At 32.2% G+C, this 264,593-nt stretch overlaps 17 protein-coding genes, 2 long non-coding RNA genes and 2 other non-coding genes across 39 annotated transcripts; 9 read left to right on the top strand and 12 right to left on the bottom strand.

Moving 5' to 3' along the window:
* The first annotated feature begins 9,091 nt into the window (after window positions 1-9,091).
* LOC101258942 (uncharacterized) lies at window positions 9,092-15,812 on the top strand. 2 transcript variants are annotated; one of them, XM_004237342.5, is made up of 5 exons: window positions 9,092-9,327; window positions 11,394-11,663; window positions 11,824-11,920; window positions 13,110-13,218; window positions 15,580-15,812. In XM_004237342.5, the coding sequence occupies exons 1-5, from the start codon at window positions 9,304-9,306 to the stop codon at window positions 15,656-15,658; spliced, it is 579 nt and encodes a 192-aa protein (XP_004237390.1). In that variant the 5' UTR covers window positions 9,092-9,303; the 3' UTR covers window positions 15,659-15,812. The 2 variants fall into 2 exon arrangements, with proteins under 2 accessions (XP_004237390.1, XP_069153303.1); XM_069297202.1 differs by lacking the exon at window positions 9,092-9,327 and adding an exon at window positions 11,122-11,172.
* Window positions 15,813-23,303: 7,491 nt separating this feature from the next.
* On the bottom strand, window positions 23,304-26,577 carry LOC101250595 (F-box protein At2g26160-like). Its single transcript, XM_069296531.1, has one exon. It carries the CDS (start codon window positions 26,248-26,250, stop codon window positions 25,072-25,074), a length of 1,179 nt encoding a protein of 392 aa, XP_069152632.1. The 5' UTR covers window positions 26,251-26,577; the 3' UTR covers window positions 23,304-25,071.
* A 3,230-nt stretch (window positions 26,578-29,807) lies between these two features.
* LOC101250884 (uncharacterized) lies at window positions 29,808-35,033 on the bottom strand. Of its 16 annotated transcripts, XR_011220753.1 has the most exons (7): window positions 33,499-34,704; window positions 32,853-32,946; window positions 32,657-32,762; window positions 31,415-31,497; window positions 31,145-31,296; window positions 30,280-31,056; window positions 29,808-30,210 (listed from the first exon to the last, which is right to left on the bottom strand). It is a non-coding gene; the product is annotated as an uncharacterized lncRNA (long non-coding RNA). The 16 variants fall into 16 exon arrangements; XR_011220759.1 differs by adding an exon at window positions 34,854-35,033 and having other exon boundaries at window positions 31,415-33,931; window positions 34,374-34,418; XR_011220757.1 differs by adding an exon at window positions 34,712-34,834 and having other exon boundaries at window positions 31,415-33,931; window positions 34,306-34,418.
* An 8,727-nt stretch (window positions 35,034-43,760) lies between these two features.
* LOC101251467 (F-box protein At2g26160-like) lies at window positions 43,761-45,189 on the bottom strand. The gene is made up of 2 exons (XM_004237544.1): window positions 44,095-45,189; window positions 43,761-44,051 (listed from the first exon to the last, which is right to left on the bottom strand). Exons 1-2 carry the CDS (start codon window positions 45,187-45,189, stop codon window positions 43,761-43,763), a joined length of 1,386 nt encoding a protein of 461 aa, XP_004237592.1.
* Window positions 45,190-49,753: 4,564 nt separating this feature from the next.
* On the top strand, window positions 49,754-69,439 carry LOC101259236 (asparagine synthetase [glutamine-hydrolyzing] 2). Its single transcript, XM_004237343.4, has 14 exons — window positions 49,754-49,990; window positions 55,894-56,032; window positions 57,031-57,126; window positions 57,315-57,456; window positions 63,767-63,862; window positions 64,838-64,932; window positions 65,879-66,040; window positions 66,847-66,927; window positions 67,026-67,247; window positions 67,364-67,498; window positions 68,237-68,317; window positions 68,624-68,710; window positions 68,806-68,913; window positions 69,082-69,439. Exons 1-14 carry the CDS (start codon window positions 49,911-49,913, stop codon window positions 69,235-69,237), a joined length of 1,680 nt encoding a protein of 559 aa, XP_004237391.1. The 5' UTR covers window positions 49,754-49,910; the 3' UTR covers window positions 69,238-69,439.
* Window positions 69,440-85,223: 15,784 nt separating this feature from the next.
* On the bottom strand, window positions 85,224-94,436 carry LOC101259531 (membrane-bound O-acyltransferase gup1). The gene is made up of 19 exons (XM_004237344.5): window positions 93,785-94,436; window positions 93,646-93,701; window positions 93,351-93,529; window positions 93,211-93,259; window positions 91,654-91,754; window positions 91,476-91,540; window positions 89,669-89,739; window positions 88,652-88,711; window positions 88,444-88,557; window positions 87,917-88,041; window positions 87,777-87,828; window positions 87,227-87,289; window positions 87,013-87,122; window positions 86,840-86,932; window positions 86,669-86,750; window positions 86,467-86,544; window positions 85,827-85,902; window positions 85,703-85,752; window positions 85,224-85,568 (listed from the first exon to the last, which is right to left on the bottom strand). Exons 1-19 carry the CDS (start codon window positions 93,873-93,875, stop codon window positions 85,518-85,520), a joined length of 1,566 nt encoding a protein of 521 aa, XP_004237392.1. The 5' UTR covers window positions 93,876-94,436; the 3' UTR covers window positions 85,224-85,517.
* An 828-nt stretch (window positions 94,437-95,264) lies between these two features.
* Window positions 95,265-99,900, bottom strand: LOC101259832 (oxidation resistance protein 1). Its single transcript, XM_004237345.4, has 8 exons — window positions 99,491-99,900; window positions 98,384-98,913; window positions 98,197-98,269; window positions 97,118-97,198; window positions 96,968-97,031; window positions 96,320-96,407; window positions 95,831-95,915; window positions 95,265-95,605 (listed from the first exon to the last, which is right to left on the bottom strand). Exons 1-8 carry the CDS (start codon window positions 99,680-99,682, stop codon window positions 95,522-95,524), a joined length of 1,197 nt encoding a protein of 398 aa, XP_004237393.1. The 5' UTR covers window positions 99,683-99,900; the 3' UTR covers window positions 95,265-95,521.
* Window positions 99,901-99,951: 51 nt separating this feature from the next.
* On the top strand, window positions 99,952-100,024 carry TRNAR-ACG (transfer RNA arginine (anticodon ACG)). The gene has a single exon. It is a non-coding gene; the product is annotated as a tRNA-Arg (tRNA).
* Window positions 100,025-103,620: 3,596 nt separating this feature from the next.
* AN35 (annexin p35) lies at window positions 103,621-107,321 on the top strand. The gene is made up of 5 exons (NM_001247172.2): window positions 103,621-103,855; window positions 105,115-105,260; window positions 105,470-105,688; window positions 106,458-106,670; window positions 106,759-107,321. Exons 1-5 carry the CDS (start codon window positions 103,780-103,782, stop codon window positions 107,053-107,055), a joined length of 951 nt encoding a protein of 316 aa, NP_001234101.2. The 5' UTR covers window positions 103,621-103,779; the 3' UTR covers window positions 107,056-107,321.
* A 140-nt stretch (window positions 107,322-107,461) lies between these two features.
* On the bottom strand, window positions 107,462-110,645 carry LOC101260128 (uncharacterized). The gene is made up of 5 exons (XM_004237346.5): window positions 110,448-110,645; window positions 110,299-110,372; window positions 108,429-108,564; window positions 107,991-108,305; window positions 107,462-107,903 (listed from the first exon to the last, which is right to left on the bottom strand). Exons 1-5 carry the CDS (start codon window positions 110,580-110,582, stop codon window positions 107,631-107,633), a joined length of 933 nt encoding a protein of 310 aa, XP_004237394.1. The 5' UTR covers window positions 110,583-110,645; the 3' UTR covers window positions 107,462-107,630.
* A 12,892-nt stretch (window positions 110,646-123,537) lies between these two features.
* On the bottom strand, window positions 123,538-127,217 carry LOC112941377 (uncharacterized). Its single transcript, XM_026030750.2, has one exon. The coding sequence runs from the start codon at window positions 124,311-124,313 to the stop codon at window positions 123,693-123,695; it is 621 nt and encodes a 206-aa protein (XP_025886535.1). The 5' UTR covers window positions 124,314-127,217; the 3' UTR covers window positions 123,538-123,692.
* Window positions 127,218-132,591: 5,374 nt separating this feature from the next.
* Window positions 132,592-132,663, top strand: TRNAW-CCA (transfer RNA tryptophan (anticodon CCA)). The gene has a single exon. It is a non-coding gene; the product is annotated as a tRNA-Trp (tRNA).
* Window positions 132,664-134,005: 1,342 nt separating this feature from the next.
* On the bottom strand, window positions 134,006-157,945 carry ABCD1 (ABC transporter D family member 1). 2 transcript variants are annotated; one of them, XM_004237348.5, is made up of 27 exons: window positions 157,765-157,945; window positions 155,759-155,928; window positions 154,704-154,820; window positions 153,428-153,707; window positions 151,254-151,478; window positions 150,720-150,917; window positions 150,106-150,560; window positions 149,101-149,236; window positions 148,943-149,021; window positions 146,262-146,500; window positions 145,827-146,131; window positions 145,632-145,743; window positions 145,388-145,546; window positions 144,731-144,830; window positions 144,529-144,637; window positions 143,587-143,677; window positions 142,867-142,991; window positions 142,638-142,787; window positions 142,489-142,561; window positions 139,094-139,274; window positions 138,841-138,999; window positions 137,501-137,644; window positions 137,199-137,426; window positions 134,940-135,100; window positions 134,783-134,835; window positions 134,603-134,681; window positions 134,006-134,507 (listed from the first exon to the last, which is right to left on the bottom strand). In XM_004237348.5, the coding sequence occupies exons 3-27, from the start codon at window positions 154,763-154,765 to the stop codon at window positions 134,376-134,378; spliced, it is 4,035 nt and encodes a 1,344-aa protein (XP_004237396.1). In that variant the 5' UTR covers window positions 154,766-154,820; window positions 155,759-155,928; window positions 157,765-157,945; the 3' UTR covers window positions 134,006-134,375. The 2 variants fall into 2 exon arrangements, with proteins under 2 accessions (XP_004237396.1, XP_010319741.1); XM_010321439.4 differs by having other exon boundaries at window positions 157,543-157,869.
* Window positions 157,946-168,072: 10,127 nt separating this feature from the next.
* LOC101261016 (ARM-repeat/Tetratricopeptide repeat (TPR)-containing protein) lies at window positions 168,073-183,469 on the bottom strand. Of its 2 annotated transcripts, none has more exons than NM_001324427.1 (4): window positions 183,353-183,469; window positions 181,374-182,404; window positions 175,261-176,128; window positions 168,073-168,537 (listed from the first exon to the last, which is right to left on the bottom strand). In NM_001324427.1, the coding sequence occupies exons 2-4, from the start codon at window positions 182,346-182,348 to the stop codon at window positions 168,491-168,493; spliced, it is 1,890 nt and encodes a 629-aa protein (NP_001311356.1). In that variant the 5' UTR covers window positions 182,349-182,404; window positions 183,353-183,469; the 3' UTR covers window positions 168,073-168,490. The 2 variants fall into 2 exon arrangements, with proteins under 2 accessions (NP_001311356.1, XP_025886207.1); XM_026030422.2 differs by having other exon boundaries at window positions 168,077-168,537; window positions 183,302-183,360.
* Window positions 183,470-197,088: 13,619 nt separating this feature from the next.
* On the top strand, window positions 197,089-200,020 carry LOC109120142 (uncharacterized). The gene is made up of 2 exons (XR_002027647.2): window positions 197,089-197,348; window positions 199,731-200,020. It is a non-coding gene; the product is annotated as an uncharacterized lncRNA (long non-coding RNA).
* A 10,439-nt stretch (window positions 200,021-210,459) lies between these two features.
* Window positions 210,460-210,867, top strand: LOC138348185 (uncharacterized). The gene has a single exon (XM_069296809.1). The coding sequence runs from the start codon at window positions 210,460-210,462 to the stop codon at window positions 210,865-210,867; it is 408 nt and encodes a 135-aa protein (XP_069152910.1).
* A 7,154-nt stretch (window positions 210,868-218,021) lies between these two features.
* On the top strand, window positions 218,022-219,390 carry LOC101261319 (uncharacterized). Its single transcript, XM_004237350.5, has one exon. The coding sequence runs from the start codon at window positions 218,208-218,210 to the stop codon at window positions 219,156-219,158; it is 951 nt and encodes a 316-aa protein (XP_004237398.1). The 5' UTR covers window positions 218,022-218,207; the 3' UTR covers window positions 219,159-219,390.
* Window positions 219,391-220,297: 907 nt separating this feature from the next.
* On the bottom strand, window positions 220,298-223,784 carry LOC101261612 (uncharacterized). Its single transcript, XM_004237351.5, has one exon. The coding sequence runs from the start codon at window positions 221,702-221,704 to the stop codon at window positions 220,454-220,456; it is 1,251 nt and encodes a 416-aa protein (XP_004237399.1). The 5' UTR covers window positions 221,705-223,784; the 3' UTR covers window positions 220,298-220,453.
* Window positions 223,785-228,662: 4,878 nt separating this feature from the next.
* On the bottom strand, window positions 228,663-230,812 carry LOC104647033 (zinc finger BED domain-containing protein RICESLEEPER 2-like). The gene is made up of 2 exons (XM_010321593.3): window positions 229,516-230,812; window positions 228,663-229,288 (listed from the first exon to the last, which is right to left on the bottom strand). The coding sequence occupies exons 1-2, from the start codon at window positions 230,810-230,812 to the stop codon at window positions 228,663-228,665; spliced, it is 1,923 nt and encodes a 640-aa protein (XP_010319895.3).
* A 4,014-nt stretch (window positions 230,813-234,826) lies between these two features.
* On the bottom strand, window positions 234,827-236,905 carry LOC101252077 (uncharacterized). Its single transcript, XM_004237545.5, has 3 exons — window positions 236,470-236,905; window positions 235,561-236,303; window positions 234,827-235,472 (listed from the first exon to the last, which is right to left on the bottom strand). The coding sequence occupies exons 1-3, from the start codon at window positions 236,854-236,856 to the stop codon at window positions 234,998-235,000; spliced, it is 1,605 nt and encodes a 534-aa protein (XP_004237593.2). The 5' UTR covers window positions 236,857-236,905; the 3' UTR covers window positions 234,827-234,997.
* Window positions 236,906-253,446: 16,541 nt separating this feature from the next.
* On the top strand, window positions 253,447-255,380 carry LOC101252384 (uncharacterized). Its single transcript, XM_004237546.2, has 5 exons — window positions 253,447-253,826; window positions 253,926-254,072; window positions 254,153-254,400; window positions 254,500-254,803; window positions 254,888-255,380. The coding sequence occupies exons 1-5, from the start codon at window positions 253,447-253,449 to the stop codon at window positions 255,378-255,380; spliced, it is 1,572 nt and encodes a 523-aa protein (XP_004237594.2).
* The last annotated feature ends 9,213 nt before the right edge of the window (window positions 255,381-264,593 follow it).

Genomic DNA, 264,593 nt, shown 5'->3' with positions numbered 1-264,593 from the left:
AAAATTAGTATAAAGTTATTTGAGATAAGGTAAGAGTGGTTTCTATGGTGGATAAGGTGATAAAAATGAGACTGGAAATGTTTTATCATGTGAATAGGATATGCCTAGATGCCCCAATGGGAAGATGCGAGAGGTTGAATATAGATACAATAGGCAACGAAGAAAGGTAGAGGTATATGCTAAAAAAGTATTGTGGAGAGGTAATTAGACAAGACATGAAACAACTTCATATTATACCAAGAACATGACCTTAAATAGGAGGATGTGAAGGTCACGTTTTAGATTTAGGATAGAAGATTAGTAAATAGTGGAGTATTATTTATCTTATTCTTCGAGAGTGTAGGCTTGTTGGTGTATTCAAAACTAGTTTAGTTCCAACACTAGTTTCCAAACAAATTGTACCAATACCAACCACCCTAGAAACAATCTCATTACCCATACTCAAGGTTCCAAAATCACCAGGAGTATAGGAAGAGAAAAAATCCTTCCTTGATGTCACATGAGATGCGGCACCAGTATCCACAACCCAGCTTGACTCATCACAAGCAATACTTATCATGTTTGCATCAAGAATAGCAACAAGATCTTCGGTGGTGACGGTGGCTAAACAATTTTCATTGCCATCTTCTTTAGTTTCCTCTTTGTTTTTGTTCTCCCTCTTCAACTTCCTGCAGAACCTCTTTGTGTGCCCTTTCATGACACAATGATAGCACTCAATATCCTTAAGTCTGTCTTTGAATTTGCTCTTATTTTGTTCTCTATGCTGAGAACCACAAGTTTTATTTCTCCCCCTGGGGCCAGTTATCAAGACATCCGACGAAGAGGAACTTTGAGTTTTTCTTCTCATCTTTTCGTTCAAGACACTACTCTTGGCGGAATCCATAGAAATCACACCATTCGGAGCAGAATTTGACAATGACGTTCTAAATGTTTCCCAAGAATCTGGTAGGGAACCAAGAAGAAGCAAACCTTGAATTTCTTCATCAAATTTGATGTCCATAGCAGATAATTGGTTCATAATCCCCTGAAAATTATTCAGATGGTCTGTCATCGGAGAACCATCATGATACTTCAAACTCAACATCTGCTTTATTAAGAACATTTTATTGTTGCTAGTCTTTCGAGCATACAAACTTTCAAGATGCTCTCATAGGGTTCGAGTATGTGTTTCCCCAGAAATATGGTTCAACACATTATCGTCGATCCATTGCCTAATGAATCCACAAACCTATCTATGCAACAGATTCCACTCTTCATCTGTTTTATTATCAGGCTTTACAGTGGTAAATACTGGTTCGTAAAAATTCTTAACATAAAGCAGATCTTCCATTTTTCCCTTCCAAATGGCATAATTAACACCATTCAAAGTAACCATTCTACTTGTGTTGGCTTCCATTGTTTTCCCCAAAAAATATAGTTATCGCAAATCAAAGTAAATCTTTTCTGATGTGGTGGTTCAGACTGTGCTGCAACCACAGAGCATACTCAGATAAAACTTTGGCTCTGATACCAGTTTGTTGAAAAAACGCGGACGAGTACAAAAATATATATGATAAAAGTTAATAGAAATAAAACAAAAAAATAACGACACCAAGAATTTTATGTAGAAACCTTTCTGAATAAGGGAAAAAACCACGGGCCAAGAGGAGCAATTGATATTACTATAATAAGGAATTTTACACTGTGTAGTCACAAATACAATACTCAAAGTGACTACTACACACTCAAAAGGAACAATACTCTTTTAGTTTCCGTCTTACTAAAATATCGATCACACTCTATTTTTCTTCACAGACTATTTTCTTGTATAGTTTATAGAATGCCTCACTTTGCTCTCAAAATGGTTTTTCTCTCTAACTTGGTGTGTTCTACAAATGAGCAAGAATGCGCTATTTATAGAAGGATAAAACCATGCCTATGTCACTAATGACATATGTAAATATAGCAAAGTCAAGCATGATTGCAAATCTTATCAATTTGCCAATCACCAAATCTTTTATTTTCAACTCCAATTACTATTCCTTTTTAACAATTGCTTGTACCAATTGATAGCTAAAGTTGACTAAAAAATGAGGTGAATTCAACATAATCCACTAATGAAAACCAAGCATCTTGTGAGTAGATTGGTGAAAAAATATCAAAAAAATGAAAATTGACTTATGCATGGTGCCATTGACCTTGAAAACAATACTTACGACAAAGTCTTGAGGAAAGTCCTCTAGAGATGCTTGGAGGCTAGTGGTGTGTCAACTTACATTAGGGCGATAAATGTCATGTATGATGGAATCAAAATTTGGGTTAAAACAATGCAAGGAGACAAAGAGCACTTCCCAACTAAGATAGGGTTATAAGGATTATCTCTTAGCCCATTTTTGTCATGGTGTATATTATTTGCAAATTATATAATATTAACTGATAAGACGTGTAACAAAATTAACACTTGGTTGGAGGTGGGGAGACAAGCTCTAGAGCCTAAGGATTTAGGTTGAGCATAACCAAAATAGAGTATCTAAAATGCAAATTCACTGTTACAATTCATGAAACACACATGAAAGTGAGACTTGACATGCGATCTATCCCCAAAAAAAGATAATTTCAAGTTCGTGGGTATGTAATTTAGGAAAGTAGGAACATTAATTGTAGTATCATACATCGTATTGGTGTGAGCGAAAATGAAGTAGAGTTTTGTCTTTAATGTCTTCTATAATAATAAAAAAAAGTACAACAAGAACTTAAGGTAGGTTCTATGGAGTGGTAGTTGGATCGACGTTATTGTATGGAGCAGAGTGCTCATAAGTCAAGAATTTTCTTGTTCAATGATGCATGTTATAGAAATGAGGATGTAGAGATAGATATGTTGATATACTAGGAGAGATAAAATTAGGATAAAGTTATTTGAGATAAGGTAAGAATGATTTCTATGGTGGATAAGGTGATAAAAATGAGATTGGAATGGTTTTATCATGTGAATAGGATATGCCTAGATGCCCCAATGGAAAGATGCGAGAGGTTGAATATAGATACAATAGGCACGAAGAAAGGTAAAGGTATATGCTAAAAAAGTATTGTTGAGAGGTAATTAGACAAGACATGAAACAACTTCATATTATACCAAGAACATGACCTTAAACAGGAGGATGTGAAGGTCAAGTTTTACATTTTTAGGATTGAAGGTTAGTAAATAGTGGAGTATTATTTATCTTATTCTTCGAGAGTGTAGGCTTATTGGTGTATGTCGTTGTTCCAGTCGTATTCTTGTAATTCTTGCTTTTGATATCGTCTATCATTAATTATTTGTTTATTGTTCTTATTCCTTTCTTGTAGGATTTGCACTATATCTAGTTGTTATATTTTCTTCGATCCTCGTCATATTTAAATTTGTTACACTTGAGTTGAGAATTTTTTGAAAACAGTCTACGAGTTAATAAGAGAATTAGCGTACATTCTATTCTTTTTCAATCTAGATATGTCATTATTGTTACTGCATTTTAAAATAACAAATAATTTTAAAAATTATTTAAAAATCATGATAGATAATTGAGATCAATGAAGTATAACTTTTTTTTTGAGATTCTCAAAGAAAGTAAAATGATTTTTTTGTTGAAAAAAAACTAGTCGAGTATTCTGCGATAAATAAATTTGAGTAATTTTATTTATATCAAAAGGGAAAATACCCAAGTACCCCCTCAACCTATGCCCGAAATCCCAGAGACACACTTATACTATACTAAGGTCCTATTACCCCCCTGAACTTATTTTATAAGTAATTTTCTACCCCTTTTTTGCCTACATGGCACTAGTTTGAAAAAAAAGTCAATCATCGTTGGACCCACAAGATAGTGCCACGTAGGCCGAAAAGGGGTAAAAAATTATTGATAAAATAAGTTCAGGAGGGTAATAGGACCTTAGTATAGTATAAGTGTGTCTCTGGGGTTTCGGGCATAGATTGAGGGGGTACTTGGGCATTATCCCATATCAAAAAGATAACGAAGTGACTTCTTTATAGAAATTATTCCTCTTGAATATTATCTATTTTCTGCTCATTTATTCTGGCTGCTATATTTTTCTAAAATTCTCTCATTTTCCAAGAGTTCCTAATTAATTTTGCCTTTTGACCACTTCATTTACCATGTAAAGGGTTGTAACAAATTCATACTTTTTTCATGTAAACTTTACTTATTTTAAAATAAAATAAAATAAATAAAAATATCATTTATTTTAAAATACAAAAAGTACTTTGATATGACTTTTTCTCATTTTTGTTATTTTTCTCTATACTACTTTATATTTATAATTTCTTGAATTGAAAATTTATCAAATAAAATTTCTCTATCTTCAAAGCAAAGCAGAGCGTCAAATATTTTATAAAATGTTATTTTGAATCCTACTCTATAAGTTTATATATATATTACTATATTGATCATAATAAAACAATTTTGATATGAGTCCAATAGAGAGCTGAAAATTACACAGATACAATCCAAAATTTCCCAATTTTAGACTGATTATAAAAATCATTTAAAACCAGAGGCAGGTCTAACAAAACATTTAAAATAAAAATTTGTCATACCATGCTTAGAAGAAGTCCAAAAAATCATAAAGTTTTTTTGTCATGTCGAGAGAGAAGTATCATATTATAAAGTATTCACGTGAATATATTTTAACCATGTGGGCCATTTTAGAGTCAAAAAGAAACTCACAAGCACAGAGTTGGAACAGTAATGAACCCCGTGACTTGCCCATAAGACACCACAAGATTTGATTTTGATGCAAAAATTGTCTCTTTCCCACTTGACCAATAGCATAATACAGTGGTAGAACTGCTTCATTCTTTGTTAAAAGTTTTAAAATATGAAAAATAAAAAATATATATTGAGACTCGAGAGTGTTACTCCTAAATGAGATTTGATTTGTGTGATTTGAATTTAATTAAAATTTCAATACGAATATCTCGAACATTAATTATGAAAAGAAAAGAAAACAAAACTCATAATCAAAGCAAGTTGTATATATGTATATCAATATGAAATTGACAATCAAACAAACCTCCTACTACCAAGCTACTTGCATTTCATGCCCCACCCAAGATTCTATCTCCCCCCTTGGGGGTTTCCTTCGGTGGCGGACCTATAAAAGGTTATGTGGGTCATAAAAAAACACCGTATATATAGATGTATATTTAATTAGCTTTTAAAATTTTATATGTATATATTAACTTTTGATTCTACTAACACAAGGATGATTCTTGATTGAGTGGTAAAGAGGGTTCAATTTTCCCAGCGACCCTGAGTTTGAATCACTTCTATCATATTTTAATTTTACTTTTTATATTTTATTTAAAAGTAATTCGTGAAAATCTTGGATTCGCCGCTATTTTCCTTTAAATTCCCCTCATCCCTTTTTCCTTTTTATTCCCCTTTGATGTCCTCCCCTATCATACAATTTCAACTCAACAAAATATTTACTTATGATTAAAAAATAAAAATATTTTTTGTACTATCTAAATAAAATTAATTATGATTATATGATTTCATATATATATAATTTATATTATTAGTTAAAAAATATATAAAATTATTTTATTTTAATTGATAAAAATGAGATTAAGAAGAAAGAAAGAAAATATTTTTTATTTTTCGTTAGTTACAATTTTTTTTATAAAAGTAGAGACACAAATAAGAGTTATTTAAAATGATATTTTTATTTGAAAAAAAGTATTTTACAAGAAAGGAATATATTTTCTTAGAAAAATAAAATTTTGTCCAACTACTATTTTTGAATCAAATTATTAATGACTCTGAATCAATTTGGGAATCACAAATTTATAAGTAATTGAGCTAAATGCATGCATAATAGACTTGATTTATTTATTTTTTAATTCTTTTTGAGAATACTCCCTCTAATAATGCATATATATAGAGATAGATAGATATAGATAGATATTGTTTCAACATGTTAGCTTGATGACATTAATAGAAAGTTTAAGGGTATAATAGTATTTTTATAGATTAATTTGCTTAAAATAAATTGTACTTTCTGTTTTAATCTGTAGACCATATGAGCAAGTACTTAAAAGTTCCATCCTTTTCTATTAAATTACGATTGCTACCATTCACTGAAATATCATTAAATATGATTGGGACTCATTGAACTTCAATTGGAGAGTTGTGTCAGTGTTCCCTCAACTTTTTGCCATTTTTGTTTTCCTAATAAAAAATAAAACACTTTGGTCATTTTATTTATGAAATGTTCATTGATGAGTTTGGAATTGGTAATAATTTTTTTTTGAAAAAAATAAAGTATTATTAATTCATATTGAAAATGTATGTATATATTGAATTTTAATAAATGATCTTATATGATTATAATTATTATATATAAAAATAATAATAAAATAATCAAAAAGTAAAATAGAAAGTATAAACGGTAATTCTTTGATCATCTCTACAAATGATGAATAAAGTGAATTAGAGAATGAGTGAAGAAAATATTCTTTATTTTACTCTTCGAATAGAGAATAAAATAAAATTGGATCGGAGATAGATATTCATAATTGATAAATACGATCTTTAAAATCATTTATACTTAAATATAATAATAAATTTTAAACAATTAAAAGAATATCATATAAAATAAATGAAAAAGACGATAGACTCCTTTTTTGACTAGAAATAATTTATTGTGATTAAAAAACATCCTCTTTTACTATATTTATAATTTTAGATAATTGAGATTATTTATTAGAATATCAATAGTATATAAAATTTATAATTATGCATAATTTTATTCTAATATTTTATACATCAATATAATATTGAGCCCGTACTAACATGGATATATATATATATATATATATATATATATATATATATATATATATATAAAGACTTACATTCTTTTTTTATATATATTTTAGAAATTATAATTCATACTGTACCAAACTCCAACTTGGCGGGGGCAAAGAAATAGACATGTAAACATAATAACACCCAATTATAAATAATTTAAAATTAACGGAGTTAAATTGGATTTATTATTAGTGTAATAAATGGTTTCTGGGATGAACATAACCACATTAGTTCGAGTTTTCTAAATATTAAATTAAATTATTTGTGTTTAATTTTTAAATTGATATATCATATTAGATTAATAAAATATGAATTTTTGGATTTTATCGAGTTTTTTTTATTTTTATGACAAACAATTCTTATAAATATATAATTAATGTATGTTTCAAATATTTCTTTAGTATTATTAAAAATAACTATTTAAGATGTTTCATAAAATATCACAAAATTTTGACTTCAATAGATTATTCGGTATATAAATAAATATATATATATATATATATATATATATACACACACACACATATATTAAAATTGTTTGTGTTTAATTTTTAAATTGATAAATTATATTAGATTAATAAAATATGAATTTTTGGATTTTATCGAGTTTTCTGATTTTTATGATAAACAATTCTTACAAACATTTAATTAATGTATGCTTCAAATATTTCTGTAATCTTATTAAAAATAACTATTTAAGATGTTTCATTAAATATCACAAAATTTTGACTTCCATAGATTATTCGGTATATATATAGTCCACCCCATGCTTGCTGGTTGTAGTAAATCCACTTAGACATGTTGATTACAATTAAAATATTTATTTAACAACATCACATTTTAAAAAATATATTTTAAAAAATAATTAAATGATTATTTAAACAACAAACACGAATTAGTAGTTAAATACATGAGGTATGAAAGAAAAGACACAATCGTTTGTAAATAGTTTCTCTTTTTTTAGTTATAAGTGTTCTTTTTCCTATATTTTATCTAATCACTGTTCTTGTATGAAGCGATCACAAGAAGGCAAGGATTTGTTGATACGCTTGCTTCTAGTCGAAGATATTTTTAAAATTTTCTTACTTTTTTAGTTCTTATATGTTTTTTTTACTTCTCTTTCTAATTAATTAGATGTAGGCATATTCTTGAGTTGATTTGAATCGATTATTGATCAAAATCAAATTAATTCAATCAATTTTTTTAATATTAAAATCAAATCAAATTGAATATTATTATACATTTATTGATTTTGTTGCTATTAGTTTCAGTTTAATTTTTTAATTTTAACGATACACAAAAAAATTAAATAAACCATTCAGTCAAAAAGAAGGAAAAAAGTCAACAATTAATTCGAAAAGAATAATATTTAGAACAACTAACATTAAAGAGGTTTAATCGTTAAATTTATTGTTAATAAAACTTGATAATTTATCACTCTATCCTAAACAAGGCAGAAACAATGACATTTCTAGTCCCACCCATATCCATGAAACTAATAAGAGAAATGTTTTTGTTGGTGCTCTTACTTTTAAATTTTGATAAAAAAAAATTTTATACGCTTTTAAAACTATTAAAAAAAAGTATATATATACTCAGATTTAATTTTTTTTAAATAAAATAATATCAAAACAAACAAAATCTAAATAAAATTCATTTATTTAATTTTTTTGTTCAATTCGGATCGGTTTCAAATTATGAACATCACTAATTATATGTTTGAAAATTACATTGTAAATATTATAAATTACATTAATTAACACCTTAAAATATTCTTAAAAAATTAACTTTCTTAATTTTATCAATTTCATATAAATTAAAATATAAAAAGTAACATATATTATTCAAAAGATTTAATTAAAAAACTATAAATTACCACAACTAATAATTAAGAATATTCTAATAAAAAAACATTGAGGTAAAAGTTGTTTTTTATAACCGTCATGAAAATGAATAGAAGTATTAGTTATATGTTATTACTCCCTCTAAGTTAAATTATAAAAAATTTTGATTAATATTTTAAGATATATTTTTTCATTATATTAATATTTTAAAAATTATAGTTTATAGTAATTTTTATATAGTTTCAGAATATCTATTTTTTTTTAAAATATCAAATTAATGTGATCTAGTTTAACTTTAAAAATTAATCAAATTAACTTTTAAAAAACATAAATATGACAGACAATTTTAAACGGAGAGAGTATAATAGAGAAACGTCAGAAGGGCAATTTAGTCCAAATTTAAGCTCGTATAGATGTTTGTCGTGATCATCAATGTCGTGATCAGGAGCTTTCCTGGCATATTACCCCACCCCCTCTTCTTCCTGTAACGTTCCATATTCAACCCCCCCCCAAAACAAACTACCCCCCCCCCCTCTCTATCTGGATTTATACATACTGTAAATGCAGTTGGAGAAATAGAGTATTCGGAATCCATTGTTTGGTTTGTGGAAATGGCGGTGAATTCGAGCCAAGAGGTGAGGTTTGTTGCCTTATTGGAATCAATTGAGTTTTCTTAAATAGTACGCTATGTGCTTTTTTGAATCAATTTGAGCTTTTATTGCAGTTTTTGTTCAGTTCAATAGCTGCATTGTGCTGTTCCTGTTGTTTTTTTGGCTCAGATTTTGGTTATTGTTGGAGTTTTGATGTAATTTTTATCGGTTTGAAATGTGTTATCTCAGTCTATATGCTATGAGTGAATAACTGTTATTTCTGTAGAAATTATGGAGGTATGAGTGAGAACGGTTGTTATATTTGAGTTAATTGTGTTTTTTTGTGGTATTATTAATTTGTTGTAAGGAATTTTGATTTCTCTTTGCAAAAGCCTAAGTTCATTGCCGTCATTGAATCTACTGTTTGTGCAGTGAGTTAAATGCTTATATCTGTCATTTCTGTACAACTTATGAAGATAAGTGTTTTTGGAAGTTGTACAAATAGTAATGTGACAGTTCGATCTAATTGAGATGTTTTATTTTAGGCTTTTCTTTTTATTTTGTGTAGATTAAGCTGTATATCGATGTGTTCATTGTTTCCTGATATGGATACGATATTTTTTCTGTTGTAATTTCGCTGTAATTTATTTGATTCAATTTGTTTAGACTGGTTCACTTCAATGTGTTTTATGAATCTTAACTTCTATGTGTACCTAGTGCCAAAATGTTCTTCATGGTCATTGTGGTTGCAAATTTTATTTGTTTCTAGTTATTGAGATACAATTGGAGATATTACAGCTTATAAATGGAGTAAGTGTTGGTGTTTAACTCATATATGTTGTACCATTGTATTTTAGAGTAGATGTTCTTTTAAAGGAACCTTTATTTCCAGTCAGAAAGTGATACTGTGTTGCTTTTACTTCTCTTGTTTCATTAGCAAAGTGATGGTCAAAAGTTGAGGCCAGTTACTATTCTCTAGACTACATTGAACATCAAAAACACTTTGGATTCTATATGAGATTATTCAGCTCTAGGTGTGGATGTTCTTCTTGCACCAATTGAGTTTTGAAAAAGTTCAAATTCTTGGTCACTGTCTCTTAGATATTCTTAATTTTATATTCTATCACTATTTAATGCAAACTGGCGATTAAGCTTAAATGCAAGTCCTACGTTCTGATGCTTTTGTCATTGCTGAACCAATTATTTGATTGGCAAATACTTTGATGTGGTGTGGAAGATTTTATTTGTTTTGTATCTTGTGCCTTATAAGAGAGTGTTCTTGGAGTTTGGATTTTCATTCTAAAAGATGAACAAGGATAGCAGCAGACTTATGAATCATAGATGAGTGTTTCTTAACAAGAACAATCTACTTAGCAATTCCCCATATTATCGGTGTTGGATGTGAGGTCAGTAAAAATATTATAGAGTTGATTTAAGGTCATAATTAAGGGCCTTTCGGTGATGGTTCAGTTCTTAAGATCTAGGTTTTGTTTGGACTCTCCAAAAATGTTGTCACACCTGTGTCAGATCCGACACACACTCGATGACATGTTTGAAGAGGTCTGTACAACATAGCTTAAGATAACATCCAAATTTTGCATGACAATTGAAAATGTACCTTAGTTTTGCTTTCAGGAGTTCATATGATGACCTGGTTATCCATATCATTTAGAAGTATGATGTTTGCTATCACGTTTTCTCTTTACGACTTAATGCAGCTTAAACCTTTTAATACGAACATATCATGTTTAAAGTCCCTTGTCCAAACAACAAGAAGTACATGTTATATCATTTGATCAAGAAAAACGTAAAGCAGAATGCATCTTCTACTTTTTGTAGGACATTGCTACTATATATTATGTGCTACTATTATCTTCCTTTAGGCAATAGGTAATATTTCTTATGCTTCACCTATCTTTTTATGCGCACTTCCCTAATCATCAAAATTTTTCTAGTTAGCATTTTTTAACCCAATCTCTCTCATTTTTTTTTCTAATTATGACTAATTTGTTTGTTAGTTCATCATCATGTGCGCTTCTCTTTTTATTTGATCATCTCTTCAAATTCTTTTATTTAGGATTTTGAAGTAACTTTTACGATTTCTATTTCAGCAAAGCCAAGATTCCCTGAATTTTGTTAAATTACCTGACGAAGGAACCAAAGGTCCTCTTTGTGAATCACATTTGGATATGTTGAACCTGAAGACTCAAATTTCAATGGATGCCCTATCAAATGGTGGAAACCATGCCAACCTGAAAAATGATAGCTTAGATGCTTATGGCTCATATTGTTTGGCCATAGATATTGACAAAAGAAAGTTTGACGCACCTAAATCCACTGAGGAAATGAATGGGAATGTTAAGATGGATGACTATGTATCTGTAAGTGCCTCTTATGAATTTAATGATTTTAACATCATCATGTGGAGGATGTTAATTCTAGAGGGTTCTTATGGTGCTTTTTCTTATTTGGTACGAGTTTGTTCTCTAATTAAGATTTGTTAATGTAAAGCTGAACATCAACAAATTAATTGCATTTCAGAGTATGTTTCAGAGAGAAATTTCATCACTGATGGGAGGAAAGTTCATGCAACAGATGATGAATAACAGCTTTGAGTTGCCCAAATTTGCATGTAAAGGTAGATTCTTTTCTGCAATCAATCACTCTGTTATGCATTTTCCAAATATGAATTTTGTTATAGATGATACCTGTTATTTTTCCTCTGCAGTTTTGCTTATTATGTTTTGAAATACATTTTATCGAATTTACTTGAGTCAATTGGATGCTTCTAATGAGCTTGAATTCTTCCAGAGTATTTTCCTATATTTTCACTCATAAAGATATATAAATGACTTATGTTTCAAAAATATTCAAAACTGGATTTCTTCAGGGAAGGATGACAGATCTGGTTGGTCTTTGGTGAAATAACCAAGACATGTAACAGTCTTCGATGCTCATGATGCTAGTTAAGAAAGTAGAAGAATTCTCTAAGAATCAATGCATTCTCGGTAAATAACTTTACGACATACTTGTGGATAATTCCTGTGATAGGTTCTTTTTTTTTAATATAATACCACGAGTGGCGACATGAAGTAGATAATGACTTGTAACTATGTTTGGTTACAGTGTCAATGATATTCTGCTCTTGTGATGTCAAAGCTGAAACTTGTTACACTAACTTACTCCCAAATCTGTAGTCAAACACCTAATTTTTTCCCTGTCCAGTGTTATCAACTTGGTTGCAAAAGGGTTGTTAGTGCATACTTTGAAATCCACTTGTTATAGTTCTTCTTCTTGCAGTTGTATTGGGGAAACCCTGTAAAACCTTGTTATTTAACTAAATTACAATCTCAACATCTCAAAAGTTAAATATAATTGGCTTATCACGTGCATGAAGTGCTCCCCAGACCCCATGTCTGTTCTTATTTCCTGAAGATTTCTCTACTGATGAAAACGTTTGATGTTGTTCCTAGATCAACTTGTCATTTCTAGGAAATTAATCAAAATATATGTTTTACCATGGTATATTATCAGGTCTACTTACTCTGATCAAAAAGAAAATTATAAAATATACTTAGATACTTAAGTTGGCCTTTGCGAGTTGCAACTGCTCTGATTAGACAGCATCAGTAGATATCACTGGTCATCCTGTCTTCTATTACAGTTGAGTAGTTGATAGTTTCCGTGTAATAAAAGAGCAAGTAAAGGTTCAATGACTTTTCATTTTTCAGTTAGCTGAAAAAGGTGGTTCCTACCAGGACCGGATTTGAGCTTAAGTTGTACAATTAGATGAAAAGTTCACAAATGTTTCTTGTTTTGAATGGCAGATAAATTTTTGACCGAGAAGGTATATGATACACCTAGCAACAGATTGAGAAAATACAAGCGCTCTGCATCTTTCAATTCAAGAAGAGTTGTTCTCCTTTTCTCAGTCATGTAAGTTTAATTCCTGAATCCGTTCTTTTCATGTTATGCTTCTTTCCTTTTTGGTGCTAAAAGCATTGCATTCATTACATTCATTACCAATACTATATTCATTTCTCATAATCTGTCAAGTTGATGTAGTTTGTGTATCAGCAGGCTCGGCTCAACAAGAGTGTGAGGCCTAAGCCAAATTTCACAAAGAAGCCCTAAAAAAAATTAGCTTTTAAATTTTAATGTCAAATCATATTTTCTAGTTGACATTTAAATTGAATAAATTCTTATAATAACTAAAACAAGAATATATATCTAAAAGTACTTAGTTGATTTATTAATCTAAATCTGACCTGTTGGGTCTATTTGGCCCCCAAAAAAGAGTATATATTTATGAAGGAAAAATATCAGCAATGACAATTTTAGTGAAAAAATATAATATAAAATTAGAACAATAAAACTTGACTTTTAAGTTGATAAAATGATATAGAATTAATGTTGTGTTGCTATGATATAATGATTGGCTGTTGCAATGCTTGAACTTTTTGCAGAATGCAAAAGGTTTGGTTTGACTGTATAATATTGGAAAAAGGGTCAAAAATACCCTTGAACTATCAAAAATAGCTCATATATACCCTTGAAGTATATTTCGGCTCAAATATATCCTTACCGTCTAACTATAGGGTCAAAAGTACCTTTTTCATTAACATAATCGGTTAAACGCCACTTAGATGCCATGTGGATGTCACATGGCATGCCACATAAGCCAATAGTGTTTCACTCATGCCACGTAGACTAATAAACTTACCCCTAATTTCCCCAATTTTCTCCATTTTTCGTAGAATTTAGAAATGATTTCACTGAAGAACATAAAACTCTTTTCCTCATTTCTCCATTTCCTTGGAACGATTTCACAAAATACGTAAGTTCTAAGGGAAAGGGTTATCTATGTTCTTCAGTGAAATCGTTTCTAAGTTCTAAGGGAAATAGAGAAAATTGAGGGAAATTAGGGGTAAGTTTATTTTCTACGTGGCATGAGTGGAATTCTATCGGCTTATGTGGCATGCCATGTGGTATCCACATCGCATCCAAGTGGCGTGTAACATATCCTGTTAATGAGAAGGGTATTTTTGACCCTATAATTTGAGGGGAAGGGTATATTTGAGCCGAAATATAGTTCAAGGGTATACTTGAGCTATTTCGAATAGTTCAAGGATATTTATTACCCTTCTTCGTGTAATATTTAATGATAAGAGAATAAGCATAGTGGAAGGAAAAATGAAAAAAGTAAATATAGGGAAAATGTGGTCCATGATGTTGTTATTGGATATGAATGAGGTAACAAAAAAAGTACCTACATAAAAAAAACTACCATTACTTAAAAGTTATTTAATTTCCCAAGCAACTATCCCCACATTAAAGTAAAACAATATTTTACTTTCTACCCAAAAATTTCTCTTCAAATCCAACAATACATGGGATTTTCTTCAAAGATAAAATATATAGAACACATCCTTAGGAAAAAGTGCATCCCCGAAAAAGTTGGGGCCCCGAGCCATTGCTTTAGTGGCTCTATAGTAGAGCCGGTTCTGTGGAATTTAGATGATGAGAATGAGCTGTCATGTGCAAACATCTGCATGAAGGAATATGGAACAAGTATTGCACAACCAACCATAATAATTGAGGGTAGAAATGTTTCACCAAGCTAATCGTTTTGAAAGCTATGAATTCGTACTGCTTGTTATCCCTTGATTTTGAATATTGTAGGTTATAACTACCTGAAAATGGTAGACTGTAACACGGTTTCTGAATGAACAAATGTAACTTTCAAGTTCTATGCTCTCTTTTATCGAATACACGTGCTAGCACCCATGTCCTTTTTTCTCTGTGTCATTGTCTGAGTTCTTGGCTGTCTGTGTTTGAGATGGATATTTATTATTAGAGCTGCAAGTAACACAGACAGGATAGGAATAATAAGGTTAAAAGGATGTTGTTTATTACAAAGATATGTAGGGTTGGGATTTGGCAGGGCGAGATGTTAGTTGGTCATTAGATCTTTGAGTTACGGTGTTTGTACAACTTAATGACCGGGTGGGTGGGGAGATGGTGAGGGGGAAGATTTAATTGCATGGAATTCATTGTCAAAGCCTACTGATCAGAGTTGAATGCAGATGTTAAGATGTCAGTCTACTATACAAAGTGTTCTCTTTCATTTGTCTTGATACTCACTAAGTTGTTGGTAGGCTAATAATGATTCTACTCGGAAAAAAGCTGAGAAAATGCATCAATTAATCTTTTGCTCCATATATTACTTCTGGGTTTTAGTTATCGCTTCTATACAGCTCTAGCAATCGACTATAAGTCTCTTCCTTCCTTTTTCAGGTCGTGCATGGGGACGATCGTTCTCATTTATCTTACTCTAAGAGTTAGAATGAGTGGTGATTGGGCTGCTAATGTTTAGAATCTACTTCTCGTCCATCGTTTGTGAAATGAGTTCTCTTTCTTGCTTGTATTTTATCTTAATGTTTCATGAGTAGGAATCGTTCTTCATCTGTACATAAAGATAGCAGTTAGTATACAAGTTGGTTTCTAATTTAAGTTTCTTTTTTTTTTTACTTTTTCTAATTTAATTTAAGCTGATCAAGTGAATTATTCTATCTTCATGATACATTGTCATTGATGAAAAATCAAAACCAACGTAGCCTACACAACATAATGAAACAATATCATGTTATGTGAAGTTGAAAGGATATCCTTCATTTTAAACTAAAACGAAATGTTTCTTTAGCAATATAATATATTTTTTCTATTACTTTCGCTCAATATAATCTGTAATTGTACACCATCAACGCTCTCTTGTCCCTTTCTTGACAATACATAGTTTAAATGTGGACATGATTTACTATGGTTATGGTGACAAATTGCGCCTTATTGTAAGAAAAATTGTAACTAACCTCCACCTTTTTATATGAACCAGTTGTGTCAAATGAAAGTAGTATTTTGTAGAAATTATATTAAAAAAATTGATTCGTATATTTTTTGACCAGGATGGTTCATAGATCATTGTCAATTTCAAGTAATATGGTAAAATAGGCTTATAGAATATCACTATTCCTACATCTACTTATTGATAATTTTGTAACATAACAAATTAATTAAGAGTGATAACAGATATGGCGACTAGTAAAAGATGCAAGTATTCCTGCCATATTGTGGAAACACCCAATGTCCATATATTATGACAGAATTTTTTCTGAAAGTTATGATTGACAGGCAAGCACTCATCAGTAAAAGTAGAGAGCAAACAAGAACTACAAATTCAAGCTTTCAATCAAGCAAGAAGACCTTAAGAAATTACTGCAAGGGGAACAGAGCTCAATAACTGGTAAAGTATAAAAGGAATTATTCATATATTTATTATAGCCCACAGTTGAAGATTTCTGTGTTGAATTACTTGCTGGAAGTTCCACTCGTCTTGTGATTCATTGCCACAAAACGAGTAGGATTTCCAATTTGTCTTACTGGAAGTTCAAAAATCAGTAGGATTTCCAACTTGTTTGGTGATTCAGTGCCACACAGACACAACCAACTGTGTACCTGGAAGGAGGTTTCCAGGTCTAGCCTGATTACCAAACCTTTGGAAGATAATAAATTGAAAAAGAACCTAAATATAGACAATTAACAGACCTACTCCCAGAAGATTATGGGCACCACCAAACAACTCCTTCAGAGTAACCCAAATAATGGCATTGGCTAATAAATGGCTTTGTCAATGGCTCTGAGAGAGGAGTAATGACTCCATGCTTATGTCAACCAAGCACTTGAGACGCTGTTGACAATTAAGTAGCTTTGGTAAACAAAATGGATCTACCAAGTACTAACAACACAGAAGACTTAAAAGCAAGGGAAATTCAATACCTGCTGTTTTTCTACACGCAGCACCGTCGTTTCAATCATTCTTAAACAAAGCCAGCAATCAAATGGGGCTAGGCCTGCATTTAGAAGGAAGTGTACATTCTTTGCCAAGTCGATTTTCATAAGTTATGTATTCCCTCCGTTTCAATTTGCTTGCCTTGTTTTGACTCAACACGGTGTAAAAGAAAATAAAGAAGAATTTTGCATCTTGTGGTCTTAAATTAACGATATATAGAATATAACAAATGTTCTTTTAATCATGCATGCCATGTTGAAAGAAAGAGGCATTCTTTTTTAAATGGACTAAAACGGAAAGTAAGACGAACAAATTGAAACGGAAGGAATACATAATTTGAATTGAATATACGAACAAGTGGGTAAGCTAATCTTATACTTCACAGTCGTCTGAAGGGACAGGTATATTCTGAAAATTTACAAAAACGCAGCAGAGAAGACAAGTTGAAAAGCTTAAACATTCAAAAATCAGCGACCGATATTACCTACCAATAACTAGGATGGATGCACACGAAGATTAAGTAATTTAATTCGGCCTTCTAACATATCAGAAAAAATTCTACTGTCATTTAACTTGAAAATTTGACAACAAAATTACTATTCCTAATGCCACGGCTCTATAAGGAGATAATGCAATTCTATAGATGTAAATTTATTGAAATCAGTAACTTTGTATCATATCAAAACACTACTTGGATATAGTACTGAAACCATATTTACAATAGAGCTCTAGTGTCTTTCCTCTCTAGCTATGAAGAATCTAGAACATTTATGGTACACACAATATCATAAGAGTAAATTAAGTGTAGCTTGAAATAAAAAGATGATATGGAATGACGATTTAATGTATTACTATATTACTATACGGGAAAAATTATGAATTTGTATACTAAAAAGACTTTAAAATGGTATCTTATAGTATATAATATTCAATTATTCTAATTATCGGTTCCATTTTCTTTTCGATTTTAGTTTGAATTGTTCAAATGAGCGACTAAATTAGGTTAAGTTTCTATCTCATTTATTAGTACATACGTCTACCTTGTTGGTTCTGATTTTTCTAAGTTTTTGATCAAAATGAGCTATTTTAAAAATCAATTTACCTAATTAATATATTTTAATTTTTTTTTACAAAAATAGTATAAACGTACTTTATGCTAACATTTTAGGATATTTTCATTATAAAAATTCAACGGACAAAAAGTTAACGGGTTGACGACGTTAAACGCATAAACGTAACTATGAGTAACGTTTTAGGTGTAAAACATTACTCAAGAGTACGTTTTTGGAGAATCCAATCACGGGCCACTGACTCCAATCCTGCAAAGGCGGAGTCAAATCATTCAACTGTAAAACGTTACTATGAGTAACGTTTTACACCTAAAATGTTACTTTGACTCCCGTTTCTTAAGAATCCAATCACGGGCCTTCGACTTCTGCAAATTTAGAATATATTTAGCTATAAAACGTTACTCACAGTGACGTTTTACCTTAAAAACGTTGCTTTCAATTACAACACTCTGTTAAAGTCATATTCCTCCATTTTTCAAACTGACCAAAGTGATTATAAATAAATGTTGTTATAATATTTTGCATGTTCAAATATAATTCAGCAAAAATTTTCCTTGTGTGGTCCATTTTAAAAATAATATTCACAAAATTTTATCAGGTAGGATACATTTAAATGTATGTCATATATATGTTAATCCAATTAATATTTTTATATAACATTATAAATCATATAAATAAAATCAAAGATTTTCATAATACCAATTGCATGTAAATTGAACTGTTGAAAGTATATATATAGGTACGCGTTTCATAATACCAATTGCATGTAAATCAAAGATTGGCAACAAATATGAAATTTTGTTCAGCTGCAGATCTCTTGAGATTCTGAAAGAGGTGATTATCAAATATTTCGAATTATTTGAGTATTAGTAATCTGAGAAAAATTCACATTACATTAGATAATTTTCCTTTATTAGCAATCTGGAAAAATTCACATTACATTAGATAACATAAAGAAAATTAACACCATTAGACATTGACCCACAATTATTCACTTAAATTTAATTACGATTGGAACATTGACGCCTATCATGTCCTGGCTGCCTGCATAATCCACAAGCTCACTCATACACTGTAGAACTACGATCCATTTCATTATGTATTCTAGTTGTCCTTGGCCGATTAGGACGACGATAGAATTCATTACTTCTCATTGTAAAACTTGGAGATGGCCAATATGACTCATGACCAATTGGTGAGAATGACCCAGAATATGTTGCAACATAATTCTCTATTGTGAAATGCTCGCTAACAAAATTTCTAGCTAGCCCTCCCATTCTATCAGTTACCTTCATGACATGTGAACACGGGAAGTGCAGATTAACCCATTTTCCACAATCACATTTTCTTTCATTTAGTGAAACACAATGAGGATTACCACCAGTACCATCAACTTGTATAGATCTAACCTTGTATACTCCTGTGGGTATTATTCCAATAAAAAACAAAGTGCCTCTTTGAACTTTCATAATTCTTCTCCCACTTTATTTTGAACCTGGCGTGACCGCTAGAAAGACCCTCAGTCTCACATTTATGGTTTTCAACATATTTTTTTATCTTCCAAAATTTATCTCCAACTTGTCGTCCTCGAAGAAACCACATGCAACCCAATAAATTATAAAACTTACATCTCACAACCCATAGACTTTTGGTAGATGTTACCACCTTGAACTCCTTATTTTTGTGCAAACTCCAAATTGTTACAGCCATTTTCAACTTTTCTTTACTACTAAAAATCATACCTTTTTTTTAATTTTTTTTTGCTTGCCCAGACCAAACTGAACAACATTCCATCTCAGATTCACATCTAGACATGAAAATGTCTTCCTCATTCTCTAATGTCCTGAAATAGGGTATGTCATGGGACACACCCTGATCATGATTATGAAGATTTATACCATTTTGAGAAAAATCTCTAATATCATCGATATCTTCATCAGGTTCACTTTCATCACCATCTTTCGGAGGTTCATCTTCTTCCGAACTTTCATCACTAATTTCAGCATTTACATCATTATATAGATCAACGTTGATATCAATATCTCTGTAAAAAAATATAGTCAAATACTAGAAAAATTATAAATATACAAGCTTGTTTTAAAAGCAATAATAAATATTCTAAAATATTATTTCTTCTATTTAAAAGAGATAATTTGTGTATACTGACAATAAAAATTATCTTATTAAATTGTTAGACTAAAATTTAATAAAATAAAGATTTGTTGTTTACCTAGCCTCATATTCCATGTGACTATTATCAATATGCATTTGAGTACTTGAGCCATCACCAAATGATCGATGATCATGCATCAACAATTGTTGAAATGGTGGTTGAACAATCGGTTCTACAAAATGAGGTTGATTGATCGTGGTAAGACCATAATTTTGAGCCAACAAATTCATGTGATAACCATGATGACCACTAACTTGAAATGCAACATTTTGATCTGTCGATATAGTCTTTACATACATCTCCAAAACATTTATATCAATCTTATCCGCAAATTTTTGAGGTATGAAAAGAAATTGTAACAAAGATTGGTCATTCTCAATTTTAAACTCAATGAACCTTGTATTGTTACCTTGAATTGAACATGGATATTTTCCAGAAATATCCATATGAATATTTTCACTATATGTTCCCATTTTCTCATGCAACAATCCAACCAATTCAACATAGGTAGTTGAAGTCGACATGCTAATAATCGTTCTAGCACATTCAGTATACCTAAATCCGTTCTTATCCGTAATTATTTCTCCACTCCAATACAAAGCAACCATCACATTATGTTCAAAACTCGTCATCTTAATCCTACACATAAAGATAAAATATTTTTTAAAACAACATTATTAAATTAGAAAGATAATTTTAAAGCTATAATAAGAACATAACAAAGGATAAACTTCACTTATTTAAATCATACCTGATGAAATTTTGTGAATGTTATTTTTAAAATGGACCACACAAGAAATTTTTTTTGCTGAATTATATTTGAACATGCAAAATATTACAACAACATTTATTTATAATCACTTTGGTCAGTTTGAAAAATGGAGGAATATGACTTTAACAGAATTTTGTAATTGAAAAACAACGTTTTTAAGGTAAAACATCACTGTGAGTAACGTTTTATAGCTAAATATATTCTAAATTTGCAGAAGTCGAAGGCCCGCGATTGGATTCTTAAGAAACGGGAGTCAAAGTTACATTTTAGGTGTAAAACATTACTATGAGTAACGTTTTACAGTTAAATGATTTGACTCCGCCTTTGCAGGATTGGAGTTAATGGACCGTGATTGGATTCTCCAAAACATACTCTTGAGTAATGTTTTACACCTAAATTACGTTTATGCGTTTAATATCGTCAACCCGTTAACTTTTTGTCCGTTGAATTTTTAAAATAAAAATATCCTAAAACGTTACCATGAAGTACGTTTATACTAGTTTTGTAAAAAAAATTAAAAATATATTATTTTGGTGAATTGGTTTTTAAAATAGCTCATTTTGGTCAAAAACTCAATTTTTCCTGCTACCTCCTACATTTGTTCTTTTTCCTTTTGATGATAGTTTTGTATTCTGTTTTAAACTTAATTTTTCTGAATCAACTTTTTTTTTTTATATTCATTTAAAGGTTTTTGAATATTAAGTCCTTAAAAGGATAAATTTATGGCTCCGCATCTCAAAAGATATTAAAAGAGTAAATGTAGAAAATGTTTTTAAATTTTTTTTTAAGTTTTGACTTTAGGCCATTAATTATAGAGAGCCACCTCTCCTATAATAGAAGGATTAGTTAGGTAGGATTTAGCTATCCTTATATAAGTTATTTCATCTTTTACTTCCATAAAAAACACATGCATTCCCTTATAACTTATACATATGTTACTTATATGTGGGAATATAAACAAGTAACCACAAACCGTCCTTATTGTGCTGAATTTTATAACTAGAAAATAAAATGCTACTTAACGTAGTACTTATTATGATAGTTCTAATATATGAATAATTTGCTTCATAACCACCAACCAAACGACTCCTTGGTTTATGGTTTTCTAATGGCACAACATCAACTCAATGAATGACCATTTTGGTGAGTTATGATTGACAACAAGAATATGTGGGCTCTGGAGAACCCTTTTACCTTTATTCACCAATCACATATTATACCTACGAAAAGAGAGGTAGCAAGATGTTGTAACAATTGCAAATATTAATGTTCATTTTTTATGACAACTGCAAATATTAATGTTTTGTAGTAGTATCTTGATAAATTTCCAATAGGAAAAATTAATTTATTCTACCTTTTCCTCCCCCTTTATATTCATTGCATGAAGAATTCCTTGTAAGGGATGTGGTATAACTAATTTGTGAAGCACATACTTATAATTTTTTATTTCGTAAAACAACAAAAACTACGAGTAAATCTCAAACTAATTTGCATAAAGCTTCATTTATGCCCGTTCCATTATCCCTGCCTTGAACAATGCCCGTTGGCGCTACAAGTTACTACTAGAAGCCACCTTTCTTGAAGTTAGAACATAGACCTTATAATTGTAAAAAGGAACAGGAATTTTGATCTGCCAGATACTTTCAATAACCCAAAAGAGTTCTTTGAGCTTTAACAGTAACATGGTCATATTGTCTCACAATAACTAACACAATACGATAGGCTAAAGTTAGGTAATAGTTGGGCAACAGTAACAATTTACCCTTGAACATAGAGCAATTAAAATACAACATGTTTTAGCGATGAGCAGCATAACTAACTTAAGCTAGATGTGTAGCTGCAAATTATGCTACATTCTTGAACAACAAGAATAACTTGACCCATACGGTTGTACTTCTGAGCAAGATCCTCAAAAAATTTATGAAACATCAACAGATGTAACTGGATTTGATGGATCAATGGATGCCTGTCAAGAAAATGTGGACGATAAATAAATGGCCAAAACTTATATCTAGAATAAATGGGACATACCAATTAAAGAGTAATAATAAGGGATGAGGGGTAAAGAGGATTTCGTTCATCTAATATTCGTTTAAATACCAATTAAAAAAAATTAGTTCAATAATGAGAAGTTCGGTTCTATTTTTACATCTCGTTCACCCAATAAACTGTTTAATAGTTGTATCACCATTCACCACGAGCGATAACAAAACTCAGTTTGCAAGTGGAACAACCTTCCTCATGTCTATTCTAGAGTAGTTCGAGAACTTCAAGGTTTCAGACTCAATGGCTTTACTCAAATTACAGATCAGAAACTCCATTATACAACTTCTAATGTTCATGAAAGTTAGACATGCAAAAAAATTGATAAAGTAAGAAGCTTCCGTTGACAAAAGGTAACAAGATGGTGTGGGTGCCCTATTACAAAAGCATAAGAGCTTGACAGCTTTTGGAGCAAAAACAAAAGCTAGTGAGTTTTTGGAGTAGAAACTTAGTTACATAACACAAAAACTCCAGGAAGTTGTCAATGGCAATGCTATTGACAGGGGAGAGAAAGTCCAACTTAACAAAAAACCTAAACATCTAGCTTTTGGATTATGAATAGGAGTTAAAAAAACCATAAAAATTACACATGCAAACAGCCAAAATCTTTACATAGTTAATCATATCACTATACAAGTATGAATATCATCTCTTCAACCAAAGGTTAGTTGACAATAATAGAGCGGATTTTTCATCAATACAACATTTATTGTAGGCAATTAACATAAAAAGACCAAACAATTTCGTCTCAGGTCAGTCCAGACAATAGTAAACAATCTAATTCTTACATTTATTAGATTCTCCATCAATATATTCATCATCATCTCTTCCTAATTTAACGCCATCATATAAATGTTGATATTCCTAATACGCTTCCAAGTATCCAATGAGACAACACAAAGTTCATGATTATTTTCGAAAAAAGAAAATTTATTTACATATCTATTGAAGATGTTCATTTTATTAATTAGTAGAAGCTTCCTCAAAAAATCACTATGGCAAATTACATTTTCTTTGATAAATCCTTTTGCCGTCTGAAAAAGAGCAACGGTGCTCCAAAGAAAGAGTGTAAGGATAAAATGTTCAAGAACACACCATTGGCGCTGCTAAAGAGTCCAGGTGCGAGTATTCAGTAACATATCCAGAAAGCACCATGGACTCTGCCAAAAGATTGAGATTCAAGATCTAGTTAGACTCTAGCTGAATTGGTTAAGAAAGGAAGACATGGAAGTGCTTACCAGGCGAAAGCTGATGTAACACCGGTCACTCGGAATGAGGGCCGGGTAATTTGAAAGGATGAATCCAGGAAGAGGATACATCAAAATTAACTACCTCAAATATTACTTTGTTGGTTCTATTTTTTCAGGCCATAGAGGCTTACAATTATATGAGTACAAGCAAAGATGACAGATTGTTCAAGCATCTCAAACATATATTTTTCTTCTGTGTGAAACTCATTTTAACATCTCGAAGAAACAACTTCAAAACATAGTTTATTGAAGCAGAGTAATAGAAGAATCTTACAACCTCTTTTGTTTCTATAGTTCAGCTAGAAGATAATTACATCAAATATCATTTAGTATATCAAATCACAATGGTGATTGCTCCTCAATAATCGATCGTGAAAATTTTCCAGTAAGATAATGGAGAATAAAGACAATACTTATGTAGTGCATATTTCAACACAACAAACCTTGAAGCCCAGGTAGCCTAACCACTAAAAAGAGTAGCTTTGTCCAATTCAATGAAAACAACAAAGATACATCACTGAGTCTGAAGGTAAATGACATGTTCTAAATACTCTTTAAAAGAATCCAGTTCACTTTGGAGGTAAAACAAGAACATATAGAATAATAAAAAGGGTAAATACAGAAAAATGACTCACTCAGCACAGAGTTGGTGTGACCCAAATTGGAGGACAAACACGACTGAGGGAAACACCATCATAATGTGGCTGGAAACTGCTATCTGCTAAGTTGAACATCCCCATGTCCAAGCCGCCGCCTCTTTTAGAGTGGAGGTATGCACCTAAACAATTATCTGTAAAATAAATATGATTGGGCTTGATTCCTGGAAATTGAGAGGCTTGGACCGAAAAGGAAGCATTAGCACCCAAGAAAAAAGCTCTGTCCCCTAAATCCGTGATTGGCGTATATATGTGAGCATCTAAATCAATCTTGAAAACAAAAAAAAAAATTGTTCCGGACATGCACCGTATAACCTCATCATGATCATATATAGCTGGGATGAGCGTCAAACGAATTCTTTCGCTATCATCTTCGACATACCTCAAACCAACACCACTTTGCGTGACTGCAAATAATGATCCTAGTGATTCTAGGATGTAATACTTACAATCAATACATCGTGCAATCTGCATTATTATACGAATACTAGGAGGATCAGGGCCCGTGAAATCACAAACTTGGATGCAACCACCATAAGTGATCGCATAAAAGCTACCATTAAAATATATCACATCACTAAAATATCCAAAGCGGATGGACTTGGTAATCATGGTCCATAACAAATCTCCTGGTCTCCAAAAACTCAGGCGCTCGGTTTTTCCCTCAATGACCATAAGAACATAGTCAGGTGTATGAGAAGGATTAGCTGAGAGAACAGCTTTCTTGATAAAGATCCATGGAAAGCGAGTGCGATTGAATTCATAAAGTGTTGTGGTATTTTGATGGGGCAGCTGGATTTGTACACCCGAAAAAGGATGTAACAGACTGATTTCACCGTCTTCTTTTCCTACAGTGATGAGCCATCCCATGGATTCCATACATCCTTTCCCATGGGCTTCCGGAATTCTCTTTTTAAAAATCATGTCATTATAGAAACTATAGAATTTCCTACAGGTATTATCATCTTCGTCACCATCATCCTCCTCGGCTAGCATAAGCCATGGAGCCCTAGGCAAATCACTGATAAACCTGTGCTCCTTGGCCACCGAATGCCAGGATTTACAGACACTACTGAAATTCAGATAGTCCTCAATCATATCCATACGACTAAGAATTACACCCAGAATATCACTTTGAAGTTTCGACCAATCAGGCATCTTTGAAGCCCTAGCTAGCGAAATGATTTGATAATAATATTGAGAAAATGTCAGGAAAATACCTAATTTTTGTCCTCGCTAACGCTGACAAGATGAAGAAGCACGCTGTGGTTTCTTATTCAGTAGTTATTTTGTACGGCGATAAGACAGGCAGAACTCTCCAAGTACGATGGTGAGACAGGCGGAGCTCTCCAGGAAAACTAGTGGTGTTTCTTTGGATATAAGAATAATGCAATTGACAGATTTTCTCATTTACTTGTTGGATTTTCTTTTATTTAGGGGAAAATGACGAATATACCCTTCGGTCGTTTGAGGGACCGATTTGGTGTGATGCACACACAAGAGATCTTAATCTGGAATAATTAGCCATTAAAATAAACTTAATTAGGTTTTATAACTATAGTTTATAGTAACTATGGTTATGAAACCTAATTAAGCGAGACTGAGAGAGGAAAGAAAAAGGCGTGCAGAACGATAAAGTATTTTCCCTATGAGTTGAGCTTTTTTATTATAGCACTAGTAAAATTTCTCGTGCTTTGCGCAAGATTAAATATCACAAAATTTATGAAGTATTACTTAAAGTATATCCGGCATTATCACTAAAACACTATATTATCTTACATGCAAGATTACATAATAACAAACATTAATAATGTGAAGGAAAATAAAAATTATTATTTCTTACCATTTATCCTTAATAACATAAGCATAAATTAATGATTGTTAAAAGACATTACAGGATTTGTAACATAAGCAATGGTTTTAGTGAGTCATTCAACATGAGCAAAGTACACAAATATTTAATTGTGAATGAGGAGGAGGAGGAGAAGGAGAAGAAGGAGAAAAATACTAAGAGGTATGGAATTTTTGTAGTTTTATAATGAGAGAAAATTCCTCTATTTATAGACAACAAAGGGTAGTGTAAAAAAATGGTTATTGTGCTTCATCAGAAAGATTTCAACTATTTGGAAAAGTTGCAACCCTTTGGAAAGCTCACAACCTTTCATAAAAGTTGCAACTCTTCATCAAAGTAGCAACTTTTCATAAAAGACACAATTTTTCATATAATAGTCGCAACTCTCCATTAAAGTCGCAACTTTTCATAAGAGTCACAACTTTTCATAAAGTCACAACTTTTCATCAAAGTCACAACTCTTCATTAAAGTCACAACTTTTCACGAAAAGGGAAAACTAGTTTTGGTAATAAAATAAATTAAAAGGAAATCCTAATTTCTAGTGGCGCCACGTAGACGGGCTTAAGGTTTTCTTTTATATATATACTAGGTAATTTTTCCGCGCTTCGCGCAGTCATAATTAATAATTGCATTGAACTTGTAAATAACTTTTGCTAATATACATACATTAAAAATAATAAGAAAATAGATTCTTAACAAATATTAGTAATATTCCAATATGAATTTGATTGTTTTTCACTATCACATAACTCAAAAACCTCTAATGAATGAATTATTCAAGAATTTAATCAACATCAAAGGAAAATGAAAATATATATACACAGACATTTCGAAATAAAAAGAAATATTTCAGTTGCATAGATTATACAATAGTGATATATGTCTTATGAGAAAATTCAAAAACTTATTATCATATTTAAATAAGAAATTACGCTTGAACATGAAAGAACTTATGCTTGAACATAAAAGGAGTTGTAACTTTTGTACTTACATAATGAACTTGATAAATGAAAAATTTCATATCTATGTAAAAATAGATTATATGCAAGTTTATATATAGTACTTTTAAGTTATAAAATTTAATATAGAATATCAAAACACGAATTCTTGGAACTGAGTATAATAATTATTTTCTGCACAATGAATATACTTACTATATGTGTATATGTCCAATATAGCCGGAGACAATAACTTTACATAAACATAAACAACATAGTTTTAAGGGAAAAGGGTCTGATATATCCCTCAACTTTGTCATTTAGAGCTGATATACCCCTTGTTACAAAAGTGGCTCATATATACCCCTATTTGTAAACAAATGGCTCACATATACTCTTTTCCTTTAACGAAAATGAAAAAAAATATTATTTTAATCTAAATTTTTATTTTATTTTTCTAAAAAGTATAATCCCATATGAGTAAATTTAATCCTTGTCAAACATAATTTTTTTGACTTTTTTTTGTTTCAATGACTAATTTATAATTATTATTTTGATAATCAAATTTATTTATGTTTCACTAATATTCTTGTAAAACATATTGTAGATGACCAAATTTTTTCTTCGAATACGAAATTAAATTACAATACACAAAAAAATAGTTTAATTTTTTTCCTTTAAACTAAGGAATGAAAGAATAAAATAAAATAAGAATAAGAAATTCAAATAATTATAATAAAATAAGTCAAAAAATAATTTATGTATGAAAAAAATTAAAATATACCTTGAACTTTGATAGAAGAATCATATATACCCCTAAATAATTTTTTAAAAAAAATTAGAAGTAATAGATATAAATTTAAAACTAACTTTTAAACTTCCGTTGAATGAAGGGTATATGTGAGCCATTTTGTAACGGCAGGGGTATATGTGAGCCGTTTGTATTACGGTAAGGGCATATGTGAGCCACTTTTATAACGAGGGGTATATCAGCTCCAAATGACAAAGTTGAGGGGTATATCAGACCCTTTTCCCTAGTTTTAAACATGTCCTAAGAACAATAATTATCATCATGAGCATAAGTTAATGTGTAAAAAACCATGATAAGAAAACTATTCCCCTCCATTACCAGATGTTTATAGAACATCACTTGAGAATGGAACAATTTTATTCACCAACTTATTGATACAAAAATAGTGGTGTCAGATGTCACTCAACAGGAGCAAAGTACACGAATATTTAATTTTGCGGATGTAGAAGAAGAAGAACATAATTTTTTTGTTTTAAAATGATACGAAATCCCTTTATTTATAGACAACAAAGGATAGTGCGAACAAATGTTTATTATGCCTTGTCAGAAAGGATACAACTATTTGGAAAAGTTGCAACCCATCGAAAAGTTTGCAACCTTTCATAAAGTCGCAACTTTTTTGTAAAAGTAGCAAATTTTGATGAAATGAAAGTCGCAACTCTTCATTAAAGTCACAACTTTTCACAAAAGTCATATATTTTCATTAAAAATGAAGACAAGTTTTAAAAATAAATAAACTTAAAAGAAAATTCTTGCTTGTAGTGGCGTCACGTAGGCGGGCCTAGCGTTATCTTTTATATAAATATATGATATGATTGTTATGTAGAATTTTTATCACAAATAGGCTACAAAACATCACTACATATGAAAATCTCTAAAAATAGTCTATTTTAGTTATCGTGCTTACTAATAATAATTAGTTCAAAAAAGTATTAACTTGAGACCACATAATAAATAACTAAAAATATATCATCATCAAATGATAATATGCCAACGCGCTACTATATCATTATAATTTATAATGATGACAACTGTATACCTTGCCATTCCATTACACCTTTATTTATGTATTTTACGGAACATTACTTCATAATATCAAAAACAGAGTTAAAATTCTTACTAGAATTATCAAACTCACATAACAACTTGTCAAAGATGCAAGTATCTGTTATACAAGACAACTAAACTTTATGTTGTAGACAAAGTCCCTCTTTAACGATATGATATTCTTCATCTTCTGCTAACCTTAACAATCTGATATTCTTGGCAGCTATCTTTGCAAAACCTCGAGTATATTATCCTTGTTTAGATGTGTGACAGGTGACGATCCATGCTCTATGCTGCTGGCCCAGTTCTAAGCGCACTGTCTAGGTCATGTACAAATCACTAACATCTTCTATCCCGAAAGGAATTAGAAGCACATCCACAGTAAAAACCTCTAGCCTCACGTACTGCAACAAGTATAACCACATTGGACATAAAACAAGGCAGGCTTACGAGTAACTTGACACACTTCCTGCAAATTTCAGGACCAGAAATGAGATTGATGACATTCGATCTTTAATATTGGATACAGTATACTCACCAAAAACTGACTGTAACACTGAAGTATTTGATGACCTCAACAACATGCTTAGAAAGTGCCAATGACCCTTTGGCCTGTAACACCAACGGGGAATGTCCAACGCCAAAGGGAAATCATAGTATTAATGGTAAACCAAGAATACTAAAGTTAGGACTAAAATCATGAGAATAGTGCAAAAATTCTGGCAAGATGACCGGGAAAACCAGCATGGTAATCTTCTGCACTCGAGAATGGGATGATAAAATTCAGCTATCTTTTGCGCATTTTCCTGCCATATTGAGGAAACACACTATGTCCATATATTATGCAACTTTGACAGAAATTTTTTCTGAATGTTATGATTGTCAGGCAAGCACTCACCAATTAAAGTGAAGAGGAAACAAGAACTCTGAGTTCAAGCTTTCAATCAAGCAACACGAAAAAAGATAGCGACAGAATTCTAAAATAGGGAGCAGATATTTTGTAAAAAGACATCATATACATGGACCTTAAGAAATTACTGCGAGAGGAATGGAGCTCAATAACTAGTAAAGTATAGAAGAAAGCCATATATTTATAAAGGTACTTGATTGTCTTTGCCAACAGTTGAAGATTTCTGAGTCTCAGTTGAATGAATTACTTGCTGGAAGTACCACATTGCACATTCAAACTCGTCTTGTGATTCATCGTCACAAAACGAGTAGGATTTCCAACTCGTCTTATTGGAAGTTCCAAGACGATTACGATTTCCAACTCGTTTTGTGATTCAGCGCCACACAGACACAACCAACTGCGTACCTGGAAGGAGGTTTCCAGGTCCAGCCTGATTACCAAACCTTTAGAAGATAATAAATTCAAAGAACCTAAATGAAGACAATTAACAGACCTATTGGAAGAAGATTATGGGCACCACCAAACAACTCCTTCAGAGTAATGCAAATCATGGCATTGGCTAATGGAAGAATGGCTTTGTCAATTGCTCTGTGAGAGGAGTAATGACTCCATGCTTATGTCAACCAGGCTCTTGAGAGCTAGACGCTGTTCACGGTGCCAAAAAGAAATTGACAATCAAGTCACTCTCACAGCTTCGGTAAACAAAATGGATCTAGCACGTAATAACAACATAGAAAACTTAAAAGCAAGGAAAATTTAATACCTATTGTTTTTCTACATGCAGCACCATCATTTTAATGCTTCTTAAACAAAGCCAGCAATCAAATGGGGGTAGGACTGCACCTTCTGCATTTTGAAGGAAGTACACTGTTGAATGCCTTGAATCGGACCCGCTACAAACAGAAAGGATGGGGGTCTCGCTGACCGGTCAGCGAGTCGGGGGGTCCAGGGGGGCGACGCGCCCCCTGGCCTGGGGTCCGGGGGGCGGAGACGCCCCCGGCCCGACGGTATACAATGTTGTTGTATTGGGCCCTTAATTTTCTGTTGATTCTGTATGTTGGGCCCAAGCCTGTTAGGGCGTAGCTTAGCACTATATATATAGACACTATGGGAAACCCTATTCTGTAATTCTGTTTTTGCCTCTCCATAATAAAACTGCTCCCTCTCTTCCCGTGGACGTAGCCAATTTATTGGTGAACCACGTAAATCTGTTGTCTTGTTTTTCGCGTTTATATTTTCTCGTATTATCTCAAATTCCGCACAACATACACATTCTTTGCCAAGTTGATTTTCATAAGTTACATACTCCCTCCCTTTCAATTTGTTTGCCTTGTTTTGACTTGGCACAGAGTTAAAAGAAAATAAAGAAGACTTCTGCATCTTGTGGTCTTAAATTAACGATACGTAAAATATAGCAAAATGTTCTTTCATCTTGCGGCCTAAATCATGTCATGTTGAAAGTTGAAATTAAAGAATCAACAAAAAAGAAAGAGGCGTTCTTTTTCAAATGGACTAAAAAGGAAAGTAAGACAAACAAATTGAAACGGAAGGAGTACATAGTTTGTCACCTTTATAAAAAGATATATATGTTTTAGAATAATAGCATGTACTCTTATCTGTTTCCAAGTAAAATAAGAATTTTGCACTCCAAGCCACTATTGTTTAGATAGTTCCATTAAGGTAAATTAATAATTTCCCAAGAGACCAATTGTAAGTAATTGAGACTTTGGGTAATTGAATCTGCTAGACGAGACGAGAGGGAGTTGCTCGGATGGTAAGCACCCCTCACTTCCAACCTAAAGGTTGCGAGTTCGAGTTACCAAGAGGAGCAAAAGGGGTGGTAGCTTCTAGGGAGGGTTAAAAAAATCTGCTTGACTAGCAATTTAATAAGAGGTTTTTCTTTCCTTTTTTCCGTTCAATCAGGGTGATCTGATAGTTTTGTCCATGAAAGACCCTCAAGGGCACGAAGGATGAAGAGAAAACATATGATAAGCGTAAATCAAACCTTGAAACCATATAAAGAAGAAAAACCTTTCTCCTATGATGACAATACGCCCCCATCAGATCACTATGGCTAAACATAGACTTAGCTGCTGAATGCATCACAATATCTGAAAAATAACGGACCATTTAAGGTAACCAGCACCTTAAGAATGTTACCGCACGAAGGTTCATGTTATCAGAACAAGAAGTATACATGCCTGCTCCAAGGTCAAGGATGGGATGGTACAGGGGACATAATACTGTTATCTACCAGTACAAGAGCCCATGTGAGTGATCCATCTCAGTTATTTTCTGAAAACGATTATAGGGAAACAACATAAAAAAGGTAAGTAATTATCCATTGAAATTGAACAGACTTCAACATCCGCAGCCATGAAAATGGATAAACAATATTCTCATAATCCACGACAAATGACATGTGCTGCCAAATGAACAATAGCCAGAAGCCTCCCACTTATTACATAATCTTGTCGGTTTACTCCAACATGATTATTACTAAATCCACCAAAGAATGACAGTGTGTACACATTAGAAGGGAACGAAAAGGCAAATTTTCATTAGAATTATAAAGCAGTGTCATTTTCTGAGGAAGTAGTAAAGTATAACAACCCTCACTCTGCTAAATTAATCAAACGCACTGAGGCGATGGATGCTAAATATTCCATCTCAACCCCATAACATACAAATACAGTTTGGTACTTGTATTATAAGAATCATTAAAAAAATTGAACATAATCTAAAGCAAACCACAAGATGCACAAAACAGTTAATAGAAATTGAAAATCAACAAAAAACTAAAACAGAAAAATAATGAAAAGGGAGAAAAACCAAACCAAACCAAACCTGATCTCGAGTATGTAAGCCCGCGACTATTGAAACTGATGAGAGGCAAGGTTGAGAGCTAAGACAGAAAGAGAGCCATCAACAATAAAGACAAATCAAAACTGAGGGAGAAGAGATGGAGAGAGAGTGAGGGAGAGATGATTCGGATTGCCTGGTGACGACAGCCAGCGACGGAGACAGCATAGCCAAATGATTGGATATTCATCAGCTTGAGAACTCCTCTTTTTAATTTCATAAGGGAAGAGTCTTCCTCTCCTCCAAAAACCTCATAGAATATCTGGGAGTAAGACTTTTAGGACAACTTGTTGATCGAAGGTGTCATGCTGTTCCCACCATTTAAGCTTCCATTCGCTTTCTTCGCCAATGCCCACGAGTCATCCACTACATCAAACAAGCTCACCTTCCTTTTCTGCAACGTTACCGTCCAGAATATCTAAAATCCATCACAAATCCAAAATCATCAGTGAAACAATTGCAGATACACTGAAATCACCCTTTCAGTCAAGCTTCTTTGCACAATACTTTCACAGATTATGGGACTTGAGCCTTGCTGGAAGGGTGATTTCAACCCTACTGATTGGGTTAAACAGACTAACAAAGTGATTTTAGAAGTGTCATTTTTAATAAACCCTAATCATCCATGGGAAGAACGGCGAAACTCCTCATTACCAAGGACCTCTGTGACCTACTCTTCTTTCATGTATGCTAATAAGAAACCTTACATACTTTTCGTTTGTATAATCATCACGACACAGCAGCAACCATGGCTGAACTCCCTTAATACTAGAAATAGTTGGTAATACTGACCTCCATGAAGTATAAACACATGTGACTCGGACTTTATTAGTAAAGTAACAAGACAATGAGCTATCAACCTCACTAATTCCTGCGGAAGCTCAGACCAACCAGCCAATCACAATCTGATACATCAATGTGAGATATAATATTAGAGCAAAACGATAATCATACAACTTACAAAGTATCACACATACTTAGTATAACAACCAAAAGAGATGATTAATAAGCAGTAAGCAAACATGTTGTTTGTTACAATTCGGACAACAATCATAATGAGTACATATATATCTATCTACATGTTGTTTCAAAGCATAAAATCTGCAATCTGAACTGAGGAATTTAGAGGTTAGCTCATCCTCGCGGGATCGCGACTAAATAGCTTCAGAGAAGGAGTTCTCTAAAAAAATATTGTTACCTGTACTACAGATCATACGAGTAAAATCTGTATTAAGAGTATATTCTTCAAACATCTACGACAGGCATACATCTTAACAACAATTTACAGAGGACTAATTAAACAATATAAAACTTATTTACAACTTTCATACGATTCATACCAATTTAATAAAGCTACGACAATTTATTGATAGACACGAAGATTTAAGTAAATTAATTCAACGATCCAACATATCAGAAAAAGTTCTACTGTCATTTAACTACAAACTTGAAAATTTGATCAAAAAATTGCTACTCCTAATGTCATGACTATATAAGGAGATAATGAACTTCTATGGATAATTGTAACTTTGTGATAGATAAAGTAATTTTTCAGTGGTTCTATTAAAACTAAATGAATTAGTTAGTTAATATGGTTGTTAGTGGAGTTGGTGAGCTGTCACTGAGTGGTCCCAATTGAGTTAGTTAGAAACTATTTAGTTGACAGCTGTATATATAGTAGAGTGGTGTGCATTGTATGAGCAGTTTTTCAGAAAACAATAATAAAAGAAAATACTCTTCTTCCTTCATACTCTTCCTTCAAAAGATGATCTGTATGCATCTGGGCAGTATAATTTCTGCCATAGGAAACTCAATTGAGCTAATTTCTACATGGTATCAGAGCAACGATCGTTGTTTTTGCTGTGAATTTTTTGATTTGTTTGAAGAATTGCCATGACAGTTTCTGAAGAAACTGGATCTGCAGAAGGATCTGCAGAATCACGTGTTGTTGTGGTAGACCATCACCATCCGTTGTTTCTTCAAGCTTCGGATACACCAGGAGCAGTTATAATCCCAATCAAACTTACAGGACCAGAAAATTACACACTATGGAGTCGATCGATGCAACTTGCTCTTCGAGGAAAAGGCAAGCTTGGTTTTATCGATGGAACATGTACAAAGCATCAATACAGAGGAGAATTAGCTGAATTGTGGGAGAAGTGCAATGCGATTGTGCTGTCATGGATTGGTTGTACAGTAGCAGCTGAGTTAATGCCAACTATCCTATATGCATCACATGCTAAACAAGTTTGGATTGAGTTCAAAGAGCGTTTTAATCGATTGAATCTGACGAGAATTTACCATCTCTGGACTGAAATTGCAACCTTAAGGCAAGGTATGGATCCTGTAACTACTTATTATTCAAAATTGAAGGATGCATGGCATGAATTAGACATCATGGCACCATTACCACATTGTGATTGCGGGGAATCACGACTTTATCTGGAGCAGTTAAGATCTCAACGATTGCTACAATTTCTTATGGGATTGAATGAAAGTTATAGTCAAATTCGAAGTAGCATTCTAGCTAGGAATCCAATTGTTACAGTAAATGAGGCCTATGCAATTGTATCACAAGAAGAGAGTCAAAGAACTTTAGGTGTTGTTGATGACAAGAAGGAGGTACTAACACTGCTAGCAGGTAAGTCACAATCTTACAGGCCTAAGAAGGAATTGGATACTTCCAATAATTCTCAGAGATTTGATTTGTTTTGTGAGTACTGTGGGTATAGGAATCATAAAAAGGATAATTGTTATCGATTGGTTGGTTATCCTCCTGGTTTTCAGAGTAAAAGGAGGGAAAATTACAATGATGGATCAGTTCAGTTTAGACCTAATGGTGGTAATCAAGGTGATGGATTCAATTCGTTTGGAAACAATCAGAATCGTGGCAGTGGATATAGGCCTCAAAGTCAGATGCAACATAATTCAGGTGGTTATAGATCTCCTAGACCTGCTGGTAGGGGAGATTCATCAGGGACTAGACCAAAAGCTAATACTTCGCACAAGGCAGAAGCAAAAACATCCTCATCTCAGGGACATTTCTTTAGTGACCAGCAATATGATGAAATACGACAAATGCTAGGGAAAGGAGGAACACCTGAATACTCATTAAATCTAGCAGGTATCACTGTTTTACTATCTACTGCATTAGAACATGAGTGGATAATTGATACAGGTGCTACACATCACATTACTCCATTTAAGGAGCTTCTTACCTCTCTTAAAACTGTACAAGATGATTGCAAGGTTCAAGTTCCAACAGGTGATAAGTCCAGAATCAGTAGTGAAGGAGAGACACAAGTTATGGGTGATAAAGCTATACACAATGTGCTACATGTTCCTGAGTTTCAATTCAATTTGCTCTCAGTTTCCAAGTTAACCAGAGAATTGTCTTGTGCTGTTATTTTTCTCCCTGATTTTTGCATCTTTCAGGCACTCTCCAATGGCAAGGTCATGGGGATTGGTAAAGAAAGAGAAGGTTTATACATACTGAAGGATTGTCTACCAAGCACATTTAATATGTCAGCCAACATTTCAGCTAAAATCACTAGAAGTGAAGAAGATACTCTATGGCATTATAGACTAGGACATCCCTCTGGTGGAGTTATGCAACATATTAAAGCACTTCCACACAAGATACACCCTCAAGTTCATGATCAGTGTGATATCTGTCCATTAGCTAAACATCATAGACTTAAATTTCCTGAACATTCTACCAAGGTTACAGCCTCTTTTGATTTAGTTCATTTAGATGTGTGGGGACCCTATAAGAAACCTACATATGACATGAAGCATTCATTTGTTACTTTGGTAGATGATTATAGCAGATATACTTGGGTTTGTTTGATTCAATCCAAAAGTGAAGTGTTTCATGTATTAAAATTTTTTCTGTCATTAATACAGAATCAATTTGGTGTGTCTATTAAAATGTTTAGGTCTGATAATGGTAGAGAGTTTGTTAATTCTCAATGTGATGATTTGTTCAAGTCAAAAGGAATCATTCATCAGACCAGTTGTGCCTACACTCCTCAGCAGAATGGGACAGTGGAAAGGAAACACAAACATATTTTGGAAGTGGCTAGGGCGCTGAAGTTTCAGAGTGGTATACCCATCAGATTCTGGGGGGAATGTGTGAGAACTGCTGTATATCTTATAAACAAACTTCCCTCATTGGTGTTGAATGGCAAATCACCATATGAAATGTTGTTTAAGAAGCAACCAAAGATTGATCATCTAAGAGTATTTGGGTGTCTTTGCTTTGCTAGTATGCTCCCTAGAGGTGACAAATTTCAAGAGAGAGCTAGAAAAGCAGTCATGATAGGTTTTTGTGAGAATCAAAAGGGTTACAGGCTGTATGAATATAAAACTGGAGTTATGTTTGTTAGTAGAGATGTGACATTCAAGGAAACAATATTTCCTTTTAAAGATGAATTACATTGTGACACTGAAGATATGTTCACTGTTCTCCCTCTTGGCACTTCTAATGAGATAGTTACTGAAAATGATTATGCTCAACATAGGATCCAAGTTCCTGATACAGCTACAGAAGAGCCTGCAATTATAGTTTCGGGGTATATGGAATTTGCAGATGAAAATGACAATGAAGATTACTCAGAATTACCTGTAGAAAATAATGAAGCTGTTCATGAAGCTGGATATAATGAACAACAGATTGATCCATCTTTCAACATTTCAGGAAGACCTGCTAGAAATGTAAAACCTCCTATTTGGCTCAAGGACTATGTTACCCCTTCCAAACCTGCAACAAATTGTACATACCCTATTGCCAACTATATTGGATACTCACACTTGTCTAACAAGTATCAGGCCTATTTGAGTTCTTTTTCAGCTATTCAGGAACCAAGAACATTTGCAGAAGCAACTCAACATCCAGAACGGATAGATGCAATGCAACAAGAGATTAATGCTCTGGAAGATAATCAAACATGGGAACTAGTGTCTTTGCCTACTGGTAAGCAGCCTATAGGGTCCAAATGGGTATATAAAGTTAAGCTCAAGGCTAATGGAGAAATTGACAAGTACAAAGCTAGGTTAGTAGCTAAAGGATATACTAAAAAAGAAGGCTTGGACTACCATGAAACCTTCTCCCCTGTGGCAAAGATGGGGACAGTAAGAACAGTCATCAGTGTAGCAGCTTCAAAAGATTGGAGTCTTTTTTATATGGATGTGAGCAATGCATTCTTACAAGGAGACCTTTATGAGGAAGTGTATATGTCTTTGCCACAAGGATTTCATAGTAAGGGGGAGAATAAAGTGTGTAAACTGTTGAAATCACTATATGGACTCAAGCAAGCCTCAAGACAGTGGAATATTAAACTAACCACTGCCTTGATTGATGCAGGTTATAAGCAGAGCTCCCATGATCATTCCTTGTTCACTAAACATTGTGGTGATGATATTGTGGTGTTGCTGATTTATGTGGATGATATACTACTTACAGGGAGCAGTCACAGACTTATAGATGATGCAAAGCAGTACTTGCACAGTCAGTTCAAGGTAAAGGACCTAGGGGAGTTGAAGTATTTCGTAGGGATTGAAATTTTGAGATCTCAACATGGGATTTTGATGAATCAAAGGAAATATGCACTGGAGCTTATATCAGATGTAGGGCTAGCAGGATCTAAACCTGTACACACACCACTAGAGCCTAATGTTAAACTTACATCAGTGGAGCATGATAACTGTACAGGAGCCAAGGATGATCCATTGTTTGAAGACATGAGCAGATATCAAAAGCTTATTGGGAAATTGATTTACTTAACAATCACTAGGCCAGATATTTGTTTCGCTGTTCAATTGCTTAGTCAATTCATGCAGCATCCTAAGCAATCACATTGGATGGCTGCATTGAGGGTGGTAAGATATGTAAAGGAGTCACCAGGATTAGGAATATTTCTAAAGAAAGGTCCTATAGATGACTTGGTAGTACATTGTGATTCAGATTGGGCTGCTTGTCCCAATACAAGAAGATCAGTCACAGGTTTTGTCTTGCAATTGGGAACTTCATTGATTTCTTGGAAGTCTAAGAAGAAACAAACAGTAAGTCGCAGTTCAGCCGAAGCAGAATATTGCAGTATGGCTGCTGCAGTTGCTGAAGTTATTTGGATAGTTGGACTGCTGAAGGACTTGTGTGTGGAAGTATCAACTCATGTACAACTCTATTGTGATAGCAAAGCAGCTATGCAGATTGCTGCAAATTCGATATTTCATGAACGTACAAAACACATCGAGATTGATTGTCATTTTGTTTGGGAAAAGCTGAAGGAAGGACTTATACATCCAGTGCATGTGTCAACCAAGTTCCAGCTTGCAGACTTATTAACAAAAGGATTGGGAGTAGCTCAACATAGTTTCTTATTATCCAAGCTGGGAGTTCTTGATATATTTCACCCTCTAGCTTGAGGGGGAGTATTAAAACTAAATGAATTAGTTAGTTAATATGGTTGTTAGTGGAGTTGGTGAGCTGTCACTGAGTGGTCCCAATTGAGTTAGTTAGAAACTAATTAGTTGACAGCTGTATATATAGTAGAGTGGTGTGCATTGTATGAGCAGTTTTTCAGAAAACAATAATAAAAGAAAATACTCTTCTTCCTTCATACTCTTCCTTCAAAAGATGATCTGTATGCATCTGGGCAGTATAATTTCTGCCATAGGAAACTGAATTGAGCTAATTTCTATAGGTTCTATCAAAACTTCTATTGAAAAATTACAATTAATTGTAGCTTGAAATATTTAAAATAAAAAGGTGATGATATTATATCACTATACGCGAAAAATTATAAATTTGTATATTTAGAAGACTCTAAAATGGTATCTAATTCTATATCATACACAATTATTCTAATATAAAGGTTTCAATTTTTTTAGATTTTTAATTTGAGATGTTCAAATGAGCTACTAAATTAGGTTAAGTTTCTATTTCTCATTAATTAGTACATATGTCTACCTTGTTGGTTCTGATTTTTCCTGCTTCTCGTACATTTGTTCTTTTTTCTTTTCTATGATAGTTTTATATTCTGTTTTACACTTATTTTTTCTGAATCAACTATTTTTATATATTCATTTAAAGGTTATTGAATGAATAAATCCTCGAAAGGATAATTTAAAGCTCCGCATCTAAAAAAAGGTTAAAAGAGTAAATATAGAAAAATAAAATCATAATTTTATTTAAAATATTCATGACATTTTATTAAGTTTTTATCTTTAGGCCATTTCTTGTAGGGAACCACTTCTCCTATAATACAAGGATTAGTTAGGTGGGATATAGTTATCGTTATAAAAGCTATTTCATCTTTTTCTCTGCATAAATAACACATACATTTCCTCATAACTTATACATATATTAGTAATGCGGGACTGTAATCAGGTAACCAAACACCGTACTTTTTTTGATGAATTTTATACCGAGGAATTAAAATGCTACTTAACATAGTACTTATTATGATAGTTTTAATATATGAATAATTCACTTCACAACCACCAACCAAACGACTCCTTAGTTTGTGGTTTTCTAATGGCACAACATCAACTCAATGAATGACCATTTTGGTGAGTTATGATTGACAATAAGAATATATGGGCTCTGGAGAACCCTTTTACCTTTATTCACCAATCACATATTATACCTACGAAAAGAGAGGCAGCAAGATGTTGTAACAATTGCAAATATTAATTTGTTGTAGTAGTATCTTGATAAATTTACAATAGGAAAAATTCATTAGTTTATTCTACTTCTTCCTTCCCCCTTTGTGTTCATTGCATGAAGAATTCCTTGTAAGGGATGTGGTATGACTTATTTGCGAAGCACATACTTATAATTATTTATTTGGTAAAAAAATAAAAACTACGACTCAATCTCAAACTAATTTGCATAACGCTTCATTTATGCCCGTTTCAGTATCACAACCTTGAACAATGCCCGTTCGCGATACAAGTTACTACAATAAGCCCTATTTCTTGAAGCTAGAACAGAGACCTTATAATTGTAAAAGGAACTGGAATTTTGATCTGCCAGATACTTTCAATAACCCAAAAGAGTTCTTTGAGCTTTAACAGTAACATGATCATATTGTCTCATAATAACAACACAATACGATAAGCTAAAATTAGTTAATAGTTGGACAACAGTAACAATTTCCCCTTGACATAAAGTAACTAAAATACAACATGTTTTAGCGATAAGCAGCAAAACTAACTTACGCTAGATGTGTAGCTGCAAATTATGCTACATTCTTGAACATCCAAAATAAATGAAGCTTTGCGTCTGCACTTCTGAGCAAGATTCTCAAAAATCTTATGAACATTAGCAGATGTAACTGGATTTGATGGATCAATGGATGTTTGTCAAGAAAATGTGAACGGTAAATAAATGGTCAAAACTTATATACAGAATAAATGAGACATACCAGTTAAAGAGTAATAATAAGGAAGAGGGGTAAAGAGGACTTCGTTTATCCAAGATTTGTTTATACACCAGTTAAAAAGTAATTAGTACAACAATGAGAAGTTTAGTTCTACTTTTGCATCTCTTTCATCCAATAAACTGTTTAAATAGTTGTATCACCATTCACCAGGGGCGATAACAAAACTCAGTTTGCAAGTAGAACAGCCTTCCTGATGTCCTATTCTGGAGTAGTTTGTGAACTTTAAGGTTTCAGATTCCATGGATTTACTCAAATTATAGATCAGAAATTCTAGTGTACAAACTTCTAAAGTTCATGGAAGTTAGACATTAAAAAAATTGATGAAGTAAGAAGTTTTCATTGACAAAAGGCAACAGGATGGTGCCATATTACAAAAGCAGATGATCTTGACAGTTTTTGGAGTAAAAACAAAAGCTAGTGAGTTTTTGGAGTAAAAACTTAGTTACATAACACAAAATTGATGGAGCTAACAAACTCCAGGAAGTTGTTAATGGCAACGCTATTAACAGGGGAGAGAAAGCTCCAACTGAACAAAAAACCTAAACATCTAGCTTTTAGGGTATGAAGAGGAGTTGAAATACCATAAAATTTTACATATGCAAACAGCTAAAATCTTTGCATAGTTAATCATATAACTATACAAGTATGAATTTCATCATTTCAAATAAAGCTTAGCTGACAATAATAGAGTGGTTTCTTTATCAATACAACATTTTTTATAGTCACTTAACAGATGAACAGAAAAAGACCAAACAATTTTGTCTCAGGTCAGTCCAAACAATAGCAAGCAATCTATTTCTTGCATTTATTTGTCTATCAGTATATTCGTCATCATTTCTTTCTAATTTAACGCCATCATAGAAATGTTGATGCTCCTAATACGCTTCCAAGTAATCCAATGAGACAACACAAAGTTCCTGATTATTTTCGAAAAAGAAAATGTATTTAAATATCTATTGAAGATGTTCATTTTATTAATGAGTGGAAGCTTCCTAAAAAAACACTATGGCAAAGTACATTTTCTTTGTAAATCCTTTTGTCATCTGAAAAAGAGCAACAATGCTCCAAAGAAAGAGTACAAGGAGAAAATGCTCAAGAACAACACCATTGGCTCTGCTAAAGAGTCCAGGTGCAAGTATTCAATAACATATCCAGAAAGCATAATGGCCTCGGCCAAAAGATTTAGATTCAAGGATCTAGTTAGGCTCCAGCTGAAATGATTGAGAAAGGAAGACATGGAAGTGCTTATAAGGTGAAAGCTGATGTAACACCAGTCAGTACAGATAAGGATCAGGTAATTTGAAAGGATGACTACAGGAAGAGGATACATCAAAATGAAGAATCTCAAATATTACTTTGTTGCTTCTATCTTTTCAGGCAATGATAGCTAACATTTATATGAGCACAAGCAAAAATGGCAGTTCGTTTAATCATCTCAAACACATATTTATTCTTCTGTGTGGAACTCATTTTAACACCTCGAAGAAACAACTTCAAAACACAATTCATTGAAGCAGAGTAATAGAAGAATCTTACAACTTTTTTCGTTTCTATAGTCAGCTAGAATAAAGACAATACTGATGTAGTGCAGATTTCAACACAACAAACCTTGAAGCCCAGGTATCCTACCACTAACAAGAGTAGCTTTGTCCAATTCAATGAAAACAACAAAGATACATTACCAAGTTTGAAGGCAAATAACATGTTCTAAATACTCTTTAAAAGAATCCAGTTCACTTTGGAGGTAAAACAAGAACATATAGAATAATAAAAAAGGGTAAATACAGAAAAATGACTCACTCAGCACAGAGTTGGTGTGACCCAAATTGGAGGACAAACACGACTGAGGGAAACACCATCATAATGTGGCTGGAAACTACTATCGGCTAAGTTGAACATCCCCATGTCCAAGCCGCCGCCTGTTTCAGAGTGGAGGTATGCACCTAAACAATTATCTGTAAAATAAATATGATTGGGCTTGATTCCCGGAAATTGAGAGGCTTGGACCGAAAAAGAAGCATTAGCACCCAGGAAAAAAGCTCTGTCCCCTAAATCCGTGATTGGCGTATATATGTGAGCATCTAAATCAATCTTGAAAACAAAAAAAAATTGTTCCGGACATGCACTGTATAACCTCATCATGATCATTTATAGCTGGGAAGAACGTCAAACGAATTCTTTCGCTATCATCTTCGACATACCTTAAACCAACACCACTTTGCATGACTGCAAATAATGATCCTAGTGATTCTAGGATGTAATACTTACAATCAATACATTGTGCAATCTGCATTATTATACGAATACTAGCAGGCTCAGGGCCCGTGAAATCACAAACTTGGATGCAACCACCATAAGTGATCGCATAAAAGCTGCCATTAAAATATATCACATCACTAAAATATCCAAAGCGGATGGACTTGGTAATCCTGGTCCATAACAAATCTCCTGGTCTCCAAAAACTCAGGCGCTCGGTTTTTCCCTCAATGACCATAAGAACATAGTCAGGTGTATGAGAAGGATTAGCTGAGAGAACAACTTTCTTGATAAAGATCCATGGAAAGCGAGTGCGATTGAATTCATAAAGTGTTGTGGTATTTTGATGGGGCAGCTGGATTTGTACACCCAAAAAAAGATGTAACAGACTAATTTCACCGTCTTCTTTTCCTACAGTGATGAGCCATCCCATGGATTCCATACATCCTTTCCCATGGGCTTCCGGAATTCTCTTTTTAAAAATCATGTCATTATAGAAACTATAGAATTTCCTACAGGTATTATCATCTTCGTCACCATCATCCTCCTCGGCTAGCATAAGCCATGGAGCCCTAGGCAAATTACTGATAAACCTGTGCTCCTTGGCCACCGAATGCCAGGATTTATAGACACTACTGAAATTCAGATAATCCTCAATCAAATCCATACGACTAAGAATTACACCTACAAGATCACTTTGAAGTTTCGACCAATCAGGCATCTTTGAAGCCTTAGCTAGCGAAATGATTTGATAATAATATTGAGAAAATGTCAGGAAAGTACCTAATTTATGTCCTAGCCAACGCTGACAAGATGAAGAAGCACGCTGCGGTTTCTTATTCAGTAACCATTTTGTACGGCGATAAGACAGACAGAACTCTCCAAGTACGGCGGTGAGACAACCGGAGCTCTCCAGGAATACTAGTGGTGTTTCTTTGGATAGAAGAATAATGCAACTGACAGAATTTCTCATTTTCTTGTTAAATTTTCTTTTATTTAGGGGAAAATGACGAATATACCCTTCGGTCGTTTGAGGGACTGATTTGGTGTGATGCACACACCAAGAGATCTTAATCTGGAATAATTAACCATTATATTAAAACTTAATTAGGTTTTATAACTATAGTTTATAGTAACTATGATTATGAAACCTAATTAAGCGAGACTGAGAGAGGAAAGAAAAAGGCGTGCAAAACGATACAGTATTTTCCTTATGAGTTGAGCTTTTTTATTAAAGCACTAGTAAAACTACTCACACTTTGCGCGGGAATTAAATATCACAAAATTTATGAAATATTACTTAAAGTATATCCGACATTATTACTAAAACACTAAATTATCTTACATGCAAGATTACGTAATAACAAACATTAATAATGTGAAAGAAAATGAAAATTATTACATTTTACCATTTATCCTTAATAACATAAGCATAAATTAATGATTGTTAAAAGACATAATAGGATTTGTAACATAAGCAATGGTCTTAGTGAGTCATTCAACATGAGCAAAGTACATAAATATTTAATTGTGAATGAGGAGGAGGAGGAGGAGGAGAAGGAGAAGGAAAAAAATACTAGTAGAATTTTTGGAGTTTTATAATGGGAGGAAATCCTTCTATTTATAGACAACAAAGGGTAGTGTAAAAAAATGGTTATTGTGCTTCATCAGAAAGGTTTCAACTATTTGGAAAAGTTGCAACCCTTTGGAATGCTCACAACCTTTCATAAAAGTTGCAACTTTTCATAAAAGTCACAACTATTCATCAAAGTCGCAACTTTTCATAAAGACACAACTTTTCATAAAAGTCGCAACTCTTCATTAAAGTCGCAACTTTTCATAAGAGTCACAACTTTTCATAAAGTCACAACTTTTCATCAAAGTCACAACTCTTCATTAAAGTCATAACTTTTCACGAAATGAGAAGGCTAATTTTTGTAATAAATTAAAAGGAAATCCTAATTTCTAGTGGCGCCACGTAGGCGGGCTTAAGGTTTTCTTTTATATATATACTAGGTAATTTTTCCGTGCTTCGCGGGGTCATAATTAATAATTGCATTGACGTGTTGTCACTGTGGCGCCATCACCTCCCAACTGTGAAACTGGTATAATATATATAAGGTGGTATTTAATTCACTTGAAAGTTTTCTAAGGGGGTATTTAAACGTCCATAAAGTTATATTGCTAAAGTGAGTTTTGCGAACAAGTTCGAGGGAGATTTATGTATTTTGTCTAGTGAAAATAACAAATTTTATGTCGGTGAGAATAATAAATTTTAAAAAGTAAGGATGTGATCATAAATTTTATTTACATGTAATATAAATGGTTAGTAATATATATGTGGAGTTGTTTTAACAAAATATAAACTTGTGGATCAACTTTTATAATAAAATAATTCAAATCATGATATGGTATTCTCATATAATTTTATATCATGATTTTTGAAAAATATGATATCACATCTCATGATATGAAATCAATATAAAATGATATATTCAAATGCTGATTTTCATCTGACAATATCATATCGTGATATAATATCACATGACCAGACTCCTATAGGGACGAAATAAACAATAACATCTTATGGATTCTAAAGCTATTCATGATAGCTTCGGCAATACCATTAATGCAAAGAGGTCAAATTTGTTTGTAGGCCAATAAACAATTGGCCATGCATGTGTTACACATCCATACAAGTAGCCGAAAGGACACTTTCAAAATTCAATATTTTCAAACTATTTAAGTTATCTCTTCAAATATATAGCAAAATCTAATATTTCTTCCCAAAAGTTCAATACACACTTTATAAGTGGCCAAAGAAACATTATTATATTAAAATTGGAAGTGAGCTAGTGTCTAAATCAACATGCTCCTTTCGACTCAATTATTTGATGATATTTGAATAAACATAAAATCTATTTTTTAAAAAAATAAAATTGTGATTTGAACTTAAAAATAAAATTAGAAGTGAGCTAGTGCCTAAATCAACATTCTCCCTTACGATTCAGTTATTTGATGATATTTGAATAGATATAAAATCTATTTAAAACATTGAATAAAAAAGTGATTTAAAATTAAAACTAAATTATTTTGAATAAGAACTATTTTTTAAAGACAAACTAAAATATGCCAAATAAATTAACAGGAAACAAACACTTCATTATTTTAATTTAGTTGTCCTACATTTTTTTTTTCATTTCTTTTAGTCCTAGAGTTTTACATGACACGATTAAGAGTTAATATCGCAAAATTAAATGAATAAAATGATCAAATAAGCACTCAAGTTATTATCGAATTTTCAACTATACATTTATATGGAGTCCTATTATCCCCTTGAATTATTTAAAATCGAAATTATTATCTCCCTTAAAATTCACAATTGTATTTATGTTGATCAGTGAAATTCACACGTTTGACACATATTTTTTTACTTTTTTCTCCTTTTTGACTATTTATTTTATTATGTTTTTTTCCTTTTATTTCTTTCTCTTCCTCTTCTTGTTCTTCATCTTATCCTTCAATTTCATCTTACATAGAGCCACAAGTAGAAAGCTTGAGAAGCAAAAAAAAATTATGGTGATAATTAGAGGAATGACAACCCTTCGTGTTATTTTCCAAGGGCAGGGGTTTAATAACAGGAATGACCTAAAAAAATATCGGCCAAGTTTTTTTTTCGATGAGGATATTTTGAGAATTTTAATTTTTAAGAGATTCCCAACATTATTTAAGTTGTTTGAATGAATTTTGTTAACTGAAAAAATTTATTACAATAGCTTCAAAATGATATTTCAATAGTGTTTTAATTGCTAATAGTTAATTTTAAAAATGGGTGCAAAGTAATTTACTTAATAATTTTTTTATTGTGTGGAGAGTAGAAAAGAGATTTCTATCTAAGAATTATGGTATGTTAATAAATATTGTAATGATGGTGTTTTCGATGGTGATGTGAAATTGATAACTATCATGAATGATGCTCTACTAAGTTATAAGAACTAAGAAGAAGAAAAGAGACGAAACAAAAACAAATAAAGAAAAAAAATAAAATGAAAAGAATATTAAAAATAAAGTTTTAACATTTATTTTTGATCTTCACTCTCATTGAGAGAGTGAAATACATTCACTTTGCCACATAAACGTTTAGAGAGGTAATAATTTCAATTTTAAATAGTTTAAGAGGGTAATAAGATTTCCGTGATGTAAAAGTGTGTATTTGAAAACCGGATAATAGGTTGGGGACTCATTTGACCATTAAATCAAATTAAATAACATTTTGATATATGAAACATAATTTTAGTTTAAGATCACGAATATAAAAGTTTTGCTCCTTGAGGTCGATATTAAGTGCATTATTGACACACCCCTTAAGAAAAATATTTATGAAAATAAATTGAATGTTACTTTTCACTACACCCTTTTGATTCCAAACTACTTTTTTTTTAAAAAAAAAAAAATACACCATCCATTTAAAAAATAAATGACCTAGCTTGATTTGGATTAGTTCAAGAAAATAAAAAGATTTTTTAATTTTGCAGTCCTAAACTAAATTTACGTCAAATATATCAAAATGCTCTTGCAGCTTGTGTCCTTCCTCCAAAAAAAAAAGAGTCATTCTTTTCGAATAAGAAAATAGATAATTCTTTTTGAAATGGATAAAGTAAAAATTAATTTAAAACTTCTTTAAATAAAAATATATATATGAAAATAGTCGCAACTCTTCGGATGACTTTTTAATAACTCACTTATTTTCAATTATAAAAAAAATCTCAATAATTCAGTTAGTTGATATGAAGTAGAGAAAATATTAAGTTTCTTAAACTTGGAATAAGCCAAAATCATACAGACAAATTGAAACAGAGTATTTAGTATTATGAATTGTTTGGTGTGAGGTATAAAATATAATAATCTTAAAATAAAGTGTATAATTATTTTATCTCATGTTTGGTTGGACTTTGGAAGTATTAGATGGTCTTTGCATTATTTATTCCGTCCTAATATATATTTCTATTATATAGAAGAGTGAAGTGGGAGGATGACCAAGGGCAAAAATATAATTTCATGCTAACAAAAATATATTAAGAAAAATAATAATTTTAGAAATAACTATGACAACTAAAAGTGGACGGAGAAAATAATATTCTTCATGCCAAACACCCCTAATAGTGAAATAACTTTTCCAAAACAATATATTCCGAAATAACTTATACTCTCTTCGTTTAAAAAGAATGACTCATTTGCTTTTTCAGCAAAACTTTAACTTTAATTTTAATTTTACACCTGACATATTTAAGACCATAAAATCAAAAGATATTTTAATATATTTAACATAACTTTAATTTAAAATCACCAAATTAAAAAAATCATCTTTCTTTTTTTAAACTTCGTTCCAAATCAAAACACGGTACACTTTTACGAAACAAAAAGAGTACAATACTTGCAATATCATTTTGTTAAAAAGAAGTCCGGAGCCGCCGCACTCCTAAATTGGGACCCACCAAGGAGAATCTTAAACAATGTCTTAAACCCTAATTATATTTAAAGGTGGAATCTTTGAAAAATGATTAGAGAATTAACGGCTCTGATTAATTTAAATTCATTATAAAAATAAAACAAATCTTTTCATTTCATTGTAACCAGTAACCGCAATCACTTTTTCTTCATTTCAGAAGAAGCGAGAAAAAAAAATTGCGGACAATGTGTGGAATACTTGCAATTTTCGGTTGCACTGATAATTCTCATGCCAAGCGTTCAAGAGTAATCGAACTATCAAGAAGGTTTATCCTTTTCTGTTATTCGATTTTTGTTATTTGATTCCCACATTGTATGTAAGTGTTTTTAGATTTGCTATTCGTTGATTTGTTCTTAGATTTGATTTTGTTATGTTTGTAACTAATTACACACAAATGTATGGTAATGAATCTGATTATCTTTGAAAATGGAAGTTGCACACTAATGCCTGGAAAAACAGCTAACTATTGATGTAGATGTTGTGCAAGACATATCCGCTGCTCCTACTTAGTTAACTGCTGGAAGAAAATTTTTTGGTGTTTTTTTTTGGATAAGGTAAATGTACAATATGGGGTTTGAACCCCATCTTGGGGTGGTAGGATATGTTTTTACTACTACTACATTATTGATGCTTGTTGTTAAAAGTTTGGTGTTTTTCAAGCACGAGAGAGATTTGAAAAGCTAAAGTACAATATAATGTAGTAATTATTTTGTGAAAGAATTTTTGGTCCTATAAAAAGCGGAATTTGTGCTTGTGGAAATTATTGAGTAATCGGAATTAACTTTTTTAGCACTTCCTGCTTTTCTGGATGTTTTTCAATACTTGAGAACTGCTAACATGTCAATTAGCAAAGGGGAAATGAACCATCTTTTCCATGTGTCTGGATTAAACATCTTATTAATAGCTATTGGAAACTTCATACTTAAAAAGAAGTGAACTTGGAGGAGCAGGGGTATAGAGGGACTTCACCATTCTTTATCTTATGCATGTCATATAATTTTTTTAAAATCTCACAAGGTACATTGTTCCAATCATGAAGAAAATTCATGTAAAGATACCATCTTAGTGGCCGAAAATTTAATACTAATGTGAAATCAGTGGTATAATTGATGCTGACTTTGCATAGTATAGGTACTCCTTTTGAGTACGATATGAGATGGGTAGACACACCATCTAACTTCATCATACTTTTTGAAGCTGTGAATTCATTGGATCTCCTTATGTGGTTCTTCTCTTGAAACACGGAGTAAAATTTTTCATTATGTTGTTGTAGCTTGATATATCTTATGATAATGTATGATGCAACAAGTGAGAGTGATTGCGGTACGAGGCCTGACTAATGGTTGTCATATCCTGCGCATCCTATGTGTGATTTAAATGCTCTACTTGTTTAAAAATTTCTAGGCTAACTTAATTAACAATTTACATTTTAAATTTACATTGTATGGGGTAAAGTGCTCTCTAGTTAAGAATGCTTATGTTCAACAGATGAATGTAGAAGAGATGAGGATGCTCAGATGAATGTGTGGGCATACGAGGAGAGATGTGATTAGGAACGATGTTATGCGAGGCAAGGTGGGAGTGGCCTCCATGGTGGACAAGATGAGAGAAGTAATATTGAGATAGTCGGGGCATGTAAAGAGGACGTGCGCTGATGTGCCAATTAGGTGTGAGAGGTTGGCTGCACCAGGAGTTAAGGAGAGGTAGGCTGAAAAAGATCTAGAAGGAGGTGATAAGACAAAACGTGGCACAACTTCAGCTTATTGAGGACATAGCCCTAGATAGGAAGTATGGACGTCGAGGATTAGGATAAAAGATTGGTAAATGGTAAGTAGTTGACAGTTGTTGCACTTTAGGTGGGAGAGGTAGGGGCTAGCCTCATCTCCTCCTCCTTAGTAGCAGTATTATTTAGTAATCGCATAGTGCTGCTAAATCAATTGGATTCTGTTGCATTTTGGTCCTTAACTACATCATCTGGAATACTCTTGATGGCACAAGATTTTTGCCAATTGTAGCCTATTTCTTTTTCTTTTTCTTTCTACTGTGGCTGGGTGCAGAAGGTTGTTCTTTGTTTTCGAGAAAAGTGGTTAATGTATTACCGATATAGCACCAAGAAGGTACTGCTGAAAGTATTTGCAACAAATTAAAATAACACCCCTTTAAGGATTTATCACAGCTTCATTATTATTTACAACAAAAATAAAACAAAAGTAAACAATTCGTTTTGATATTTTGAATAGAGTTTCCTTTGTCTTTAAAACATATTGCGTTTCTCACCCCCTAATTGTTTAACATATATATACTGGAATATTACCTGCTTATAATTGTTTTACTTGAGCCGAGGGGCTCTCAGAAACAACAACCTCTCTGCCTTCACAAGGTAAAGGTAATCTTCGTACACACCACCTTCCCTAGACCCCTTTTATAGGATTTCACTGTGTGTTTTTGCAATTGGTTATGTATTCTGGAATAGTTAGTCACCATTTCACTGACCGGAATTCCCTCCTCTAATGTTCCAGCAATTCAATAACCCACTTGTGTGCTTGGTATAATCCACTTGCACCCAACCATATTGAGAAATAACTGCCATAATACGGAAATGGAAAAAATTGGTGATTGATACTTCTCAGACATGTTCCACTTAGTAGCATTAGAGCACAACTGGATCTTCTTCTTTGATGGGTTTCGTGTGTTAAGAAAACCTCTCGAACTCTTGGGAACAAAAACACCTATATAATCAGGGAGTCAACCACAAGCAAAAGGATGGTCGCTAAGCCATATTGAGGGAGCTAATGAAATCCAAGAAGGGTGATATATCATTTACAGGGGATAAGTTGCTCCAATGGAAGAGACTAATAAGGCAAAAGGATTTCAAACTGCTAATAGGAGTTGAGATACCATCAAAACATCTGAGATTCCTTTCTTTCAAATACACCAAAAAAACATGATGGAATCATCTGCCAGGTCTTCTTGATGGGGCTATCAACTTCTCTAAGACTCCAACTTCCAACTACTTCTTTGACACTTAAAAGATTAAAGTCCTTCCAATGCTAAACCAGGAACTAGGTGGACCCTAAACCATCTATGATTGAATCAGTCTCATTGGAGTAGACATTTGTACACCAAAAACAGAACAACAAAATACATTTAAGCTTGACTTCCTGCAGGTTGTTGTCCCTATTTTAAAACATCAATCATTTCTCTCTCTCCATATAGTCCACCATATACAAGCAGGTATCATCCTCCATCTTTCTCTGTTTGTAGCCCCAACTCCAACCTCCTCCCAACTGAAAAGAGTCTCATCAACCTTACTAGGCATAGTCCAGGAAATGCCTCTGAGATTAAGGAAAATCTGGCACAGTTGATCAGTGAAATTGCAGTGTAGAAAGAGGTGTTTCACTGTCTCTGTATCCTTACAACAGAAGGAGCATCTGTTGCATAGAGATATACCTCTCTTGGCCACATTGTTCAATGTCAGAACTGCTTCATTGGCTAGCAGCCAGGTGAAGCATGCCATTATTTGTGGCACTTTGACTCTCCAAATTTGCTTCCAAGGCCATTTGAAGTCTTATAAGGAGCGTTGTTTTTCCAGATGTGTTGCCAGGATCACAGATTACCTTATTGTCCATCATAACTTGAAAGAGAATAGGAAGAGTTAACAGTGATGCTGGCCTTACTATGTAATTTCCATATCAGCTTCTTGACCATTGCCTAGCCCGTGAAAAGTCTCAAGAACCCAAAAATTTTGCAAGTCTCCCCATTCTCAATCATTCAAATATCTTCTGAAATTAAAGTTCCAACCATCAGGTTCTCCGATAGCACCCGAGCTTGAATCAGGCATCAAATGAGTTTGAAGAAATGTGGATATAGATCTTCAAAAGGAGCATGACCTATCCACTCGTTTACCCAAAAAACAATTTGCTTTCATTCCCCATTTAAACCCAATGTTGCTCACAAAGGGCTCTAATATTCTTCCATAAACCCACCCCATGAGTGGAAGTCACTGGTTTAGTAGTCCAACAGCTTCTACTTTATACTGTTCACTGATGACAGCCTTCCAAAGTGACTGCTCTTGTAAAGAGAATCTCCATAATGGCATAATCATTTGATTATCATTAATGCCTCAAGTTTGTAATGCCAAGATACCTTCCTTCTTGCTATATGTTAAAGTACTCCACTTGACCAAGTGAAAAAATCTTTTTTTACTGTTTCTCTGTCAATGGAAATCTCTTTTAACATATTACATATCCAATACTTCTCCACTTTAACATATATTGGGAATAAGGATATAACATACGTGGGGAGTGACCTAGTACACTGTTAGGCGATACTAATTACCCTAAATGTATTGACTTTTCCATCTTCCAACCTCTTCTGACTTTTTACAAGTACCCCTTGTCAAATCTTGGAAGATATATGATTAGCTTCCGAGTTCAAATAAGTAGAAGGAAGAGTTTCCACATCACAACCCAAAACATCAACATTTGTCACTTGACTGAAAATAGCAAGGCCTCCTCTGATTGATTGATATGCAGTCCAAACACTGAATCACAAAAAGTGAGTACCAATGGTGGTGTTCAAGCATTCTATTGAAGAATCATACATCACAAGAGTATCATGATCTTATAGAAAACAGATCAGGGCCAAATACACCCATGTACTATCAAAAATAGTTTAAATATACCCCTCGTTTGAGTTTCGGTGCAAATATACCCCGCCCGTTATATTTACGGTCCAAATATGTCCCTCCCGTTATACTTACAGTCCAAATATACCACTCCTGTTATACTTAAGATCCAAATATACCCCTCACATTAAACTTTTACAGTGATTTACCCTTATTTTTAAGGGATGAGCACGTGGCGAGCTTAGAAACAAATAACACATCCCCAATTTTAAATACCTGGTTCACTTTACGAAACTATGGGTTTAACCATCCCGACCCATTCACTTTCCAGCAATTGAACCTGTCCAAAGAGTCTACTACTTACTGTTCAGAAATGCTATGTGGAAATCGCCAGGCAGGTTAATGATAAACTTGCGAAAATAGATCTTTATTTTCTGAAGCTTGCAGATGCCATGATCACTTGGCTTGGGATGAGATTAGTCCTGCTACTAAAGACTCTGCCTAAGTTCCCAATGCTACTTCAAACAAAATATCTCATAGTTATTTGTGCCTTATGTGTATTTGCAGTATTTTTTACCTTTGGGTTTATATGATTCTGTCATCTGTGTACTTTTACATATTTTTTTTCAACTTTGAGTTGTCTTCTTTTCATCTGACCCCACGTTATACCTAGAGATCTCCCAAAAGTCTTTAGTTTCTGTTTTCCTGAGCCTAAAATTATCCTTTTTCCCATAGTTGCGTCTGTACTGTTTTGCAGTGTTGGCCATTTTCATTGCAGTATTAATGTTTTGTTTGCTGTGCAATTTCTAGTTTCTTCTGAACAGCTATTTTCTTGCTTCTGTTTTCATCATCATCAGTCGCCACTTCTCCATTTGATTCTTCATCTAAAAAGCATTGTACCCCTCTTCTTATTCCCCTCTATTTAATATCAGTTGCTATTATCTTGTTTGATAAGTCATGCACCCAGTTGATGCTGCCTATTTAGTTTCTTTTCCCGGGGACATCTTTTCCTTCCTGTAAACCACAATTTCTTTCCTGAAGAAATTTTTAGAATTGGTTCTGGCTAATTCTGTTCTGTCCAAGAAAAGAAGGGGAAATCTCCCAGCATTCAGTTTTTGGCCTTACCAGCTTCTTTTCCAACTTACTGGCCACATGTTCTTTCCCTTTTAAGAATTGCTGACCATTATCTCCTATTATCTCTGTGGTTTTCCGTTAAAAGTAACTGCTTGTCAGGACATGCTTCGTGCACAGAGCTGTTGCCTTTTGGGTGGGGACATGCTTTGTGCCCGTGGTGCTAATACTGTCCCACAGCGTCTTTAGTATCACATTTTCAACTCCCAATTCTAATTCTATAAGTTGCCTATCTTTGCCTCTTTTAATTGATCTTGTGTTGGGCTCTGAATCTAATTCTCTGGGCTTTGCTTTAGATTATGATAAGCAGTAATCATTATTACTACTGTCTCATATTCTACGTAGCAGTAGACATGATTCTTATTACATGAAATCTTCCTAATTTTTCTTTTATATGATGTTAATTGTAGGTTGCGCCATAGAGGACCTGACTGGAGTGGACTGCATAGCCATGAGGACTGTTACCTTGCTCATCAACGATTGGCAATAGTAGACCCAACTTCAGGAGATCAACCGTTGTATAATGAGGACAAGACCATTGTTGTTGCGGTAGGAAAATATTTACTATATACTTATATACTTCAATACCACAACAGTAAATGGTCTGTGGACAGTTTGTCTTTTGATTTTCTATAGTACAAGCTTTTCTTGTAGGGTAAAGTTTCTCTACTTTACAGTGAACACAGGAACTTAGAAATAAAGGATTTGTGAAGAAACTTTTGGTTCTTCACTTTAGCGGATTATGTGGTGCACAATGGCAGTCAATTAAACATCAGTTAAGAACAATTCTAGGAGCTTTGAACTCAAAGAACTGAGAGACTAATTCAGGGCTTGGAGCCGAGATATATTAGAAGAAGGAGAAATGTATTATCTCAACTGTAATCCTTTACATGGTATATATGGATATATTCCATAACTAAAATCAACTGCTACTTACAATTCCCAACTGAATGTTATAACAGAATTGTAACTAACTAATGAACCCCAACTTACTATTGGACATCGTCCACTAATTATCTTGTCAGATTTGTAGACTTGCATCAATATGTGATAAGTAACCAGGCGATTGACTAGATGAACATAGAGAGTCTACCGTTATTTGTATTTACTCTCAGTTTATTGAAAGATCTGTGGGTCACATAGTAGTACAACTTTTCTACGCAACGTAAGTCAAATGTTGATGGTTTGATCTTTGTAGATCCAATGATATCATTTGGGTTTGGATAAAGGAATGATATATATGATTTCATTTTTTGGGTTGAAATTCAAAAGATAAATGTGTAGCCAAAAAAACTTACAGAACATACAATTCTGTCATTTGTTGTGACCATATGATAAAGTGCAATGGTGGTATGAGTATTACTATGACACTGATGCGTTCTTTTTATTTTTGATGTTCTAGATAAGCTTCTCTTGTCAAATAGCTAAAAGCTATTATTCACACATTTCAGGAGCCTTCTTTGCTGGGCTACTGTGACCTTCTCCCATAGCTTGATTTTGATAAATGTTTCTTCCATAAGATTGATATCTGCTCCTTTCGGTTTTAGGTAAATGGAGAGATCTACAACCATAAGGAATTACGGGAGAAACTGAAGTCCCATCAGTTTCGAACTGAAAGTGATTGTGAAGTTATTGCCCATCTTGTAAGTACTTCAAGAATGTATTTAGTGGAATGTACTGACTTCTCAGTTTTTGCTGGTAGAACGATTTCAAAACACCAGCACTCAAAGTTTTCATCAATAGAGAAAAAATGAATTCTAGTAAGAAAATAAGGTTTCCTGCCATAATTTCTTTCTTATTGTGTATGTACTGTGGGATATACCTCTGGCAGTATGAAGAATATGGAGAAAACTTCGTTGACATGTTGGATGGGATGTTCTCTTTTGTTCTTCTTGATACCCGGGATAAAAGTTTCATCGCTGCTCGGGATGCCATTGGCATTACACCCCTTTATATGGGGTGGGGTCTTGATGGTATGTTGCTTTTTAGTATAATTATTTTTTGGCATATTACCCTTATGATAAACGTTATGTGAACTCCCTTTGTTGTTTACTTGTGATTTTACCTGCTATAATTCTGATAGATACTGTCTCACAAGCAAATGATGTATAATAGGACCCTATCATATATGTAGTTCAGTAGTTCTTGGTGATCAACACCGTAACAAGAACATCTAAATTTGCTAGTATAACTCAAGCTTCAGCTAGTCTATTACTCCAGCGAACAACACATACATCATTCACAGTAACATTTACTTAAGCCTAGCTATACAATGATGTGAGGTACGACTAATAAAATCCGCCCATCATTTATAAGAGAAATGGCTAGCTAGATATTGTTTGTTTTTGAAGTCTTATAAGAAGACAACAGTGTTGCCGGCTTAATTACTTGATGGGAAATTTTAGTGACATAAATCTGGTTTAGGGACATGTTTGATTTGGAGAAACATAGAAGAGAAAAATTGATTAAGATATGTCAATTCAAAGGGATCAATAGGTGTGGTATTCGATTTAGAAACTATAGGCTAAGAAGTTTTTTTTGGCTGAAGTTTTTGAGCTTGGGAGACACCTTATTCCTTTTCCAATTGTCACATAGCTGAAAACAGATTGTATTCTTTAAGGGCAGTGCTATAGATGAAAAAGGGCTGCCTACTCATTGATTGTTGCACATTCAGGACGGGTTATCTAAAGCTGAGGGGTAAGAAAAGGATTTGAGTGGTGAGTACGATAGGTTTCTTGGCCATCCATGTTGCCATGGACTTGTTTCTTGAATTGTGATATTTGTAGTGGATTCTTGAACGTGATTTTCAACTTGATCCAACGTGCTAATAGTGCACAAGCCTCTCTCAGCATCAACACTTCTCGTCTACACCATAGCATGCCAGCCTTGGGTATAGCACAATGGTGTTGATCTTGGCTTTGTCATCCCTCGTCTTTCCAGGGTAGAGATAGTTCTCCAAGTGTCAAAAAAGTTCTCTACTTTGTGCATCACAAGCCCTTTTGAACATTGGTGGCTTGGGAGCCTCGATCTTAGTCCCACTCTTCACTATAGCGTATTTGGCTGTCCCAGTCGCCAACACGATCTGCTCTTCGAGTGCCTCCATCTTTGCCTTCATGGCATTGATCCATGAGTTTGCACTCTAAGGTAGCAAAGGTCTGCATCATCTTGGTCTTTATACGCCCATCCAAGTCATCTCGAATCCTCTCGATGTTTTCAAGAGTATGCCCTACCTACAATGTTTGTTTTGATTGTTACTTAAAACGTATTGTACTATATTGCTAAATTTCGTTGTTATGTAACAATGAGAACCCCTATTTAATGGAACAACCGATTTGATGTGTTCCCATTGTTACTTAATTTCTTTGTTCAATTATATCTTAACATAATATTTCAAAATACTATTTTACCTTTTACCTTAATTATTTAAATCTAGTAAAACCGCCTACCCTAGAATAATTAAGGATTTAAGTAAATTTATAAATTACAATACAGTGCGATACAATCAAACTAAACAATTAAAATGTTACTAAACAAAAAAAAACAATACAATCTAGCCAAACATTGTATCTACCATACAATACAGTACAATAGAGTACGATACAATACAATACATTATTAAACAATGGGTAACACTGATCTAAACAAAGTGTTAGAGTGTCTTCTATCTTCCCTAAGCATTGGCCAAATATCTCAACTGCGTCTATCCCTGCATTAACCTTTGTAACCCACTCCTTATTGAGCGTGGCCTCCTTGGATAGGACCTCCACATCATCCCGCTCACCAGTTCTTGGGATGTAAGCCCTTTATTCAACTCTACCTCGAGTGGCACCTCTTGGTTTATGTTGGCAACATTCCTCCTTTTGTTATTACCTTTCGTGTCATCGGAATCTTGGGTGACATTGCATGGGGTTGGGTGTTAGCAACATTGATTTTTTCGTTGTTCGCCATTCCCTTAGTTGGAACCTAGCTTTGATTCTACACTGTCACGTCCTTAGTCTTCAACTAAGCACACATGCGACACTTGACAACTTGCTCACAATGTTGCTATGCCAAGTCAGTCTAAGAAGCTAGGAATAGCTAAGAGAGTGGTAGAGAGAACACAAGAGAATTGCAAGTGGGAATTGTATTGTAGGAAACTTGATTGATTTTTGCTTGATGATTTTACTAATGAAATATCCCTCTATTTATACTACTCATTTAGGGCTTATATGCAATTAATAATTACCACACAAGTCCTTTCATAGTTACAAGTATGTCACCTTCACTAGAACTTTCTACATGCCTAGAATATTCTAAGGCCTTTCTAGAATTCTTCCTTGATATTCCATAAGAATCTTGAGCCTTTCCAAGAGACTCCCCATGGTTCTAGAATCTTCTCACAAATGCTAGCATCTTTCTTATGTAAGATACCACATGGCAAAAAAGTTGTGCCAAGGTGTGCTTGTATGGTAGGTAATCACATTTAACTGTAATAACAGACACAAATGTACCATATTTATTGTACTTCAAGAAGAGCAATAAATGAGGGTAGTTAAATTTCTGCATCTCCAAATTTTGAAAGATTTCCTTTTGAATTCTGATGCTTCTTTGAGTCTTCTGCAGAGCTACACTAGAGAAACTCTACTCATTTTATTCTTGTCATGTATAACCTCACACGCTCCGCCCATTCAAACCAAGAATCTGAGGCTAGGTTAGTATCAGTCAAGTCATAGGACTTTCCCCTAATCTGAAAAAGATTTTGTTCTCCATCCTTTCCACAGGGAGAGAGAGAGAATTTTTTTTTGAGAAAGGTAACTTGTATTATAAACAAAAGAATACACAAGGATTCAACAATGTTAGAGGGATTTTGAGCTTGTTTGAGTGGCTATCAGAAATAGAAAGGCTCAAAGGATGATCTTAGATGCTTCTATAAAAACGAACAAGTTTGAAGAAGAAAGACTGCAATGGTTTCGAGGAGAGAGTCGTTTTCAGAGATTTTGGGCGATGTTGGGAGGGTTTTGAGGAAAGAAAAAATGAACGGGTCATGTTGGAAAAAGGTTTTGGACGTCGGGTGAAAAGGTCGGAGGAGAGAGAATGACGAAAAAGAGAAGATTAGTGCTTACCTTGAAGCTCATTCCTGGGCTTATCTTTTAATTTTCAAAGTAAAAAAGAGAAATAAATTCTAGTTGTTTCAAGTGTAAAAACTGTTAAGAATATAATTATGTAAATGATACTATGCTCTCTCTTACAACTTAAACATTTAGATGAGATGATCACTCTTCAACTGTTCAACATGGTATCAAAGCAAGCAGAAGTCCTGGGTTTGATTCTCACTGCCACTCGTTGTCTCGTTTGGACAATGAAAAGAATCAGGTCTTCACATGATTGTTGAGAATATAATTAGCTTCATATAAGTGTGCTCTTTCTAATAGCTTAAGTTTTTAGATGAAATGAAACTATTTTTAATAATGGTTACATTTCAAAGTTAGAGCTGGTAAAGGAAAACATAATACGTTTTCTAGGATATCAAAATATGAAATCCCCTACAACAAAACTTATAGGCATTCTATGATATCAGTATGGAGTCACTATCATTTACAGGACTTCATTTACACCAAAAAAGAAAAAGCTAAATTTTCATTTATCTGGATAGAGTTCCTTTTGTCCTCAAAACACATGAAGTTCCTTTCCTTCCAGACTGTCCACCATATGCATGCTGGAATCATTTCTTTTGACTAACACCACCAACTACTCCACCCCAAGAATCTCAAAAGGTCAACTGATACCTTTGGCATAATCCAATTCATCTTAACAATACTCAGGAACACGTGCCATAATTGAGAAGTAATAACACTGTACTGTAGGAATAAATGTGTATTATCTTCAGCCTCCCTTTCACATAGACAGCACCTGGAACTCAGCCGGTAACCCCTCCTTAAATTTTCATGAGTCAAACGGACTTGTCTGGCCTCTAGCCATACAAAACATAGCACCTTAGAAGGTGCATTCATCTTACAGATCTGTTTCTAGGGTCATCTTCTGTCATCCTGTCTATTGCCCATCAGAATCTTGTAGGCTGATTTAACTGTTAACATCCTCACACTTGACCCTTTCCATACCAAGGAATCTTCATAATCTGTGAAGCCTTGCACCTGATACAGTTGACTTTAATGATTCAGCAACTCTATCCACTTCTTAACCATTTAGTAATCTTCTAAAACTCAAATTCCAGCTTTGATGCCCATTACAGATGAAATGATCACACTCTTCAACACCATCAAATGCACAAGAGCTGAAAAACAATTGCTTGTATATGATGGTTTTATGGTGCAAATTTCATGATGTACACGACATTCACAGAATGAGAGATTTCATTGCACTCTGCAGAAGGACCTAGAGACCACGATAATCCCCTTCTTTTGTTTTTGTGTAGGGATATCTCATTTTTGTACAGTCCAATCACCTTCTTGGTGTTTGGATTTACTCCATTTGTATATCTTTAGCTTACCGATAAAAGAAATAATAGAAAAGAGGCTGGAAAGTTCTTCTTCTGACATGCCAAGGGTTCTCAACCATTTTACAGTTAGCGAGACAAGTGAAAATAATGAAAAATACAAATCAAAAGGGTTATCTAGTTGACAACATGAGAACCCCATCAGTTTTTTTAGCTCAAAAGATTTTCCATTCTTGCTGATAAAGGTAGAAGAACAATCTCCTACTCAATCAAAGGAGGTTCTCTCAATAGAGTTAGAGGTATCAACAGAACCAAACAGGAGCTGGTATATATGGATCAGGTTTTGATGAAGGGAGAGCTGTGTTTGGGGAACACCAGGAGCTCAAGTACTTCTGCTTAGTTCATAGACATTTTATGTGATGGATATGACGGAAATATATTTGAGTGACAAGAATAGACCAGGACTAGAGGGATAGCATAACAGGTTTGGGAAGGCAAGGCTTGGAAACAAAGGGATAAAGGTGTTGGAATAGAAGGTTTTGATATCATTTTTAGCTTATGAGCAAATTATGGGGTAGTAGTGGAGTCAGAGGGGAAAGAGATCTACCAATAGCACATCCTGTATATGCAGTTAGAAACACTACCTAGAAATGCTGGAGGGACTACTACACGATCATGATAAGCATGTAAGGGTGTGTGGCAGTTCCAATTGGATTGTGGATTCATGGGCTATGCTGGAATGAAACTTTCTTGCCTAGCTTCGACATCAGCTTAACTGAGCACCTTAGGAAGACAGAAACGTAGGACAGATTTAATAGTGATGATATTTTCTGCTTACAAATGTTGTTGATAAGGGAAAACCATAAATTGCACAGAAATAACTCTCGTAAACCTGAATGCTTTTAAAAATACTTTACAATGTATATGACTATATGTGGTACATCTATCTGGTGAGAGACACTAGTACATTCCATCTATATATGTGCTCAGCCCATGTATGCATTGGACTACAATTTGTATTTATATGGATTGCAAAAGCCCAGCTGGTTCTGAGCCGCTTCTGAATGCCTTAAGTAGAAAACAAAATGTTTTTTTAGTGTTACGTATTTCACTTCAAAGGAAAAGGAGAAACATTTGGTAGAATGTAGCTCTTTGATTTGGAACCTTACACATTGAAGTTGACAGCCATGTTTGCTTCAATTCGATTTGTTCAGTAGTCAGTTAAAACAACTGTTTATGTGCATTGACTTTTTTTTTGTTCCCCATCCGGTGTCCGGTACCCACATTGAAGCCGGACTAAATCCGGATTCGGGCTGGGAAGTCCCACATTGGGGAGAAACATTAGGTAGAATGTAGCTCTTTGACTTGGAACTTTACACATTGAAGTTGACAGCCATGTTTGTTTCAATTCGAGTTGTTTTAAGTAGTCAGTCAAACAATTGTTTATGTAAATTCACTTTTTTTTTGTTTCCCATCCGGTGTATGGTATCCACTTTGGAGCCCGACTAAATCCGGATTCGGATCGGGAAGTCCCACATTGTGGAGTAAAACACTCCCTAACAAAGGCGACTCCGTACCTAAGGGGACTCGAACCTGAGACCTCTTGGTTAAGTATGAAGGAGTACTTACCACTCCACCACAACCCTTGTTAGTGTTTATGTACATTCACATTATTTCCCATGTCCATAATTTTATCTTTCCACAATTTGCTTTCAGCTCTTTCTGCATATAGAGAAAATAACAAAAGTTTCCATTGGATCATGTATATAGACTGCACATGTTCAAATTTTAAACAACTTTGCATATGCATATGCAATCAATGACTTGAAATAACTATTACTTTTATGCAGGATCCATATGGTTTTCCTCGGAGATGAAAGCCTTAAGTGATGATTGTGAACGATTTGTTAGCTTCCTTCCCGGTCATATTTATTCAAGCAAAAATGGTATGCTCATCTCTGAGCCTGTATTTCATTCATCTTGACCTATTTATTTCATTTTTTGGATCCCGTTGAAAACAGTCTTAAATCTCATAATGCTGGTGTAATTATTTATCTATTGATCAACCAAAAGAGTGAGATCTACATGTTATTGTTGCGCAAAATTGCTTCTAGGTGATTTCCTCCCATCTATCCAAGCCTTGGTGTAGAGAGTACCATGTACCCGTGTTGTTAGGAGGTAGCAAGTACCCTGTGAAAAGTAGTCGAGGTGCACACAAAGCCTGGTTATCACAATTATAAAAAAATAAAAGAATTGCTTTTAGGAATGCAGCTTCAATCTTGAGGAGTCTTTTGGGATGCTGGATGTACTTTTAGTAATATTAATTGACATGAATCCTTTTGTTTTGTACTTGTGTACTAGCCAAGCAGATTTATTTTACTTTCGAAACCCCTCTATGGATTAAAAGAAAATGGCAAGTGTAATATAATGTTACTAATGGTCCCTTTTTATGTGTTTGCAGTGTTTACGTTAAAATAAGAACCTCAATAAGTAGGAGCTATTGGGTTCTTAAACTAGAGGAGCCCGTAGATAAAAGCCAAATAAAGTAGTATTTCTATGACTTCTTTATTTTGTACAGTGTAGAAGTTTGAGAATATTCTGTTACTAATATTATACATACACTAATCCTTGAAGAATTGCAACCGTTTCAACTTTCATCATATTTACTCTACCAGTATTGATATAATATTCTGGCCATATTAACATCTTAAACTCTATGTCCGATCCATACCGTCATGTAAAATGAAAAGAAGTCGTATATAATGAAATGATGGGAGTACTCACCAATTTTAGTTTTGCATGGATAAAAAGTGAACCACGGTTTTTGGTGTGAAGGAAATATTCAAAATCATCATTGTTATCAAAGTCATCCTTTGCTTTCAAGAACTATTCATTCTATCTCTTAAATAAATTATGTGCAGGAGGACTTAGAAGATGGTACAACCCACCATGGTTTTCGGAAACCATTCCTTCTACTCCATATGATCCCCTTGTCTTACGGAAGGCTTTTGAGAAGGTCAGTTTTTTCTAGATGTTGCATAAAAAATTGTGGCTCAACCATGACATACTCCCCGGACATGTATTTGACATAGCCCTCTAAACTTTAAAAGTAAGCACCTTTCACTTTGTTCTATTTTGAACGTTGTCTTGGACTCTTTCAGGACACATATTCCCTTGACTGATTGGAGAGAAGATATCCTTGATGTAGCTGTCATTTTGATTGTCCTCTTGTTTGTAGTACTTCTCCCTACTAAATAAAGCCTGTGTTTGTCCAAAGAAAATGATAAAATATCAAAGCAACTTGTTGATGGATGTGAACTGTGGAGTGTGCATGATTTTTGGTCTCAGTCATTATCATATCCTTCGACCTTCAAATGCAAATTTTACAACTTTGCATAAAATGTGTCAATAGCTTTTCCTGGGATTTTCCCTTTTTATGTACCCAGTCTCCACTATCTGTCTGTTACTACTGATTTAGTGCATGAAATGCTATTCTTTCTAATCGTAATTTGTAGCTTTCATTAGTAAATAGCAAAAAGAGAATGCTAGGAGCAGTTAAAATAAAAAATAGAAAGCCATTACAAGCTGCGTAATGTGCTTAACAAAATCAGCCAAGATATCATTTACAGCTATTATGGCCATGTTGCACCAAAATCTAAGCTAAGATATACAGCGACCTTTAATTTTTGGTGAGGATTCTTCTTTGTTTCCAAAATATTTCTTGTTTCTTTCCAGCCAAATCCACTAAAAGGTTGTTGGAACTGTTTCAGAGATGGTATGAAGCCTTGTGAATATCCTTTCTGTGCTAACCTTGAAGGAACTGTAGAGTAATTTTTAGCCCACTTAGGCCCAGATACTGAAAAAGAAATCCCATTGTTGAGAGATGAACTTTACAATGCAGAAACACGTGGTTGATGCCCACATTAAATGCTAATCTTATTCTGCACATTTACTTTATGCAGGCTGTAGTTAAGAGACTCATGACGGATGTACCATTTGGTGTGCTTCTCTCTGGCGGACTGGATTCTTCACTTGTTGCTGCAGTGGCTAGCCGCTATTTGGCTGATACAGATGCCGGTCGACAATGGGGATCCCAGTTGCATACGTTTTGCGTAGGCTTGAAGGTGATGATGCTTCCTTAGTGAACATGCTCTGTTTTAGAAATTGTCAACTGAATTATCACATAGAGGTTCTGGACCATGATCACTGTCCCTTTTACATGTTTCATACATAGGATTTGCGAAGTAGTAGCAAAATGGAAATTTTCTATATAAGATACCAATTACCTTCTCAGGAATGAATCTTACCATTAGGATTTGTCGATTTCCTTTTGATATCGTGGTTAATTCTGATATGACCTTACTCAATCCTGCCTTTTATTTTCTTCTTTTAGTTTATATCTCTTGTTGCAGTTATATCTCTCTTTTTTTCATGTCTTGCTTACTTTTGGAGAACTGAAATTTAACTCCAGTTGCAAGGTTTGGTACTATTAACTTGCTTATTTCTTTCATCATTGGTCCTGAAAATGTGCTACTATCTTGTATATGCGGGATCTTGGAATCTTCCCAGTGTGAGTAACTTCAAATGATAATCAGAACTGATCACAGTCATTTCTCTTAACTAAATATACATCTGTTCGAAATTTCTTGTTGCTGCACTTTGATTACCTGTGCTAAACGCTTTCAACACTTCTCATGAGGCCAAATTTGGCAGTAAGTGTACGTAAAACCGTTTAGTGTACCTTATTCAGTAGGTCTGTTATTGTCCATAATCACACACAAGATTCAGAGTGTTTTTAGGAAGCCTATTGGTGTGATTGGTGGATTTCTGAGATGAGTACTTTATCCATCTTTGTAGTGCATTGTTTCTTTTCTTTTGTTTATAATTTGCTGTGTCATTGTAATTTAGGTTGACTTTTCTTTGACTTTAGGGTTCTCCTGATCTGAAAGCTGCCAGAGAGGTGGCAGACTACATTGGAACTCGTCACCATGAGTTTCACTTTACAGTGCAGGTAGCTTTTCCTAATGACGTACCAAAGCTGATTTCCTTTTCCGGAGCATAACCACTTAAGTCAAATTAACTATATACTTGTTTGCATTGCTATGTCAGGAAGGAATTGATGCCTTAGAGGAAGTCATATATCATGTTGAAACATATGATGTGACCACTATCAGAGCCAGTACACCAATGTTTCTCATGTCTCGGAAGATAAAGTCATTGGGTGTGAAAATGGTTTTATCAGGTGAAGGTTCTGATGAAATTTTTGGTGGTTATTTATATTTCCACAAGGCACCCAACAAAGAGGAGTTTCACCAAGAAACTTGTAGAAAGGTGGATCACATTATCAATTTTGCATTCATTCAGGCTTTATTGGAAGTAACTGCATTTCTATTAGAATTATCTTTGAACTATTTCTAGCTCTGATGGATGCTTTGATGTTAATCCAGATTAAAGCACTTCATCTTTATGATTGCTTGAGGGCCAATAAATCTACTTCAGCTTGGGGTGTTGAAGCTCGTGTACCTTTCTTGGATAAAGAATTCATCAATATTGCAATGAACATTGATCCGGAATGGAAAATGGTAATTGCTTCCCCTCTTAAATCTCTAACCCACCTTCACCCAACCATTAAATCTAGATTAACAAAGACCAAGAAAGAAAGATAAATCCTGTTCTTCCTTCAAGGAACAATAAAATGACATCTTACATAAAAAAATGTCAAAAGATTACTGCAAGTTATGTAGAAAAACAGTCTTCAACGTCGTGGTAGACCAGGGTTCAAATCTCAAGAAAAAAAATGTTATGTAATTTTTCTCATATGTTTAAGCCTTGATGCAGAGTTACCTAGTAAATGAGCTACTGAGAAGTTGCAAGTACTTGGTGGATTAGTTGAGGTGCACACAAGTTGACTGAACCATTCTTCATAGAGACAAGTTCAATCTTGTTTTATCATGAGTTTATGTTGTGTTGACTTTCCTGTGTTTATAAATAGATGAGCACATTTCTGGAGCATGATTTAATTTATTTCGCTCTTTGAGGTTTCTGAAGTTATTTCTAAACTCAAGCTTGCTGCGACTTATGTTAGGTCTAGAGAATTCTGCCAGGCAACAAATGGAATGTACATTCAAGTATTTATCTCCTTATTAGAAGTCCAGTGTTACTTGAACGGATCTGATGTATGGGATACAATATAGCTTCATACACATAACCTCATTATAATGTTGCTGATTTCATCTTTACATCTAGTATGATCCTACAATTTAATATATCTCTGTACAGTGACTATTATATACTGAAAATTCTTTCTTGAAACATTACAGATCCGACCTGACCTCGGAAGAATAGAAAAGTGGGTTGTACGTAATGCTTTTGACGATGATCAGAATCCTTATCTGCCAAAGGTTTGTTAGTTTTCTTCTATAAGATCCAAATTCAAAATTTTTTATTCATTTGCATAATAAATAGGCAAGCAGACTCCTTGTTAAAACAAAAAATAAAGAAGCAAGCAAAACCCAAATACGTTGTGTAATTGTGCACAGATGTGTATTGTATGTGTCACATACAAGGGTATCATATGTTCAAAAATCCCAACTTACTCATGCATGTGTAAGACCTATATATATATATATATATCAGTTCAAAGCCATAAATGACAATAAAAAGACATTATGATCAAGTTGTTGAGTCTCCTCTGTTTTCTTTTTTAGCATATTTTGTATAGGCAGAAGGAACAGTTCAGTGATGGAGTTGGCTACAGTTGGATTGATGGCTTGAAGGATCACGCAAACAGTCAAGTGAGCTTTTTTGTTCCTTTTCTCTTCGCTCTTTTTCCAATCCTTCTTCCTTCCTTTTGTGGTAATGCTGAACACATATTGTACATTTGGTCCAGGTTTCTGATTCTATGTTAGCGAATGCAAGTTTTGTTTACCCTCATAACACACCCACAACCAAGGAAGGGTACTACTATAGAACTATTTTCGAGCGATATTTCCCCAAGGTGGGTCTTTCATGTCTCTTTTCTTTATTATTCATGTACAGTTTATGATACTTTCTCCCAAATAATATTTTCTTTTCAATATTACTTGAGCCATTAACAAGATTGCTTCTATCTTGGTATTTGTTGATTAAGGGGTAATATCATAATTTTAATTGTTCTTTGGAGCAGGCTGCTGCAAGAGAAACTGTTCCTGGTGGTCCAAGTGTGGCCTGCAGCACTGCAAAAGCAGTAGAATGGGATGCCGCTTGGTCCAAGAATCTAGATCCATCCGGTCGAGCTGCTCTCGGTGTTCATGAAGCTGCTTATGAGGTTAAAGAACTATGAAGTTGATAAAGCTGTAGTAGCTGTTTGATTGTATATCTTCATTCAAAAACCTGACTTGTTCCACATTTGACTTCTTTTACGAGTTTGAATTCTTTGCTTCTGGTTTTACAATTACCAAAGTTTATTCTACTTGAGAAGAAATATGACGAATATGTGTTATTCATGACATGAAAGCAAATTCATCATGATTCAATGTCATAAATCACCATAACTACTATCAGATCTCAAAGAAAGCATATCCAATCTCATGCTCAAATACACAGGATTTTTGGTACTTGAAATAGTCTAAACTATAATAAATTCCTCTTGATGTATAACCTCAATAGAATAGAATGGATAGAAAGTATACACATAGAGTCTCTCTGGAAACCGTTATTTAGAGATTCTGTAACCAAGTTAAATGAAAAAAAATGAATCATATAGTAAGTTAATTTTGAAAAACACTGTATTTCTTATAAATCCTTTTTTATGATGAGTGCATTTTTCCTGTAATAATTTGTGGAAGTTAAAGAGAATAATAAGGGATTAACAAATTTGTATCTACATTTATTTCATCAATAAAATTATATTTCTTTATATTTTATTGGTCCTTAATTTATTCTTCAACGCTTTAAAATTTATTGCAAATACATATACTTATACTTGTAGTTGAAATTCAATCATATTTCATGCAAAAATACCTAAAGTTTATAATCAAATGCATAGTGAAATTTCAACAAAAAATGACTTTTGAAAAATATGAATTATCTTTTGAAAAATATGAAAATCTACCGTAACTGAACGCTAAGCAATCATTTTAGTTTTAAATATAAAAATAGTTGAAATTCAACCATTTCAATCATATTTTCATGCAAAAATATCTAAAGTAAGCAAGGATAGTTTTACAATCAAATTTGAAAAATATGAGAATCTACTATAACCAAACAAAAAAATGACTTTTGAAAAATATGAAAAAATTGACTTTTGAAAAATATGAGGATCTACTATAACTATAACATTAAGAGATCATAGTTTACATTTTAGTTTTAAAGCAATAACCCATTTTGATTTTTCCTCTACAATCAATCACCAATAACAAAGAAATGGCTCTGATTCCCATATTTTTTCAGCTATAAACTATGCTGTATACACGGGGAATACTCCTCTAGTTCCTTATAACATTTTTCTTCATAACTTTTTAAAATACATAGTAGTTAATTGTAATTCGATAATTAATTTTTTCTTCTTCATTTGACAATATAATATTTGTTGTATATTTCGTAAGATATGAATAAATATATATAAATTATTGTATGTCACATAAATATTACAAGTGTTTAGATAAGTTCTTACGCATTATAGTTTTTTTAAAAAACTTTTTCAATTAGCCCTGTTATTGCACATATTTATCAAAATTATTGTAGAAGTATTTAATAATAGGGTTACGATTTCGTCTAATTGAGTATATGCCAAATAGAGTATTATTTTTTTTATTTTGTATAATATTTCTAAAACATCCTTCAACTATACTATAAACTCATACTACATCTTTAAAGAATCAGTTTTAACAGAAAACATCCTTTAACTATATCCCAAATTTAAACTACATCTGTAAAGTATCATTTTTAGCAAAATACATCCTTTAAGTATTTGTAAGTAAACAACTTTCATCCTTTTGTTAGATATGTCCAAACATTAATGGATCTTACGAAAACATGAGCAGTTAACGTGACTTTCAACAAAATAATTTCATTACTTTCTATAAGAAGTTCTTGAAAAACATAAAAAAATCTCAAACACAGTTGCTTATGGAACCTAAAAATGATTGGAAGGTGTGAGCGTATATGATTTGCCTTTTTCGTAACGAAAAAAAGTTGGAGATTAATTATTTTACCTTTTTCTTAACCAATTAAATTAATAGATTTTTGGGTCAATCTAATATTAAAGTGACTAAATATTGATTATGTATCGTATTTGAGTTTCATTCTACATTATTAGAAGCGGAAGTCTCCAACAAATGTCGTTTCTAGCATATTCAATTAAGAAGAAACATATCTAAACTAATAATATTTTTTAATTAAAATTACATGAAAAATGAAAAAAAAAAAAAAAGGTCAAATTAAAAGATTTTACATAATTCTTAAGTCAATTACGAAAAAGTTCAGGATAATATTCTTGGCATATCTAAGAATAATAATTAGGAAGGGACAACTTAAATTTTGTAGGATATATCAATTAGTTTTATGATAAATTCAAGTAGAAGGATGAAAATTATTAACTTTAAAATACTTTAAGGATGTTTCATGGTAAGAATGATACTTTAAGGATGTAGTTTGAGTCTGAGGTATAGTTTAAAAATGATTTTGGCCAAAAACTCGAAAGAAGTGATCGTTACACTTTAGATCACATTTAAAGTTAAGATTACGTCTTTTAAAATTTAATTATTCGATAAATTTAATTAGTTTAAGCTTGAAATATCTAAGAAGATACCAAATAATTGAAGATATTCTTATAGAATCAATACTCAAACATTATTGATTTCAAATTGGGAAAATTGTATATAATAGCAAACTAACAACCTAAAATAAATGGAATAGTTAGGGTTTGATTTAATTGTGCTCCATAGCAAACGTTAGCTAAAATTTGCCAGCGCCTCTCTCCCAGAAATCTCGCTCGCCACTCTCCATTCTCGCTCGCCTCTCTCGCTTTATACACAGAAGTGTATAATTATGTTTCTGTTTTGTATAAAGCGAGAGAAAATTGTATATACACATGCAAAAATCTATATCTTCGTGTTATACACTTAATTATACAATTTACAAACATTTTACTTCAAATATTGCAGAGAAAAAGGTCAAAGAATTATACAATTGTGAATTATACAATTGCAGTAAAATACAATTTTCTCTAGCTTTATACAACAGAAGTGTGTATATTGTGTTTCTGTTTTTGTATAAAGCGAGAGAAAAACATATATCTTCTTGCTATACACTTAATATTGCAGCGAAATAGGCAGTTAATTATATAATCGTGCATTATACAATTGCAGTGAAATAGGATAACGAATTATACTATTGCAGCGAAATAGGCCAGCGAATTATACAATTTAGGCCAGCGAACTATACACTTGTATATGTATAGCGAATTATACAGTTTTATGTTTGCTATGGAGCGCAATTATACAAAATTTGCTATAGCATACAAATATAAATATTTTATTTCCTATATGTGAAAGTTGCCCTTTCAAATTAAAGAGAATTAGACAAATTAAGAAAATAACAACTGATAAATTGTATACGTTTTTTAATTATATTGTACTTTTAGAAAATAGTAAATTTCAAAAATATATGTATAATGATTGACCTGGTCTGGTCACTTTTGGGCCGACCAGGTTATCTTTTTTCTCTCTTTGGTTGTATTAAGAGGGTGGCACAATCTTGGTTAAATCAACAATACGGACTTAGGATCCGTTTGGATGGGCTTAATAAAAGCAGCTTTAAAAAATTACTTTTAGAAGTGTTGAAATTTATTTTTAAAATAAGCAGTTATGCGTTTGGATAAAAGTGCTGAAGTTGTTATATCAAACGTGAAAAGGGAAAAATGGAAGAAAGAGATGTTAGAGTTATATGAGTAATTTGGAGATTGCATAAAAATATTAATGGCAAAAAGATAAAAATGTGGTCAACTTAAAACAGCTTATAAGCTAAAAAAAAAAAACACCCCTACCCCAGTTTTTAACTTTTGGCTTAAAATAAGTTTTTTTTAACTTAAAGTAAGTTATTTTGAGTATTGCCAAACAACTAAATAAGTCAAAAACCAGCTTTTAAGTCAGTTTGACCAGCTTTTAAGCTGAGCCAAACAGGCTCTTAGTGTTCAAATTTAACACAAAATATAGGCGAAGCCAAGATTTGAATAGGATAGTGACTTATTGATCAGGATTGAAATCTAGGTCTGCAAGGAGGTATTTTCTTATTTCTATCAGCAAATCAAGACCAGTTCAATGTTCATTAAGGTTGCATTTTTTATTATATTTTTTTTCCTTATCAGTTTCTCAATATATATATATTTATACATGATTTTTCGAAGTTAACGAGTGGACGTACACCCCACCTTTACATGTGGATTCGCCCATGATTAGAAACTATTAAGAAAATTTCAATTAATACTAATTATAGATACATAATTATAAGTATATTTATATTTGTATATCTGTAACATTAAATAAATTTGAGGCGTTATATTTTGGAAGCCTAAAGTCATTACTTTAGTGGCTTTAGAGTTGAATCGCCCCTACTATCTGCATCAAAAAATATGGCCTTGTGTCATATTATCTCAATCAATGGGCTTTAGCACCATCCCGTTTCATCTCCTTCGAGGTAAAGACCATTTATTCATTTTCAAGTCAAATTCCTTAGTTAAAAGATTACAAATAACTTTTAGGACCTTACACATTCTAAGAAAATAACCTCATGTTTCAATAACTGTTTAACTGCATCATATCTAATGTAAATATATCTTTTTTTTAAAAAAAATTCATTATACACACTAATTTTTGAAAGAAGAGCATTCAAAGTAGATATTTTATCATCGGCAAGTACCGTTTTATTCTTAATTGTGTAGTTACAAAATCGAACAACCTCCTCTTTTTAAATATGCTTTGAGAAAAAAAAAAACGATGGTTAATTACTTTCTTATTTTAAATTATATATTTATAATGTTTAATTATAAATAATTACTCATATTCAGATGATAAAAAATAAATAATATTAATCATTTAATGTTTAAACTTAGACACAAAATTATTCAAATGTTTATTCAAATTCAGACATGTTAATCTTAAAGAAAAAAAATAAGGCCTAAATTTGGGGGGGGAAATAAGGCTGCTTGCCTGGGTGAACTCTAGCTCATTGACCTTAAATTTATGGGATATTTGGTTCTATGCACATTCGAATTGCATATTTGTGTGTTGTTTTGTTTAAGATGATATTCATGCAAAACATTTTTCTTGGTATAATTTTATACCAAGCATTATAAATTTTAATTTTAATGGTATAACTCTCGTATAAAATTTATACATCTTCATTAATATTTCATCCATATATTAAACATACGATGCACCTATATTTACAAAGGATAGTTACGAATAATGAATGAATTGTATATGTTATAATGGAAGATAACTAATTTAAGTATATTAAGAATAAGTAGGAAATGATTCATTTGGTTCAATTTTTATGTGATCAACGGACATCAAATTAATAGTTAGACATAATATATAAATATGCTCTTATCACTTATATTTATATTCTTTATTTTTGAGTGTGCACGAGTAGATACTTATATTTCTATAAATTCGTTGAATAAATAAATACACACATTTTTGCGTGTCATCTTACATGACAATTTGCGTCCTAGATCTCTTACTTGTATTATGTCTCGTAGAATTCAGTGTCTACTTCAACTTTATACAAATTTAATTTAAATATCTATTTATACACACCTAAAAATAGATGACATACATGTGAAATAAGATCAGGTAAAATGATAAATTTATCTATTATACCTAATATTTATTGTAACGACCTGTTTAGTCGTTTTGAGCAAGAGATGTTATTTCTGGAAAACTGGCTGAGACGACGGATTCCACGACGGACCGTCATGGGCACGACGGACCGTCGAGGGGGTCTCGTTTCAAAACACTTTGAAATTCTGAAAAATGGGTACTGAAATCGACTCTCTAAACTTCGTAACGGAATGGCAGGACGGACCGTCACAGGCGTGACGGACCGTCACAGACTCTTTAAGGGAATTGAGTCTCTGAACTCTGTGACGGAGCAGCAGGACGGACCGTCGCAGGCATGACAGGCCGTCACAGGCTGCGTAATCCCAGGCTGAGTCGGATTTCTTTAATGTTTTAAAGGAAGTTTTTGACTATTCCTGTTTTAATTATAAAGTTAGTGGGTTAATGTTAATAAGTCTAATTACTTGGGGGTTAAAAGAGGTAACCTTGAGTAAATTAGTGGGTTATTATTGCCATCTTTTATTCTTAATTATATGCTAATTAGGGTAAAAGAAAGAGGGTTTGAATAAAGAAAATAGAAAGAACAAAGAGAGAGAGAGGATCGAACGAGAAGAGGAAAATACAAAGCTTTGGGGAATTTGCTTGCTTGATCACTAATCTTCGGTGGAGGTAGGTTATGGTTTTTATACTATTCGTAGTAAACTCTTAATAGCGAATGATATGTATTGGGTAGTGTTGTAAACCCTTCTATGTGATTAATTGTATCCTTACATGATGTGATTATATAATTGTGATGAATAAGCATGATGAAGCTCTTGAATCTTAAATCTTGAAAAGCCCTAATCTACTTTGTTAATGATGATGCCTTGGTATAAAAGAAGGCTTGATGAACGAAAGTAGTGAGATTAGGGGATCGGGTGCCACGTTCCGGTACCAGGATAGTATATGAGGATCGGAGTGTCACGTTCCGACACCAGAATAGTATATGGATCGGGTGCCACGTTCCGGTACCAGGATAGTATGTGAGGATCGGAGTGTCAAGTTCCGACACCAGGATAGTATATGGATCGGGTGTCACGTTCCGACACCAGGATAGTATATGGATCGGGTGCCACGTTCCGGTACCAGGATAGTTTATGAGGATCGGAGTGTCACGTTCCGACACCAGGATAGTATATGGATCGGGTGCCACATTCTGGTACCAGGATAGTATATGAGGATCGGAGTGTCACGTTCCGGCACCAGGATTAGTAAAGAGAATGAATCTTGAAATATGTTAATATACTTAATTTAATGAACCTAATTCCCAAATGAGTATGATGGGGAGGTGTGAGTCCTCATTGATGAGTTTGGTGTTATGACCAAGGGTTATGGTAATTGTAAATGTTGCATGTTAAGTACTGTAGTTGATTTTATGATATTATCTGATATATACTGTTTTCTATTTTGAGTTGGCCGATGATATCTACTCAGTACTCGTGTTTTCTACTGACCCCTACTTGTATGTTTTCTTTTTGTTCATTGTGGAGTGCAGCAAACGTATCGTCGTCTTCAATCCAACCGCAACTCTAGCCAGTCTTCATCACACTAGATTTCAGGGTGAGCTAAAGCTTCTAGCTTGGACTGGATCTTCTTCTTTATGTCTTGATGCCTTGAAGTTCCGGCATGGACTAGCTGTTTATGTATTTTAACTTCTTAGATACTCTTAGATTTAGTAATTTGAAGTAGATGTTCTTGTGATAATGACTTCCAGATTTTGGGGATAATAATAGTTGTTGAGTTTTTAGAAGTTATTGAATTGGTTTTTATTAATGAGTTTAAGTCTTCCGCATTACTTTCTGTTGATATTATATTGAAATGTTAAGGTTTAGATTGGTTGGTTCGCTCACATAGGAGGGTAAGTGTGGGTGCCAGTCGCGACCCGATTTGGGTCGTGACAAACTTGGTATCAGAGCATTAGGTTCGTTGGTCTCATCACACAAGAACGAGTCTAGTAGAGTCTTAAGGAACGGTAGGGGGACGCCTTTACTTTTCTTTGAGAGGCTATAAGACTTTAGGAAAATTCCATTCTTTCTTTCTTTCTTTTGTGTTATTACTTGGATCCAATTGGTATCTAGGTGATACAAATTGGTATCTGACCATCTTCACTCTATTTCGCAGATGGTTAGAACTAGAGCAACGACCGCGCCAACATCAACATCAGCAAGACAAGATGCATCTGAGCCAGCCACTGAGACTGTAGCTCGAAGAGGAGCAGTGGCAAGAGGCCGCGGAAGAGATCGTGGGAGGACGTCCTCTAGGAGAAGAGGACGAGCACCTAGCCCATCTGGTACTAGGGCGGTGACTCCTCCACCAACTGAGGAAGTGGTAAGAGAGGGTGAGGAAAGGGAAAATGAGCAAGTACAGAATGAGGAATTGCCACCCCAACCTACCCCAGAGATGATCAATCAGGTTCTTGCTTATCTTAGCGGGCTATCTGATCAAGGCCAGACACCTCCAGTGTTTTCTGCACCAGCACCTCAGGCTCCGGAGGTACAACATGCGACTACTGTGGCTCCCTGCATGGATGCCTCATTGTAAATAGGCACATTTCCTCGTCTGACTACAGGGCCTATAATGACAAATGATCAGCATGAACTTTTCAGTAAGTTCTTGAAATTGAAACCTCCAGTCTTCAAGGGTGCTGAATCTGAGGATGCATACGATTTTCTGGTTGAGTTTCATGAGCTACTACACAAGATGGGTATAGTAGAACGGTTTGGTGTTGAGTTTGTGACTTATCAGTTTCAAGGGAACGCCAAAATGTGGTGGCGGTCGCATGTGGAGTGTCAACCAACAGAGGCACCACCTATGACTTGGGCATCATTCTCTAGCTTGTCTATGGAGAAGTATATCCCCCGAACTTTGAGGGATAGGAAAAGAGATGAATTCTTGAGCCTAGAGCAAGGTAAGATGTCGGTTACTGCATATGAGGCTAAGTTTCGTGAACTTTCCAGATATGCCACTCAGCTTTGTTTCAGTCCATAAGAGCGGATTTGCCGTTTTGTGAAGGGGTTGAGGTCAGAATTGCGGATTTTTAGCCTTATAGGTAGCGACTACGGCAAAATCCTTTCAAGAAGTGGTGGACTTCGTGATAGAGGTGGAAGGAGTGAAGCCAGATGACTTCACCATGGCATCGACATCAAAAAGTTTTCGAAGGGGAGGTGAGTTTAATGGTTCTTACTCTAGAGGACAGGGTTCAGGAGGTTACTCAGTCCGACCAATTCAGTCTTCACTACAGACTGTAGTTGGGGGTCCACCTTAGACCGGTCAACACTTCTCTGAGAGACCTATGCTTAAATCCAGAGAGTGTTATGGATGTGGGGAGACTGGACACATTAAGAGGTATTGTCCAAAACAGAGTTACAGACCTCCAATAGTTAGAGGTAGAGGTGGTCATAGAAGAGGTCGTTATCCTGGAGAACGTGGTGGCCGAGGTAATGATGGTCACCAAACCAACCGGGGTGGCGGGCAAACTGGCTGCGGTGCAGCATGGTTGGGGTAACGGGCAAACAGGTGATAGGGCCCATTGTTACGCCTTCCCTGGGCGGTCTGAAGCGGAGACATCTGATGTTGTTATCACAGGTAATCTTTTGGTTTGTGATTGCATGGCTTCTGTATTGTTTGATCCTGGATCCACATTTTCTTATGTATCTTCCTCATTTGCTAATGGTCTTAATTTACATTGTGAATTGCTTGACATGCCTATTCGTGTTTCTACTCCGGTGGGTGAGTCTGTGATAGTTGAAAAAGTATATAGGTCTGGTCTGGTGACTTTTGTGGGGAGCAATACTCATGTAGACTTGGTTATCTTAGAAATGGTTGACTTCGATGTAATTCTGGGTATGACTTGGCTTTCTCCAAATTTTGCAATCTTGGATTGTAATGCTAAAACTGTGACGTTAGCCAAGCCTGGGACAGATCCGTTAGTGTGGGAGGGTAACTACACTTCCAACCCGGTTCGTATCATCTCCTTTCTTCGTGCTAAGAGAATGGTTAGTAAGGGTTGTTTAGCTTTCTTGGCACACCTCAGGGATGACACTACCCAAGTACCGTCAATTGAGTCAGTTTCGGTAGTCCATGAGTTTCTGGATGTGTTCCCTGCAGATCTTCCTGGTATGCCACCAGATAGGGATATTGACTTCTACATTGATCTTGAACCGGGTATTGGCCCCATTTCTATACCCCCTTATACAATAGCTCCCGCGGAGTTAAGAGAGTTAAAGGCCCAACTGCAAGAGTTGTTGAGCAAAGGCTTCATTAGACCAAGTGCATCCCCTTGGGGTGCTCCGGTTTTGTTTGTGAAGAAGAAGGGTGGAAGTTTTAGGATGTGCATAGATTACAGACAACTAAATAAGGTAACGATTAAGAACAAGTATCCTCTTCCTCGCATTGATGATTTGTTCGATCAGTTACAAGGTGCTTGTACCTTCTCAAAAATCGACTTGAGATCTGGTTATCATCAATTGAAAATACGGGCAGCAGATGTGCCCAAGACTGCTTTTCGGACCAGGTATAGGCATTATGAGTTCTTAGTAATGTCTTTTAGGCTTACGAATGCCCCTGCTGCTTTCATGAGCTTGATGAATAGGATTTTTAAGCCATATCTGGATCTCTTTGTGATCGTATTTATTGATGATATATTGGTATACTCAAAGAGCAAGAAGGAACATGAGGAACACTTGAGAATGGTACTGAAAATGTTAAGGGAGAAGAAGCTCTATGCCAAATTATCCAAGTGTGAATTTTGGCTTGATTCAGTGTCCTTCTTGGGGCACGTGGTGTCTAAGGAGGGCGTGATGGTGGATCCTTATAAGATTGAGACAGTGAAGAATTGGTTAAGACCTACTAATGTGTCAGAAATAAGGAGCTTTGTTGGTTTAGCTAGCTATTACCGTCGATTTGTCAAGGGATTCTCTTCCATCGCTTCGCAATTGACGAACTTGACTAAGCAGAATGTTCCATTTGTATGGTCGGATGAATGTGAAGAAAGCTTTCAGAAGCTCAAGACCTTGTTGACTACCGCACCAATCCTTACCTTGCCAGTGGAAGGTAAGAATTTAGTTGTCTATTGTGATGCATCCTATTCGGGTTTGGGTGCAGTACTAATGCAAGAGAAGAATGTAATTGCTTATGCTTCGAGGCAATTAAAGGTGCACGAACGTAATTATCCGACCCATGATTTGGAGTTGGCTGCGGTAGTGTTTGCATTAAAGCAATGGAGACATTATCTATATGGAGCTAAGTGTGAGGTCTACACGGATCATCGTAGCCTACAGTACGTCTTTACTCAGAAAGATTTGAACTTGAGACAGAGGAGATGGATGGAACTACTGAAGGACTACGACATCACTATCTTGTATCATCCGGGAAAGGCTAATGTTGTGGCAGACGCCTTAAGTAGAAAGGCAGGGAGCATGGGAAGTCTAGCTCACTTGCAAGTTTCTAGACGTCCATTGGCTAGAGAGGTTCAGACCCTGGCTAACGACTTGATGAGGTTAGAAGTAAATGAGAAGGGAGGATTGTTGGCTTGTGTGGAGGCAAGATCTTCTTTTCTTGACAAGATTAAGGAAAAACAGTTTGAGGATGAGAAACTAAGCAGAATCCAAGATAAAGTATTGCGAGGAGAGGCTAAGGAAGCACAAATCGATGAGAAAGGTGTTTTGAGAATCAAGGGAATGGTATGTGTACCCCGCTTCGATGATCTGATCAACACTATTCTGACAGAGGCTCATAGTTCAAGGTATTCTATACATCCTGGTGCAACCAAGATGTATCGTGACCTAAAGCAACACTTTTGGTGGAGTAGGATGAAGCGCGACATTGTGGATTTTGTTGCCAAATGTCCAAATTGTCAGCAAGTAAAGTACACTAGAGGCCCGGAGGAACACTTCAGAGAATGCCCATTCCTGAATGAAAGTGGGAGAGAATTGCAATGGACTTCGTGGTTGGTCTTCCAAAGACATTGGGGAAGTTTGACTCTATTTGGGTAATTGTGGACAGATTAACTAAGTCTGTTCATTTCATTCCGGTCAAGGTGACTTATAATGCAGAGAAGTTAGCCAAAATTTACATCTCAGAAATTGTTCGATTGCATGGGGTTCCACTCTCCATCATATCAGATAGAGGAACGATGTTTACTTCTAAGTTTTGGAAAATATTGCATGCGGAATTGGGTACTAGGTTGGACCTTAGTACTGCGTTCCATCCTCAGACCGATGGTCAGCCTGAGCGAACGATTCAAGTGTTGGAGGATATGCTTCGTGCATGTGTGATAGAATTTGGTAGTTATTGGGATAGCTTCTTACCCTTAGCAGAGTTCTCCTACAACAATAGCTATCACTCAAGCATTGATATGGCCCCATTTGAGGCACTATATGGGAGAAGATGTAGGTCTCCCATTGGGTGGTTTGATGCATTTGAGGTTAGACTTTGGGGTACTGACCTTCTGAGAGAATCGTTAGATAAAGTGAAATCTATTCAAGAAAAGCTGTTAGCGGCGCAAAGTAGGCAAAAGGAATATGCAGATCGAAAGGTTAGAGACTTGGAGTTCATGGAGGGTGAACAAGTCTTGCTGAAGGTTTCACCTATGAAAGGGGTGATGCGTTTTGGTAAAAGAGGTAAATTAAGCCCAAGGTATATTGGTCCCTTTGAAGTACTTAAGCGAGTAGGGGAGGTGGCTTATGAGTTAGCCTTGCCTCCAGGGCTGTCCGGAGTGCATCCGGTATTTCACGTGTCTATGTTGAAAAGATACCATAGGGATGGAAACTACATCATTCGTTGGGATTCAGTTCTGCTTGATGAAAATTTGTCTTATGAGGAGGAGCCTGTTGCCATTTTAGATAGAGAAGTTCGCAAGCTGAGGTCAAGGGAGATTGCATCCATCAAAGTTCAATGGAAGAATCGACCCGTTGAAGAAGCCACTTGGAAGAAAGAGGCTGATATGCAAGAAAGATACCCACACCTGTTTACAGATTCAGGTACTTCTTTTCACCCTTGTTTTTCTTCTTATGATCGTTCGAGGACGAACGATGGGTAAATTGGTATCTATTGTAACGACCTGTTTAGTCGTTTTGAGCAAGAGATGTTATTTCTGGAAAACTGGCTGAGACGACGGATCCCACGACGGACCGTCATGGGCACGACGGACCGTCGAGGGGGTCTCGTTTCAAAACACTTTAAAATTCTGAAAAATGGGTACTGAAATCGACTCTCTGAACTTCGTAACGGAATGGCAGGATGGACCGTCACAGGCAGGACGGACCGTCACAGGCGTGACGGACCGTCACAAACTCTTTAAAGGAATTGAGTCTCTGAACTCTGTGACGGAGCAGCAGGACGGACCGTCGCAGGCATGACAGGCCGTCACAGGCTGCGTAATCCCAGGCTGAGTCGGATTTCTTTAATGTTTTAAAGGAAGTTTTTGACTATTCCTGTTTTAATTATAAAGTTAGTGGGTTAATGTTAATAAGTCTAATTACTTGGGGGTTAAAAGAGGTAACCTTGAGTAAATTAGTGGGTTATTATTGCCATCTTTTATTCTTAATTATATGCTAATTAGGGTAAAAGAAAGAGGGTTTGAATAAAGAAAATAGAAAGAACAAAGAGAGAGAGAGGATCGAACGAGAAGAGGAAAACACAAAGCTTTGGGGAATTTGCTTGCTTGATCACTAATCTTCGGTGGAGGTAGGTTATGGTTTTTATACTATTCGTAGTAAACTCTTAATAGCGAATGATATGTATTGGGTAGTGTTGTAAACCCTTCTATGTGATTAATTGTATGCTTACATGATGCGATTATATAATTGTGATGAATAAGCATGATGAAGCTATTGAATCCTAAATCTTGAAAAGCCCTAATCTACTTTGTTAATGATGATGTCTTGGTATAAAAGAAGGCTTGATGAACGAAAGTAGTGAGATTAGGGGATCGGGTGCCACGTTCCGGTACCAGGATAGTATATGAGGATCGGAGTGTCACGTTTCGACACCAGGATAGTATATGGATCGGGTGCCACGTTCCGGTACCAGGATAGTATGTGAGGATCGGAGTGTCACGTTCCGACACCAGGATAGTATATGGATCGGGTGTCACGTTCCGACACCAGGATAGTATATGGATCGGGTGCCACGTTCCGGTACCAGGATAGTATATGAGGATCGGAGTGTCACGTTCCGACACCAGGATAGTATATGGATCGGGTGCCACGTCCGGTACCAGGATAGTATATGAGGATCGGAGTGTCACGTTCCGGCACCAGGATTAGTAAAGAGAATGAATCTTGAAATATGTTAATATACTTAATTTAATGAACCTAATTCTCAAATGAGTATGATGGGGAGGCGTGAGTCCTCATTGATGAGATTGGTGTTATGACCAAGGGTTATGGTAATTGTAAATGTTGCATGTTAAGTACTGTAGTTGATTTTATGATATTATCTGATATATACTGTTTTCTATTTTGAGTTGGCCGATGATATCTACTCAGTACTCGTGTTTTCTACTGACCCCTACTTGTATGTTTTCTTTTTGTTCATTGTGGAGTGCAGCAAACGTATCGTCGTCTTCAATCCAACCGCAACTCTAGCCAGTCTTCATCACACCAGATTTCAGGGTGAGCTAAAGCTTCTAGCTTGGACTGGATCTTCTTCTTCATGTCTTGATGCCTTGATGTTCCGGCATGGACTAGCTGTTTATGTATTTTAGCTTCTTAGATACTCTTAGATTTAGTAATTTGAAGTAGATGTTCTTGTGATGATGACTTCCAGATTTTGGGGATAATAATAGTTGTTGAGTTTTTAGAAGTTATTGAATTGGTTTTTATTAATGAGTTTAAGTCTTCCGCATTACTTTCTGTTGATATTATATTGAAATGTTAAGGTTTAGATTGGTTGGTTCGCTCACATAGGAGGGTAAGTGTGGGTGTCAGTCGCGACCCGATTTGGATCGTGACATTTATATGCAATAAAATGATAGTGGATCAATGCTGCTATAGTTTTGCAATTATTTTTCAGAAAGTTAGCTATTTATGTTTTTTTTCCACTTATTCTTTTTGTTGGAATTAATAACGGAAATTTTTTTAAAATGTCAATATTTTAGTATTTAATAGGTTATTGTATCAGTAGTTTCAATATTTAGTGATAATATCAAAATTTTACTTTATTATGTATGTTAATTATATTATAATTATTTGGTTTAATTAAAAAGAATATAGAATTTATGTAACAAACAGAAGCTATTTAGGGGAGATAAAATTTTTAAAAAGTAGCAAATGTTTAAAACTCTCAACATCGACATAACTAACTCAACAAAAAAAAACAGAATATAAATACATTAAATCTATGAAATACATATTAACTATAATAGAATCAAAATTTCATATACACTTTCAAATCTATGAATACAAAATACATTAAATCTATGAAATATAAAAATACATACCAACTATAACAGAATCAAAATTTCATATACACTTAAAAATCTATTCTATTATAGTAAATAACACAATCAAACGTATAATGTGTTACATTGACATAACTAACACAAAAAAAAAAATCAGAATGCAAAACATAATAAATTTATGAAATACAAAAATACATACTAACTATAACAAAATCAAAATTCCATATACACTTCCAAATCTATTCTATAATAGCGTCCCACGAAATTTCAATGTGCCCTTCAAATATGACATTCAACTAATAACCCAAACCAGTCAAAATGATAGAGAGTAGGATTAGGCATTCCAGCCTAATCTATTCTACAAACTACAAGACACACGAAATTAACTCACAAAAAAAGTTAGCTTTGATTCTAATACTAGGAAGTTGCACTTTGTATGGTCGGTAAGGGCCTTGTGAATCTTTGGAAAGCTCTTGAAATGTAGACACACACACATTGTGTGAAGAGGCATACTTAGGGTATCCACAACTTGGTTAGCCTCTCTAAAGCAATGTCTAGCAGTCTTGTTTCTGTCAGGTTGTTAGTGTTGCAGTTCACAGAAACTGTGTATGCTATTATTAAATCCCCTTTCCAATGCCAGCTTCATGAATGTAACATCCATATCTATTATATATTAGTAGCTCGCTTTGTTTAAGAGGGATTAAAAATGATGGTGTTGTTATTACTTGCTAGATCCATTTTGTTTATCAAAGTCGTGAGAGTGTCAATCTTTTGTGAATGTTCTTGCCATTCTAGTACATGTGTCTTTTCATTATTCTCAAGATTTTACCCTTTGACATTCTATATATGTTGGTTTTACTGGCCAAGGATCTGTATTGAGTACTTCTCTATTGACACTTGTTGCAGTACGCGAGACTAGAGGTCTAGTTGAAGAAGATGTTGATGACTTATATATAGAAGACCTAGACAATGCACTTAAAACAAGGCCACACTTGCAGACGCGAATGTTTGAAGTTATCAAGTTTCATGTGCCAGTTTCTGACCTTTTGCCCAAAGCAAGTAAACTTGGTGCACTTCTATTATTATACCATACTACAAAGTAACCTTCCAAATGGGCTCTTAGTCAACTGCAAGTAGTGTGGGATAAAAAGAACAGGAACAAAAAAAACTCTTAACTAGTTATAGAGGTGTAGTTGGTTGAGGGATTAATTCAAGGTGAAAATGAATTCCTCAAAAGAGACCAACTACTATCTACTGATGGGGGTCTTCCTCATGAGATGCTAATGGATTTTGTATCATGTTGTTTCTGTTCTGTTTGCCCAGGAATGAACCTGTGTGTCATCTGCTGTGGATGTGTTTTTTCTTGGCATCAGAGATATAAAACATGAGCTGCATTATCAGATTCAGATCATGATTAATACGCAGCCAGGATTCAAAACTACACTGTTCTCTTAAATTCAAATCATAATGAACATGCATTGAGAAATTCAAAAGTAAATCATTGGAAATATCTAGAGAGTCACCTTAGTTCCAACGTAAAACGTAATAAACATGCCACCAAGAGTAGGTAGTCCTGAAAAAATGGAAAATTTCATCATTCTAGTGGTAATACGAATGTCCAGGAAAAAATTATAAACCATACAGTACCTTCTTTCTGGAGAAATTTAGAGAGCAACCAATTGATCCCCGATGATCCAATGACAAAACCAACAAGATTGGCAACCTTATACAAGAAAAAAAAGTGTTATTAAGAAATAAATCTATCTTCCACCTCAAGTGTTTCTAATTGTATTCAGCAACACACAGTCCAATGAAATTGCAGAGCGTTCAGCTGCTTTATTCTCTCACAATGGAATGATCAATCTGAAGTTTGAATTATCTCAGGACTTTCCAGAAGGCAACGTGTATCTTTGTTGCTAGGTATTCCATACAGAATGCACTTTATGCACAATAATCTCGTGATCATACGTGGGCACAGGAGAAGAAGCTACTTAACAATATCTTCAGCTATTCAATTGATTGTATGCAGAAAAGCCAAAAAGTCGATTGGTCCTATTTCTTTTATTTATTCTAAATTTAATCATCCATTGAAAAACTTTATCATTCTGAAGCACCAGTAATGTTTCTTCTGTTTTTTTCTCTGTCATACATCAAGTTGACCCTCTTTTAGTACTTCAGAAACCTTAACTTACCATTGACTTGGTTAAATACATAATATAACGATAGGATAACTTCAGTATGATAAATACATAAAGATAAGCAATCCATTATTTTCTTAGCAGCATACCATGAGACAAGTGATGGTGACAGCCCCGGCAACAGCACTAAGTTCACGATACAGAAACTTCCCAAAGGAACTTTCCACCTAGTGAGTACAAATTAGGTCAGTAACATGACACAGCAACAAAAGATAATTTACTTGTTGGGTAAAATTATTCAGTTAACTGTATAAAAGAAAATGAGTTGAATTAACACTCAAATGGAAGTACCTTCAAATTATTTGTTGTTGACTTTACAATCATTTCTGGTATAAAGAATATGCAGGTCAACCATGCCCAAGAAAGAAGTTTCCTGAAGCCAAATGACCAACAAGTACCCAAATGAGGACAAAGTTTGATACAATAGTACAAGTGGAGGTTGACGAAATTCAGGAGCAGTACCACTCTAGATCATGCCATACAGCAACAAATGTGAAGATAACCCACACATTTAACAGCTTCGTCTGAGTACCCCCAAGAGGAATATACATATATCTAAATGTAGAGACATCACATAAAAATTTTGGGTCAGTGCAAGATCACACAGATAAAGCTAGATGAGATTGAGAAAGCACCTAACAAGCCATTTGTTAAACGAGGCATGCCAGTTTCTCCAAAAGCTTTCCAAGTTGTGGCAATTATTTATACATCTAGGCATATTCTCAGGGGCCTCAATACCATTGATCTACAAACAAAGACATATTAACACGCTAAGAAAACCAAACAAATAAAGCATCGTCCTCTAAAAATGAAAGAGAACCAAAAGGAGCATAATGTCAACAAAATTACCAGTGACCAGAAGCGAAAGTAGCGCCAAAGTAGAAAAAACTTGAGCCACATGAAGTTCAATACCTATTTGTCATGAAGATCATTACATGAATTGTGCATCCTATTTTCTGGAAACCAGCAATCCAAAGGATCATCTTATATCAAGGAGAAAGCAATAAATGGCAAAGAGTGGCATAACATAAAAGTTGTGTGGGATGGATGGTGTCTGAATTACAGAGACTCATTGAGCGGATAACACTTATTCAAACAAACATTGGCAAAGAATTGAACATACAGGATCTGAACTGTAAAAGTCAATGAAGCAACACATCACAAATTGAAGTTCTACATATCATGAGTTAGAGTAAGTCTATCCTTTCAGAGTATTACCACTCAATAGAGACTTTCTTCCTCACTTCAAGAGGGAACTGACACTAACTTCTCCATATGTACGAGAAATAATTTTAAGTGTTTTCATTTACATTTTCCTCTATGAATATAAACAGAATAAGCACTTACTAAGGCAGTCAAAGACTTAAGTAGCTTAAAAATTCTAAATACAAACACTTACTCCATACCCGATGATGAAGATGTCCAAAGGAGATAAGTATTTCCATGTGCCACTGCAAATTTACAGATAAATCAGTCACCCAGAATAACATCATAGCTTAGTTTAAGGCAACCAGAGTGGTCTAAATTACATAACCTCACCTAATGGCAAATGCATTGTAGTAAAAGAAATGTGTCATTGATTCCATAAGCATCAGGCTGAAAATCCAACGAAGTCCATACCACACCACTTTTTTCAATGAGTGCGTCTTCTGGGGAGTATCAAGCTGCAATGACAAGGCATCAAGTAACAACAAGATTTGTGCACAGTGGTGCTCTTTATAAAAGAAGGTTATAGTGCTGGAACAAAACAAGTGGCTGATTCAAAATTTTACTCAAAACATTGTCTGAGGCAAGCAGGTATTTGACAAATATCATAGACAGTAAGAAGTAAAAACAGATTCAAGATCTAGCAGAAAAGACCATGACTGTAATCACAATATGTCAACAGTTCTTATCAGTTCCACCTTCTGCTATATCTCACTGATGAGAACTACCAATGACCCTTAATATAGAGGAGAATGAAGACGATGCAATTTTTGCACATCTTATTAACACCGTAGAAGAGTATCTACAGCACAATTATAAAGACGTAAACAAGGAAAATTATAACTACAGATCATGATTACCTGTGAAGCAAATGCGTTGAAGCTAACAATTGGTCCAGCAATATATAGAGGTGCATAAATCAGATAACACAAGTATATAGTGAAGGAGAATTTTTCATTCTCAAGACTTCTCTCCTGCCAAAGGAGGATGAGGAATGTAAGAAGACCATAAGAAGTTTGTAGAGATGTGACCAAATATTTGAATCCAGAATTCAAATCACCAACTAACCTGCAATAGCTGGTAGCATGTTCTACCTGAAGAACAATTATTGCAACGTTGGATGTGCTTCTGCAATTATCACAAGTACTAAATATCACAAGCGATTAACGGGATCTTTTTGTTTTGGTGATTACTTGCATGAAGTGGTAATCTTGCTATAGAGCAATCAAGAGAATGAACTAAAACACCGAGAATCAATTACCAGATTTCACTACTTCACTTGACATGAATATTTATGAAGAGGTGCTTTCGGAATAAAGATTCTTCAATAAATGATGTCCAAGGATGCAGTACTAAAGGAAAGCATGATTCTTTAGCAACAAGGACACAAAGAAGTTAAGCATTTTCAGTAGATACCTAAGCATCTTTGTATTGTCAAGTGATACCTGAATTAAAGTTTCTCAGATCAGCAATTGCTAGTATTACTTGCCATAAGTTAGCACATATAAGTTCTTTTAAGCATACATGCCAAGCATACAGTAAGTTTGCGGTGTCTTTATTACTTATCAGAGTGTAAAGTACAGTTGGAGAAGGATTCATATGATAGTTCCGTAAAGTACATTCCACCAAAGAAAATGACTTCCTTTCCTGTATCAAATTATATATAGGGTGTCCAAGCAAAGCACCAAAAAGAAATCCTGATTCCTAAAGGCATCTAGAATGATCAACTGAAAGATGTTTTGAGAACAAAATGCAACCAACTAAACTGACAAGGTACGATCCTACGTTTTGTACATATGAATTATCCAGACATTGACTCCCATCTAAATGATTAATGAGATCTAACTATATATCTTTACCATTTCAAGGTAGAAAGGTATTGTCAACAGATGAGATCTAACTATATGTGCAGCTTTTCATTTATGAGAATCAACAGATGTTGGCCCATGAAAGAATGCCTTTGATTAGAGAAGTGTCTCAGAATAAAAAATGTTCGACTTCAAGGACTAGTGAATTTAGCCAAAGTGGAGGAGATCTCTAAGGTTGTTATCAAAAAGATTAAAAAAGTTCAGGTAGCAAACTTACCTCTTTGTCAAACCGATTCGAGTAATATGCCCAATGGTAGTCATATCCAAAGCTAATCATTCGCAGGATAACTGAAAAAGATAGATTTTGGTTAAAGAGCATAGTACATTCACTTGCTTCGTTTTCATGGTTGCAGTTGTAACCAACAGGTAAAAAGTTCTACTGTTTAGAAGAAGAGAACAACTTAAACTTGTTTCCGCCAAAAAAAATCAGATTTCAGTATGGACGTATGATCAACATCAACTTTGTCTTCAGAAGAGTGAGCATTCAGAGCACCTTGGTTTCTAAGTAAAGCACATATGAGGTCCATCCTTTGGTAATTAAGTATGCAAAATCTTAAAATTCTGTCAAAGTAACAAAAAAATTCCACTTTTGCAGGCAATGAGATGTTGATCCAGTAGCTCTGATGTGGGTAGGGGCCTAAGTTGCGCAAACTCTTCACTTTTGATGTCGCGCAGTGTCAAAATCTCCAAAAAAGAAACAACTACTTTTGGAGAATTTGACACGCACCGGTTGACATTTTTAAAGAGTCTGAGCAACATAGGTCGGGGCCCTATGGAAGGAGAAGAATAGGAGAGGTTTATGATGGTGTAGATATTGATTTTGTTCATATGAGGTATAGTTTCTAGTTTCATTTTAGCGCACCCACAAGGTCCCACTTTATATTGAAGATTAGATGTACTTTGTAAAGAATCATATTTTACTGTAGGTTCTCTATCTTTTGGTACATAACTTGTACGTAAGGATTCCTCTTATTATTAAAAACTTTATCTTATGTTCCAGTGGCAAAATGTTGCAACCAAGAGAACTGTGTAGCATAGATACTTCTAAAATGTTGTTTGTTCATGTAAAAAATGATGATGATTGATAATGTGTTCAACAGACAATAACTAGTTGTACTTCTCTCATTATTTTACTGTCAAATTTGTCTCTTAGCATTATATGCGTTAGTGACCTAGTATTTCCTTTTGGCTCTAGTTAGTGACCAAAATTGATCAAGATCTGACTTTTTGGCTATGTTGCTCAGACTCTCCGAAAATGCAACCACACCCGTGTTGGATTCTCAAAACACCACTACTTTTGGAGAATCAACACGCAAACGCCGATACTTGTGGAAAGTCGGAGCAACATAGCTTTTTGGTGTACCCATGAGGTTCTTATGTGTATAGATGATTGAGTTTATTTTTGGGGAGAACCATAGTTTGGAATAGCTTACTCTACTTTTTTGGTATACCACTTGTATATGGGGTTTTCCCCATCATTAATTTCTCTCTACTCCATCAAAAAAATTAAGAAGAACCTGACTCTTTATAAGTGGGCCCAAATATTGATATGAAGTAACCTTTTTACTGAATTTGTGCTTCGACTCGCTTTCCAATAACCAAGCGATCCCCAAGGTCCTGTGGGGCATGGTTTGGGCTTGCCCCTCTACTTTTCTCCACTTAAATACCAAGTTTTGTTTCATGAAAGGGTTCGAACCCATGATGTATGTGCCCATGCATCACACTTCACAGGCTGCGCACTTACAACTAGATCAATTTTCTGGGGGAATGAATTTTTACTTCTACTAAAACAAGATAGGAGTCATTCATAAAAGCTTCTCCTTCCCTTGTACATTTCTTAGCGAATACAATACCAACACATAGATTCCCCAAATTCCACAAAAAAATCTCTTTTATAAAAATGGGCAATGTTTTAGTCAGCCCATTGATAGTTTATACTGAAAAAAAGGGAAAAAACTAGTAGATTGGAATAAGACTCAAGGATTTAGCCAAGTTGAATCCCCATTACAAGACAGATTCTTTACCAAAATTGAAGCAGATGTGCCACCTAAAAGTGCCTCGGTAATTGTCCAAATATGCCCAATTTTGCCTACAACACAGACATAGAATCATGAAAACATTTGCCTGAATAAGGAACTCTGTAAGAAATAGAAATTTTTTTCACAATAGAATGCAACCTACAATTGAGGAAATACAACTTACCCAAAAAGGGAAAATGGATACCCTTCATAAACACGGTTACATATGAGGAATGTAAGATTAAAGATCCAAAGCAGAAAAACAAATTTTGTTCTCCCGCATATCTGCAGATACAGAAGCACGTATAAGACCAGAATCACAAAATTCTTTGGTTATGGAGAACCATTTAGACACATTGTAAACAATGATGGCATACACAGTATAAAAAATACATCTGCAAGAATGACTTTTTACCCATTAAAGAGGGAAAGAGACAGGACCACAGAATAAACCTCGGTAATCTGCATACAGCACTCCAAATAACATAAACATCTTTGTCATTATGAAAGCCTCAATTTAGCTTTATATATTCATTATAAAAGTAGTGGCATAACCATCTTACATTTTCCGTATCAAGATAAGATATGATAGTCAGCTACCTCTTGTGAAAAGCTAAACCCAATCCAACCAAATAAAGTAAACTAGTTTCCTGATTTTAGAGAAGTTTCCATAATTCTATCTCCCCCTACTAAAATGAGAATTCACCTTCCTAACAATGTTAAGTTTACCTGAAACTGAAGTTAGATATCTATAGCATGTTCTGAAGTCACAAAAGACCCAATGACAAGCTTATGAGTGCTAAGGTTTCCCCAAATTATTTTACAACAAAAAATGCAATTCACATTTTCTTTCATTAACAGTTTAAATATTCATCTCAATAATTGGCCAACACCAATGCATACTCATGGCTGGAGCAAGTAACTATTTTACAAATTTATAGAGTATAGCTGCAATGCCACGTTCTATACATCATTCAATATCAACTTTTGACTTGACCTCCTCTATACGTATATAAAATTATACCGCCACTACAAATATCTCCTTCAAATTTATCAGTATATTGTTAAGCTGATCCACTAAAGAGATATCAGCTAACCTTGACATAGCGAAGCTCTCAAGAAAAAATATCGACATGGCATAACATTCCAGATCATTGAATGCAACAGAACTTCAATGATCACTTCAATGATTAAATCAAGCAACTGGAGCAGTTAACAACAAGAGCACGGACACCAGGAGAGTAAGAACTTTATTACCCCTTAACCGCCTGATTAGTACTCTTGTTGTGTCAATTGTCTGAACTAAGAAATTGACCAAACAAGATTTCCTCTAGCACAGCCTAGTCCTCTTATTTCCTTACCTTCCCTCCAGTTTTTTCTTTTTTATCCCCTTAATTCATGAGGTGGAAAAGTAGTTGGAGGAATTGGATTTCGGAGAAACTATTCAGCATATATACATATTTCTAGCAACAAAGGAAAACATCAGCAGTTTAATTCCAAATATCTTAGAGCAACTGTATTTGAAACCAAACATGTTATTAGTGATATTTCATTCTACAAGTCTTAGATACACAAAGCATGCCACTCATTATGCTGTTCTCATGCCGACATTTAGAATAGGAAAAGGTACGATTGCACACAAGCTACTTCATGATGTTCGAAATTTCATGGCATATTCTTGCAAAAGGACTGCAAAGGTAAACAAAAATAAGAACTCAACTAAAAGTTCCATGATACCAACCTTTACTAGGAGAAAATTAGCTGAAGCTATAAACAAGATGTATAAGACGCTGCACCCAAATCGAAGAGTGAGTAAGAAACCAGAGCTCCATAATTAAAAAGAAAATCACTTTCAACCTCTTAAATAATGAGGGTGCATACCAAGCTCCATGGAGATATGTCAAATAAACCAAAGAAACCATCAGCCAAACAACCGCCATTCCCTTTGCTTTTAGACCATATTTTCTACATGAGGTAGCTACTAGAGTGAAGATACCAAACACTAACGTAAGAATCATCAAATTTCCCCGAAAATTTCTCCACTGAGCATCAGATACATCCTAATAACAACCAAATGATGTTTTGGATTAACAGTCACAGGTGCAAATATATTGGTACTGAAGCAAAAAAAGAAAAGGGTTTCATATAAATTGGGAATTGAACAATTTAAGCATACATTGAATCGATGAAAGATCCAACCAGATCGAAGTCCATAAAGTTTGGGGTAATGATCTGCAAATATGTTACAAGTTAACAAACAACCCATAAATTAAAAGGCATAAACACATATAGACATGGGTAAAGAAGAAGAATACCGCGGGCAATTTGAAGAGATCGATGAATAATGAAAAGGTAAAATGAAAGGGCATAGACAATGAGAAGAGTAAGCTCCACCGAGCTTGTCATGATGACTTCACACACTCAACAATGGTGATGAACTTGTTTGTTGTTGAAGTGGAAAACTCATTCACGCATTTTGACAAACAGTTAACTGCCTACAAAATTCATATCAAATCAACAAATGGCGTTGAAAGTAGGAACAATGCGGTGTTCAGATGAATTTGATGAGTATTTAGCTCATATTGACAAAATAAAAACATTTCTTTTCAGAAATCAAAAAATAAAAACTTGTTACATTAAAATTTAATTTAAACTTCATATAAAGCACTAAAAAAACAATGATTTGACAAAATTATTTAACTATATTATTTCCATTAATAAATGTTTAATGTTAAATTTTAAAAAATAAGTAATTAATGTAAAAGATATTAACATAAATAAATAACATTATTTATTTTAATATGTTAAAAGTAACAAATAAAAGTTTATTTTAAAATAATAGATAGATAAAAATGAACACAAATATTATTCCTAATAGTAATTATTTTTTTGAAAATATATTGAATAAAATCTTTTAAAGAGAGATCATATTTAGAGCAAAAATCTTTTACTTCAACGGATTGGTTCAAGAGTCTTATTTCAATTAATATAGTTAATCAGTAGATTAGAACTTTGTACGAATTAAGAATGTATGGTGATATTAAGGCTTGTACATTGCGCTGCTGCTATCTGGGACAGGATAAAACTCTCGCTCCCGTAATAGTTCGTAAACCAATAGGAGAGGTAATCTACACTAAGCAAGTCTGATACGAGCTCGACCGAGAAGGAAAACCCTTTGCTTTCGCTGGTAAGGGGTTTCGAAGACCTCCAACATGGAAGTTCCAAGCTCAAATCAATGAGCCACCCCGAAGGGCTGAGGCTCGTAGACGTATATGGTGGATTTAGTAAGTCAAGTGACATTGCCTACCTTGTTAATGGTTGTTGTTCCTGATTTTACCAAATTTCGTCCTACTGCATTGATATCTGCATATTTGCAATGATCATATCTTATACATTTTACTCATCTCTCATGTAGCATCATGGTTTGATCAGACATTCACACAGTTTAGCCCTGTTCTCACACCAAACTGTAGACCAAATTGGATTTGTTATGTAGCATCATGGTTGATCAACCATTCACACAGTTTAGCCCTGTTCTCACACCAAACTGTAGATCAAATTGGATTAGTCATGAGACGCGACATTTGAACCAACGCCAGGAGGTGGGTTTTATCTCTACCAAAAATATGACTGTCGAAAAGAGGAAATCAAGGCATGAAATGGAAAGGTCATTGAGTCTTCGGAATGTAAATAGACAACACCAAACACCTGCTCAACAAGTCTACTGAAATCTTAATTTCACCAACAACGAAAAAAAAATAATCATTAGCAGCATCACAGCATGTTAAGCATCAGTTTCTGGAGAACAGTTTAATGAATATTTTCATTTAGCTCTCACGTTCATTCTCATTTACCGAAGCAAAGAGAATTTTATCAAAATGGTTCACTGTACATGTAAAGAAACACACCTATACAAGTGTAAAATTGTTGCTGAACATGTGAAAACATATGTACAAAACCTATCCTGCATTCCATGTGGTGCTGTCCGCAACCATGGGCACCAAACAGAAACAATCATTTAGACTGGAAAGCAAGCATCTTTAACACTGTGTTTACCAGCGGCAAATTCCAGGTGTCTCTGTTCGCAAAATCGAAACCATCTCTTCATACTTGGAAGCATATACAAAGCCCCATAACTGCATATGATATGATAAATGGATATCACATTAAAAATTAATTTCTCATGTTAAATGCATATTGTACTCTTGAAAGGTAAATTTCATAGAGCTAATTTCAAACAAACTGCCCTGACAGATACACACATGTAACTATAACATATAGAGATAGTGAAGAGACAGACAAGGCAGAACACAAAATGTGCATGCGTGCGAACACATACAGAGATGCAGTTACGAGACTACCTCAACTTCCTTAACTTCAAAGTCTTCAGTATGTGCCAAACAAGAATTTCCATAAGTTTCTGATGTTGCACTTGAACCTGTTAGCCTGGAAAAGTGAAGTTTGTTGAGCTAATTTATCCGAGTCAAAGATATCTTTAACATACTCAATAGAATTTGATTTCCCCTTGTTTTTTAATCTATGGGCAATAGAGGCAATAAATTGGAATCATAAGATCTGATTCTACAGAAAATATATTAAAAGGTGATATTCATGATGACGATGATGATAGCTGTGAACTTGAGATTAAGAAGATTTTTTTAAAATCCTGTCATGGCAACCAAAAATGGGACAGGAAAAAGGTAACTCCCAAGGCGGTGTGTGGCATTTGATTTTCCTCTTATTTCTCCTTTTATTGGAGGACATTATGATACTAGGAAGGAAGCAGTCAAAAAGCATACACATATAAAGCAATGACAAAAGGATCATAATGAAGGGGAAAGAAATCTTACAGATCCCCGTCTAAGTAGAGAGCAAAATGGCCACCGCCTCCCAAAGCTAAATACTCCGTGGAACAGACAGTAAAATAGCGATTGACACCTACATAGGCGACAGCGTCAATGTCATGTCACAAGTAATTGATTTGAGTTCCAAACAGTTCCAAGGCTTATGGACAAACATTATCATAAAAGGCAAAAGGAACCGAAAAATCAAAGTCAGAAGCAGAAACAGTCAACAATCATGCTGGAAATGGGATAATAGTGATTTCAGAGAGAATAAATGACTAATTTCTGGAAAACAATAAATTCTTGATCATTATATCTTTGGTATCCACCACGAAATCTATTTTTCAAAGTTTGTATGGTTATACTACTATCACCAGCTAAAATTTTCATCATCGTAAGATGACAGTAAATCAGGTAAACAACGTATTAAAAATGTTTCGAACCCAAGATTTCCCATAAGAGGACCACTGTTTTAATTCTCTTCCTGACCATCAATACCACAAATAGAAGAGGATATGGACATGCTGAACCAGACCACTCCCGTCCCCATGTATTAAAAAATAAATTTGTTAGCGACAGCAGACAAAACAAAGAACGGAAATTTGTTCTACAAACTTTAAATGTCTGGTTCAAGTACAAGGAAAAGAGAGATACCTGTGGGACGAAATATGACAGGTTGGCCAGATACATTTGAGAAAACAAATGAATTGTTTGTACCCTGTTAAATACCAAAATCAAATCAAGATGACAAATGGAAACTCAAAGGCAGAGGTGACATGTTTTAAGTATTCTGCTCAGAATTACCTGATATCTTCTCTTTGTTGTTGGCTTTAAAGGTGCATCAACTAGCCCACCAAACACAGCACCATTATGGTCCCCCACAACCTATAAGATTTGGACAATATGAGAGAAACAAAACTAGAGTCTTATGCCAGATCAAATAATCTGTAAGTCTCTAAGTCTTAATGACTGTCCACCACTCACATTGATAGAAAATCAAAAGACACCAGACACCGACACCAATGCTTTTAACTTCAATAATGCATAGAGATAGAGCACTTGGACTCATACAAAAAGAGCAACCAGCAAGAAATCAAAATCGAAAGTGACAATACTTTGACTTTATCAATGCCTCGCATCAAATTTCAGAGGCATTTCCATCTCAAGATCTATCATTTACTTTCTCAAATCATAACGAAGCCAGGAATCTTACGACAACAACATACCTAGTGTGGGGAGGGTGGTGGGTACATTGTATGCAGCCTTGCCCCTACCTTGTGAAGATAGAAAGGCTGTTTCCATAGACACTCGGTTCAAAAAACGCATATCAAAAACAAGGGCAGAAAGGAAATACCAAACCCAGAAAACTTAGTTCCAGAAATATCAGAAGGAACAAATTACTATACAATGAGTTTATCATCCAAGAGAAGCATTGGTTAGATCTGTTATGAAACGATGACAAATTGTCTTTTTAGTAAGAGGTATATTATATAGCTGACCTATACTCGGTTTCTGAAAATATGATTTGGACTGCAACAGCAACACTAATAAGTTAGGGCATCAAAAGATAGCAAAACTCTGGAGTATTTGAACATATATTAAAACAGCTGGATCTTATTCCACATACAAGAAAGCACAGGGATTCTACTCTTTTTTAAGTTCAACAGATACTGATAAAAGTGAAGGAGATTATCTGGTGGTTACTTCAGGAAGTGATATACACACACATACAGAAAACAAAATAATAGTTCTTATTCATCTAGACCATAAGCAATCAAAGAATTGTTCAAAATGTAAATTAAAACAGCTCTTCAATGTGGAACTCCTGTTACATAATTCTTAATGAGCAATGCATATCTCTTTACAAGTCTTCAGTTAATTACCAGCAGACTGATGCCAGGCCAGAGTAGGCTTCTCCTGTATAAAGTCGAGAGTGATATTCCATTCTTCCATGTACTGGCAAAATAGAATTGAGAAGTTAGAATCCACTATAAAATTGGAAATAGGAGAGAAAATAAGCATAGAGCTGCTCAGAGAGCATTCAAATTTAATACAACTCAGGATCCCTGCCTGTATAACAAGACCCACTTCCTGTCCTGCACAAGCACAGGCAGTGCAGCATAAAGAGAAATTCGTGCCTTCTCAGTGAGGAGAACTGAAGGCTCAGAAGTTCCCGGAAGATTGTTCAGAAGAGGTTTCTTATTCATATCTTCCAAAGGTATTTGATTATCTCCGGAAACTTTAGAATTACTTCCATCATCAAACACCATATCAGAGCTGCCCTTTGCCGAACCCTGATTCCTAAAGCCGCCTAGTCTAGCAACTTGGTGAAGAGCTCTGCCGAGGGAATGTTTACCCCTGGAAAGTATACCTTTTCTTCTGCTAGGTTCCCTCATTGTAAGTTCAGGTATTGACTCATCACGATCATCTTGCTTATCATATTTTCCAATAGTGTTAGGCTTACTCTCGGATCCTGTGGTCGACAACAGTGAATATAGGAACGCTGAGAAAGAAGATGTATCAGGACCGTCAACTAAATCAGTGGCATCTCCCTCTGCATTTGACTCATGCTTACTTCCGTCAGAATCAGATCCATCTTCCTAAAGAAATATAAGAAAAACTATTAACATACAATCTGTAGGGAATATAACAGAACCTCTCTTCTGCTTTGCTTTCAGAGTATAATGTATATCAAATGCCCCAATATTAAAGGATGTTATCCACACTGCATCTTCAGTAAAAAGGGCAGTGAATACTAAGAAGTGATTATGATGCTGCAATCCTATTCATATCTTGTTCTTCCTCCAAGACTAGACGACCCAACAATTACCTTATTGTGGAAAAATCAAGGGAGACAAGCAAGCTAGGATTTGACATGACTTGACTCCCTCGAAAATCAACAAAAACATACAAAGTTGGGAGGCCTAGCTAGAAACTAGGTTAGACAAAAATTGACAACTTACCAAGTTCAGCTAAAGATCACAGATTATATGCTCATAGGCTACACTATAATAGTCAACCTAAACCCTCATTTCTGATCAATTCCAAATTGGGTGTTCAAGAGCTGAAATTATCATCAAAAGATCATACTACAAACCCCAACAAGATCAAAATTTCATTTAGAATACAAAACATATACATATATCATTTCAATTATCAAGAACCCCCAAAACTTACAGGCAAAGGTGGTGGTCTGGGCTTTAAGGGTTTATCAGATATGGGGTTAAGAATAACAGTAGCAACATCCGATACAAAGTGCGCAGCTTTACTCCTTAAAGAACGGTTCTTCCTCTGCTGCTGCTGCTGCTCCTGATGATTATGATTATGAAGAAGATTCTCTTCAAATTGCTGTTGATTTTCACTACCCATTACTTCTAAAAAGCTATAAGTAGTATTCTCCTTTATGACAACAACAAATTCCACTACTTTTTTGGGGTTTGTGATGCTCTAAAACGCCATTAATGGTGAAAAAGAGTTGAGAATATACCTAAAAAGGAAAAGGAAAGTGGGTGGAATATTAGGAGAAAGTAGAAAAGGAGTGTGTTGGAAGGGACAGTCGTTAGACATGGATAATCATCAAATTCTGCAAAATGCAAATTAATGTTTATTACTAAACTATAAACAGGTTCAAACGTAAAGACTTCATGGCCCAATGGATAAGGCGCTGGTCTACGAAACCAGAGATTCTGGGTTCGATCCCCAGTGAAGTCGTCGTTGATGTTGGTTTTTTTTTTTTTCATTTTAAATGTGTGTTTATATTTCCATCGGTTCCTAGTACTTGCATATTCGAATTGTACATTGTACTTCATTTTAAGTTATTTTTTTATTTCTCGTTCAATGTACAAAATCAGATACTTACATATTTGAATCGCATATTACAGGGCTCATTTGGAGTGACGTTCACAATTAAAAAAATTTCATGCCCAGAACGATATACGTATCCACGAAACTTGTTTGGAAAAATAGACAAATTTGTAAACAAATTAGATGTTCTATGGACTGACTTGGGAGTATTTCTTTTTCAGTCATTCTTATGCCTCGGTTGTTGGGCCTATAATAAGGGATGTAACATGTGTTTTCTAAATCCTATAAAATGATAGTCTTTCTCCATTTTGAAACACAACAAAAGAGATACAAAAATACTCTCTACTACTTTATACTTCTCATTCACATTTATCTTTCATTTCTTGTTTAGTATTATTATATTTTGCACTCATTTTATAACACGTTATTCACACTAGTCTTTAACCAACTGAGACCTACTTAATTTGAAATTAATTCCTAAAAGTTAATCAACTTTATTTTAGAATCAGTTTTCATCATGTCGAATTTGTCAAAGCTTGAGTTTGTGACATTTGACATTTCTAGAAAGAATTATTTGTCATGGGTATTTATGCTGAAATTCACCTTACCGCTAAGGGTCTTGGTGATAGTATACTTGAAAAAAATACGACATCAAATCAAGATAAAGCGAGCTATGATTTTTCTTCATTATCTTGATGAAAGTCCGAAGGTTGAATACCTAACGAGGTATATTATTTATAAACATTCAAGGAGAAGCGCTACAAATTCACTTAATTGTGCGGGTGTTTCTCTTAATTCATCTATAACGTAATGCATGTATAATGAAGATTGAATAGAGATTCACTGAAGATTGAATAGAGATTCATTGTTTAAAATTTGACATGCAAATTTATTCTATTATCGGTAAATATATCTTTAAAAAAAGATCTAATTTACATTCAAAGGCTCAATGTAACTTTCTATACAATTTTTTTTTGGTAAATTAAAATATTTATTTACCAAAGAGCTTTACAAAATAAAATCCCAGCCAACTTGGTCAATCAGCCCCGAGTTTAGCTAATACTGCTAATACATATCATCCGTATCTAACTATTACTCTTTCTATACAAGTTAAAAGATAAATGTAGCAATAGCGATGTTATTGAATTCATATTCTTATGAAAATTATATTTTTGAACGATTTTTGACCAATGAAAAATATCACAGAAGAAAATATTTATAAATTGATACTTAAACTTTAATTTGAGATAAGTTAAAATTTTTATTTTGTAAAGTGTTAATTAGGCGATACAGGGTTGAGAAAAATAAAAAATTTTATTTTTATAAAAAAAATGTGAAAAGACATAAAAAAAAATAAAAGATCAGAAAAGGCTAGAAGACCAAATACTATTAAAAGTGAAACAAAATTATTGGAAAAACACTTCAATCGTGTAATCATTAGTTCTTGTTTGGTCAATATATACCAAAAAAAAAACCTGAAGCATTTATATTTCAAATAAATACCGCATTTAATATACATTAAATTATTGTTTAAAAAATGAGGTTAGGGAGAGATAATACAAGAGTAACGAAGGGTTAAAACTGCTAAAAAGGGCTAATATTCCGATACATTTTTTAAAAGTAGTTTTTCAGAAAAAATGTTTTGAAAAAAAAAAACAATATTTGTTGGGCTAATTATTTGAAAAGTGTTTTAAATAAGGGAAAATTACATGAATTAGTATATTTTAATAAATAATTACTAATTTTAGTAATATTTTTTTATTTATTACCATTTATAATAATACTATGTTAACTCTGTAATATGAATTAAAAATGAATTATATATATCATATATATGAATTATAATTATTTTTTGAAATATATAAATTTTTTTGGTAGAATTTGCCACATTATATTATAAGTGAATTAAAATGTGTGATAAATGTATTATCTATCATTAAAACTTGTATATGTGAATAATAAATTGTTGTTTGTAATATGTATTAAACTTGTATTATAAATGAATTAAAAGTGATCAAAAGTGAAAAAAATGTTATTGCTATAAATGGTAAATATTTTTTTATTATAATATATTTATGTATGTTTTCCTTTAAATAAATATATTGTGTTTGATTAATCTTTTAAAAAATATATTTTTAAGAATCTAATTACGATTAAGGGCAAATATTAATTTACTTTTATATTAAAATTATTTTATAGAGAGAAACTAATTTAAACATCTATTATATAAAAAAAACAAATTAAATTTTTATTTTTATTAAATTAATATGTTCATATTCAATTTTTCAAAATATTATAATTTTTTTTTGAAGGAATGTAATCTTGAACTTTTTTTTTTTTTTGTAATCTTACAAAAAAAGTATTATTGTTACTTTTTCTTCTTCTTCTAATTCTGCAAAATATTTAATAAACAAAATTAATAAATGAAACTTTACCAAACATAAATAAGATATATATATATATATATATATATATATATATATATATATATACACACGCACCTTATTTATGTTTCTGGAAGAAAGATTAGGAAAATATTATTTACACCCTTTATCCATCAAATAGTTATTATTTATAGACGTGACACAAACACATTAAGAGAAAATAAATAGAAAAAACCTGGTTAAATTATTACTTGAAAAATTAATAACCTCTTTAAATAATATCTTTTTTCGATTTTAATGTGGACTAATGAAAAAAGCTATTCGTCTTAATAAAATAATATATTTTCAAAAGATCCTTATTAAATATATGACTCCATAATATTATCAATTAATAATTCTTTAAAATTACAAAAATATATCTATGACAATTTAGTGAAATATGATTCTAACATTTTTATTTATTTTATGTTAAAATTTAAATCTAGTTGAAACACATTTCTAATTTTTCTTATTGCATCATAAAGTTTATATTGTCATTTCAAACTACACCATAAAATTGCTAATAGTTCAAGATTTGATAAGTATAATCTTACGCATAACTGGTTTCAAAAGTATTGTTTCATTGTCAACAATGATTTTTCAATTGATATCCACAATTTCCTCTAAACTCAAAACCTCATGAACATGAACCTTAAAACATTTTTTAATTAATAAATATTAATTTATCGATTAAATATACTTCTCTATAATAATATTACTTCATGGTCCCAATTATATTAATTTAATGAAGTTTTACTGTAATCGGTCATTTGAATATTTAAATTTAATATTTTGAAAATATATTAAATATTGAATAGTATTTAATAATAATGATAAAATTATTCTAAAATAGTAATTTATTTTTTATTTCTTTAAACTTAAAAAATATTATTAAAAAATTATTTTTTAAAAAATATAATGAACAAGTAAAAACGGCACATGATAATATAGTACAGTTGGTGAGGTTACAGGTTACCTAATCCTCCCAAGTCCTAATACTCTCCGCCATTACAAGCCAAAATTTGGGTACATGTGGCGTTACAATGGTGTAGTCATAAAAGTTATGTTACGTTACAAAAATAATAAAATCGTGTATCCCAATGACTTTTGCGATGGCAAAAAATGTCTGAATCCACTTTTTATGTTCCCACGTATATTCTTGAGATTGTACATATACTATAGTTTTGACTCATAAATAATTCAAGAACACACAGCACATTCTCAAGAAAGGGAAAAAAAATGTCTAGTCTTAAAGTTCCAGCATCAGTTCCAGATCCTTATGAAGATGCTGAGCAACTCAAAAAAGCTTTTAAAGGTTTCACTTTTTTTTTCTTCCAGATCCCCTTTGGTTGGATTTTGTATGCCTGATTTTAGTGCAAGATTTCTTTTCTATATTTGCATTTGCTATTTTTCTTGAATGATCAGTTGATTTTTACTTTTCCTTACTGTTTTTTCCTAGTTTAGTTTAGTTTTAGTTCTTGATGGGGTTCTTGTGATCTGAATGATCTATTCAAAATTGTTTCGAAATGTAACATAGACCATCTGCTGACTCTAAATCTTGAATCTGTCTCGGTTAGGTAAAATGCTGTGTGATTTTTTATTTAATTCATTGTTGGAGGAAATTAGTGATCTTTGACTGTAGGCATATGTAGAAGACATTTTTCTTTATGATTCTGTGTAGTCATTTCCCAAACGTATGATTGGTCTAGATTATTAATTTGTTGACAAAAATGATTAACTCCAATTCTCCGTGGTGGTTAGGCTGATTATGATGTATGGGGCGAGTGGAGTGTTGGTTAGTTAAGAATTCTAATGTCAAAAGATATGAGGTGGCGAAAATGAGGACGCTGAGGTGGATGTGGATATGTAGGAGAGATAAAGATTAAGAATGAAGATATCCAACATAACGTGGGAGTGGCTTCCGTGATGGACAAGATGAGGGAAGTGAGACTGAGATGGTTTAGACATGATATGTGAAGAGGAGGTGCACAGCGATCTAGGGAGAAATGTTAGAGGTTGGCCGTAGTGAGTTTTAGGAGACGTAGAGGGAAACCAAAAAAGTGTTGGGAGGGGTGATTAGACAAAACATGACGCAACTTCAGCTTTCCGATGATATGATTCTAGATTGAAGGTTATGGAGGTCACGGATTAGGGTAGAAGGTTAGTAAATAGTTGAATGTTGTCTCGTTTCCAAGGGGATAGCTTGGTGGTAGTTTTGTTTCATTGTACCTATTTCCCCAGTAATACAAGTAGTAGTAGCATTTTCTCATAGTTGTCTGTCTTGCAATTTTTGTTGCTCGTTATTTACTGTGCTTCTGTTATCACATTAGTTGGTTATTGTTATTGCTCTTGTTTTTTGAATGCTCTAGGTTATGCTTTCCCTTTAATTTTCAATGTCCTGTTACTCTGTTGTGTGTTTTGGGAACAGCCTATCTACCTCCACGAGGTAGGGTTTAGGTTCCTCCCCAGACCCCGACTATGGGACTACATCGAGTTTGCTGTTGTTGTTTGGGCTTGCAAAGCAGGAAGCTGAATTTTGTTTTCCACAGAAGACTCATGGTTAAACGTTTGCAGGATGGGGCACAAATGAGGAACTTATTATTCAGATTCTGGCTCATAGGAATGCAGCACAACGCAAGTTAATCCGAGATTCTTATGCTGCTGCTTATGGAGAGGATCTTCTCAAGGACTTGGATTCTGAACTGACAAGTGATTTTCAGGTTAATTAATCTCAATTTTCCATTCTTGTTCCAAATTGTGTTGGAGTACACCCCGTTTAATCAATCATTGTGGTGTATTGAATGTTTTTCTTTTTGTTCATTTATACTTTCTTAGATTTGTCTAGTCCATATCTACATTATTAATCACAGGTAACATTAGCCAAGGATTGCTTTGACTAATATATAATTTGATTCACATGATATTGCAGCGTGTGGTGCTTCTCTGGACTTTGAGTCCTGCTGAGCGCGACGCCTACTTGGTTAATGAGGCTACCAAACGTCTGACTGCTAGCAATTGGGTTATCATGGAAATTGCTTGTACCAGGTCTTCTGATGATCTTTTTAAGGCGAGGCAGGCCTACCATGCTCGATACAAGAAATCACTTGAAGAAGATGTTGCTTATCATACAAGTGGGGATTTCCGTAAGGTACTTCGCATATAAGATCTACTGTGCCACATTTAATTCATTGTTATTCTAGTGCCAGTCAACTTTGTCATTAGATCAGCTGTAGAGAAAAACCTATAGTCAGCCGAAGTTTGCTAAAGAATCTGCCACTTTGTTGTTTTCTATAAATCTATAGACGATTCTGAAATTACTAGCCGAGAATTTGGATGAAATGAAGCTCCACCATGAGTCTAGGTATCGGCAATTCTTGGGGCTTTTTTATTTTCATTGAAGCGATTATTTGACTGTTTAGTGATTCGAGAACCAGAAGATCATTTTGCCTAGTAAAGCTCATCAACTCTTCTTTTTGCTCGTTGTGACTTCTTAAGGATGATTCTTTCTACCATGTAAGCTGTTGCACTTGCGCCTATTTGCCACCTTTGGGGTGTTTAAGATGAATGATAAACGGTGACAAGTGATGGATAGTCTCCGGTTACGACCATCCACCTCCAGCCATAACGTTGGGGGTTAACCTCACCAAGGGAGCGAAGTGGAGAAGGATCACCGTTGTTGTGCTCTTGAGCCAGGGGAAACTGAGGTTACGGTTTACTGTGTCCAAAAAATAAAATAAAAGGTTTAAGGATGATAGTGTCTGAGATAACAGTGTAAATAGTTAGATAAGCACCTTAAAGTTAGATTTTTGTGTTGTCTGTCTTTGTCTCCAGTGAATACTGAGAATACATGCAACAAATAAATCTTGCAATCACCGTCGTTAAGCTGGTCATATTGTATTAAACTAATTCCCGAACAGCTTTTGGTTCCTCTTATAACTGCATTCAGATATGAAGGAGATGAGGTGAACATGACATTAGCAAGAAAGGAAGCAAATATACTGCATGAGAAGATCTCTGACAAGGCTTACAATGACGAGGAGATCATCCGAATCATTTCTACTAGGAGTAAAGCACAGCTGAGTGCTACGTTCAACCACTACAATGATCACCATGGCCATGAAATCATCAAGGTAAAACTCAAACATTAGAAAGACTTGAAATTATGTTAGTTACCATTGTTTAAAAGGGATCTATTCATTGTACTGTGTGATGATGCAGGATCTGGAAGCTGATGATGACGATGAGTACCTGAAACTACTCAGAGCAGCAATAGAATGCTTGAAAACCCCAGAGAAACACTTTGAGAAAGTTCTTCGATTGGCTATCAAGAAGCTGGGTACAGACGAATGGGATCTTACTAGAGTTGTTGCCACTCGGGCTGAAGTTGACATGGAGCGTATCAAAGAAGAGTACCATAGGAGGAACAGTGTTACATTGGACCGTGCAATTGCTGGAGACACTTCAGGAGACTATGAAAAAATGCTTCTGGCTCTGATTGGGCACGGAGATGCTTGAATTACATGTGCTGAAACCTTAAGATAATAAAAAAAACTCTACTTATTTTCTGAAGTTTGAATTTGCTTTTATGATGTATGGTGTGTACTCTCAGAGTTTGGTTCTGTGTTTATATGAACTAAAAACACTCGGGAGTTGAGTTGTGTTTTGTTTTCGCCTTCACTTTTCATTTCGGACTTCTACTGGTTTTGCCTGCTAAATAAGCATAGCTTCAACTTTGGCTTGAACGGATCTTGTTTCTTTATAACTCAGAAATAGATTATGTATCTTGGTTCGTATCTCATTTAGTACCTCCTAATTGGATTGTGACGCGTTGCCGTATCATTTATCCACCTAAACAGGACCATTTTCGCCCATATACCACACTAGTACAAACATAAAAGACCAATGTCTTAAAAACACTATGTTAGGCAAATCCTCCAAGTTTATGTAAATTATAGTTTAGAAGTTGTCCGTACAACATGGTTAAACACATATCATCTACAACCCTCAATTCTAAAACCCATGAAACATTAGAAGTGAAATGTTGCAGGAACACTACAGGTCAAACATAGCAGCAGTCTGATGACATTTATCTAAACCAGCGCGATGCTGCTTTCTCCGCCTGGTGGTTTACGAACGCCACCAAAATAATCTCTGGATTCAACTTTTCCATCAGAAAAAATATCATTTCCACTCATTTCTCTCAGCTTTGCTCTGCTCAGTGGCTTTTCTGCAGATCCAGGAGGAATATCTCCCTTGAAAATGTCATTGCCGGTCAACTCTGCAAACTTCTGGTTATGTATTTTCTTTACTGTGTTGACAACAGGTTCATCACCAAACAAAATATTGCTTTGACCACCAGCAGGCTACAAAGTAGGACAGCCACATGAGAACACATAACAAGTCTGTAGACAGAAATGAGAATAAGAAAACATGTCTAGTACACAACTCACATTAGAAACCTTGACAGACGTACGTACAAGTCGTGGAGCAGGTTCACCCATGTCTTTGCTTTCTTTTGACTCTATGGATCGGGCAGCAGCCAAAGATCTAGGAGGAATTTCTGCGGGAGGGCCAAATATGTCATTTCCACTGAGTTCCTTGCTCTTTGCATCTGAAAGCTGCTTCTTCATATTGCTATCTGAATCACTTTCTAGTGTTCCGCTCAACTCTCTCTGTTTTGCCACTTCTGTAAGTGTGATAGGTTTCTTTGGAGAGATCCTTTCTTCAGTACTGAATGATATCTGGCTTATTCCATTTGCAGCTTGCTGCAATGAATTACAAATCATTAGACGGTGAAGTTGCCAGTTACTAGTTTCCTGACTTTGTAGCATGCTCACACAGCAAGTCCTGTAAAACATAATTTTACCGTATAATGATTTAAATAGTACCTGAACAATGCGGACAGATGTCCTGTTGTTGAAGTTACCATTAACAGCTCCTGATTCAGATGCATCATCTTCACCATCAGCAGAAAAGATTTTGCTGCCATTCATCTCCTTCAGTTTGTACCCTGAACATGGTTTACTGGAGAAAGCATGTTTCAAGCAGAATAAGGACCAGATAACATTTACTTCAAAACCATTAAGGTCACTGGACTCTTTCTTTTCTTTTCCATACATTGGAACCTCTCGATATCAATGAAAAGTAAACCCCAAAAATGTATTCCACATGTCCAAACATTGGAACCTCTCAACTTTCTGAGTCTTTTGATAGAGAAGCTTCACTTAACTTGCATGCTACATTTCAAATCAGCTAAATTTGCGCCCGTCTAAAAGCAAGAATATATATAGCATAGAGCTAATTTTCTAGAATGGCTGCAATGTTTCGGGTGACCATATCAGAAAATAGCATGTCTTTTCAGTTTCTTAAATTAATGGGATTACTTCCATTGGTCGGAACTCCACAACAGTACCTCACCACAGGTCTCTGAATACTAAATCATGATAAGCAAAGAATCGAAAGAAAGGACATGGAGATCGGGATATCTAATATGCAGAATGCAGAGTAGGTGCATATTTTTACCAGTCTACCAAAAATATTAGTAGCAGCCATGTAACTCTTACATATCAGAAAAAAAGTCTGATTTTTAGTTTTGGAATTAGAATGTGGAAGAGAGTGATAATAAATATGACAGTCCGGCTTCAAGAAACTCAATAAAAAAATAAGAAGAGGATAATCAATATGATTATAACAAAAATAAGTCTAAGGTGCACTTTTCACTAAGAAATGTTTCCATTTTAACACTTTAATGATGTCAATCACAGTTTCTTTATAAACCTTAAACAGAATCAAATGAAATTGATCTATAGAAAAGAATGCTTCTCTCATCACTTATTAGTGAAACCATTTTAATTGATATACTCATCAATAGATTTTAGATGTGCTATCCAAATCCCAGAGCAGCTCAACAAGGAAACGCAACAGACTATAACAAGAAAGTTAAGGGCGTGTAAAATTTAATTTGTCAATGTTTTCCAAACGAATTCACTTTCCTTCTATTATAGGAAAATGACTAATTATACAAAGTTAGAAAAATATTTTTCAGAACGGTCTCCAACCTAGACCTAACTCCCAACCAAGGACACGACTCCCTATACTCAAGACCTCAACCCAAGACTTGACTCCCAACCCCGAAAAAGACTTAAGACCTCAACCTAAGACCAAACACTTGACCCCACTCAGGATCCAACCCCAACTCTTGATCCATACCCGAGACCCCACCCCAACCTGGAATCCCAAGTCAAGAGCAACCTTGACCCAGATGGGGTCAGGATCCTGCCTCCAATCTCGATTTGAATTAGGTCGGGGTTAGTTATCGAGTCAACAACGGGTCCCAGATCATGACTGAGATTGGTTGTCCAGTTCAGAGTGGGGTTTAGATCATGTCTATGTTGGGACAAGGGTCCAGTGTCATAGTATATATGCTCAGATCTTTTCTTTCCTCCTTTTATACATAAATGCTCTTTAGACAGTATTTACCAAACTCCAGCAAACAAGTGAAAACATTTTCCTCTCTACCAAACACACCAAAAAAGAAATTGCATTACTAGATCTAAGAAATTATAGAAGCTTCAGAAACAAAATAGAAAATTTCGGAGAACTCAGGGGAAGATCTGAACTTTGTAATACAAGCATCAGGATAAATCACATATTAGAAAAACACACTACTTATAAAAAAAAAAGATTAAATTCCAAGCAAAATGTGACGATAAATTAAACAAATGAAAAAATCATTTCGCTTTTCAGATCAGTACATACCGTTTGTTCAAGCTCTCAGCTTCCTCTTCAGTAATTTGACCTCCAAACAGAACCTTACTGATTCCATCAGAAGGCTACAATATAATAGCATATAAATTAAACTCTAGCAAATCATAAAAGCAAACAACACAAGTCACAATATAATTCACCTGATGAGAACGAGCGCCGGAGCGAGATGCATTGCCGGAGGCAGAAGCTGAGTTGTTCGCCGGCGGAACTTCAGACCAGGTGAGCAGATCGGCGGCAGAGGTGTTAGGCTTCCGTACAGGTGTTGCTCTCTCCATTTTAGCTGAAATTTGAAAATGGGAAGTCTTTGCTTTATCTTATAAAACAAAATTCATTTCAAATTTGAATAAAAAGAGCAAAGTTTGGTTTTTAGAGATTTGAAATTGTGGGGCCCTTTGTGTTGTGCTAAAGTATGGCACGTGCATAGTAACAGCTCACAAAAATTTATTGAGAAAATGACATAATTGATTCTATTAAGAGGTGTTTGGCAATAAAGTCTAACGCCTCATTTGTTTTCGTTAAGATTAAGAGATTTTAATTAAAATGTGATCAATAAATCTAAAATTTGAATAATTAAAATTATTTGTTTTCAATAACTGAATATGCATATGATCAACATTATATTAATAAAATATTATAAAAATTTTATTTCAATAAAAAAATATTACGTATTAAAAAAACAGAATAATCATCCAATATAACATTAAAAAAATTGCGGATGACAAATATTTTATAGACACAATATAATATCATTCAGTTCAATAAGTATGATAGATACTAGTTGAAAAATAATAAATAAGGTATTGTTATAAAATCAAGCTCATAGCAATATAAATATAAAGAGATGAAAACAAGAGGAGTAAGATGGAAGATAAGACTTTCTTCTTATTCAAGTGTATGCAAATCTCATATGTATCTATATTACAATAGTGAATGAACAACCCTATTTATAGAGTGAGAAATCACTCCAAAGGTCACCATATTAAGTATCATAATAAATAGATACATTCTTATCCAAAAAGGTTCATGTAACCTAGTGAATATGAATGGTTGTTCATGTACCAACCTTATGGACTATCCACTCATTCAATGAATTTATAACACTCCCCCTTGGATGTCCATAGATAATGTGCCTCGTTAAAACCTTACTAGGAAAAACCCTGTGGGAAAAAATTCTAGTGAAAGAAAAAGAGTACACATATCTTTTGATACGCACCATTTGTTGCCTCATTAAAAACCTTGCCAGGAAAACCCAGTGGGAAAAAACCTCGATCAAGAGAAAAAGAGTGCAACGCGTATTGTACTCCCCCTGATTAAAACATCACTTAATTTCTTGTGATGATGTCTCCAATCTTCGTACATTGTGGTTGGTATATTCCTTTTTAAAAGAAAAACCACACATTTCTTGAATATAGTGTGTCATTTATCTCAACCAGACGCACTTTTGACTTGCTTCATGGAGGACTTTTATTTTTGCAGAGCAACATTTGCTTCATTGATCCCTAGGATATTATTGTGCCTCCACATGCAAACACATAGCGTGCTTGAGATAGAGCTTTATGCGGATCAGATAAATATTCTGCATCTGCGTAATCAATCAATTTTGTCTTGGATTCCTCGGGATAGAATAAACACATAACTATGGTCCTTCGAGGATATTCAATCATGTGCTCAACACCATTTCAATGTCCTTTTATCGGGGAGAAACTGAATCTTGCCAGTAAATTTACTGCAAAACAAATATCTGGTCAAATATTGTTAGTAAGATGCACTAGTGCCCTGATTGCACCAAGATAGAGTTTCATCACCAAGAAACTCTTCATCCTTCTTTTGAGATCAAACTGAATCATCATTTATGCCAAGTGATCTCATAATCATTGGGGTACTCAATGAATGCGATATATCCACATAAAATTGCATCAAAAATTTTCAGTGTATGTGCACTGTTAGACAAATATATTATTTGTCAAATTAACAATCTGTAGGTCAAGACAAAATTTTGTCTTACCAAGACCTTTTCATAAAAATACAAGGACAATTAGGATCATTCTTTTGTACCCTTTTTCTTCCTTGACTATTTCAATCCATATAAGGATTCTTGAAGCTTTATTGGAAAAGTTTCTTTCAAACTCTTATATGCTTCAGACACCTCGATTGTTTCAAGGATTTTCATATAACATTCATTGTCTAGCTAGACATTAAAATTATTCATTTACATGCATTCAAGTTTTCATATGTTGCCAGATCAAAACAAACCTCATTTCATCCACCAAAGGAGAAAACATCTCCACTAATGTCAGGATTTTTGCGATAAACCTTTATGCCCCAAGGCACAAATCGTATTTGATATCTTACAGTTATACTATCGCATAATAATTTATTTGTACCCCACTGACATTATACCTTGATTTATGGACTACCAGTCCAAAATGTCACTTTTCTAAGTGAAACAAAATATACTTGAATTGTGCATTTTACTTGGCCAACCATTTATCTGTTCACACTATATGACAGATTTGAATTCAAGATTATATCATTGAGCGCTACCTCATATCAAAGATACCGTCGACGGTTATTTGATATCGATTCCAACAAGACATAACTTATCGAGATCTCTTCATTTTTCATTATTTCAGGTACCTGAACCTTTTTCAAGATTTTATGAATTGTTATGTCAATGTGCTCTTTTATAGCACTTGCCTCATTATCATGACCATATTGATCATTTGCTCCTTCCTTCTTCAAGGAATTTTATATTTGGAATTGATTGGTCTATTACGCTTCCGGCGTATCATAGACTCTGTCCTTCAAGGAATTCACATTGAAGCATTTGCAGCTGAATTATATCATAGGGTCAATGCATTCATCTGGCAACTGCTTTGCAATATTATGCAACTGAATTATCCCTTGAACTTTAAGTTCACATATTTATTTTAACGAGGATCTAGATAATTCATAATTAACCTCACACATAATTTTCAGCTGTCAATCATCTCTCCCCCTAATGTTAGAAAATCTAACATTCATTCCAACCTTATTTGGAAGTTCATCTTTGTGCGTGGTGGAGTAATTAAAATCATAACCGCACATTCAACATTTTAGATGAAAATTATATGGTTCCTGACCCTGAACCAATTTTAATGGGGAAACCTTGTTGGTTTGATGCATACATGTGTTGCTACATGTTAAACAAAATTATCTCATACCAAATCTTATTTGGGAGCTTTGTTCTCATAACCATGATTTAGCTATAATTGGAGGCATACAATTTCTGCTAAATCAACCAACATTATCAATATAATTTCATAATTTGGAACTAGTTCAACCTTACAAAAACCAATTTGTAAGTTGACAACAAAATACATGTGACCATCGCATAAATGCATTAATCATATAGTTGCAAATGATCCACATGACAGGTGAACGGGCCCATATTCACTTTTTTATATGTTCCAAAAATTTTAGGGGATTACTGTCCCGATCTTAGCTGGTACAATGATCATTTTATCAAGAGAACAAGCAACACAAGAGAATTCTTGAAGAATCTTTATTTCTTCATCATATAAGTCACCTGAATTCTCAATCACGTTTGCATCACATTTAATCGGAATGGTCAATCAGTCATGCCAACTGATCTTTATTTTAGTACACTTATAATTTACTTTTACATGTGATTTCATCAGCATGTACATGTTTGTATGGAACAAACAAGAGGAAAAGTGGGGTAATCTTTTACATAAACATTTATAACCCTCTTCGGTTGTAGTGATTTATAGTCTCAATATTTATTTTCAATTTATCCGAAACTTAAAAAGTTTCTTTTGAGACTTACTACAACCCCAATATTATTCCTCTGCTAATAGCACAACTCGTTAGAGCTTGCAATTAATTTTATGTACTATTACATATTGCATGACACCATCCCTATATTGAGCATCTCCTTCAATGAGGAAATTATATTATTATTGTCATGGTCAAAATCATTATGAGCAAGACGTCTTTCTTGCTTTACTTTTGTTGTACCATAGGTACACAACCAATGACAAATTTGTATTGCCACACAATAATGACCACAATCCTTATAGGCAAGAACTATTTCTTTCTTTTGCCCTTTCGGTAGTTCATACCATAGTGACGTATAAAACGTACAATATAATTAGCCATTTCTGCCAAATAAAATTTATTTCCTCTCAAATCTCCCGTAGAGATGAGAAGTGACATGTATCCAACCCATAATTATTTTATCACATCTGGACCCATTCTCTTATAGAATGATCGAGCATTCACGATACTCATTACAAGTCACATTCTCTTCAAGGATTGGACTAATTATTTATATGTACTTCATAAATTTGCATTATAAGCACATTGTCATGACTTTAAAATTCATCATATTTCCATGACACACCTCAACATCACTTTGAAAGATTAAGTGTACCATCACTTTATCTTGTATCATGATAGAGGATTTATAAATTTGTCAAATTATTGGGTCGACAACATTCACAAGTCTAATGACCTTTCATACCATTTTGATAATAAAAATTGCCTTCACATTTTGAAGGACTATTTGAAGAACTCATAATGTTCCTTTTATCATTACCACAATGATGACTATTATAATTATGTCCCTTCACGCCCTTATTCATATCATTAATCATTTGTCATCTTTCAGACTAACATTCACTGCTACCACATTCATATGATTGAATGGAGCAAGTTAACAGGCGGATATCAGAGTTATTACATGTTGCTACCACATTCTTTTCAAGGAATGAAGCAAATTCAATAAAACGAATTTCAAGACTTTTCATCAAAGCCTAGTCATCATTATATCATCATTATGGTGCATTGACTCAAACTCAATGTCTTATCCATATAAGGCGTTTTACGCCATAATTCTATGAGACTTGAACCCAATCACGGTGCATCGAAACTCAAATTGATGTCTTACCCTTTTGGTGCGATAGAACTTGAATCTATCGTCTTATCCTCAAATATTTTTCATTATGGTGCATCCGGACTTTAACCTGATGTCTTACCCTTTTGGTGCGATGAAACTTGAATTCATCGTCTTACCCTTAACCAACGGTATAATAAATCGAAGTACAACATGACTCATCCTTTGAGTCTTTCAAAACAATCAAAATAACATTCAAATTCATGCTATTAAAATTTTATACCTTCTTCTATTTAAGAAATTTTGTATAGCATGTCATATTCAACCAATAGTAGTATATGTCTTCGATTCCTGATAATTGTTAGTGACTGAATACTATTTTATTCTAAATCATAAAAATATTCTAGAAAATACATACCTGATTTTATGCATATAATACCTTGATTCTTATAACGAGATCAACCAAAAACATGAGTTAAAGAAAAAGTAAAACTCAATCTTAATTGGCTAGAGACTCGTGCTGATAACGTGTTATAAAATCAAGCTCATGGCAATATAAATATAAAGAGATGAAGACAAGAGGAGTAAGATGGAAGATAAGACTTTCTTCTTATTCAAGTGTATGCAAATCTCATATGTATCTATATTACAATAGTGAATGAACAACCCTATTTATAGAGTGAGAAATCACTCCAAAGGTCACCATATTAAGTATCATAATAAATAGATACATTCTTATCCAAAAAGGTTCATGTAACCTAGTGAATATGAATGGTTGTTCATGTACCAACCTTATGGACTATCCACTCATTCAATGAATTTATAACAGGTATTACATTATTAGTGCCTAACATATATTTTAGCTAATTAGAAAAACTAAAGAATTCCTATATTTTTTTCAATAACCTTAATCCAATTCTCTAACTTGTGAACCTCTAACGTCATTCATATTTTTTTCGATAGCTATGACTCTTCCCATAACATATGTATTGTATAATGACTCTTTCTATCCAAAAACATCTAATTTTTTCATATATTCTTCAAAATGTGGGTGCACTATTTTTTTAATCCATAACTCTAAAGTAATAATCATCTTCTCATCAATTTCCAATTGAAATGAGTAAGTTTTTTTTTTCCAAAAACTTATTTTTTCCAGCTGAAACAAAAGATTGAGATGAAAAATTATTAGGAGCTCTATTATCATGTCAACTAGTTCAACAATAAGAATATTTAAGTGTTATCTCACAAATATGTTTAATTATCGAAGAGTCTCAATGAAATTATTGGCCTAATTCAAAATTCTAATAAGAAACATCAAATATGTATACATGGTCATTATTTTTAATTATGGATAGTATTTTTTCACTCAAAAATCTTGATCAACATCAATACACTAAAGTATTATTGCAATAAGTGTTCTTACCAAACATCAATACACTCTAAGAAAATTATTAATATAAAAAAGTGACTTGTAAAGATTATGAAAATTTGAAAATTATTAATATAAAAAAATACTTGTAAATATTACGAAAATTTACTCGTTCAAGAGGAAAAAATTGATATTTGATTGAAAAAGAAAAGACGAAAATTTGTAGTTGTGAGAGTTAAAGTTATGCAAAGACCGAGGGAGACGATACCGATATTAATTTATAACTTATTAAATAAGTCTGAATGTTGTTATGATTCTCCTACGGGTCTTATCAGTTCAGACCTTTTCAGATTCATTAGGAGGTTTTTTGAAAGAAAAAAAACAAACGGGCTTAATGGGTTGAATTTAAATCATTCATATTCAGACTTAAAAATCACACACACTTAATTGGTTGAATCTGAATGATTAAGATTCAGATTTCCATTAAGTGCAAACAAATGAGGTCTAAATATTTTTTTTTTCATTTAATTTGAAAGTTATATAATAGGTGTTGATAATTAAATTGTATTTTAAAGAAAAAAGAGTAGACATATTTAATAATATCTATTTTAATTGTCTCATTAAAAATAATATAAGAAAAATTAGGTGGGACAAAATCTTGTAAAGGTAAAACAGTACAATTTGTATGAACTTTCCCTAAGGAAAAATTCGGCGTGACAAAACCTTTAAAGTTTTGAATTTTAATCTTGTGCATTATCCTCTTCAAAATTGCACTTGATTAAGGTTTGATGAATAAATAAGTTATATTATTATTGGAATAAATTTATTGCACGTTTATATCAACATTCTTTTAGAGATCACGTGAAGAGAAAAGTTTTGGTGAAGTGTGTTTCGTCCTATTTCTTTTTATGAATTCTCACTTTACTTGGATTATGCATGTAACATTATCTTCATATAAGTCTAGAGTATTTTGTCACATTTCAAAATGCATTTTTCTCAAATGAGATGTACCAACTCAACCACATATTTCGAATTGCTTCATGAATAGCTATTTCAACATGATTTGATGAAATAGTAATGATAGACTATTGACTATTTTGTAGATCGCCAAGATATAACAGTATCCCCACATATGAACATGTAGCTTATTTGAGATTGTAATTTGTGCGAATTAAATATATTTTGCATCAATGTAACCAACAAGATCGGTTTCTTTGATTCCATTCCAATGTCCCTTGGTAGGAGTGATAACGCCAGTACTTTCAACAAAATGACATGACTAGAAAATAAATAAAACCTTAGAGACTGATAACAATTGAACGAAACACGCAATTTGCGGAATCAATAAATTTGTTTCATTAGTTAGATTGTAAACATAAATTAAAATAAACTACATCATATAAAATCACAGTGTATGATTCTATCTTGTTTTAGAATATAGGTCTCAATGTTTGGTGGTTGAATCTTCTTAAATTTTTTTATTTTTCTTGACTACTTCAAGAAGAAGATGGGGGTGAGGGTCTTGTTTTTTTAATAAAGAGAAAAATCTCATTGGAAGGCCCTATTTGGTAAATGCAATAAAATCATATTAGATAAAGTTGAAATTTTATTTGGACTATAAATTAATGGGCCAATTTTTGTATTTGAAAAATATAAATCATAATATGAAATTCTCAAATCAAGATTTTTGAATAACTTGAAAGTTCATATCATAATTTACAATCATAAAATAAAATCATATGTCCAAATATTGATTTTATCTCAAGTCCAAACCCTTGCTTAAGGTCTAAGTGTACATTATAGTCCTATCAATTGTGTTCCTTTTTTATTTTCATATAAGAATATATTACTTATTTAATTTACATGAATCTCTCTCGATTTAATCACATAAATAATTTAATTTAATTTTTTTAAAATTATTTTCCTTATTCACCAATCAAACGATCTAGAGTTATTATTAAGGTTTGGCCATAACTTTATTCTACCAAACTATGGTATGGTTCAATTCAAGAATCAATGAAAAATGGGGACCAAATTAATGTGTGGGCAAATAATAGTATATAATTGCTAACTGCATCTTGGGAGATGATTCATTGTCCCTTTTGACCCTACACTATGCTTAATCTTGTCACACTATTATAAAGTTTTGAACAATTGTTGTTTTTTTCTTTTTACAATTCAAATAATCTACCAAAGATGATTAAAAATGATTTTAATTCTGGAAATTACATAAGGTGCCCCTTAAATGTAGTGAGCTTAATTTTTTTGTCTTTAGCAAAAAAATTATTAAAGAATAATCTTCCTTCCATTTTAAGCAGAGTTAAAATATATTTCAAAGAGAAATGCATATTTTTTGTGAGGAGATTGTTTGTACTATATGAGAGGAGTACATTATAATTTGTATTTAATTTTATTTTTTATTGAATTAAAAAAGTTTGATCGATAAGTGTTATATCTTTTTAGAATAACTTTATGATAGTGTATTATATTTTGTTATGAACTTATGCTTATTTTGTAATATTGTGTAAATGATTGAGGCAATTTTGATAACTTATGAAAATTTGTCTTTATGAGCAAAAAATGCAACTTAAAATTTCAAATTGAATATCCAAACAAAAACTTCAATTTCATTACATATTTCATCTTGTATACTATGTATTATACATTATATATTTCATATAAATTATACATATATATTTATTCTTATTTGGTTTTACATGTACTCTTTTTTAAATTAATTTAGACACCTTCTTTTCAGTTCTAGTTAGGACCTACAATTTGCAGTGATGTGGGTCACTTTGGCCATTGCAATTGCTTTTAAAAAAAATAATGTTAAAATGAGTAGGGTTAGAGGAAAAAAGAAATTATAACATATGCAATATGCATAATACTTGCCTTGAGCATTAAATTTATATCATTCAATTATTATTAGTTAATATACATTCTTATCTCAAATGACAAATTAGCTCATGGAAATATAATCTACTCATGTTATAGAACGTTTAAAAGATATATAAGTCACTTTTGCCTAAATCGATTACATTTAACAAATAGAATGACACCTATCTATACATGAGTAAAAAATTAATCTAATCCTAGAGAGGACATAGCTTAGTGCTTTGTCCATTTTTGGCCTTGAATTAAAGGGAATCTAAAGCAACTCCAAGTGCAAATATATCATAATCATCAAGACTAAAAATACTACTATTGCACTCACAATAACCCCTGCAATTACATGACCCATCCCATAATGATCTTCTCAACTTATTAATTTTTGTAATTGTCTCATTTACTTTAACTTTCATTCCTATCTTCACTGCTGGAGGTTTCACATCTTCATTAATATTCTTTGAAGTAGTCATGAATATTGCCCACTCCTCTATCTCCATTCTTGTTGACTCAAATACTCTTCTCCATGGAATTTCAACTTTTCCCAAGAGTAGTGAGCCACCAATATTCTTCCTAAGAAGAGGAACATATCTTCTTGATCGTAGCTCGAATATGATTGTTCCTTGCTTCATCATGTTAATGGAGTCTTGAGTTCCCATGCAATCCAATGAGAAAGATTCATCCCAAAACAAGTTTGATTTTGATGAGATCTCTTGAGTGTTTAGCTTAACTCTTTGGTTGTTGTTTCCTGTTGGAAGATAACATCTAACAAACAAGTTGTTTTTTCCTAATGGACTTATTTGTTCTATGTTTCTTGCTATTATGATTTGTATTTCACAACTTATAGATGAAAAATCATGAGTATTCTCCATGAAAAAATTAATTAAATTAGAATCTTTGTTTGATGGGGTTGTTTTATTTTCTTGAGAGATGGTTGAGTTTGTTATGGTGATGGGAAACATGTAGTTAGTGGGGGTATTTATAGTTAAGAAAATAGTTATTTACTTTGGACAGTGGAAGGAAAGTGGCAAGTAGCTAGCTAACTAGGATTATTTATTTATTTATTTTTATAAAATACAAGTTAAAAAGAAAACCACCCACCCAATGAGGATTAGTGCTAATAATCTATGAAAGGATTTGATGAGAATCCTATGAGGATCATATAAAAGATTGCCTTTGTAAAAAATTTACAAAAAACTCTTCAATATCTTGAAAGGTTAAAAAAAATGTGTGAAACAACTCTTGAGATAAGTATTAAGGTTGAATGCATGTTGATGTGTCAACTAAGAGCTTAGTGGGTTGATTTGAATCTCCAAACTGCTATTAAAATATGGCATTGCATATAACATATGACTTTTATTCATTATAATATAAAGTCATTTGGTCAATGAAAGAGTTCTATAAATCTTTTAATTGTATGGAATAGATACATGATAAGATTGTCAAAAAGACTCTCTTTGTGACACATTCTTTAAGAGTTCTAATGGGCTAAGAGATACATTTCCTCATGTTAAATTAGGGTCAAGAGAGTATAAAAATGTTAGTCACAACTACTTGTACTTGAATAATATAGATTGGGTCAAGATCAGAGTATAAAATTTAAAAACCTTAGGGATAATGCACAAGTACTCCCTTAGTCTATGTCCGAAATCTCAAAGACACACTTATACTATACTAAGGTCCTATTACCCTCCTGAACTTATTTTTTTTCAAACTAGTGTCACGTAGGTCGAAAAGGATAAAAAATTACTTATAAATAAGTTAGGGGGTAATAGGACCTTAGTATAATATAAATGTGTCTCTGAAATTTAAAGCATAGGTCAAAGGGGTACTTTTGCATTTTCCCAAAAACTTACAAGGAATAAAGCTTAATATTATATTTTAAAAGGCCCTTTTGATAGCCACATATAGAGGCCACCTATAGCAAAGAGTGGTAAGTCGAATATCTTTCACTAAAAAACTAATAGAGAAAATTATACGAAGCATATAGGTTAAAAATTAGTTTTCAAAATAAATATATACGTAAAATATCAAACACATTGTTTAAAAATTTTGATTTTACCACTGCTATAATGCACTTATAATTAAAAGCATTTATATCTTTTTTTCTTAGTTAACCCTAGTAATATAATAAAATAGGATGCAAATTATTTGCTAAGGCAATATTGATGGATGGAAATTTTTGAAAGTTTTGACCAAACTAAGTCATTATTTAAATTAATTCATCAAAACATACGTTTTAAATTTTTTTTACAAAACTAGTATAAACATATTTTTGAGTAAGGTTTTAGGGTATTTTTATTTTAAAAATTCAACTGACAAAAGCTGACGACGTTAAATGAGTAAACATACTCTTGAATAACGTTTTACACCTAAAACGTTACTCGGGAGTATGTTTTTGGAGCTGGTGTCTGCATTTGGTTGTATCCTGCATCTGGCATGACTTATTAGTTACAAATGTGTCCTGGCTGGTATAATGAGGTAGAAATGATGCTAGGAGGATCAATATTTGGTTGCTAGTCTTTTCTTCGTAAAGAGGCAATTGCTAAAAATTACACCTAAAACGTTATTTCGGAGTACATTTGAATTTTTAAAATAAAAATGCCCTAAAAGGTTACTCAAAATTACGTTTATACTAGTTCTGTAATTAAAAACATATTATTTTGGTGATCTAGTTTAAATAGTAACTTAGTTTGGTAAAAAATTCTCCAATATATAGATAAATGGATTAAATAACTCTATATTGGATCTCCTCTTTTGAATATTCTTGGTGAGATTATTCATATATTCGCCTCCCTAAATTTAATCTTGTATTCATTATTTGTTCAAATTAAAGGATTAATTGCAAATTTACTCCATATCTTTTCGGTAGGAAAGAAATGTTCTCTTGAAATACGTTTTTTTAGGAAAATAATTCAATGGATTTTTTATTTATGTTCTTCTGTCTATATGTACGCAAAATTAAAGATATTATTTTAAAAGTATTTTTATATAATTTAAATATATACTATGGGGGTAGGGCCTACTTCAATGGATGTGAAGATGAGGTGAGTCGGAGGGTGGGAAAAAAATTAAGTTATGAAATGTCATTTGTGGAATTTATTTTTCTACTTTTACTAAAAGTTTAATTTCATAGATATAATATTTTTAAAAATTTTGACCAATCGAACATGAAAAATTAATTAAAAAATAAGATATCCTACATTTATCCTTGACCACGAGTTAGGTGGAAAGTTGTGAGATATATTGAGATTTCAAGATTGGTATATGGACTGTGAGTCCCCCATGGTTCCTTGTCTAGAAGCTAAAGCTCGACAAGGTGTGTGACAACCTTAAATCCATTACACCATTTTATCATTTTGTTGCATCGCATTGATCAATTTTGTTGTGTTGTGTAACTTGCTTATTTGTTAATTTGAGTATTATATGATATGTGTTTACTTCATGCCGTTATTATAAAAATTGACGGCAACGGTACCGAAATGTGACTTTTTGTGCGGGTGAAAGTGTTTCATAATTTATTTCTTAAGCCTGAGTAGTTGCTTATACTTAGCAGGTCTAACCTATTGGGTGCATGTGGATTTTACTCAATCCTACTTTTGTTATTCTTTTTTATGCAGATCGTAGTCAGGGTTATCTTCGTAGTGATTGATCAAAATTAGCTATTTCTTCTAATTCGGAGTTGTGGTGAGATTTTGCTTTTTGGATTGCCATTGGTTTCCATCTATTATTTACAATCTTTAATTTCTTTTAGAAGACTTGAAATGTATTCTAAATTTTAGAAATGTTTTAAATGCTTTTTATACTTACGATACCGGCCAAATTTTGATAATTTCTTTGTTGTGTTCCATATCTTTCGATTGTGACCTGACTTTTCTTTGAAACTCTCATATGTTATTTTTTTTTTACAAACACACCAAATTGAATTCTTAGAATGTGTTTTATCATCATCTCGACTTTTGAATCGCGACAACTGCCTTCCAAAGTACTCTTTTTCTTGGGTTTGTTGCTGAAATTGAAAAAGAGAAGTCAAAGATTCACACTAAGGGAAATGAAGTACAATCATGAATACAAATTGTCTGAAAATATAAAGATCTTTGTATTCTATCAAAACCATGAAATTTAATTTCTCAAAACTACATACAAGAATCGTAATTAATTCATTAATCAAGAATTAATCTAATCCTAGAGAGGACATAGCTTAGTGCTTTGTCCATTTTTGGCCTTGAATTAAAGGGAATCTAAAGCAACTCCAAGTGCAAATATATCATAATCATCAAGACTAAAAATACTACTATTGCACTCACAGTAACCCTTGCAATTACATGACTCATCCCATGATGATCTTCTCAACTTATTAATTTTATTAATTGTCTCATTTACTTTAACCTTCATTCCTATCTTCACTGCTGGAGGTTTCACATCTTCATTAATATTCTTTGAAGTAGTCATGAATATTGCCCACTCCTCTATCTCCATTCTTGTTGACTCAAATACTCTTCTCCATGGAATTTCAACTTTTCCCAAGAGTTGTGAGCCACCAATATTCTTCCTAAGAAGAGGAACATATCTTCTTGATCGTAGCTCGAATATGATTGTTCCTTGCTTCATCATGTTAATGGAGTCTTGAGTTCCCATGCAATCCAATGAGAAAGATTCATCCCAAAACAAGTTTGATTTTGATGAGATCTCTCGAGTGTTTAGCTTAACTCTTTGGTTGTTGTTTCCTGTTGGAAGATAACATCTAACAAACAAGTTGCTTTTTCCTAATGAACTTATTTGTTCTATGTTTCTTGCTCTTATGATTTGTATTTCACAACTTATAGATGAAAAATCATGAGTATTCTCCATGAAAAAATTAATAAAATTAGAATCTTTGTTTGATGGGGTTGTTTTGTTTACTTGAAAGATGGTTTAGTTTAATTTGTTTTGGTGATGGGAGACATTTAATAATTAGTGGGGGGTATTTATAGTTTGAAAAATGCTTATTTAATAAATTTGGACAGTGGAAGGAAAGTTTTAGGAAAGTGGAATTACTTTATGAAGAAATTAAGGTGCAAGTAGCTAGCTAAAACTAGGATTATGTTTTTTTTATAAAATACAAGTTAAAAAGAAAACCACCCACCCAATGAGAATTAGTGCTAATCTATGAAAGATTTGATGAGATTGCCTTTGTAAAAAATTTACAAAAAAGCTCTTCACTATCTTGAAAGGATTAAAAAAAAATGCATGAAACAACTCTTTGGATAAGTATTAATTAATGAGGTTGAATGCATGTTGATGTGTCAATTAGGAGCTTAGTGGGTTGATTGAATCTCCAAAATGTTGTTAGAATATGACATTACTACTTAATATGTGACTTAATTATATTATGTATAACAAAATATAAGATAAGAATATTTGATGGAGATAAAGTAAATCTTTTGAGAATCATGTAAAAGATTGCCTTTGTGGACTCTTGAAAGGTTTAGGGCTTTAGGGGTTAATATGGAAGTAGGGGTGGTATCAAAGGGTAAGTTTAACCTTGAAATTTTTTGTGCATTTAATAAATAATACTCCTAGTTATTAGAATAGGGTTTTCGTTTACATAGTTTCATAGTCATTTCATAGACAAAACTATTTATCATTCTCATTGATCATCATTCTATGATATTAATATTAATTTGCATAATTTCATTTATTAATTAATTTGCAAAATTAATTTAAAATTCGCGGAAAATATTTAGAAAGTACTTGTTTCTTTCAAACATATATTTCTTCTCAACATACATGAACCTTTCTGAAAGCTTAGTTTGCACCTCTTCAATCCAGATCGTTGGCTATAAATAGCTATCTTCTTATGTGTATATTTCTTACGAATACAAATATCGAGTCTTCGTGTGATTAGTTGCTGACTTTTGAATTCGCTGAAGTTATTGAGGTTTGAGGTACCACTTTTTCTTTAACATGTATATTCACTTTATCTTGGGAGAAAGCTAAGTATTCCATAAACTTATATATTGGGGGATAAAATTTCTTAAGGAGTCGTAGTGAATTTTGTTGTGTCGAATATTTTCTACTTTCTAGATTACTTTGATTTTTCTTGTTTAATATTTTGAACATCAATTAACAACACCCTTAATTACCCCTTTATCGTCCCACCTCCTTCCACTCGTATAATATTTTGTTAAATTACGTATAAATATTTTTGAAATAGACTTTTTAGCTTCACTTGTCAAATACTAGAAAACTAAGAAACAAACTTTTTTTTTTCAAGAAACCCTTTTCTAGGGAAATACTTTAATTTATTTGAAAATATTTTCCTTCCTACCAAACAGACCCTCAATCATGTGTTGCTTAAATTGACAAAGTAAAGTCAAGATTCACTTTAAGGAAACTCATGAAAACAATATTTCTACAAACATTTGTATTTTATCAAAACCATGAATTATGAAATATAAACAACAAAACATTCAAGAATCTAACTAATCCATCCAAGAATATATGTCACTCAAAAATATTAATCTCATCTAGGGATACACCTTAGTGTTTTGCCTCTTTTTTCCCTCAAACTAAAGGACATCTAAAGCAGCTCCAATTGCAAATATTTCACAATCATCAGCACTAAAAATACTATTACTATTACATCCACAATAACCCTTGCAAGTACATGACTCATCCCATGATCTTCTCAACTTATTAATTTTTGTAATTGTCTCATTTACTTTAACCTTCATTCCTATCTTTACTTCTTGTGGTTTCACATCTTCATTAATATTCTTTGAAGTAGGCATGAATATTGCCCACTCCTCAATCTCCATTCTTGTTGACTCAAATACTCTTTTCCATGGAATTTCAAATCTCCCCAAGACTTGTGAGCCACCAATGTATCTTCTTGATCGTAGCTCGAAAATGATTGTTCCTTGCTTCATCATGTTAATGGAGTCTTGAGTTCCCATGCAATCCAATGAGAAAGATTCATCCCAAAACAAGTTGGATTTTGATGAGATTTCTTGAGTGTTTAGCTTAACTACTCTTTGATTGTTGTTTCCTGTTGGAAGATAACATCTAACAAACAAGTTGTTTTTCCCTAATGAACTTTGGTTTATGTTTCTTAATCTTATGATTTTTATTTCACACTTAATAGATGAAAAATTATCTTGAGTAGTAATAAATTTCTCCATAGAAAAATATGGTTGTACTTTTGATGGGGTTATTTTGGATGGTTTGTTTTGATGATGGGAAGCATTTAATTATGAGGTATTTTATAGTTGGAAATTGTGCTAGCTTAACTTCACCTTGGTTTTAGTGGAAAGAAAGTGGTGTAATTAGCTAGCTAGCTAGGATTATAGTTATATATAATAATAATAATAATAAAATGGAGTGATAAAATATAAAAGAAAGTAAACCACCCAAGTCCCAACAATATTAGATGGAGCTAAAGTAAATCCTTTAATTTGAGAACCATATAAAAGATTGCCTTTGTGAAAAATTCTTTAAAAAAACTCCTTGGACTCTTGAATGGTTAAAAAAAATGAGTGAAAGGGTTTTTAGGATAAGTATTAATGATGTGGAATGCATTTAGATGAAATTTTAAACTAGGGTAGTGGGTTTGTTATTGAAATTAGGAGCGGTATTAAGTTATTTAACCCATAAAATTACAACTCACTAAAATTTAAAAGCTATTAAATTCCTTTTAAAATGAGAAAAATAACTAATGAAAGTTGAAAAAATAACACTAAAATTTAAAAGCTATTAAGTTCCTTTTAAAATGAGAAAAATAACTAATGAAAGTTTAAAAAATAACACTAAAATTCAAAAGCTATTAAATTCCTTTTAAAATGAGAAAAATAACTAATGAACGTTGAAAAATAAACACTTTTAAATCATAAACAGCCCTCTAAACTTATCTGTTTCCTTAGCTTTCACACCTAATCTTTCACTTGTGTTTAGAGCACTTAAATTGCTCAAAAAATGTATCAATTAAACATGCGTACTACGCTAATGGCATGTTAAATTGATAAATTAATTAATGATATGTAACAAAAATTAATTGATCACTATAAGAAAACTGTGAATTACATAGGAATTTTTCTAGGGATTAGTATGAAAATTTGCAGAAATTTATTTTCCTGCAAATTTTCATACTAATTTCTGGAAAAATCCCTATATAATTCACAATTTTCTTGTAGTGAATGTAGTATGTTAACTTTGAACGCTGTAGATTTAGTCAAAAAAAATCACAAATTATTTTAGTCACTTCTCAGTTTTCACACATCATTTAGGTTTCATACTCAATTAAAATAGTGTTAAAGTGTTTATCAAAACTTATTCGATAAAAAGATTACACAGTTTTTATGAGAATTTTTAATTTCTTTTTTTATTAGATCCCCTCAACGCAAAAATTGACCCCATATTCCCCACACTCCTACGTACTCTCCATTATATTTCACCTCATAATACTTGCTTAACCTATAGAAAATATTTTTACTAATTTATCGAATATATATATATATATATATATATATATATATATATATATATCAACTTATATTTTAGAAAAATATTTTTCTTCCTAACAAACCCACCCTAATTTTCAGTTTTTCTCTATTAATGTGGTCCAAATAATTAACATTTACTAGAAGCATATAATGCAATCTGACTGCTGTTTAATTTATTTTTTCTCACTAATGTGCTTAGATGTCATTACCCACAGAAATTAAAATGGTGATCCATGATAAATGGCTTGTAAAAATGTATTCCACTTTTGTAAAGCTAACCCCAACACCAAAAAGTTATATTTGAATATACAATGCAGAAGAAAAATATAGTTTTAATAGTAGGCATTTGACAATGTAATTTGGAGTTTAATTTTAATTTAAAATTAGTATTGTTTGTTTAGAATATTTGAACAAAACAATTATATTAAAAAAAATCGATTTCAAATCTCATATTCCACTAAAAGGTAGAATTTCAATTACAAGTTTGTGATTTCAAATTTTTAAAACAAATTTGAATCATGAATTTATATTTTATATATATATATATATATATATATATATATATATATATATATATATATATATATATATATATAAAAAGATCAACAATGTGAATAGATTGTTTGTGCCATGTTGGAGAATTATATTAAGGAATGGCTAGTAGCTGCTATTGTTGATTTATTGGAATAACGGATGCTTGTAAAATTATGTTTATATGAAAGTTTGTAAGAATGTGTAATTTTAAATATTCATTTATGAATATGAAAGTTTGTAAGAATATGTAATTTTAAATATTCATTTATGAAAAAGATGTGTGATTTACGATATTTTAAAATATTTCGACACTTTTGTTAGGATCGAAAATAAGTAGGTGTGTAAATGCGGAAGCTAGCAAAGCAAACCTCGAAAGATGAACACCTCCTTCTAACCTGGTTCAATCATCGATTATCGAATCACTAACCTGACTCCATCATTGAATCTGACGCTGATACCACTTGTTAGGATCGAAAATAAGTAGGTGTAAATGCGGAAGCTAGCAAAGCAAATCTCGAAAGATCACGAGTAAGAAGACAACGAGAAATATACCAAAAGACACAAAGATTTAACGTGGTTCAGTCAATCGACCTACATCCACAAAGGAGATGAGCAATTCACTATAAATATGATAGTACAATATACAGAGAGAAACAACCTCAACCAATTCACTCGTAATATATGGGAGGTTCACACAAGTCATAACGTATCAAGCTTGTGAACCATAAATTCTCCCCCTAACCAAAACTCTCAAAGCCTTTAAGAATATATTGTGAATGTTGATTAAGTTAGAAATAACATGTCTCTCTTTATAAAGTCCTAAACCTTTTCCTACCGGAAAAAGGATTAGTCAATCCAAAACATTTTCCTAAAAGGAAAACCTATGTATGGTAAGAAGTTTAGGGCAAATAAAACCTAACAACTTTTTGTGAACTATGATATACCTATTTAATTAGATTATAAAAAGGAAAAACTTTAATAATTTTTGCGAATCATAAAATTTTTATATTTATGAAAAAAAATGACTTTTAAAATTAAAGTTATGATTAAACAAATTACAATTTCAGATTAACATGATTTGAAATTATGGCCAAACGGGCCCAAATATGGCATAAACAAATGTATACTTATTAATGGGATGTTCATTAAAATAATAAAAATAGAAACATCGAGAATATCCTAAAACACTATCATAGAACCATTGATAAGATTCTGACTCATTTAAATGCATATAACTGATTTGCATAGATTTACATCTCCATGTGTTTGAGAAATCAACTAGTTGGCAAGTAGATCAATGATCTTTAATCTAATATTAAATAAAAATCACGATATTATTTTTTAAAAAGAGAAAGCAGATTATAGAGTCATATATATCAAAATAATATATAATTTAACACTACTATGGGTTTGTATTTGTGGCAGAGGTGGATCTAGGATTTAAAGGTCGAGGGTGTCATAATATTCAAGTAAAATAAAAAGACTGGTTACTTTAATTTTGGTTAAAATTCAGGTTATTAATTTTATTTTATTTTATTTTATAAACAAATCGATCAAATGTGTCTATAGTAATATTTTCTTTTAGATATTATGTGATCATAGATAACTAAACAATTAAATTTTTATTTTATTTTGGGAATAAAATGTCTTATTTGCTGAAACTTTGAGAGAAAAAAAAGTTTTGAGCTTGTATAAAACATCTAATAATATTAACATAATCATTTGTCTTTCATTGACTTTATGTGTTGTTGGAGATAAAAATTGTAGTTCAGCCTATTCATTTTACTTAATAAAATCGTCGGTGGAAATCGAAAGAACCTTTAAAAAAATTTTAAAAAAAGATTTTTGAAATTTATATTTTTTTCTAAAAACTATTATTTAAATATATTCTTAATAATATTTATTTGACGCTCATAATTCAGTACTCACTAATTGATAAAACAAAATAAATACGTTACACTCAAATCAATAGTTTAATAATTAGTGCAAGAGAAAGTAAAAAAAATAAAAATTAATTAAGAAAACAGATCAATTTGAATTAATAAAGAATTATAAATAAATATGAATGAATGGAGAAAAAGAAAAGAAAAGAAAAAGCGGAGCAAACAAAAAATAAATAAATGTTGTTGCTGAAATTCAAACTTAACTTGATGAGGTGGCAAACTCTCTCCTTTGCCAATTGAGTTATTCCGTTTTATAGTCATTGGGTGGCAATAGTTATTCCGTGACACCCTCACCCTGACACCCTCACCCGTACACCTAAATCTGCCTCTGATTTGTGGTGCAATAAAACTGTTTTACCTTTAATCAGAGATCTCAAAATACATGTTTTGGATATAAAGAAAATCTAACTAGAAGTGTCATGTCTAAATGAACCTTGCAGTGTGTAATTTAAATTTAATCAAGACTTATATATACTCTAAACATCGAATAAAAAGAAAATAATCTAAACTTAACAATGGTTGAACTTACTATCTTAAAGGATATTGGATACTAGACTATCTGAATTCCTTTACCACTATTATCAAGTGATTAGAATATTTGCTTGGCACTCCTTTATTAGACAAGAGGGTGAGATATAGTCCTTTACAAATTTGTTTTAGTTTTATGATATTTTTATTTTTATATGTAAGAAAATTGAAAATACTGTTTCTATTTAATTTGTACGTAATTGTAAAGAGTTATATTCACAATAAAAAAAGGAAAAAAAAAAAGAAAAGGATATGTTATCCAAGACCATATTTTAAGTTTCAAGATGTTATTGCATAAGGAAAAAAACAAATAAAGAATTTTGCTTGATAGTTCAAATTTTGTCCATCGATTTTTTTAGCCCTTCCTAAAAACTCCGTTAGATAATCTCAATATTCAGCCTATGAAAAGGTCTATGAGGGGCTAGGGTGGCTTGGGTGAAGTCATGACAGAACATGACGTTTGTTTATTTTTTTTAATTACGAAATAAAATTATATTTTTGCTATCAATTTTTTCTTTTGACATGATGATAAACGAATAATTCTAACAAAATATTATTTTTTTACTTTATTAGTATTCAAATCCCTAATTTTGAAAATTTAAAAATATAAAATATTTATCATCCAAACAACTCCTTCAATAATAAGTTCGTTAGAATCACTTACAGAAAAAGCTAATAAAGGAGTAGAAATAGTAATAAAAATAGGCCGTGTAGCAATCCAAACTCTTTGGACTCAACAAAGAAAGATTATTGTATATGATAATTAATAGCCGTAAAAGTAAAGCGCAAAAAAGAAATAAAAAATTAACTAATTAGCCTTAATGCATATCCTGTTTGTCAACTTATTCTCCAAAACAACGTTGCCCATACGTTAATTTAACTTTAAATACTTAATTAGTTAGGCACTTCATTTTGTAGTCGAGGTAACAATTTTCTTATTGATTTTTAAGTACTTAAGAATTATTTTATAAAATTTTCCACATCACTTCTCCTTTTAATTTAAAGGGAAAAGAAGTTTAAAAGTGAAAAAGTAATTAGTAAGTTAATGGAACTATTTTTAACAATTTATAAAGGGAGGACCAAAAGAAAATTGACAATTTGAGTGTTTTCCCACTGAAAAAATTATTTATTTCATCTTAAATTAACAAATATGTACACCAAGTTAAAGGGTTTGATAATATTTTCCGATTCATTAATTTATTCACATTTACGATTGAGTTGGCATTCACTATACCTTCTTTTATCTACGAAATTATATAAATCTTTTTTAACGATCGAAACTCCTAAATCAAAGGTAGCCTTGGTATCTTTCGATTCTTGTTGTAAGTAAATAATGTTCGTATTTATATTTATAGTTTAATGAAGCTCTAACATAAAATAAGTGAACTCTATTTATCCTGATTCATTAAAAAAAAAAGTTCAATATTCAAATAAGATCAAAAGTTTTACACCAAAAAAAATTTAATTTCAAATAATATATAGTAAAATTTTGACCGTACTTACATTAATGTATCATCAAGTAGAACTTTCTTTTAGTTTTGAGTGTTTAATTATAAAATTTTCAAAAAATAAACCAATTATATTTACAAAATATATGTTTAGAACTAAAATTAATTTTATTTACCGTGAGAGAAACCACAACAAGGATCCGTGGCGCAATGGTAGCGCGTCTGACTCCAGATCAGAAGGTTGCGTGTTCGATTCACGTCGGGTTCAATTCCCCGATTCATAATATGATCCAATTTTTTTTATTTTTTTTTTAAATTGGAATTTTTTTAAAGATATTTTGGAGACTTGTCTTTCATTATTTAATTTTTGCGTAGGCGTTCAATCCTTTTTCTCCCCCGAAATATTAGGAGATTTTTAGATATTGTAGAGACTAGTCTTTAATTTATTTAATTTTAATACGGGCGTTCAATCCTTCTTTTTTTTAAAAAAAAATATTAGGAGTTTTTCTAGATATTTTGGAGACTTATTCTAAATCTATCTTTTGTTTAATGCGGAATTCTTACATAAATGTATAGACCAAAAAAAAAGAAAAATTTTCGTAACCGCTATAATAAACTTAATTATGTTCCATAGATATAACTTGCATATTTATTCGCCAATCCATAACGGTCCAATCCTTTTTCTTTTCTTTCTTTCAACATTGGGAACTTTTTAGATATTTTAGAGACTTGTCTTCAATTAACTAACTTTAATGTTTTTTACTCTTAAATATTAGGAGCTTTTTAGATACTTTGAAGACTTGTTTTTTAGTTTATTTAATTTTAACATGGACGTTCAATCTTTTTATTTTTATATAAAAAAATAAAGAGCTCTTTAGATATTTCGGCGACCTCTCTTTAATTTTTTTATGACTTTCTACATAGATACATAGATTAAAAAAGATGAAAAAATTTTCGCAAGTAGCCGCTACAATAAACTCAATTATGTTTCATAGATACCGTTTGCATATCCTTTTTCTATTCTTTTTTTTCAACATTGGGAGCTTTTTAGATATTTTGGAAACTTGTCTTTAAATTATCTAATTTTAATGCGAGTGTTCAATCCTTTTTTCTTCTTAAAATATTAAGAGCTTTTTAGACATTTTCAAAGACTTGTCTTGAATTTTTCTATTTTTAACGTGGGTTTCTTACATGGATGTATAGACAAAAAAGAATAAAGAGACTTTTCATAGATATTCACTATAATAAATTTAATTATATTTCATAGGTATAGTTTTCATATTTATTCTCTGATCCAGGTCCAACCATTTTTCTTTTTTAAAACAATTGGAACTTTTAATATATTTTGAAAACTTCTTTAATTTATCTAATTTTAACCCAACATCCAACCCTTTTTTTCTTCCCCTTAAATATTGGGAGCCCTTTAGATATTCTGGATACTCGTCTTTAATTTATCTATTTTTAACGCAGGCTTCTAACATAAATGTATAGCCAAAAAAAATGAGAAATTTTCGCAAATAGCCATTATAATAGACATTATGTTTCAATCCCTTTTAAAGCAATTTTTCTCTTGTGTGACCTATAATGTAAATGACAGAGAGATATTCATAGAGAGGGCAAAAATATACACTCCATTAAATTTTTGGTATATTTAAACAGAAAAATATCATCAAAATACATTGTAAAATGTAGAAGATAATATAAGTAAATTAATCTGTCAGCCTCCTTTTCTACCTGCCATTTTTATTCACGGAGAGCTGACCGGAAAGATTATGCCTAAACCTTTTACAACGACGGGAACTAGGCGCTATACACAGTTAACTATATGAAATATTACAAGAAACAACTTAAAATAGTTTTTGTATACCCTAACTATATAGTTTCCTACCCTCAATCTAACTGCAAACTATTACATTCATAATTCATTCATTATTTTTGGCTCTATGAACGTTTTCACAACATTGGAATACATCATCGTACTCACAATTGTTGTGTGTATTCATTTGGTTCGTCTTCCCCCTCCTCATCCATCTTAATTGAACGCAGCTGCCACTTGCCTTCACCATCAATCAACCGTAATTCCACAGAATGGAAAGGTATTAAAGCAGGGCGCTGAGGAAAAACAGAGCAAGAAAAAAGTTGGATAAGAGATGGGTTGATGATGGCCATAAGAAATGCCGATGACAATATGAGACATGGATGCAAACCTGTGAGGATGTAACAACAGTAATGCCAGCATCCTTAGCAAGCCTATACAGGTGTTCTTCAACATCAACACTAGTAGCACTGCAAATAGAAGAGGAAATAGCAAGGTCAGGTATACGAGGTCATAGAAAAGCTTCCATATGCTAATTGGAGAACACTGAGATCTGAGCTTGTTTACTTACTTTGTACATTCGTCAAGGATTCCAAACCGTGGCTTGTGAAAAAATAAGCGTGCCTTGTAGAAATGCCAAATCAGTTAGCAGCAAAGAAACAAAATATGAAATATATTTCTAAACAAAGTTTTTGGGTCAGAAAATAATCAGCACTTTTTGAGCTCACCATTCCTAATCGTTGTTGTTCTCCAAGAGATAGGATGTCCTCCCAGTTCTGGTTGGCATCCCAGCCACCTTCTCTTTCTAAAAGGTAGACTAATTTAACATCCTCGAGAATTGATTGCAGATGAGAATCCAAAATGTTAGAAGACCCTAGATGTCTCAGACCTGGTATTCAAAAGATAAGTCACTGAGAGGACAATTATGTTGGCATCAACACCTGCGACTGCTAAATCAATGACTACTTGAACACTAGCAAAAGCCATTAAACAGACATCATAAAAGATTTGCCAAGTATTAAAATTCTTACTGGTACAGGAATATGTTTCACAGAAACGTGTGCTTTTTGTCCCTCTCACCTTTCTGTTGATCAACTTTTTATTATTTGCATTATCTATGAAGCAGAGACGCCAGATATACCGGCCTGATACCAGAAGCTTATGTCAAAATAGTCATGATATATGTTCTGTTAAAGATCAGTTGCATGCCATCCTTAGATATTTTGGTGATTCTGTTTAAAGCTTCATATTTCTGGAGTAGTGCCTTCAGGACTTGAACTCCTAAAAGGACAACAGAGTGATAGACATACCAAACTTTGCTGCCCAATTGAATAAATTTGGAGTTCAAAACAGTAACATTTAAGTCCCAGCATCAAAATGCAGGACTTAGTAAAGAGGATCATACTTGATACTACCACTCAATCTAAACCCAAAAAAAGCTGAAGGCAAAGGGTCCACCTTATGCATGGGTCAACATGTTTACATTGACTATCTTAGTCATGTTATAATTGGCTTTTCGTTTACTTATGAAATTTCTCTTGCGATTATGCAGCTTATAACCAACCAAGCAACAATTAAAAAAAAAAGAGTAATGCTGGCTAAATTGATGAATTAATTTGTTATAATTATCTGCTACGCAAATTTGACTTCATATAAGATTGTATTTATGGTGTCATGCCCATAGATCTCAAAGTTTCCATGTCTCAGTTTGACTCTACATTGAAATACTGGTGTCTTTGTGCTTGTGCAACATAGCCTGTAACAATAATATAAGATTTATGAATATTATATATTTGGCACGAGGGTTCGTGATGATTATATTAACTTGATTTTCAATTAGACCTTGCACTCTTTTCATAAGAGTTGCTTACTTCACTGGTAACTCACCAACGTATTCTTCCCAGACAGATTTTTCAAACAATGTCACGACTCATGAAGAGGAAAACCTTTGAATGATTGGGAGATCCCAATATTGACTGAATTTACAAGTTTTTGGAGACATTTCAAGGATTAAAAATTGAAGTGGACTGCTTATAGTGGAAGGGACATAGCAAAGGAGTGTAGACATTTTTTGTTTCTACATTGTCCGGTAACTGATCAGCAGTGGAAGATTTTTTTCAATCTCAGAGGTATCTCATGGACCCTAGTACTTGATGACACTCTTTTCAGCTAGGAGGAAACTGGAGTTGATGCAAGAAATAGGAACAGATGGAGGACTATTCCACTATGTATTTAGTGGACAATATGGAAAGAAAGTAATGCCACATGTTTTGGAAATAGGAGTAGTAATATACAGAAAGTTGAGCAAATTGTATGTATTTATTCTGCTTTTGGTGTACAAAGGCTTTTTCTGATGATACTGCAACATTCCTAGATGTTTTGGGGTCTGTATAGGATTTTAAGTTCAGTCTAAATTTTATTCTTACTTTTCGTAAATATGGTTTTCCAGGTAGTACTGATATTTGTACAAAATGTTACCAGATGCAAAAAGAAAAACACAACGAACAAGCTTGGATGGTTCAGAATAATCTCCATTTCAGAAGGTTTTGCACATGATAATATAACCTCTGACTGTAAACACTTACCAACCATAGTTTTTTCAACTGCAAAAGTAAAGCTAAATATGACATCTGTATCTTCTAATCTTCCTCTTTAAGGAAATAACTTTATATCCTTTCGAAAGAGCTCACTACAAATTTGTATTCATAAACCTGGAGTAGCCCTCGGCATTTGGATTTTCATTCTTAATATAAAATAGGTAATATCAATGGTTCAAAGAAACTACAATTCAAAATAAATTACTGTATCACCCTTCATAGGGAAAAGTAAATCTAATAATCACTCACAACCGGCGCCCGTTAGAAAGCTCTATTTCCTGATAAAGCTATATGATTTTTAACTTTCTCATTTCAAATATAAATTGTAACAGTCTACAAGCACGCCAACTCATAAAAAAATGAGGAATATTCTATAGCCAGAAAATTTACCTTCTCGCATAGCCTGTACCCTTTTCTCAGCCACTTCATGTGAGAGAGGATATGTAATTTGATCCCTTAGAGTTCCTAAGCACGTATATGGTCGTTGGGGTACATAGAAGATGCCACTGCCTAATTCTGAGTTAAGCGGTTGGCCTGGTTTAACTAGATTTCCACTCACGACTGGCCATAAACCACGAAGGACTCTGAAGATTGAACTCTTTCCACTTCCATTAGGGCCTTCACAAAGGAAGTAGTTAGCATGTAATATCACTATATACTCAAGTATAAGTAAAGGTGATCTGGCCACTAACCAGTTACAAGAAGGCTTTTCCCCTTCACTATATCACATGTTAGCTTCCTAGCCAAGACTTTTTGTCCTGGTGTAATGATGTCCACTTCAGAGAAAGAAATTACATCCTCAGAGGATGGCGATGAACTAACACCTTCAGGTACATCTGCATGCATACAAGAAACATCAGTTCCAAACAATGATACTAACATCTGCAGACTAGTATTAAACAAAACAGCCAAAACCAATTTGATAAGGAAAGACCACTATGTGTGATGCCAGAACTGAATGGTTTTAGGCAGTTTTCAGCACTGGTAGATATCAGGGACTTTGTCGGAAACAAATTTAGCTTCAGCTATTTGATTTTGCTATTCCAATACAACAAACATACCTATTGTAATCCCACAAGTAGGCTCTGGGAAGGTAATGTGAAGGTAGAGAGGCTGTTGCCAGTATTATAGCTAAATGTCAACCTACTTTATACCAAATTTCCCATATATATAAGCAGAAATTCCGAACAATTTCTGGTAAATGTGAAGTTCTAACCGTTCAAAATCAAAATTGACCCTAGAAATTGAGTCATAGTTCCTTTGCGTGCTAGATATAATAATTACAGATGCACACTTGTTCCCTCAAATTTTTCTGGCAATGCTAGCGATTATCCTCAGCGATGTTATAATCTTTTTCTCAAGAATCAAGAAGAAAAGATAATTAGATGGCGTTGACAGAAAGAGAGGTCATAGAAGAACTGGGAAACATGAATGTTGTTCAAAGGAAAAAGAAAAGAAAGATGGTAAAATATTCAGACAAATAATTATGATTGGTAACAATTCTTATTTACTGGATATACATATTTCTGGTGTGGCTAGAAAGAGCTCTATTTATTAATAAAAGATGGTTCCCATGGAATCCATGTTACGTAGTCTAGCAACTATGTACGCCACTATATCAAAAGCCTCGGAACAAATTGGCTTGGTCATTCATTAGCATAACCTAGTTGTGGCATCTTCAATATGAACACTTTCGTCCCAAGAATTTATCAGCCAAAACTAAGAATTTTCCGCATATTCACTAGCATTAACCATCCAAATAAGCTTTTAACAAAAGAAAAAACTTCCCATTGGATTTATCTATCTTCAATTTCTTTACCAAGTTCATGCTCGCCTCTACTTCACACTCAAAACCATGACATCTACAATACTATTGCAATTGACTCAAACGGGCCTATCAACTCAAAGGTTTACAGCATAATGCTCGGAGCTTAATCATTAAGTGTTGCACAAATTTTTATAACCAGGGAAGAGCATTTGAGAGAGGGAAGTGACAGAAACAAGAGAAAATTAAAAGTCAAATCACACCCACCATATTGAGCAGCATCTAGAAACTCTTCCAGCTCAAAAATTCTATTGATACCACCAGAAAGCTCAACAAATTTTTTGTGGAGCTCAAGAATGTCACCAAAAGCTAAAAAGCTTTGAGACACAACAGATGCTAAAAATCGCAGTGCATGAGCAAGTTCACCTAAAAAAAAAGGGACAGTAAAAAGAATAGGTAATTTTTCACAAAAATATTAACAGCATAAAAATACACAAATTCATAGTTAATTGGGAATCACCTTGAGTTGAAGTCAAAGCCCGGTCGCCCTTGTGCTCCATAGCATACAACAAACTCAATCCCCAAGTAACATTGTGAGGAAGCTGCTTCGTGATGAACTCATCTATTATGCCAAATAACCATTTCTTCTTAAGAAGCAAAGAAGAGTGGTGAAGAAGTTCTTTAAACCTTGCTTCAACCATCTGTCATGCATAACATGTATCAGTATCGTGCAAGAGGTAACTGGATAAACAAGAAAACAGTAAAGGACATAACAAAATCAAGAATCCTCTACTAATCCTTACCAGTATGAGCTAAAGAAAGATATTCCAAGAACAACATGTATTATTAAAAGAGGTCATTTCATTGCTTTAAAGCAATCGAGAGATGCAAAGCAAGAGGTTGTTGCTTCTCATGGGTGAAGCAATGCAACTCCATAGAAGACCAAAGCTTCAGGCAGCGGGTGAAAAGAATTACAAGTGAGAAGCAGGTCTTTTATTTGGTATTGACTTTAAAAGACGGTAAAAAGAGAAATAAGTTCCATCCCATCAGGTAAGCTTCTTTGTTCTCTTTAGCATCTTTCGTCAATGATTATTCTTGTATTAATCCTACTTCACTACTGTAATCAAGCCTATTGTACTACTCTTTTGGAGCTTTCCTTCTTTTCCTCTCTCTCTCTCTGTCTTTTCTTATTTCTCGGGATAGTTCTTTCTCTCCTAATCTCTCTTGCTGCAATTTTATATTCTTCTTTCCTTGTCTGTCTCTGATCATTTATCAAAAGCAAAAAAGCACAAAAAAGTCTAAGGCCTGTTGGGGTTTTAAGCGCAAATGAAGTGTGGGCTAATGAAAAAGGGTGAAGAGGGAGAAACAAATACAAATATATATGTTTAGTCCAAGACAAATAATTAAAAACATGAATGACATATATATGAACAAAGAAGGTGAGAAAAAAAATGATAAAATGAAATATCAATTGTTTAGTTATCACCCCTTAAAGAGGCTCATTGATGAAGAGAAGTATGTCTTAGAATTTTAATGACAACATTAGAGCACACATTAAGCGAGGCCAAGTGCTCAACACGTTTTGAGACTCGCTTCAAGGCCTATGCGTGCTTTTGACAACAGTGTCTCTATATCTTTAATTTCTCCATTTTGATTCAAATGTTGTTTATTTTAAAAATAAAAAATGGCTAACAAATTAAGGCTAATGATTAGTGTAAAGAATAGATCTTACGCTTAAAGTCAATCCCAAAAGCTGACTCCTAGGGTGAGGATTACTTAAAACAATATGAGGGGACAATCATTAATTGCCTCAATGTCACCCCCTCCCCCTCTGTACGTCTAGATTTGGACATCTAGAACTTGGAAAATATAATATTGGGGGCCAATATTAGGTAAACCAAGAAAAGTGATGAGACTGACCATAACAATAAGTGAAGAAGAAGGATCTTACACTTAATTCAACCCAGTGAACGCAAAAAAAAGAAAAACACTGTTAAGGTCAATTAAGGCTTCAAGTGCAAAGCACAGATAAAGAGTGAGTTTTAATTGAGAAAAGGCGCAAAGCAAGAAAAAATACAAATAAATATATTCAGTCCACGAAATATAATTATAAGCATGAATGACAAATATATGAACAAAGAAATGGAAATGCATTTTCCACAGCCAATTACAAGAAAAGTCCAGTAAACACATGTGATTATCTACAAAAACAACCTTTTTCGATATACAGCTTACACATAGAGGCCAAGTAATGAAGGAAATTGACTGGTTTAGGCTGTTACATATGCAAAATTTGGAGGCAGTAAAGCTATTACCCTATTGTTATTCATCTCAAAGACCATTAACTGCAGATTTTGCTTATACATATGATTAAGTCAACATATCTTTTCTCAAGGTTCATTAAGCTGCTATATATTGTCCATGAATTTACATGTAGAGTAGGTAGTAGTTAAACAATGGGATAACAGACGATACAAATATCCCAATAGACAGTCTTAAATTATGCAGAAGCAAAAGTAGAGAAGATTATTGGCTGGAATTGAGATATCCATGCATGCTTCAAGATAGGTACTCAATATTTTATAAGAATCACGTTTTCTATGACATAACAGAGGTGACTGAATTCATGCACATCTCGACTATTCTATCAAGTACAGCTACATCCCACCAATTCGCAGTGGCGGAGCCAAGAATTTCACAAAGGGTGTCCAAAAATAGCACAACAAAAACTCTTATAAAAAAGTAGAACTAGTGAGATTCAAACACACGAGTACTTCCCCATTCTAAGCTAAGGAAGTGAAACCACTGGGCTATAACAGCTTGTTATGTTAAGGTTGTCCAAAATATGTTACTTAATCATTTCGTGTATCATTTTACTTGTATATACGGTATTTTTTCCCGATGATGTGGCTACGCCACTGCCAACACGGGCAGTTATAAAGGAATGTAATGCAGAGATTACTCCCTGTTAAATGTGCAGTTTGATATACTACGAAATAGTAATCCATACATAATTTTTTTGATAAGAACGTACCATAATTTGAATGTACTTTAATTTTTAAATGTTTATTTTGCTTACGTTAATGAAGGACATTTTGTAGTTTAAGTTTTTTTAAAATCCTTAAATTACTAAAAGTACTCGCATTCTTATTCCATATTCCATCTGGCAAAAAGTAAGAACCAAACATTGCATTAGTAAATTTTGAATTGCATGCAGAGATCACATCTCCTCACTAGCCAATAAAACGACAACTAGATTTACTTGAAAAGGGACAGATTATCAACCAAACTTTTAGAAGAAAAAACCTTTTTCTTGGATAAAACAAAGATGTCTGGAAGGTCACGTCGATTAGATTTGGCATGTTCTTTTGTTTTGGACTTTGTAAGTCTAGAGAAAAAAACAACGTACTACTACAATCTCCAAGATAGGTACTGGATAGATACCCAAAGGCCAAGGCCAATACATGTCTTGTACACTTCAAAGCCTGTGGCAAATTTCTCTATTAAAAAGAAAAAAATTCTATTGAATAGAAAAAGCATTCTTCTTGTATTACCCATAAATCCAGACATGTCAAACGTCATCCTTAAATGTAACATCTCAGCCCCACTTTTGGGCCGACAATTAACTTCTTAAAGTACAGTGAGCTCTTGATGTAAATATGTAGCAATAGATACAAAGAGATGAAAACAGCTTAAAACAGTCCAGCTTATTACCCGCTTCTTCTTTTTTTCCAAATAGGAGGCATAAACAGGAACAAAATTTACTATACCAGCAAATCTCTAGCATGTCGCAGGGGAAAACGATCACCTCAATGTATATGCATATACACAAATATCAGACAAACGCTCCTATATATCTTATTTCTGAACGGTCCCACTGCTGAAAAAAATATTGTTGCAAAAAAATATTACTACCTCTTTTTCACGAGCACCACCTCCAAAGAAAGCAACAGATTCAGCATGTGTTCGCAACCTTTCATGCATGAACCTGACAACAGATACTCAAGTGTAACATAGCCTATCTAAACACAATAAGATAAGCAGTAACTAAAATATCAGGTAACCTGAAAGTTCCTTCAAGCTGTTGTTCTCGACTTGCCAGTTCACCAAAGTCAGGAGTAACACATCTCAGGAAACCCAAACCTAATAACATGTAAGCATACAATATAGCGACTCCCCTCTGGCCAGTTAGCATTTTCATTCTCCATGTGAACCTGCATTTCAGTAGTACCTCTATAAAACCAGAAATCATACTGTTTAAACATTAGCTTGACAGCCACAAAAGAAACTTACCATAGAATGTCAACAGTTGGCTTCACCATTCCAGTTACCAGACTAGACAAGTCAGCGGTTAGCTTCTCCAGATCTTGAGTTAATCTCTGATCAGCATCCAAGTTGACACCCGACATGTTAAATACCTACAAATAGTCCTTCAACATTACATTTGCAAGATATTTGAACAGTACATCAGACTTCTACTGAAAAGTGAAGGAACTGCAGCATTAGTTATTCTTGAATAAAGGATGACGGACAAGGGATTATGAACAAAGAAGTTGTCCTACTACTCGACCAAATGGAAAACTGCAACAGGACCAAAATGGATGATAAATTTACCAAAAGCTTTTGTCCATGTTGAAGTTTAGTCAAATTGGATTTCCAAATGCATTTTTCAGATTAATTTATAAAAAACTAATGAAACCTAGTAATGGAAATACTTTGGTCAAAGCTTCATTTGACCTCTAAAAGTATAATTTACACCAAAATTTAGGATGAATAGGAGTAGCATAAAAACTAATCCATTTGTCTGATCAAGCTGGTACTCGGAAATACAATAGGACCAAAACATTTCGAATGGTTAAAAATTTGGCAATGTCACGGGTGACCATGGGATTTTCTGAACAACACATCTAGAAAAAAACTTCTGAGTTGTGGATATTCAAGTAACAGTGTAACTCGACAGAACTGAAAAGGGGATCTTTAGTAAATATTCATCTTGTTGAATAATATAGGTACCTTATAATATGCATTATTTCTCAAGTAGTTCTTCAACAAGTGCTTGGTCAAACGAATCCTCCATCCAAGTGCCAATGTCTGCGTCAAGTGCCTGTATGGAAGCAGGAAACAATTTTATTGATCTCAAAAAAGAAAGGACATAGGTCAACAAAGAAAACACATTTAAATTCCAATATGAAATACAACAGTCTAACACGACAAGACTCATTAGGGGATAATAAACAATAACCATGCTAAATAAAATGGTACTACACAGTTTGCCCACCCGATAAGCAGCCAAAGCAGCAGCCTCGTGAAACTTAATCCTACCCAACCACAAAAGTTCCTTTAGAGGCCCCTATCATACCTAAAGATATACAGACTTCCAACCTTCTAGACAAACAGATCTTACTGTCAATGGCTATGGACTATGGTGGTATTAGTTGTCCACAACTATTAACTCAGAGTCAAGAAAAGAAGGTATATGTAAAACCTTATCAAAGAAATGTCACTAGCAAACATACTATAGAACAAAAGGTAGACATAAGTTACTATAGCATTTGAATCTAGCAGTGTAGTACGTTCAAGACGTACTCTGTTTGAACCTCATAATTAGTGTCTGTGTGTTCGTTTTGGCAATCATTCATCAAAATGAACATTGAAAGTCAATCCTACTGGCTGAATAAGTATATGTTTTAATCTTGTTGACAAAAATTGATGTCCATGTATACAATATACATATCCAAGATAACTTTCCTCAGTGTGTCACTTCGAAGGGTGCCTATTAGCTCTTTGTAATAACTGAATACAGAATTGTGTTTTTTTCCAATCAGGGAAGAGAAACCGAGTTACCTAAGTAAGACTTAGTCTCTTTCTTCCAAGTATATATTATTTTGAAATTTGCAGATGCTAAGCATGTTTAAAGTAAGGAAAGGCATATACTCTTTCCACATATAAATTCACCTCAGAGACGGAGCAATAAAGGAGGATGCAGCACTCTGAAGGACACTAATAAAAATCAACCGTAGGAATGCTGCCTTATCTTGCTCCAGGACAAATTTCACAGTTGTTCCTACGCAAGCAGATGTCTTTGTTATAAATAGTGCAATAAAATCTTCATTCCAGATGAAGAAGAATAACATTTAAAAGAACAGATAAGAAGTACCATTTAAAGAGGCAATGCGATCGGAAACCCACGTTCTGGACACCACAAGTAAAGCGACTGCAAGGAACTGTGCCCCCTGCTTATCCAGCAGTCTGGGTACCTAAAACAAGCACTAGAGCTATATCAAGCAAGCCAAAAGATGGTTCTCAATAATATTAACTCCCTCCACAAAGATTTGGTGATCAGCTCCTCATCAAAAAGAAAATGATGATCCACGATGATCCACTTCACATGTTACAATCCAAAAGGTCTTCATTTTCACAATAACAAACAATGGATATTCCTAATTTTCAAGATTCGATTTTTTTTCAAAATATCCTATCTTGACTTTCGGACCCAGACAAGAGTAGATATAGTAACATCTATATTGAGACAGATTTATAGCTATCTACCTATCACTATGCCAGATCGTTTTTCAGTTCAAACCTTCCTTACCATTTTTCAACCATACAATTTCTTTTCCCATGTTTTTTAAGTCTAAACCAGTAAATGTTACATGTAAGTCACATTAAATAAGATATGTGGTCTTTAAAGTATACAGAATTTCCTTGTTACAGTTTCACAACCAAAGAAAAAATAAACAACCACTGTGAGAGGAAATTAGAAACTAACCAACTAAAAGGACCAAGTTTGATGTCATAGCACTACAACACTCACCAGAACTTTAGACATGGCAGCAATTCTCTGTGGAAGTTTCCTTGGAACACTCTTAAGATGTGGGAAGACATGCAAGGGGGACTCATCAGCTTCAGATGGAGATGCCGATATCAACTCTGAAAAATACAATTCAGCCTCTGACTTGGAGAATTTTGTGCTCTGTGGATGATGCCAAAGAGAAGAGTTAGTTGGAGCAACAGAAGACATCTCTTAGAACAAGTTTGAACAGCATGAGTATCCAAACCTTTTTTGCAGTAGCAAATGCACGCTGCACAGTCATTGCATCACTTTGACGATCAGTCTCATTACACTGGTTCTTATTGAACTCTGAGTCAGTGAGACTGGGAGCCTCTGCCCTGGAGATTTTGTTAAACGGCAACTAATAAGTATCTGCATTAGCAGAGTGTGTGTGGAACAGTTATTTACTTTAGCTTTGTACCTCTTATAGTGAACCCTCCAGCCTCCTTCACCATCCAAGGACAAGACGACATCATGAAATGCAACCAATGCAGGGCGGTGAGAAATAGTGATACATGATGTTCCCATCGCTCTTACTTTTGAACAAAAGCGTTCCTCCATATCAGTTGTCACAGCACTTGTACATTCATCCAGAATGGCAAATTTTGGTTTATGGTAGAAAAGTCTAGCCATCCCCAGTCTTTGCTGCTCTCCCAGAGATAATTCTTCACCCCAGTTTACCTCCTTTTCAGGAGGATAGCGATCCAGAAGATACTCAAGATCAACCTAGTATGACAATGCAGAATTCAACGTGTAACACAAAATGAAATGACAGTATAAATTCCAAGCCATAAATACATGAGATTGGTTATAGAACAAGATGTAGGGTTTTCAGGGATTAATTATAGAAACTTACATTTTTAAGAAGTTCAACCATGCCAATTCGTGTGAGCGGTTCAACCTCTTGATCAGCAGTCAAAGGATATATAATCTGGTCACGTAGTGTTCCAATAGCTGTATATGGACGTTGGGGCACATAAAAGATCTCCTTATTCAGATCAGAACCAATTCCAGGTTTTACAATATGGCCAGAAACAAGTGGCCAAAGACCTCCAAGGACTCGAAAAAGTGAGCTTTTGCCGCTACCATTTGGACCTTCAAAATGAACCAATGAGAACTATATTCTGTGTTCCCATGTATCCAAACAAAATTATAGTGAAGAACCAGATGTCAATATTTTGTTCACTGTGCTACTGCGCAACACTTGAACAACTAAAGGGTCGTTCAGTCGATGGTTTGAAATAAGTAATGCAAGCATAAATCTCGTATAAGATAATATAGAGTCTAGTTGACTGCATAAGGGAAAAATAATTGATGCATAACCAATCGACGTTTGTCTAACAGTATAAAACATCACCCGCATTAAGCTATGTAGAAAACTTGTTACCTTCACAAAAGAAAAGTTGTGGAAAACTATGTATAATTTTATGCAAAGAATAGAATATGAAATTATAACATGTGTATTAGCTATGCGGTGAATTGAACTATTTAAGGACGAAAAATGCCTTTTGAAAGTAAATAAAAAAGTTATGTGTAACAATCTCCTCATTGTTGATCACCGCGTAATAACTCCTACATTATTAATCCCCGGCATAAACAATCGATGCATTATTTTATTTTATTTTTTAAACCGAAAAATCAATTTATGACCTGCCCTTTGGACCAATTACAGCCTTCTAAACTCGGTGGATAATTGGCCCGCACTCTACCCTTCTCCACTTAAATACCGAGCTTCGCTTTACATGGTGTGGAGCTTAAACCTGAGACCTAAGCCACAAATCCTCCCCCTTTTGCCAATTGAGCTAGGCCTTGGGGGCAACCATCCATGCATTATAATCCCCACATAACTAGTATATGAACCATAGGAACAGCTAGAAGTTTGCTCAACCTATTCATTCATGAAAAGTAGAATCTCTATTCCCTATATTTATGCATAAGATTAAAACTATATGCTTGTAACTATGCAGTTCTCCTATTTAGGGAACTTCATTGACTTCAATTAATCCCCCCAAACTTGAGAACATACTCAAGCATAATAAATATTCCCCAAATAAATCATTTTTTCTTTTCTTATGGTTATGGTTTTACTTCCACTCGGGTATAGCACGTCTATAAAGGTTGATGAGCTTAAGTTTGTTATTCGTACGATGAGTAGGGGAAGAGCGACTGAACCAGGCAAGACTACAGGAATGTAGGCAGGGAAGGTCCGAATTGGCTATCTGGGTAGTTTCATGTCATTTTTTGGACAGTGAACATGTTTTGAAGAATGGAGGTGGAGTAGATGATTCCATTGTACTAGAACAAGGGTGACATTCAAAATTACAAAAATTACAGAGGTATCAAGTTGTTAAGTCATTTAATGGAAATGAGAGACAGGGTGGTGGAGATTAGGGTGAAAAGGAGTGTGTCTATTTTTGTGAACTAGTTCAGATTCATGTCGGGACGATTTATATATGGTATCCATCGACCTAGAGAGGGCTTATGACAAAGTCCAAAAGGAGGTTTTACGGTTATGTTAGGGTGAGTGACTATATGTAAGATGAAGCCAAGACTAGGGTGATGACAATGGGAGGAGACTCGAAGTACTACCAAATCATGATGGGGTTGCAATGGGGTCAACTTTTAGCTTGTTTCTTTTCACACAAGTTATGAATGCACAGACGCGGCATATCCAAGGTGAGGGGCCGTAGTGTATGTTATTCGCACATGATATAGTACTGATTGACCGTTGACGAGACTAGCACCGGAGTTAATGATAGGTGAAGTTTGGAGACAAAACCTGGAGTCTAAAGCGTTGAGGTTGAGCAAGACCAAGACTAAAAGTGTGACTTCAATGAGGCTACACATGATCTCGATGTGGAAATGAGGCTTGATGCTTAAGTCATCTCCAAGAGGCGATGTTTCAAGTACATAAAGTCTTTAATTCAAGGTAATGGGAGATCGACAATGATTTCATACATCATATTAGTGTGGGGTAGGCGAAATGAGGCTTGCTTTCAATTCATGTTTCTCCCTAGGAATAAATCTTGTATTAAAATGTTATTAGTTGGTACCAAGTCCTTTTACTTGTTAGGAGTAATTTGCATCAGCTACTTGATTCTCCCTTCCTTCTTGACAATCTAGTTGAAGGCTATTAAATAGTAATCTCAAGGAATCAACCATTCTAATTCTATTACTTGATTTTTGTATCATCACTTATCTACATGGTCTTGTCCCATCTATTCCAGGCTTTCAAATATTCATGTGTGTGTTCTCCATCAATTTGCTTGAAACTAATGGAATTTCATGCTGTGGCCTGTCCACATTTAGATAGTTGAAAAAAAGACATGGAGGAATGGATAGCCATCCATTTTTATTTCCTGACTAAACAGATACTTGATGCTTCACTTCCAGCTACAGCTGAGGATATTTCAGAATACAGCCTAATGACTACATGAGAACCTTTAGTAAATCTGACACAACTGAACCAAAAGCACCATTCCAGCTCAGAAAAACAAAGACAGGTCAATCAAAAGAAAATATAAAAATTTAATGTACCTGTTATCAAAAGATTAGATCCTGATTCAACCCTTAGGCTCAAGTCCTCTACCAACACATTACCAGTTGGAGTAACAACCTGAAAGCACCAAAGACCTAGGGGATCAGAACCCAAATACAGATGGTGGTAAAATCAAAACAGATAGATTGTTTATCACCTTAACCCCATCGAACTCAATGTAATTTGCCTCAGTGACATAATTACCACTCCCGTTAGATTGTATGGAAGAGGCATTCCGTCCACCTAAATCTCTAGAAATAATCATGAGCTCATGAATACGATCTGCATACCCACTGCAAGTGCCAAACCGATTTAGAAAATGCAACAGGAATATTTCAAGTATACAGTAGAAATGCAAGTGAAAACTTTTTACAATCTAACATATCATTAAATTTATGAATCTAGACACGTATAAGATCTTCTACGGTCCTCACCACTTAGCTAGTTTTTAGGGTTCAGCCAAACCCATCCCTTGTGTTAGGTCGCCCAATATAGGTTATTACTTCACGCTCCCAAGTGTCCAATCTTAGGCATGGACAGGAGAGGAAGAGCTGCTATAATCCCACATGGGATAAGTTATAGGCTATAGTCTTCTTATAAACCTTGGATCTGCACCACTTTAACTAGTATTTGGGTTGATTCAAGCAGCAAGGTCAATTTTCTTAACAAAAATCATGAAACAAAACTAGTATGTTTTATTAATTACTGCCAAAGACTTGCAGCCAAGAGATAATATTCACAAATTGATATCTAGTAAATCTCCATCGAATCGTTGGAAACAAATCTAGCCAATTCTTTCATTGATCTGTTGTTCAGTTTATTGCTGATGAGAGTTTCACTTCTTATATAAGTTCCGTGTTATCAATCCATCACAAATGAGTACTAAAAGAGCTGGAAAGTTTATCTTAGCCGTGTCCCTATTGTTCTGTCTTTATTTTACTGGGTTATAGCCATGCCTGGTTCTGTAACCACTGTTAATTTCAAGACACACACAGAACCATCGGCCTCCTTCAGATAATTTTGCGGTTACGGTAGCTACATCTTGGATGAAGCGATACAGTAGCAACAGATGCAGAAGTGTTTATCTAGACCCAGGCTAAATCTAATGAGGAGCATGTGCGAGGTATACCAATCCTTCATATTTAAGGCAATAAAGCAATACCTTAGACGATTGAGTCGTCTTGAACTTATCGCAAGGGTTCCCAATGCCTGGAATAAAGATATTATGACACTGGTGTGATATCTCAAGTTACTCAACATCTCTGCTCGTCCCAATGTGGATGCATCAGGTCTCAAATTGCCAGAGAAGAAGGGCTCAATAATCAAGACAACAGCGACTGTAGCACCAAGATACTTGTGCAAGAAATCCTGAATCATCCCAAACCACCAGTGCTCATGAAGAACGGCCTTCATATGCCGAACTAGAGTCTTAAACTTCTGTTGAATGTGAAAATCTTCTCTGGTTTCACCACCATAAAATGCTATGCTTTCTGCATGGGTCCTTAATCTTGAGTGAAGCTGCCTGTATTCCCCTTCCAGTTGCTGTTCTTTTGACATTAGTTTCCCAAATGGAGGTGAGAAATTTCTAATAGTAAGCCCTGCTCCCAGTACATATGCCTGGAAAATAACACCAAATAAGACAACCCACTAGACAAAAGAGTTACGAAATGAAACTTTGGAGTGAAAACTAGGAAGTAAACATAAATAGGCATTTAAAAGAGCTCAGCAATCATAAGTAAAGGTTGAAGAGTTGGAACAATTTATAAAAACAATTACCAAAATCCAGAAAAGATACTTCGGACTTGCATACGAACACAGGCGCCAAGTATATAGAAGCCCATCAGTGACAGCTATGAGATCCTCTTGTACAAGATCACTTAGCTCTCTAGAGAACCTGGGAACATCACTTGCAATTCTCTGTTCTGGATTTGCTATCCGGCCGTCAACATGGGACAGTTTATAGTACACCATATCCTAATAGCCATCACAAAGATTTGTTAAACTATAATAGTAGACAAACTTTCATCATTTAGTTCCTATCTAGACACATCATCACAAGTGTTTGGCAAACCAAATTCCTGAACATTTTGTATGACCATTGTGCAATTATACATATGTGCAATAGGAAGCGATGGGTTTGACTACAAACTGTGCAATGCTATACTTAATTGTGATGTATAAACTAGGGTTTCTGTCAAGGCCGTTCTGACGCAAGCTCATTTTAAATGATAGATAGCATCTCGGTGAGCCAAAGACCAACATGATACACAAAAGAAGCGTTGTCGGAAGATGTCACGAGTTAATCTCTACCTGAAAATACTGTGCATGAATAAGCCTTGTTAAAATACTCCGGAAGCGTAAACTCAAGGTCCCAGTTATATATTTAGAGGTCGAGTGCAAGGCTGACTGGAGGAAACACAACAAAATATTTTCAAGTATGAGGCGGAAAAACATTGGCACACGCCGGAGGAAGGCAGAACGAAAAAGGAACCCCTGCACTTTTGCCAATCGGTTGCTTACAGCAGTTCGTAACACCTGCAAACAAAGCAAAAAAACAAGAGTTTTGGTTACTGACAATGCAAGCCTGGCCAAATAGAGACAAATATTGAACAGCTTTTACTAGGAATGCTTATACAATCCCACTTCTCAGTGGTTCTTGTAGGATCCTGCATAACAGCATTATTGGTTGTCCTCATGTTATGACCACCAAAACAGTCAAATTTCACATACATCATTCACATGCAATGACAGGAACCACTCAATTTGCCACCTTTAATTGCAATTGGAAAAAAACATGGAACACACATTTGCATTGAGAAACTAGAGATTTGACAACAGAAGATCCTCAACTTCTAAACAAGGATACCCAACTTTCAGCCATCCAAGCTCACATTGAATTTCAAGTGCAGGTCGCTCCATGAGCAGATACTGATTCCTTCTATTATATCAAGTTGATTTTTATATGATCTAATAATATGAATGATTCAGGATACTGAGGCAAGATCTCTTTCAATCTCTTCATCACTGTAAAAATATATCCTTTCATAAATGTTCTTGTTTATCAGGAAGATCACAAGATAAATGTTTTAGACCCATGCAATTCAACTCAAGACACAAATAAATTGTTCAATCCATATCCACTCACATAAAAACATACATATATAAAAATAGTGCACCTCTCCTCCCCCCCCCCCCCCCCCCCCACCCCAAATTAAATTTTTGTTTAATTTGAAATTTCTCAACTGAAGCCAGTTCCACCGGCTTCCTTGGCAGCTATTACCAATTATGTGAGGCAAAATAGCGATTTTGCTCCAAGATATACATAATTTGTTAAGATTCCCAAAAGAAATCGCAATCCAACCATGTAAACTTTACAGATGCTTAATAATTGGTATATCTATAAGAGAGCCAATCATAATGATTTTAGTAGTTCTTTATAGACATTGTAAAGCACTCTTTTGGATGTATTCTTGCCACAGCATTTCCTCAGTCATTTACATCAATAATATTTTTAGTTACTTGTTAAAATAAGTTGATATATACGAGAAATGGTAGATGGAATATTCCACAAAGATTGCATGCCAACCAAATATAAGAAAATGAACTAATTTACGTAAATTAAACATGCCTACACTCAGAAAGTAAAGAAATAAATGGTAAGCGGTAAACATCAAGCGTTTTTTAGAGATCAGGTCAATTATCTGATCTTGATTGCTGATTTCAAATGGCCAAGGAAGTAATACAACCATCATTCAGTTGGCATTTTGAAAATTCTAAGCCACTTTACCGCCCAGCTCACTTAACATCAATTTTCAGATCTTAAATCCTATATAAGAAGCAGCTTGAATAGAAATTCGCCAAGCACATTTGCACAGAATTAGCTTTTGTACAAAGATAGGTATTTCTGAGAACTGTTCTCCCAACTTTCACCTTTAGACCAAAACGCAAATTAAAAGCAAGAAAAGAGGTCAGATGTTAACGATTTCACAATCCAAGATCCCTCTGATTCTAAAGCGAAAATTCAACAACAGCATACCCACTATAGTCCCACAAGTGCAGTCTGGGAAGGGTGGGAAGGGTAGACTGTATAAGGGTGGGAAGGGTAGACTGTATACAGACCTTGACTCTCTACCTGACAAGGTAGACACTGCTTCTGAAAGACCCTCGGCTCAAAGAAAGCAAAAATACAACATTTAAGAAGGCAAGCAATAGCAGGACAATAAGAAAGTAGAGGCTCTAAAGCCAAACCTCCAAAGCATAAATATCAAAATCCAGCAGTAGTTTCCGCATATGCTATTAACCATTGAAATCTTTAAAATGCTCGAGCTTTTTACTATGTTTCCTTTTTTATAAGTCTCAATGTTATGTCTTCCTCTCCACTGGAAACTACAGCATACCTCCTACACATTTCTACAAACTCCAAATTATCAGATCCTAGAGCAGTTGAACAGTAACACCTATATGTTTTGAATAAAGAATCTCACCACTGTGGCTACCAGAGCCAACAGATCTCTCGTACCCATTCTGCCCATTCGAGATAGAAGAATAGCTGCTAAAACTTTTACAGACTTCAAACCTCCTTTCTTTTGCCTGCTTTTCTTCACATTATTACCCTTTCTGGTCTGCTTATTTGGCTCTATTATACCATCATTCACTCCATCGCACTGCAAAGAATCATGCCCCTTATAGGTTTTCCGTGACTGCATGTACGCGGCAGCTGTTCCACCAGCAACGATTATACCTGTCGTAAGCAGCAGAGCTTTCCTGTAAATTAAGAAAAACATTTGAGATTACCATTGCGGTATGGGCAAAGAAGTTTTCAAAATGATGCATACAAGAATATATGAACATGATATTGCATCAAATGTCACTTGGAGTTCAGAGGTATAGTTTCAAGCACAAATAGATAACGTACACTCTCAACCTTTCTGTGTAGTAACATGCATTCACTTAATCCTCATCAGTTTCACGATTGACTCTTCTGTTTATTAGTTTGGGTGATAAATATATTTTTTGTAGATCCCTCTAAATCTTTGGTGATAGATATATCTCTTGTAGATCCTTCTAACTCTTGTAGTTTTCTATTTCACTTTTTGGGCAATCCTGAGTGTCTTTCTTCAAATTTATAGCATATCTCGTTCCATTAATAAAACATTGAATGTTCATAAGTGAATCCTTTTAGGCTATGCTTTTTCTCCTTCCCAGAATGTTTCCTCTATCTGCATTTCTATTTCTTTGAACTACATGCTACTATAAACTCCAAAAGGCCTTCGCCAGGACTTGCACTTTTGCCTTCTAAAACATTGGTTATTGAAGTTTGATCCACATCAGCCATGAAGATCAGGACATTCTGTTCTGAACTCTGCCAAAAACTCTCTCCCAAGGAAAGCATGTCTGGGAGATTTTGCTTAAGAAATTTCTGTAATACTAATATTCTACCATAATCAATCAGATAAAATGCTAAAGTACTATGTAGAATGCAAAACGTTGTCATTAACCAGAGATTACCTTCTCTTTGCAGAAATAGATCTGATTGATTATGGTAGAGTATTAGCATTACAGAAATTTCATTTTACTTGTAAGGTCACAGATTGAACTTCGTTGGAAGAAAATTTGTAGAGTTCTATTATGTACAAATCTGTTTTGGGAAAGTAAAGTTTTATTACTAATCAAAAGAAAAGAGAGAACGGTGCGCTAGTCTCAGAAATGTTTCGGTAACATTCTTTTCTTTTGGCTATTAAGGGGGAAAATATTCTATACCTTTTAGAAGCCAAGAGGCCTCGCCCATGTTCAGTCAACTGCAGAAGCTGAAGAGAAGGCATTTCTGAAAATAGACCTTCCAAACCAACAGATTTTAGCAGCTAAAACTCTTGATATCTGTAGGAATCGGGCTTGTATATTAGTAACATGGGACATGAAGAAAATATATACATAAGAACAACAGAGCGAAAAGTAAATATTATCACTGTTTCAGCACATCACTGTCATTATACAGGAATGGAACCACCACGGCATGAAAATGATAACATATCAAGGAGCACAATAAGTTTAACACCTATTCACTAATAGTGAACCTTTCCTACCAAAAGAAACACATATTCACTAATACTTGGTCTTTCCTACCAAAAGTAACACCTATTCATAAATTCTTCCAGCAGCTCTCCCACCCCCCAGAAAAATTCTAAAAGGATGGAGGGGAAGAAGAAGATAAGAAAGCAAAAGGGATGCAAAAGGTAATCCAAAGATCTCCAGATACAGAAATTTGCATGTTTTGATATCCACCATTCTCTTACTAGCTATTTATGACTAAGCAGCATTACATTTGCTTGCTTTTTGGCATTCATGAGTATCTTACTGTGCCAAGGTAGCTAACATATCAAGCCTTACACATCAGGGACATGGCTTTCAATTACTTAAATCAGAAAAGTTACCCGCGACAACATTATCTTAAGATAATCTATACAAAGAATATTCTTTACCTATATTTTCAACATAGGTAACTCCAACCTAGCTAATTATAACCTAAACAAGTATTAACAAGTACACTGGTAAAAAGCGATAATTTCGACCCAATTACCCTATACATAAAGAAAATACAAAAGCATATTATATACTTGAGCTCACTAAACCATTCATTGCAAGAGTATGTGGTGATCCATAGAGTTAAGATGCATGTATTTCCAAGATAATCAAAGTCTAACTCATGAAATATATATGGGACTTCATTCATATTTACAAAATGGTTCAATTAGCTAGTTGTACACGTTAATGCACTGCGGGAAAAAAATCACTCAGAGATGGTGATAGAAAGCTACCTTTGGACGTGGCGAAAAATCTAACCAACCCCATCAACTAAAGAAATCGGTACAAAAACATACTCCGTTTAAGTGGATTTGCTGGATGAACTTCAGCTCATTGCACAAGATACCATGCGTAAATGTAGCGCAAAACTTCTCTAGCAGAGTTCACAGTCTCAAAGCAACAGCTGTAGTTGTAAATTAAAAGGCATGATTTAGTCGAATGATTTGATTCACCTAGAACATAACATATAGAACATAGAAGTCCAGACATCGGACGCTGATGGTAACCACGCAGTGCTGAAGTAGTGGATAACTTGATGGTTAATACCAACATCATACCAGCTTGATCTCAATACAAGATCACAATTCATAGTTTTCAGATCACACATACATTGACAAAATAATATTTGTAAATTGTTTTTTTGTGCATGTCTTGACTCAGTGTGAGGACCGAACACTCAATCCAATTCCTAAGCGGATAAGCTCAGGTGAACAGCTCCTGATAAGTTGATCAAAATCATCCCCCCATTCCTGCACTATTTTCCACGGTAATTCACCCATCATCATATAGGGTAGGTCTTAGAAACTACCTCCGTCCAAGAATGACCCAACAATATCATTATATTTGAGTTGACATTTGACGACAAAACAAAAATGCAGCTCGTATTAAAAGTAAAACAACTTTGCGAGTTCTTATTACAAAAATGATGAGATTTTAACTGGCATTAAGCTGATGGTGACATTGGTATCAAAATTGAGTTGTCGAGACTTGCTAGATCTAAAGAAAACACCACTTAATTCAATTAATTGAATAGAAAAAAACAGCTGTTTGTTTCATTCTTGACGCAACTCAAGTCTCAATCAATAGTTTTAAAAGAGAATGATGTGAATCAATAGTACTTGGTTTCAAAATCTTCTTGCCTCTCCATCATTGATGTTGTCTCGACTTTGAGACTCTCGATTTCTATGTATCTAAAGATTTTTTTCTCAATGCCAAGAAGCACATAACTCTTTGGGAAACAATCTAAAATTTACATGTTTTAAGCTTTCACTATCAACTCCTATCCCAATCCTTGTTGACACCATCAAAGAAATACTGAAATTGAAAAGTTTAGTGTGCAGTTTCCACACTTATTGGCAACTTTCTTGCTATAAGAAAGCACTGATATATAAATGAAGGTACAATCTTTCACGTAACGACAAATTACTTATCAAGGTCGAGTAAACAAAACAAACAAATAAATTATCAACAATGCATCGCATTAATTATATTGTCGACAAAGTTCGACAAAACAAAGATCCTATATTACAACATTACTCTTTTAAATCTCAATTATCAACAACGCATCGCATTAATCCTACTGTTTATTTCGCTATCAACCTCCACAAAAAGATTGAACTCCAAACAGTTAAAAAGAAAATCCTACAAAATTTGAATTCTCAGAGCAAGAGGAATCATAAAAAGAAAATCCTACAAAAATTTTAATTCTCCGAGCAAGCGGAATCATAACAAAGGAAATCAATAACTTTTTTTATACATCAGAAATATGTTTACCTCACTATACACAAAGAGTTGTCTTTTTTTGAAAAGGAAAGGGTCACTTAAAATCAAAATCAAACACTAACCCACATTTAATTATATTAAAATAAAACAGAATCAAGAACACCAACTTCTTAAATTCACATGTACTTATCAAATTGACCTTTCTTAAACTATTTATTGATATGTAATCATAGATTTGCTATACTCCTAGAAACTATAAACCCACATCTAGAAAAGAAGGTAGCAAGTAGATGACCTGAAATCTTGAACTCTGGCTATCTAATTTTCGATTTGCAATACCGCTAAAAACCCATTAGACTACTGGTCAAGCCCTAGAATTTTTTATACAAAAAAAAAAATCTTTTTTTTTCAATTTGTTGCAACAAACAGAAGAACAGTAACAAACTTGCTGAAAAGTTGGAGAGTGAGAAAAAAAATGGAGAAGAGAAATAGTATTGTGCAAGTAATAAATACTTACTAGATTGAAGAAACGTAGATGATGATGAAGAAGATGAAGATGGTGAAAAATGATGGAGACAAAAAGTGAGGATACTGATGGTTGTTACCTATTTCTCTTCTTTTCTTAATTAACCAAGAGAACTCCTATTTTAAGGAGGATTGATTTGGTGTGTTTCTCATTATCAACTTTTTTCTCCATTATTCTTATAATTTTATTTTAATCTATTTATAAAATCATATTTTAAATACATTTATCATTAAAATTTAAAACACTATATTATCTTACTTACAGAATTACTCAGTAACAAACAATAAATAATGTAAATTATAACGTCTTATTATTTATCTTACAATCAAACATCTTTAATTTGAATTTATAATTTATTCTTTTGCTTTCACGAAGTGTTACTAATTAATTTTTTTGAAGAAATCAAATGAACATCAACTGAAAATATTAAATATTATAAATATATAAATAATCATTGGTGAAGGGATAAATAAATTTTAAAAGCCTGAAAAAAGTGAACATTTAATCTAATTTTAACATGTAGAAAGTTTCACCCTACCATTTAAATGTATCAAAAGTAATTAAATAAAGGAGAAAATATATCATATTAGACAACAATTTAACTTATTGTATATACTTGAAAGAGAAAAATATTACGCAAAATTATTCAGTTTGTTTTGTGTTTTTTAAAGATCAACATACCAGAGTGATGAAGTTCAGTTTGAAACTACACTTCTATTTCAATCGTAGTGTCGAGAAATACATCTATTACTTCAAAAAAAGTACTTCATAGTGAATATAAGCAATTAATTTATCGTGTAATGGTCTATCTCTTTGGAATTAAAAAAGATTGTAGTCTAGTCATATTCTTCTATAGATCATCCGGCACATTCTTAAATTCATGACAAAATTTATTAATTCGTGTATAAGATTTTCTTTTATATATATATAATTTATTCATATATTCTATTTGCTTGGGAGAAAAATAAGTTTACATTGATTATATTTATTTATTCATATTTTGAATTAAAGATAGGAAAATATTATTCGATAAATTTGGCTTCACAAAAATGTGATAACAAACATGAAGAAGTCATGACTCATGACAAATCAATACAGACATAGGAGATTTGATCTTTTAAAACTTCATAAATTTATTTTTAGTTTATCAGTCATTTTTTATGAGAGATATTTATTTTTACACATAAGAAATCTAAATAAAAATATTCTATTCAACTATTTTATTGAATATTTTTTTATTTATTTATAATTATAGTGTTTGAATCAAATTATGCACACCTCGACTAATTTTGAAAAATACCTATTATTTTTCGTCAATAATGAGTCTTAGATAACTCTTTTCTCTAAGGCTAGAACATGTAAAAAAAATAAAAATTAGAGTTTGTCATAATTTTCTCATCATATTTGAATTTTACTAAATGAAATTCAAAATATTACCATAATTATTATTAATTTTTTTTGGAAAAAAATATAATTCATTCCATATTTGAATATTCCTTTTTAGGGGAAAGTTTTGGACTTGTATTAATTGAATTATACAAGCTCACACAAAATACAGAATAATGCATGTAGTTCGCAAAGAAAGTCTTGTTTAGGAGAACAATTAATCTCTCTTTATTATTATTATTCAATGTTTCTTTATTAACTCTACACAATACCCTTTTATTTTAATCCCAACAAGTAATTGTGTGCATATTACTATTTTTTTTCATTTATATTGTTCTAAACTTCTAATATGAATTGAAATTTGGATTTTCTCAAAAACAGGGTACGTGTAGAACTTTTTTTTTGGCGCAAGGCTCAGTATTTTATAATGTACATAAATTATTTGTGTTGCCAAATGAAAGAATAAATTCTTTTTTTCTCTATTGACCATGAGAGGAATAATAAGTTATTGCCATATGAAAATAGGACATAACTTTTTGAAATTTAAATTTAAAATAGGAATAAAAGTGTTCACTTTTTTCATATTCAAATTTAAATATGGGAAAAGACTCAAATATGTTATCGAACTTTTAGAAAAACTTATTTATGTCATTCTTTAAAAGTTGAATTCATTTATGTTATTGTTGTTAAAGAAAAGATTCATCCATGCCTTTTTTTTAAAACTCCAATTTTGCAAAATTATTTTTTACACGCTAAACAAAGTTTAATACTTATACTTTTTGCTTGTTTTTCTTCGCAAACACCAAGAACACATGGCGAACATAAACAACTCCCAAATTTTCAACATCTTCAATTTTCACAAAATCATCTCAAATTTTAGCTACATTATTAATTTTTTTTAAAAAAAAAAACTTCAATTCTAATATCAGTTGCATACTTCAAAAAGTTCACCCATATTAAAAAAATATATTCCAAAATGAAAACCAGTCCAAAATTTCAAATTTTTCTGTGATTCTTGTTTTTGTAGTTTTTTTATATTAATTCTTTGTTGACTAGTGTTTTTTGAGTTTATGTTGAAAACTTCAAATGATTTGAATTTGTTGAGAACCTACCACTAAAGAATGTTGAAGTTGTGAAACTTCGAAGAAATTTCAATTGGGTCTTGTTGAGTAAGGTTGAATTTGAGCTCTAAATAAATTGAGTTTTGGTATCTAGCTCAGAGCGAAACTACTCTTAAAATTTGAGGCGATTCATGCAGAATTGAATAAGTTCAAAATTTGGGAATTGTTAATGTTCTTATGTGTTCTTGGGTGTTCTTAGGGATATAGAAGCAAAAAATATACATATGATTCAAAAGCATTAATAGAAAAGTGTTAAACCTTGTTTAGTATGTAAAAAATGATTTTGTAAAATCGGAGTTAAAAAAAATTGCATGGATAAACTTTTTCTTCAACAACAATGACATAAATGAGTCAAACTTTTAACAAAAATGACATAAAAAATTCGATAACGTATTTGAGTCTTTTCCCTTTAAAAAATGAGAAAAATCTGACAATATATTTATCATTACAAGACAAATAAAAATTCAAAATTCTAATCTTATTCTCTTATATTATTATGTTATTATATATAATTGGCAGTTAAGAAGAACTAAAATAATTATTATTGCTAGCATTTTGAGAGAATCTATTTATTAGTTTAGTGGCTCGTATTTAGTCCTTTCATAACTATTTCTATATAAGAATCAGAGGAGTCAGAATTTTTAACAAGTGGTTTTAAAATTTGCAGAACTAAACATATGAAATAATTGAAAGGGGTTCGACATCTCTTATATATATATTAATGATATATAAATAATATAATTTTTCGTCGAAAAAGTCCGAATGCTCCCCTTCGCATAAGGTGGCTCCGCTCCTGATAATAATAATAATAATAATAATAATAATAATGAATAAAGAAAGAAGTAAAGTTATTATGAAAATTGTCTCACGTAGTTATTGATTTTAGCTTTCCTAGCCCCTCCATAGCTTTTAACAAGAAACTTCCAATTTTATTTCATATTATTATACTCTTTTTTTTCTTTTCAAAATTTGCTACTCGAAGATGAGATTCTTGAGAGTAGAGGCATCTTTTTTTGAATTTTAGAAGAAAATAATAAGATGTTTTGAGCTTTTCTATTATACAAAAAGTTTAAATGATAATTTTATTCATGTTAATGTGCATTAGTTCAAAATAAAGACTATCTCAGCTTTAAAAATGTGATTACAATATTAATTGATTTGAATAAATAACGTTAATACACATTATATAGAGAATATCAACATACAATAAAATAAAAGCATACAAACTTCAACTGGAGTCGTTGAGCTATCATTTTGCCATAAATTTGTAAATTTGAGTGTTTGTTGTTGTGAATGTACATATATTTTACTTAGAGATTATGATGTTCTGTGAATAAAAATGCTCGAAAATATTTTAAGATTAAATTTTATAGTCAAATAAATACTTAAAGACAAATTTTTAAATTTGACCAAATTTCATAACCAATTGAAGATAAATTTTTAAATTTGATCTAAAATCTATAACCAAACACTTTAACTTCAAATCTCAAAATCTGCTTTTGATGTATATTTCCCCCAAAAAATATCCACTTATTTGTAACTTTTTTTTTAACTAATAGATATTTCCAAGTAACTATAATTTAATGAATTATAGTAGCTAGAAATTGTGTATTAACACCTGTAGAGGTAGGCGGAAAAAATATTAAGGAGGAGATGATTAAATAAGACATGACACAATTTGAGGATATAGCCTCAGATAGGAGGATGTAGAGAACGTGATTAAGATGGACTAGTAGGCAGTGGAGTGTTGTCTTTTTCTTTCAACTGTTCATGCTTATTTTTGCTTGTCTTTGTACTAGTTATATTAATGTAATTTTTCTTTTGATATCTATCATCATCTGTTGTTTATTGTATTTCAACTATTACATTATTTTGTACGATTGGCATTGCATCTCTTATTAGTGACAACATTTTCTTATTCTTTGTACTTGAATTTGCTATGCCTGAGGCGAGGTCACTTGGAAATATCACGAGGTAGTGATGATACTTGTGTACACTTGACCCTTCTGAGATATTCCACTATGTTATTGTTGTTGTTGCTGATGATAATGATAATAAACAATATGAATAGATTGAGATCGACAAATATATTTGTTAGGAATGATTGAATATTCTTAATAGATTTTAAATTTTTTGGATGTAAATCAAATATCATATTTTTTTTATTTTTTTTTTAAAAAAAGGGTAAAATGTGTTTTAAAAAATTATGATCAAATGTATTTCAATTTTAATTCAAACTTCGCTCAAATAATTTCTTTTAAAAATTACAAATTTATAGTGAAATAATAGGTAAGTCTGAGATAATTCGTTGCTCAAGATGGTATCTCTTTAATTTGTTGAGCAAAACTACTAGTATCAATTTATTTAACAAGTTTTGATAAATATGATGTACTTTTTAAGTACTCCCCCTATTCATATTCACAGGAGGAATTTTAACAAAACCAAAAAGGGGATAAAATAATTGGACTAAAACTGCTTCAAAATACTTCTTTTTTAAGTGGTGTAATGTTTACTTGGTGAATAAATAAATCTATTATTTGCCAAAAAAAAAATTATATTATATACTTCAACTCAAGTTCACGATCATTTTCTAACTCATACCGTTAATACTTATATATATTTATATTGACTTTCAACATGAAATTAATTCAATAAAATAAAATAAATGGTACATTGATTGGGGGGCCAAAAGGGAAAGGCCATTGCCTCGTTAGGCGTGAATGTTGATCTAATGGCTCTGTGCCTACGTATGATATGTGAATGAAAAGTTGAAGAATTAATGTTTTTTAATCATTTTGAAAATTTTAAAAAAATATACTTGCATTAAAATAATAGTAGGTCCCATTTAAATCAGTTTTTACATTTGAAAACTTTCTTTTTCTGGAATAAAAAGTCACCTATTTTATTTATTTATATTTATGGAACCGTTGAACAAGTAACATATAGGGACTATTCCTACCCCCGTAAAAGAATTAATGATTTTTACGGAAGTAGTAAAACATAAGCCTAGGAGGGCTATGTAATCACATAATTTGTTATATTCGAATTAAAGTTTGATTATTTGAATTTTTTTAAAATTTAAAATTTAAATTTTATATCTTTAAATAAAAAAGAATTAGTCACAGCAAAATATATTTTGATGGTGAAATCTTTAATTTTTTCAACGACATTTTTATAAAATGTAATACAAAATAAGTGTGTGAAAAAAAATTTCGATAATTGTACCCTTAGAAAATTTTATTACATTTGAAACAAAAACTAAATGAAAATTACTTTGATCACATCACAATAAATAATGATGTCGAATTAATTACACTTTGCCTTTGCCTTGTATTTAAATCATTAAACAATTGATTTTTAGGCTATACTTAAAAAGGAAAATTTCATAAATACTTAGAGTTGAATCATAATTAGCTTCATTAGCTACATATTATATAATTACTAAGCATAGTTATAATTACAATAGCTATTGTATGTCTTTCTTCATTTATTTTTATATAATTTGTACTCTTTAATTTAATTAAGAGGGAAAATTTAGGCTATTCAAAAAGAAAAACAACCTTATCTGATTAGAGTTTCCTATCAAATATAACTTCTAAAGAAATTTGTCATTATTAATTAATATTAACGACATGATAATTGATAAAAAGTTATAATCAATTAAAGATTAAATGTATTGAATTTAAATTATATTAATTAAAATTTACCAATAAAAATGCTAATGTTTTTGATAAAATTATTTCATGATGGTAAAAAAGTGATTCACATAACATGGATCATTGCCCCTTTTCTCTACTTTGTGGTGCTCTTTAATTTTCCAAAGTTTATCTTTGTTATTAATACCCATCGATAAGGTATAAATATCTCTAAAATATAAATTATTTAGAGATATTTTTACAAAAATTAGGATTTTATTATTTTGTGAATTCATTTTTTTTTGTATTTTTGTATATCTTTTGTGCTGACATGACATCTTCAATCGCCTAAGGTGATTGTGTTTGTACACACATGCTTTTCACGTGTGTATATATTTACTTTATAATTTAATTTTAAATTTCTTAACAAAATATGCTCGGTTTCTTTATTTTATATTTATATAAAGTTAATACATATATATATATATATATATATATATATATATATATATATATATATTTATCTTCATTCATTGCTTTTTTTTCCCTATTTTTTTTTATTTATTTTTGTTTTTCATTTTGATTTGATTTCTAATATCTTATATTTAAAATAAGTTAATTTTAAACTAATATCAAAGTAAGTGAAGAAAATAAAAAAAATTAAACCGTTAAATATAAAGGACATCTTTTAAGAAAAATACAGACAATTTTTAAAAAATAATTAAAGGTGAAAAAATATAAATTAATTTTAAAAAATTTAAAAGTGCGAAAGAGATTAAAATAAGTATTTTAAAAATGGAATCATATTATTGGTCAACAGAAACTAATTTTGTCCATTAATGGTATATTTTTGAGTGTAATGACAAATTACCCATCACATCTCACGTAGCTTTTGCTCACCTCTGTCTATAATTTTTTTCCTTTAATTGACAATCACGTGTATTCTAAGAAAGATTATTTTAAAAAGGTAAATTAGATTTTTTACTGCATTATTACATGAAAAAAATTATTTATAATAATAAAATTATTTATAATAATAATTAGCAACTTAAAATATTTAAAAAGGCTTTAAAAATTTAGTGTATTGTAATTTTTTTATTAGTATTATATAAATTAGAATTAAAAAATAACATATATCATTTAATGTCATAAAAATAATATAAATCACAATAATTAAGAATATAATTTGGAATAGGAATAACAAGTATAACAATAATTAAAAACTTAAATATTTAAAAGTCAAATAGAAAATTTGATTGACTCTCAAAATTTCATCAACACTACATAAATTGAAACAAAATAAGTAATATACATTATTGAAAATGACATCAAAAAACACTATAAATCATAATAATCAACAAAATACAAGTTTAGAAGATGTATGAGAGAATTACGTAAAAAATATTATAAATTAATAATTAATAACTTAAAATATATCAAAATAAAAATTTAATAAACTCTCCAAATTCTATTTAAGGAAAAATTATATGAAATAACAAATTATTAATTCAAATTAAATTCTATAGTCATAGTTTATATTATTTGTAATTCGCAGCAAACATTTCATTTTTTTGACATACGATTCGCTATAGAATTAGCCATTTTCGATATATAATTAGTCATTTCATACATTTCGATATAAAATGTATAAAATGCGTTTATATAAAGCAAGAGAAAGTGTATATACAAATACAAATACATATATATTTATCCTACACACTTATAATTATAGAAATACAAATCTTGTTAGAAAAATTACAATGTATAAATGAATTCATGTAAAACTGGATATATCTAGCGAATTATACAATTCAAAAGTTCCATATCAAACATAAGATTTGCTATGGAACGCAATTATACAAACTATAGATATAACATACAAATATAATTTTTATATTTGCTATATGTAAAAGTTACTCTTTTATTTATGCATATAAATTAAAAACAAAAGAATACATAATGTCACATAATTAATAAATATGTATACTGACTACCTATAAAGTTATCAATTGAAAAAGAATGTGTTCAATTTGTGTATTCATCACTCATCTTCAAGAGAATGTACACATTTTCGATGCCACCTTATCATTTATGATATATTTACTCTTTATAAATTATTTAATAGATAATAAAACCCTATTTAAATTTATATATTTTTAAAATTTTGATTATAATCTAAAAATACTTATGCATTATTTAAATATTTAGCTATATTTGAGACAAGTAGATTTGCGAATAAGTACAAAACAATGTTCCATGGACTGACAAAATATACAGACATATCTTTCATCATTTATCAATCAAATAGTCAGACATATTTTAACATTCATCTTCAAAGGTTAAAAATTAATTTTCATTATACAATATATTTTTATGATGATATTTTGGTACAGTGAAATTAACAGAAACAGAAAGAAATTTCACGCTGAACTTTCATGTGTAGCAAATATAAAAATTATATTTGTTTGTTATAGCTATAATTTGCATAATTATCATTCGTAATAAACATAAATATGTATTTTTGCTATATATATACTAAAAAAAAACAATTGTATAATCTGTTTCTGCATACATATACAAAAGATTAATTGTATAATTTGTGTTTGTATAACGCGAAAAACAGAGAAAGAAAAACTGGGCAGAGAAAAATCGTATTTGTATAAACATAAGTCAATGGGATGAAAATATATGCATTTGTATTTGTATATAAATTTTATCTCGCTTATACAAACACAAACGCAATATATACATTTGTATTTGTATAAAGTGAGAGAGAGTGATGAGCGAGATTTGGAAGAGTGGCGAGCGACACGTGGGAGAGAGAGAGGGGGAGAAGGAAATATATGTATACCTATAATTTTCTCTCGCTTTATACAAACACAAACACATTTACACATTTGTGTTTGCATAGAAGCGAGAGAGGCTGCGAGTGAGAACGAGAGCGGCGAGCGAGATTCAACTAGAGAGGTGAAATTAAATTAATTTTTTAGACAAATAGAGTATGTTTTTTTTTTTATTTCTACATTAATTTGAACCAATCTCTTGTGATTTATTTTAATTTATTGATTGATAAGTCGTGTTTTTTATTGTGAAATAACTTGTGAGACGCTTTTCTTTATTAGCATTTTACCTTTTGATTTAGACTCTTCACTCTTTTTTTGGTTGATATTTATTTATTCTTAGATGTTTGACACGATAGTTACAAGGTAGCTCGGCAGTAACATCTATACTTCATGTCATAAAGAAGATTTAAATGCATTTTGGATAAAAATAGAAACGAAACATTGACAATTACTCCCTTCGTATTTTACTGATTTGAAAAATCAAATTTAATAAACTTTCATTAATATTTTTAAATATATTTTTCATCAATTAATATAAAAAATATTAAAATTTATAATATATTTCACAAAATGTGGTTTCATAGAAAACATTTTTTTTTTAAAAAAATATTATTTTAAACCTATTTTTTAGCGCTTGTTAAGTAAGCAAGAAAATATTATCTCTAGAGTATTATATACTATCTTGCAAAACACTATGAAATTGAAATGAAATAGAAAGTGGGGATTCGGAAGGTGGGGGTGAGGGTCGGAGAGATTGGGTGCGTGGAGAAAGACAATAAACTTAAAATGTCACTTATATTCAATTCAAGGAATTGATTTTTCTAAAAAAAAAAAAAAGAATTTCCAAACATATTAACCAAACCATGAGAAAATTAAAAAAAATAAATGAAAATCCTCCTCCCTACCAAAACACAATCAAACTTACATCACGCACCACAAATTTATTATTTTTTAAAAAATTATGAATTTATACAAATTACTTTTTTTTGATAAAAATATGGAAAAGAGGTAGGTAAAGCCATTGATGAGATGAAATAATATCTTGTATGTTTCTAACTAGATATTTTATTGCCCAGAGTTAAAATATTATGAATTGATGGTACTAAAATTACTTAAAATGTATAATTGCAGAAAACTCGTATACAGTAAAGCATGCAAATTACAGCATTTAAAATCTTTAGAGCTCAGTGCCAAATAAAGAAGTAAACATATCATTAAACTGAGACCTGAGTAGTCCATTTTCGAACAGAACCTCTTGGCTAGTCTTTTATACTATCATCTGTTAACTGCTTTAATAAGTTATGGTCCATACAATAAATACCAAAGAACATTTTTTTGATGCAATCACATTAATGAAGATAACTCACAACTGTACTTTTCCAGAATTAGCCAACAACAACAAAAAAAAAATCACCAAAGTGTGTATGTACAGAAACCACTTTCGACTTTGTCGATATTCTCAAAGAATGACTTGGAAACAAACCAAAACCAAAGAGGAAAACAAGAGAAATAAACACACTAACAATTCTTTTCTTTTCCTCTAGATCTATTTAAACTATATGTAAAAAGAGGGTGGCTGGGAAGGGGAGGGAGATTATTCAGCAATGCGACGTGCAAAAACAACGAAAGAACATCTCCGTCCTTTGTGCAGAGTAGACACAGCAAGAGAGACACTTAGATTCTCAAGCTAATAGATGCTAAATTACCCAGGATAAGGCTAGTTGGAGAAAATTTACACGTTGTCTTCAGTAAGCTGCACATTATATCCATGCTTTACCTCTGCATCAGAGTAAAATTTGGTCAAGTTTAAGGATGAGATGAACCACAACATACATCCAGAAAAACATCTAGACAGCGACAAAAGATTGTGCACCATTTTCAGTAGGAATAATAAACACTACAAAAATCGGAAACAATATGAAGTTCATGTGCATTCTAGTAACTTGCTTTGCCTATAAGACTAGAAAATCTCATCTCTCCTAGGATCTTAGTTTGATTAGGCATGTCCATTAAAAGTAACGCAAAACTTTGTATTGTATTCCCTCTGTCCCAATTTGTTAGGTGCTCTTTCCTTTATTTGACAGTACAAAAAAGATAAGAAACTCTTTGATCTTAACATTCTCATTTCGCCCTTGCTCTTAAACGCTTTGATATGATTTATCGGGGACTCCACTGCAAAGATACATTTAGTATTTTATGCATATATTCAGCGAAATAAGAAAAAGGAAAGTAATAAATTCTTATAGGGACGTGGGGGACCACTTCCTTTTTTTCCCCCTTGTTTTGTGCATTGTTATTTTATTGTCTCTTTTTCTCTAACTTCCCTGCTTGTTTGAGGGTCATATCGGAAATAATCTATTTGCCCCACAAATGTAGAGTAAGGTCTGCAAACATCCCCATTTTCCCCAAACCCCACTTGTGGGATTAAAACGGGTTTGATGTTGTTGACGTGTGGGAAGCAATTAATGTAGAAAGTTAAGGTGGAACTCATTGGCCACCCTTAAAAGTTAGCCCCAACTTTCACTTAGATACCTTGAGTATGACTTGTTCATTTTAAACACACTTAGTAGGGCCCCGTTGTGTTATTTGACACTTTTTGCTGATATGGCAAAGTGAGTGTGATACACTCATGAATGGCGTGTGCAAGGCTTATATTTAGCAAATTTTTATTATATTTTTCTCTTCTCCATTTTTCAAGACACACTACCTCCACTGATTACCCAAGCTTAAAATCCTTCAATGGAGGTCGGATTTTCGAATCTGTTCTCAGAAAAGAAAAAAGAACAGATCTGAAACAATAAAAAGAAAGAACAGATTCCAAAAACAAACACAAACTTAAAGTGGGAATGAGGAAAAGAACTAAAGGGGAAGTAAATGGTGAATTCACACTTAGAACTATCAAAGACTCCATTTTCTTTAACCCAATTCATTTTTTTGTTATTAGATGAGAACATCAACTCTTTGATTCTAATGATTCGTCAATTTTTTATGTTAAAGACTTGTACTTCTTTGTTAAATGATTATTTCTGTAAGAGATAGAAAGGGTTGAGAGGTATGGGACAACATGGTGAGTATTGCGAGGAGCTGTGTAAACTATTTTTATTAGAAAAGTATTTTTGTTTTATTTATTAAATAGATATTAAAATAGTTTCTTCTTTTTTTCTTTTACTAAAAATGTCACATGTTATCATTTAATTAGTTGCTTGCCATGTTATCAGCAACTCATATTACACTCTCCTCAATATTTTTGATGATTGCCAAAATGACACACTGGACCGCTACTACGGGTGTTTAAAATGGTCGTAGGCCTATTCCAGTTTCAAAAATAATTAGACTATGAATACTTGAGGTGTCTTAGTGAAAGTTGGTGTCAACTTTAAAGGCTGCAAATGGGTTCCGCTGAAAGTCGACATAGCTAGCAGAGCCATTTAGACTCTTGCAATGAACTGAAATTGTTATCTAAACAGTAGATATTGAGACCCCAAAGAGAAGGTATTACTCACAAAAGATATGCTTAGATAACGATTTGAGTACATTGCAAGAGTCTAAATGGTGTTCATTATGAAAATTAGGATCATCAAATTTATTGATATTATTCAATTTTGATAAAGAAGAATCGCCAAATTTTAAGATCAAAAGAAAAACACAAACAAAACAAAGAAAGATAAGAAACAGGGGCATATAGTTAACATTGACTCTCTGTTATGGATATGGACCATGGTATTACCACTCATTCTGCTCTACAAAACCAACAACCAAGAACTCATAGGCAGAAAGGTCTCTCAACTAAAAGTGAACCCAAGGATAAGCAGGATAACTCAAACGACATCTAGGTAATGCTAAGTTGAAGTTACAACTGTAGAGAATAACAAACAGGATCATGGAAGAAAAGGGTTAAACAAACATTTGATGCTGCTAAGAATTAAAAAAACTAATCATTTGTGAATTTCATGGAAGTTCCAAAGAGAACTCCTTACTAGATACTTGCCTCATCACTCTAATTCTTTCACTATTTAAAGAAATCACATACTTGCGTCACTTGCTGTATACTAGATAATTACTTCATATCCAACTTGCTTCCCTCTCTCCAGGAAGTAATCACAATGGATAGACTGCTGGTAGTCTAGCAATTAGCAGATATTAGTCTGGAATCAGCAAAAGGAGTACAAGGATGGGATATTACTTTTAGAAGGCTACTGCATAACTGGGAGCTGGAAAGAGTTGTTGAAAGACCTTGGAATCATTCCAAGGGTTCAAAAATACTGTAGATTAACTTATATGGAAGCCCACCAGTAAACAATTGACGAATCATTAGAATCGAAGAGTTGATGTTCTCATCTAATAACAAAAAATTGAATTGGGTTAAAGAAAATGGAGTCTTTGATAGTTCTAAGTGTGAAAACATCATTTACTTTCCCTTTAGTTCTTTTTCCTCATTCCCACTTTAAGTTTGTGTTTGTTTTTGAAATCTATTCTTTCTTTTTATTGTTTCAGATCTGTTCTTTTTTCTTTTCTGAGAACAGATTCGAAAATCCGACCTCCACTGAAGGAGTTTAAGCTTGGGGAAACAGTGGAGGTAGTGTGTCTTGAAAAATGGAGAAGAGATAAATATAATAAAAATTTGCTAAATATAAGCCTTGCACACGTCATTCATGAGTGTATCACACTCACTATGCCATATCAGCAAAAAGTGTCAAATGACACAACGGGGCCCTACTAAGTGTGTTTAAAATGAACAAGTCATACTCAAGGTGTCTAAGTGAAAGCTGGGGCCAACTTTTAAGGGTGGCCAATGAGTTCCACCTTAACTTTCTACATTAATTGCTTCCCACACGTCAACAACAACATCACACCCGTTTTAATCCCACAAGTGAGGTCTGGGGAAGATGGGGATGTATGCAGAGTGTAGACCTTACTCTACATTTGTGGGGCAAATAGATTATTTCCGATATGACCCTCAAACAAGCAGGGAAGTTAGAGAAAAAGAGACAACAAAATAACAATGCACAAAACAAGGAAGAAAAAAAAGGAGAAAAAAGGAAGTGGTCCCCCACGTCCCTTAAGAATTTATTACTTTCCTTTTTCTTATTTCGCTGAATATATGCATAAAATACTAAATGTATCTCTGCGGTGGAGTCCCTGATAAATCATATCAAAGCGTTTAAGAGCAAGAGCGAAATGAGAATGTTAAGATCAAAGAGTTCCTAATCTTTTTTGGACTGTCAAATAAAGGAAAGAGCACCTAACAAACTCAGCTAATAAACTCAGTGACCATGGAGATCCATTTGGAGATAAAGGCTCCTTTTAGGGTGGTATACTTTTCTTGGCTAATACCAAGAGAGACTTGCCTCACACAGGATAAACTTCAAAGAAGGGGATTCCAACTGTGTTCTAGATACTTGCCTCACTCATTGTCTTGTTACTAGACAATTATGGAGTTAATATCACAAAAGGTCACTCAACTTTGAAATTTATATAACAAAGTCATTAAATTTTATTTTGTATCAATAAAATCACTCAACTTAGTTGTTTGTATCAATAAAATCACTCAACTTAGTTGTATGTATCAATAAAATTACTCAATTAAATATATGATATTATTTTGATTGATCCACATGCAATCGGAACCAAATTCATTCACCAACTACTCTCCCACCGGAGTTGTGAGTTTCTCCTCTAATTTCATGTCGATCCGTTTATTTTGTTTTGTTGATTTAACTCCTTTGATTTATACTGTTATATATGCATCTTTTTGTATTCTGTAATTTATCGATTGTGGCTGTTCATTTGTAACTATTGCACGAATTGTAATCTCATACTTCTAAAAATTAACTTCGTTAGTTTATTACATTTCAACTTCATAAACATAAATGTGAAAATTTGACTCATAAGTCATTAACATAAAAGAAACAAAAAGAAAACCCAAAACTTGTTTATTTAACAACATTGTGCTCGCTGGATTGACAGAACTCTTCAATTTGTCCCCTTTTTCACGTTTATCACCAGTGGGATAACAATCAGCAATCTGCATTGACCAAGCTAATAAACTTACCCTTTTTACCCACCGTCTGTGTGTTTGTAGATTGGTATGTCATACTTTTATGGTGTTTTAGGTGATGGTGCTCTATGTGGAGACCGTGTACTGAAGGGGTTTAATCCCATGGCCTATGCTCATGACGAGCCATTTGGAGTGCATAGATTGTCAAGAAACAAAACATAGTTTCTTAACTGGGTTAAAAGGTAGAATCATTAATAAATTTGGGTCCAATTGTATGTGGATCAATAAAAATAATGTCATATATTTAACTATAATACATTTAGTTGAGTGATTTTATTGATATAAATATCTAAGTTGGGTGATTTTTTTGATATAAAACAAAGTTCAATGACTTTACTAGATAAATTCCTAAAGTTGAATGACCTCGTGAGATATTAACTCACAATTATGACAACTATTCTTGACATGGTAGGACTCAGATGGTCAATGCCAGCAACAAGTGTTGATTTACTGAAATGTTGGAACGAGAATGATGGGGCAGTTAGCCAGAAAAATTGGTGGAAACTTGTCCTGCTTGGTGGACCATTTGGAAGGAGAGGAACTATAGAGCTTTTTAAGACATACAGTTGTGGGAAAATCAAGATGAATTGTATATTTTTGTTTTATTCTTGGCTACGTTACCAGATATTAACCTTGAATCAGCTAAAAGAGTACATGGGTGGAGTATTACTTCTATAAGAGATTATTACATGACTGGGAATTGGAAAGAGTCGTGGACTTGTTTAAGACTTTGAAAGTTGGAATCTTTCCAATGCTTCAAAGAATCTAAGGATAGGTTGTGCTGGAAATCTGGAAGTGATGGAGTCTACACAGTCAAATCTGCATACAACCACCAGATTAGACAAAATGCACAATTTGACCAGTTGCCATGGAAGTTCATCTGGAAGACTAAGGCCCCTTACAAAGTCTTGTGTTTTTCTTGGCTTGTAGCAAGAGAAGCACGTCTCACTCAAGAAAACTTAAGAAGAAGGGGATTTCATCTATGCTCTAGATGTTGTATGTGTGGTGCAGCCGGAGAAAACAATTGCCATCTGTTTCTACATTGTCCCATAACTGGACAATTGTGGCAACTTTTTTTGTACTTGATAGGACTAAGATGGTCTACGCCAGCAACAAGTTGTGATTCATTGAAATGTTGGAACTAAAATGGAGGTGCAGTGGGACAAAAGAAGTGGTGGGAACTTGTCCCAGCTTGTATATGGTGGACAATTTGGAAAGAGAGGAACTACAGAATTTTTTAAGACAAAAGCAATCCTGTGCAGAAAGTCAAGATGAATTGTATTCTTTTGTTCCTTTTTTGGTGTAAAGAAAACTATGTAGAGGAGACTGAATCACTAGTTGATATGATAGGTTCTTTGTGAAGCTGTAGTCCTAAGCATGGTTGAGTTTTTGTAATTGTAGATAGCACTGTCACGGTGCAGATCTAATTCATATATATATATATATACACACACACACACACACATGTTACCAATTTCAAAAAAAAAATTGGTGTAAAGAAAGCTATTCTGAGGAGGTTACTAGTTGATAGGATATGATCCTTGTGAGGTTTGCAGTAGCCTAAGCTTGGTTGGGATTTTGTGAAGTCTTTTTGCACTGTTATGGTTCAACTACTATATCTATAGTCATTACCAGTTTTTTATAAAAAGTCCAGCAATTAGCCAGAGGAGAGGCAACGGGGTTTATAGAGTTAAGAAAGTTGCTGATTCATTTCTCACTTAATACTGTAGAAAATATCACACAGAATCCTAGACGAAAGCGGTAAGCAATCATTTGACTCTGCTATAAATTAATTAATTTTTTTTATCATATGTGTATTTCAATGAAAGGTTCAAGAGAATTCCGTGCTTCATCATTCTAATCTTTCACTAATTTAAGAAATCATACTTGCATCATTTGCTGTATATGTTAGATAATTACTCTTGCTTCCCTCTCTTCAGGAAGTACCCACAATGGATAAGACCGCTGGTAGTCCAGCAATTAGCCAGAGTAAAGGCAACAGCATTTACAGAGTTGAGAAAGTTGATTATTCATTTCTCTCACTTAACATATTCTTGTTCAAGATTTCAACCACTCCCGAAATTAGTGGTAGTTTTATCATTTTTTTGAAGCTACAGAAATGCATGTGATGGATAAAAACTAACCTATTTCAACCGATACACTTTCAAATCATATCATGAATATGAAATAAGGACAAATAAAAGAACAGCTCTGTACTGCACTAGCAAAATCCATAATTCAGTGAATACAAGTTTTTTTGGGGTAATTGTAATGAAATATATACCAAATACAAGATTAATTAAGCAAAAAGGGCAAAATTTGTAACTTCAGTCAAGTTGACATACACATGATATGACTTATATTTTCAAGATGCACAATTCACCAGTTCTATAAGCTTAGCAGTGGTAGGGCAGTTAACCATTAGAATTTAGGAATCAAATTACCTTTGAGTGAAGCCTTTTTGTACTTATCCTTCCTTTCAACCTCATTTTCCCATCCACAAATATCATCGCCAATTTCATCTCTCTCCTCATTTCCAATTTCACTTTCACTTGCTGTCTCCCATTCTGAATCATCAGTTTCCTGGCCACACATGTCTCCAGCATCACCCTCACATTGAACTCCACCATGTTTAATAGCAGCCTCTCTAAATAACCAAGCTGCACGCATCTGCTTTTTTACCAAACGCTCAGCATAATCAGGAACCTTGTTTTGCCTTAAAGACAGATCAGGATCATTTGATTGTGAACACTCATTTATAAACAGAATAGCATCTAATAAGCTCTCCTTAGCTAAACCAAGCATGTCATATGCCTGTGCTCTTCTCCAAAGGCTTTTGGCATGACGGTTCACAGGATTATGAAGACACAATGCACGCGTAGCATCACCTATAGCAGCCAAGGGTTGTTGTAACAAGAGATGACACTGAGCACGATTGCTGTAGAGCACCACTCTCTCTTTCTTTGACCTCATTGGGCACAATGCCAATGCTTCTGAGTATTTAGCTGCAGCCCCAGAAATATTTCCTGATGAAAACAGGGAGTTCCCTTCAAGTTTTACCACCAGTGCAGCTGCCTGTTTGATATGAAGGTCCTCTTTAGGCATATTTTTCTCCCATTTTAGTCTCTGTTTGGAATTCAGTAGTTCTTCAACTTCTTCTTTCACATGGCTATTGATTTGAGTACGACCTGTCCCTTGTGATTCAATACATTCTTGTAGAACATTGACAATAGAGTCTCCTAGCTTCTTATGATCCCCAAGGGATGATATCCCCGCAAGATCCACAAGTGCAGGTACAGCCTTTTCAATAACCTACAGTAAACATAGGAGATAAGAACTTCAACAATTTTAGATGTGTCCAGATCTATGGTTAAGATATTGCATGTCCTGGCTTTTTCGGATTCAGCTTATGGCTATAATATTTTTTTACGACACTTATGGCTATAACATTAATATGGTAACATTAGTCATTAAAAAGAAATTACGAGGATGCTTGGGAGTTAGGATGATCTCATCCTGTGAGCACATCTTGACTATGAAATATAGATAGAGATCACGCCGAAAAGTTGCCATTTCTATTCCATTGATACCAAATCCAATTTGATTGAACGCAGGGATTCAATTGCCAAGTTAAGGTCTACTACAGGCTAGGGTTAAATTACCAGAAAAACTCCCAGTCTTCCTTATTACTTGTACTTTTTGCATCTACACTTTCTTTTATACATATAAACAAAACCCGAAATTCTAATGTTAGTACTTGAAATTTACATGTTAATGGATCATAGTGGAACAATACCGAACCTAAAGTGCTAGAGATGAAAATGGCTGCAGTACATTATAATGATACTATTAGGAGCCATATGAATTGCAGCACTATCAGAAAAAAACACTAGAATTTCTATACTTTGAGCAATCAAAAGTGCACATGTTTGAAGCAGTAGTACAGAGTTAATAACACACATGCACATGACTGTTCCTACATTTGATGTCTTCATCTTCCTGGGGTTGCGTTCTATTCAGGGTACTAGTGGTAACACTGATATGGCCACTCTAGAATTTTTTTCTTTTTCCTTTTGATAAGTCAAATTTATATCTTTGATAAAACAATGCATCTTAGTAGTATTTACAGTCTGGGGACTTTGTTAGCAATTATTGACCATAGAGTTTACTCAAAGTAACTGGTCCTTAGACATTAGTTAGAGAAGCGTTTTCAATCTGTCATATAGGTTTATGTATTTTTTCTCAGTCAAAATTTAAATGTCAAACAAAGACATGTATGAAGGAGCCATCACTAGTGTGAGAACATTAGTAGGAGAGACCAAGAAAATTCCCATAACTGTAGGTTTACACCAGGGATCGGGCAATGAGCTCGTACTTGTTTACCCTAGTTATGGATGAGCCACTCAACACAATACAAGATAAGGTCCCAATGCTATTTTTTAACTATAGTGCTAATTGACGAAACCTGCTAGAGTGCCAACTAAAAGCTTGAGCTATAGATAAGCACTTGAGATGGTAAGGTTTTTAGGATAAGGAGAAGTAAGACTGAGTACATCTACTGCACGTTTATTCAGCATTAGAAGAGAGAAATTGAAGTGAAATTAGACGTGATTGTGGTGCCTCAATGCAAACAATTCAGAGTCTAGGTTCATTATTCTAAGAAAACCAAGGATAGATGCAGATATACATAGAACCAGAGTCGGATGGTTGCAATGTGGAAGTGCTACCATGGTGTTACGTAATAGAAGGATGCCCATCAACGATAAGTTCTATAGAACAAGTCATAAAACCAACAATATTAAGTGAAAGTGAATGTTGGACCACAAAATCCAATACATCCAAAAGATGTGTCACAGAGATGCAGGTACGATGATTTTGCAGTCATACAAGACTAGACAAGATGAAAAATGACCACATTCCTCAGAAGGTGCAAGCATATTTTGAGGATAGAGTGAAGATCGCTTAGGATGGTTTAATCATGTCTTGCGTCAATCTCCAATGCACCGGTCTGTAGGTGTAAAACCATGGTGAATCAAGGCGTTAAAAGGGAAACGATAGACCTAAAATCACATGGAAAGAACTTGTCTAAAAGTACCTACAATCTCTTTGGAATCCATGCAAACTTCATGAGAGACAAGGCACAAGGGAAGAAAAGATTAATATAGATGATACTAACAAGTTGGAAGAATATTACAGGCATGTTAGCAAGTTTACTTTAGGTCTTGTGCTTTCTAGTCTTTTAGCCCTATCAGAAAATTTTATGCCAGTATAAAATATAGTGTTTCAAGTACTAATTTTTGTAATATTCACGTAGATGACTTTAAAATGGATAAACATGGACAACAAGAATTTCTATAGCCAACTCTAACTTGTTAGGGACTGAGACATAGTAGTAGTAGTTGTATTCTCTTCTCCGCAAAATAGCTATGATATTCACTTCTCTTTTAACCTGGAAGATGAGAGACTTCCATAAAGTACAATGAGAAGATTACTATTAAAGCAGAATGAGAATTAATTACCCTTCTAGCTAATAGCACTTGCAGTTATTCTCATTGTGCAAGTAGATTTTTCTATCTGTTGCAAAAGGTCTAAGGTGAGTTACTCCAGAAGGATAAACTAATATGATTTCATCACATTGTGTCACTTTCCACCTCTAAAACAGGTTCTCTGGTTCTACCTGAAAATAGATAGGACAAAACAAAACCTACTTAATGGTTCATCAAGAATTCGATCAGTCCTAATTGTATGACTCTACTGATTTGGTGCATCTTACCAACAATAAGAAAGAGTGATCTTTGTTAACAGCAGAACTTAACTCAGGACTGTAATACTTGTTAAACAGAATATCTTAAAGAAGTAGTGGACCAACCAAACAAGATGCTCATTTTAACCTTTTTGACAGCACAAAGCCAAACACCTTCAAGACAGACAGGCATCATAGATAGTAACAATAGTGAAATCAGGTGAAAACAGAGACCCGCATAAGTAAACATGACCAACACCCTCACACCACCCTCTTTGCTTTAAGTCATTCCGTCGAATACATGATGTTATCCATATGCAAATGAAGACACTGGTACTGGTGGTGGTTGAAGAAGCTTTTCAATTATTATGTGATTGAGACAGTGGTGGCTCAAGCACTCTAGCGGCCTAAAGCCAAAATTTATTTGGAGGCCTTAAATTTACAAAATAGAATATCTTTTTTTCCCACAAAAATCTATTCTTCTAGCTTTTTGAGATGAAAAGCCATTAATATTTTGTTATTATATAGTTCTTCTAATAATTCTTTTTCGAATAATAATAAAATCAAGGGAAAAGGGTCAAAATTACCACTCAACACTTTGTTTTATTGGTTGATTTTACCCCTGCCGTTAAAAACAAGTTATTTTTACCACTGCCGTCAATAAACTTAACAAATATACCCCTCCTTGGATGGAAAACCCTAAATCAATTAAAATTATCCAATTTTACTTAAATTACCCAATTTTAACCCGACCCGACCCACTTAATAATACAATCCATTTTTTTTCCAAATCAACTTTATTTTCACCACCACCACCACCAAAGCCTCATCAGCATACTTAGAGATGTCTTCAGCTACGAATGACGTCGCGACACTCAGGAGAGGGATATTGAACACCTTTGATATTATGTTAAAAATTGATATATTTGTTAAAAATTGAATCCACTAATTCATTGATTCCATTGGTACTAGCAGTATAATGCAAGCAGAGTCATAAACTAAATGGAATATCAGACAATAACTAACCCATTCATCCCATATATAAGTTGTCTCCATTAGTTGTGCCAATGGTTCAATTGCTTGTCCAGTTTTTAACATAATATCAAAGGTGTTCAATGGCAACGTTATTCGTGGCTGAAGACATCTCTAAGTATGTAGATGAGGCTTTGGTGGTGGGGGGTGGGTGAAAATTAAATTGATTTGGGTAAAAGAAAAAATGTATATTATTAAGTGGGTCGGGTTGGGTTAGAATTGGGCAATTTTAGTTAACTCGGATAATTTTAATTAATTTGGGGTTTTCCATCCAAGGAAGGGTATATTTGTTAAGTTTATTAACGGCAGGGGTAAAAATAACTTGTTCTTAACGATAGGGGCAAAGACAAGTAAAATAAAGTAGAAAGGTAAATTTTGACCCTTTTCCCTAAAATCAACTCATTTAATCTCTTTTGAAATTGTTGATCTCAAGTAAAAATTTTCAATTGTAACTTCAAAAGAACTTTTTACCGTTTTGAGGCAACTATCAACTGTTACATGAATAATTAACATTATTTTAGAAGAAAAGAATTTGAAAAAGAATCAAATCTATTCAATTGCTTGAATATGTCTGTTAAGATTAATATTTTCTACTTGTACTATTTTCTTTAACATTTTAACTTAGAAAATAAGTATAAGCATCAAATATCAGATTGACTTGCAAGGAACAGTCATTAGGTTAATACCTTTTTAACTTCTCGTCATCTGATGAACTCAAATTAAGTTTTAGCACATCCCATAATAATTATTCGATGAATTATTCACATATGTAACAAAATTATCATTCTTTTTCTATGAAATTTTTTTACCTTTCAACTCCCCCCACCCCCACCCAGGGGCCTAAAGCAAGTGCCTTACATGCTTCACCATGGAGTCGGCACCAGATTGAGAGGGTATATATCAAACTTCAGAACTCAGGTTCTCCTATTTCATTGATGAAGCAGGTTCTCCTATTTGCGGATTGATTCTTTTCTTCATTTCTATTTCTTTCTAATACTTACTAATACCATCTTATTAATAATACATCTCTCAAGTGTTGCATGTTTGTCTTCAATTCTTATTCTAGTATACACAGACTTCATCAAATGGAGCTGAATATCCCAGGCTAAGTAGCAGAATACATAGTACAGTATTCTGAGACCTGTTCTGACGACATCTGATTTTTCTTTTATGGACAAGTACAGTGGAACATTACTTTTAAGACAGTTTCTTTTGGGGGTGATCACTTATGCCTATGGGGCTATACCGATAGCATGCATGCTTTAAAGTTCACACAGAGTTCCACATTACTAGAAAACTCATCTTTTGTTTCCTTTGTCTCTCTACAGATTATCATTATGGTACACATGCATGCCCCAAATATGAATTCTTATTCACATTCTGAAGGACCAACCTCTTTAAATTAGAGTCTGCTGGGTAGTATGAACAAAATTGACTTCAAAGATCACTTAAACATATTTGATAAGATACCTTCATAGGGAACCAAGAGAAGAGTATCCAAGGAGTGAAGCATACCTATTTTGTATAAACAAGTTCTGGACGCACACAAGCAACATTGGAAAAGGATGGAGCACTTTTACATTTAATGGATGGTCTTTTATGGTCAAAGTTAAGCTCCAAGAAGTAAAAGAGAGAAATAAAATTATTTATATAACATACATATGTCATATTCTACCATTAGTGCTCTATTCTTCCACCTGATTATATTGAAAGTAAAACCAATACCGAATAAAATATTCCAGCTATTAGCTCCAGCAGAATAGTTCTAGAGAATATAATTACCTTATGACAGGTACTTGGATCCTGGAGCAACCACAAAAGACAGTCAATTGCCATATACTGCCAGTCATCCGATGAGCGAGCTATATTGCACAATGCCTCTATAATACCAGGACATGCAGCAACAGGCCCTCTACCAAGCTTGTGATGGCAAATTGTCCTTAACAGACCGATTCCAGCAGGGGAGTTTTCATTAACAAGTCCACCCCACATTCCTGGAAGCTTTGCTAGAAATTCTGGCTTGCAAATAGTAGGAAGAAATTCAGGTTTGAAAGCAAAGCAATTAATAAGCTGAAGGGACCAACATTGTAGCTGACTGGCCCATTCTTCTGCCTTCCTGGACTCCATTTCAACTCCACCCATACCACGCGTAAGAAGGTCGCAATGATAACTAAGTCTTCTATCAACATATTGGTAAAAGTGAGAGTAAACAATTTCAAGAGAACTCATAGCGAGTTGGATGGAGAGCTCTAGAATCTCACCGTGACTTGCAACAGCTGGAAAGGTGCTGGCATAGGTAGCTAAGTGTCCTAAAGCTCTCACTGCAACTCTCTGTTCAACCCAAGTTAGCCTACCTCTCAAGAGTTCAACTAAAGGAGGGATGATTCCAGCACGCACAGCTCTATCAGCAAATTCTTCCATATTCATGGTATATGATCCAATTATATGTGCTGCATAATAAGGAATATATATATTTTGGTCATGTGAAAGCCACCGGCGGTTCTTTAAACCCTTCCAAATAAGTGCTGACATGCATTCAAAAATCCCCAATTCAATAAACTCCGGATCGTTAGGATGTGCCATGGCTGTGTTCCATAGGCCACTGATGGGAAGAACTTGACCATCATCATCCTGTGAAGGAAGTTCTCGAAAAAACTTCAATATACTTGCTCGGCGTTTGCTTGGGTTTCCTTCTTTCATAACACAGAAGAAGCATCCTGGGTATGGACAGTCAGCAGAAGCTTTATCCATGCTCATCTAACCGAAAGAGTCAGAATTTACTTTTTAATCCACCTTCTTGTCGGCAACTATACCTGCAAAGACACGTTGAATTGCCTCTGTGAAGTTCTGAAATGCATTTTGCAGCAGAAGTCATATGAAGAACTAAGAAGTCAACATAGGTGCATAACATAAGAACTTTGATACTCTTCCCCAAGTCACTAGCAACACATCAAGTTGAGGCCAATGGCTTTAGCCTAAGCAAGAGTTCATCAAATGGCATGGAAATTTATTTATGATCTATTTGTGAATTAGGGGATTTATCACCCCTCCTGCCGGGCTTTCACATTTGCTTAGGGCAACAATAGATCCAAGTATGAAAGGACATTCTATTTGAAAAAGATATATCTTGGAAATGTGAGGTCAATGAACCAACCAACTCCATCAAAAGAGTAATTTTCAGACAAGAAACACACAGCCAGCTGCTATTGGGGAACTAAAAATTGGGGAAATTAAACTTGCAAGACAATGTACTTCCACATTTCCCAGTTCTTACACAAGTTCCACTATCAAGTCTACTCCTTTGCCCATATCCAATTACTCCACAATTGACGCGAAATTACAGTACAATCTAAACACAAACTTTTAAAGAACCCAGTTCCACTTATACCTTGAAGTATTAATCACTACAAACAGAGTGAGCAGCCCAATTAAAAGAATAAAAAACAAACATAAAACCCAAAGTCTAAAATGCAAACGAGAGAAGCAAACATCTTCAAGAAAACATACAAAACAGCTGATCCTTGCTATAAAGTTGGCATCTTGCAAAATCAAACAGATCTAAACAACAATTAAAACAAATCAAGAACAAGTAACCCATATAATTATAGGCAAATTGAGATTTACAAAATTCATAAACACCACCCAAAATCTTTTTTTTTTCACTAATAAAGTACTCATAACAGTATAAACAACAAGAAAATAAAACCAACCTGCCATAAAAAAACCCAGAAACAAAGAGAAGAATTGAGAAAGTTACTTACTTGGTCTTAAGAAGCTTGGAAAGAAGGCTCTTTTTCAAAAAAATAAAACTTGGGTATGCAAAAGAATACAGCAAGAAGCAGCTTTCAGACAAAAGATTTTGTTTTTTTAAAATTATTGTTTGAGAATTTTGTACGTCTCCTCACTCTTCACTGTCAAATTTCAAGACTGGTTCTTTTGGGTAAATTTGGGGGGGGGGGGGGGGGGGAAGGGGGTTGTTAAGGTAATAAGAAGGGATCCTGACTATTTTTAATTTTTTCTATAATATAAAATAAAACAAATCCCCAATATATTCTTTAATTGTTTTTCCATATCTTTTTCCTTCTAAATAGTTGTTTAGATCACAACCAGATCAATTATAAGAAAGTAAAGATATACAAAATAATAATAATACTAATATTCTATGTTATCTTGATATATATATATATATATATATATATATATATATATATATATATATATATATATATATATATATATATATATATATATATCAAAGAATTGGCTATTGCTAAATTTGATGAATATTGTTAAAGATAAAAAAAAAATCAAATTCATTAATGTATTTAATTGACTCAAGTAAGTGTTTAATAGGTAAATTGATATTTATAATTATACTTAACTAATCATTATAGGGAAATTACACGACAAAGTAAATGTGTCATATGTATTTACAATAAATCAGTATAACTTAAAATATTAAAAATTTATAGCTATATATTGGATTTTATAACAAATTTTTATTTCCTCTCTTACTCTCTCTTGCCTATCTCCTCCTCTACTGCCCTCTCTTTATCCCTTCTATATCTCTTTCACCCTCTCCATGTCTCTCTCTCCAACGCAAACAATTGCAGACCAAAAACATTTCACATAATATGACTATTGCATTTTATATTGTGTATCAAATGTATTTGTATTTTATCAATTGTATTTTGTATCAAGTATTAATTGGCTATGTATTTTGAATTGTATTATGACAATTTATATTTTGTCAAATTGTATTCGTTGATACAGTTTATGTCCGTTAATGCAATTGATACAATTATATTTAATATATGATACAAATCAATTGTTTTAATTGTATTCAAATAGTTATATTTTTATTTTATATTAGTTGTATTTTTATATTGTATCAATTGTATTTGTGATACATGTTTTTATCATCTCTCTTCCCTATCTTGATCTTGCTTTCCTTTCTTCTCCTGATATGTAGTTAAATCCAATAAAAAAATTTTATACAATTGAATTCATTTTGATATGAATCAGTTCTATCAATTGTATTCGTGATACAATGAATACAACGTCTATTCAACCTCTATCCTCTCTCTCTGATCTTGTTTGTCTATTTTCCCCCCTCTTCTAGTCTCGCTCACCTCTATCTTTCCCTTAACATGTACCTGTAATTCGTAATTATGAATATTATAGTAATAGATCTTTAATTAAGCTTAAACTATAGATATTTTTGAAGTTTTCCTTATAAAATAATAAAGTGATATAACGATTTTTTAGTGATACATTGACATGCTCATTCAAGGGGGAAAAAAATCTAATTTTTACCTTCAGAATATTCATTCAGTATGTATAAAGTACGTGGATAATGTTATGGTGGAACTAGTAACATAACATTGGAGATACATGGTCTCAAATTTTTGATTTTTGAAAGATAATCCATCAATACATTACATTTATCGCTTTGTTTCATTAGTTGTTACTAACATTTGTAGCTTAGGTTAAAAAAAAATTATGACATTGAAGACTTTTTTTTAAATCATATCATTGGTGTGTTAAATATAATTGGAGGATCTTCTAAACGTTGAGATTTTCTACGTCATTTTCAAGTTAAAAAGTTTAATAAATTACTTGAGTTCAGTGAAATTCAGATAAAGAATAAATTAAGAACGTCGACTTCAAAGATCAATAGATACTCTTGAGGAAAAATCCTATTGAGAATTACTCGTTTATTAGCTATTGAAGCCAACTCTTGTTATTCGTAGCTATAACAATTGTGAAGCGAACATTTTCATTCATGATGCAGATAAAAAATGAAATGTAGAACAACACTGAAAATTCATACTTAAATTGATTGTTTAATTTGATACCTATAATGCATGATGTATTTACAAATGTAAGTAATAATACCATGATTGATTATTTTTTTTAAACTATGAAAACTCGCTCATTGCGAACAATTATAAATGAGTTTTGCAATTTATAATATTATTAAAAAAAATCATTTATACTTTGTCTACTTTGCGAAACCAAAGCTCAACGCATTTACTTGACACTCGTTAACTTCAAATCTTAAATTCACTTCTAAATAAAAATTTGACAATATTTGAAAGATGTTCTATATCAAAATAAAGTTTTTTCTTTGACAGACTTAATTGAAATATCGTAAACCATCCTTTTCAATTCATCGAAAAAAAATATATATACTTCCTCTGTCTCAATTATGTGACACTTTTCATTTTTCTAAAGTCAAACAATTTAGGTTTGACCACAAATTTGTGCATGAAATCTTTAATTTGTTTGACATGAAATTGATATATTTATAAACACTAAAAAAGTACTATACACAAGATAATTTAAAATGTGAAAAATTCACCGTCAAAAATAGACTTATTTAAATTTAAAATTTTAAAAAGTATCAAATAAAATAAGATAAAATGAGTTTAAAGAAAAAGAGAGAGAAAACAAAATAGCATAATGAAAAACTAAAAAGGTAGGTAAATTTTTTTTTTTCACTCCTCTTGATAAACTTTGTATTAGTAAAAAAAAATAAAAATTAAAGAATTTCAAACAAAGAGGGTGATGATGGGATACCATTCACAAATTTAAGGAGGGGGTGGGGCTACGCATTATATCTTACACTATTATTGCGGCCGCAATGGGTTTTTCCCTCTTGTTTTTGTTGGTTTGGTCCCATTTTGCTTCCTACTTTACTGTTGCAATGACACAACAAAGTACATGCAAATTTGGAATTATGCATGACTTACTATTTCCTTAGTTTTACTTAGCGCTTATCGATCTGTTTGGTTCGATACAATTTTAAAGTTTATTAATTTAATTTATTCATTATTAATTTATAGATATATAAAATCGTTATAAAATTATTAAGATATCGATTTATAGATGACATTATTGATTGTTAATATTTCAGTTATTGATTTCAACGTTAAAATTTAATAGACAAAAAAAATTCATTGAAATTCACTTAGAAAATAAGATGACAAACCAAATGAACCATGCATATGAGTGACATATTGCATCTTGCTTGAAAGTAAAAATTGTCACATTGTAGAATAATTGAGTAGACAACTAGAAATAAAAGTTTGAAACTTAGTTCTAAGTCAATGACTATATATATCAAATGGTATTAATATTATTATTTAATTTATTATCAAGTTATTGACTTATCGGCTTATAACTCGTTAAGAAAAAAATTCAAATTGTTAAAAATTGATAACTTGATAATTAAAAAAAAGAAATTACTATCGAAATCGCTAAATCAATAATTCGTTATTAATAAATCAATAACTATTTTTCGATTAGATTATCAATTTCAATTTGATATGGAACCGTCCTAATTTTTACTCATATAAAATATTAAAAGTAGAATAAGACACCATCCAGGTTATTATTGGAACAAGCATATATATATATAGTTAGTTAGTTAGTTAGAAAGATATGGTGATCTTTTTAATCATCCCAAATTTGTGATGTATTGGTTTAATTAATATGGATTTTGTCTAGGCTTATTAAAGGAGATCAATTAAGAATTCAATGAGTTTTTATAGTAATTTTAAATTAATATATAATAATAATCAGATTTTTAATTAAATAGTTATAAAATTTTGGTGTATATATTCTTGAATGTACCAAGGAATGCTGACAAAAAAACAATTTAGTTTTATAAAATTAGGGGCGTGAATTTTGAAAAGAATACACTATTATAAAAAAATGAATTCATGATATAAATTTAACTAGATCAATATTTAGGTTCGTCATTGAAACCATTATGCTTTTGAAATTATGGGTTTATTTTTTATTAGTTTTGAAAAATAATACTACAGTAAAAAACAATTTTCACCAGGTTTGTCTAGTGCAATTTACATCCTCTGGCTAGTGGCTTCGAGTTATGAGTTAACCCATTATAATAAAAATAACTTTTTGCGCTAATAAATATACACATTAATATAAAAAGTGCTAAAGTTTTTATTGGTATCAGTTAATTGCCAATGAAATCAATTTGATAAAGGCTTTAGGGACATACACAAAGAATGTTAATTGCTACTAAAAATACATATTTAACAGTAATTAAGCTATTAGAGACATTAAAAATTATTTTTAATGTAATAACATGGGGTTCAAAAATATTTTATTCGAACACACCTTAAATGTTAGTTTAATTTTCGACCTTTGACACCATCATTGTAGATTTTTGATCATGTAACATAGAGTGGAAGCATAATAATTCAATTAACTATAGTAACTCATGCTTTGCTTTGTTTTGCTCTATTCATAGTAAAATTTTGATACAATGAATTGCAACCTAAATATATTCTCTCATAATTATGCATTTTTGGCTTCTGCTCACACGAGTTCACACTTTTGTTTTAGCCCAAAGTTGTCGACATCATCCTTAAAAAGGTAAAGAAAAATATAACAATATAATGATGATTTTTTTAATGTAATCATCAGCTAATGCATGTGCATAATGAAAAATAATAGTAATGCTCCTCTCCCTTCGTGATATATCATATTATGTTTAAAGGAAATTATATCATATAAAATTTAAAACTGTATATTTACGAATTATAAAAATATTTTTTACTATTTATTACATATTATTTTATTACAATGCATAGCATATTGAGAGAGGTTTAGGATCAAGAGTAATCTGAATTTGGGGCTTTATATATTGGACAACTTTCACATATAGCTAATAAAAAATTAATATTGTATGCTATAGCAAAGTTTATATAATTGCGCTCCATAGCAAACATAGAAACTGTATAATTCGCTATACATATACAGTTGAAGCAAATTGTATAAAACGAAGTGTATAAAACAAGAAAGAGAAAGACACTTGGACAGATAACTGTATAAAAACGAAGTGTATAAAACCAATTGTATTATTATAAGTGTATAGAACAATTATATACAATTTAAATTTGTATAAAATGAGAAAGAGAGAAAGACAAAAGAGACTTGACAAGGAATATACAATTGAATCGAATTGTATAAAACGAGAAAGAGAGAAATTAGATACAATTTGAAAATTGTATAAAACGAGAAAGAGAGAAAGACAAAAGAAACTGGGCAGGAGAGTACTTTTATTGTATAGTTATAAGTGTATAAGACAAAAATATATATACTTGCATGTGTATATACAATTTTCTCACGCTTTATACAAACAGAAATGCAATTCATACATTTCGCTTCTATTTGTATAAGTGAGAAAGGCGAGGGTGGCGAGCGAGATTTGGGAGAGTGACGAGCGAGTCTGGAAGAGGGGAGAGAGGGGAACAAAAATATACGTATTTATACAATTTTCTCTGCTTTATACAATTAGAAACAATTTTTATACACTTGTGTTTGTATAAAAAGTGAGGAAGCGAGCGAGAGATTGGAGGAGAGTGGCGAGCGAGATATTTGGGAGAGAAGCGCCTGACATTTTTTTGCAAACGTTTGCTAGGGAGCATAATTGAATCAAACCCTAGATACTCCATTTATTTTAGGTTATTAGTTTGCTATTATATATAATTTTCCCTTATATATTTAAGGGTTGAATTTTCAGTCTTCATCGTATTTTTTCCACGATTTTAGGATTAAAATTAGAGATTTGTTTATTTGGGGCGTGATTCTATGTAATTACTCATACAATTTTCGTTATATATGTGTTTAGACAATTTTTAATTATGATTTGGTCGAAAATCTTCTAATCGTTGCAAAGATGGAGAAATATAAAATGAAATTTTATTGTCAAAAAATATGATACAGTGAATGAAATTAATTTTTCATTTATCAGAAATTTCATTTTTGAGTTCTAAATATAAAAATATTCTTAATAAAAATTGTTTTTCCTCAAATAAAATTCTACACGACACGAATCCATAATAATATGAGATACTAACTAGAAACGGTGGAAAACCAAAAAATAAAATAGAAGTGTGGACAAAGAAATGTGACAGTTCGAGTCGTGTTAAATAGTGGGGCCTAAAACACACTTTGCACATTGCAGTGGATCTCCCGTACCTTTGTGTATTTTCATATCTTCCAAAACTAATTAAAATTTGTACAAATTTGGAATTTAGTTGAATATAAGTTGAAGTGCAAAAAAAAAAAAAATTGTTTTTATTCATGCTTAAAAATATACCTTGTTTATTTTCTATAACAAAAGTAGTAATAAACTTTTATGCAACTTCAAAAGTTCACTTTATTTTAATTTATACACGCACTCACGTGAATTAGCCAACACAAGGTTTTAATTTTCGAAAGTTAAAACATTTTGTGGTATACAACTTTACAAGTGCATGGAACATTAAAGAAAACAGAAGCTAGTCACTACTTTTAACTTTTTGACAGTATTGTTTAAATCATCTTAATTCACTTAACTTTTGGATAGAATTGGAGAATCAATCTATTTTGATCTGTCCAAAGTCTACTCAAATAATTTATTTGTCACCCCAACAAAGGAAACAATGAAGTGATATGCGTCTTTTGAAGATAGGGAGATCAAACATTTGTGCGATATGTTTTTTCGGTGATCAATTTGAATATTTTTTTTAAAAATATTTCTCATTTAACCATTAAATAACTCCAATAGTTTTTAGCACTAGAGTACTAGAATGCCATTTTTCAATGTCATTGTTCTAATGTGTCTCAAATTTTGGAGACACTTTGGTTGTTTTCAAGCAACTAGTAATAGTGACATAACAGTGATTCTAAGAACAAAAACTAGACAAATTCTAGTACTCCATCCACAAGAAATATACGAAGTGTGTGATATCTCAGTCATGAAAATTAAATTTTTGGGCCAAATTTAGGCCCACCAAAACTTCTTAATGATACATGGTGTACTGTGTGGTCCATGAGGTCAACTGACTCTGAAAATGACTGGTTTTGAGTCCAAATGTGTAATGTTGTGATGACAATGGTTTGGACTTTTGTACTTTCTGGAAGAGGAAGATTATTAAGAATTATTTTGCATCATATAGTGACATGGGATCTCTAATTACTGATTTTATACACTTTCAAATTAATAAGATTTCGTTTTGGTATACAGGATAAAAAAAAGATTCTGATTAAATATAAGATTATTTTATTATTTTATGTTTAATTTGAGGTATTAATTAGTGTTGAGGTTATTTATCGAGCAAGTTAAGTCCAATATCTTTGAGTGATCGAATTTACAAAATGTGTACATAATGTATAAGTTGTGTATACTTATACTAAAATATGTATACATATAATATACATACATATACTTAATCAATGCATATATTGTGTATATTTCAATCATTTTTGTACATATTTTGTAAGATGGTTGATCGAATTGAACATTTGGTAAGTATTCTTTATTGGGCAACTTTCACATATAGCAAACAAAAAATTCATATTTGTATGCTATAGCAAACTTTGTATAATTGCGCTCCATAGCAAACATAAAACTGTATAATTTGCTATACATATACAATTGTATAATTCGCTAGCCTAAATTGTATAATTCGCTGGCCTAAATTGTATAATTCGCTGGCCTATTTCGCTGCAGTTGTATAATTTGTTTTGCATACAGTTGAATCGAATTAAAATGTATGTATATTGCATAATTATAAGTGTATAGCAAGAAGATATATGTTTTTCTCGCTTTATACAAAAACAGAAACACAATATATACACTTCTGTTGTATAAAGCTAAAGAAAATTGTATTTCACTGCAATTGTATAATTCGTAACTGTATAATTCGTTGGCCTTTTTCTCTGCAATATTTGAAGTAAAATGTTTGTAAATTGTATAATTAAGTGTATAACACGAAGCTATACATTTTTGCATGTGTATATACAATTTTCTCTCGCTTTATACAAAACAGAAGCAAAATTATACACTTCTGTGTATAAAGTGAGAGAGGCGAGCGAGAATGGAGAGTGGCGAGCGAGATTTTTGGGAGAGAGACGCTGGCAAATTTTAGCTAATGTTTGCTATGGAGCACAATTAAATCAAACCCTAGCTATTCCATTTAATTTAGGTTATTAGTTTGCTATTATATACAATTTTCCCTTCCTTATTTATCCTATATATGTGCACACTCTAGATGATAAAGCACGGGCTCAATATTACAATCTTAAACATATTTATAGGTATTTAATTAGATTTTTGAAAAGGAAAATTATCATCAATATTATCAAATAAACACGTTAGGAAATGACAAAGCACTCTATAATAATATTTATAAAACTAAACAATAACTTATAACTAACTTGAGTTGTCTTAATTAACAATAAAAATATTGCATGCTTAGATGCTTATTTTTGCATCAACGTAAAAACACATACATTTGAATTAAACAATTTATTTAATTGTATTCTTCTTCAACTTCGTCTGAAAATTATTTAAGAGAAAAGATCAAAATGATAAGTGTCAGTTTATTAATAACCCTTATAAAATCATACGAAGCAACAAAGTCTAATGATTTATTTATAGATTAATTTTGAGTATACTTAAAAATTTGTTCAGTATGTGTTTCAAACAAAATAACGGCTACCTGATGAAAATTAGAATAAACCATATCATTCCTTATAAAAAAAATAAAATGATAGATTTTTTATGACTTTATGTTTGGTCTTATATACATCAAAATTAGGCGAACAATTTGGTATAAGAATCACTTTTTTTTTTTTTAAAAAAGTAATTTTTATACATGGTGAACGACCTCAAATAAAGAGAGAAAAAAATATATACTTGAATTGATACTTTTCAATAAATAATTACTGATTTTAGCAATATTCTTTATTTATTATCATTTATAGCAATACTATATTAAATCTGTAATATGAATCAAAAGTGAATCTATGTATACAATACATATGTATTATAATTGTTTTTTAAATATATTATGCTTGTTTGGTTAGAAATTGACACATTGTATTATAAGTGTATCAAAATGTGTGATAAATATATTAACCATCAATAAATTTTGTATTATATGTGAATGATAAATTGTTCTTTGTAATATGTATTCAAATTGTATATATATGTATTAAAAGTGATCAAATAAAAAAAATGTTATTGTTATAAATGATAACTATTTTCTTAATTTAATATATTTATGTAAGTTTATCTAAAGAGAACTAGAAGACATTGATAAAATTTAATATAATATACATCGCGGTATTTTAACACGAGATAGTTAATACAACAATTTATATAAGTTGTTTAACATGATTTTAAGTTTTAACTAATGATAAATAATAATATATATATATTTAAGAAAGAAAAAACATAGAGAGAACTGGGCCCATCATCCCGCCATAGCGGGACAGATGCCGCTAGGGTGGCGGCGCCCCAGTGGGACACGGAACGCCAAAACGGGAAGGTTAGGGGCAGAATTTAAATAACACGATCTTATTTTCTCCACCATCTCGACGTCCGGAAGCCAAGATTGGAGTTACAATCCCTTTGCAACCGCTTGACGTACGTGTAGGCTAAGTTCATTAATTGAGTAGTCTTCAATATGTGTTAACTACGTAGTATTTTGTTAATTGATGGTAGAATTTATGTGTAGGCCAACGGGCACGAAAAAATGGATGATTGTACATGTACCCTAGTTGCTAAGGATGGTTTTACGGTGGTGAACAACCTTATCTAGTGAGCTAGGGTTAGATGATGATTCGACCGCTAGTTTTGTGTTGTAGTGCTTGTTAATATTCCTATTGTATGTGTACACGTATGGGTATAGAGAATTATGAACCGAACCCAATGAAATGACTATGTAAGCATAATTACATGCCATGAATCTGTTACTCGCTTGTGTGACTAAGTGAATTGTTCATTAAAGGTGTGATTATACATTAGGCCAGGTATCACGTTCTGACACATATACATTGGATCGGATGCCGCATTCCGACGCATATACATTGAATCGAGTGTCACGTTCTGACACATACATTAGATCGAGTTTCATGTTGTGACACATATACTTTGGATGTAATTTCACATTCCGACACACTAAGATTTTGGGTATGAGTTCTATGAGAGAACCATTATAATTATCATATGCATATCTGCTTGCTATTGATATTGGGAAATTGTATGATTGCTCTTAAAAGAATATTAAGCTATGCAGCTGGTTTATGTGTGTTACTATATTGTAAGTACTCTCTTTCGTACATCTCGTTTTTTGAAATAAGATCTGGTAAGTGGAGACTGAAGGTCCAAATGTTATCGTTTACTTTAGAGAGGTGGTTAATGTCCTTACTAGTGAGAAGTGTAGTGTTCATGATGCAAAAGTAGTTAGGTCCTACCTTTGGCTGGTAGAAAAGGCTAGCAAGCCTTGATAGAATATACTATGTGGTTAAGGGTTGAATTGTGATGAAAAAAAGCAACGGTACGTTGTGAGTGGCTAGTCGGACTAGTATTAGCAGCATTAGGAGATAGATTGGTTAATCTACGATTACAAACTGAACGAGTAGGGTTATAGAGATGAGGTTCAAAATTAAGTATGCTAGTATGTTTCAAGATATTTGGGGATGGTAAAGGCTTGAGTATAAATATTGATGGGTCTACTTTAGTATTGCGTGTTTTCTATTGGTTGATCTCTTTATGTTGTGGGTATCAGATTGACTGATGATGCCTATCAGTACTGTGATTTGTACTGATATTACTCTTGTTATGCCTTTTTGGCATAGTCTGGTTGTAGGGACAGTGATGTTTCATAGGTGAAGACGATGACAATCACCAACAACTCCTATTTTTCTATGTTATCTCAAAAAAACATGTACATTTTTAGACTATATCCCTGAGTGTAATTTATGTTATAAATTTTAATTTGGATTGTCTTTTAAAAAAAAAACAAATTTAGCTCTAGAATAGTGTATAACGACATTTCATTAAACATAAAAAATATCAATAGGTATAAGTACAAGCAAGGGGGGCTAGACCTTACTTTACTAATTCTAATGAAGTACCTAACTTTTGCTACCTAACAAGCATGGAGAAAATAAGAGTTAGAGAGAACTAAGTATTCTCTAATTACCACAAAGTTTGTAATACTCCCTATGATGATATTACAAATGAGGATGCTTAAATAATGTAAAAATATTTCAAATCAAGAAGAAAGTTGACTTATCAGCGTCAAACTTTCTATCACAAAGACATGAACTAAAAAAGATTGATTATCCATCCAAAGTAACTTGAAGTATTTGTCTCTTTGTTTTATTCAAACACATCCAACATCACTTGATAATTCATACTTTCTTTATGGATTTATTGGATCTTGTTGAACCTATTGATACTGTCAAATGGTTCTGCTTTGCTTGTAAGATTGGTGCCTTGAACAAACTCCTCAATCATTTTACTGTCCTAGCTATGTTGTCTTCAATGTGTCTTTTGCTTTTGTTGCTTCTACTTTTTTTTGCCTAAGTGGTATACCTCATTCCTAGCCACTCTATAAAATCACATGTTCAACATATTGTCTTTCTTATCTTCATCAAGAGAATCCTCGCTCAAATGAAACATATTGTCTTCCTCATTTTCATTGAGATAATCCTCACCAAAATCAATTGTATTTGAAACTAAAGCCCTTGACTCATTCTTTTTTGCATTCATACATTTAGCCACAAATATAGGAGCTTCTAGACTTAATTTGCTATTCAAAGCAGGTGGTTAAAACTGCTTTTCTTGGATTAAATTATTGTCCTTATCTGTTAACTTTACTTGTTTTCCGATAGTCTTTAATAAAGCATCCAAAACTATTCGAGCATAATAAGTCTCTTGAGGCATTACTAATATCTTGTTTCTTCTCACTGTCATGAAAATTTCCAGTTTGCACTACATGGAGAATTATTTTGACTAGTCGGGCAAAGTATTCGATTACTAGTTGATTTTTTGTGTGCAACCAATATCCAGTTTTTAGTTGCATTATTGTTTTTAACTTGAAACCACACGCTGTCCAGAATTTTTAGCATCTTCAACATCAGATGTATCCATCAGTTTTGTCCAATTTTTTGCTCGAATCAACTCGTGGTGCATCAACCCCAACTCTTGGTGTCCCCTCCATTATTAGTTGCATTACACACCAAATCCAACCCATTTTCTTTTGATTACATTTAATTAGTAGCGGTCTGTTGATTTTTAGAGTCACTTTTATTACTGGTAGTTGTTTGAACACCAGTATAACTTGTATCAACATCCATTGAATTTACATGATTATGCTCAGAAGTAACATCAATCAGTTGTCGATCTAAAGAAGTAGCTATACTTTGATCGATATCTACAACCTTTCTTTTCCATTTAATATTTCTCTTGCATCACCTTGATACTTTTCACTATTGATAGTACCTTTTAAAGGAACTCCAATGGCATCATCAATTTGTTTTTTATTTTGATTTCTTTTCAAGATCAAATGACATCTATCTTCATCATGCCCTTGGTGTTAGGACCGGAAATAAGTAGGTGTAAATGCGAAAGCTACAAAGCAAACTTCGAAAGACCACGAGTAAGAAGACAACGAGAAATATACCAAAAGACACAAAGATTTAACGTGGTTCGGTCAATCGACCTACGTCCACAAAGGAGATGAGCAATCCACTATAAATATGAGAGTACAAAATACAGAGGGAAACAACCTCAACCAAATCACTTGGAATACATGGGAGGTTCACACAAGTGATAACATATCAAGCTTGTGACCTATAAATTCTCTCCTTAACCAAAACTCTCAAAGCCCTTAAGACTACATTGTGAATGCTGATTAAGTTAGAAGGAACATGCCTCTATTTATAGAGTCCTAAACCTTTTCCTACCAGAAAAAGGATTCGCCAATCCAAAACCTTTTTCTAAAAGGAAACCTATTTATGGTAAGAAATTTAGGGCAAATAAAACCCAACAATTGGTTCTTACAATAATTGCAATACAAAGTCATATTATCATATACAATCTCCTAAAAAACCTCTATTAACTTACTAGATTTTCCATCTACGAACTGAAAGCTTTTTCATAAGATCAAGTATAACCTTGAACCTATCGTGCTAGATTTGAGTAGATTTATCCATAGCTATTGGTTTCCCAACTTTCGATGCTACAGAGAACAAAGACTTGTTTGTAAATAATAACGTCGTTTCCTCCTTGGGATTATATAAAATAATGGACCATGAAAATCCACATTCATCATCCTCTCTATTTTAAAGAATAATTAACTGAGCGAGATAAAGCCAGTGCATAATCTTCATATTGATCAAAGCTCAACAAAATTTATCTTGGAACAAGTAAGCCAATTAAACAATTGCTCTTGGTACCAAGATATTTCGATAAAATTTGTAAGAAAAATGTTAAATGTTATTATTTCAATGATCTTTTGTCAAAGGATTTTTCATCTCTTGACAACTACTTTTACATGTGTCTCTTTGCATGAAAAAGTTTGGACCAGTTGCTAGCCACTTGTCTATTTTCCTTCAACTTCCTTACACTTGTCAATAACATTTCATACAATTTGTTGACCTAAATAAATGCATGTTGCCATTGAAGAAATGAGTAGAGAAAAATGTTTCTCTGCTCCTTACAATAAATCGTCTAGCCTTTCTCTTTACTTATCTTTTATTTACAAATTAATTAAGTGTTTTGGCTTTGTTATTTTTATCCCTTAATAACTTGCTGATGATAATTAATTTGCTGTTTTCTACTATCTCTATTTATTAACATAGGGAAGTGCTTGTTTAATTCTGGAGAAACATTTCACACTGTTGAAATAATTTCTTAGGATAATGCCCAGCACGACTCAAGTATGTATCTATTTTATGTTCTATTATTTATATATTGTCGTAGTAATTTTCATCTTATTTTCAGGACTATTTTTTGATAAATAATAAAGTTATTTATTATTATTGTTATTGTGAATTTTTCTTTAATTTTCTCAACAATCTAAGAAACTATGACATATAATTTGTGTTCCGAAACTTTTGATGATTTGTGTCATAGATTAAAAATATGCGATCTCGTGATTTAATACATGATTTAAGTTTAAATAATTTTGATGATTACATTAAAGTTGTATTTCTTTTTGCATGTTTCAGGTAACAAACTACATTATAACATCTTAATGTTTCATCTATTAAGAACCTTCAGTCTCTTGGTTTATTACCTGATTTAGAGATTAATTTTGATAAATGTGAAATATATGCTGAAGCTAAAATTACTAAAAAGTCATGTTTTTCAGTTAGTAGAGAAACTGAATTATTATCTTTGATCCATATGATTTGGGTGCTTTGAAACAAACTATGACTAGAGTGCTTTGAAACAAACTATGACTAGAGGTGGTAAAAGATATTACAAATGACTTTTATCGATGATTTTTCAGATTTGCTAAATTGTATTTGCTCAGAATTAAAGATGATGCATTTTATGCATTTATTGCTTATTAGTCTGAAGTTGAAAATTAGCTTTGTAGGAAATCAAAACAACAAGATATGATAGAGATGGAGAATTTGTATCCTTAAATATTTTATGTGAAAAAAAATGAATTATTCATTAAGTAACCCACTTTATTCACTTGAGTCTAATGGAATAGTTGAAAGGAAAAATATAACTTTATAAGAAATGATGAATTCAATGTTAATTAGTTCTAATGCACTTAATAACTTGTGGGGTGAAACAATTTTATCTGCATGTAACTTACAAAATAGAATTCCTCATAAAAGAATTGGTCGAACCTCTTATGATTTGTGGAAAGGTTATAAATCTTACTTGAAATATTTAAAAGTGTGGGGGTGTCTTGCTAAAGTTCTTTTGCCTGAACCTAAAAAGAGAAAAATAGGTTATAAAACTGCTGATTGTATGCTTATTGGATATGCTGAGTATAATGCTGCATATAGATTTCTTGTGTTGACAAGTGATGTGCTAAATTGCAATACTATTACTGAAACAAAGAATGCTGAATTTTTTGAACATATTTTTTCACTTTGCGATAAAATTTCTCATGCATCTGTTGAAAGAAATAATGAGAATACCTCAAATATTGAGGAACTGCGGAGGAGCAAAAAACCAAGAAAAGAGTATTATTCTTATGGAAATAATTTTCAAACTTTTCTTGTTGATAATATACCAGTAAATTATTTTAAAGCTATATCTTCTTCAGATGCTAAATTTTGGAAATGGACAATAAAAATTGAAATTAATTCTATTATGAAAAATAAAACATGAATTTTGACTGATTTACCTCCTGGTACAAAACCTATTGGCTGTAAATGAATTTTCAAAAAGAAACTTATTCCTGATGGATCCATAGATAAATATAAAGCTCGATTAGTAGCAAAAGTATTTTCTCAATACAAAATATTGATTATTTTGATACATTTGCACCAGGGACCAGAATTTTCTCTATTTGAATTTTAATTGCCTTAGCATAAATTCACAAGCTTTTTATTCATCAAATGAATGTAAAAACAACTTTCTTAAATGGTGATTTAGAAGAAAAAATTTATATGGTTCAACCAGAAGGATGTATTATTCCTGGAAAAGAAAAAAAAGTTTGTAAGTTAATTAAATCACTTTATGGCCTTAGACAAACTCCTAAGCAGTGACATGAAAAAATAGATCAAGTCTTATTAAAAGACAAATTTTTTTCTGTTAAAGTGAATAAATGCGTGTATACAAAAATTGTAGATAATGATTATATGATAATATGCTTATATGTTGCTGACATACTTATATTTGGTACAAGTTTAAATATTGTAACTATAACAAAATTATTTTTGTCTACTAATTTTGATATGAAAAATCTGGGTGAAGTAAATATGATTTTGGGAGCTAAGGTAATAAGAAGTGAAGATCGTATAATATCGTCACAAGAACATTATGTGGAAAGACTTCTTAAAAGTTTAAATGTTTTTGAAGTGACACCTGTAGCCATTCCTTATGATGCTAACTCTAACTTGAAAAGAATTATGGTGACCCAATTACTCAGCCTAAATATGCTCAAATTATTGAATGTTTATTGCATTTGATGAATTTTACTAGGCTTAATATTGCCTAGATGTGTGCAGATTGAGTTGATACACTCATAATCTCAATAATGAGCATTGATGTGCATTTAGTAGACTGATGAAATATTTGAAAGAAATCATGAATTACGGTTTCATGTATAGTGAATTTTCATTCTACTTTAGAAGGGTATAGTGATGCAGCCTGGATCTCTGATTCATATGAGACGAAATCCACTAGTAGATATGTTCAGCTTAGCTGATGGTGCAATATCCTGAAAATCAACTAAACAGACGATCATTGCTAGATCGACTATGGAGTCAGAGTTTGTAGCTGTGGAGCTGGTTGGTTCTGAGACTGAATGGTTAAGAAAATTCTTTGGAATATTCCTTTAATAAAGGATGAATTTTCATATAATTCCTTTGATGTGAAGAATTAATTATTGATCCCTTCTATGAAAGATGAATTATTGATCCATACGGTGTAGGATGAATTATTGATCCCTTGATAAAGGATGAACTGTTGATCCCTTTGATAAGAATGAATGTCTCATGTATTTATACACTGTGATTGTGAAGCCGCAATCAACATTGCGAAGAATGAATCTTACAGTTGTAATATCAGACACACGAATTGAGGCATGTTGTTGTTAAACAATTGCTGAAAGATGGAATCATTAATTGATTATGTGAAGTCAGAATTGAATTCGGCTGATTCACTAAGGAAATCCGTGGAAAGAAAATTAATTCTTCAGACCTCAATAAAAATAAGTTTAAGGCCAATTGGTAGCCAATAGAGATGGGAACAAGTGATATGCAATAGAGACACATGTGATTGAACAAGTGATATGCAAGTGAGATTGAATTCTTTGTATTCTTTGGTCTATCTTCCTCTTCGTCTTCCAAGTATGAGAATAAACAATATATTTATCTCTACGGTGATCAAGCATGAAATACTAAAATAAGAATACAAAAGTAATTTAAGCGATAACCAATCATTAATTCAAAACGATATTCAAAAGTAACTCGTAGCTACAAATGATATGTCCAAGTTACCCCTCCCAAAAGGCTATAAGCAGTCATTGTCAAATGAAGAACCTTTTTTAGGTTAGGGACGATCTCACAAAGAATATGATTTATACTTAGGCTAATTCACGATTATCTACGTTAAGTCAAATGATTTCTGAAAAAATAATAAAAGAAAGGGGGGGGGGGTATGGATAAGATAGCAGTTTGTTGATTTGTATGAATTAGTAACAAGTAAATCGAATTTGCAGTTTGAGATATCAATATGAGATGCAAACTAGGGCACAAGTGTTCCCCACAAGCTCTTAATGCAGTATTACTAATAATAGTAACTTTATCCTAGTATTAACATGCAAAATTAATAAGTTAGATATCCAAATGATTAGTCCCTCCAAGTGGGGAACTTCACCACACAACTAGATCTGTCTACGAGTATATACTTTACTAATTCTTACCTTTAACCTTGGATTAGCCTTCGCATGATTATGGTCAGACTATTGATAGCGGCTAAACTCATCTAAATCTCCATTGTTCAATCCTTTTCTCATTCATTACTTCCTTGATCTGGCAAGTAGGAATGAGGCGAGTACTAACATTGCACACCACTAGAAATCATTCTAAAAGAATGGTAGTCAATTCATGCATACTCTATTATAGAAAAACTTAATTATTAGTCATATATTGTTAATTACTCATGGTTCCCACAACTTTAGTTGTGAATTTAGCTACTCATGTTTGAGAATTCACAATTCATATTAGGATTAATAAGATAAATCATGAACTTACAATCATAATAAGTAAATACCGTAATCTTGAATTGAAAATCCAAAGAAAATTGCATAAAACGAACTTTAAGAATTAAGATGCTAAAATATTTGCAAAATAACTCCAGAAGCCAAGTTTAAAAGTCTCCAAAACTTTCTAACCCTTAAAAATGAATAACACAATAGTAGTTAATTCCTAAACAAAGTAGGAAAAGAAAATAAGAAAATTGTGGTTTGGGGTGGTCTCAATCAACGGTAGCAATGACGAACCGCGAATCAGTCTAAGGTCTGTGCCTCTGTGGTTCGCCTTTGTGGTTCAGCAGTTGGTCAAAAATCAAGGTATTCAATCGATGGTTTCCACCTACGGTCCGTAGGCCCGTCTACGATCGGTGTTGTTCCTTCGTGGTTCAAATGCTGAAACTCATCTTTCCGAATCAAACGATAATAGGTGACCTAAGATCTATTGTCCATACTATGGAGTGTCGTTTGCCTCCATGGTTCCACACTTGGTCAAACTTTCTTGAGATCATGATCCACACCTCTCCATCTACGGCTTGTCGACTGAACGACGGTCCTTGGTTGGGCTTTATCAACTATCACTCTTCTATTTCAACTCTTTTTCTCACACTAGTCCAAACCTATTTCCTACAAAAATTACATCAAATACCATCATATCTAATAATAAAATGTCCAAGACTCACACAAATTTCAAGTATAATGCATCAAAAATACTGAAACTTACGGTACAACCCAAAAACAAGGGTCTTTAATTAGCTATTAGTGTCTAAGAAAATAAGAAAAAGAAAACTACCCTACTTAATGCCCTATAATTAATGGATCAATAATAATTATTGGTATAGACTATTTATAGATGTAGATTATTCCAAATTAAAACAAGTAAATTCAAAATAAATTAAAAAGTCAAAACCTTAATTCTGAAGTAGGTTTACTCATGAATAGTGTGGTTTCGTAAAATTTTTGCTTCCATATTATTTTTTGTCATGACCCAAGAGCATCCTCTAGTCGTAACATGACGTACTTGACCTAAAAGGGTCTTATATAAGCCTCTTAGAATTCATTCATCGTATAGGTAGTAAAAATAGTGCGGAATTAAAAATTTTCTCAATAAAACAAACAACCGAATACTTATTTATAAAGCAACGAAATACTAAAGTCTCACAAGGCCTCCTTAGACACAATCTCAAACATCATAAGGATACGACCCTTTACAATAAAAAAGAATACTAAAATGTCTATTACATCAAAATGAAACTTAAGAGTTCTTTGTCCTCGAATCCATAAGGACATACCAAGTCTTGGAGGAATAAAAAAGATGGTGTTAGCAAAATTAAGCACTAAGTATGATGACCATGCAAAAACATGCTTTAAAAAGGACATTTGGTTTGAAAATCATGCATTATGCAACTTTTGAAATATCATTGTTCAATAGCATAAAAGACATATAACACAAGTATAAATATCATACAAGTCATAATATCTCCTTTAGACAATACCAACATGTAAACCATTACCTTTACCTTTTTGCCTTCACCTCAAGTAACTTTTATGCTACACCTTGTGCAATATATAGATAATTTCTCATACCACCATCCACACTAAGGCACCACACTAAGGTCATGAAAAATGAACTCATCTTTCAATCCTTTATATTTACATAATAAATCATTTAAGAGAAATAACATTACATAAGTTAACTTAGCACATCAGGAGCATTACCTAAGACGAAAATCCTAAGTCATACTTGTACAATGTGCAAGTAGCATCCCATAATACTAATCAAAATAAATACTCCCTTGAAGTAACCATAAGCAAACACATTCATATACAATAATACATGATAAGGAAGCAACTCATGATATGAATCATGTATAACATGCATCTTTACATTTAAGTATATAAGAGTCAACATTACCCAAAACACTTCATTTAGATTACTTTCATTCATTAGACCTTAAGTCATCATTCTCATTATCTCTAACACGAGAGGACATTTATACATTTAGAAGACTTCACACACTTTAGTCAATAAGACTTAGGGAACTCAGTAGAGCTCCTTTAAAGTCTACTCATGCCATGTGTAGGTAGCATCCCATACTACTACCTACACTTTATAGTACCTCTCAAGTGACTAGAGTGCACATCCACATGACGTGAATAAGAGTTTAAATGACATAGGCCATGAGAGGTAGTTCATGGAATTCGGTGTTCTATTCCCTCACCGTAAAGAGGTGGTCTCCTTGACTAATGGAGACCGACTCATCTAGCTTTGATGGTTTCGTAGTTAGGACCTATGTGAGCATATATTTGTGGGATATGAAAGACGTTCATTGAGATTCAGCCAAACGTTGGGAGAACCTCCACTAACCATATCCACTCGGTGCTTAGCCTACATTCTCATAGAATAGTTACATTGACATTACATTGGTGTGCTTGAGAGGGCCACCAACATTAGGTCTACCGACCCAAAACACATACACATGAAGGACCACCACCATTAGGTCTACCGATTCAAGGTATATAAGGATAACTCAATTAGTCATCTTAGGAAGAGTCACCACCATTAGGTCTACCGCTCTTAGGTTCATCATTTCACACAAGAAGGAGGTCACCATCATTAGGTATACCACTTCAAGGTTTTACAATCACATTAGCACCTAGACTCCTCATGAAAGGCTACCAACATTAGGTCTATCAATCAAGACATTCATTCATTCATACATAAAGAGGCTACCAACAATAGGTCTATCAATCAAGACATTCATTCATTCATACATAAAGAGGCTACCAACAATAGGTCTACCAATTCAAGATCATTTAGACATCAAGTCAAGATACATTCATTGTTCTAGAAGAGGATGCACTAGCCTACCATTTCAAGATATACATTCACCTTTTCATTCCATTATACAAGAACAAGATGCCTAAGCCTACCAGTTAAAGATACATATTCAATATAGAACCTTTCACATTCCATCATGATCATTAATTCATTGGGATCACATGTATGTATACTTCAAACATGATCACCTTAACTTTATTGAATTCACATTCATATGACTATCAAATAAGCACCTTTTAATTCAACAAGTGATTTATCACAAATTGCCTTCAAGGACTTAGATCTCAACTTACCAAAATGCCAATACATTAATATAATAGTAATTTTCCATAATTAGGTATATATGATGATACTATTCAATAATCTAAATCAATTTACGCATAATTCATCAACATGCATTCATGATCAATAACTCACATCATAAGGCACAATATAAGGTTTGAGAAGAAGTCATCGGTTCATTGAGTTTTTTTAGAGAAGTCTTCCATATTTCTTCAATCTATAATGTGTCAATGGAGTTTTTAGAGAAGTCTTCTACCGAGTTTTTAGAGCGAAAGTAGTTTGAGAGGGAGGATTTTAATTTGAGAGATAAAGTCTAAATGAGTTAAAAGACATTAGCTTAGTGGTCTATTAACTATTTATACAAGGTTATTTAACTACTAAATCAATTTTTTAATCCTATAATTAATTAACCAACTCAACTCACAAAGTCTAACTTAAAATTAAACTATCAAAAACTGATAGCATCTACGATTGCCCATTCACGGACCTTGGATCGGTCCAAGGGGCATGGTTTGGGTCCATAGTTTGGACCCAACACTCAAAACTTTGAAGAAGATTTAGTATTAATTATTATTTTTTATATAGTTACTTTTAAAATCATATTTACATTAGATGATAATGTACCTAGTAAATAGTATCTCTTACTATTACACTTAAAACAAACCCATATAAAAAAACATGACCGACTCAAAGGTAACTTAATATATTGACTTATCTAAATTAGTCTTTTGTGTTAATAAACTACCTTTGTTTTTATTATCAAAAAACGTATTGACAATAACAAAGATTTAACTCATTTAATCTAAAATTTTAAAATATTAGACAAAATTTTTAATTTTCGATACTTTAAAATTGAAACACAATTATAAAAATTGAAGAAGAGTTTTATTACATTCCTAGTATCATTAGCATTGAAGGAAATAATATGTATTTTTATTATAAAATGAAAAGGTCAAGTAATAAATATCGGGAAAATAATGAAGTCTTTGAAAATTAATTATCTATAACTTCTTCTGTAAAATATGGTCGTTTCATGAAGAAAATAATTTTGTATTAGATATAATAAAATATTAAAATAATGAGTATAATTATTATTTCAAATAATTAATTAATACAACAACTCTTTTTTTTTTTTGGCTAAATAGGGAAATTTATTACTTTAGCAACTTCCTAGCCTACATATAAATATTGATGTTTTTGTTTGGAAATACCTAAGCAATTTTCAGTTGAAAAACACTACATATCTATTTATCTATTTTAAGATTCTTTATTCGCATTGATGCGATGTGTATTCTCAAATTGAATGTATAAATTACTCTCTATTTTATATCTTCTCAGATTTATCTATCCATTCTATCTACTTATAAATTGTAATTATGTGTTTCTAAATCAAATTAACCAAGAGAATATAAACTATATTTTTCTTTCATAAAATATATGTTGAGTGAGTCATCTTAAATATATGTTTATTTGGTTGATATCCTAATTTGTTTTCTTCCTTTGTTTGAATTATAATTTAAATTGTGGTTACAAAAGATATATATCAATATGTTATATTATTGAGATAAGACTGATTAAATTGAGTGAGTCATGATCCAATTATTTTTGGTCCATTTAAGTCCAACGTATATTTCAACAGGTCATGACCTAACTCGATTTTCAATTTAGCCTATTATAATCTCTCTAATTTCAATCCAATTCGTTCATTTCACACCCTAACCATTGGAATAGAAAAGTTATATGCATATTCGGGTAGCTTTTGATTTTAAAAAAAATATGTGTATGAGTTATTTCCATAAATACTAATTTTGTGCTAATATGTTTTATTTATTTACTTTCCTTGGGAAAAAGGATTAGAATAAAAATAGAAAACAACTTTGATAAATATTGGAAAATTTTGGTGAGTGAAAGTTTAATTTTGTGGAAAGATCTTTTCGGGATATGTTTTGCATGAAATTGGTGGAAATTAAATAGGTTTCTTGCTGGAAAGGAATTAGAATTGTAGTAAAAAAAAAGAAAAAAATAACATCATGAGGTTATATATATATGGTAAGTTCTTAATTTATTGTTATCTCTATTATTTTTGAGGATCTTACTCCAACAAAAAAGATCTGGACAGATTAGCAATGGTGATTACTGTAATTTTAATAGTATTATTATATTTTAATTTGTTTTAGTAGGTAACTTTATTAGATTTTTAGATTACTCATTTAATCTTTTATGAAAAATTACTTCAATAGAATAAATCTTTTTTTTTTCCAGGGCTAGACATTATACTCTTATTTACATTTTTTTTTTAAAAAATAAAATTTGATTGACCAAAACCTATATAGACTAAAAATACGGTTAAACATGTGTTAGTGTATAAGTGCATGATATTTATTTAATTAGCTGATTAGCTAAGTAAAATAAAAAAAAATCTTTCAAAGATGTAATCAAATTGTTTTCAATTAAACACTCGGATTGATTATAATTTTTTTATTTGATTAAATTATCAAAGACAAATCTATACGTTAATTGATTATTGGATCTCATTTAAACATTTGTATTTAAGATGATGTTTGAATATTACAATGGAGGCAAATTTGGAATATCTCAATCCCATATTATAAGGGAATTAAATAAATTTAAGAAAATTTCCATATATGTTGATAATTAATTATTTGCATTTTATATTTAAAAATTGGGATAAGTTGAAGTGAGATTAAAAAAAAATAAAAATGGGGAGACTAATTTCTAGTTCTTCATCTATGTCACTAATATTCCTTCTTCCCTACATTTTTCTATTAAGTGTTGAAATGTTTCATTCAAATTTAAGAGCAAATGCTATCACCCCAATAATTCAGAGAGCTTGTGATTCATCTACTGTAAAAAAATTTTGTTATAATGTTTTTGGAAATGATACAATGGCAATATGGGCAAGAAATAAATTCAATATTCAAACAGTTGCAATTCAAATGGCATATTCAAACTATACGAATATTGCAAGGAATGTTTTATCGGTTACTACAAATGAAACAAATTTAGAATATAAAAAACTTTACAGGAAGTGTCTCCATCAGTATATACTTTTGAAATCAGATTTCAAAAATATGAAATATCAGTTAATCTTCAGTGGTGATTTGGATCAAGCGGCTCAACGTGCATCTACTCATCTATTTACTTGTAGACGTTATTTCTACGACTCTCCAAATATTCCAAATCCCATCGATAATGAAAATGAAAATCTTGCTTGCTTTTTTGAACTTATTAGGGATATTTATTTCACATCTTTTGACTAATTATTTGGAGTTCCTCCTACGTGTTTATATGAATTTCAAAAATTTATGAATTTATTCATGAATTTGATTTAATAAAATTTTATATTTTCAAGAGTTTCCATTAAATAATATTGTTGTTTTTGTTTGCAATTTTAAGTTGAAAAACACTAGAAAGTCATTGATCAAAAGAAATGATAAATCTATTTGTATAACTTATGGGTTCATCATGTGTCTTTCTTTCTTTCTCTATTCATGAATTATTGGAATTGTATTGAATATTTTTCCATAATCATATGTAGTTAAACTCCTTAATCCAAGAATTATAGGATTTTCTTGTTGGTTATTGTATTTTGTGAATTGATTTTACTGATTATTTATTTATTTATATTATTATGTGCTTAATTACTTGATTGGTTGAATCATATTCTACTAAATGAGTTAAAATAGTGAGTATATTTTAAATTATAAAAAAAATATTATACTCGTGGAGCCTTAAAGTTGGTGACATGATACTTAACTATACATGAACAAATATGTGCGCAAAGTTAAATGGCAAATATATCAAAAAGATACGTGGAAGGATTTGTTTGGTGAATCCAAATTATAATAATTTTGAGTTTTCCAGAAGTTGCGGATATATTGCTCCTTTCCCCAATACATAACAAACAATATATAAGTTATGTATCAAATATATAACTACAAATCAGATTCATATTAATTTAGATTTATAACAATTAAGATTATGTATCAACAATAACAGTTGTGTCAAATGCATTGTACACAAACAAAGTTATAAGATATGTGATAGAGGTGAAGTGGTTATATTTATAGGGTTATTAAAGTTCAATAGTTATAAGTATGATTTATGATAAATAACTATATATTTTTATCTTTTGTATGCTGTATTTTTGTATACATTTTTTATTTTTCTATTTATACAAGAATACATTTTTAAATATAATAAATTAAATAAGGAATTGACTCTAAATATAATTCATTGTGCTTATTTACATCCATGAGCAACTTCCCATTATTAACATTAGAGCTAATAATTACTTATTTAAAGACATACGATCATATTCTTATCTTTGTAAAGTCGATATGTCTATCGGGTATCGGCAGGACAATTGGCATCAGTTTAAATACTCCATTCTCTTTGTTGTCTCTAAAGATGTGGTATTGTATGATGATGGAATAAAACTTAGGAGAAAAAGATAACTAGAAAATCAATGAAGGTAAAAATTGAAATACATTTAACTAAAAATACACAGGAATACATACCCACATATTTAGAATGTACCTTTTTGAGTAAATATACAATTATTGAATAAAATAGATTTTAATTTGCATACAACTATTTTTATTGGATTTAACATTAAACAAGAACATGTTATAACCAATGTGATATTTTAGGAGACACAGTAAATCCTATTATAAATTCATCCTGATCAAAGTTATGTTATCGATATTCCTTGATAAAAATGGCTCAGGAAGACTAAACCGTGTGAGCAATAATTACTATTTAGCAATACCAATATACATAAATATAATTAAATAAGATACAACGGATATGCATACAAAAATATAGTTAAAGACTAATATACATAAATACAGTTAAATAAAATACAACAAAATGCATACAAAAATGTAGTTGTATACGAATATACATAAATATAGTTAAATAAGATACCAACGAATATGCATACAAAATGAAGCATGTCAACATTCTTAATTGTCCAGAAAGAAATTCACTTATTCATTAATTAAAATACTTTAAGCCAAACTAATTAGGCATGAAAGAGAAAAAGTTGATGATGGTAAATATTGGGAAAAGATCAAGTAAAATGTATTTGTCATAATTAATTAGGCATTCAATAATAAATTTACTATTTAACATTTATTTATATTAAATATATATAAAAAATTCATTTATTTATATATAATTATCTTCGCTATTTATTGTGTAATTATATCCATATATAATATATTATGAAAAAAACAAAATGTAGCTATTTTTTTTTGAATATGTAGGGATGTTTGTCATATTATGTAGTTTTTCCTAAATGGTAGGAATTATTTTAGTGTTATAAAGTATTTGTATTATAGTGAATGTCTATGAATTTCTTTGGGGATATGGTTAAGAGTTCTACTTGGGGACCAAGTTAGATTTTTCCTATAAATAGAGAGCTCCTATTCATTGTAAAATGATTCATAAGAGAAATTAGTCTGCTCTTCTCTTCTCTTTAGTTTCTTCTTCTTATTTTATAGTTTCATAACACGTTATCATTACGAGACTCTATTTTGTTAAAAAGTAAAGGTTAGGTTTGAAGAATTAATAAGGTATTATTTATTCTTTTGTTTTTAATTTTAATGGTCAATCTTACGAAACTAAAGTTCATTGCCCTTCAAAGTTCAGGCAGAAGCTACTTCTCATGGGTGTTAGATGCTGAAATCCACATTGATGCAATGAGCCTTGGAAACACCATAAAAAAAGAAAATAAGGCATCAAAGTAAAACCGTGAACGAGCAATGATATTCTTGGGTCATCATCTTGACGAGATTCTGAAAATCGAATATCTGACAATTACGGATCCACTTGTTTTGTGGAAAACCTAAAAGAAAGATATGACCATTTGAAGATAGTCATACATCTAAAGGCATGATATAATTGGATGCATCTAAGGCTACAAGACTTTAGGTCTATACATGAGTATAATTCTGCCATGTTCAGAATCACTTCTCAGTTGAAATTATGTGGAGGAACAGTTAGTGAGATTGATATGATGGAAAAGACATTCTCCACTTTTCATGCTTCGAATGTGCTCTTGCAGCAACAATATCGAGAGAAAGATTTCAAAAAGTATTATGAACTAATTTCTCATCTTCTTGTGGCTGAGCAAAATAATAATTTATTATTGAAAAATCATGAAAATCGTCCTACTGGATCTGCACCACTTCCTGAAGTGAATGAGGCGTACGCCCACCATGCTAGGCGTGGAAAAGGCCGCAACCCTAATCGTGATCGCGATCGTGGACGTGATCGTGATTATGATCAACAACGTAGTTCTTTTCCTGGTGTTAATCATTCATCAAATAAAAAGAAAAAAAAGAAGAAAGGACGAGAAATGTGAAGCAACTAGGGAAGATTGTTTTCGATGTGGTGGAAGAGGTCATTATGCATGTGATTGTCGTGCTCCTAAACACTTGGTTGAGCTTTATCAAGAATCGCTAAAGAAGAAAGAGAAAAATTCTGAGGCAAATTTTATCTCTGAAAATCAAGTTGACGTCACGCACTTGGATGTACTAGATTTCTTCGCACATCCTGAAGGAAAGATTGATCACTTAATTGGTGATGGTTCTGTGAACATGGAAGAGTGATTTTTTTTTGTAGTAGTTATTAATAAATTTCATGTAATGATAGTTGTTTCCATAAGTATTAGTATTTTAAATTAGTTTAGTCATATTTTTATAGTTCATTAGCTTGTTCCATCTTAATTAAATAGTATATATTTTTCATTGATTTATTTATATGATTCTAATATGATAGTGTTAGTCAAATGCTAAACTTTATCACGTGTTTGTATTATATTAAGTCTTTAACTTGATTTAATGTTAAAAACATACAGTCTGTTATTAACTAGGATTAATAAATCACATATTCCTGCAGAGAGTGTCCCAATTTGAATTGATGTCCCTATAGGACCATGCACTAGTGTCATAGCTAATAAATCAATAGTACGCTTAAAGCGTGGTAGACCATTAGGTTCTAAGGATCATAATCCTAGAAAAAGAAAGATTAAATGTCAAGATGACACTATGAAATAATCTCATATGAAATTTCAAAATTTGAGTAATTCTGATATTCATGAAAGAATCAATGAACTTGAAACTCAAGGAATAATGAAATGTCCATAAATTTAAGAGATATTGAAACAAATCTGAATCGATCAGAAATAGTGGTTGATTATGTATTTGCATATAATGATGCAACAAATATCATGCAAGATAATGAGGATCTTGAACCTCAATCTGTTATAGAATATCGATAAAAAAATGATTGATCAAAATGACAAGAAGCAATTCAATCAGAGTTAAATTCACTTGACAAGCGTGAAATTTTTGGATATATTTGAAAATGTTAATCAAAATTCTTATAGTTGAACTTTAAAAATAGAAACCATGACAATTAAATATAGAAAAAGATAGTAACTATTTGTAGTTACGTTAGAATATTATTGTTATATAATAAATAATCATTAGCAAAGAAATTAAGGAATGAATCGTCTAATAATATGAATACTTTCTTTTGAGATATTAGAATTACTTTTTCAAACATATATAACTTAACTTAGTAGATCAATTATTTTTTCAAACATATAAAAACTTATTATTTTCTTTTATTCTAGAACAAGTGTCTCATTACGAATTTAATATAAAAATAATATGTTTCTCCGACTATATCCTTACACTCCGTGTTCTTAATAATATTTAATTTTCAAGTGATATTTATTAACTATAAATGAATAGCTTACTTAAATTGTACATTATATTTAATAAATTTTTTATTGATGTGATTTTTACTAAAATAACACTTATTTTGAGAGATGGATGGTGTGCGTATTTATTTTGTTAATTTTCATCACAATTTAATTTATACACATTATTATATTTTTATTTTTTCAATTCTTATATTATCCATATAATTTAAACTTGTTATTACATACATGATAATGTAATCTATTTGATGGTTAAACGTATCCTATGAGTTTAAATCATACTGTATATTATATTAGACATTCAATTTTAATTCGAATCAATTTTCATAATTCTTAAATTCTAAATAATTTAAAATAATTAGTTTTTATAAAGTTCAAGCTATTTTCCAAATACTCTTTAGTTAAATTTTATATTTTTGCTTAAATTACAATTCACTTGACTATTTCTTATTACAATTTATTTTATTTTTTTAATTGGTGGAGCTAAAAGCTCTTTTATTTCAATAAAACCAACTATTTACAAACATAGATCCTATACAATAGAGTCGTTAATATATGTGTATGAATTGACAGAGAACATTGAGATACAGTTAATAAAATCGATTCTAATTCATTCTTTTTGTTTGATAATGAAGCAATTACTTTTTTGCAACATGAAATTTAAGTGCTTTTCATCGTAAATGACAATACGTGAGGGTGGAAAAACACGATTATTAGGAGTATTACTAAATGAACCTATATACTAACGAAGAACCTATACTCAAATTCTCAGACGTTTCTTTAATTTGAATCTGAGACTTTTAATTTAAAATATTTATCACATCATTTTGTTACGAGAAAAAGATTAAAAATTATAATTCCTCCTTCATACGTCTTTTCTTCATAATTATTAGAGTATCAAAAGAAATTCAAAAATAATAAGCAATTTTCTTTTACTTTTTTAAAATTATACTTCCTCCTTCATACGTCTTTTCTTCATAATTAACTTTATATATCCCTTAAGAAGCAGTAAATAAAAAAATTATTATATCATTCTTTAAATATAATAAATTTATTATTTTAAAAAATATATTGAAATAATAACTACCACCGATAATGATAAAATAATTAAGAAGCTAAGTAATAAAAGTAAACAATTTTTTTTTTCATTTTAATATAATAAACAAATGAAAATACACTAAGTCCAATAAATATGAGAACTGACGAGACGGAACGAGTAAGACGATATAGTAGTTCTATGGTTAGGTGGATAAACTTGGTGAAATTTAAGCAATTAATCATAATTAATTGCTAATGTGTAAATAATTAGTCGGTGATTAGAGACTAGACATGTTATGTTGTGTTTCAATATTTCCAAATTTTGTCCACCGACACCCACTCTTGTCCGAATTCGTCGGTTGTCTTAACTTTTTTGAGGCCAAATTAATTATTTTCTTTCTTTCTGATTAATTATCTACTTTTAGATTTATATATATTTATTAAAAAAGATAATTAATAACATAATAAATTTATTATTTATTCTTATTATTTATGAAGTGTAGATAAATTTTATATTTTTTAAAGTAATTAGTTATTTTATTGAGGTATAATAGGTAAAATATTTGTCATTTTTTTATTTGTCAAAATAAATAAGTAATTAGGGTAACTACGAAAGAAAAATAAACAAATAATTAGGAATGAAAGGAGTAAGTAAACGTTTGATCATTAAAGTCATTTGTTTGCACGATTTATTGCTATACTCAGATTATGATAGAGGTAATTTTATCAAATTGTCCTTATTAAGACATTTTATATACTACGAATAAAAGTTACTCCTTCCGTCCATAATTGTTTGGCAAGTATACTAAAATAAATGTTCATAATTGTCAAGTTAAATAATCACGAAATAATTTTTTTTTTTTTAATTTTACCCTTAATAATTATTTCATTTTGTTGAATTGAAAAGTTAGATAGACTTTTGATATTATTCGTATAGTAGGGTTATATTAGTCAAATTACACCTTGAATTAAATTTTCCTTACGTAAAGTGCATGACCTAACTCTGAAAAACAATTGAGGACGGAGAGAGTATATAAATATTGAAAAATAATAAATAATACTAATAGCTAGCAAAGTTAGAATAGACACAAAATGATAAATTACTAGTTAGTTTTATAAATTGGATAAATATTGTTAGACATCTCAAAATTATATAGTGGAAAAGTAAAAATAAATGAATAAAGTATGCTATATTTTCATATAGTGATTATAAATTCATAATTACTTGCGGAATAGATAACTAGATATATAAATATACGTTGATTCATACATAAACATGTAATAATTAAGTCATAAATAAACAGTATGCTTTAGATATTCATCTCACATTGTAGTCATGAATCATATAAATCATGACTTAATCATCACTTACTTTCTTTAACTAAAAAATCGTATATCTATGTGATCTATATCCATATGTACGATGTATGACTAAACTATTGATAATTACTTTCTTTACTTTTGTATAAATAGTCAAATGCTTCCTTAATCTATTATCGAATTTTTAGCTATACGCTCATATTTTACAAGAGTTTTAATACTCCCTATGCATTTTAAAAATGGAATATATGGTCTCCTAAAAGGTCACACCCAGATTTGTGTTAGAAAGTGAATACACTCGCCTGCCACGTCATATATATTAATTTTTAATAAAAAATTATTAAAAATATACATTTTTCCATAGATTGCCTTAGCACCGCATATATTTGTAGTAAAACACGCATGCATAACCTTTTTTAATCTAAAATAAAATGAATGAGAGATTTATTTTAATGGAAACTAGATTTAAATATCTTTTATTTGAAAAGTAGTTCAACCCTTAACACCTCATATATCGTAATATATGCTTATTCAGAGTCTTGAAATATTTCGATAAACCCATCAAGTGGAGCTTTTGTTTTGAAACTCCTTTTCTCCTCCAATTGTGATTTGAAGTACACTTCAAATGATCTAATATAAGGATTTTCCTAGATATGATTATCTATTTCCAATCTTATCCTCCCAATAGCGTTTTTATGTGTAAAAATGGAACATTTAAAATAAGATACATAACAATATGATATTATTATTTTAACAATTATGTATAGAATTTAAAGCAACTTATAACATGTGAAGACAAACATTTAAAACAAAGAGATAGATATACTAAATGTATATCCTGGGTAGTGTAGGTCGAGAAATGACCGGAGCAATTTTTCTACCATTTTCTATGGTGTTTTTTCAACATTTGATTTCGATGACGCGGGTACATCCTTTTTTTGCTTTTGTCTTCTCTGAAGGTTGATTTGTCATTGTTAAAGGATCGTACAACCTTATAGATCTATTATCAACTCATTTGTGATCTCAAAATCAAAAATTCGATTGGTGTTAGGTGTAACTATTTGAGCAATCCTAATACTAAACGAAGGAGTATCCATATGTATCCGACAAAATTGATGGAAAAAAAATGCAAAACAGCAAATTGAAGAAGACAAGACTATCTATTTAGAAATTTGAGGTTGATTCACCAGAGAGAAACCTTTTGAAATTCAAATTAGGATGAATAAGACAACTGATTTAATTGTATGAGTCAAAATAAGGAGAGACACAAACTCGAATGTAGGAGTGGAAACGTGAATTTTGGAGTGGAGAAGAATAATGTATCGAACGGTTTGGATTTTGGGTGAAAAATAGGGATTTTTGTATTACTTTAAAATGGTAGAGAAAATTGAAAATATGATAAATAATTGCGTGTACTTAAATAATTTATCCTATTAAAATAACTTAAATACACAACTATAATTTTTATATTCTCTAATTTTCCCTACTTTTTTTAAATATTACATAATTCCCTTTTTTTTTAATTTTAGTGTAATTTTTTAGATACATTACACTCTCTCTCCTATAATACACATTTATCAATTTTAATGCCTATTTTTTCTCCATCAAAACACTCAACCTCTTAAATTAGTTTTTGAATTTTAAATTTTATTCATTTAAACACTCAACCTTTTAATCAGCTTTTTGATTTTGAATTATTAAATTTAATTAATTTTAAATAAAAGACCAAATTTTGAAATTTTGAATTTCAAAATTCAAAAAATCAGGAAGTAGGATAACTTCCATATCTTTCTACCGTTTTGTTCTTACTTCCATATCTTTTGCTTACACACCAAAAACATAAGAACCAGTGCCTCTTGCCTTAGAAGAAGTTAAGGTGATAAAAACAAATAGACAATCTTCATCTCATCCCAATACATTCTCCCAGTTACCACTTCCCCTTTCTCTTCCTCTAGCATCAACTTTGCATAAGGCCAAACAGGACTCAAAGAGTTAAAGTTTGTTAGAACTACATTGTCTCGGGTTAGTATTTTGGTACTTAAAACTGTTGTTGAAATTAGTAAAAATTTTAAGAAATCTAGTGTGCTTGCCGATACATTTGAATAAGTGTGTATAGTGTTTTAGATGGTGAATTGATACATGAATTTGTTGTGTATCATAATATTTTATATGTATCATGAAATTTTGAAAATTGTTATAATGTATCATTCAATAAGTTTAGTAAATGCGTCATCAACTGTGCTTGATGATACATATAGAATCAGTGTGTACAGTGTTTAGTCAATTCACTGATACATGTAGTAGATATGTATCACATGTTTTGCATATAGTATAAATTTATGAAAACTGATATCATGTATCAGTAAGGTATTAGTTGTTTAGTTGATGTACTGATACATGTTTTGAAAATTGTTATAATGTATCATTCACTAAGTTTAATAAATGCGTCATCAATTGTACTTGATGATACATATAGAATCAGTGTGTATATTGTTTAGTCTATGTTTCTGATACATGTATTAGATACGAAATTGAATCTCCAACAATGATTCCGTTGATTTTGTAACTTTCATTCTGCAATTCGTTCACCCAAATTCCGGAATGTCTCATCAAAATCGATGTATTCATCTTGAAAAATCCACTGTAACAACAATAAAATTACTGTAGTTCGAAATTTAACAGATTGTTCAAAAAAATTGTTTTCAAAATAGATGATATAATCTTTGTTTTTCAAAATTTGAAATTAATATCCAATTAAGTGCTGATTTTATGTTGATTAATGATATGTTACCGTAAATTTAGTTGTTTTATTAACAACATTAACTGTACCGTTTTCCCCCCTTTTTTCCTCAACAGTTTAAAATTACCATGTATCACTAGAGTCTAAAGTATCACGGCTCAACAAATTTAAGAATTTTTTTGTAAATACTAAATTTATCGGGACAGAATGAAATTATTGAATTACACTATGGGATTCCTTAAATTTTTACTATGATTTATTCCACAAATTTCAACTATTTCTCCTTTCATTTTTAAATTATGTGATCAATTGAATACCATAACATAAATATGAATAAATGGAATGATATATATATACGAATAAATAGAATAATATTTATGATTAAATATTAACAGTCAAAAATATTATTTATATTAATAAAAATATAATTACGAGCAACAACAATATTTATAATTTAAAAATCTACGACGTCAATATGTACAAATCTATATATAAGTTGATTATTTCAACAAATGAAAATATGTCCTTTCGTACCATTGTATATTATATTAATGTTAAAACTAATTAAAGCTGGCTTAGATTAAACAACTACTATATAAGTTTTGTGAAGTTGAATACTATTAATATTTATCTACTATATTTTACTTTAATATTTATAGTGCTAGAGCCTAGATGATCTGTACATATGACATTTTCGGTCACCTAACTGTAATAAACAAATAAGGAATTAATTCATACACCCTAACATGATTAATAGTTGACTTAATTTTTAACAAAAACTATAGCTTTAATTACTTGTTCCCCTGCATACCAAAAATTCTATTCCAATTTTCATCTCTTTTTTTCTAGTTTACATAAAAATTGTCCCAATTTCATAATGCATTCAGTAATTGTTTATATATACACAATTTTTTGGTTTCTTATTTGTGCTGCGATTGGATCTGAATCAATAAATTCGGAATTTTCAACAAAAAGTTCTCTTGATTCATTACTTCAAGAATATGCTTTCAAGGCATTATTATGGCCGAAGACAAAAACAGGTACTGCTTATGAAGGAACTGTTCCTTCTAACTTGTTTGGGATTAAAATATCGGCGTTGATGCTTCGAAGAGATAGCTTAAAATGGAGAGGATATGGTTATTATCATGAATTTCTTATCCCAACCGGAATTACTGTCGAGCCTTATGTAACGAGAATCGTTCTTGTCTATCAAAATCTTGGTAATTGGTCGTCTTTTTATTATCCTTTACCTATTGGTTATATGTATCGAACACCAATTTTGGGTATTTTGACTTATGATGCGATGGATATGTGCGCTAAAAATAAATCACAATTGCAAATCCATCCATTGGAAAATCCTATAGACATCAAGTTTAATGACGTAATGCCTGAGTCAGAGTCAGAAGAGTCTTCGTTCAAGTGTGTTTATTTTGACTCGAATAATTACATCGAGTTTAGTGACGTGACAAATGGTAATATATGTTCAACGAGAAAACAGGGGCATTTCGCTATTGTTGCTGAAGTGAATGTTGCTCCTAGCCCCGCTCCTTCTGCTGACGATGGAAATGATCATCGAAAAATCACATCTGAGGTCTGGACTATTTCATTGGGTTTTTTAGGTTTCGCATTTTTGGGAGTATTATTTGTTTTCGCGCAAAATTGTATATTAGTTGAAACAAGACCGGAATTTCTGGAAGATTCAGCAGCAATAATTGTACCATTACTTACTGAAGTGCCAATGGCAGAGGGAGCTCCGTCCAGGTCTTCGTCGGAGAACAATTACGCGATTAGGCCGTTGCCGGAGAATGATTATATGGCTCAAAATTAATCTAACTAGTATAGTCAACAGTGTGTGTATATTCATTGCCAGAGGTGTAACCATTTTTTTTTTAATTGACGTCCGTGGTGTAACATGTCAATGTGGTGTAGCTAAATTTTTTGCTGAGGTGTTCAAATTTTCGAATTAAGTAAATGTTTTTTTTTTCGATGAATGGGTGCACCGAATAATATTGTAAATCAAACTATGTGATATTTAAATAAATCATAAATCGTTGATGATATTTTTGATTGATTTGTCATTTTCTGGTTTGGTTATGGTCCACGTCATTCGACCCAAGTCTCGCAGAGATCAAGGAATTTGAAAGGTAAGGGCGGTTCAACCCTTCATCTTGAAGGATCTGAAAATGTTCAACCCAATCCAACCCCAGAAAGGCTGAGGGTTGGGGCGGGCTAGCCCTTTTTTTCTTTTCGAACTTATAATTCTATAAACATAAAGAAAATGAGAAAATTTTCAAATTCAATATGAACAAATAATGAAATTGTAACACTAACAAAAAATCTAGTGCAATAAGCATGTATCTCATATACCAGATAAGCAAGCGAGATAAGAGAGTGAAAATAAAGATGGAGGGAGGCGAGGTCGTGAGATTTGTTTATGTATCATAAATTTAGCAAATCTACTTGAACAAATTGTATCTAAAACAAATTTAACTTAATTTTGAGTTCATATATTTCGAGATAGATGATTATAGACGTATCAAAATCTAATAAGTTTCATAATATTACAACATAACATGTATTTAAGTAATTAGATAATATACTAATGATATTATTTTAAGTTAACCTTAAATAAAAAATTTTGATCCATGGGTCAATCTTGGCTCGACCTTAATCAAGTCTCAAAGGCCAATGACTTATATGGACCGAACTTATAAGCTCTAGTTTTAGATGAGTTTGAAAAATCATATGCAAATCCTAATGAATAACAGGTTGGGATGAACCGGCCCTATAGGCTAAACCCATTTTAATAGCTCAAGTTACGAGATATCGAATTCATATGAGAAAATGTATTAAACTTTTTACCCTTTTGATTACGTCTGTAATACCTTTCTAAAAGTATAGAACCATATTTATAGTGGGAGATGTTCTACACTAGCCTCATTTTTTATCGAATAAAAGAACCAAATGTTACTATAATTGCATCATTTATTCAAATATATATAACAAAACCCTCATAAATTACAAATTGCAATATAGAAGAAACAATGTTTTTTTCCTTCTATTTTTTTTTTTATCTCATCTCACTTCCTAATCTAAGTAATTATAAAACAAACAAAATTACTTCTAGTTCATTTTACCCTCTTCACCACCTTCTTGTAAGTAAGTTTTCTTCCTTTTTTCAGCTCTATTTAATAGACAAATCAAAAGAAAACACGTGGCATAAATAGCATGAATCCTCCAACTAGTCTTAGGAGGCTGACGTAACAGAGCGTTATGAAACACCGTCATATAATAATGAAGCCCAACAGCAAAGCCCACAAAAGTTTGGGTCAGCCCAATCATTTTCGTAACCGGCCCAGTATTAGTAGAAAATACCAAGACGAGGTACATCAGTAGCATCAGAAGGTACAACACATAAGCAAGGGTTTGAAGGAGCTGTAGACAAATGTAGGTGGACTGCGATGTAGCGTAGAAAAACTTCAGTGGTTCTAACCCAGTGAGTAGAGAAGAGAGACAGAGAATGGAGAAGTAAATGGAGAGATAAACTTGGGTGAAGATTAAGAGTCTTTGGAGTGAAAAATAAGCTTTGATTTTGTTGAAAATGAGAGAAACAAGAATTAGAGGGATTAGAATGAAGGTAAATGAAGTTATGGAGGCTATTGTGGATGCATATTTTTTGCCCACAATGGGTTTGAAGTTGTTGGTGATATGTTTGTTGGCTTTGTTGAGGTAGACAGTTGAGGTTTTTGATATTTTTTCTAAATCTGGTAAAAGGGTTTCTTGGAATTTAGATGGTAAGTCCGTAAGACCAGTGGTTAAATCATCTTCGTCATTTAGTAACCAATAGGGTTGTGAATTTGAATCCTTCTTCCTGGTAGATGATTGGGATTTTGTTGAGTTTTTGGATTTGGATTCATTGAGTTTCTTTGTGGTGGTTTTGTATAGATCTGAGGATTTGGTGGAAGTGGAATTGAGTTTTTTCAATTGGGATTTTAGTGCAAGTTTCTCTTCTGGGGTGAGTTTGATTTTGTTCTTGGTTGAAACAGAAACTGAATCAGATAAAGAAAGTTTAGTTTTTACAAGCTTGGTTTGGTTCTTGGAAGAGGCATTAGTGAGTTTGGTTTGATTGTTGGAAGTGGAAAGTGAATTTGAATAGGATTTCTTGTTGATTGGTTGAGGATTCTTATCATCATCAATGATTGCAATGGATTTTTTCTTAATTGGTTGAGGATTATCATCAATGTGTAGTTTCAATATTCTTCTTCTTGTTGTTGATGAAGCATTGTTTTGAGTATGAGCAGAAATGAATGAAGAAAGTAGTAAGAGTATTAAAAGTATGTTAGCAAAGTGTTGAGTTACAACAAATAGAGCCATAATGTACTGAATTCTATATGGTTTTTGGTTGATGATTTAAAGGCTTGAAATGGATCTGAATTTGAGAAATTTATTTTTTTATAATAATGTGTGTGAATGGTGATGGGAAGTATAAGGAGGAGACTTTAATGTTAAAGTCTTAGAATATGACTATCATCACATCACATGGAGCAATTAGACAAGCATAGTATCCAACAAATACTACGCGCTTTTGGCTTTTTTTTTTTCCTAACTGTCGTTCAGATTTCTTTATCTTTGTCTATTGTCATATGTGTAAGAGTTTAGAGACATCTTTGTTAGGTGCAAAATAAATTTCTTTGAAAGATAATAATTAAAAAAATAAACGATAAATATTGAAAGACATAAAAAGTTAATGTGTTCAATTAATTGACTATATATATATATAAAAATATAAAATATAGTGAAAAGTTAACTCACATAACTCAACCTGAATATAGGAGGTTTATACAAGTGATAATAATTTCTCTGGCTGCTACAGAAAACTTTCAAAGCCGTTAAGAATTATACTGTGAATGTTGCTAATTTAAGAGGAATGAATCTCTATTTATAATGTCATGATTTTTTCCTACAAAAAGAGCAGATAGAAACCTTTTCTTTTTCTTTTTAGGGAAAAATATGGATTACTATAAGAAATTCAAGATAAATAATCAATAATTTAAACAAATATAAAATATTCGTTTTGTCTCAGTTTATATAATATAGTTTGTATAAACAAAGAATCTAAGAAGAAAATAAGACCTTATAAAATTACTGTTCTAAAAGCACCATAGCTAATTGTGGAAATGACTATAAATCATCTTATTATGGAAAAATGAATATTTAAAAATTAAATTATTACTATTTGTCGGTCATTTTGATATTGATAAAAAATATAAATCGAGAGAGAAAATTAATAATTAACAATATGTGAAAACACATATAGATAGTTGTTGTCTTTGAGGAAGAGAAGTGCTAAATGATCAAAAAATTAAGAAAACTATAATTTGTTTATTTTTTAAAAATAAATTTTCTTTTTCTACTTAAAAGTTATTCATGTTAAAAAGATAAAAATATTTAAAACGGTAAAATAAATATTAAAAAAATATGAGGCCAAAAACAAATTCCAAAAATATAAATTATACTAGTAAGCTCATTAATAATTGGTTTGGCCATAAATGTAATGTTGTTGGATAGTACATGTAAAACATATTTAACTAATGAATCAAATTATCTCATGAAACGTTCACCGTCAAACCGTCACCATCATGTGCCCAAAAATGTCACTGATATAATCACTAGATAGAATCTATAACCGTCTATCGTGTTGAGATATTCGCAATATATTATTTAATAATTTTATGAATCATATTTATTCTAAAAATAATATTCAATTGGACATCCTGATAATCATGTGGTTTCGCCTCAACCTACAGTACATAAATACTTGGTGGATCTCTATACTACTCTGCTATACTATAATGGAGGTTAACATTAAATATATACAATCTTTAATGATACACCAAAAATGGTGCTCCTGAAGTTAACATTCGTCCTTCAAGCTATACATTTTTTGAGAAAATTTCATATAACACGACTAATTATTTTATGTTTAATTTTGGTATTATACTACTCAAAGAAGTAATTGTATTCCTACACTCGAATGAATATTAATGAAGAGTAAGTTGGGTCAAAAGTCTTGTGGAATATTTGACATTATTCAATGGAGTATTAAGTTAGGGAGTGAAGAAAAAGTAGACCTAATAATTTGTCCATTTACTCACAAACTTTGCACAATACATGGACTACTGGTGGACTCCCACAGATGCAGTTGCTACCAATTTGTTTATTGTCAACTACATATTGACTTGATGAAATCAAATAATTATTCTCTCCTTTATTTTATTTTATTTTTTTATATATGTGAACCAACTAATGAACTAATTTGACTAATTCAACGAATATTGTGCTAAATATATACTTATTAGCGCCTACAGTATCATATAAGATATATACATGACGTAAACATGCTTTAAAAAATTATATAATATAAGTATACTGAATGTGATATAGTAAATCTCTCTTCTTTGTTTCTTCTTCTACCTCTTTGTTTTTTAGAACATATTAATACGATATGAAACCGTATTACAGTTTCACCTGAACTTTTTTATATCTAAATTTGTTATTTTTCATTTTGGGCTCTTAATTTGTTGTTCAATGTTTGGATCTTTTCTTCATCTTAAATTAATGAAAATTTCATATATGACAAACTTATTTTATGAAATATCATTAAATGAAAATAGATTGCATAGTTACATTCAATAGGTATAGTTTGGTTTGTTAGGTAGCTTTAAATTTGTATAAAATATTTTTTTTTTTATAATTTATACAACAATTTTTTTACATGAATAGTAACGATAACCTTAAATAAGGTAACAATAAATTTAAATAATGCCATAATTTAAGGTAAATGTTCAAAATCAATTTTTTTTTCCAAAAAAGAATTCTACATCGATTGAAAGATAGAACCAACTTGTTTCTATGCATCACTGAGGCATCATTTTAATCAATTTTTTGACATATTCAAAGACATGTAATGTTTCATTGAAGAAAACTTTATGTTTGAATTGCAATATATTATACAATTGTTTAGAATATCGAAAATACTGAAATTATAAAACAAATTTTATCTGTTATGGTGTTGTAGATTGCATAAAAATGTAATTATACAATTTTCTCTTGTATATACAATCTTGGATTTACGTGTAATCATTTGTGCCTGTGACTTTGTATATATCCCCAGTGTAATTGTACATATGATAATCTGGCTTGTTTATGAAAAATGGTTTGAATGTATATTGTATATGTTTGTATATATGTTTAAAGATTTATATACTGCAGTAATGTGTATGTTCAAATGTATATTAATTTAGTATATGTGAATGAGTATGAGACAATTGTATACATTTATGAAATTGAGTATTTTGTAATATAGTTGTATAAAATCCGTTTCTGTTTTCTAATATTTATATACAAATTTATGCAGTAATGTATGTGTTGAAATGTATGTAAGTGTAGTATATACAAAGTCGTATGAGACAATTATATACATTTATGAAATTGAGTAATTTTTTTAAAAAAATTTTAGCTGCAATGTATTTGTATATGAGCACACGAAAATGAGTGTAATTTAATTTTGTTATTACTAATTAAACTTGTAGTACAAAATTCTTATGTCAATTGTATATATGATATTTACAAATTACAATCTATTGTTATACTTATATATATATACATACATACATACATACATATATACATACATATATATATATATATATATATATATATATATTTGTAAACTATATACAATTGTCTTTAGTATACAATTCACTCTATACTTATTAACTAGTATACAAGTCATTATATAAATAACTTAAATAATTTGTATAAAACTAACGGAATATACAAATTCCAATAATTAAGTACAATATAACTTTAGCATAAACTACACATCTACTTAAAGTATTCTTTTATGTCTTTCGTTTATATATCTAATGGGAATACATAAATAACTAAAACACGTTTGAATTAAACATGCAACATACTATATACAATTATGCATATACAAAAATTACTTAAACATACATTTTATGTATATTTGCACATAAGTAATAGAATATTTTATCTAAAATTGTATTCTAAGCTGGTACTTGATGATCTTGATGTTCTTCAGATCTGTCAATTTCAGGTTCACTCACCTCTGATTCGCTTGTTATGGCTTTTCTCTTAGTTCCTCCTTTAATAATTTTAATGCCGCTAACTATGGCGTTGTTAATAACTTTCTGAATTGCCATTATATTTTTTTTTCTTGGATCTCATTTCTTCCATTGATGTTCATCTTGAACTTGTTTGATTTTTGCCATAGCCCTACATTAACCCCAAAATCTTGAGTCAAACCAATTGAAAACGAGGGTAATTTGTCAACAGTATTGACATGCAATGACATATTGTGGTAAACCTCATAGATGGAGATGATGCATCCATTTTGATTTTGAAAAGCTTACAATCAAATAATTAGAACGATTTTTTTTTAAAAAAAAATGAAAAAACAAAGAAGCACAATATATATACAATTGTTGAAGAAGGAAACGACAAAAAAAATTGATTCACGGCTATATTTTGACGGTTATCTGTGAAAATTGAACGAAATATTTGAAGGAGAACGTGAAATTTTTGACAATTCAAAATAGGAGAGGAGGAGTGATTATAAGAGAAAGAGGTGGAATGGGATAGGAAAGATAAAATTGATTTGTATATAATTATATACAAACTCAAAAAAAGGTCTTTTACCGTATAAAAAGAAGTGGTGGGTCCCATTAATCATGACAAAAAAATAAAATTATAATTATTGAAAGTAAATAAATTAAACTATACCCTTATTATATAATTACTTAGAGATGTTTCTCATCCCATGTAATTTTTCCAAATTATATAGTCAATTGTATCTATATATCAGAAAAAAGATGTATTTTGATCGGTTGATACATACTGATACAACCAATTATATATATGTATAATAAAAAATTGATATACTTATGATCAGAATAAATGTATGTGTATTTAATTTCGGGGTGATGCAAATTCCAAACATTGTATCAATGTTTTTCATTTGTGTATCACAAAAATTGATATATATTATATATGTATATTTATTTTAGGGGTGATAAGATGTACACTAACATCTTAGTCAAAGCTAATATATGTATCCATATGAGAGCTTGAGAGAGAGGAGCGACACACGAGATATTTGAGAATTGAGATAGAAATAAAACTATGTATATGTTGTATCCTATTTTAGATTGAGATACAACCTGATTGCGACTCCTCTCTCCTCTATCTCTTTTGATATTTCGCTTCATTTCTCTATTTCGAACTCTTTACTCCCTAAAATTATTGTAAATGATTATAATTAGATTAATTATAGCTATTATTTATAATTATAATAAAATTATACTTATTTATGAAAATTTCTCCATTTTCAAAAAGGAAATTTAAAAGTACATGAAAAGTAAACTAATACACTATATCCATGCATGAAACTGTGGGACATATTGGAGATTCAAAGATATTAAAAAATATATATATATTTTCTTCACGAGAACACCTACTTCTTGTGAAGAAAGAAAATATATCTTCTGTACGTATTTATCCGTACTAATAGGAAGATAGACATATATTTTTGCTAGTTTAATTTAAATTATTGTCACAAAAGAATTATCAATTGTAACGACTAATTAATGATTAACGAACGTTACAACCACTGGAATTTAGAAGAGTAATTGTTTAAGGCCACAAGTTGGGGCCCAAATTGGTCCTAGTTAGACAAAAAAGAAAAACAATTTATTTATTTTTGTCTCAAGAAAAACAAATGCTTATTAATGGAGAATATGTAAGAAAATTGGTTTTCAAAGGGGAAGTTGTTAGAAATTAGGTCTTAGGCCTAACTCACTCCCCAAAAGTTAGCTCAAAGGGAGGAGGATTGTCTAAGCCTTATAAAGAGTCCACCCATCTCATTAACCATCGATGTAGGACTTTTGTCATTTTTTAACACCCACCTCATACCCAGTGCTTAGTATCTGGTGCGTGGACAATTTTGATTTTTTGGGGGCTCATTATCGAGTGAGACGGACCCTGCTTTGATATCTTGTTGAAATTAGGTCTTTGGCCTAACTTACACCCCAAAAGCTAGATCAAAGGGATGAGGATTGTTCAAATCTTATAAAGAGTTCACCCATCTCATTAACCACCAATGTGAATTTTTGTCATTCTTTAACAAAATTAAAATGATTATTGTAGGGAATGTAGTAGAACTCCTCAAGAATTTTCAAAGCCTATAAAATTCAGAATTCATTTATTAACTTAACATAATTGTGGTTTGTAACAAGTAATTAGGGAAAGAGAAGAGTTTCGTGTCTGTGATTTATATAACCGTTTTGGAGGAGACATGTCACTTATGGTACCTAGGTGTGTGCATCGGTCAGTTCGGTTCGGTTTTATATATTATCGGTTCGGTTTATTGGCTTTCGGTTTTAAAATATGCTTACCCCATAACAAACCAATAAGAAATTTTTTATCGATTTTCAATTTATCGGTTTTTGATGTTATCGGTTCAATTTTCGGTTAACCCAATAAAAAAATGTCGATCAAATAATATATAATAGTACGCATGTTATAATTACATGTTACCAACTTACCGCCAAAACATAATAGGAAACTTTGAATGTTGATCAAATTACTAACATTTAGAAACTTGCAAAAGCTATCGCCTACAATTACGAACTAGAATTAAAACTAAAATAAAATATTTCAATGAGACAATCTTGAACAGTTGCTTGATCCACCAGATAATCAACAAAGTTCTCACCAATTTCCTAACCAAAAAATCAAATAGCCTGAAAAAGAAAAAGACAGTCACCAGTTTAATAGACTATTAGAGTACATCTTTACATTTAATGACAAAATTGAACACACTTTGATGATGAACATATTTAATGAAATAGTCTCCATAAATGCATAACATCCACATTTAAATAACACGGTAAGCTGCATACTATTAGGCACAATTACTAAATTAACAATTCTATTTTAATTAGCAACTAATCCATTTATAGTATCATCACGTCCCTTAATTAACTCCAAACACTTCTAATTAGTAAATATGTATCATGTGTTGAGTAAGTTAAGCTTGACAATATGTAATATCTGACCTCATTTCCTAATTTATTATCTTGAAAGAGTCTTATGCTTTGAAAATCAAGTGAATACATTACTTAGAGCAACTTGTAGCTAGAGTGGCTTACCAAATATCAAGATCAAGTGCAAAAAAAGAAGAGTTTTAACTCCACATTACTCATCCAGAATGTTAGTATTAGCCAAATCTATAAAGAATTTACGTTAATCAATCAAAAATATGCTTATGACCAAAAATATCATTACCTTGTTCAAGCTGTTCGAGGACATCTATATCTTCCTCAACACTTATAGGTCGTGATTCACTTTTTATCCAATCTTGAAGGCACACTAGAGTTTGCACTAATTTAGGAGTTAATGAACTCCTAAATGAATCCAAGATACGTCCACCAGTACTAAACGCACACTCAAATGCCACACTTGAAATGGGAATAGCTAGCACATTCCGAGCCATCTCAGCAAGAACGGAAAATCTGGGTGAGTTTATTTTCCACCAAGACAAGATGTTGAAGTTCTTGCTTTCAACTTCATTTTCTTCAGCAAAATATTTTTGCAATGCTGTTTTGACAGTTGTTGTATTTTCAGTTTTATGTTTCATTAGATCACCCATAAATGTCCCTAAAGATCCTATCGATTGGACAACACTGCCTGAACTTGAAAGCAGTGAACTGGAATTTTCAAATGAAGAACTAGATAAAGATGAAGAGTGTTGACTACCTTTATCTTTAGAAAGGGACTTTACATATTCACCAAACAACAATTCCATGTAGTCTCCAACTCTTTTCTCTAAAATTGGAGCTTCTTTCCCAAACATCATTTGAAGTGCAAAGCTAACTGAAACAAAATTGTGACGAGGATCCAAAACGCAATAAATAAAAATCATTTTGTTCATCTTCTTTGGAGTACCCCAATACTTATCAATTTTTTCTCATATTTGAAGCAATTTTACCCAAAAGATCATCACTATCATCTTTGTTTGATATCAATTGTTTCAAATAACAAGAAACCTCACAAATTTTAAGAAAATGTGAGTTTGTTGTGACGTAGTGTGATCCAGATACTTCTCTCGTATTCATAAAAAATTTGAAGAAAATTAGCAATTTTTCTTACATTGTCCCAGTCATCACTCAAAAGGGCACCAATAGCGCTTCCATTTTCATCCTTTCCATCTTCATCCTCAACAAACTTAAGGTAATGTAACAAGCTAATATCACGAGCAGAATAGCTGGAAAATGCACTTTCAAACTCAATAGCTCTATTTAACATCAAGTATGTGGAGTTCCATCTTGTAGAAACATCCAAACTTAAAGATTTCTTACAATTAATATCAACATCTTCACAACATTTTTGGAACCTTTTACACCTTGCAGGAGACAACCTTATGTATTTAACTGCTTTTCTAACCCGTTCAATAGACACAACAGACATCTTCAAACCATCTTGAACAGCAAGATTTAGAATATGCGCGATACACCTCACATGAAGGTGTTCTCCATTCATGAAATTGATCCCCCGTTTAGTGAACATCTTAGACAACTCTTTCACAGTCACGTCATTAGAACTAGCGTTATCGACTGTGATGGTAAATATTATATCTAAGCCCCAATCATGCAAACACTTAATAATCTCATTAGCCATATTTTCACCTTTATGGCTGGAAATTGGACAGAAGCTGATTATCCTCTTATGCATAATCCATTCATTATCGATCCAATGTGCAGTGATACACATATAATTAATCTGTTGCAAAGAGGTCCAAGTATCAGTTGTCAGACATACTTTTTGACGTGCTTCTCCGAAAACTCTCTTCAACTTTTGCTTTTCTTCATTATAAAACTTAAAACAATCACGTGTCATAGTGGTACGAGAAGGAATCTTGAAATGAGGTTGCGCTACTTTCATAAAGTTTTTAAAACCTTCCTTCTCGACAAACTTGAATGGTAGTTCATCCACAATTACCATGCGGCATAAAGCTCTCCTACATTGTTCTTGCTCAAATTTCCTGGAAACAACAATCACATTACATGTATTCCCTTCTTGAACAGATTGAAAGCCTATTTGAGTTTGACTTTTGTCAACAACTTTGGGCATCTTTGGACATGTTAACATATGAGTAAGCATTGCCTTTGTACCATTTTTAACTGAATCAGCAAAATAATCTTGGCCGCAATGCTTACACTTTGCTTTCTTATTTCCTTCTTCATCAACAAATGTTCCATAATTATCCCATGCTCGAGACCTTCTCTTTCTTTCTTTTGTAACCTTTGGTTGAACAGATTGTGTTTGACGCATAGCATTTGAGTTAATACTTTCATCACCCAGGATCACGACCTCATCAGTTGAAATATTTTCAGCCATATGTGTGTCTCTGTAAAATATGATTTCAACAATAGTCACTAATCATGCAACAATAATGAAATAATTTCAAGGTAAACTAAAGAGATTTTAAAGGAAGTATTCAACATTGCTGAAAAGGAAAAGACTTCTTAAGAAAAATAATCAAATGCTTACCAGATTTAATCTAAATCAGGGTGTTTGATTCTGGTTGTATATATTATTTCACAGCGAGATCATATTTTTGAGAAATTGAGTATGGAGAAACAAGAAAAGAATAGAGATTACAGAAGAAGAAATTACACAAGGATAGATATTAGAGAAGAAGAGAAATTAGAAAAGGTTAAAAAATCCTCACTGTCGTTGTTGTTGTTGCAAAACCTCCTCGAAGACTTATTGGTTCTTGGATTGTTGCGGACTTGCCGCCGTTTCTAACCCTACAATGTAAAGACTAAAGGCGCCAAAAGTATAAGTACTAACTATTGAGATACTGAAAAGCTAATATTGAATCTATTTATGTATTAAATTATGTATATTTGATATTGAGGAAGGGTAAAGTAGTAAATAACTATCGTCTTATTGGGTTATCGGTTTACCAATAACCCAATAGGAAAAACTGAAACCGACCCAATAACCCAATAATTATTTTTTCTAAACCCATTAAAAACCCAATAATCCAATAACATTTTATTGGTTCGGTTTATTGATCGTTTCGTTTTTTGCACACCCCTAATGGTACCTTTAGAGTGTTTTATTGGATAATGCAGACGTGAAAGTAAGGTTTGCCATACACACTATTTTTAAAAGAGAGTGTTTTAAGTAGTTTGGTCAGTAATTCAGGGTAGTGGTGACATCGATAATGATGTCACACATCACATTGGGTAACATGGATGAAATGAAAGTGTGCCTTGGAGTTTTGTGTGATAAGAAGGTCAGTACCATCTAAACTTAATTAAAGGTATATTTTATAAAGTGGTGGTTAGGTGTGCAGAGTTGGCAGAACTCACATATTCAAAAGATGCATATTGCGGAGATGATGATGTTGAGATGGAAGCGTGAGCATACTAGGAGTGACAAGATCAGGAATAAGGTTATTGGGGAGAAGGTAGGGGTGACCTCTGTGGAGAACAAGATGAGGGAAGCGAAATATAGATGGTTTGGATATGTGTAGAGAAGGTGTGTCGACACTCCAATGAGGAGGTGCAAAAGGCTGGTTGTATCCTTGTAGGGGGTAGAGGTAGACCAACAAAGTATTAGGGAGAGCTGATTAGAAAGACCATGAGAAGACTTCATATTATCAAGGACATGAATAAGATAAGGAGTGAAGAATGTTTATTAGGGTAGAAGGTTAGTAGGAGTAGAGTGTTGCCTTGCATTATGATGATTTAGACTTGTTAGTGTTTGACATAGTACTAAGCGTACCCTCGTAATTCTTGTCATATGTTGTTTATTATATTTTGATATATCACATTGTTTTATTACTGGTATTGTTTAATTTCTTTTGTGTAGAATTTACATTTTTTCTTCTTATTAACTGTTAGACTTCCTTCTTTATTTTCTTCTTTTTTATTTACCTTGATTTGATGCACTTGAGCTGAGGGGCTTTTGAAAATAGTTTTTTTTTTTTTTAACCTTTACGTGATAATAAAAATGTTTGCATACACTCTATTCTGCCCAAACCCTTTTTGTGATATTTCACAAAATATATGATTCTTGTCGTAATATATTAAAAAAGAAGAAGAGAAGCCATGAATGAGAATAGGGCGTGGAACATGACAATTGAATAGATAAATGTAGGACATGCATTAGATATTCTTGCACACTTGATGAAGAAATTGATCAATCAAGCACATTGAGGGCCAGAGAAATGAATTACATAAGATTTAATCAAGTGACTAATAATAGTTGAAATCCTTGAATACTTTTCTGTCTATCTACCATGTCCAAAGTTCTTCAAGGACGGGCATGATTTTATATGCCAAGTGGTGGGCTCAAGTCAACTTTAGAATCTTTGATATTCTAATTACAAATTCAATTATATACTACATTACAATATCCCAATCAATAAGATTGAACATAAATTAAGGGAAAAAAAAGATATTTGAAAAAGAAGGGAGTTAGATACTCAGTTTTCTCTTTTAACTCCTTTTTTTTTTTTTTCATGTTTCTTAGTTAGTAGAAGTTGAGGAAAAATCTTAGGTACTTGATTAAGATTGATAAGGTAAAATCTAGCTCACCTTATTTGTACTTATCTCTATTGATATCTTTTTAATTTTAATAAAAGACAACTAAATATTTTGTCTAGTAATAAGTTTGCTTTTAAAAAAAAGGAATTGAACAAAGAAAATTTGGATTTTCTCTTTAATTATGACATCATCATTTATTTCCATATTTTTCAATTGCTATAACATTATAAAGAACATATAATATAAGATAAAGAGAAAAATCGATTTCATCATACTTTCTCGGAGATTTTTTTCTTAAATAAGAAAAAACAAGATGGAGTCGGTATTTTATAATAGGTGAAGATATTCCATCGGATGCCTTTTTTTTTTGTTTGATTGGATTAATTTCTGAACTATCATTAAGATCAATTTGGAAGCAAATAAATACTATGTTTTGAATATTTTTGACATATTTATTGAGAGTGAAAGTGGGACAGATCCATCAAAGTCAAATATTTTTGTTTAGAAAGTACTTGGAATATATTTTAACCATGCAAGGCCCCCTCTTCCAGGCGACAAAATACAAATACACAACTGAAAAGGGGCACAAACCTGGTCCAATTGTCTCTTTGTTAGGCACTTTCTCATAATTTAATTGAGTTTAATATTTAGTATTTTCAACGTATTAAATCTATAAATAAAAATATGAGTCATATTCAATGCTTATTAAAGATTTAAATACAACAACAATAATAATATATTCATAATTACATAAAGTAAGTTCTGAAAAGCATAAAATGTAAGTACATCTAACCTCTACTTTAAAGATAAAGAGATAATTATTTTCGATAAATCTCACTCAAAGAAAAACAATTCCAGTATAGAGAGAAATAACAGAAATTCAATCCTAAATTGTAGTTATAGATAAAACCATAATCGAAGTAATAACCCAACTCAAAAAGACAAAAAGAAAACTACAAGAATAATACTACACCAAATAGAGGCTAATGTTCAAAGTACACGAAACAATGATATGTTCGAACTACGGCTACGGCTACACTTGACTATCTAATCGACCTACTATCCTAATGTGGTGTCTTCGTACTTTCTCTGTTTACAAAAGAATGTTTTACTTTGATTTAGCACAGAGTTTAAGAAAAAAAAATTCAATTTTGTAATTCTACATTAAAGTTATGTTAAATATACCAAACACACTTAAAAAATTGAAATTAAAATGTTACTAAAAAAAGAAATATGGTCATTTGTTTTTATATAGAATAAAAAAAAAATAGGTTATTCTTTTTTAAATAATGCAAGTACTTAACAAGCACATAACTGAGCTCGATCTGGTTGGGTTCGAATTGATTGGATAAGGCTAATTAGACTCGAGGTTGACTATTGATCTGCTCGAGAGGCATTATGAGGGAGCTCAAGCTGGAAAGTGATGTCTCCAGTGAGAGATCCAACTGGTTATAGAGTGAGTGTGTTTGTCGTGCAATATCGGTCGAAGTCATGTTAGGGACTGATTCCAGGATTCTCTTAGTTCGATGTAAGAAGGACCAACGTTTTCGGGTTAGGGTTCATCCACGTGTCATAGTCTGGTTCGTCCATTTGCCAAGCACAAATTTCGCCCCAGAGCGATAATCCCTCACTTTTCAGATATCCAATGAAATGTATCAAGAATTACCAACTTCTTATCAGAACAGGAAATGATCATCAACCTTGATGTATGCGAGGTGATACGTGTATTTTTTGTGTTTCGATGTTCTAACCATGTTAGCTCAGGTCACTATGGGGGTTCCGGACATCAATGCTGCTATAAATGCTTGTTGATTAAACGTTTATCGTAACTTATCTCGTATAAAACCAAACATATCGAAATAAATCATGTCGATAAATTTTGATTTTGAAGAACATTTGGTTGGTCAAAATGTCAATGTTCACAGTATGATTGAAGTAGTACTTTTAACTTAGTCTAAGTGGCATACGTAGAAGCACATACTTGACTGTTGCATTTGCTCTACAATCTGCAGAATTCAGAGGATTACAACTGATCTGGAAGAAGCCTTTTCTCGTCGTTGTCAAGCCTCTCATCTACGTTGTAATCGATATCAATCATGGTGAGTTCTTTTTTGTGCATTTCATTTTCTTCATCGGAAGGATGATAGTCTGTTTTATCAATCCGTTGCAACTCTGTGTCTATTAATGCATCCATTTTAGCACGGTCTCTGTCACGTGGATATGTACAATAAAGGAATGAATAGATGAAACAACAAATTGTTATTGGAATGCCTATAGCAGTGTAGAGTGCCTTGGCAAGTGAGGCTGCATTCTCTCTATCTGTTTCAATTTCCTGTGAGCCCGTTAAGTCTTTAGGGATTGGTTTAAAACCATAAACATGTTGAGCTAAAATACCAACCACTGGAGGAGCAAATGATGCCAGTATAGACTCAAATGATCGATCCAGAGCATAGATGCTTGTTCGAGCTCTCTCAGGAACTATCTCCGCAAAAATTGGACTGCAAACATGTCATGTTGATTAAGTTACAAGACAAAAGGATCTACGCAAGAAAATCAGAATGATATTGTGGTTCGAAGGGAACATACTTGTTTGTTGCTGGACCATTCCAAGATATTGTTAATCCCATGATGAACAAGACTAAACCATGGATTGCAGCTGTGGAAGGATCATCAGGCAATCCGAGAAGCAAGATTGCAGCGAAAGGGATCGCTGAGCCAGAACTTATCTGAGATAGAATTATTCTACCAGAATTCGGAAAGTGTTTTGCAAGGACATCTCCCATTTTTCCTCCAAACAATCCACCCATTGAAAGTGCAACATTAAACAAAGTCAAGAGCAATGCCGTTGTCTTGTGGGAGAATCCAATAAGCTCCAACCACATAGGTGTAAATGACAACGATGACCAAGGGAACGACCCCGACACTCCCTGAGCAACAAGTATTTGAAAAGAAGGTACTTTCACAACTGCTCTTGCTTCTTTTAGCAACTCCCTTACTTCTTCTCTAAATGGTTTTTGGGGAGGTTGCTCTTTCACATTGTCAATAAAGCGAGGATCTTTGGCAAAAAGACGCACCAATATACCAACTACAACACTAATAAAACCTACCAGATGGAAGGAGATTCTCCAGCCAGCTATTCCCATGAATGATGTTTGAGCTAATAACACCGATATAAGACCGCCAAGGATAGAGCCAAAGTTCCCTGTCAACTGTAGCCAACCAAAAGCTATACCGCGGTTGCTTTCATCCGTTGAATCAGCTACTAGAGATTGGATTGCTGGTCCAACTATCGCGAGTCCTATTCCATTCAAACCTCTGGAAATGGCAACCTATTGAAGAATGTGAGTTTTGCTAAACAGTAGTTATATGATGCTTCTCATAACAATTGAAAAAAAAAACTATCTGAAATGCCATAAAAGTACAATCGAATTGTAAATATATTGCAGACTGAAAGAACCTTTATTTAAGACTTCAAAGACAGTAATTTTATTTAACCTGAGTAAAAGTGGAAGAAAGGGCTACAAGAAAGGTAGCAGCAGACCAGAGAAAGGCACCAAGAGCAATAACATGAGTTCGATTTTGACGGCCGGAGAGATAAGCAGCAAGAGGGTAACAAAGACATTGAACTATAGATCTGATAAGAGTCAGAGAACCAAGTCCAGTAGGATCAGTATGCAAAGCTTTACCAACTTCTTTATAAACTCCGGGCAATAACGACTCGTCGGCGCGTTCCATTATCCCGCCGAGGTTCACTAATAATAAAGTCAACCATTCTGATTTCATGTTCTTCATCGCCGGCTCCGGCCAGTTTGGAAAAAACGGCTGATGGGGTGCGCTAATAAAATCAATTCTTATTTTAGGAAACGGATATGTGGGACCCATATGATTTTAGTATAATTGTTTTGTTTTGCGCAAAACGTGTTTTGGTAATATTAAATAAAAATATATTACCTTCAGGATATTAAGGGAAAGACAATAAACTTGAATTTTTTTTTTTTAATAATAATTTTTATTAATAAAAAGATTACTTTTTTTAATCAAAATATTTTCTAAAAAATTATTTTGATTAATTAAATAATAGTAATAAGAAAAAATTCTCCACACGTCATTTATAGTGTAGTAGTCAAAGAATAATTTTTTTTGTGAGACGATGCTTTTTACTATGTAAGTGGCGGATATATTTATAAGTCATTAAATTCCTGCGATATTTTGGTGCTAATTTTATGGGTTGATTAGCTTTTTTAATTTTGAATATCTTTCGGAGATCTTTTAAAATTGGGTGTAAGAAGATTTTTAAATACTTTCCTATAACGTTTATAAAATTGCCTAATGTATAAGCTTCTTGATTTTATGGGCTATCCTAATCTTGAAATATTTGTGGAGATTCTTTTCACATATTTTGTGTAAGGAAATTTTGATTACTCTCAGTAATATTTAAATATCCTTTGACAAAATATTGGGTGTAAGAAGAATTTAATTACTTTCTGCAACGTTTGAAGATCCTTTGACATATTAGGTGTAAGGATATTTTAATTACTTTCAGTAATGTTTAAATATCCTTTTGACATAATATTGGGTGTAAGGAGAAATTAATTACTTTTTGTAACGTTTGGAGATCCTTTTGACATATTAGGTGTAAGGAGATTTTAATTACGCTCAATAACGTTTAAATATCCTTTTGATATACTATTGGGCGTAAGGACAATTTAATTACTTTTTGTAACGTTTGGAGATCCTTTTGACATATTTTGTATAAGGAGATTTTAATTACTCTCATTAACATTTAAATATCCTTTTGACATAATATTGGGTGTAAGGAGAATTTAATTACTTTCTATAACGTTTGGAGATCCTTTTGACATATTTTGTGTAAGGAGATTTTAATTACTCTCAGTAACGTTTAAATATCCTTTTGACATAATATTGGACGTAAGGAGAATTTAATTACTTTTTGTGACGTATGGAGATCCTTTGACATATTAGGTGTAAGGAGATTTTAAATACTTTCAATAACATTTATAAAATTTAACTTCAAGTTTCTTAATATTTTAAACTTGTAAGTGGTATATATTAGAAATTTTCCAAATAGTTGAGAGTTGGTTATAAGGTCTAAGTTAGTAAAAACAGCAATTGATTATAACCATTTATCATAGTCTTGATGGATACAATTTTCTCATTCATATTATTAGTGGAAGGTGCTAGATATGCACAAAAGCTGATCCGAACATCACAATAACTTAAAAAAACAAAATTTCACATGTGATATATGTTTCCTTTAATTATAGGTGAGTGAGGGAGCTATTAACTCTATGTCAGTTAGATTATTGTTTACAGAAGCATAGTTTTCAACCGTTTAGATAACCACTCAGAGTTAACTCCAAATAAAGATGTAGAATTGACCTAAGAAATATCAAGGAAACTTTCCCTTTCCTCAGTCTGTATCATGTATATTACTTCATTATAGAATCTCCTACCATATAATGAAAAAGTTAGACTTAGATATATGTATTTTTACTCTTAGATACACTAAAATAGGGAGAGAAATGAGCGATATTTTGTAATATATTTGAGATACATATGAATCATACTAGATACACACTATTTACATATATCTATTTATATATAGTGTCATTCGCATGTATCTAGATATCATATATATAGAAGAGTGGCGAGCAAGATGAAAGAAAAGTCAGGGAGATCTGCTAGATATCTCAAATACATGTAAATTCACTTGAATATAATATACCTTGAACAAATTTGACCTCATGTATCCTGAAACATATATCTGGACGTATTTGACCGTATCGGAATGCATCAAAATCTAGCAAGATACTTACTATTGCAATCTAGATTGTATCTAAGTAATTAACTCTTAACACTACACCAAAAGAGACTTTTAGCGGCAATAATTAATCCTTTTAGTAGCAATTTTTATTGCCACAAATACATTAATCGGTATTTGATTAAATATCGTTAGATTCAATGTCATTAAACTTTTTGGTGACATTTATGTGGAGTGCCCCTAAAGACCCTTATTATTGCCACTAAAAATAATTACTTTTAACCGCATTTATTTAGCGGTCTTTACTATTGCCATTAAAGCTACCACAAGAACAAGCATATTTGTAGCTTTGGCTATTGCTGACAGAGATAGTAAGTATCACTCAATCGTTGTAACATCTTAAAACTGATTATATATTCACCTTAATTCACATATTTAATCCTCTTTTATGACATCAAAAATAAAAGTAAAAATTTAAGGAATCCCATAGTGTAATTTAATAATTACATTCTGTCCCGACAAATTTAGTATTTACAAAAAATCCCGTAAATTTGTTGAGCCGTGATACTTTAGACTCTAGTGATACATGGTAAATGATACATGGTAATTTTAAACCGTTGAGAAAAAAAAGGGGGGGAAACGGTACAGTTAATGTTGTTAATAAAACAGCTAAATTTACGGTAACATATCATTAATCAGCATAAAATCAGCACTTAATTGGATATTAATTTCAAATTTTGAAAAACAAAGATTATATCATCTATTTTGAAAATAATTTTTTTGAACAATCTGTTAAATTTTGAACTACAATAATTTTATTGTTGTTAAAGTGGATTTTTCAAGATGAATATTTCGATTTTGATGAGACATTCTGAAATTTGGGTGAACGAATTGCAGTATGAAAGTTACAGAATCGACGGAATCGTTGTTGGAGATTCAATTTCATTTTCTAATCTCAAAGCAGCAATTGCAGCCGAGTTGGATATTGATGTATCAAGGAAAGAAATTGAAATTCGATACATTGTAGAAGGTAACTCCTGTCCGATGAAACTTAAGAACGATATGAGTGTTAAACTATATTTTGAACTGAAAAAAAAAACGAATACATATATCAGAAACATCGACTAAACAATATACACACTGATTCTATATGTATCATCATGTACAGTTGATGACGCATTAACTAAACTTAGTGAATGATACATTATAACAATTTTCAAAACATGTATCAGTACATCAACTAAACAACTAATACCTTACTGATACATGATATCAGTTTTCAGAAATTCATACTATATGCAAAACATGTGATACATATCTACTACATGTATCACTGAATTGACTAAACAATGTACACACTGATTCTATATGTATCATCAAGCACAGTTGATAACGCATTTACTAAACTTATTGAATGATACATTATAACAATTTTCAAGACTTCATGATACATATAAAATATTATGATACACAACAAATTCATGTATCAATTCACCATCTAAAACACTATACACACTTATTCAAATGTATCGGCAAGCACACTAGATTCCTTAAAATTTTTACTAATTTCACAAACAGTTTTAAGTACCAAAATACTAATCCGAGACAATGTAGGCCTAACAACAATGTTTGCTGCTTCTTTTTTCTTTTTTTGTTGTATTTTGACAACCTTTAATTTTGATGTTTCGCCAGAATCTTTGTTTGAATCCTTTTGAAGATTCATAGGATCATGCAAAGACTTTTTCCTGTTTTCTTTCCTATTTTCATCGTCGGAATCATATATCCTTCTATTAATTAACGGATCCATTACTATGATGTAATAGAACAATTAACAAAAACAAAAAAGAGAAGAAAAGACGAACTGATGATGGATTAATAATAAAAAGATGCTGGGTTAAGACGATTACAGATTAAGAAGAAAAAGATGATGGATTAAGAATAAAAAGAAGAAACCAATAAATTCTGCTGGGTTAAGAAGAAGGAAGATGATTATGGAAAAAAAGGAAGTGAAACTTGATGGATTAAGAAAATGGGGAGAAGTTAAGAGTTGTCTTGATTTTTGAAATTTGAATTTTTTTGAATTTTGAAATTCAAAATTTCAAAATTAGATCTTTTATTTGAAATTAATTAAAATTAATAATTCAAAATAAAAAAACTGATTTGAAAGGTTGAGTGTTTAAATTGAGAAAATTCAAAATTCAAAAATGATTTAAAAGGTTGAGTGTTTTAATGGAGAAAAAATAGGCATTAAAATGGGTAATGGTGTATTATAGGAGAGAGAATGTAATGTATCTATAAACTTACACTAAAATTAAAAAAAAAAGAATTATGTAATATTTAAAAAAAGAAGGAAAAATTAGAGAATATAAAACTTATAGTTGTGTATTTAAGTTATTTTTTCAAAATAAAATGCACAAAAAGTATAAGTTCAAAGATAGTATAGAAGAGCTACCTAACTATTAATAAAAGTTGGGATGGTCCAAAATATATATAATAAAATAAGTTTATAATAAATATAGTTATAATGTGTTTATTTGTATAAAAAAATATTCAAAAGTATAAAAAAATATATACCGACTATACATTATGATAAACATAAAAGTTAATTATAGCTAACATATACATGAAGACTACACTGAATATGCATTATGATACACTTAAAAACTGAATATAGCCTATATATACCCGAGTTGCACATTGATTGTACATCATAGCACACTCAAGAAAACTAAATATAGTTCAACAATACATGAAGTATACACAACCTATTATCAAACTAGTTTGTTTCTAATATTTATCACATTAACTAAAGAAAAAGGAAACGAATAAAAATAGTTAAAGCCAATATTGATTATGAAGGAGGAGATGATTGAGAAGCAAAAACGATTTTATTGTAAGTAATTTTACTTTTTTCAATTATATTCCGATCAACTCAAAATCACCTCTCTTCTGTTGTCCTCCTTTATATATATACTAGTAAAAGACAGGGAAACTTTCACATATATTTAATTACTCCCCATAGCTATAGTTATAATTACAAATTGTAGCTACATGTTATATGGCAGAGAGAGGCGAGTGAGATAGGGAGAGAGAGGAGAGAGGCGAGAGAGAGGGGGAAAAGAGTGGGAGAAAGGTGACTTGTATGTGTATATTGGTTAGCTAATTATATATTATACATATGCATTTGTATATATGGCTAGAGAGATTGGGAGAGGGAAGAGAGAGGCGAACGAGACTGGGAGAGAGAGGAGAGAGAGATCAAGATGCAGAGGAGATATGCGAGAGAGAGAGAGAGAGGACAGAAAGTGGGAGAGCGGTGAATTGTGTATGCATATGATTGTATATTTTACATATACATTTGTATATATGGCAAGAGAGATTGGGAGAGGGAGGAAATAGGTGAGCGAGACCGGGAGAGGAAGGAGAGATGCGAGAGTGATCGAGAGAAAGAGGAGAGATTCAAGATAGAGAGGGGCATAAAGTGGGTGAAAAGTGAATTGTATATGTATATAAGTGTATATTATACATATACATTAGTATATAGGGCAAGCGAGACTGGGAGAAGAGGAGAAGGGTGAGCGAGATTGGGAGAGGGAGGAGAGAGACGAGCGAGAGAGGGCAGAGAGTTGGAGAGAAATGAATTGTATATGTAATAGGTTAAATAATTGTATATTATACATATGTATTTGTATATTCTGGCGAATTATACATATACAAACATGACTAATCATACAAAATCGAAGTCAGCCCACATAATTAATGTATAATATTAGTGGTGAATGGTAATTATAGCAAATTATAACTATGATGAGTAATTAAATAGTATAAATTTGCTTTGTTGGGTAATTTTCCCTAAAAGATAGCCCATGTTGTGCACAGGCCCAAAAATATGTGGAATATTTAAGATATTTTCTTTTAATATAAAATTTTATAAATTAGTTGGTCCGAACTTTTCTCTAAAATTCAAAAAGAAGATTTGTGCTTTGTTCAATTCGCGTTAATTAGCATGACTTAAATTTTTCCTTTAAATTTATATATATTGACAATGAAATTAATTTAATTTAATTAAGCATTAAAGTAATTTGAGGAGTTTATTTATCAATATTATTAGGAGTTTATTTTTATTAAATTATCACCTAATTAATGTTATTATAAAGTATTGAAGTAAGTAAAATAATTAAGTGTAGAGGGGGTCGGTAAACATAATGAAATAAGTTAAACTTTAATAATTAATTTTATTATGGAATTAAAATAATCCATTACTAAGTTTATTAGAAAATATTAAAGTAAGTAAAACGAAACATTGTGATTTGATAATAATAATAATAATAATAATAATAATAATAATAATAACAACAACAACAACAATAATAATAGTTTTATATTTTAATAAGAATTTAGTAAGTTTTATTAGAAAGTATCAAATTAAATAAAATAATTAATCGCAGAGGGGGTGGGAAACATAATAAAATAAGTAAAAAATTTAAAATTATTTCTATTAAGAAATTAAAATAAGTCATTAGTAAGTTCTATAAGGAAATATTGAAGCAAGTAAAATGAAATATTATTATTTCATAATAATGATAATTTTCTATAAATATTTGCGATAAAAAAATTGGCATTATTATAAGTTAAAATTATCGAAATAATCTCCCGTCAACAAGCAAGTACATTGACGAAGAATCAAATGTCAAAGCTAAAAATGATTCTATAATTGCGAAAAAATTGTATGGAACCAAAGGGAACACATTTTTATTTTTTTCATAAAAATTGAAATAACTAAAATATAAATAATTAAATTTTGAGTATTAATATTTATATAAAATTAAAGGTGGAAGTACTTATAAAGATTTTTTTTTTTTTAAAAAAGATTGTTATTGAGATTTAAAACTGAGACCTTAAACATAAAAAGTTAACCTTTGACCAGGGGCAGACCCACATGTTGTCCGTCGGGTGTTCGAGCACCCATTAACTTCGTTACGAAATATATATATATATATATCTATGTAGAAATCGATAGGTATTTGTATAAAATTAACATAGAGCACCCAATAAATAAATCATATAGTTGGCCCAATGGTTCTAGGATGGGTGCTTAAGACTTTTTTATTGTTGTTGTACCAAGGTTCGAATCTCATTGTTAACACATATTTTTTACACCGCCACTGCATTTGACCAATAAGTGTGCTATTCCCCCTTTTTTTATATACAAATATACTAATATATATATATATATATATATATATATATATATATATATATATATATATATATATATATATATATATATATAAAGGTTTAATAGATTTAAAGGTTTGAAAAATAATTTGTTCTTAAGTTATATTATAAAAATATTCAAAGGTTAATATATATGAAAAATTAAAAATTAAGAAAATTGTCTGGATAATTTCTATAATTTATCTTTTATATGTCCAAAAATCACTCTAAAAATGGTGAGATTGTATGTAATACTCCTCCAACTTCCTACAAGGTTCCATAAAGGTTTCGCGAAAAATCCATTCAGAAATCAAATCAACAAATATTCATAGGCTAACTGGTAGAATTATGACCCCCAAATTTGCCTAAGGCTATATGTTCCTTTGCAGATTATAGCAGTTACGTCTTGTAAAACAAATAAAATAATAACACAATATTTTACAGCGAAAAATCTCAACTCATAAAGAGTAAAAACTACGACCTAAACCTCATCTAGGATTCAACTCCACTTCTTTAAATTTTGAGTCTCAACAAAAGATTACGAACGATGTAACCTAAGGAATTATAACTCTAATTCCTAGCTAAAAAATTGTAAACTCTAATTCCTAGCTACCCAAGACAAGAAAACCCCAGGATTAAGTCTTTTACCGTCCGTCAAGTTTCTCAAACTTGTTAGACGAATCCTACACATACTTGATTGTAATTAAAACTCTTAATTGCAATCTTACAACTTTTCCTCACAAACTGGCAACACTCCCTAAGTAAATTTCAAAACTCACTCAAACTCTTGATCGTGTTTTGATCTTCTCTCTACGTAAGTGCACAATTTTCTCAAGCAAAACTATTTCCTATTTATAGATTTGGACTTGAATCCAAAACATATTTCAACTAGAAATCCTACTTGTGCTCTGCTTCCTTTTTCTCTTGAAACTTAGTATTCCTACTTTGTGTGGAACTCCTAGTTCAACTCAAACTTATTTTTGCTGCATCTTCAACTCCTTGTTCAACTCGAACTTAACTTATGCCGCATCTTCAACTCGAACATCCTTGTTTATAAACCAAACTCGACTTGGACTTCTCTTGCGTTAGGACTTCTCTTTGTGCTTTGCTTCGAAAGGAAACTTCTTACGTGATTTTCCTTAATAAGATAAAAAAAAATTGTTTTCCTTAAGTGAATAAGAAAACTCTATTGATAGATAATTTCTTCTTCGACTTGGTGTAAACAAACACCTTGTATCACGTGGGCACGACCATTTCTATGTGGTTTAATATTTGCCAAAACATATAGTTTTTAATAAATTTTCCCTTTTTGACAATAGCAAACCCCATCTTCTTGCATTGATCAGGTAAGTAAACACATACATTCATATGCACACTGCTTCCCCTTAACCGATTAGGAAGTGGTTTTCTTATGTTAAGTAAGCTTCCTAATAAATTATAAAGCTACACTTAATTTCTGAATCCTTCTTCCCATACGACTTGGGTAAACTCAATTCACGTTTGCTCAAACTTTGGAATTCTTTTTCCAGTAGGCCTTGGTAAACTCAATTCATGTTTGCTAACTTGCTCCAATATGCACCTTTTGTCAATCCTCAAAATATACATATTCATGTGCACCTAACACTAATACACAAAAACTGAAAAAATCACCTAATTTTTATAAATTGACCATTAAATGCCCAAAAATCTCTTTAAAATTGGTGAGACAATATTTGCCAGACCCCCCGCTCCATATGAAGATTCCATAAAGGTTTCAGCAAAATATCGTTTCAAAGTCATATTATCAAAATATTCATTGCTAACACACACGAAAAATTGAGAAAATCATCTAATTCTTGTATATTGGCCCCTAAATGCCTAAAAATCACTCCGAATAGGGTGATACTGTACGTACAACTCCCCCAATTCCTTATGAAGGGTTTCATGAAGATTTCACATAAAATTCGTCGGGAAACCATATCACCAAAACATGCATGAGCTAACACACACGAAAAATAGTGAAAATTTCTCAATTCTTGTAATTGGCCCCTAAATGCGCACAAATCACTCTAACATAGTGATACTGTACGTACTGCCCCCAACTCCCTTAGGAAGAATCCATAAATGTTTCACAAAAAGTTCATCTGAAAATCATATCACAAAAAAAAAATCCAGAAAGTACATCTGAAAATCATATTAAAAAATTCATGGCCTAACGCACACGAAAAACTGAGTAAATTACCTAATTATTGTAATTTGGAAGCCTAAATACCCAAAAATCACTCTGAAAATGGTGAGACAATATTTACTAAACCCCCCAATCCACTATGAAGGTTCCATAAAGGTTTAACAAAAATTCATTCTGAAACCATATCACTAAAATATTCAAGAGTGTAACCATGAAAATTTAATATCGCCTAATTCCTGTAAATTGGTCTCTATATGCTCAAAAGCCACTCAAAAATAGTGAGATCATACGTATTGCTCCTCCAAGTTCCGATAAAAAGATTCATAAAAGTCTCACAATTTTTTTTCCAAAGACATAACAACATAATATTTATGGGCTAACTGAATATAGTGACTTTGGAGTAACTAAATAAACACTTTTAACATATGAAAGGGGTGTAAGATTGAACTTTAATCAAGGATGCTTGGACATATCCATATCCATACTTAAATTTCAAGGTTGTCATTGCGTAAGCATACAATAAGAGAATTCTCTCCTCCAATGACACTAATGAAGCTAGAATTTGGGTGTAGAAAAAACTAAGTTTTTAGGACAATAAAGAAATTAATTAGAGCTCTTCTCAAGAATTATTTATATATTGCTAGGAATAAAAATTGGTAGTAGTTTTTTGATAAAAGGTCTGAATTTTTTTTCAGGAAAAAGGATATCAAGGAGATAACTTTTTTTTTAAAAAAAAAAAATATTTAATTTGGGTTTTCTAAAGTTTTGAAAAATGGAGATTATTTTGTATATTTCAAGACTTTGAAAGTTAAAGCATATTATATATTTTTCAGGACTTCGAGACTAGGCTTGAAAATTTTCAAACTTCTTTTATTGATGTCATTACAAAGAGTTGCAATGAACTTATATTGTATTGAAATGGATTATTGAAATAACACATACAATTATAAGAGTCCCTCATTTTAACTACTCCAACTAAGTAACGAACTTGAAAGAAGTAGAAACAATAAGTTAGGAGGGAGGGAGGTTCCAAATTAATCGAAGTAACTAATTAAGAAATAAGAGACTCATAGCATCACTCTAATCGAGTATTTCCCTCTTATATATATATATATATATATATATAAGAATCTTCCTAGGGTTCCAAATATAATTTGACTATCTTTTTACATAGGTTCTCCAACTAAACTATATTCGTTGTTTTTTGGGAAGCTGAACAGAAGGAAAAGAGGCTCCTAGCTAAAGATAGCTTGTCTCGCCCAGGAGGTGAGAAGAGTTACGGAGTTCTCTCAATTCTCAAGATTTGTGGTATATTTTCCCAATTGAAGACTCAAAGAGGTCTTTTTGGCAATAGACTAGCATAAAATTTACAGTGCCTTTAATAAAGTAATACTAAGACAATTAGAAAATAACAAAACCAAAAAAAAAAATTAGTTGGCATGCATATATAGTGGTGCTACTTATTTTTTGCTTCAAAAAACAACCTAATCATTAGCTATCTATTTAGTGCTCCGTTACTGCATGATAGTAGTAGTAGTATATTAGGGGATGGCTTATTTGAATGGACAATCTTGCTATGCAGCTGCCTTGCAACAACACCACAACTTTAAAGAGTAAAGACAAATCTTCAAAGTTAAGTTATTTTTAATTATAGTAAAATAATATTGTGTTACACAAAATGAAATAGGAGTAAGATATGCACCCTAGGCATTGGGATTAGCAAAGGACAAGAAGACATTTTAAAATCAAGAAATCCCATGTGTCAACTTTGCCTTTTTCTTTTGTAGGCCTTTAGTTTTAAAACAGAAATGAGGTTTTTCTACACTGTTTTTGTAATTTAGTTTATATATATATATGTGTACACCACTTTTTCATTTCTCTATAGGAGTTTCTGGATCCATGCCCTAGGAAAGTTTACTTTGTCTTGAGTAAATGTAGTGCTTGTCCTTTCTCTTTTTGAGTCCCTACCTAATTAAATATTACTATATATGATTCTCATCACATTAATTAGTGATCTTTGTATTTCAATATGGGGCATGGTAACTTTTTGCCAAAAGTCCTCAACCTTTTAACCAAATCTTTAGATTCTAACTTTCTTGGTGTTGAGAAATGATCAGATCACAACTAAGTTTCTTGAGGGCCATTTCATCCAATGATGAGATTCACTTAAAGATATATTAATATGTATAACCTTTAGTTTTTTAGTGTAGAGAAATGAGATCACAATTTTATTTCTTATTTTTCTTAGTTAGGAACCTTGGTTTTGTAACTTCTTTTTTTTCCTTTGCACTATTTTAAAAATAATTTTTGGTGGTAATTAATTAAAGATAATAGCTTAATTGATGATAATTTATTTTTCTAGTAACAATTATCATGCATTGTAAATGTCCATAATAATTATAGCGACATTGAATTCAATGACTATTAACTAATATATTAATGACATCTTTATTTATGTACGTATTTATTATCGCTAAAAATTATCTTTAGGTTAACAATCATTTTTTTTCTTTCTTGACTATATGAAAATGAATATCAATTGATAAATTGATAAGCCTTCTAGCCATATGAAATTTTTAATTCTGAAAATAAGAAAGATTACTGGCTATAACAATCCTGACAATACTAAAATGTAATTATATATATATATATATAAATCACCCAAGGGTTATTAAATTGATGATGTCAATCATGTCTTATCAAAAAAACAAGTTGATGAAAGTGCTTTCTGTTACTTCATTTTACATCCCCCACCCACTCCCTCTACCCTACCCACACACAAAAATAATTTCACATTAAGAAAAAATGAACTTGAAATCATTGATCAAATCTTTGTTATTGGAACAATTTCTTAGCCTTTATTAGTGTCATGGGCTTCACTTGTTGTTTGGGAAACTGCATCATCATGAAGCTAGTTCATTAAGTGCTTCAATTTGCTTATGAGTGTTATATGCCATTTATTATACTCCATCCATTTTATTTTACTTGTCAGATTAGTAAATTATGAGAGATTTTCTTATGTTATTTTTAGTGTTAAATAATTACATAAAATAAAATTAATAGTTAAATTTACAGTTTCAAAACATCGTTGATAAAATTTATTTAATAAACTACACTTTTTTTAAAAAAGAAACGTGTCAGATCAATATGATTAAGTAATATGAAATGAAAAGAGTAACTTTTAGACTCTTGTTATGATTTGAGAATGACCTCCATAACTCTTGCTATTATTACTTGATATCACTTAAACCTACTTCAAAAGGCTTTTTTGATGATGAAGCAAGTCTAAATTTGGTGGTTGAAAATGACATACTACAGTTGCTAAACTACTTGCATTTGAGTTATTTGTATTGCTAAGATTGAATTTGTAAAATCTAAATAGAGAAGGCATAGCGGGAATTAATTACTAACTCCAGAACAAGATGTTGTGGGGACAATATTTGAATCTCTGACATCAGGTTTACGGACCTTGCGAGCTATCAAACTGCTCTAAACTTGATAAAATTCACTTAATTTTGAGGTACATTTTTAGAATTTACTCAAAGACAATATGCCTCTAATAAAATCGAAACTATATAACTTTAGTTTTGTACAAACACAGTATAATGCGGCATGAATTTAAATTTAATCGAACTTTAATATAAATACTGAGTATCAGATGAATTTTTTTTGAAAAGAAGTTACAAAATTCTTAATAAAATATTAAAAGAAGGGACCGCACTATCATAAATGATATACAAATACCTTTCGTCACACTTTAGCGACATTAGTGCCCATGTCGTCCAAAAACTAGAGCATATACCCTTGATTCTAATGAAAATACACGTGTTATAATCTTATCTACCAATCCGACATCGGATCAATGGATAAGATTGCGCCACATTTCCTATTTAGTTTTCCATTAGAGCGAACGATATATACACTCTAATTTTTGAACGGCACGGCACCAATATCTCAAAATATGATGAAGGATATTTATATACCATTTATCATAATTCGAAATATATTCGTCTATTTCATAACCAAACAAACCCAACATCATTCCTACTTTCATAACGTGGCATCTCGATCTTTTTCCTGTTTTGCAACATTTATACACTAACAATTGTAAAAATAAAAAAGTATTTACATTATATTAGGTCATCTTCATGTTAGTTTCCCCAATTCTCAAAGTGAATTGGATATCAAATTAAATAATTCATTTTTAAGAAGTCAAACATATCAAGATTATGAAAAGTCAAACGTGTCTCTCTTTTTCCTACCTCTTGAACATTTCACATTTCTTTTTTTTTTTATAAAAAAACTATAGTTAGAGAAAGTGCTAACCACTATCAAAATATAACAATTTTTTCTTATATATGATAGCGTTCTTGCTCTACTTGTTCAAGAGTGATTTTTCGAGCTAATTTCGTGGAAATATGATCCATAACTTCATGTTCGCAAAGATATTTCCATTCACGCTCAATTACATTAAGGAAAATCAAATGCCCAAATCCATGAAAAATTTGAATTGATCCTGATCGAGGTAAATGAATTTAGAAATTTATATACGATGAGAGGGTGAATATAGTTCGCTCTAATAAAATGAGAGGTTTGAAAAGGAAGCTTAATTTACAGTGGAGTACTAGATAAAAGAAAGATAACAAGAGTCCTCTCGTTGACATCCCTAGATGTGTCTGCATAGAAGGGAAAAAAGTTGATTCATATAGTTAGATAATACACATGTGACACAAGAATATCAAACTATCCTCTTATTGATACAATATATTTATCAGTTTCTCTATATATCTACCTTTCTACAAAATAAAGATAAAACAACTAAAATAAAGATAAAGATGCACGAATTATCAAAAAGAAAAGGGATCCTAAAAGTTGAAAGCCTAGAAACTAGATTGTCAAAGGTAGCAGTGAGATCTTTGTCTCCAGAAAAGGAATAAGAAATTTCTTAAAGTCTCCTCTTATTACTTATGAATAATGTTCTTAAGCTTAAGCTTTTACAAATTGAAAGATCTTCTTGTTCTAAATCAGAATAAGAGTCTTTCAACTAGATATATTCATTTGGCTAGGTTGGAGAGAGAGAGAGAGAGTGCAATAGTTGGTCTAATAACTAGTCCAACTTCCTTGTATTTGAAAGTGATGACATGATATTAGGTCTACTAAGTAGACTTTTGGATAATTTGGTTACTTCCACGAATAGATTGTTAGGCTAAGAATAATAAGTTGGATTGATCCTGCTTTTGAAAGAGTGATTTTGCTCTGTTAATATAGCTTATCAGTTATCAAGTTGATTACCTTCTGTAAGGAGCTTGAATCATTTGCTTTCTTCGAGTCTTAGTTCAATTTGATATTTGAAAACATTTTCAATACAAAAACAGCTAGTTCCGACTACACTCTAGTTGGACAATCTTAGTTTAGTTTGAGAAGTAAACAAGGCATGAAGAACTAACAAAAATCTTTTTATTGGACTGTCTAAAATCAAGTGGGAGATTCAACTGAAAAGGCATCTTACTATATATGAGATGTTTGCGCTATTTTTTCAAATATGGACATTCAGGTTTGACACGAATTAGTTTCGAAGTTTGAGAAATCTCTAATTCTCTATAGAATTTATCAATGAATGTTGGTTTAGTCCACCTCGAATGACGTGAGCTCCTTCCGACTATATACTATAATTGGAAAATCTTAGTTCAATTTGAGAAGTTAACGCGCCACGAAGAACTAAAAAAGAAATTTTTATATCTGAAATCAAGTGAGAGATTCTATTGAAAATGCCCCTTACTGTATAGATGGGATGTTTGCGCTATTTATAAAAATATGAACATTTACGCCGTTTGATACGAATTAGCTTCGTAGATTGAGAAATTTCTATTTCGCTAGAGAATTTGTCAATGAATGATGGGTTAGATCACTTCGAATGGCATCATAGTCCCAAGATATTTTGAATATTAACTTTTGGGCTTAGCTTAGTCTTTGATAAAAAGTTTTATATCGTTAAAAAAAATATTTATATATCTTATATATACGTACTAATATGAAGTTTTATTTGCGTGTTCAACACAACTTTACTAAGATGAAATTGACCATCATTCATACAAGTAAATATCTTATATTAAAGATTGAAGAAATTATATGACAAGTCAAGCTTATTTTAACTTTGAGAAAGAAAGAAAAAAAAAATCATATATTGGAATTGGAAATTGGAGAAGCTAAGCGGAAAAAAAAAAAAAGGAAATCTCCAAATACTGTCGAAATCCGGGGGGTTATCATAACATCTCATGATACAAAAATAAAGGCACTCGTCTTTTGCTCTTTCACTATCTAATCATTTTGTATTTAAAACAAAAAGGGAATGGCGGTGGAGGGACACTATTATTTGAAATAAAAAAGGGTTTTTGTGATCTATCAATGGCGGTGGATGGAAATCACTTATTTATTCATCTACTCATCTTTTATTACCTTTTCCTAGTCTATTCGAATTTTTTACTTTTCACTTTTTCCTCCTCCTTTGAGATTTGATGATAACTTTGGCCCGTATAATTTTGTCACTTCAACTGTAGTCCAAGAGAACAGTAGAGAGCGAGGATCTACGATAGAGATGGAAACCTAAATAAGCCACAAAAGTGTAAAAATGATCAAAATAAGTTATCATTTTAGTTAGTAACTAAAATAAGTTTAGTGGAAAAAAAAGTTTCACTTTAACTAATTTTTTAAATATTTTTCGTTAGTATCATAACGTGTATTTTTAATATATAACGAAATTTTTTCTTACACTTTATAAAGTGTAAGTAAACTTTATAAAGTGGAACTTTTTCTTCCACTTTATAAAGTGGATCTTTTTCTTACACTTCATAAAGAGTAACTTTTTCTTCCACTTTATAAAGTGGAACTTTTTCTTCCACTTTCTAAAATGAAACTTTTTATTACACTTTATAAGAGAGATATTTTTCACATTTCGAAAAAGCTTTTTCAGTGTTGTCATACAATTATGTTGATTTGACATGTCATAAAATGGAAAAAAATATTACACTATGTATTTTTATTTTTTTTATTCTGAAAAATTTTCAATCTCTATTTAAGGTCGTTTAAAATGATTGAAATCACCTACAACAAAAAATCTTCTATATTTTGTTCATTCAATCTAAAAAAAAAAATGTCTTCTACGCCTAAAGTTAAAGTTTCAATTTATTGGGATGGCGAAATTATACATGACGGAAATACCGTTTACTATAATTGTCCTCCCAAACACAATGCTAAATATCCAATTAATGTTCGATATCATAAATTCATTTCATCAATTTATAAAAGAATGGGTATAAACAGTACTGATTATAATTTGACTATAGTCGGAAAATACCCTACTTCATTTTTATCACAAGGACAAGTTAATTTTGGAGAGTGGATTATCTATAATGACGAATCGTTAACCGACTTTTTGAGGGTTCCAAATGACTACATAGATCAAATCAAGTTAACAATACTTGAAATCTATGTTAGGAAGGAGCCTAAGATTAGTCAACAACGTTCTCATTTATCAGTCGATGTCAATCCCCAATTAGAAAATCGTAATAGCGTTGATGAATTTCCAATAACTCAATCTGCTGATTTTCCTAACATGACTCATTATCAAAATATTCTTACCGGTCGATATGATTTTGATTTAAATGAAACTATCAATGAAAGTGATCGGTAATGCTCAATAATTATATTTCAATCATTATTTGTTGATTTTGTCGATTATTTATTAGTTTATATGATTTATTTTTCTTATTATTATATATTTTGTAGCGGTTTACCTCAGCAAGATAGGAATATTGCTCCAAGTTATGGATTAGATAATTATTTTGGTCAGTCATCACACTTTGAAATGACGGAAAATGTTGGGACATCCTCAAATTTTCATGTCTCGCCTACTTTTGGTGCAGATGATTTTCAGTATGTTCAACGTTTGATTTTTTTTTATTTAAGTAAATAAATAGCATGAGCGAAATATTTATATTTTTTTACATATATAGGGAAAACATTACACAAGATGAACCCATTGATCCTGTGAATATCGATGATCGTGACCTTCCTAATTATGGCTCACCTTCAGCTAATGATAGTGATGATTTGCCTAATGTTAAGGAATCAGGAGATAATGTTCCATTTGAGGCATCATCTAGTGATGATGATTTTTCGACTCTCAATCAATCGCCAAGACCAATGTCCATGAGCCCGTTTCATAATCATGAAATTCCTTATCTTGATCATCTCCCGGATGGTTAAGATATCTTTGGTGATACATATGATGAGTATACATCACAACGCACGTGGCATGAACCAGAAGATTTCATGAATGGTGCTATTTATATTGAAAAAGGCATGTTATTCAATTCAAAGAAGCAGTTGCAAAGAGCAGTTAAACTTCTACATTTGAAAGTAGCAAGGGAGTACTTTGTTATTAAATCGACAAAAAAATCATGGCGACTTGTTTGCAGGCGTGTAGAACAAGGATGCCGATTTAGGTTGACTTCTTTTATTGATAAACATGCTAACATGTGGAAAGTTGGAAGATACATTGAAGAACATACATGTGATATGGGTACATGTCGCGAAGGACATTTCAACTTGGATGTTGAGATGATTGCTAACGTCCTCCGTGTTGATATAGAAAGAACGCCAAGGTACTATTTTATCCTTGGATGATTCTTATTTAATAAGAAAATATTCATTTTTATTTGATAATTAATATTATTATTACTTTTCAGGTTTCCCATCAAAGACTGTCAAACAGCCGTTCTTAAAGCATATGGCATTTCGATAAGTAGAAGAAAAGCCTATCTTGGTCGCAAGCGGGCTTTTGAAAAAGTCTATGGTACTTGGGAGGGTTCTTTTGCCGAGTTACCGAGATTCATGGAAGCTTTGAAACACTTCAACCCTGGAACAATAGTAGAATGGAAAACAGAGCGGCGTGTCGATGTCATTGAACATGTATTCAACTATGTGTTTTGGGCTTTTAAACCATGCATTGATGGGTTTGTGCATTATCGTCCTATTATATCGATCGATGGAACACATGTTTATGGAAAATATGATATCAAGTTGTTGATTGCGATTACAATAGATGGTAACGGCTCTATATTACCTTTGGCATTTGCAATAGTTGCAAATGAGAGCATAGAGACATGGACTTTATTTTTGGATCATTTGCACTTGCACGTTGTCAAGGGTCGTAGAGGGGTCCACATTGATATAAGATAGGCATCACGGAATACTCTCATACGTGTATAATTCTCCGAATTGGCAGGCTCCATTTGGGTTTCATCGTTTTTGTTTAAGACATTTGAAGGCCAATTTTCAAAAAAAAATAAAAAATATCACTTTGAACAATCTATTATGGGCAGTTGCAAATCACTGTCAGGAGAAATTTTTTTTGGAAAAAATGGAAATGATCAAGGAGATTAATGCGGAAGCATATGCGTGGCTAATGAAGAACGATCTTGATAAATGGACATTGCACAGGGATGGAGGTAAGAGATGGGGCATGCTGACAACAAACAGTTCTGAATCATTCAATGGTCTTCTCAAATTAGCAAGGGGTCTGCCAGTTACTGCAATGGTAAGACTCACTTACAATCAAGTTGTGAATTGATTTGTTACAAGATCAAAATTTGTTAATCATCTAGTACAGGAAAAGCAACAATGAATGCCTAAACCATTCAAGATTTTTGAGGATATTCGAAAAGAGTCACAACGTCACACACTAATCAACTATCACCAACAAAGGGAAAACATATTTGAGGTGCAAACACATATGCATCATAGTCGTGGTGGTAATAAGCACATTGTAAATGCATCACAAGGAAAATGTCAATATGGTAAATGGCAATCATACCATATTCCATGTTCTCATGCAATAAAGGGATTTGATCAAATTGGGTATCAAGCATGGGAGCATATGGCACCAGAATTCACTGTGCGTAGCTACAAAAAAATGCCTACTTTGGACAATTCAATCCACTCGACGGTGAAAAGTATTGGCCTGATAGTCCCTTACTTATGATAGCAAATAAAAATTATTTACGAAAAGTGGGCGTAAATAAAACCACCCGTATACAAAATGAAATGGATGTTCCTACAAGTACACTCACTCGCAAGTGCTCAACGTGCAAACAAATAGGCCATGATAGGCGCAACTGTCATTCACGAACTCGAAACGCCTCATATGTTAGTAGTAGCTAGAGAAAGATGTTTAATTGTGTTAATTTATTCTTGTATCAATTTTTATGCAACTATTTATTCGAACTTTTGATCATCTTCAAGTCATGTTTAAATTTTTTAAAAAATTTATTCACTTTTTAAAAGAAAAAAAATACATACACAAAATAATAATAATATATATAACTAAACCAATAGTACTATACACCACAAAAAAAAGATACATACACCAAAATAAAACTATATATGATTAGAATAATTTACTATACACCCTCAAAAAAAGATTCATACACAAATATAATAATATTATGTTCCACAACCCTTTTTTGAAATCCGTAAAACATCTCGCAGTCTAAGTCCCGTATATCCATCTTCATCTTAATTGTTCCTCTTCCTCTTTTTGGCCGGAAGATCCTTTATGTTCACATTCTTTACAATTCTTTTAACAAGTTTTTTCCTTCCGGGTGTTTGCGGCATATCATCCACTGGCATAATGAACGTAACATCTGGAGACGAGAGTGGTGATAAGGAGGTCTGCAAATACAAAGTTAGATAGTAGACATTAAAAAATAAAAGTATAAATGATAGGAATATACAATGTGGTGCAAAACAAAAGTCTACAAAATAACTAATATAAATATTTCAAAAAATAAATAAATAACATAAACCTGTGTAACATCGGGATCCTCATTAACTGTCGGAACAACATCCTCTATGATCGTCTTGGGACTCTCCTCCACTGTAGATGAAGGTCCCGTAGTATGAATCTAAAATATTAAAACTTAATTTAATATAAAATCAAAGTTTTAATAATTAATATAAATATTTCAAAAATAAATAAATAACATAAACCTGTGTAACATCGGGACCCTTAGTGACTGTCGGAACAACATCCTCTATGATCGTCGTGGGACTCTCCTCCACTGTAGATGAAGGGCCCGTAGTATGAATCTAAAAAATAATTAAAACTTAATTTAATATAAAATCAAAATGTTAATAACTACTGTATTAAATAGATAAATAACACGAACCTGCGACTCAATTGGATCATCAAACAATCCTTCAATAAAATCTTGAGTGTTATAAATAGTAGTATCTTCGGTGTCACAACGGACAGTACCTGATATGCCCTACAAAAATATATAAATAGTTTTATTTTTTTATTTTGAAATATTTATATAAGTTAGTAATGTTTTAAGTTTAAAATTAATTGTTAATTCTTACCGCGATATCAGGTATATAATCTCCAACATCTATTGTTGATTCATAGCTCATATGTCCAATTCCTTCCACATCTCGAGTCGATCTTGAATAAGAATCAAATGACATATGTAATAAATTCATGATATCTGACGTGCCAAACTGATGTACATGCAAATTATCAGCATCTACTCTCACATGTGCCTCTATGTCTGGAGGAATAGGTATACCACCAGCGCTACGTCCTCGAGTGCGTCCTCGAGCTCTACCTCTATGCCCCATCCGTCCACGTCTGGGTCCTCTTGCGCCCACATGTTCAAATAAAGGATCTCCCTCAAAAAATGGCTCTCTAAATTGTATTCCGGCCTCAAGCAATGTATCTTTAACAATCTGAGATACCTCTTCACCATGTGAAGCTGAGGTTGTGTCTCTCTGCCACTGTAATGCAAGACTATACAACTTAAATAGTCCTCTGGACATTGCAATACTAGTACCAGCAGAATGAACAAAGCCTGACGATACGTCAACCTCTAATGTAGGCCTACCTATAAGCAATCTTCCATGCCGCATGTACCATAATCTATACCCTGCCCCGCTAGTACCATCATTTACCTCAACAGCTAAACTCTGATGTCGATTACCCCAATCACGAAAATATTTATCCATCATTTCAAGAACCTCTGGTCCAAGCCTCCTACGATGATCATGCACGTGGTGGTTGGTTCCCCAACTAGGAATCACAGGTACATGCTGGGAATGACCAAACTGACGCATTACTCTATCAGGCGAGTGCACTTCAACAATCTCTAGGCAAAACATAGGGACACATGCCATCCATAGAGGCTCATCGACCACACAACAATGAGGCAGTGTATGTAAAATTTCATTGTACGGTGTCCATCGAAACTATTTTCAAAATGTAACAATTAAATAAAATCAACATTAACTGATTAGTATACAAATAAAATTATTATTGATTTACTTTTATATGAAATTTATATTTTTTAATTAATGAAATGTAACAACGTAGGAATCCACATACATATATACATAAATTATAGTGTGGATGATAACATATACTACATGTTCAAGCAGAGACAATTGATATGTTAACATTAATGTTTGTTGGCATGTTGCACTTTCTTACTACATGTGAAGCATATATAACGATTTAATCGATATTTTTTTATCAATAAATATTATTATATATAAAGTTATTTTCGCAAAAATAACAAGTGTATATCTCACAAATTGATTCTTTAACAACTTTAATTTTGACCTTTTTCAAAGATTGAGTTCTCCCATCAATCAAGATTGCAATTGACTCTTCACCTAATTAATTAATTTATTTTCTAGTATAATAAGTTATAGTATAATATCATACAAAGTTTGGCTAGCTTAATGCTCCAATTTTATTTATTTATTTTAAATAAAATAACATAGTAAAACTATTTATAGTCCAATTCATGTGGACTACTAGAGTCAGCAAAATATCATTTTTTGTTGTATATTTATTATTATATGTGTATTATTTTATTTAATATTTAGCAGTCAAATATAATGAAATTTATTTTATGTACCTGATCCTCCGTCATGCAGTCTAACTGGTCTCTAATCGGGATAAGAACATGATGTGACTCGGTATCCCTATCAATTCCACGCGTCCAACGCCTAGCATATGGAAGTAACATGTCACCATCATGTTGAGGAGGAGCTGATGGCTGTACAGTCAAGATCCTCTCCCAACACCAAACCTTGATGTGACAAACAAAATAATTAAATTATCATCATTAACCAAAAAAAATAGATAATCACATATATATATATATTTTTATAGCTGTAGGAAAATGTATGTGAATCTTTTTTAAAACTATATGGGTTTTTATAATAATTATTCATATTTTAAAACTTTAGTAAAGTTACCTGAAGGAGAGGAATAAATCCGCAAATGTCAACCACATTACCGATAGACGCTCGACAAAGTGCGCGGTACAAGTAGGCTAGCACTGCACTGCCCCAATTGTACTTACCTACATCATGGATAGAATCTAGGAACGCCAAGTATTGTAAACTAATAAGGTTTCCTGAAGTGTTCGGAAATAGGATGCCCCCTAATATAACAAGCATGTAAAGTCTAGCAATCCTCTCCACTCATTCCACTGGAGTAGCATCTCTTATCGGATCTACTTGTAACTGATCTCGCAAGTAGCCGGTAATGCTATGTATCCTCACCCGACTTGCACCATCCATATCAGTAGGTGCTATGGTACATCCTGTGAGTGTCTCTAATAAAGTACGCCATGGACGAATCCTTCGGGTAGCATCCTGAATGTACACAGCATCACCATCGATGCGCAAACCAAACAAGACCTGCACATCCTGCAACGTAATCGTGACCTCACCAAAAGGTAAGTGGAAGCAATGAGTCCCTGGCCTCCAACGCTCAACCATAGTTGTAACAAGGGCACGATCGTACTGCATCCTGCCCACACAAACTACATCATGCAGTCCGAGCCTACGTAAGATCTCCTCAACACGTTCATGAGGTCGGTGCAAACGAAATAAATTCCAGGCATCATTCATGTGCACCGTCCTCATAAGGTTACTAAATGGTATCTCACCTTTCCATAAAAATTCTGATTTATGCTCATGCTGAGAGAGAAGAAGTGTACGATCAATCGGTCAAGGATTCACAACACGCTCCATTATATACTGTAAGAAAAATTATATTAATTCGTATAATATAATTATATTTTGACATATTAATGCCTAGACAGTTCTGCTTTTTATTTACTTCTATAGTTTTGTTGGACCTCTACGGTAAAAGTGAAATTCTATATTATACCTCTTATTATTTGTCGAGGTTCCTCAGCGAGGTTTTAGCTTTTGAATTGTGAAGGGGAGTAAAAGAAAAAAAAATACTAATTGAGTAAGTAGTGAGAACATATATGATGATAGAAAATATTTTAACTAAATAATGTTTAAAATTCTTAGTTATTAACTGTGACATAATCATGAAGAATGCTTCCTATTATTAATCAAAATCTAACAAAGAATAACGATATAACTCTCTCGGCTTTCAGCTCTAGTTGGTGAAATAACTTGAGTTTGCTAACTCCAAAAGAAATTACTAAAACAAAATCACAGAAATAGTAATTATCCTCATTTAGAAAGAGGGAAAATAATTGTTATCATTTTAATTAGAAATCTAAATTAGTTATTTGCATTTATTTGCGATCAAATGAGCACTATTAGCTGACTAGATATCAAGAACATAATCGATATGAAAATTAGTCATTATGATATTTTTTTGTTTGAATAATGAAGCGAGATGAACAATGAAGATTAATGATATAGCCGATCCAACTTGCTTGATTTTGAAGTATGGCAGGAGTTATTATTGTATGAAACCTCTATATTTAGTATAGTATTCCAATCGAAGCATAACGGAGATTGAGATAACATAAACTTTACAAAGTGGAACCTATATATTTTAGTATAGTATCCACATGTGCAAGTTTTCAGCTGGCATGTGATGCAGCAAAAGGGGTAGAGAAATGCGCGCTTTAATGTTCATATGTGTGCCTACTAAGCTTCTCTTTTTCTAAACAATTTTTTTATTTTTTTTTAAACAAAAAAATTAAGCAAACAATCCCTTGCCGGTAAATGAAGCAACTTCTCGCCGAAAAATAAAGCATCTTACACACCTCGCCGGAAAATGAAGCAGCTTCTCGTCGGAAAATATTTCAAGAACATTAAAAAAATATATTTATCATTCTAAAAAATGTTTAATGTTCCACTAACAAGCAAAAATTAAGAGAATGCTAAATCAAGATGTTAAAGAATGCTAAATCAAAAATACTATACTAAGACAAGGTGACATAAATGAAACACATTCTAAATAAAGAAAATATGAGATGTTAAAGAAATACCTAATTTATATAATTTGTAGGGACGAATTGTTATGTTGTCGGGTTGTGCTACTCCGAATTTTTGATTTATTTATTGTGGGGCCGCTTCATTTGTCGGATTGGGACCATCAATGTTCATCTACAAGTAACATAAAAGCCATTAAAGTGAAAGAAAGAAGGAGAAGGTGAAAAGATGAAAGTAATTTTCTATAAAGTGGAATATTTTCTTCCACTTTGTAAAGTGGAAGAAAAAGTTCCGTTATACATTAAAATACACGTTATGACACTAATGGAAAACGTTTAGAAAATTAGATAAAGTGGAACTTTTTTTTCCACTAAGCTTATTTTAGTTACTAACTAAAATAGTGACTTATTTTGGTTATTTTTATATTTTGGTGGCTTATTTTGGTTCTCAACCCTATATAATAAGAGTATTGCTAAATGGTAAGACACTTTTTTGGAATTAAATGACAAGAAATGGGTAAATGACTAAATAATATTTTGACTTCAAAATTACTTCTTTGTTTCCATTCAAAATAGAAAATCACTCTTATTTTTTTCTTTCTTATTTTCTCTCTCTCTCTTACTTTACTTATTTTTTCTTCTTTACTTCACTCATCAGTTTTATTTTATTTTGTTATTCAAGATTTTATTTTGTTGTTAGATTTATATAATTTTAATAAGATGGATCCGAATAGTCAAAATAGTCAATCAAACAAAGTATTGAATAATGTTGTGGTTTTAGACGGATAGTTTGTTGTCCTTAAATCATGAAAATCTCAATGGTACATACGATAGGCCTGGGAAAAAAGATCTCGTGACCTATAGACCTAAAAAAATACTAAAAATATCTAAAATTGGGAACCTAAACTTAGGTTCGAACTCGTGACCTATACACTACTCGTTTAAGCTTTTACATTTGAGCTGCAATAGCATTCATTCATAATTACGAAAAGAAATGTATTTACTCTCTTTCATATCAGTTTTTTATTGAATATCACTAGTAAATTTAGAGAAAATGGTCAAATGCCCCCCCCCTAACGTGTTAGTCAATTTTCAACTACATACCAATACTTTACGGAGGTTCTATTACCCCCCTGAACTTTTTGTTTTCGATATCTTTTAACCCTTAAATGTTTGACATGTCCAAGAAGGTGAATACACCTCCTTTAGGCGCGTGAAGATATATCTAAAACGTATTTTCTGTGTTTTGGAATCAACTGTAAGTCCAAATCATCCTAAAATAAGTCTTTCAATTACAACTTGCATTTCTAAGCCCCTTTTCTCCCACAAATCTTTCATCTTCTTCCTTTCTTCTGCCATTTTAAAAGCTTGAAGCTTGGGAACAATTTCAAAGCTTCAGTGGTAACTTCCATTTCAAATCTTGAACCTTTCGGATTTCTAATCTTTTCTAATTTTTTTCGCTATTAGATTCAAGGTTCAAATTTATTTTCCTCACTAATAACTATAAAATTGCAAGGTCAACTAGATCTAGGTATGGAGCTTGAAATTTATTCTCCATATCAATGCCCAAAAATAAGTTATTTCCCTCTTCAATTCATAAGTGTAAAACCACAATGTATGTACACTCATTCTTTTCACATTCCTCAGCAAGCAGAATCATGAAACATTTTTCTCCCTCACCATTACAATTGACCTTCAAGATTTAGAAAATACGATTTTCAAGAGCTAATTATACATTCAAAAATTGATTTTATTTATTTTTAAAAAATTACATCACATGATACATAGCATTGTTAAAAATTATCAGGTGCAGAACAATTAATCTTGAAGAAGAAGAAAGGTTGATACTCCATTCAAGAGTAAACATGTGGTTATGTTTGGAACTGAGAATTTAGCCTAATTAAAAAAATAAGTTAAAAGAAGTGGGGTCTATTGTATCTGTATCTGAAATAAATAAGAAAATAAAATTTAAATAAAATAGGTCCACCTAGAGTGTGTATTCAAACATATGTGTATATCTGGGTATGACAAAAGTAGAGCGTTTAAGAGTTATTAAATATCAAAAATAAAAGGTTCATGGGGGTAATAGGACTTCGTAAAATTTAGGTATGTGGTTGAGAATTGACTAATAGGTTGAGGGATCGTTTGACCATTTTCTCAGTAAATTTAAAATGAGATATTATCAATAAATATAGTCTAATAACTACTAAAATGTGAAGATAAATTGATCAAAGGTTAACATGTACAATAATTAATCGTATTACCCAATTAAGACGTGATCATGCATATATAATCGCATTCAATTAACTTGTAGTTGTGAGGGAGCATAACTCATATAATACTATATCCATTACATTTATTTTCATCATAATGATTTGACTTATAATAATGAAAAATCTTCAATTTTTGTGAAACGGTCCAAATATAAACTTTTATAATCTTATTTTTTAAAAAATGAATTTGAAAATTATTTAAATCCTAAAAGTTTCAAAGAGTCTATTTTTTTTATAAAAAAAAGATCTAAAATTAGAACATAACCTAGATTCAAACTCGTGACCTATAGACTATTTGCGTTGCAATAACATTCATTCATAATTGCGTAAGAAAATGTATTTACGTTCTTTCATATTAGTTGTTTAATGAATATCGCTATAAGATTTAAAATGTGATATTATCAATAAATATAGTCTAATAACCCCTAATATGTGAAGATAAATCGATCAAAGATTGACATGTACCATTACTAATGATATTATCTTATTATAACTTGATCATGCATATATAGTCACATTCAATTGACTTGTATTTGTGAGGAAGCATAACTCATATAATACTAATCTATTTCATTTATATTCATCATAATGATTCAACTTATAATAGTGAAAAATCTTCAATTTTTGTGAAACAATCTAAATATAAACTTTTACAATGATATTTATCAAAGTAATATAAAATTAAAAATTATTTAAATCCTAATAGCTTCAAAAAAATCTATTTTTTTTTTGTAAAGAATACCTAATATTGGGACCTAACCTAGATTCGAACTTGTGACCTATAGACTATTCGTTTAAATTTTAACCATTAATGCCGCAATATCATTCGTTCATAATTACGTAAAGAACTGTATTTACTCTCTTTCTTATCAGTTGATTATTTTAATTTAAATCAAATATTAACAAGA

Source organism: Solanum lycopersicum, chromosome 4, assembly GCF_036512215.1.
Source record: "Solanum lycopersicum chromosome 4, SLM_r2.1".
NCBI classification, from domain to species: Eukaryota; Viridiplantae; Streptophyta; class Magnoliopsida; order Solanales; family Solanaceae; genus Solanum; species Solanum lycopersicum.
This window is presented reverse-complemented; position numbering and strand designations above follow the sequence as displayed.

Coding starts and splice junctions, on each gene's coding strand:
- LOC101260128 (XM_004237346.5), bottom strand. CDS start 110,582: ATGGAGAGAGCAACACCTGTACGGAAGCCTAACACCTCTGCCGCCGAT. Junction 110,373..110,447: donor CCGGCGCTCGTTCTCATCAG/GTGAATTATATT, acceptor ATTATATTGTAG/CCTTCTGATGGAATCAGTAA. Junction 108,306..108,428: donor CATCTGTCCGCATTGTTCAG/GTACTATTTAAA, acceptor AATTCATTGCAG/CAAGCTGCAAATGGAATAAG.
- LOC112941377 (XM_026030750.2), bottom strand. CDS start 124,313: ATGGAGAATACTCATGATTTTTCATCTATAAGTTGTGAAATACAAATC.
- LOC101251467 (XM_004237544.1), bottom strand. CDS start 45,189: ATGAGAAATTCTGTCAGTTGCATTATTCTTCTATCCAAAGAAACACCA. Junction 44,052..44,094: donor CTATAAATGATCATGATGAG/GTTATACAGTGC, acceptor TTTGTTTTCAAG/ATTGATTTAGATGCTCACAT.
- LOC101261319 (XM_004237350.5), top strand. CDS start 218,208: ATGCATTCAGTAATTGTTTATATATACACAATTTTTTGGTTTCTTATT.
- LOC101259236 (XM_004237343.4), top strand. CDS start 49,911: ATGTGTGGAATACTTGCAATTTTCGGTTGCACTGATAATTCTCATGCC. Junction 68,711..68,805: donor AGGATCACGCAAACAGTCAA/GTGAGCTTTTTT, acceptor CATTTGGTCCAG/GTTTCTGATTCTATGTTAGC. Junction 68,914..69,081: donor TCGAGCGATATTTCCCCAAG/GTGGGTCTTTCA, acceptor TCTTTGGAGCAG/GCTGCTGCAAGAGAAACTGT.
- LOC101259531 (XM_004237344.5), bottom strand. CDS start 93,875: ATGACAAGCTCGGTGGAGCTTACTCTTCTCATTGTCTATGCCCTTTCA. Junction 93,702..93,784: donor ATCTCTTCAAATTGCCCGCG/GTATTCTTCTTC, acceptor ACATATTTGCAG/ATCATTACCCCAAACTTTAT. Junction 88,712..89,668: donor CGAATCGGTTTGACAAAGAG/GTAAGTTTGCTA, acceptor TGATAATTGCAG/AAGCACATCCAACGTTGCAA.
- AN35 (NM_001247172.2), top strand. CDS start 103,780: ATGTCTAGTCTTAAAGTTCCAGCATCAGTTCCAGATCCTTATGAAGAT. Junction 103,856..105,114: donor ACTCAAAAAAGCTTTTAAAG/GTTTCACTTTTT, acceptor AAACGTTTGCAG/GATGGGGCACAAATGAGGAA. Junction 105,689..106,457: donor CAAGTGGGGATTTCCGTAAG/GTACTTCGCATA, acceptor ATTCCCGAACAG/CTTTTGGTTCCTCTTATAAC.
- LOC101259832 (XM_004237345.4), bottom strand. CDS start 99,682: ATGGGTAGTGAAAATCAACAGCAATTTGAAGAGAATCTTCTTCATAAT. Junction 97,199..98,196: donor GGCCTGGCATCAGTCTGCTG/GTAATTAACTGA, acceptor CAAATCTTATAG/GTTGTGGGGGACCATAATGG. Junction 95,606..95,830: donor TTGAAGTTAAGGAAGTTGAG/GTAGTCTCGTAA, acceptor TATCATATGCAG/TTATGGGGCTTTGTATATGC.
- LOC101252384 (XM_004237546.2), top strand. CDS start 253,447: ATGGGTATAAACAGTACTGATTATAATTTGACTATAGTCGGAAAATAC. Junction 254,401..254,499: donor TCTTGATCATCTCCCGGATG/GTTAAGATATCT, acceptor ATATTGAAAAAG/GCATGTTATTCAATTCAAAG. Junction 254,804..254,887: donor GATATAGAAAGAACGCCAAG/GTACTATTTTAT, acceptor ATTACTTTTCAG/GTTTCCCATCAAAGACTGTC.
- LOC101250595 (XM_069296531.1), bottom strand. CDS start 26,250: ATGCCTGATTGGTCGAAACTTCAAAGTGATATTCTGGGTGTAATTCTT.
- LOC101261612 (XM_004237351.5), bottom strand. CDS start 221,704: ATGGCTCTATTTGTTGTAACTCAACACTTTGCTAACATACTTTTAATA.
- ABCD1 (XM_004237348.5), bottom strand. CDS start 154,765: ATGCCTTCTCTTCAGCTTCTGCAGTTGACTGAACATGGGCGAGGCCTC. Junction 150,561..150,719: donor AGTATCTTTTCTGGATTTTG/GTAATTGTTTTT, acceptor GTTATTTTCCAG/GCATATGTACTGGGAGCAGG. Junction 137,645..138,840: donor TCTAGATGCTGCTCAATATG/GTGGGTGTGATT, acceptor GTATGCATGCAG/ATGTACCTGAAGGTGTTAGT.
- LOC101252077 (XM_004237545.5), bottom strand. CDS start 236,856: ATGGGTCCCACATATCCGTTTCCTAAAATAAGAATTGATTTTATTAGC. Junction 236,304..236,469: donor TTTCTTCCACTTTTACTCAG/GTTAAATAAAAT, acceptor ATTCTTCAATAG/GTTGCCATTTCCAGAGGTTT. Junction 235,473..235,560: donor AATGGTCCAGCAACAAACAA/GTATGTTCCCTT, acceptor ACATGTTTGCAG/TCCAATTTTTGCGGAGATAG.
- LOC104647033 (XM_010321593.3), bottom strand. CDS start 230,812: ATGGCTGAAAATATTTCAACTGATGAGGTCGTGATCCTGGGTGATGAA. Junction 229,289..229,515: donor TTTTTATGAATACGAGAGAA/GTATCTGGATCA, acceptor ATTTTGTTTCAG/TTAGCTTTGCACTTCAAATG.
- LOC101258942 (XM_004237342.5), top strand. CDS start 9,304: ATGGCGGTGAATTCGAGCCAAGAG. Junction 11,664..11,823: donor AGATGGATGACTATGTATCT/GTAAGTGCCTCT, acceptor ATTGCATTTCAG/AGTATGTTTCAGAGAGAAAT. Junction 11,921..13,109: donor GCCCAAATTTGCATGTAAAG/GTAGATTCTTTT, acceptor TTTGAATGGCAG/ATAAATTTTTGACCGAGAAG.
- LOC138348185 (XM_069296809.1), top strand. CDS start 210,460: ATGTTCAGAATCACTTCTCAGTTGAAATTATGTGGAGGAACAGTTAGT.
- LOC101261016 (NM_001324427.1), bottom strand. CDS start 182,348: ATGAGCATGGATAAAGCTTCTGCTGACTGTCCATACCCAGGATGCTTC. Junction 176,129..181,373: donor ATCCAAGTACCTGTCATAAG/GTAATTATATTC, acceptor TGTTTACTGTAG/GTTATTGAAAAGGCTGTACC. Junction 168,538..175,260: donor CAAAAAGGCTTCACTCAAAG/GTAATTTGATTC, acceptor ACTCTGATGCAG/AGGTAAAGCATGGATATAAT.